Source organism: Sebastes fasciatus, chromosome 21 (genome assembly GCF_043250625.1).
Source record: "Sebastes fasciatus isolate fSebFas1 chromosome 21, fSebFas1.pri, whole genome shotgun sequence".
Classification (NCBI taxonomy): domain Eukaryota; kingdom Metazoa; phylum Chordata; class Actinopteri; order Perciformes; family Sebastidae; genus Sebastes; species Sebastes fasciatus.
This window is the reverse complement of record NC_133815.1, coordinates 16921132-17176659: the sequence shown is the minus strand read 5'-3', so window position 1 is coordinate 17176659 and position 255528 is coordinate 16921132. Positions and strand designations below refer to the sequence as shown.

Below are 255528 nucleotides of genomic sequence, written 5' to 3'. Positions count from 1 at the left end.
TGTTATCTTACCAAAGGAGCCGGCAGCTAAAACGAAGAAACAATTAGTTTTAAAATCAGACAATTTGTGAATGTCAGCAGAACTGCAACAGACCCAGGAGCTACCCGACTTCCCTGCTAAGCCGTTGTGATATAAAAGCAAATATGAAATGATTGAAACTCCTCCTGCTCACATCCTGTGAGAGAGGAAGTCATCTTTTGAGACAACCTCAGCTCATCAGGCTGCGAATGACATATTCATTCTCAAAGATTATTTTTTATCACATGACTCAAAGCAATCCTGTATGCCTTATCTTCTCTTGTAGTTCATCTTACATCAATAACAATAGTGACACATTAAACGAATATAAAAACAATGAACAAGTCAGTAGATATAAAAAATATAGACATGTACTATATAGAGGGAGTTTTACTACGAGTACTGTAGATGTTGTGGTACTGTCTTGTTATTACAAAGGAGGAGGATTTGAGACCATCAGTACAGATAGCCAGTGTTCATCATATCAGATCCTATAACCAAAGAGTAATTTATTATACAACAAACAACTGTTTCTTCTGTAGGAAAGGTCAGATAATACAAGTTAATACGTAGCAGCTGTATACTGTGTTGTTGCTGTAACCTTGACTGTTAGCCAACAGAGATTTATAATGTAGATCTGCATGTCGTTCACTGTCAACTATCGAGTGATCCAGTTAGTTTAGATAAAGATCTAGATGTACTCATGCTGAATTTCTTATTTTTAAACATGCAACTTCTCATTGATGTTAGCAAATACAGAAGTGGAGAAGTGGTGATGCGCTGTCGTTGACAAGGTTAATGAAGTTGTTGAAGTCTTGGTGCCGACTACACGGAGCCTCCTTGCTATTATTCTATTACATTCATAAAGTGAAGCTGTAACGTCACCCTCAGCTACACAAGCTAAAGCAAAAGCAGTCTGTATGTAGTCTAACTGTTTAGCTTAGTTTGCCACATTACTATTTTTTTTTTTAATTGAACCTTTATTTAACCAGGAGGTCCATGAGATTAAAATCTCTTTTTCGAGGGAAATCTGGATATCTTAAAATGGTTGTAAACTAAGCAACTGGCTGAGACAAAGCAGCCACTCCTCCCTCTGAAAGGCTGACATGGGAAATGTATAGCTAATATGCACACTTCAATATTAGTTTATTTATTACATATTGTCATCACAATACTGAACAATGTTATCGCACATCTCAGATTTTACTCGTATCCTGCAGGCCTACACTCAGCTTAAATCCAGAGGAGCAAACTGACAAGTCAAGTTCCTCAGAAAGTGTTCCACGTCAAAGAGTAAATAGTCAATAAGTGAATAATAAACACAATTCTGGACTGAGGAGGACGTTTTGTCGCTATGACGATCCTGCAGAAGGACTTGTCGATAAAACCCAGCCAACCAACTTCCCCTTTTTACTCAGTTCTCAGCTTTTTCCCAGCGCTCTGTTCATGACTTGACCAGTTTACATCCCACCACTTCTCTTTGGCTTTGAGGTGTCTGTTTCCTTGTAGAACTGAAAATAATATTTATTAATACCAACATCATTCCTCAACTTATTCTAAAGTGTATTTCACACATGTAGGTAGCACAGAGTTTATGCTGACTTGTGCACAGTCTGTTTCACTGCTGCTCTGCATTGCCGTGCTGATGAGAGAACCTCAGTCATTAAAACGCTTTGTTCACTTAATGCTTTTAATTCAGCAGTCTCATACACACGTATATACAAATACAAATGAGAAAATACCTGATCAAAATTAACACTTTCTGCTTCCTCATCACCTGAATTTAACTGTCCTTTAGTCAAACATATATATATATTCACATGCAAAGAAACCCCGTTGAGGCAATGACAAATAATTACCATAAGAATGCCATAAATCAGCACAATCTTACACAAACTAATGATGAAGCTGCTATATATTAGATTCATGTTATCTAATGCCCTGTTTGCACTCTGTTCATCTTACCAATCGTCTGCAAAGTAAAGCCATTTAATATTTAAGAATTAGCTGAATAAGAAATAGAGAAATATTCCATTCATGGTGAACATGACATCATCTTCTTCTCCTTCATGATGCTTGGATCTCAATCACTCTGTTGACATAGTCTGCTTCTACTGCGTCCTGTGGACATGAAACAACAGAGAGAGAGAGAGAGAGAGAGAGAGAGAGAGAGAGAGAGAGAGATAGAGAGAGAGAGAGAGAGAGAGAGAGAGAGAGAGGTTAAGGGCTCTGCAGTACATTTTATTGTTGAAAGAATAATGTACCTGTTGCTCACCTTCACTGGTTTGTTGCAGCATCTTGATCTAAACCACCTGAACGAAAAGGAAACGAAGGAATAAAAGTAATAAATGAACTTTTCAAAGAGACCAATAAGTCTTTAGCTGCAAATGACCATATCATAGAAAAGTTTGTCTCACCACTCAAAGATGATGATTGTACTGTAGAGCGCTACGATTCCCAGGATCTTCAGTGTAACGTAGACGACAGCCCCAAACTCTGGATTATCTGTAACAAGACAGCATGGTCACCTTCTCCTTAATGGGAGAAGTTACGGCTCTAAAACATCATCAACCTGAATTCCTTCTGTTAACCTCAAACATAAACTGGTTTATAGCATCATTTCATACAAATGCAAACAAAGCAATACAGAAAACGAGAAAAACAGAAAAGAGAGGAGAGCAGATTAGATTCAATTAAATTAAATCTTTAATATTTTCTAATAACTAGACCTGCTCCTATCTGCGTCACCAACATTGTGGTGCCCCGGGTGAGGCATAGTATTATCGTACTGTAATTCAGCAGCAACATGTTTGGTCCTTTTTCCTTTTAACAATGTCTGTATGAAACATTTCACTTTGCATACAGAGCATGAACAGTTGGAAAAAATAACGTCTCCAAATAAATGTGACTGAACAAACAGCTCACCTGAAACTAAGAAGACGCTCAGTAACACGATGGCTGTCACCATTTTCACAGACTGGACTGAAATGACACTCATCACCTGGATTTGACAAAAAGTTACTTTTCATAAAACATCTTTTAAACGAAGCATTCCTGTTATTTTAAAGCCACCTCAAATTAATACATTCAAACCAGGAACTCTCCATGTACAACCAGATGTTACTGTGTTATAATAGTGATTAATAATCTCTGCAGAGTTGCTCTGAAAACAGTTTAAATATAAAATGATCCAGTGTAAGTTTATGATGTTTCTGCTATAACAAAACCCAACAAATAAAAGTAGAGTTTATGAAAAGCAGCAAAATAAAAAAAAACTCTCTGAATTAAACATAAAAGCAGTAACATGAAATGACTGCATGTTAACACAGCCGGTGACTCTTGCTTCTCTCTTTTATGAAGAGATTTCTTTTAGGAATTAAATGTCAGAGATAAAAAGCTAATAATCTACACTGCAATAACTCTGGATACGACTTCACACTAATGCTGTAACCTTGACGGAGACTGGTGTGAGGTTAATGGAAGGAGGGATGTTTGGAGGTTAGATTTCTGTGACGTCAAACTTATGTAGAGAAGCTAATGTCGATACCTCCATTCACTCACAAGACCCTGTATGGTACTAAAGCACAATCAACATGGCCTCGTGGTGCCTTTTGAGACATTAAACAATACAATGTTTACAGGCTGAGGCCCAAAGATTTTCTTTTTTTGGCAAAATTCTGACAAAAAGTAGATAAAGTTTTAACATTTTTACTCATAAAAAGTTTTTCAATTAATTTTAGTACCAGATCTTTTAATACACCATTGACTGAGTCTCATGAAATGCCCTTTTATTTTTGATTGAGCTTGATATTCAAATATATATATATATATATCAGAAGTCCATTAACTTCTCCAAAACACCGTAGCAGGTTTCCAGTGGGAATTACTATGCATAATTCATCTTGCCACTTTTGTAATGTTTGTGATTAATTTGTTTGATTTCAGGTGATGTTTACACACAATTATGTGAAATGTTGGACCAATAAATGCAACTGAGATTAATAGGTATTTTTTAGAAGTTGTATTTCATGGTTTTTATTACAGTGCAATGAATAAATATCTTCAAATGCAGAAACTGTGTCTCATGTTTATTTTCTTAAGTAATTAAAATACAAATAAAATGCGGGACACAAAATATGAAAGAAAAAGAATAGATAACTAAATGAGATTAAATATGCTTTGTTAAAAATGATCTGTAAAATATCACAAAATTACACAAACTTTTCCAAAAAAATGATCTTGTAGTACTTTGTTAATGTGTGAACTGCTTCTCATGTCGCTATTTAGAATAGTTCCCCATTAAGAGCCTTTTCAGACTTATACTTGAACTGATCTGATGTACAGATTGCTAGTTCTCCTTTATTTAACTGTGGTCAGTGAAGATTGCATTTTCTTCTCAAGTGTCTTTTCCTACACTAACTGACATATAAAACTTCTTGTATAAGTAAAAAATAAAGGTATATTACAAATACGACCCAAAAATGATCACAAAACAACACTCATTTTTTCTTCACTTGAGCGTAGAGATCCTCTGGGACGTCAGCAGCCTGTCTTAAGCTGCTCGCTGTCTCTGACACGTTGACCTGTGCATACAGCGTATCCTGCTGCTGTCCACTGTCCTGCTCCGAGGCCGAGGACGGTTCAGGTCTCCGCTTGGAGAAGTCGATCTCTCCATAATGGATGTCTTCTTCTGTTTTGCTGGTTGGCATTTGAAGAGTCAGCTCGTCACCTCTTTGACTCTGTGAGAAAAAAGGTGCTAAATGATACGTCTGAATACTGATTCAGGTTAAATTAGTTGCTGCTAGATTACAGTGCAACCTTTAATATTGTTGTACAGTACTTCTAGACTGGCTGATAAATTATACTAAATTACAACCCTCACTAGAGTCAGGCCATATCTTGAAGGTAGGGGCTATGCTGTCGCCCTTAGTGATCATTATTCAGAGAGTGGAGTCCCCCAGGGTTCGATTCTCGGGCCTCCATTATTCAACCTCTGTGTGCTTCCACTAGGCCAAATCATGAAAGACAAAAAGACTGCTTATCATAGCTATCCAAATAACGTCCAAATCCAAATAAATAATATGGATGGAAACTTATTTCCTTCAGTTAAATCAAGATAAGAAAGTTGATTTTGCAACAAGGAGGAAAGACTCAAAGTTATCACTCAGGTTACATTATAAAGACTAAAGGCAAACATTTTATATTCATATACTTATCAATGCAATTGTACAAAAGGATGAACATAGAAAACTATGAAGAAGAGTAGGCTACACTAATGGTTTGTCTGTTTTTTCTCACTTACATGGGCGGGGTGGGCGGAGGCGGGTAATGTTCCTGTTTCTTAACCGCTTCAACATTTCATCTTCCTTTAAAAAATATAGACTAAAGGCAAGAGCAAGTCATTCCTAATGTACTAACTACCAGACCTTCGTAAATGTATGTATGACTTTAGCAGACTTGGAGAATGTGTTTCAGAGAGTATTCATACATATTAAAATGAGTGGGAAATAACAATTAAGGTTATGCTAACAAAACTGACGTTATTTTGGTTTTAGTTGATTAGGCTAATGTCATAACCTTTGGTAATTTGATATATATTTCGTTTTTTTTGTGAAATTTAATTTTGAATCTTCCCAGTTTACATAGCTATTGAATAATACTTAAAGGTAGGATTGATAGTGTTGTTCAAATACATTTTTTGTTATATTTGTTGAAATTCTCATTGCATGACAGGGTGCTCCAACTTTAGCCATTTTCAGATCTAAACTTAAAACAGTTTAGATTTCTTACAGTTTCCAAACACAGCATGTTGCTAACAGGTTGTTTTGTCACATTTGTTGTACTTCTTAATATTTAACCTCTCAAAGATTGTCAACTTAGTATTAAGACAGATGCTTTCGACATAGTCACTGTGAGCAGATTTAAAATATTCACAACGCACACTGTACAACGAAGTTTAATATTCACCTGAGTTTGTGGACGTTTCGACTTAAACCACCTGGAAGATATGAGAGAGCTGTCAGAATAATTATTGTACTGTCTGTTTCAGGTTAAATAAATAGTGTGCTGCCAATAGAGAGTAAGGACTGATGGGAGACAGACATTATTGAATGTGCATCAGTGGAAAGAAAATCAAGATTGATACTTAAGTTTTGTCAAAGTCAAGTCGCAGAACAGGTGCAGAAATGAGCAAAACTGACAGATCACATACTCATCCATGCCCTCGGGGTTACCAACATCGGTTTAGTTAAAACGTTATTGCCAGAAACTGAATTAATTTAACTAATTTACTTACCAAACACAGATAGCAAGGCAGATGAGTATGATGACAAGGATCCCTCCAAGAGCTGAACCCCACTGTAGTGAGCTGACAGAGCTCTCTGTTCATAGAAACACAAAACCAGGTGACTAAAAGAAAACAAAGGATGAATGTAGATATGTAACAATACAGGTGTAACCATTATTTGTATAGGGTCATTTCATAAAAATGCAGTAAAAAAAGTGCTTCACAGAGAACTAAAAAAAACAAGTGAAAAACAGAAAAGAGAGGAGAGCAGATTAGATTCAATTAAACAGATTCAGTTCAGTTCTACATTTACCTGCATTATTAATCCGTGACGACGTCTGATTACCGAGATCATTTGTGGCCACACAGTAATAATCTTCTATATCTGTCACAGAGGTCACCTTGAAGCTGTAAAAGTCTCCTTCAGATACACTGACCGGTCCGTCTTTGCTGGTCTTAATCCAGGTGTAGCGGATGACGGGAGGATTGGCTCTGCTGGAGCAGGTCAGGTTCACCCGGCTACCTGCTGACACCAAACCTGATGGACTGATGGACACTGAGGTGTCTTTAGGAGCATCTGAGGAAGACGTGAGATTCACTTTATTCATTAAAATCATTCCATGAATCATCATGTGCTGACAGGATCTAATAACAAACACTTTATTATCTTACATGAAACATTGAGCGTTTTTCTCTCCTCTGCTGTCTTGACGTCTTTTCCTTCATTTAAAGGATATCTGGCTGAACAGGTGATGTTGAATCCATCATGTTCGTCTGACAGAGTGAAGGTCTTCTGGATTTTAGTTGTGAAGGTTCGATCTGTGTTTTCCTCTATTTTGTTGTGAGGGTCTTGTTGGAGAGTCCAGGTGAGTTCAGGAGGGGAGTGTGGACAGGGAGTGAAAGCTGAGCAGGTTATAGTGACAGACTGATTCTCCTTCAGATCACCTGAGATCTCAATGCTGGGCCTCGGAGGAGAATCTGGAGTTTCAAGTCAAACACAGATTGTACAATAAAAAATAGATTATGATATTAGAACACTTTTGTGAAAGCTGACACAAAAGGTGTCAATCTTGTATTGAAAATGCATAAAGTGTCTAAGGTTTGCTTTTTAATATCCCCAAAATGTGATCATTTTAATGTCAAACTTTAACAACAGAATCAGTGTTTAATCAAAATTTAAGTTCATGTCAAAGTGAAAAACCTCCAAAATTAAAAAGTTGCAACTTTCACTTTTTATTCTAAACAATAACGTTATAGACTCAATGATAAAAAAACAAAACTCTCTTACCTTTGACTGTTATTTGAAGAGGATCACAAGAAGCTGTTGCCCTGAATGATCCGTTCTCAATTCTGAAGTAGTACCAGTCTGTGTAACTTGTGTTCACAATGGAAAATAAAGTGGTGCAGTTATTCTGACTCAGGTCTCCAGTAAGACTCATTGGATAGATATTATCCGTACTGCTACTGTTGAAAATCACATTATGTGGATTTTTAGCAAAATCTTGGTTACTTTTAATCCACACGCCGAAGGTTGATCTTGTGCTGTTGAATTCCTCTTCTGATTTAACTGTAAAGTTACATGGGATTTGCAGACAGGATCCACTCAGTGCTTCCATCTGCTTTGGTGTAGTGATGAATAGGGATGGGCTTTTAGGACAAACAGCCAAAGCACCTGTGAAACAGACTCGTGATGAACAAATTGTGGAGCAAAATCTGCATGAAGAGAAAGTTCATGATGCACAAACTGTAATTCAGCAGCAGCATGTTCGGTCTTTTTTAACAATGTCAGTATGAAACATTTCACTGCAGACAGAGCATGAACAGTTGGAAAAAATAACGTCTTCACATTAAAGTGACTGAACAAACAGCTCACCTGAAACTAAGAAGACGTTCAGTAACACGATGGCTGTCACCATTTTCACAGACCGGACTGAAATGACACTCATCACCTGGATTTCACAAAAAGTTACTTTTGATAAAACATCTTTTAAAAAAAGCATTCATGTTATTTTAAAGCCACCTCAAATTAATACATTCAAACCAGGAACTCTCCGTGTACAAGCAGGTGTTACTGTGTTATAATAGTGATCAATAAGCTCTGCAGCATTGAAAAGAGTTTAAATATAAAACGATCCAGTGTGAGTTTATGATGTTTCTGCTAAAACAAAACCCAACAAATAAAAGTAGAGTTCATGAAAATCAGCAAAATAAAAAAAACTTCCCTGAGTTAAACATAAAAGCAGTAACATGTTATTTTACCAATTTGTGAATGTCAGCAGAACTGCAACAGACCCAGTAGCTACCCGACTTCCCTGCTAAGCCGTTGTGATATAAAAGCAAACATGAAATGACTGAAATACTGCCGAAAAAGAAGAAGAAGTCTTCACTCCTCCTGTTCGCACCATGTGAATGAGGAAGTCATCTTTTGAGACAACTTGATCTCATCAGGGTGCGAATAACATATTTATTTTCAAACATGATTTTTATCACATGACTCACAGCAAGCCTGTATGCCTTATTAGGGGCCGAACAGTTATGCTGCTGGTCCCTCTTGTTTTTGTCGATATTATCTTCTCCTGTAGTTCTTGGAGACTACTAAAACTACTAAACGTCATCATGCCGACTCGTCCACCATTACAGCCTCGTTGTTTATACTCGTGCTCATGTGACCGTGGTGTAGTTTATTTATAGCCTAATGTTAGCTTTTTACTTCATAAAAGTGGTGTTCATTTGTGGAGATTAACTTGCTGAACAAAACGTATAAGTATCATAAACGTTTGTTTGCCGAGGAGCTTATTTTCTGCAATAATCCAAAACCCAATGTGAAAATCCCATTGGCTTTTTGTCAAGGTAACCAGGGAGATGCTAACTTCCTGGCTTGTCTACAAAAATACGTCATCCCTGGAGCACCCTAAAGAGGGAGTTTAATTACGAGTAGTTTATTTGTTGTGGTACTGTTTTGTTATTACTGAGGAGGATGATTTGAGACCATCAGTACAGAAAGCCAGTGTTCATCATATCAGATCATATAACCAAAGAGTAATTTATTATACAACAAACAGCTGTTTCTTCTGTAGGAAAGCTCAGATAATACAAGTTAATACGTAGCAGCTGTATACTGTGTTAATGCTGTAACCTTGACTGTTAGCCAACAGAGATTTATAATGTAGATCTGCATGTCGTTCACTGTCAACTATCAAGTGATCCAGTTAGTTTAGATAAAGATCTAGATGTACTCATGCTGAATTTCTTATTTTTAAACATGCAACTTCTCAGTAATGTTAGCAAATACAGAAGTGGTGAAGTGCTGTTGTTGACAGGGCGTGGGAAATGTAGAGCTAATATGAACACTTCAATATTTATTTATTTATTACAAGTCATGTTGTCGTCGCAATACTGAACAATGTTATCACACATCTCAGATTTTACTCGTATCCCGCAGGCCTACACTCAGCTTAAATCCAGAGGAGCAAACTAACAAGTCAAGTTCCTCAGAAAGTGTTCCACGTCAAAGAGTAAATAGTCAATAAGTGAATAATAAACACAATTCTGGACTGATGAAGACGTTTTGTCGCTATGACGATCCTGCAGAAGGACTTGTCGATAAAACCCAGCCAACCAACTTCCCCTTTTTACTCAGTTCTCAGCTTTTTCTCAGCGCTCTGTTCATGACTTCACCAGTTTACATCCCACCACTTCTCTTTGGCTTTGAGGTGTCTATGTTTCCTTCTAGAACTGAAAATAATATTTATTAATACCAACATCATGCCTCAACTTATTCTAAAGTGTGTTTCACACATGTAGGTAGCACAGAGTTTATGCTGACTTGTGCACAGTGTGTATCACTGCTGCTCTGCATTGCCGTGCTGATGAGAGAACCTCAATGATTAAAACGCTTTGTTCACTTCAAATGCTTTTAATTCAGCAGTCTTATACACATGTATATACAAACACAAATGAGAAAATACCTGATAAAAATTAACACTTTCTGCTTCCTCATCACCTGAATTTAACTGTCCTGTTACCAAACATATATATATTCACATACAAAGAAATCCCGTTGAGGCAATGAAAAATAATTACCATAAGAATGCCATAAATCAGCACAATCTTACACAAACTAATGATGAAGCTGCTATGTATTATATTCATGTTATCTAATGTCCTGTTTGCACTCTGTTCATCTTACCAATCGTCTGCAAAGTAAAGCCATTAAATATTTAACAATAAGCTGAATGAGAAATAGAGAAATATTCCATCTATGGTGAACATGACATCATCTTCTTCTCCTTCATGATGCTTGGATCTCAATCACTCTGTTGACATAGTCTGCTTCTACTGCGTCCTGTGGACATGAAACAACAGAGAGAGAGAGAGAGAGAGAGAGAGAGAGAGAGAGAGAGAGAGAGGTGTTAAGCGCTCAGCAGCACATTTTATTGTTGAAAGAATAATGTACCTGTTGCTCACCTTTACTGGTTTGTTGCAGCATCTTGATCTAAACCACCTGAACGAAAAGGAAACGAAGGAATAAAAGTAATAAATGAACTTTTCAAAGAGACCAATAAGTCTTTAGCTGCAAATGACCATATCATAGAAAAGTGTTTCTCACCACTCAAAGATGATGATTGTACTGTAGAGCGCTACGATTCCCAGGATCTTCAGTGTAACGTAGACGACAGCCCCAAACTCTGGATTATCTGTAACAAGACAGCATGGTCACCTTCTCCTTAATGGGAAATGTTACGGCTCTAAAACATCATCAACCTGAATTCCTTCTGTTAACCTCAAACATAAACTGGTTTATAGCATCATTTCATACAAATGCAATAAAAGGTGTTTTACAGGGTACTCAAACAAACAAACAAACAAACAAACAAACAAACAAACAAACAAAGCAATACAGAAAACTAGAAAAACAGAAAAGAGAGGAGAGCAGATTAAATTAAACACATTCAGTTCAGTTCTACATTTACCTGCATTATTAATCCGTGATGACGTCTGATTACCGAGATCATTTGTGGCCACACAGTAATAATCCTCTATATCTGTCACAGAGGTCACCTTGAAGCTGTAAAAGTCTCCTTCAGCTACACTGACAGGTCCGTCTTTGCTGGTCTTGAACCAGGTGAAGCTGACGGGAGGATTGGCTCTGCTGGAGCAGGTCAGGTTCACCAGACTACCTGCTGACACCAAACCTGATGGACTGATGGACACTGAGGTGTCTTTGGGAGCATCTGAGGAAAATGTGAGATTCACTTTATTCATTAAAATCATCCCATGAATCATCATGTGCTGACAGGATCTAATAACAAACACTTATTATCTTACATGAAACATTGAGCGTCGTTCTCTTCTCTGCTGTCTTGACGTCTTTTCCTTCATTTACAGGATATCTGGCTGAACAGGTGATGATGAATCCATCATCTTCGTTTGACAGAGTGAAGGTCTTCTGTATTTTAGTTGTGAAGGTTCGATCTGTGTTTTCCTCTATTTTGTTGTGAGGGTCTTGTTGGAGAGTCCAGGTGAGTTTAGGAGGGGAGTGTGGACAGGGAGTGAAAGCTGAGCAGGTTATAGTGACAGACTGCTTCTCCTTCAGATCACCTGAGATCGCAATGCTGGGCCTCGGAGGAGTATCTGGGGTTTCAAATCAAACACAGATTGTACAATAAAAAATAAATCATGATAGATTAGAATACTTTTTTAAAACCAAGGCTGACACAGAAGGTGACAATTTTATATTGAAAATGCATAAAGTGTCTAAGGCTTGCTTTTTAATATCCCAAAACTTGACCATTTTAATGTTAAATTGTACAGAATCAGTGTTTAATCAGAATTTAAATTCATGGCAAAGTGAAAAACCTCCAAAATTAAAAAGTTGCAACTTTCACTTTTTATTCTAAACAATAACGTTATAGACTGACTGATAAAAAAACAAAACTCTCTTACCTTTGACTGTTATTTGAAGAGGATCACAAAAAGCTGTTGACGTGAATGGTCTGTTCTCAATTCTGAAGTAGTACCAGTCTGTGTAACTTGTGTTTACAATGGAAAATAAAGTGGTGCAGTTTTTCTGACTCAGGTCTCCAGTAAGACTCATTGGATAGATATTATCCGTACTGCTACTGTTGAAAATCACATTATGTGGATTTTTAGCAAAATCTTGGTTACTTTTAATCCACACGCCGAAGGTTGATCTTGTGCTGTTGAATTCCTCTTCTGATTTAACTGTAAAGTTACATGGGATTTGCAGACAGGATCCACTCAGTGCTTCCATCTGCTTTGGTGTAGTGATGAATAGGGATGGGCTTTTAGGACAAACAGCCAAAGCACCTGTAAAACAGACTCTTGATGAACAAATTGTGGAGCAAAATCTGCATGAAGAGAAAGTTCATGATGCACAAACTGTAATTCAGCAGCAGCATGTTCGGTCTTTTTTAACAATGTCAGTATGAAACATTTCACTTTGCAGACAGAGCATGAACAGTTGGAAAAAATAACGTCTTCACATTAAAGTGACTGAACAAACAGCTCACCTGAAACTAAGAAGACGTTCAGTAACACGATGGCTGTCACCATTTTCACAGACCGGACTGAAATGACACTCATCACCTGGATTTCACAAAAAGTTACTTTTGATAAAACATCTTTTAAAAAAAGCATTCATGTTATTTTAAAGCCACCTCAAATTAATACATTCAAACCAGGAACTCTCCGTGTACAAGCAGGTGTTACTGTGTTATAATAGTGATCAATAAGCTCTGCAGCATTGAAAAGAGTTTAAATATAAAACGATCCAGTGTGAGTTTATGATGTTTCTGCTAAAACAAAACCCAACAAATAAAAGTAGAGTTCATGAAAATCAGCAAAATAAAAAAAACTTCCCTGAGTTAAACATAAAAGCAGTAACATGTTATCTTACCAATTTGTGAATGTCAGCAGAACTGCAACAGACCCAGTAGCTACCCGACTTCCCTGCTAAGCCGTTGTGATATAAAAGCAAACATGAAATGACTGAAATACTGCCGAAAAAGAAGAAGAAGTCTTCACTCCTCCTGTTCGCACCATGTGAGTGAGGAAGTCATCTTTTGAGACAACTTGATCTCATCAGGGTGCGAATAACATATTTATTTTCAAACATGATTTTTATCACATGACTCACAGCAAGCCTGTATGCCTTATTAGGGGCCGAACAGTTATGCTGCTGGTCCCTCTTGTTTTTGTCAATATTATCTTCTCCTGTAGTTCTTGGAGACTACTAAGACTACTAAACGTCATCATGCCGACTCGTCCACCATTACAGCCTCGTTGTTTATACTCGCGCTCATGTGACCGTGGTGTAGTTTATTTATATCCTAATGTGAGCTTTTTACTTCATAAAAGTGGTGTTCATTTGTGGAGATTATCTTGCTGAACAAAACGTATAAGTATCATAAACGTTTGTTTGCCGAGGAGCTTATTTTCTGCAATAATCCAAAACCCAATGTGAAAATCCCATTGGCTTTTTGTCAAGGTAACCAGGGAGATGCTAACTTCCTGGCTTGTCTACAAAAATACGTCATCCCTGGAGCACCCTAAAGAGGGAGTTTAATTACGAGTAGTTTATTTGTTGTGGTACTGTTTTGTTATTACTGAGGAGGATGATTTGAGACCATCAGTACAGAAAGCCAGTGTTCATCATATCAGATCATATAACCAAAGAGTAATTTATTATACAACAAACAGCTTTTTCTTCTGTAGGAAAGGTCAGATAATACAAGTTAATACGTAGCAGCTGTATACTGTGTTGTTGCTGTTACCTTGACTGTTAGCCAACAGAGATTTATAATGTAGATCTGCATGTCGTTCACTGTCAACTATCAAGTGATCCAGTTAGTTTAGATAAAGATCTAGATGTACTCATGCTGAATTTCTTATTTTTAAACATGCAACTTCTCAGTAATGTTAGCAAATACAGAAGTGGTGAAGTGCTGTTGTTGACAGGGCGTGGGAAATGTAGAGCTAATATGAACACTTCAATATTTATTTATTTATTACAAGTCATGTTGTCGTCGCAATACTGAACAATGTTATCACACATCTCAGATTTTACTCGTATCCTGCAGGCCTACACTCAGCTTAAATCCAGAGGAGCAAACTAACAAGTCAAGTTCCTCAGAAAGTGTTCCACGTCAAAGAGTAAATAGTCAATAAGTGAATAATAAACACAATTCTGGACTGATGAAGACGTTTTGTCGCTATGACGATCCTGCAGAAGGACTTGTCGATAAAACCCAGCCAACCAACTTCCCCTTTTTACTCAGTTCTCAGCTTTTTCTCAGCGCTCTGTTCATGACTTCACCAGTTTACATCCCACCACTTCTCTTTGGCTGTGAGGTGTCTATGTTTCCTTCTAGAACTGAAAATAATATTTATTAATACCAACATCATGCCTCAACTTATTCTAAAGTGTATTTCACACATGTAGGTAGCGCAGAGTTTATGCTGACTTGTGCACAGTCTGTATCACTGCTGCTCTGCATTGCCGTGCTGATGAGAGAACCTCAATGATTAAAACGCTTTGTTCACTTCAAATGCTTTTAATTCAGCAGTCTTATACACATGTATATACAAACACAAATGAGAAAATACCTGATAAAAATTAACACTTTCTGCTTCCTCATCACCTGAATTTAACTGTCCTGTTACCAAACATATATATATTCACATACAAAGAAATCCCGTTGAGGCAATGAAAAATAATTACCATAAGAATGCCATAAATCAGCACAATCTTACACAAACTAATGATGAAGCTGCTATATATTATATTCATGTTATCTAATGTCCTGTTTGCACTCTGTTCATCTTACCAATCGTCTGCAAAGTAAAGCCATTAAATATTTAACAATAAGCTGAATGAGAAATAGAGAAATATTCCATCTATGGTGAACATGACATCATCTTCTTCTCCTTCATGATGCTTGGATCTCAATCACTCTGTTGACATAGTCTGCTTCTACTGCGTCCTGTGGACATGAAACAACAGAGAGAGAGAGAGAGAGAGAGAGAGAGAGAGAGAGAGAGAGGTGTTAAGCGCTCAGCAGCACATTTTATTGTTGAAAGAATAATGTACCTGTTGCTCACCTTCACTGGTTTGTTGCAGCATCTTGATCTAAACCACCTGAACGAAAAGGAAACGAAGGAATAAAAGTAATAAATGAACTTTTCAAAGAGACCAATAAGTCTTTAGCTGCAAATGACCATATCATAGAAAAGTGTTTCTCACCACTCAAAGATGATGATTGTACTGTAGAGCGCTACGATTCCCAGGATCTTCAGTGTAACGTAGACGACAGCCCCAAACTCTGGATTATCTGTAACAAGACAGCATGGTCACCTTCTCCTTAATGGGAAATGTTACGGCTCTAAAACATCATCAACCTGAATTCCTTCTGTTAACCTCAAACATAAACTGGTTTATAGCATCATTTCATACAAATGCAATAAAAGGTGTTTTACAGGGTACTCAAACAAACAAACAAACAAACAAACAAACAAACAAACAAACAAAGCAATACAGAAAACTAGAAAAACAGAAAAGAGAGGAGAGCAGATTAAATTAAACACATTCAGTTCAGTTCTACATTTACCTGCATTATTAATCCGTGATGTCTGATTACCGAGATCATTTGTGGCCACACAGTAATAATCCTCTATATCTGTCACAGAGGTCACCTTGAAGCTGTAAAAGTCTCCTTCAGCTACACTGACAGGTCCGTCTTTGCTGGTCTTGAACCAGGTGAAGCTAACGGGAGGATTGGCTCTGCTGGAGCAGGTCAGGTTCACCAGACTACCTGCTGACACCAAACCTGATGGACTGATGGACACTGAGGTGTCTTTGGGAGCATCTGAGGAAAATGTGAGATTCACTTTATTCATTAAAATCATCCCATGAATCATCATGTGCTGACAGGATCTAATAACAAACACTTATTATCTTACATGAAACACTGAGCGTCGTTCTCTTCTTTGCTTTCTTGACGTCTTTTCCTTCATTTACAGGATATCTGGCTGAACAGGTGATGATGAATCCATCATCTTCGTTTGACAGAGTGAAGGTCTTCTGTATTTTAGTTGTGAAGGTTCGATCTGTGTTTTCCTCTATTTTGTTGTGAGGGTCTTGTTGGAGAGTCCAGGTGAGTTTAGGAGGGGAGTGTGGACAGGGGGTGAAAGCTGAGCAGGTTATAGTGACAGACTGCTTCTCCTTCAGATCACCTGAGATCTCAATGCTGGGCCTCGGAGGAGTATCTGGGGTTTCAAATCAAACACAGATTGTACAATAAAAAATAAATCATGATAGATTAGAATACTTTTTTAAAACCAAGGCTGACACAGAAGGTGACAATTTTATATTGAAAATGCATAAAGTGTCTAAGGCTTGCTTTTTAATATCCCAAAACTTGACCATTTTAATGTTAAATTGTACAGAATCAGTGTTTAATCAGAATTTAAATTCATGGCAAAGTGAAAAACCTCCAAAATTAAAAAGTTGCAACTTTCACTTTTTATTCTAAACAATAACGTTATAGACTGACTGATAAAAAACAATATTCTCTTACCTTTGACTGTTATTTGAAGAGGATCACAAAGAGCTGTTGACGTGAATGGTCTGTTCTCAATTCTGAAGTAGTACCAGTCTGTGTAACTTGTGTTTACAATGGAAAATAAAGTGTTGCAGTTTTTCTGACTCAGGTCTCCAGTAAGACTCATTGGATAGATATTATCCATCCTGCTACTGTTGAAAATCACATAGTTTGGATTTTTGGCAAAATCTTTGCTATTTTTAATCCACACTCCGAAGATTGATCTTGCGCTGCTGAGTTTCTCTTCTGGTTTAATTCTAAAGTTACATGGAATTTGCAGGCAAGATCCACTCAGTGCTTCCATCTCCTTTGGTGCAGTAATGAATAGGGCTGTTCTTTCAGGACAAACAGCCAAAGCACCTGTGAAACAGACTCGTGATGAACAAATTGTGGAGCAAAATCTGCATGAAGAGAAAGTTCATGATGCACAAACTGTAATTCAGCAGCAACATGTTTGGTCTTTTTAACAATGTCAGTATGAAACATTTCACTTTGCAGACAGAGCATGAACAGTTGGAAAAAGTAACGTCTCCAAATAAAAGTGACTGAACAAACAGCTCACCTGAAACAAAGAAGAAGCTCAGTAACACGATGGCTGTCACCATTTTCACAGACTGGACTGAAATGACACTCATCACCTGGATTTGACAAAAAGTTACTTTTCATAAAACATCTTTTAAACGAAGCATTCATGTTATTTTAAAGCCACCTCAAATTAATACATTCAAACCAGGAACTCTCCGTGTACAATCAGATATTACTGTGTTATAATAGTGATTAATAATCTCTGCAGAGTTAAAAACAGTTTAAATATAAAATGATCCAGTGTGAGTTTATGATGTTTCTGCTAAAACAAAACCCAACAAATAAAAGTAGAGTTCATGAAAAGTAGCAAAATAAAAGGAAACTCTCAGAGTTAAACATAAAAGCAATAACATGTTATCTTACCAAAGGAGCCGGCAGCTAAAACGAAGAAACAATTAGTTTTAAAATCAGACAATTTGTGAATGTCAGCAGAACTGCAACAGACCCAGGAGCTACCCGACTTCCCTGCTAAGCCGTTGTGATATTAAAGCAAATATGAAATGACTGAAACACCTCCTGCCCACATCCTGTGAGAGAGGAAGTCATCTTTTGAGACAACCTCAGCTCATCAGGCTGCGAATGACATATTCATTCTCAAAGATTATTTTTTATCACATGACTCAAAGCAATCCTGTATGCCTTATCTTCTCTTGTAGTTCATCTTACATCAATAACAATAGTGACACATTAAACGAATATAAAAACAATGAACAAGTCAGTAGATATAAAATATAGACATGTACTATATAGAGGGAGTTTTACTACGAGTACTGTAGATGTTGTGGTACTGTCTTGTTATTACAAAGGAGGAGGATTTGAGACCATCAGTACAGATAGCCAGTGTTCATCATATCAGATCCTATAACCAAAGAGTAATTTATTATACAACAAACAACTGTTTCTTCTGTAGGAAAGGTCAGATAATACAAGTTAATACGTAGCAGCTGTATACTGTGTTGTTGCTGTAACCTTGACTGTTAGCCAACAGAGATTTATAATGTAGATCTGCATGTCGTTCACTGTCAACTATCGAGTGATCCAGTTAGTTTAGATAAAGATCTAGATGTACTCATGCTGAATTTCTTATTTTTAAACATGCAACTTCTCATTGATGTTAGCAAATACAGAAGTGGAGAAGTGGTGATGCGCTGTCGTTGACAAGGTTAATGAAGTTGTTGAAGTCTTGGTGCCGACTACACGGAGCCTCCTTGCTATTATTCTATTACATTCATAAAGTGAAGCTGTAACGTCACCCTCAGCTACACAAGCTAAAGCAAAAGCAGTCTGTATGTAGTCTAACTGTTTAGCTTAGTTTGCCACATTACTATTTTTTTTTTTAATTGAACCTTTATTTAACCAGGAGGTCCATGAGATTAAAATCTCTTTTTCGAGGGAAATCTGGATATCTTAAAATGGTTGTAAACTAAGCAACTGGCTGAGACAAAGCAGCCACTCCTCCCTCTGAAAGGCTGACATGGGAAATGTATAGCTAATATGCACACTTCAATATTAGTTTATTTATTACATATTGTCATCACAATACTGAACAATGTTATCGCACATCTCAGATTTTACTCGTATCCTGCAGGCCTACACTCAGCTTAAATCCAGAGGAGCAAACTGACAAGTCAAGTTCCTCAGAAAGTGTTCCACGTCAAAGAGTAAATAGTCAATAAGTGAATAATAAACACAATTCTGGACTGAGGAGGACGTTTTGTCGCTATGACGATCCTGCAGAAGGACTTGTCGATAAAACCCAGCCAACCAACTTCCCCTTTTTACTCAGTTCTCAGCTTTTTCCCAGCGCTCTGTTCATGACTTGACCAGTTTACATCCCACCACTTCTCTTTGGCTTTGAGGTGTCTGTTTCCTTGTAGAACTGAAAATAATATTTATTAATACCAACATCATTCCTCAACTTATTCTAAAGTGTATTTCACACATGTAGGTAGCACAGAGTTTATGCTGACTTGTGCACAGTCTGTTTCACTGCTGCTCTGCATTGCCGTGCTGATGAGAGAACCTCAGTCATTAAAACGCTTTGTTCACTTAATGCTTTTAATTCAGCAGTCTCATACACACGTATATACAAATACAAATGAGAAAATACCTGATCAAAATTAACACTTTCTGCTTCCTCATCACCTGAATTTAACTGTCCTTTAGTCAAACATATATATATATTCACATGCAAAGAAACCCCATTGAGGCAATGACAAATAATTACCATAAGAATGCCATAAATCAGCACAATCTTACACAAACTAATGATGAAGCTGCTATATATTAGATTCATGTTATCTAATGCCCTGTTTGCACTCTGTTCATCTTACCAATCGTCTGCAAAGTAAAGCCATTTAATATTTAAGAATTAGCTGAATAAGAAATAGAGAAATATTCCATTCATGGTGAACATGACATCATCTTCTTCTCCTTCATGATGCTTGGATCTCAATCACTCTGTTGACATAGTCTGCTTCTACTGCGTCCTGTGGACATGAAACAACAGAGAGAGAGAGAGAGAGAGAGAGAGAGAGAGAGAGAGAGAGAGAGAGAGAGAGAGAGAGAGAGAGAGAGAGAGAGAGAGGTTAAGGGCTCTGCAGTACATTTTATTGTTGAAAGAATAATGTACCTGTTGCTCACCTTTTCACTGGTTTGTTGCAGCATCTTGATCTAAACCACCTGAACGAAAAGGAAACGAAGGAATAAAAGTAATAAATGAACTTTTCAAAGAGACCAATAAGTCTTTAGCTGCAAATGACCATATCATAGAAAAGTTTGTCTCACCACTCAAAGATGATGATTGTACTGTAGAGCGCTACGATTCCCAGGATCTTCAGTGTAACGTAGACGACAGCCCCAAACTCTGGATTATCTGTAACAAGACAGCATGGTCACCTTCTCCTTAATGGGAGAAGTTACGGCTCTAAAACATCATCAACCTGAATTCCTTCTGTTAACCTCAAACATAAACTGGTTTATAGCATCATTTCATACAAATGCAAACAAAGCAATACAGAAAACGAGAAAAACAGAAAAGAGAGGAGAGCAGATTAGATTCAATTAAATTAAATCTTTAATATTTTCTAATAACTAGACCTGCTCCTATCTGCGTCACCAACATTGTGGTGCCCCGGGTGAGGCATAGTATTATCGTACTGTAATTCAGCAGCAACATGTTTGGTCCTTTTTCCTTTTAACAATGTCTGTATGAAACATTTCACTTTGCATACAGAGCATGAACAGTTGGAAAAAATAACGTCTCCAAATAAATGTGACTGAACAAACAGCTCACCTGAAACTAAGAAGACGCTCAGTAACACGATGGCTGTCACCATTTTCACAGACTGGACTGAAATGACACTCATCACCTGGATTTGACAAAAAGTTACTTTTCATAAAACATCTTTTAAACGAAGCATTCCTGTTATTTTAAAGCCACCTCAAATTAATACATTCAAACCAGGAACTCTCCATGTACAACCAGATGTTACTGTGTTATAATAGTGATTAATAATCTCTGCAGAGTTGCTCTGAAAACAGTTTAAATATAAAATGATCCAGTGTAAGTTTATGATGTTTCTGCTATAACAAAACCCAACAAATAAAAGTAGAGTTTATGAAAAGCAGCAAAATAAAAAAAAACTCTCTGAATTAAACATAAAAGCAGTAACATGAAATGACTGCATGTTAACACAGCCGGTGACTCTTGCTTCTCTCTTTTATGAAGAGATTTCTTTTAGGAATTAAATGTCAGAGATAAAAAGCTAATAATCTACACTGCAATAACTCTGGATACGACTTCACACTAATGCTGTAACCTTGACGGAGACTGGTGTGAGGTTAATGGAAGGAGGGATGTTTGGAGGTTAGATTTCTGTGACGTCAAACTTATGTAGAGAAGCTAATGTCGATACCTCCATTCACTCACAAGACCCTGTATGGTACTAAAGCACAATCAACATGGCCTCGTGGTGCCTTTTGAGACATTAAACAATACAATGTTTACAGGCTGAGGCCCAAAGATTTTCTTTTTTTGGCAAAATTCTGACAAAAAGTAGATAAAGTTTTAACATTTTTACTCATAAAAAGTTTTTCAATTAATTTTAGTACCAGATCTTTTAATACACCATTGACTGAGTCTCATGAAATGCCCTTTTATTTTTGATTGAGCTTGATATTCAAATATATATATATATATATCAGAAGTCCATTAACTTCTCCAAAACACCGTAGCAGGTTTCCAGTGGGAATTACTATGCATAATTCATCTTGCCACTTTTGTAATGTTTGTGATTAATTTGTTTGATTTCAGGTGATGTTTACACACAATTATGTGAAATGTTGGACCAATAAATGCAACTGAGATTAATAGGTATTTTTTAGAAGTTGTATTTCATGGTTTTTATTACAGTGCAATGAATAAATATCTTCAAATGCAGAAACTGTGTCTCATGTTTATTTTCTTAAGTAATTAAAATACAAATAAAATGCGGGACACAAAATATGAAAGAAAAAGAATAGATAACTAAATGAGATTAAATATGCTTTGTTAAAAATGATCTGTAAAATATCACAAAATTACACAAACTTTTCCAAAAAAATGATCTTGTAGTACTTTGTTAATGTGTGAACTGCTTCTCATGTCGCTATTTAGAATAGTTCCCCATTAAGAGCCTTTTCAGACTTATACTTGAACTGATCTGATGTACAGATTGCTAGTTCTCCTTTATTTAACTGTGGTCAGTGAAGATTGCATTTTCTTCTCAAGTGTCTTTTCCTACACTAACTGACATATAAAACTTCTTGTATAAGTAAAAAATAAAGGTATATTACAAATACGACCCAAAAATGATCACAAAACAACACTCATTTTTTCTTCACTTGAGCGTAGAGATCCTCTGGGACGTCAGCAGCCTGTCTTAAGCTGCTCGCTGTCTCTGACACGTTGACCTGTGCATACAGCGTATCCTGCTGCTGTCCACTGTCCTGCTCCGAGGCCGAGGACGGTTCAGGTCTCCGCTTGGAGAAGTCGATCTCTCCATAATGGATGTCTTCTTCTGTTTTGCTGGTTGGCATTTGAAGAGTCAGCTCGTCACCTCTTTGACTCTGTGAGAAAAAAGGTGCTAAATGATACGTCTGAATACTGATTCAGGTTAAATTAGTTGCTGCTAGATTACAGTGCAACCTTTAATATTGTTGTACAGTACTTCTAGACTGGCTGATAAATTATACTAAATTACAACCCTCACTAGAGTCAGGCCATATCTTGAAGGTAGGGGCTATGCTGTCGCCCTTAGTGATCATTATTCAGAGAGTGGAGTCCCCCAGGGTTCGATTCTCGGGCCTCCATTATTCAACCTCTGTGTGCTTCCACTAGGCCAAATCATGAAAGACAAAAAGACTGCTTATCATAGCTATCCAAATAACGTCCAAATCCAAATAAATAATATGGATGGAAACTTATTTCCTTCAGTTAAATCAAGATAAGAAAGTTGATTTTGCAACAAGGAGGAAAGACTCAAAGTTATCACTCAGGTTACATTATAAAGACTAAAGGCCAACATTTTATATTCATATACTTATCAATGCAATTGTACAAAAGGATGAACATAGAAAACTATGAAGAAGAGTAGGCTACACTAATGGTTTGTCTGTTTTTTCTCACTTACATGGGCGGGGTGGGCGGAGGCGGGTAATGTTCCTGTTTCTTAACCGCTTCAACATTTCATCTTCCTTTAAAAAATATAGACTAAAGGCAAGAGCATGTCATTCCTAATGTACTAACTACCAGACCTTCGTAAATGTATGTATGACTTTAGCAGACTTGGAGAATGTGTTTCAGAGAGTATTCATACATATTAAAATGAGTGGGAAATAACAATTAAGGTTATGCTAACAAAACTGACGTTATTTTGGTTTTAGTTGATTAGGCTAATGGCATAACCTTTGGTAATTTGATATATATTTAGTTTTTTTTGTGAAATTTAATTTTGAATCTTCCCAGTTTACATAGCTATTGAATAATACTTAAAGGTAGGATTGATAGTGTTGTTCAAATACATTTTTTGTTATATTTGTTGAAATTCTCATTGCATGACAGGGTGCTCCAACTTTAGCCATTTTCAGATCTAAACTTAAAACAGTTTAGATTTCTTACAGTTTCCAAACACAGCATGTTGCTAACAGGTTGTTTTGTCACATTTGTTGTACTTCTTAATATTTAACCTCTCAAAGATTGTCAACTTAGTATTAAGACAGATGCTTTCGACATAGTCACTGTGAGCAGATTTAAAATATTCACAACGCACACTGTACAACGAAGTTTAATATTCACCTGAGTTTGTGGACGTTTCGACTTAAACCACCTGGAAGATATGAGAGAGCTGTCAGAATAATTATTGTACTGTCTGTTTCAGGTTAAATAAATAGTGTGCTGCCAATAGAGAGTAAGGACTGATGGGAGACAGACATTATTGAATGTGCATCAGTGGAAAGAAAATCAAGATTGATACTTAAGTTTTGTCAAAGTCAAGTCGCAGAACAGGTGCAGAAATGAGCAAAACTGACAGATCACATACTCATCCATGCCCTCGGGGTTACCAACATCGGTTTAGTTAAAACGTTATTGCCAGAAACTGAATTAATTTAACTAATTTACTTACCAAACACAGATAGCAAGGCAGATGAGTATGATGACAAGGATCCCTCCAAGAGCTGAACCCCACTGTAGTGAGCTGACAGAGCTCTCTGTTCATAGAAACACAAAACCAGGTGACTAAAAGAAAACAAAGGATGAATGTAGATATGTAACAATACAGGTGTAACCATTATTTGTATAGGGTCATTTCATAAAAATGCAGTAAAAAAAGTGCTTCACAGAGAACTAAAAAAAACAAGTGAAAAACAGAAAAGAGAGGAGAGCAGATTAGATTCAATTAAACAGATTCAGTTCAGTTCTACATTTACCTGCATTATTAATCCGTGACGACGTCTGATTACCGAGATCATTTGTGGCCACACAGTAATAATCTTCTATATCTGTCACAGAGGTCACCTTGAAGCTGTAAAAGTCTCCTTCAGATACACTGACCGGTCCGTCTTTGCTGGTCTTAATCCAGGTGTAGCGGATGACGGGAGGATTGGCTCTGCTGGAGCAGGTCAGGTTCACCCGGCTACCTGCTGACACCAAACCTGATGGACTGATGGACACTGAGGTGTCTTTAGGAGCATCTGAGGAAGACGTGAGATTCACTTTATTCATTAAAATCATTCCATGAATCATCATGTGCTGACAGGATCTAATAACAAACACTTTATTATCTTACATGAAACACTGAGCGTCGTTCTCTCCTCTGCTGTCTTGACGTCTTTTCCTTCATTTAAAGGATATCTGGCTGAACAGGTGATGTTGAATCCATCATGTTCGTCTGACAGAGTGAAGGTCTTCTGGATTTTAGTTGTGAAGGTTCGATCTGTGTTTTCCTCTATTTTGTTGTGAGGGTCTTGTTGGAGAGTCCAGGTGAGTTCAGGAGGGGAGTGTGGACAGGGAGTGAAAGCTGAGCAGGTTATAGTGACAGACTGATTCTCCTTCAGATCACCTGAGATCTCAATGCTGGGCCTCGGAGGAGAATCTGGAGTTTCAAGTCAAACACAGATTGTACAATAAAAAATAGATTATGATATTAGAACACTTTTGTGAAAGCTGACACAAAAGGTGTCAATCTTGTATTGAAAATGCATAAAGTGTCTAAGGTTTGCTTTTTAATATCCCCAAAATGTGATCATTTTAATGTCAAACTTTAACAACAGAATCAGTGTTTAATCAAAATTTAAGTTCATGTCAAAGTGAAAAACCTCCAAAATTAAAAAGTTGCAACTTTCACTTTTTATTCTAAACAATAACGTTATAGACTGACTGATAAAAAAACAAAACTCTCTTACCTTTGACTGTTATTTGAAGAGGATCACAAGAAGCTGTTGCCCTGAATGATCCGTTCTCAATTCTGAAGTAGTACCAGTCTGTGTAACTTGTGTTCACAATGGAAAATAAAGTGGTGCAGTTTTTCTGACTCAGGTCTCCAGTAAGACTCATTGGATAGATATTATCCGTACTGCTACTGTTGAAAATCACATTATGTGGATTTTTAGCAAAATCTTGGTTACTTTTAATCCACACGCCGAAGGTTGATCTTGTGCTGTTGAATTCCTCTTCTGATTTAACTGTAAAGTTACATGGGATTTGCAGACAGGATCCACTCAGTGCTTCCATCTGCTTTGGTGTAGTGATGAATAGGGATGGGCTTTTAGGACAAACAGCCAAAGCACCTGTAAAACAGACTCTTGATGAACAAATTGTGGAGCAAAATCTGCATGAAGAGAAAGTTCATGATGCACAAACTGTAATTCAGCAGCAGCATGTTCGGTCTTTTTTAACAATGTCAGTATGAAACATTTCACTTTGCAGACAGAGCATGAACAGTTGGAAAAAATAACGTCTTCACATTAAAGTGACTGAACAAACAGCTCACCTGAAACTAAGAAGACGTTCAGTAACACGATGGCTGTCACCATTTTCACAGACCGGACTGAAATGACACTCATCACCTGGATTTCACAAAAAGTTACTTTTGATAAAACATCTTTTAAAAAAAGCATTCATGTTATTTTAAAGCCACCTCAAATTAATACATTCAAACCAGGAACTCTCCGTGTACAAGCAGGTGTTACTGTGTTATAATAGTGATCAATAAGCTCTGCAGCATTGAAAAGAGTTTAAATATAAAACGATCCAGTGTGAGTTTATGATGTTTCTGCTAAAACTAAACCCAACAAATAAAAGTAGAGTTCATGAAAATCAGCAAAATAAAAAAAACTTCCCTGAGTTAAACATAAAAGCAGTAACATAGGAGCCGGCAGCTAAAATGAAGAAACAGTTAGTTTTAAAATCAGACAATTTGTGAATGTCAGCAGAACTGCAACAGACCTAGTAGCTACCCGACTTCCCTGCTAAGCCGTTGTGATATAAAAGCAAATATGAAATGACTGAAATACTGCCGAAGAAAAAGAAGAAGAAGAAGTCTTGACTCCTCCTGCTCACACCCTTTGAGTGAGGAAGTCATCTTTTGAGACAACTTGATCTTATCAGGGTGCGAATGACATATTTATTCTCAAAGATTAATTTTTATCACATGACTCTCAGCAAGCCTGTATGCCTTATTAGGGGCCGAACAGTTATGCTGCTGGTCCCTCTTGTTTTTGTCAATATTATCTTCTCCTGTAGTTCTTGGAGACTACTAAAACTACAAAACGTCATCATGCCAACTCATCTGCCATTACAGCCTCGTTGTTTATACTCGCGCTCATGCGACCGTGGTGTAGTTTATTTATAGCCTAATGTTAACTTTTTACTTCATAAAAGTGGTGTTCATTTGTGGAGATTATCTTGCTGAACAAAACGTATAAGTATCATAAACGTTTGTTTGCCACCGAGCTTGTTTTCTGCAATAATCCAAAACCCAATGTAAAAATCCCATTGGCTTTTTGTCAAGGGAACCAGGGCGATGCTAACTTCCTGGCTGGCCTACAAAAATATGTCATCACTGGAGCACTCTATAGAGGGAGCTTCATCATGAGTAGTTTAGTTGTTGTGGTACTGTTTTGTTATTACAAAGGAGGATGGTTTGCTGTTACCTTGACTGTTAGCCACAGAGATTTATAATGTAGATCTGCATGTCGTTCACTGTCAACTATCAAGTGATCCAGTTGGTTTACATAAAGGTCTAGATGTACTCATGCTGAATTTCTTCATTTTAAACATGCAACTTCTCAGTAATGTTAGCAAATACAGAAGTGGTGAAGCGGTGAAGTGGTGAAGCAGTGATGCCTGTTGTTGACAAGGTTAAAGAAGTTGTTGCCGTCTTGATGCAGACTATACGGAGCCTCCGTGCTATTATTTTATTACCTTCATAAAGTATAGTTGCAACGTAACCCTCGGCTACACAAGCTAAAACAAAAGCAGTCTGTATGTAGTCTAACTGTTTAGCTTAGTTTGCCACATATCTTAAAATGGTTATAAACTAGGCAGCTGGCTGAGACCAAGCAGCCCCTCCTCCCTCTACTAGCATTACCTGCAGGCAGTGCTTCTAGTTTTATGTCCTTTTTGCTCCTATTTTTGCATAGAAAGAATTTAGGAGAAGAAAAATAATGATAATAAAAATGTGGCAAAAAACAGCCCAACCTTACAGAGTGGAAACAATCTTCATCTTCTTTTCTGTCGTAATTAAAATGACTGTATGGAGAAAACGGGATACACAATACATAACAAAACAAGGTCGATGCCTTGTCAGAAATAATCAGAAGATATCATGAAACAAAATGACACATAAACATGTCAAAACTAAATGTAATCTTGTACAACATTACGAATGTGTGTGCAGAACTGCTTATGGTGCCATGTTCACTATCCTTTGCATGTCATCATTTTTGACTCTAGCTCCCTATTTAAAGCTTTGAGACTTTTATTTGCACACATCTGGACATATGAATAACAAATCACACATAAACAGCTGCGTGAGTTCAGCACACAAATATTTATTTATTTTTATTTTATTTTATCTTTATTTAACCACACAAGTCAATTGAGAACCAATTCTCATTTACAATGACGACGTGGCCAAGAGGCAGCAAGACATAAGAACAGGGGTCTCCAACCTGTTTCCCTCTGAGAGCTAATTTGACAAAATGAAAGTGGCTGAGAGCTACTCAAAGCACCAAGTCTGTCTTACTTTTATAGTCCTTTAATAACATTTCAGCCACCGCAGTCATCGCCTCTATTACAATTCTTTCATAGGTGAAGGGCTTTTTTGTTTCGTTAGGATGTGCACCACTAAACGATGGCTGTTTGCTTCATCGGCCTTCTTTGGTAAACAGAGACTGTCGTCTTTTAAGGATTGTTTTTGGCTCCTTTACCTTCTTTGTTCATAAACTGCTACCAGCCGGAAAGTCCCATGAAAAGTTTCTGTGAACTTGGCGCTCGATGTTACATTTTTTACTGACTAACACGCTTACACCGCAAATGTGACACATACCGATTCCTCATGAAAATAATGTATTTTTTGCCTTTTATTGGCCTGCGGTCATTGTCAAATCCAGTCTCTGTATGTTATGGCGTTACAAACCTGACAGCAGCCTAACTAGTTTAATTGACAGCCGATAGGCATATAATCATTTGGTCTCAGAATGGGGTGGGTTGTCTGTGAATTTGATTGGGTTGTAATTTAAACAGTTTTACAAAGAACCATTAGCGAACCACTCAGAAACTGGTAGCGAGCGAGCTACTTGTTGGAGACCCCTGCATTAGAACATAGAACATAAATACGACTACTGCAATGTCGTTCACTGTCAACTATCAAGTGATCCAGTTGGTTTACATAAAGGTCTAGATGTACTCATGCTGAATTTCTTCATTTTAAACATGCAACTTCTCAGTAATGTCAGCAAATACAGGAGTGGTGAAGTGGTGAAGCAATGATGACTGTTGTTGACAAGGTTAAAGAAGTTGTTGCCGTCTTGGTGCAGACTATACAGAGCCTCTTTGCTATTATTTTATTACCTTCATAAAGTATATCTGCAACGTAACCCTCGGCTACACAAGCTAAAACAAAAGCAGTCTGTATGTAGTCTAACTGTTTAGCTTAGTTTGACACATATCTTAAAAAGGTTGTAAACTAAGCAGCTGGCTGAGACAAAGCAGCCCCTCCTCCCTCTACCTGGCAGATGTGGGAAATGTATAGCTAATATGCACACTTCAATATTTATTTATTTATTACAAATCATATTGTCATCGCAATACTGAACAATGTTATCGCACATCTCAGATTTTACTCGTATCCTGCAGGCCTACACTCAGCTTAAATCCAGAGGAGCAAACTAATAAGTCAAATTCCTCAGAAAGTGTTCCACGTCAAAGAGTAAATAGGCAATAAGTGAATAATAAAAACAATTCTGGACTGATGAAGATGTTTTGTCGCTATGACGATCCTGCAGAAGTACTTGTCGATAAAACCGAGCCAACCAACTTCCCCTTTTTACTCAGTTCTCAGCTTTTTCTCACGCTCTGTTCATGACTTCACCAGTTTACATCCCACCACTTCTCTTTGGCTGTGAGGTGTCTATGTTTCCTTGTAGAACTGAAAATAATATTTATTAATACGAACATCATGCCTCAACTTATTCTAAAGTGTGTTTCACACATGTAGGTAGCACAGAGTTTATGCTGACTTGTGCACAGTCTGTATCACTGCTGCTCTGCATTGCCGTGCTGATGAGAGAACCTCAGTGATTAAAACACTTTGTTCACTTCAAATGCTTTTAATTCAGCAGTCTCATACACATGTATATACAAACACAAATGAGAAAACACCTGATCAAAATCAGCACTTTCTGCTTCCTCATCACCAGAATTTAACTGTCCTGTTGTCAAAGATATATATATATTCACATGCAAAGAAAGCCATTTGAGATAATGAAAAATAATTACCATAATAATGCCATAAATACGCACAATCTTACAAAAACTAATGATGAAGCTGCTATATATTATATTCATGTTATCTAATGCCCTGTTTGCACTCTTTTCATCTTACCAATCGTCTGCAAAGTAAAGCCATTTAATATTGAAGAACTAGCTGAATAAGAAATAGAGAAATATTCCATCTATGGTGAACATGACATCATCTTCATCTCCTTCATGATGCTTGGATCTCAATCACTCTGTTGACATAGTCTGCTTCTACTGCGTCCTGTGGACATGAAACAACAGAGAGAGAGAGAGAGAGAGAGAGAGAGAGAGAGAGAGAGAGAGAGAGAGAGAGAGAGACGTTGTGATATAAAAGCAAACACAAAATGACTGAAATACTGCAGAAAAAGAAGAAGTCTTCACTCCTCCTGCTCGCACCCTGTGAGGGAGGAAGTCATCTTTTGAGACAACTCGTCCGCCATTACAGCCTCGTTGTTTATACTCGCGCTCATGTGACCATGGTGTAGTTTATTTATAGCCTAATGTTAGCTTTTTACTTCATAAAAGTGGTGTTCATTTGTGAAGATTATCTTGCTGAACAAAACGTATAAGTATCATAAACGTTTGTTTGCCGAGGAGCTTATTTTCTGCAATAATCCAAAACCCAATGTAAAAATCCCATTGGCTTTTTGTCGAGGGAACCAGGGCGATGCTAACTTCCTGGCTGGCCTACAAAAATACGTCATCCCTGGAGCACTCTATAGAGCAGGGGTGGGCAATTAATTTTTACAAGGGGCCACATGAGAAACCTGAGTTGTGTTGGAGGGCCGAACCAACAATAACTTGAACTCAATTCTGCTCAGTATTAATTTTCCCCATTGTAAAAAGCATTAAATTATATATTTTTGATTAGTTGCTACTCGTAATCAGAAGAATAAGGATATTCTGTAAATATTTATATAAATATATGAAATTGTGGTGTAGGTCATATAGGAAAATACTCCTATAGAAGTAATAAACAGTAAAAACAATAATTGCATCAGTGTTTCATTTTATTTTTAACATGTTAATCTTCCCAAATACTGAATAGGTGTTTTACAGTATGTTAAAGATAGGCAATTGTCAACTTGATGCAAAAAGCAATAAATGCTTTTAATGTTTTACACTTCATTTTACTTGTTCAGTGGGAAAAATCCAGCCTGCTCTGGGCTTGAACAAGTGCATTGAAATCTGGCTGAATGTCTGAGGTGGATATGCGAAGGACAGCTGAGAGGTGGTCATCAGTGATAGAGGATCTGTATCTGGATTTGTTGAACTTCATCACTGAGAATGTCTGTTCACATACTGTACGTAGGTAGATCCAAAGAGGACTAGAATCTTCTGAGCATGACTCCTCATGTGTGGAAAGTTCTCCTCTTTGAGGGAAGAGTAGAAGTCAAGTAGTGAGACTGACCTAAAGTGCTCTGCCAGAAGTGTGTCAGACTGCAGGTCAATCAGTTCCATCTGAACATCACTGGGTGCATTCTCCACACTGCAGGTGAAGGGAGAACCTGCCAGCTTGTCCCATTTTAGTCCCAACTTGTCCAAACATGCATTTACCTCCGTGAATAAATCACTCCCGGTTGTTGTCCCTTTCATTGACTGCATGGCTGCCAGCTCCTCCGTGATTTTAAAGTCCGTAGATATCCCACGTATGAAAATGAGTAGCTGGGCAGTGTCACGTACATCGCAGCTCTCATCCAAAGCCAGGGAAAAATAGTCGAAGCTGACCGCTCTGTTCTTCAGCTGAAGTTCCAGATTCCCCGCGATGTCCTCAACCCTCCTCGTTACAGTCCGATGGGAGAGGGGGACGTTCTCAAAAGCTCCCTTTTTGTCCGGGCATATTAGGGCAGCAGAGTCCAGCAAACACTCCTTAATAAACTCCCCGTCAGAAAACGGTTTACTTTTTCTGGCGATTTTGTGGGATATGACATAACTTGTCTTGACAGCTGCATCTCTGGATGTGCAACGTTTAGTAAAAAGTCCTTGTTGGTTTTGCGGCTTAGCTAGCAAAGCATCCGACTCCCTTGCGCGCTCTTGTTCAGACAAGTTCTTGTATTTCTCCTCACGTAGTGGCGATTCAAATTGTAATCCTTGAACACGGCGACCTGCACACCACAAACTAAGCACACGCCTTTACCTTTGACTTCTGTAAATAGATATTTAGCAGTCCATGTCTTGTTGAAAACGCGGCATTCGGTATCGAGTTTTCTTTTGTTGCCGTGGGCTGACATGTTGAGGGCGAGCTTAGCTTACCAGCATCACATGTAGCTGTTTACCTACGCATGTGCGTGACTACGTAAATAAAAAAACCTTTTCAAAAGAAAAGCAACACAGCCGTATTGCGTGCACAGCATAAATAGGCCTATTTTTTTATTTATGTTCAGATTTACTTGACCTCACGCGGGCCAGACAGGGACAGCCAACGGGCCGGATGTGGCCCGCGGGCCGTAAAATGCCCAGGTCTGCTATAGAGGGAGTTTTATTACGAGTAGTTTAGTTGTTGTAGTACCGTTTTGTTATTACAGAGGAGGATGATTTGAGACCATCAGTACAGATAGCCAGTGTTTAATTAGACAAATATGCAAGAAACTCATCATATCAGATCATATAACCAAAGAGAAATTAATTATACAACAAACAGCTGTTTCTTCTGTAGGAAAGCTCAGATAATACAAGTTAATACATAGCAGCTGTATACTGTGTTATTGCTGTAACCGTGACTGTTAGCCAACAGAGATTTATAATGTAGATCTGTATGTCGTTCACTGTCAACTATCAAGTGATCCAGTTAGTTTAGATAAAGGTCTAGATGTACTCATGCTGAATTTCTTCATTTTTACACATGCAACTTCTCAGCAATGCTAGCAAATACAGAAGTGGTGAAGTGCTGTTGTTAATAAGGCGTGGGAAATGTAAAGCTAATATGAACACTTCAATATTTATTTATTTATTACAAGTCGTATTGTCATCACAATACTGAACAATGTTATCGCACATCTCAGATTTTACTCGTATCCTGCAGGCCTACACTCAGCTTAAATCCAGAGGAGCAAACTGACAAGTCAAGTTCCTCAGAAAGTGTTCCACGTCAAAGAGTAAATAGTCAATAAGTGAATAATAAACACAATTCTGGACTGAGGAGGACGTTTTGTCGCTATGACGATCCTGCAGAAGGACTTGTCGATAAAACCCAGCCAACCAACTTCCCCTTTTTACTCAGTTCTCAGCTTTTTCTCACGCTCTGTTCATGACTTCACCAGTTTACATCCCACCACTTCTCTTTGGCTGTGAGGTGTCTATGTTTCCTTGTAGAACTGAAAAGAATATTTATTAATACCAACATCATGCCTCAAATTATTCTAAAGTGTATTTCACACATGTAGGTAGCACAGAGTTTATGCTGACTTGTGCACAGTCTATATCACTGCTGCTCTGCATTGCCGTGCTGATGAGAGAACCTTAGTGATTAAAACACTTTGTTCACTTCAAATGCTTTAAATCTTTTAATTCAGCAGGCTTATACACATGTATATTAAAAAAAACGGTATATAATACTACAATATAATCTTGTAGTACATTGTTAATGTGTGAACTGCTTCTTCTCATGTCACCATTTAGAATAGTTCCCCATTAAGAGCCTTTTCGGACTTATACTTACACTGATCTGATGTACAGATTGCTAATCGCACAGCAACAGTCATATGAGGTCAGTTCACACATATGATTTATTATATCTTGATGGCTAAACTATTTGAGCTGCAGTGTGTGGAGGATTTGAGTTCCCCTTTATATAAACTGTGGCCAGTGAAGATTGCATTTTCCTCTCCAGTGTCTTTTCCTACAATAACTGACATATAAAACTTCTTATATAAGTAAAAAATGAAGGTATATCACAAATCCAACCCAAACATGATCACAAAACAACACTCAGTTTTTCTTCACTTGAGCGTAGAGATCCTCTGGGACGTCAGCAGCCTGTCTTAAGCTGCTCACTGTCTCGGACACGTTGACCTGTGCATACAGCGTATCCTGCTGCTGTCCACTGTCCTGCTCCGAGGCCGAGGACGGTTCAGGTCTCCGCTTGGAGAAGTCGATCTCTCCATAATGGATGTCTTCTTCTGTTTTGCTGGCTGGCATTTTTGAAGAGTCAGCTCGTCACCTCTTTGACTCTGTGAGAAAAAAGGTGTTAAATGATACGTCTGAATACTGATTCAGGTTAAATTAGTTGATGCTGCTAGATTACAGTGCAACCTTTAATATTGTTGTAAAGTACTTCTAGACTGGCTGAAAAATTATACTAAATTACAACCCTCACTAGAGTCAGGCCATATCTTGAAGGTAGGGGCCATGCTGTCGCCCTTAGTGATCATTATTCAGAGTGGAGTCCCCCAGGGTTCGATTCTCGGGCCTCGATTATTTAACCTCTGTGTGCTTCCACTAGGCTAAATCATAAAAGTCAAAAAGACTGCTTATCATAGCTATACAAATAATGTTTAGATCAAAATAAATAATATGGATGGAAAGTTATTTCTTTCAGTTAAATCAAGATAAGAAAGTTGATTTTGCAACAAGGAGGAAAGACTCAAAGTTATCGCTCAGGTTACATTATAAAGACTAAAGGCAAACATTTTGTATTCATATACTTATCAAAGCACAATGCAATTGTACAAAAGGATGACCTTAGAAAACTATGAAGAAGAGTAGGCTACACACATTTTTTTTCCCTCACTTACATGGGCGGGGTAATATTCCTGTTTCTTAACCACTTCAATGTTTCATCTATTTTCTTTAAAACAATATAGACTAAAGTTAAGAGCAAACCATTCCTAATGTACTAACCACCAATTATTTGTAAATGTATGTATGACTTTAGCAGACTTGGAGAATGTGTGTTTCAGAGAGTATTCATACAGATTAAAATGAGTGGGAAATAACAATTAAGGTTATGCTAACAAAACTGACGTTATTTTGGTTTTAGTTAATTAGGCTAATGGCATAACCTTTGGTAATTTGATATATATTTCGTTATTTTTGTGAAATTTTATTTTTAATCTTCCCAGTTTACATAGTTATTAAATAACACTTAAAAGTCGGATTGATAGTGTTGTTCAAATACATTTTTTGTTATATTTGTTGAAATTCTTATTACATGGCTTGACATGACTTGACGTGGGCTTACAGTTTGCGTACAGTTTCCAAACACAGCATGTTGCTAACAGGTTGTTTTGTCACATTTGTTGTGCTTCTTAATATTTAACCTCTCAAAGATTGTCAACTTATTATTAAAACTGATGCTTTTGACATAGTCACTGTGAGCAGATTTAAAATATTCACAATACACACTGTACAATGAAGTTTAATATTCACCTGAGTTTGTGGACGTTTCGACTTAAACCACCTGGAAGACATGAGAGAGCTGTCAGAATAATTATTGTACTGTCTGTTTCAGGTTAAATAAATAGTGTACTGCCAACAGACAGTAAGGACTGATTGGAGACAGACATAATTGAATGTGCATCAGTGGAAAGAAAATCAAGATTGAAACTAAAGTTTTGTCAAAGTCAAGTCGCAGAAATGAGCAAAACTGACAGATTACATACTCATCCATGCCCTCAGGGTTACCAACATAGGTTTGGTTGAAACTTTATTGCCAGAAACTGAATTAATTTACTAATTTACTTACCAAACACAGATAGCAAGGCAGATGAGTATGATGACAAGGATCCCTCCAAGAGCTGAACCCCACTGTAGCGAGCTGACAGAGCTCTCTGTTCATAGAAACACAAAACCAGGTGACGAAAAAAAAAAGGATAAATGTAGACATGTAACAATACAGGTGTAACCATTATTTGTATAAGGTCATTTCATAAAAAAAACTAAAACAAAACAAGTGAAAAACAGAAAAGAGAGGAGAGCAGATTAGATTAAAATAAACAGATTCAGTTCAGTTCTACATTTACCTGCATTATTCATCCGTGATGACTGATTACCGAGATCATTTGTGGCCACACAGTAATAATCTTCTATATCTGCCACAGAGGTCACGTGGAAGCTGTAAAAGTCTCCTTCAGATACATTGACAGGTCCATCTTTGCTGGTCTTGAACCAGGTGAAGCTGACGGGAGGATTGGCTCTGCTGGAGCAGGTCAGGTTCACCAGGCTACCTGCTGACACCAAACCTGATGGACTGATGGACACTGAGGTGTCTTTGGGAGCATCTGAGGAAAATGTGAGATTCACTTTATTCATTAAAATCATCCCATGAATCATCATGTGTTGACAGGATCCAATAACAAACACTTATTATCTTACATGAAACATTGAGCGTCGTTCTCTCCTCTGCTGTCTTGACGTCTTTTCCTTCATTTACAGGATATCTGGCTGAACAGGTGATGATGAATCCATCATGTTCGTCTGACAGAGTGAAGGTCTTCTGGATTTTAGTTGTGAAGGTTCGATCTGTGTTTTCCTCTATTTTGTTGTGAGGGTCTTGCTGGAGAGTCCAGGTGAGTTCAGGAGGGGAGTGTGGACAGGGAGTGAAAGCTGAGCAGGTTATAGTGACAGACTGCTTCTCCTTCAGATCACCTGAGATCTCAATGCTGGGCCTCGGAGGAGAATCTGGGGTTTCAAATCAAACACAGATTGTACTATAAAAAAAAAGATCATGATATATAGAACTCTTTTTAAAAACTAAAGCTGACACAGAAGGTGACAACCTTGTATTGAAAATGCATAAAGTATATAAAGTTTGCTTTTTAATATCCCAAAATTCGACAATTTTAATGTCAAACTGTAACAACAGAATCAGTGTTTAATCAGAATTTAAATTCATGGCAAAGTGAAAAACCTCCAAAATTAAAAAGTTGGAACTTTAACTTTTTATTCTAAACAATAACATTATAGACTGACTGATAAAAAAACAAAGCTCTCTTACCTTTGACTGTTATTCGAAGAGGATCACATTCAGCTGTTGCCCTGAATGGTCCGTTCTCAATTCTGAAGAAGTACCAGTCTGTGTAACTTGTGTTTACAATGGAAAACAAAGTGGTGCAGTTATTTTGACTCAGGTCTCCAGTAAGACTCATTGGATAGATATTATCCATCCTGCTACTGTTGAAAATCACATTATGTGGTTTGTTGGCAAAATATTGGCTATTTTTAATCCACACTCCGAAGGTTGATCTTGTGCTGTTGAATTCTTCTTCTGATTTAACTCTAAAGTTACATGAGATTTGCAGACAAGATCCACTCAGTGCTTCCATCTCCTTTGGAGCAGTAATGAATAGGGCTGACTCTTCGGGACAATCAGCCAAAGCACCTGTGAAACAGACTCATGATGAACAAATTGTGGAGCGAAATCTGCATGACAGAGAAAGTTCATGATGCACAAACTGTAATTCAGCAGCAACATGATTGGCCCTTTTAACAATGTCAGTCTGAAACATTTCACTTTGCAGACAGAGCATGAACAGTTGAAAAAAATAACGTCTCCAAATAAAAGTGATTGAACAAACAGCTCACCTGAAACTAAGAAGACGCTCAGTAACACAAAGGCTGTCACCATTTTCACAGACAGGACTGAAATGACACTCATCACCTGGATTTGATAAAAAGTTACTTTTCATAAAACATCTTTTAAAGGGACTGTTTGTAACTTTCAGAAATGCTTGTTAACAGCGACACCTGTGGCCGCTAAGTCAAAGAAAGTCAGCGTCGGGCTTGTGCTTGTGCTCTTGCTTGTATTCGCGCTTGTGCTCGCTCTAAATAGACATAAACGAGCATCGCTCAAAACAGTGAGGCGACACGCGTCAGCTAAAACCACAATATCACTCTATCTTTCACCTGCTTGGCAGTAATGTTAGCTGGCGAAAGTTTCTCCATGAATCAATGCTGATTCTAATGTTGGCTTTTCCTACCTCAGCCTCCCGACCGCGGCCGGAGGGAACAGGGGAGACACCGGCACCCGGTCAGAGACGATAACGTAACTCGCTGTGGAGCCCCGTCACTTCACAAGACACGGGAAACTTCTGTTGGTCTGGAGGAGCTCCAGCATTTGTTTCTGCACAAACGTCCACTGTACATTCGCTAGATATTCTCAGAGCTACGAAGTCTTCTGCAGTGTGTACTGTGCGCGCATGCACGTGAGATTAGAGAGAGCTGAGTGAAGGCAAGCAGGCAGAGGAGCAGAGGAGAAAAGTCTCCGGACCTGGAGACCAAAGCTAGGGTCTCCCCCGCGTACTACGACCGCGGCCAACACTGTTTTGCAAGACGTGCTTCACTAGATATAACTTTGCGGTTTTGGTGCTTCCGTGTAGTTTGTGTTGGAGTCTGAGTCTGAACAGCGTAGCCACACACGAGCGCACATGGGACACCGACCCGGGTGATTTATACGTTTAAGAAGTTACAAACAGTCCCTTTAAACGAAGCATTCATGTTCTTTTAAAGCCACCTCAAATTAATACATTCAAACCAGGAACTCTCCGTGTACAACCAGGTGTTACTGTGTTATAATAGTGATCAATAAGCTCTGCAGAGTTGAAAACAGTTTAAATATAAAACGATCCAGTGTGAGTTTATGATGTTTCTGCTAAAACTAAACCCAACAAATAAAAGTACAGTTCATGAAAAGCAGCAAAATAAAAGGAAACTCTCAGAGTTAAACATAAAAGCAGTAACATGTTACCTTACCAAAGGAGCCGGCAGCTAAAATGAAGAAACAATTGGTTTTAAAATCAGACAATTTGTGGATGTCAGCAGAACTGCAACAGACCCAGTAGCTACCCGACTTCCCTGCTAAGCCGTTGTGATATAAAAGCAAATATGAAATGACTGAAATACTGCAGAAAAAGAAGAAGACTTCACTCCTCCTGCTCACATCCTGTGAGTGAGGAAGTCATCTTTTGAGACAACTTGATCTTATCAGGGTGCAAATTACTTTTTTATTTTCAAAGATTATTTTTATCACATGACTCTCAGCAAGCCTGTATGACTTATTAGGGGCCGAACAGTTATGCTGCTGGTCCCTCTTGTTTCTGTCGATATTATCTTCTCCTGTAGTTCTTGGAGACTACTAAGACTACTAAACGTCATCATGCAGACTCGTCCGCCATTACAGTCTCGTTGTTTATACTTACGCTCATGCGACCGTGGTGTAGTTTATTTATAGCCTAATGTTAGCTTTTTACTTCATAAAAGTGGTGTTTATTTGTGGAGATTATCTTGCTGAACAAAACGTAAAGAATCATAAACATTTGTTTGCCACCGAGCTTATTTTCTGCAATAATCCAAAACCCAATGTAAAAATCCCATTGGCTTTTTGTCGAGGGAACCAGGGCGATGCTAACTTCCTGGCTGGCCTACAAAAATACGTCATCACTGGAGCACTCTATAGAGGGAGCTTTATTACGAGTAGTTTATTTGTTTGGTACTGTTTTGTTATTACAAAGGAGGAGGATTTGAGTCCATCAGTACAGATAGCCAGTGTTCATCATATCAGATCATATAACCAAAGAGTAATTTATTATACAACAAACAGCTGTTTCTTCTGTTGGAAAAATCAGATAATACAAGTTAATACGTAGCAGCTGTTTACTGTGTTAATGCTGTAACCTTGACTGTTAGCCAACAGAGATTTATAATGTAGATCTGCATGTCGTTTACTATCAACTATCGAGTGATCCAGTTAGTTTAGATAAAGGTCTAGATGTACTCATGCTGAATTTCTTCATTTTAAACATGCAACTTCTCAGTAATGTTAGCAAATACAGAAGTGGTGAAGTGGTGAAGTGGTGAAGCGGTGATGCCTGTTGTTGAGAAGGTTAAAGAAGTTTGTTGCCGTCTTGGTGCAGACTATACGGAGCCTCTTTGTTAATATTTTATTACCTTTATAAAGTATAGCTGCAACGTAACCCTCGGCTACAGCTAAAACAAAAGCAGTCTGTATGTAGTCTAACTATTTAGCTTAGTTTGCCACATATCTTAAAATGCTTGTAAACTAAGCACCTGGCTGAGACAAAGCAGCTCCTCCTCCCCCTGTTCATAATCTACTTATTCCCCCTCGGTCAGATCCTACGCCACTTCAACCTGGACTTCCACTGCTATGCTGACGACACTCAGATCTACCTCAGCACCAACACCCCCCACAACCCACCGCTCTCCCACATCAACTCCTGCCTCTCTGCAATTAAAGCCTGGATGCAACAGAACTTTCTAAAACTCAACAGCGACAAAACACAACTCCTTCTCATCGGCTCCAAATCCACCCTCACCAAAACCAACAACCTCACACTCAACATCGATGGCACTTCTGTTTCCCCCTGCCCCCAGGCACGCAACCTTGGCGTGATCTTTGACTCCACCCTCTCCCTCGAGCCCCACATCCGCCAACTGGTCAAAATATCCTTCTTCCACCTCCGCAATATCGCAACAATCCGTCCCTCCCTCACACCCCCTACAGCAGAGACACTCATCCACGCCTTCATCTCCTCCCGCCTTGACTATTGCAACTCACTCCTCTATGGCATCAGCAACACCTCCAACTACAACTGGTCCAGAATGCAGCTGCCTGACTCATCACCCACACCAAATCATGGCATCATATCACCCCAGTCCTGAAAGACCTTCACTGGCTCCCCGTCTCCCACCGGATCTCCTACAAAATCCTGACCCTCACCTACAAAGCCCTCCACCAACTTGCGCCCCCCTGTCTCTCTGAACTCCTATCCCCCTACCAACCTCAACGGTCCCTCAGATCCACCTCAGCTGGTTTACTCTCCACCCCCAAGTCCAAACTCCGCAGCTTTGGGGACAGAGCATTCTCCAGGGCAGCTCCCAAGCTCTGGAACTCACTCCCCAATCTCATCAGAGACTCCGATTCCCTCACCACATTCCAGTCCCGCCTCAAAACACATCTTTTCTCATCTGCTTACCCATAGCCCCCCCCCTCCCACTACCCATCAGTCCGTGTGTATGTATGTGATTGTGCCTGTGTATGTCGCTTTTTGTCGTTCGTCTCCTGTCTGTCTCACACCGTTTTCCCCCTGACTATGTTAAAGCGTCTTTGAGATCACTAAAAAGCGCTATATAAATCTAATATATTATTATTTATTATTACAAGGCTGACGTGGGAAATGTGAAGCTAAAATGCACACTTCAATATTTGTTTATTTATTACAAGTCATTTTGTCGTCGCAATACTGAACAATGTTATCGCACATCTCAGATTTTACTCGTATCCTGCAGGCCTACACTCAGCTTAAATCCAGAGGAGCAAACTGACAAGTCAAGTTCCTCAGAAAGTGTGCCACGTCAAAGAGTAAATAGTCAATAAGTGAAAAATAAACACACTTCTGGACTGAGGAAGACGTTTTGTCGCTATGACGATCCTGCAGAAGGACTTGTCGATAAAACCCAGCCAACCAACTTCCCCTTTTTACTCAGTTCTCAGCTTTTTCTCAGCACTCTGTTCATGACTTGACCAGTTTACATCTCACCACTTCACTTTGGCTGTGAGGTGTCTATGTTTCCTTGTAGAACTGAAAATAATATTTATTAACACCAACATCATGCCTCAACTTATTGTAAAGTGTATTTCACACATGTAGGTAGCACAGAGTTTATGATGACTTGTGCACAGTCTGTATCACTGCTGCTCTGCATTGCCGTGCTGATGAGAGAACCTCAGTGATTAAAACGCTTTGTTCACTTCAAATGCTTTTAGTGCTTTTAATTCAGCAGGCTTATACACACGTATATACAAAAACATGATATATAATACTACAATATAATCTTGTAGTACATTGTTAATGTGTGAACTGCTTCTTCTCGTGTCACTATTTAGAATAGTTCCCTATTAAGAGCCTTTTTCGGACTTATACTTGCACTGATCTGATGTACAGATTGCTCATCGCACAGCAACAGTCACATGAGGTCAGTTCACACATATGATTTATTATATCTTGATGGCAAAACTATTTGAGCTGCAGTGTGTGGAGGATTTGAGTTCCCCTTTATTTAACTGTGGCCAGTGAAGATTGCATTTTCCTCTCCAGTGTCTTTTACTACAATAACTGACATATAAAACATTTTGTATAAGTAAAAAATAAAGGTATATAAAGGATTTGTATATTACAAATCCCACCCAAACATGATCACAAAACAACACTCATTTCTTCTTCACTTGAGCGTAGAGATCCTCTGGGACGTCAGCAGCCTGTCTTAAGCTGCTCGCTGTCTGGGACACGTTGACCTGTGCATACAGCGTATCCTGCTGCTGTCCACCGTCCTGCTCCGAGGCCGAGGACGGTTCAGGTCTCCGCTTGGAGAAGTCGATCTCTCCATAATGGATGTCTCCTTCTGTTTTGCTGGCTGGCATTTGAAGAGTCAGCTCGTCACCTCTTTGACTCTGTGAGAAAAAAGGTATTAAAGGTGTTAAATGATATGTCTAAATAGTAATTCAGGTTAAATTAGTTGATGCTGCTAGATTACAGTGCAACCTTTAATATTGTTGTAAAGTACTTCTAGACTGGCTGAAAAATTACACTAAATTACAACCCTCACTAGAGTCAGGCCATATCTTGAAAAGTAGGGGATATGCTGATGATCATTATTCAGAGTGGAGTCCCTCAGGGTTCGATTCTTGGGCCTCGATTATTCAACCTCTGTGTGCTTCCACTAGGCCAAATCATAAAAGTAAAAAAGACTGCTTATCATAGCTATCCAAATAACGTCCAGATCCAAGTAAATAATATAGATGGAAACTTATTACTTTCAGTTTAATCAAGATAAGAAAGTTGATTTTGCAACAAGGAGGAAAGACTCAAAGTTATCGCTCAGGTTACATTATAAATACTAAAGGCAAACATTTTGTATTCATATACTTATCAAAACACAATGCAATTGTACAAAAGGATGACCGTAGAAAACTATGAAGAAGAGTAGGCTACACTAATTTTTTTTTTCTCACTTACATGGTGGAGGCGGGTAATGTTCCTGTTTCTTAACCACTTCAATGTTTCATCTATTTTCTTTAAAACAATATAGACTAAAGTTAAGAGCAAACCATTCCTAATGTACTAACTACCAATTATTTGTAAATGTATGACTTTAGCAGACTTGGAGAATGTGTTTCAGAGAGTATTCATACAGATTAAAATCAGTTAACTCAGTTACTGAACACTTACACCTTGGAGTTACTATAAATATATAGTAGCTAAGAACTAATCTCCATGTAAGAAACTGTTTTAATGTAGTGAGGCATTAATCTCCATTTATGTATAATAACAGCTGGTGCATATTCCTCCTGTTCTTAAATCTTTACACTAGCTTACAGTAAGCTATAAAATACATTTTAAACTGCTGCTGCTAGTTTATAAATCATGTCAAAATGTGTTTCTGATATGTGTGAAGAATACAAATGTTGACTTTTAGGAAGCAGCTAGTGTCTCGAGTCAGAACCAAACTCTTTTAGCTATCATGCTGTAAACAGATAGAACCAGCATCCTGTTGATAATGAATGTGATCCAACTTTAGCCAATTTCAGATCTAAACTTAAAAAAAAGCTAAAAGATTAATATCTGTGTGTTTTTTTTTGAGGATGATTGCTTACAGTTGCATCACATTTGTCATGCTTCTTATTATTTAACCTCTAAAAGATTGTCAACTTAGTATTAAGACCGATGCTTTCGACATATTCACTGTAAGCAGATTTAAAATATTCACAACAGTACAAAGAAGTTTAATATTCACCTGAGTTTGTGGACGTTTTGACTTAAACCACCTGGAAGACATGAGAGAGCTGTCAGGATAATTATTGTACTGTCTGTTTCAGGTTAAATAAATAGTGTGCTGCCAATAGAGAGTAAGGACTGATGGGAGATAGACATAATTGAAATTGCATCAGTGGAAAGAAAATCAAGATTGAAACTAAGGTTTTGTCAAAGTCAATTCACAGAACAGGTGCAGAAATTAGCAAACCTAACAGATCATATACTCATCCATGCCCTCAGGGTTACCAACATCGTTTTAGTTGAAACTTTATTGCCAGAAACTGAAATAATTTCATTAATTTACTTACCAAACACAGATAGCAAGGCAGATGAGTATGATGACAAGGATCCCTCCAAGAGCTGAACCCCACTGTAGCGAGCTGACAGAGCTCTCTGTTCATAGAAACACAAAACCAGGTGACTAAAAGAAAACAGGTTAAATGTAGACATGTAACAATACAGGTGTAACCATTATTTGTATACGGTCATTTCATAAAAAAAAACAAAAAGAAAAACAAGTGAAAAACAGAAAAGAGAGGAGAGCAGATCAGATTAAAATAAACATTCAGTTCAATTCTACATTTACCTCCATTATTCATCCGTTGTGATGTCTGACTACCGAGATCATTTGTGGCCACACAGTAATAATCTTCTATATCTGTCACAGAGGTCACCTTGAAGCTGTAAAAGTCTCCTTCAGCTACACTGACAGGTCCGTCTTTGCTGGTCTTGAACCAGGTGAAGCTGACGGGAGGATTGGCTCTGCTGGAGCAGGTCAGGTTCACCAGGCTACCTGCTGACACCAAACCTGATGGACTGATGGACACTGAGGTGTTCTTGGGAGCATCTGAGGAAAATGTGAGATTCACTTTATTCATTAAAATCATCCCATGAATCATCATGTGCTGACAGGATTTAATAACAAACACTTATTATCTTACATGAAACACTGAGCGTCGTTCTCTTCTCTGCTGTCTTGACGTCTTTTCCTTCATTTACAGGATATCTGGCTGAACAGGTGATGATGAATCCATCATGTTCGTCTGACAGAGTGAAGGTCGTCTGGATTTTAGTTGTGAAGGTTCGATCTGTGTTTTCCTCTATTTTGTTGTGAGGGTCTTGTTGGAGAGTCCAGGTGAGTTCAGGAGGGGAGTGTGGACAGGGAGTGAAAGCTGAGCAGGTTATAGTGACCGACTGCTTCTCCTTCAGATCACCTGAGATCTCAATGCTGGGCCTCGGAGGAGAATCTGGGGTTTCAAATCAAACACAGATTGTACAATAAAAAAAAAGATCATGATATATAGAACTCTTTTTAAAAACTAAAGCTGACACAGAAGGTGACAACCTTGTATTGAAAATGCATAAAGTATATAAAGTTTGCTTTTAAATATCCCAAAATTTGAGCATTTTAATGTCAAACTTTAACAACAGAATCAGTGTTTAATCAGAATTTAAATTCATGGCAAAGTGAAAAAAGTTGCACCTTTCACTTTTTATTCTAAACAATAACGTTATAGACTGACAGATAAAAAACAAAACTCTCTTACCTTTGACTGTTATTTGAAGAGGATCACAAATAGCTGTTGCCAGAAATGGTCCGTTCTCAATTCTGAAGTAGTACTTGTCTGTGTAACTTGTGTTTACACTGGAAAATAAGGTGGTGCAGTTTTTCTGACTCAGGTCTCCAGTAAGACTAATTGGATAGATATTATTCTTCCTAATACTGTTGAAAATCACATTATTTAGATTTTTGGCAACACGTGTGCTACTTTTAATCCACACTCCGAAGGTTGTTCTTGTACCGTCAAATGTCTCTTGAGCGTTTATGTTACTACTAAAGTTACATGGGATTTGCAGACAGGATCCACTCAGTGCTTCCATCTGCTTTGGTGCAGTAATGAATAGGGCTGACTCCTCAGGACAATCAGCCAAAGCACCTGTGAAACAGACTCAGGATGAACAAATTGTGGAGCAAAATGTGCATGAAGAGAAAGTTCGTGATGCACAAACTGTAATTCAGCAGCAACATTTTTGGTCTTTTTAACAATGTCAGTATGAAACATTTCACTGCAGACAGAGCATGAACAGTTGGAAAAAGTAACGTCTTCAAATGAAAGTGAATGAACAAACAGCTCACCTGAAACTAAAAAGACGCTCAGTAACACGATGGCTGTCACCATTTTCACAGACTGGACTGAAATGACACTCATCACCTGGATTTGGCAAAAAGTTACTTTTCATGAAACATCTTTTAAAAGAAGCATTCATGTTCTTTTAAAGCCACCTCAAATTAATACATTCAAACCAGGAACTCTCCGTGTACAACCAGATGTTACTGTGTTATAATAGTGATTAATAATCTCTGCAGAGTTAAAAACAGTTTAAATATTAAATGATCCAGTGTGAGTTTATGATGTTTCTGCAAAAACAAAACCCAACAAATAAAAGTAGAGTTCATGAAAATCAGCAAAATAAAAAAAACTTCCCTGAGTTAAACATAAAAGCAGTAACATGTTACCTTACCAAAGGAGCCGGCAGCTAAAATGAAGAAACAGTTAGTTTTAAAATCAGACAATTTGTGAATGTCAGCAGAACTGCAACAGACCTAGTAGCTACCCGACTTCCCTGCTAAGCCGTTGTGATATAAAAGCGAACATGAAATGACTGAAATACTGAAGAAAAAGAAGAAGAAGAAGTCTTGACTCCTCCTGCTCACACCCTTTGAGTGAGGAAGTCATCTTTTGAGACAACTTGATCTCATCAGGGTGCGAATGACATATTTATTCTCAAAGATTAATTTTTATCACATGACTCTCAGCAAGCCTGTATGCCTTATTAGGGGCCGAACAGTTATGCTGCTGGTCCCTCTTGTTTTTGTCAATATTATCTTCTCCTGTAGTTCTTGGAGACTACTAAGACTACTAAACGTCATCATGCAGACTCATCCGCCATTACAGCCTTGTTGTTTATACTCGCGCTCATGTGACCGTGGGGTAGTTTATTTATAGCCTAATGTTAGCTTTTTACTTCATAAAAGTAGTGTTCATTTGTGGAGATTATCTTGCTGAACAAAACGTGTAAGTATCATAAACGTTTGTTTGCCACCGAGCTTGTTTTCTGCAATAATCCAAAACCCAATGTAAAAATCCCATTGGCTTTTTGTCAAGGGAACCAGGGCGATGCTAACTTCCTGGCTGGCCTACAAAAATATGTCATCACTGGAGCACTCTATAGAGGGAGCTTCATCATGAGTAGTTTAGTTGTTGTGGTACTGTTTTGTTATTACAAAGGAGGATGGTTTGCTGTTACCTTGACTGTTAGCCACAGAGATTTATAATGTAGATCTGCATGTCGTTCACTGTCAACTATCAAGTGATCCAGTTGGTTTACATAAAGGTCTAGATGTACTCATGCTGAATTTCTTCATTTTAAACATGCAACTTCTCAGTAATGTTAGCAAATACAGAAGTGGTAAAGTGGTGAAGTGGTGAAGCAGTGATGCCTGTTGTTGACAAGGTTAAAGAAGTTGTTGCCGTCTTGATGCAGACTATACGGAGCCTCCGTGCTATTATTTTATTACCTTCATAAAGTAACGTAACCCTCGGCTACACAAGCTAAAACAAAAGCAGTCTGTATGTAGTCTAACTGTTTAGCTTAGTTTGCCACATATCTTAAAATGGTTATAAACTAAGCAGCTGGCTGAGAGAAAGCAGCCCCTCCTCCCTCTACTAGCATTACCTGCAGGCAGTGCTTCTAGTTTTACGTCCTTTTGGCTCCTATTTTTGCATAGAAAGAATTTAGGAGAAGAAAAATAATGATGATAAAAATGTGGCAAAAAAAGCCCAACCTTACAGAGAGGAAACAATTTTCATGTTCATTTCTGCAGTAATTAAAATGACTGTATGGTGAAAAGGGATACACAATACATAACAAAACAAGGTCGATGCCTTGTCAGAAATAATCAGAAGATATCACGAAACAAAATGACACATAAACATGTCAAAACTAAATGTAATCTCGTACAACATTATGAATATGTGTGCAGAACTGCTTCTGGTGCCATGTTTACTATCCTTTGCATGTCATCATTTTTTACTATAGCTCCCTATTTAAAGCTTTGGGACTTTTATTTGCACACATCTGGACATATGAATAACAAATCACACATAAACAGCTGCGTGAGTTCAGCACACAAATATGTATTTATTTTTATTTTATTTTATCTTTATTTAACCACATAAGTCAATTGAGAACCAATTCTCATCTACAATGATGACATGGCCAAGAGGCAGCAAGACATTAGAACAGGGGTCTCCAACCTGTTTCCCTCTGAGAGCTAATTTGACAAAATGAAAGTGGCTGAGAGCTACTCAAAGCACCAAGTCTGTCTTACTTTTATGGTCCTTTAATAACGTTTCAGCCACCGCAGTCATCGCCTCTATTACAATTCTTTCATAGGTGAAGGTTTTTTTTGTTTCATTAGGATGTGCGCCACTAAACGATGGCTCTTTGCTTCATCGGCCTTCTTTGGTAAACAGAGACTGTCGTCTTTTAAGGATTGTTTTTGGCTCCTTTCCCTTCTTTGTTCATAAACTGCTACCAGCCGGAAAGTCCCATGAAAAGTTGCTGTGGACTTGGCGCTCGACGATACATCTTTTACTGACTAACACGCTCACACCGCAAATGTGAGACATACCGATTCCTCATGAAAATAATGTATTTTTTGCCTTTTATTGGCCTGTGGTCATTGTCAAATCCGGTCTCTGTATGTTATGGCGTTACAAACCTGACAGCAGCCTAACTAGTTTAATTGACAGCCGATAGGCATATAATCATTTGGTCTCAGAATGGGGTGGGTTGTCTGTGAATTTGATTGGGTTGTAATTTAAACAGTTTTACAAAGAACTGTTAGCGAGCCACTCAGAAACGGATAGCGAGCGAGCTACTTGTTGGAGACCCCTGCATTAGAACATAGAACATAAATACGACTACTGCAATAAAACAGACAAAATTAAAACATCACAATAAATACAGTATATACAACAATATATATATATATATAATATATATATATATATATATATATATATATATATATATATATATATATGTGTTGCAGAGAGGCAAATTCAGAAGCAGGTGCAGCGATCAGAAACTATCACTTGTAATGAGTCATTAAAGGAGGGTAACAGAATAAGGGTGTGGAGTTTTAGCATCTTTTGCAACTCATTCCAGTCACTAGGAGCAGCAAACTGGAATGAGAGACGACCAAAGGAGGAATGACCATACTGAAGAATTTGCTAGAATGTAAATTGCAGTTCCTGTTGTAGATATTGAGTAGTGACCGGAGGTATGGAGGGGTTTTGCCAATGATAGTCTTCTGGTCTGACGCCTGCTATAGAGGGATGGCCAGTTGACTATAGAGAATACAGGTTACAGTGATGAGTGTTGAAAGGGACACCGGTGACAAAGCGAATGGCAGTATGGTAGATGACGTCCAGTTTATTGAGATGATTTTTGGAGGCGAGTCTGTAGATTAAGTCACCATAATCCAGGATTGGGAGAATATGTTGATAACTGACATTGAAAATCTGCAGGATGTGAATGTTTTAAATTTCTCTCCATTGAACTGTAGGCAGCAAAGACAACATTAAGGCACATTAAATATGAATTGTACACAAATATATTTTTTGTCTTTTAACAAGAGCACTCATTTTCTCTTCACTTGAGCGTAGAGATCCTCTGGGCCGTCGGCAGTCTGTCTTAAGCTGTTTGCTGTCTGGGACACTTTGACCTGTGCGTACAGCGTATCCTGCTGCTGTCCACCGTCCTGCACCGAGGCCAGTTCAGGTCTGGTGGAGAAGTTGATCTCTCCATAATGGATGATTTCTTCTTCTGTTTTACTTGCTGGCTCTTCAGCAGCCGCCTCTTCACCCGTTTGACTCTGCAAAAAAATAATCCAAACAGGAAGTGTTGTGAGGTGAAGCTTCAGCTGGATCCTTCCATGTTAAATAATTACCGACACTGCGTCAGGTAGACTCTACAGCCAATGTGAAGAGACGTAAAACATTCAAAACACAGGCCTGCTGTAGAGGGAAGTTTAGTATGGTCTCACCTGAGTCTGTTGTGCAGTTGCATGTGATGACTTTAAACGCCTGGAAGACATTAGAGTGATTATACTGTATACTTTAGGTTCAGCATACAGTGTGCCAGTAAAGTGTCAACACAGGTGGGAAACAGATATTATTGAGTCATCTGCTTTGATTTGTGACACTTACCAAACACATACAATCAGGCAGATGAGTGCGATGAACCCAACGATTCCTCCAATAAACGGCCCCAATTCAAGAGAGCCAACTTCACCTTAAGACAAGAAAACAAAGCCAATATAAGTGACTAAAAAAGTGTTGAATGTTGACGTGCAACAATATTGATGCAGCATCGCGGAAGTCCCACTTTTTACCTTTCATAGTCAGATGGATCTCTCTTGATGTTCCATTACCAAGCTCATTTGTGGCCACGCAGATATAAACTCCTCCATCAGTGACATTAAAGCTGTAAAAATCTCCTTCAGATACATTGACAGGTCCGTTCTCGCTGGTCTTGAACCAGGTGAAGCGGATGACAGGAGGATTGGCTCTGCTGGAGCAGGTCAGGTTCACCCGGCTACCTACTGACACCAAACCTGGCGGACTGATGGATACTGAGGTGATTTTGGGAGCATCTGAGGAAAATGTGATAGAGATGTGAGATAAGAGAGTAGCACCAGAGCCGTGAGAAAGGAGAATAATCGTGGAAACACTGGTTGTCTTACATGAAACATTGAGCGTCGTTCTCTCCTCTGCTGTCTTGACGTCTTTTCCTTCATTTACAGGATATCCGGCTGAACAGGTGATGATGAATCCATCATGTTCGTCTGACAGAGTGAAGGTCGTCTGGATTTTAGTTGTGAAGGTTCGATCTGTGTTTTCCTCTACTTTGTTGCGAGGGTCTTGTTGGAGAGTCCAGGTGAGTTCAGGAGGGGAGTGTGGACAGGGAGTGAAAGCTGAGCAGGTTATAGTGACAGACTGCTTCTCCGTCAGATTACCTGAGATCTCAATGCTGGGCCTCGGAGGAGAATCTGGAATTTCAAATCAAAGACAGATTGTACACTGAAAAACACAGCAACAACACTAAGAGTCTACAGCCACGCTAGCCTCTCTGTGAGGCTAAACTTCAGGTAAACGCTAATGTCAGCGTGATAACACGCCACAATTATAACATGCTGATATTTACCAGGTATTATGTTTACCATGTTCACCATCTTCATTTACTTTGTACTTGTTCTCTTCTACATTTGAGAGCAAAATATTGCACTTTTTACTCCACTACAGCTATACACCAGCTGTACTCATTACAGATTAAGATTTTATATATATGATAAGTAGGGCTGTCATTCAATTAAAATATTTAATCGCGACATGATTGATCGCAAATTAATCTGACATTTTTATATCTGTTCAAAATTTACCTTAAAGGGAGATTTGTCAAGTATTTAATACTCTTAACAACTTGGGAGAGGAAAAAATATGCTTGCTTTATGCAAATGTATGTATTTATTACTGGAAATCAATTAACAACACAAAATAATGACAAATATTGTACTGGATATAACATCAAAAAATATGCTCAAATCATAACATGGCAAACTGCAGCCCAACAGGCAACAACAGCTGTCAGTGTGTCAGTGTGCTGACTTGACTATGACTTGCCCCAAACTGCATGTGATTATCATAAAGTGGGCATGTCTGTAAAGGGGAGACTCGTTGGTACCCATAGAACCCATTTTCAATCACATATCTGGAGGTCAGAGGTCAAGGGACCCCTTTGAAAATGGCCATGACAGTTTTTCCTCGCCAAAATTTAGCGTAAGTTTGGAGCGTTATTTAGCCTCCTTCGCAACACGCAACTATGAAATGCTCTAATGATAAGATTATATTATATTTCGGGGTTTGTGATCCCATATAAAAAGAGCAGTGTTTGTTCAGAGCTCCTTGTCATCAGACCACCAAAAAGACGTTTCCCTTCTAAACTTCTCACATGGTTTCATTTCAATAATTGTTTGAGACAAAAAAAGGCAAAAAACTCTCCAATATTTCACAATAAAGCACAAGTTAGAGAAAAGTCCGAAATGTCAACACAGATTTGATTGACAGAAATTTGGTTTTACTCCTTTCGTCTCCCTTTAATCAGATTTGACCCTTTGGAGGGGAAACAGAAAAAGTAAACTTTGACTAATCAGTGTAGATTTTGTCCATCACTGATGGTATATATAGTGAAAATAACTCAACACAGGACACTTCCTCTTTCTTTAAGTTTGAAATGCAAAGTTCAAGATGTAGCTTTCTCATGCGACTAATAATAGCAGCGCACACAAAATATCCTATTGATATGCAGGAAGTGTATGTTTTTCAGTCAGACATTCAAGCCAATGACTCTCTAGGCTACTGTTGCTAATCCTACAGTAGATATTTACAGGTTTATTCATCTATTATTCAGGTCATTTAAGGTTAGGTTCAACTGATTTCACTTTTTATTCTAAACAATAACATTATAGACTGATATAAATCAAAATGATCTTACCGTTAACTGTTATATGAAGAGTTTCACAAGAAGCTGTTGCCTTGAATTTTCCGTTCTCAATTCTGAAGTAGTACTTGTCTGTGTAATTAGTGATTAAATTGGAAAATAAAGTGGTGCAGTTTTTCTGACTCAGGTCTCCAGTAAGATTCATTGGATAGATATTATTCATCACGCTACTGTTGAAAATCACATTATGTGGTTTGTAGGCAAAATATTGGTTATTTTTAATCCACACTCCGAAGGTTGTTCTTGCACCGTCAAATGTCTGTTGAGCGCTCATGTTACCACTAAAGTTACATGGGATCTGCAGGCAGGATCCACTCAGTGCTTTCATCTCCGTAGGTGTAGTAATGAATAGGGCTGTATTCTGACAAACAGCCACAGCACCTGTGAAAGACTCATGATTAACAGTTGTAATGTGTAAAAAAAAAAAACTCCAGGAAGCCAAAATGTACTTCAGCAGTAATATTTTGCATTATGTTTTTTTTTTTTTTTTTTACACTATACAGTTTTTGTAATAATTATTTTGTATTGGTTTACAACAACAATCCCCCACGAGCCAAACCTGTCCATATCCACCAAAAGATCTCCAAATAACAAAGTCAGTATTAACACAGTGACAGAAAATACAGGTTGTAACATTCACATGAATTTAGAGGAAAAATGTTTCTAAGTCTAAATGATTCAAGTAAAACGTCTCCAAATAAAAGAGACTGAACAAACAGCTCACCTGAGACAAAGAGGACACTCAGTAACACGATGGCTGTCACCATTTTCACAGACTGGACTGCAATGACACTCATCACCTGGATTTACAAACACAATAATGCAGTATTACGAAGCATTCAACATGCTGCGTACAACCACAATTTACTGTTTGTCACATGTAGCCTAAGTAAGTAAAACCAGTAAATAACGTTGTCTTACCAAAGAAGCCCACATCAATAAAAGAGCGACGATTAGATGCTTTGGTTGTTGGCTAATGTGAAAATGGTTAAATGTATGAACAGTTCAACAAACCAACTTCCCTTTTTAGCTGTTGTAATATAAAACCATGTCGACTTCCTATGATTTAAGAGCACAGAGCAAGAGCGGTTAGGTTTCTCACCTCATATCCCATGAGTCTATATGCTCTATAATAAGAACAATAACAAATTTGATTTACAAGAAAATTAATTAAAAGCAGCGGTAAACAGGTAGGTCTTTGTCTTGGATTTGAAAGAAGTCAGCATTGTCTCAAGTCTTTGCTCTTCTGGCAATTTGTTCCACATTTGAGCAGCATAGACGCAAAAGACACCTTCACCATGTTTAGTTTTAACTCTGGGAACGGCTAGTAATCCAGAGTCAGCCGGCGTTAGCGCTCTGAAAGGTTTATACTGGGTTAGGAGATGTGATAAATATCTAGCACCTAAACTGTTGAGTGATTTATTGACAAGCAACATCATTTTGAAGTTGATTCTGTGTGAAACTGGTAGCCAAGGGGCCTAATGCAGGAAGCGATATACAAACATATTTTCAAAAAAAGATTTCGCAGCCACAAATTGTTTGTCCATTGCATGGAAACAAAAGTTTTATATTTGAGGAACATTAAAAAAAAATGTGAATATCATATAATAAAATTTAGATTATTGTATGTTTTAGAATAATTATAATGATTGGATCATTAAATTTGTGGGCGGCTAAATAAATCCTATTGGTCCATTGATCCCTATTAAGACTATAAAAACCCTTGGATGATATTAGGTGGATTACATACTGCTCTTCAATGCTTTTTTGAATTTCCTGTAAATGCCAGTACTGACGCTCTGGAAAATCACATATTTACTTTGTTTAAGTTTATTTAACAGTACCATTAACGGTAGTAATATAGGCCTACAGTGTATGTCTGTTTCAATGTTTGCCCATATACAGTGTAGGGGGCGTTACCTCTGCTAATATATGACCTTATAAAGTGTTTAGGGGCATTATCTATGCTAATACCTGACCTTATATAGTGTTTAGAGGGCGTTATCTATGTTAATACATGCCCATATATAGTGTTTAGGGGGCATTACGTATGCTGATACCTGCCCATAGGCCTATTGTTTAGGGGGTGTTAACTATGCTAATGCAGTAATAAACAATCTGCCACACGACTCCAATTTATGATTTATTTATTTTTTCTCTAAACAGAAGATGTAAGCGAAAATATAAGAGAAATTTAAGAGAATATTGTGCATGAGGCTCAATGTAGTGATTGTCACGGCCGTGGCCATGCTCTGGCTTATTTCCTAGTGTCCCCTGTGTTCCATGTCCCCGGCTTGTGTATGTGTGTGTGTGTGTGTGTGTGTGCGTGTGTGTGTGTGTGTGTGTGTGTGTGTGTGTGTGAGAGAGTCTCTTCCTGTCCTGCAGTCAACCTTGGCCCAATCTACCTGCTCACCTGCTGCCAATCAGCTCGTTCGTCACCTCTCCTAGCTCCCTGCTCTGCACACACCTGTGATCAATCCACTCGTCAACTCCTCACTATTTCAACCCTGGCTTTCCTTCCTGTCCTCGCCCAGATCATTATCTCAACTGCCGTGGTAGCGACGCTCTGGCCAAGCGTAGTAAGTTAAGTTCCTTATATTCTTAACCGGTACTTTATTTGTGTCTGTTTTTTCCTATGCTGATTCTTTTTGCCCTGTCGGCCTGCCTGCTTGCTCTCCTATCTGCTACCCAGGTGCAACCTCAGCCTACGCCCATCACTCACCCTCGTCCAGCCTTGTCACTCAATAAACTTTCTTAAAACTTCACCAACCTCCTCGTTACAACCCTGGCAGCAGCATTCTGAATCAGCCGAAGCTCTCAAAGCTGTAATAGTAATTAATAACATATCAATAGATAAATATGGTTCTTCTACTACTTGCCATTTGATCCTGATCTTAAGGATTGTAGCAGACATGTACTTACATTGGAGTCAGTGTGTTCTCCTCAGTGCAGTCGTTCAGTCTGATCAGGTCGAAGCAGAAGTCACAGTGCAGCATAAGTCACAGATCAGTGAGCTAGGATGAAACGATGAGAGGAAGGAGGAGTTAATGGAAGGATGATCAAAATATCACTCCTGCTGTTCCTGCAAATAAAGCTATAATTCACACACTTTTCACACATTTGTACGACTACAACCGTAGCAGAATGTGAAAATACCACAACTTCCCTTAATGTACGAACCAATAATCAAATAAAAGTATTCTAAATAGAGAAGTGACACATTCAGAGTCATAATGAGGAGCTAGTGGCTTTACTGGTTTAGATTGAGGATAGCTTGCATGTACCGCAGTGAGAAGGAAAAGAAACTCTCACTCTCTTTTATTATTACATACAAAAGGAACTTTATATATTGTGGATGCATTTATTGAATATTGTTCATATTGAAATGTGATTACTAGGATTATTAAAAGGTGCTTAAAAAGTTTAAATTACAGAACAGTAAATAAATGTTTAAATCCAGGTACAATGTCGTCAGCTTTTCACTGAATAAAATACAAATAAATGTATGAAGAAAATGGGCTTCACTTACCTAAGAAACTGAGATTACGTTAGACGCCTTGTCAAAAAATAAAAATGGAAATAATAATAAATAAAGAAATCTATACTACTCTATTATACTAAAATATCCTACTAAATACCCTAATATGCAAATGTATGTGCAGAAATGCTTCTGGTGTCATTTAGACTTGTTCTCTATTTAGAGCTTCGGGACTTTTGTTGGCTCACATGCAAATAACAAATCACATTACAGCAGCTGTGTGAAAATGAAGAAACAGCTGCAGGATGTGGAGGTTTTGAGTTTCACTTTATTGAACTGTAGGCAATGAAAGTGACATTTTCCTGACCAGGCTCCAGTTTCTTTTTCTATATTATCTAACAGAAAAAAGGTACTGTATAAATAAAAATAAAGGTATTAATTCTATTCAAATGTAATCTTTACAGAAACTCATTTTCTCTTGAGCGTAGAGATCCTCTGGGATGTCAGCAGTCTGTTAAGCTCTTTGCTGTCTAGTAAGCTTTGACCGGTGCATACGTAACATATCCTCATAAAACGGTTCATATACCTGTCCTGCACTGAGGCTGAGGAAGGTTCAGGTCAACGCTTGGAGAAGTTAATCTTCTTCGTCTTCTGTTTTTCAATTACTGGCTCTTTAACAGTCAGCTCTTCGTCAGTTTGACTCTGTAAAATCCAGATCCAGTCGTCACACGGGGGCAAAACATCATATACACTTGAATAGACTATCAAAAAGTAAGCACAACTACAAGCCATGTATTCCTTTCTGTAGGCCTATAAGGCAAGAATACTTAATTATACGTTTTTTTTAAGTATAGCTCGATCAAAAGATTAAGTACAAGTAGGCCTACAAGCCAAGTATACTTAGACTTTTCTGTATACTTGGCAGTATGGGCCAAGTATACTTATGTATACTTTTGTTAAGTATATTTCTGATAAGTACATAGAAAGTAAACTGAAAGTATACTTCCTTATTTTAAGTTTAAAAGGAGTATACTAATAGCACACTTGAATAAACTTTTTAGGTAAGAGTTGTGTCACAATAGAGGTTGCCTACTCTTGTGTGGTTTGTATTGTTTTACAATCTTTAACGACAGTGGGTTGCCAACAGGGTATTTGGCAACATTTATTGCGTTGTGTTTTTTCCACATTTTTCTCATGAAGAACGTTTATTTATTGTTCAGTTCAAATGCTGTCATATATCTTACAGTACACAGTCACTGTGGACAGATGCCAAACATTTGAAGTTTAGTATATTCCCGCCTGACTCTGTTGTTGAGTTGACTGTGTTGACTTTAAATAAATAATATGAATAAATAGTTATTTAACTGGATAAGTGTGTAAATTGAAAATAGAAAAAAAAAGCTATTTGTGACGCTGGTGCAAATGTGTAAAAACCAATGGTAACACCTCATTTTACAGGTCAATGTCATGGTAATAAGGTGATAATTAGCAAGTAACCTATTTGAAATTTCTTTGGAATTACTACCAAATTACCCGAATATTTACTTCAAAATGTATCAAATTACTTTATTATAAACATTATTTAATAATGATATGCTAAAATAGCATATAATCCTTAAAATAGGGCCCTTAAGCTTGAGAATTGGCTGTGCGCTGCTCTTCATCGGAGATGGAAAACCAAAGCTCATAGAAGAGACTGATCATTGTGTGACTTATTGTCTACATAAATGTAACCTGGTAGCTGATGTCATGATTCAGGGAGTTTTTTGAGAAATTTCAAATAAGTTATTTGCTAATTATTATCTATTTATCAGCAGACATGGAAATAAAGGGGTAATTTGGCAGTAATTCCAAAGAAATTTCAAATGGGTTACTTGCTAATCATCACCTAATTACCATGACATTTGTGGATCTGTAAAATGAAATGTAACCCAATAAACTCCATCTGTCACATTAAAGCTGTAAAAGTCTCCTTCAGACACATTGATGGGTCCATCTTACATACATCAGCGGCAGGATGTTGCATGTAGTTTTTTCTTGTGCAATATCAGTAGAAATCACCAGGATGGAAACAGTTGCACAATTAGCTCCAACTGCAGTGAACACACAGCTCACCTGAAAGAAAGAGGATATGGATTGCATGTTGTCTGTTACCCATCACCTACATTTGCAAACACAATAATGCAGAAACTTACAATGAGGATTCACTGTGATCTAAGTAGTGATCAATGAACAACTTCAGAAGTCAATTCTAAATAAAACCACAGTAATAAAATGCTGCTGAAACGGACTCTCACTTCTTATGGCTTAGTTAAAGCTGCAGTGGGTAGAAATGGAGCAAATATGAATATAAAATATGAATAAAAAAAGTTATTTTTACAAAACGGTCACTATAGCCTGACAGTAGTGCATGAGACAGGTAATCTGAAAAAAATCATGTGCCTCTGCGTCCTCCGGTGCTCCTAATGGCATCTGCAAGATTTCCCAGACCAGAAGAAAACAACCAATCAGAGCTGAGCTGGAGTCTTGCCGTCTCTGAGCAGCTGTCAATCACTCGCAAACTTGAAACGCAAACTTGAAATGACCTGTGATTGGTCAAAGTCTCCTGTCAAGTCTAGTTTTCTCTCAGAACACTTGGATTACAATATGCTGAAAGGTTATTATGGAAGTTTTGCCAAAAACATCATTCTGCCTACTGAAGCTTTAAACAAAACCTCATCAAATTCAATATTTTTTTGTGGAGTTCATGAATAGCAACAACAGAAAAATCAGTAAATAGAGAGCAGCAATGAGGTCCGATGGGTGATTTCAAAAGTGAATATCAGTTTGTGAATTTGAGCTGAAATGCAACACACAAAATAACCAACTTCTCTGTTAGCGGTTATTAAAAACAGGTTTTACTGAGACTGCATGGTAACAGCTGGTTTTGTTATCCTCTAAATATCTACCCTGAGTGACTTACAGTTAATATTAGAACAATACAGGAAGTTATCAACTTTACTGCTCATATCCTGTGTATGCATATGTATTTTAAAGCACAAAAAGCCATAATGAATTGATTTGAACACATGAAACATTATTAATAACTTCATGTAACGCAAACAATAAACAAACACACTGCAGGAAAAAAAAAAAAAAAACGAAAAACATCAGTTCCACTTGCTCTCCAGGCAGAAATAAGGATTTTATATCAAGAAAAGTTTAAAATACAATTCACAGTTGAACACATCAAATGAGCCAAAAGAGAAACATTCTACAAAAAGTAGAACACAGCCCTCAAACACTCATTAAAATACTCTTAAGTTTGTTTGTTTGTTTGTTTGTATTTTTACATCAGGTTTGGTTATGTGCTGTGTATTGTTCATCCCGACTAATTATTTAACACAGCCTCCCGTTGTTGCAGCTTCCTCCCACATCACCTGGTGCCCAAATTGTTCATTTCAGGCTTCTGCTTCTTCTTCGTTGATTCTTTAATCTCACGTTCAAAAGCAATACAGCAAATGGGTTGAAAAAATACAAACATTACTGATTATATATAATAAAGATTTGCTCTAAGAAAAAAATCAAATCATCATTAACAGACATCACACAGACTGGATTATGGTGAATTAAATAGGAGAATAACTAGATAAAGACTCAGACATGGGGCACCACACATATGGTTAAATCAATAACTGTCAAGTCATCTGATCAAACATTTCAGGCAAGATATCTAAAAAGCTGTCTAAATGTGACCAACAGTGCAGCCTTGTGGTTGAACGTTGTGTCACATTATACAACATGTCATGTCGAACTTCACCCATGAGTCCGGTCACGGTGTCTTTCAGCAAGAACCCTATTATGTGCTTCTGTGCCATTTATTATGAGCACAGATATTAACAAAATAAAGATGCAAACACAGGAAAATGAAAATGCAAAGAAGAGGAATCCAACATGCAGCACACAGTGCTGAAATCCGCCTGCTGATAGCTGAACTGTCTCTCATATGAGGATAAATTAATACATGCACCACACAACACTTCTTGTATAGGCTAATATTTATTATAGTTCAGTGCCGTTTAGCATAGATCTGATTTTTAAATATATATATATATATTTGTGTTTGACTGAGTTTATTTTATTCAACAATAAATGGGATTGATATTCATTAATTTTATTGTCATACTTGCTATAGTGTTTATTTTTGACAGTAAAATGTCCCATTTAGTACATATCTTGGTTGCAACTCTTTAATAACCAAATATAAACGCCCCCGAAAGCTGTAAGTATTTCTCCATATCATTATGTGATATATTTATAAAAAAATAAGCAACAATCAACATATTAAGATATAATTAATTAAGAGTTTAAAACTGAAAAACTCCAACAATCCCATCAACTGTCATCTGATTGTGATTCAAACGTTGCTGAATCCATATTGGTGCAAGGACGTAGGTGACCTTTTATCAACTGAGCAAACAGACTTGACTGATCATAGTACACAGTAGGAAACTAAAGTGACATGGCGTGTCATTTTTTGGGCGGGATTTCCTGTGTTGCTAATCACATCCTGCCACCGCAACAGTTCCCCATGAAGAAAAAGGAAGTGCACCCTTATCAAATAATTGGTTTGGCTTTCATTATGACACCACTTCAAACACATTACAGTCATAATAATGAGACTTATTTTAGCTTGCTCGTACCACAGTGTGATATTTTGCAGGGTGCAAATTCAGTGTGTTACAGATTTCTTTGCAACTGCCAAGACACGAAAAATGATAGAATTATTGAAACCACTGACTCGTGTAACCTATATTGTCTGCTTTACACTTATTTTGAAATTCTAAAATACACTTTTTGCCCATAACTACACACGGTTATCTACATTCATTCAAAACTAAAAGCCTGTGTGTTGTTTGCCAACTGTTACTGTCTGCCATTGAAATACCAACTCAATTATCAATCACCTCGTCCCAGAATGCACCTGTGAAAACACCTGTAACCAATTAGATCCCTTAGAAATCAGAGCTTGAACACTAGAAATAGGATTCAGGTTTGCTCTTTGGTGTGCTCAACAATGTGGGGCAATTTTGTAGAGAGAGAATTTTGGGCCTTATGATCCCTTATAAAAAGAGCAGTGTTTGTTCTGGGCTCCCTGTCATGTTGCCACCAAAAACATATTACCCCTCTAAACTTCTCACATGGTTTCATTTCAATAATTGTTTGAAGCAAAAAAAGGCAAAAAAACTCCAATATTTCACAATAAAGCACAAGTTAGAGAAAAGTCTGAAATGTGAACACAGATTTGAGTGACAGAAATTTGTGTACGTTTTGAGCGTTAATTAACCTTATTCGCGACAACCTAGTATGACCAATGGATTCCTTATGTTTTCTAGTTTCATATGATACCAGTATCTTCACTCTAGCTTTAAAACTGAGCCTTCCACAATCTAAAAATCGCAAGTTGCGTTAATGAGTTAAAGAAATTAGTTATCGTATTAACTTTGACAGCCCGAATTATACGTTTTCTGAAATGTATATATGTTTAAATTTGCAAATGAGGCATTATCTAATGCTAACTTTTGGTGAATTTAGGAGAAATCTACAGGTGCTAATAGACAAGTCAACACAAATCCATGTATGATAAATAAATATGATGCGTGTTATGTGAACAAATCAGCATGTGTGGTGAAAAGGAATTTTGAGATCTATAAACACCACACTTACTGATAAAAAACATTACAAAATGTCACACTTTAAACAAAGAACTTGAAGAAGGTTGTTAAGAAAACACTTGTAATGTGTAATAATAATAATAACAGAATATTTGCTTATTAAAATACATGTTCATATATTCATTTCCTCTTCACTTGAGTGTAGAGATCCTCTGGGCCGTTGGCGGTCTGTCTTAAGCCGTTTGCTGTCTGGGACACTTTGACCTGCGCATACAACGTATCCTGCTGCTGTCCACCGTCCTGCTGTGAGGTTGAGGACGGTGCAGGTCTCCGCTTGGAGAAGTCGATCTCTCCATAATGAATGTCTCCTGTTTCTGTTTCTCTGGCTGCCTCCTCAGCTGTTTGGCTCTGTGAAAAACAGACCAAAAAAGATCATGTACTTCACCTAATTTTGTCTCCACTTCCACTGCTATAATAAAGTGATAATCAACAGAATAATTAGCTTTTATTGGACACAAAACTTGTTGCTGTGCAAAAAGAAAAATATCTGAATAATCTTATGTATATGTAGATACAAAAGTGAATTATTAAAGTGGGTTGCTAACAGGATGTTTCATCATATTTCCTATGCGTGTCCACATTTAGTCACTAATGAGGAACCTGTTCAGTCCGGTAACTCTCTAGCCTAGATCTGATGAGTGCAGACAGTATGACTAGTTAGAAACGTACTCATAACACATAATTCTCTAAAGTATATTTACGTACCTGTGTCTGTTGTGAAGTTGTATGTTTGAACTTTAACCACCTGGAAGACATAAGAGGACTGTCAGCATCATTTTTCTGTATAATCATAATCGCCTTTGCATATTTAACAAGTTTCAATACATAAGTTACAAAGTGCTTTAAATACAATTTAAAAATCATCAATAAAATACAGAAAAATACAATACCAATAACTACATAAGAGCAAGTCCTTTTTCAGCTTAGAGGATTTTAAAGCTGAAAGTTTTCCACCCATTGGTTGAGAACACAACAATTTTCCTGCTTGTATAACACACATTTGATTCTTTTAAAGTGAATAAAAACATTTAAATTCTAAAACTCTTGAGTTTTGAGTCAGACACACTAAATATGTTTTAATTATTCGCTCATTCCTGATCTAGTGTCTGGCTGCAACATCTAGACAGTTCTAGTTCAGACAGGTATGCACTGCGTCACAGTAGTCAAAACGAGATGTGACAAACGCATAACGGTTCTTGAATTGTAAGGATATTAAATCATAGATATTTTATGTAAGTGAAATAGGATTGTGTGACTGCACTGGTGTGCTTTGTTAGATTCAAATCACCATCACAGAGAATGCCTGGTTCCCGCAGCGCGATTTTATATTTAAAGACAGTGATCTAAGGTTTCTTACACTGATTTGTCAACATAAGGTTTCAAGATGTTTTCTGACATCCAATCATTTACATAACTTATATACCCAATTAGCGAGTCCAGTTTTGCGATATTGAGAGACTGAAGAAAAAGGAATAATGTCATCTGCATAAAAACGAATATCCGTGTTCTGTATGTGGTTATTGTGACCTTGAAGCAGCATGTAGACACCAAAGTAATGGCCCAAATATAGAATGAGGAACTCCACAAACACACTTTTGGCTTTGAATTTTCAGTAAAAAAGAAAGAAAGATATGAATGTATGAATGTAAACAGACATTCAGTCAAAATGGTGTGATAGTGTAACAGTGATACATACTGAAAAATCACCAGTATGATCAACAAGCTAATCAAATATTAAAAATGACAAGAAAATATGTAAAGAAATACAATCAATTTTGGTGAATAAATCTGGATATGAACATGATTTGAGATACTTACCAAATGGCAACAACCGCACAGATCAGTAAAATGACCCCAATGATCGCTCCAACAACTGCCCCCCATGGTGAGGAGCGATTAAGGTGCTTTGCTCCTACAGAAACAAAAGTCAAGTTAATAAAAATGATGGCAAAAATTGCAATGCAAAAATGCTGCGTCAATTATGTTTGCAGATGTGGTGTTATCCAGGAATAACTGCTCCTATTACACAACTGGATGCAGCGCACTTCTGTGTTTACCTTCGTTAGTGACGTGGATCTCCAATGATGTTTGTTTACCGAGATCATTTGTGGCCACACAGTAATAAACGTCATCAGTGACATTGGTCACCTTGACACTGTAAAAGTGTCCTTCAACTAAACTGACGGGTCTGTCTTTGCTGGTCTTGAACCAGGTGAAGCTGACAGGAGGATTGGCTCTGCTGGAGCAGGTCAGGTTCACCAGGCTACCTGCTGACACCAAACCTGATGGACTGATGGACACTGAGGTGTCCTTGGGAGCATCTGGGGAAAATGTGATTTATTTTATTCATTAAAATCAGCTGACATCCCATGATTCATCATGTGCTGACAGGATCTAGTAACTGGTTATCTTACATGAAACACTGAACGTCGTTCTCTCCTCTGCTGTCTTGACGTCTTTTCCTTCATTTACAGGATATCTGGCTGAACAGGTGATGATGAATCCATCATGTTCGTCTGACAGAGTGAAGGTCTTCTGGATTTTAGTTGTGAAGGTTCGATCTGTGTTTTCCTCTATTTTGTTGTGAGGGTCTTGTTGGAGAGTCCAGGTGAGTTTAGGAGGGGAGTGTGGACAGGGAGTGAAAGCTGAGCAGGTTATAGTGACCGACTCCTTCTCCTTCAGATCACCTGAGATCTCAATGCTGGGCCTCGGAGGAGAATCTGGGGTTTCAAATCACACATTTTACACAGTATCTGTTTCTACCAGTGATCAACGTCTGCAAATTTGACCCTTTAAGAAAATTCATTCCTTGTAGAAAAAAATCATCACGGAACATTAAAACACGTTGATTAAAACATGTGGATGTTCATAAATGTATGTAGATTCTGTCTTCCGCTGATGATAAATGTGAAGATCACCACATGATGACACAGGTCACCACACGAAGACCTCCCCTTTTCAAACCCGTTTACATGAAAATGCATGTTTTTAATGTACAAAATATAATATGTATATATTTTAACATGAAATAAGGAAACATCCCAGCAATTTTCAATTATTAGGACATTTACGTTTGATTTAGTTTCATAATAAAGGTAAAGGTCATGCTGTTTTAAGCCAAAGCTGCAACAGGAACATTATAAACCTACTCATATAATGAAAACTCTCTTACCTTTAACTGTTATTTGAAGAGGATCACAAGGAGCTGTTGCCATGAATGGTCTGTTCTCAATTCTGAAGAAATACGTGTCTGTGTAACTTGTGAGTAATCTGGAAAATAAAGTGGTGCAGTTTTTCTGATTCAGGTTTCCAGTAAGACTCATTGGATAGGTGGAAACTGCCCCGCTACTGTTGAAAATCACATTGTTTAGATTGTCGCGGAATTTGGAGTCATTTTTAATCCACACTCCGAAGGTTGTTCTTGTGCCGTCGAACTCCTCTTCTGATTTAACACTAAAGTTACATGGGATTTGCAGACAAGATCCACTCAGTGCTTCTATCTTCTTTGGGGCAGTAATGAATAGGGATGGTGTATGAGGACAAGAAGCCAAAGCACCTGTAAAATCAGTTCCATGATTAACAAAATGTGGAAAAATCTGCAGGAACAAAAAATTCATGATGAACATAATTTTCCCTGTCTTGTTAGCAAGTTCTATACAAAACATTTCAATTTTCACTCAGGATGTGAACGAAAACTGTGGTCTGATTTCTAAATGAAGATTGTAAATTATTCAAGTAACAGCTCACCTGAAACAAAGAGGACGCTCAGTAACATGTTGTTGGTCAACATATTCACCGACAGAAACTTGCTCCCTGGATTTGGAAGCACAATAACACTGTTACTTCTCAGTTGAATTAACCATATCCTCGAATACACTTATTGAAGCATTCGCTGTCTTTTAAAGCAACTTCCCTACTTCAAATCCACACCGGAAACTTGCCTTGTACAGCCAGAGTTCACTGTTTTTTATACACAGTGTTTCGAAATCAGTTGAAAATAAAAATGCAACGAAACACTGAGTTCAGTAAAAGGGTTCCTTATCAAACGAGCCCACAGCTAGAAAAAAAAGTGTTACGATTTTAGAGTGAAATGAAAAGGTTATTTTTTTTGCATAACTGCAACTAATCACCTAAGAGCTATTTAAGAAAAGCAGGTCACTTTGTTTGGTGGCAAAGCTTTTAGATATCACATGACCCCCATGACTAAAACACTAAATACTGCAGTGTTTTGCACATTTGTCCTCACTAGTCCTGTGAGTAAGGAAGTCAGATATTACGACATCTTAGAATCTTTAAGGTTTCAAATGACACGACTCGATGCAAGCCTTCATACATATTTTACATAACTCACAATAATAATGGCATATTTGAACTTTATGTAATTCTAATGTTGCTGACTTCTGCACTGTAAAGGTCACATTATATTAGCAGTCATCTACACAGTTACATAGCTATCATGAGCCTGTGTGTATAATGATAGAATATGTGATAAAAAAATCTCCTGAACACTTTCTGCTGCATGAAAAGCTTCATCTTTATTTCATGTTACACACTTTACATGCATCCAGTGGAAACACCAGCAAAGCAATGAAAAATATTTATATGGTCAAAGCATCTTTTTGATTTCTTAGTTTGGGTGTTTTGAAATAGGGTTTTATGAGGTACTTATCCATAGTAGGTGTAGTACTTACAGTAAATGACGGACGGCATGCTCCCAGCCTCCTAAATATTTTAGCAACCTAAAAGTAAGGCTCACTTTAAAAAACAGATATCCGTTCAAGTGTACGCTATATTTAGAATATTTTCCGACAGCGAAAAAGTGAACTGAAAGTGAAATGTTTCTATACTGTTTTTGTCATCGGAGCCTGCTGGCTTTGGAGAGAGTATAAATAAGTTTCCCTTTCTGTCAAGTTGCCTTTCGAAAAAGAGAACGAAAGGGCTGTCTGACGGCAAGATAAAGCGATAAAAGTATTCTAAATATAGAATAAGAAAAATAGCGTACATTTAATTGGATATTGATTTTTTTAGATAAGCCTTTCTTTTAGGTGGCTGAAATACATTGTTCTGCTGTCCCCGTCCACAGCACTGTATTGCTTTGCTCCGGTGTCGGTATTCCTGTCTGTTTCTCCAAGCTGGGGGCACGCCAACCGTCATCTACTGTAGGTAATATAGGCTACTGACTGACTGTCAATCGATTAAAATATTTACTTAATCATATGATTGTCCATGATTAATCATGATTAATTGCAAATTAATCACACATTTTTTATCTGTTCAAAATGTACCTTAAAGGGAGATTTGTCAAGTATTTAATACTCTGATCAACATACGTCAAATATGCTTGCTTTATGCAAAATGTATGTATATATTTATTATTGGAAATCAATTAACAACACAAAACAATGACAAATATTGTCCAGAAACCCTCACAGGTACTGCATTTAGCATAACAAATATGCTCAAATCATAACATGGCAGACTGCAGCCCAACAGACAACAACAGCTGTCAGTGTGTCAGTGTGCTGACTTGACTATGACTTGCCCCAAACTGCATGTGATTATCATAAAGTGGGCATGTCTGTAAAGGGGAGACTCGTGGGTACCCATAGAACCCATTTTCATTCACTTATCTTGAGGTCAGAGGTCAAAGGACCCCTTTGAAAATGGCAATGACAGTTTTTCCTCGCCAAAATTTAGCGCAAGTTTGGAGCGTTATTTAGCCTCCTTCCCGACAGGCTAGTATGACATGGTTGGTCCAAATGGATTTGTTAAGCAAGTTTCATATGATGCCACTATCTTCTCTCTAGCTTTAAGCCCGCTACAACCTCCGAAAGATCGATTGCGTTAATGCGTTAATGAAATTAGTGGCGTTAAAACAAATTTGTGTTAACGCCTTATTATTGCGTTAACTTTGACAGCCCTAATACTGACTATGGATAAGTACCTCATACAACCCCACTTCAAACCACCCAAACTATCACGTTCAGACCAAAAGAAAAAAACAGGTGCCATGAATCAGTTCAACATGAGATACAAATTTTTTAACAAAGACACATATATTATTACATATATTATTCACCCAAGTCTGGAGTCATCTTTAAAGAAAGTAATACTGTTTAGTATTTAGAGAAAATCTACACTTTATTGTAAGTGGCACTTTAAGATTAATGAAAACAGAATAGACAATACAATATGTGTAATCAGCGATCTGTGTTTTTATGTATGAATAAATTGAACCACCTTATGAAGGCAAACATGTTAGCACAGAATTTGCCTATTTACACATCCAGCAGATACGGAGCAACATTAGCATTCATTTGGAGTCGTGTTTCTGGCTCCCTGGCGAATCTACGTCCAATAGTCACTGTTCTTTTAGCTGCTAAATGCCCCTATTATTCACCAGCTATAGTTGCTAACTTCACCATGTCAAGCATGCTTTTTTTGTTCTTCCCATTCCCTCAACCTGCCTTCCTTTCAAAATCAATAGTGAACATTCCTAAATTACTGCAATCAGCTCTGATTTATCAAAAAAAGTGAGATGTGCTGCATTGCATTGTGGTCTGCTGTCACTACCCAGGTCTTTAAACATTATCGCCTTTGATGGGTTATTCCTGTTGTTATTGTTGTACATCAAACTACAAGGTAAAACAAATAAACCCTTGCTAATTGATTCTTAAGAGCTAAATTAGGAGCTATCTTAAGGTGGATTTGTTCCTCCTCCTGAGACCTGCAGACAGTTAAAAGAACAGTGTAAAACATTTGGCGGGATCTATTAGCAGAAATATAATCTGTGTATAATCACCTGAAACTAAGAATCATGTTTTCATTAGCTTAGAATGAGCCCTTCATATCTACATAGTGAGCGGGTCCTCTTCACAGAGTGACACTGGCAACACTGGCTCTAGAGAGAGCCTTTTGCATTGGCTTTTTACGTTACCTGAAAGCCACCATAATTCTGCAAGAGTGCAAAACCGTGGTACCGCCAGCCGCCGTCTGACTTCCATTGCTCCTAAAGTAATGTTATTATGGTAAGGATGGCCTCTGAGCGAGGCGAACAGTGCTACCACGGTTTTGCACTCACGTTACCGCATTCTTGGAAAAGGAGGAGTGAGCGGAGGGGGTACTCCGTTGGTTGTAATCTGCAACCACACCACTAGATGCCGCCAAATCCTACACACTGTACCTTTAAGTTGATTGAAAATGAAATACCTCTCCTCATCTGGTATCTTACCTTCATTGGTTTGGTGGAGCTTCTTGATCTAAACCAGCTGGAAGGAAAAAGAAGAATAAATGAAGTTTTTTTTATGTTGTAATGATAACAGCCAAACCATAATTAAAATTAGACCAATCAGTGTGTAGCTGCAATTGATCATATCATAAAAAGGTTTCTCTCACCACTCAAAGATGACCAACGTACTGACGAGCAATATGATTCCCAGGATCTTCACTATGACTTGAACGCCAATCAGTCCAGACTGTTGATCACCTGCAACACAACAACATGGTCACCCTCGACTTAATGGGAAACTTTAAAACAAACCATAATTCCTGCGGTTACCTTCAAATACCAACTGATGTCCCGTCGACAGCTGAATGTCCAGATCATTTCTGCATCCACAATAATACAATCTGCCTCGATCACTGCTGGTCACCGTAAAGCCGTAAACCTGTGCATCAACTTTGATCATTTCCAGTCTGCCATCACTGGTCATGAACCAGACAAAGTTGACAACAGGGTTTCCTCTGCAGGAGCAAGTCAGATTCACCACGCTGCCGACTGACACTGGATCAGTTGGACTGATGACCACCGAGGTGTCCCTGGGAGAGTCTGGAGGATTTGGCACATGGAATGATGAGGAAAAGATCAGCTGTTTTGCCACCTGCTGTCATCGTCATAAAACAATATGAAATAAGTCTTACGTGAAACACTGAGCGTCGTTCTCTCCTCTGCTGTCTTGAAGTCTTTTCCTTCATTTACAGGATATCTGGCTGAACAGGTGATGTTGAATCCATCATATTCGTCTGACAGAGTGAAGGTCGTCTGAATTTTAGTTGTGAAGGTTCCATCTGTGTTTTCCTCTATTTTGTTGTGAGGGTCTTGTTGGAGAGTCCAGGTGAGTTCAGGAGGGGAGTGTGGACAGGGAGTGAAAGCTGAGCAGGTTATAGTGACAGACTCTTTCTCCTTCAGATCACCTGAGATCTCAATGCTGGGCCTCGGAGGAGAATCTGGAGGTTCAAATCAAACAGATTGTACAATAAAAAACAGTAAATAATACAATCACTTAAAAAAAGTAAATAATACACAGGAAGGCTGATTTAAAGGCTGATGCTGACACTTAAATTATTATAAATTGTTTCAATCTCCACAAACGTGGTTATTTTATTGTAGTAACAAAACGTGTGCCATTAAAGCCCCTGAAAACAAAGCTCTAACTCTTAAATATTTCTCTATAACATGAAATAGTAATTATAATTAACTAAATAAGACTGGAGGAAAACAACCAATCAGAGCCGAGCTGGAGCCTTGCTGTCTCTGAGCAGCTGTCAATCACTCACAAACTCCGATCAAACGGTCAAACTAGGCAGCGATGATCAAATATGAATCAATGTTCTGTAACTGTAATGCCTGTTTCTCTCCTCAAATGTTTTCAGAAACATCTTGTAGTGTACTGTTTAACTGTATAATGAGAACGTTTGTGACCCGGCAGCCATGATAAGATAAGTTCAGGAAATACCAAGCACCGCCCACCAGCTGGAGCACGGCCAATAGGAACGCTCTCTCTCTGAAATGACCTGTGATTTGCCAAAGTCTCTCGTCACGACTCACGGGCCAGATTTTTAAATCCTGAAAACAGAGCCATGAGGAGGTGCAGAAGTCTAGTTTTCTCTCAGAACACTTGAATACAATATGCTGAAAGGTTATTTTGGAAATTTTTTAGATTGGCACTCGGAGAGCGCAGACCTCCGCCAAGGTGCGTGACTTTAAAAACAGATCACAGCTCACAGCTGGCTTGAGGTGGTCGGCTTATTATTAACACGGTGTGTTTCCGTGTCTCTCATTCAGCAGCCTTGTTATGTCTGTATAACGTTAAACTACGTTGTCTCTCATCCCGTCATCTACCGCTGTTTTCTTTCTCACCGCGGACGGCCAGCAGCTCCCGCACCTCGATGTCTCGCCACACATCCTTACACGTATCTCCCTGCGTGTCATCAGTTACACTGCACATGTGTTATACCCTGTGGTCTTAATTCTTAGGCTGATCTGAATCCTTAAAAGAAATTCCTGAATCCGGATCATGATCCGGATCGCCACCAAAACCGAATGGATTGTTCATTGTGCTACAAACCACCCCTCCTAAAAATTTCATTCAAATCTATCACACACTTTTGGAGTAATCCTACTAACAGACAGACAGACAGACAGACAAATAAACCAACGCCGGTGAAAACATAACCTCCGCCAAGGCGAAGGTAATAATCAAAACTCACTTACCTTTGACTGTTATTTGAAGAGGATCACAAGAAGCTGTTGACCTGAATGGTCCGTTCTCAATTCTGAAGAAGTACCTGTCTGTGTAATTTGTGATTAAATTGGAAAATAAAGTGGTGCAGTTATTCTGACTCAGGTCTCCAGTAAGACTCACTGGATAGATATTATCCATCCTGCTACTGTTGAAAATCACATTTTGTGATTTCTTGCCAAAATCTGTTCTACTTTTAATCCACACTCCGAAGATTGTTCTTGCGCTGTCGAATGCCTCTTCTGGTTTAACTGTAAAGTTACATGGGATTTGCAGACAAGATCCACTCAGTGCTTCCATCTCCTTTGGTGCGGTAATGAACAGGGGTGTTCTTTGTTGACAAACAGCCAAAGCACCTGTGAAACAGACTCATACTTAACATAATATGAAAGAAATCTGCATGAAGGGAAAGTTCATGATACACAAACTTTAACAAAACAAAAAATTAAGAAGCAGCATCATTTGGTTGTTTTTTTTCTCTTGTTAATAATTGTCATTCACAACTATATTCATTTTGGAGTCAGCACATGAACAGGTGGAAAAAGAAGCTCTTTCTGCTTCTAAATTGAGTTCATGCTGTAAATGACAAGCAACGTCTCCAAATAAAAGTGACAGAAGAAACAGCTCACCTGAGAGAAAGAAGACGCTCAGTAACACGATGGCTGTCACCATTTTCACAGACTGGACTGCAATGACACTCATCACCTGGATTTACAAACACAGCAGTGCACTTAATTCCTCTCGGTTATTTTAATTGTGCAATTTTTTACTAAGCCTTTGTGTTCTTATGAAGTTACTTACTTCAAATTCACAGATGTCATCATTTACCCTGTACAACTAGAGTTTAAGCAGTGTTTAAGCTGTGGCTCAGAGGGTAGAGCAGGTTGTCCACCAATCGGAAGGTCGGTGGTTCAATCCCCGGCTGCTCCGGGTCACATGTCGATGTGTCCTTGAGCAAGACACTTAACCCCAAATTGCTCCCGGAGGCATAGCCATCGGTGTGTGAATGAGTATTTAGATTAAATCCTGATGGGCAAAGTTGGCACCTTAGTAGCCTCTGCCATCAGTGTATGAATGTGTGTGTGAATGGGTGAATACTGACATGTAGTGTAAAGCGCTTTGAGTGGTCGGAAGACTAGAAAAGCGCTATATAAGTCCAAGTCCATTTACCATTTACCATTTTAACATCTGCAGAGCTAAATTATGATATATGTAAATTCTACTCAATATTAACAGCCTTGACTTTATTTCAGTTATGGTAATATGTCCTACAAAAAAACCTGGGAAATGTAATATATCATGTCTTTTTTCAAGACAAATAATATAACTATACAGCTTAAGACACTAAGAAGTAAATCAATAAAAGCAGTAAAATAAGTTGCCTTACCAAACGAGCCTACAGCAAAAAAGGAGAAGCGATGAGGTCAGCAAACCAACTTCCAACGTAACACAAAAGGAAGTTTTGAGACTGCATAAGCTTATATATAGCTAGTAGATCATCCTTCCCCTTCTGCAGGAAGGACAACTGAAAGCTTCTTTTCTGTTTTTTTTTTAGCTTACTTTACCTATTTTATTTTACTTATCTTATTTACTCATTTTACTAAATGTATCTTACTTAATTGTTATTCTATCAGGCACTGGTGCTAGAAATAGTACTTTTTATTTAACACACTTGTATTTTATACACTTGAATTTGAATCTTATCTTATGACCAGAATTACTGCAGCTGTACAGCAAAGTAAGCAGTTCTCATACTTACTTCTCGTATCCCGTTTATATATTTATTATATTATATTTATTATATTTTTATCACAGGACTCATTACAAGCCTGTATGCCACGTCTTCTTTATGTGGAATACACATAAATATACATATAGTATTAGATTATAGTACCATGGTCTTGGTGAATACTTGATTCTGATTGGCTGCAGGGTGTCCATTATTTCCTGATAATGTAACACGTACTAAGTAGTTCCAGTGAAACTGCCTGTTCACAGTTCAACCTCAAGTCATCAGCTTGCAACATCATCTTTGAGTTGGTAGCGACTGGGTAATATGGTTAAAGGTTTTATTGATAACATTTTTATGTAGACAAATCCTTTTTTTTTTTTTAAATAATACATCCACAGAGCTTTTAGAAAGGTGCCAAATAAGTGTATCACTTTTCCTAAAATAATAATAATAATAATAATGATTGTGAATTAATCATTTAAAAAATGTTGGCGTGTCCAAAATGAATGTTTTGTTTATCTCTGTGGAAGATATCTGACCTTTGGTTCCCAGTTCTAACAAGGGTTCTGACAAGGTGTGACATCTAGTGGCTGAATGTTATCAGTGTTATCAATAGCATCTTTAATAACATTTCAGCCGTGCCAGTGGTTTTAAGCATGAAGTATGGAATGAAGGAAATTAAGTCCTACATGAAACATCAAGCGTCAGATTCGTCTCTGCTGTTTTTGTGTCCCTTCCTTCATTCACAGGGTATAGCTGGCAGAACAGGTGATGTTGAATCCATCATGTTTGTCTGACAAAGTGACGTCTTGTGATTATCAGTTGTCTGTGTTGCCACCTAGAAAATATTTGTACCATATAAAGTTCATGGAAACATAATAGGCCAGGCTTTTACAGAAGGATATACCTTTATTTCATTTTTTTCCATTACTGAATTACTCTTTTTGGTTAAATCCTGTTTTATGCATAATGTTGCTTATACAAAAGAAGTGTATTGTTGCTTTGATGTCATCAGTCTACATGCGGCTGTGGCGCAGTTGAGTGTGTGTGGTACACGAGTACTGCAAAAAAATAACAAGTGCACTGCAGTGCCTGGGTAAAAAAAGTTACCAAACAGAAGACAGAGTCCTGTCTGTTTGAGGGTGCAACAGCAGTTAACCAAAAGATTAGTAAATTAAAAAGGCGTATAACACATTGCTCTACAAAAACACTTCATTACTTTTATTCAATAACAAAACACAAACACTCCTAGCTGTTTCTTTGTACATACACAGTTATTCAGCTGAACTAAACTAAACTACACACAAACTCTTATTGTGTTGCAGTTTCCTCCTGCCTCACTTGGACCTCTATGTTTATATTTATACTCTTTATTTAGTAGGTGTTATTCATTCCAATTATTACTTCCCAAAGGTACAGTCTATTTTCCCTTCCTAAATTTGCCCGGCGTGGCTCCGGTCTTCTGCTTCTTTTTTGCTGATCCTTTAAGTTCCGGTTCCTAAGATAAGGCAAAAGAAATAAAACATTAAGAAGATAACTACACATGTACAACTTGACAATACACACTGGCGTCAAAATAAAGCAGCCTACTGAACACCTCTGCTTATTCTTTACAGTTAAAAACAGGACTAGCTAAAGATTCAGACGTGGGGTACCGCACATGACGTAGTACTGTAGGTGGTTAGATTAATAATAGATTAAGTTCAATCATCCCATCATTTTGGAAACACGTAGCTGCCCTGTAGTTGTTTCTAAATGTACCTTCCGTTTGGAGGACAGAGATCCAGTGATGGTGAAGAAGGAGTCCAGTCGTCCCTGTGTGCTGCCCTGTCGGCTCTTCACAATCTTCTTACAGCCGTTGCGCATCCTGTCCTCGCTGCACACACACATACACAAATCAACCGACTGATGAATACAAAGCTACATGTTATCTTGTGCACAATGTTATTTCCAGCTGACCTTTCCATCATTTTTTTTCTCAGCAATAAAAACAAGCATCCAAGGCAACATTTAGAGGATGGTGAGTAATAAAATAACTGTCACGGTTCACTGTAAAGAGTCCAACATGGACTGGTTTGGGCTATAAACCTTATATTGTATGTAAAAAGGCTGAGTGCTCAAGTGATGCTAGAACCATAAACGCTGCCTCGACATGGCCAGCTGTGCGGCCTAGTGGTCAGATGTTGTATAAACAGCTGGTCTGATCATATAATCATTGCGAGAAAACTCAATAAGCAAGCAAAGAAGATGAATCCAGCATGGGGGGTGGGGGGGACAGGGCTGAAAAGAGCCTGCTGACCTGAACTGTTTCTCGCTACACATGAACTGGATCAGCGCCTCCTCGTCCGGCTCGCTCCACTTCAGCTCCAGTGTGGAACAATCCACCACTTCGGCCTTCAAAAACAAATTCCTGGCCTCTTTGTACAGCCAGTCCTCTGGAGCAGGGTGCTTCTGCAAGAAGGCAAAACAAAAGAATCAGGAGCCAAACTCCAACTGTTTAAAACTGCCTGGACTTCTGGATCGTTGCACACGTCAACTTACGCTGGTGTCGATGTTTTCTAGGATCTCCTCGATGCTTCCGTGCTGTCTGATCAGGTCGATGGCTCTCTTGGGGCCGATCCCCTTGATGGTGCCGCAGTAGTCGCAGCCCAGCAGGATACACAGGTCTATGAACTAGTATCGGAACCACAGAAAGGAGGAGTTAATGCAAGAAAGACAGAAATGTCACTCCTGTACCTGGTGCACATGTGTTGATGGTCCCACAGCACATACAGTTCTAATCACCAGGAGAGCGTTATGACATTTGAAAAATTATGATTACATAATGTCTCATAGTCAGAAAAAACACTTTACCTGTTCGTTGGTCAGGCCGATGTCCTCCAAGATGCGATTGAAGTGGAACTCCTGGATGGGAAGTTTCCTAAAACAAACGCATTTCTTGATGTATTATAAAGTGCATAAAGAAATGCATTGCCATTACTATTATTGGCTCATCGTCTCCTCTTCTAAGCCTTAAATCGGATTCAGACTGTGATATGGTGAAACAAACAATAACACCATCATCAGCGCTGTTCCACATGAGTACTTTAATAAAACAGAGGGAATGTAGGGAACACTACTACTGGTTTTATGGATACTTGTAGCATGTCTTTCAGAGCTGGTAGGACAACCCAACAACACCGCCATCATTAAAATAGAACTGTGATAGTAAGAAGTAATTGCCTCCCAAACAATTATGGATAATTAAATAAAATGGAATTGATTGCAGATTGAATCACAGGTTGAATCAAAAGTTGCACCAGAACTAAAAACATCAAGCCATTTTTCCATGGGACGGTGGGATGCAGGTGCAGCCTTACTTTGCTTCGCTGGCGGTGACGTGTCTGAGCAGGACGTTTGTCCCAAAGGTCAGTCCGTCCATATCCTCTGTTGCCGTGGCAAAGACCTTCCCTGCTTTAACCAGAGCGGCACAGCTGGCCTCCGCCTCGCATGGAGCCTGATGATACAAAACACAAAGTTACATTTCACAGATTTATTCATCAGACATGTCCTTTTGTAACTGATTTCTCTGATATGGAGAAAAAACGCTTTAGCTGCCAGACATACAGTAGAACAGGAGGCATTTCACTTCAAATTTACTTCTTCGTTTCTCCAGATTTATTGAGGGTGTCTGTCAGGTGGCAAAGCAACAACAAAAATGTACTTTTTTTTTGCAAATTGTATTTCATGAACTTCTCCTTCCTAATGGTGCAATGTTAAGAAAAAACGTTTGCCGTTTTAACATTACATTTTCTGTCTTTCAGGGCCCTTTGAAGCCTATCCTGATGATAAACACCAAACTGGAAAAATAACGATAAACATGTAAGAAAGAGCACTGAAGAAACATCCCCACGGGAAAGATTCCTCAAAACTGGTGAGCAAAATCCCTGTCAATAGGAATGTGGAAATATCCTTGAAGCCAGCAAGAGTGATCTAACCTCAACGTAAGGCACTCCCATCAGCGTCAGCAGCTTCTTGCACTCATCGTTATGGTGCTTGGTGACTTTTACCAGACGCTTGCTGAATTTGTCGATATTCTCTTGTTCCCCTGGGTTGAGACAAACCATTTTTGCAGACGTTTTAATACATTGTATATACAGCTTATTATATAAAAAACATCAAGACTGATTACATTGGTTTACACCTCCTGCTAATTTCCCCAAAACACACTGATTTTGATCTCTCATTAACAGGGTCAGGGCCTACATAACAACACAGCACAATAAAGCCAGACTGGCATCACTCATGATTATTATTATTAAATAAAATGAGAAATGAACTGTACCCATTTCCTGGGCTTGAGCGAGCATCTTCTCAGCTTCTGCCCTCCTCTCCCCTCTCTTCTCCAGCTGCGTGTGACCAGAAGAGCAAAGAGAAATATGAAACGAGAGACAGATGATGTAGCTTACAAAAAAACAAACCCAATTCATTACTTTAATAGGAGGCTCAGTCAGTCAAATGTTAATACAACATATTGCCACTTTCACAATAACAGAATGCAGGGAGAAAAGCGCCAGCGGTAATCAGAGCCCACACTAACCTCTGCTGACTTGAGCTGTGGGGGCTTGCCGTCAAACACGTACACGGGTTTGATGCCGTGTTCCAGCATGCGGATTGTCCGGTAGAACATTCCCATTAGGTGGCTGAGAGAAAAAGAGCAAACAGGTGGCAGAAATATTTCAGCTTTGTGCGCAGACTTGAGCTACGTAGTCTAGGATCAATCCAAGAACTACTGTATGTCTAATGCGTCTCCTACTATGACTTCACAGTGTCTGTATTATGAGGCGGTGTACCTCGTCGTCTCGCCATCCTCATTCTGCAGAACGTTCCCGTCCTGTCGCACGGCAATCAGGAACTGGTAGATACACATGGAGGCGTCTATAGCAATTTTCCTGCCTGCAAAAGTTCAAGAAATCAGTTAGATGTTTATTTGGCATGTTTTAAAAACAGCAGGGGTTATCAAAACAATGGTAATAAATGTAACATTAATGCCATATATAACCTGGCAAGCCTTTTATTCTCTCTATTATAAGGCAAAGTGAAGTACATACGATTCTTTCATTCACCCAGAAGTTCAGACCTGCATCAGGTAAAAGAGGCATTGTGCAGTCTTTATCACTGAACAAGGATTTAGAGCGGACATAGCTGGAGATCTACATGTTACACTTTTAATAAAGAATCATAAGGCAGACTGAAAGAGATGTTGCCCCCGTTTGTTAATTCAAGACAACGAAATGAAAGTTTTGAACCATCAATTTGAAACTATTAGTACACCACTATGAAAAAATATTGACTAATTTGGCTCAATTAATCTTTATTGATCACCTAGACCTACAATCTGACATGGCTGTCATTTCTGTAAGTGATTATGCTCTATATTTGATTCATCCTTCACCTCTGTTGTATCCCCATTACAGCATTGATCCAATGTACCCAAGGGAGATCATTAAACTATCATCTGATCTCATGCGCATTTATTATTATGCAGGCCTCGTCGTGGCAAAAAAATATTTCAGACCTTGGGCCAAATGATGTTTAAAAAACCTTGATCAACTTTCTACAAAAATCAATGTTCAGGATGTCTAAAAGTCAACACGGGATACTCAAATAACTCTCTGGAGATGCTCAAGTTAGTTGCAAAAAGCAGAGTTTTATTGTGTTCTATCAAGTCAGAGACACAACAGTCATATATATGCTTTTCGGGGAACCTTGAAAGTCAGGGATCCTCCTTTTGTTATATTGGTGTTAATATTATTGGTATCAGGTCTCAGCTGGGTTTTATTGTGTGCGTGCGTGTGTGTGTGTGCGCGTGTATGTGTGTGTGAAAACAAGGTCGTTTGTCCAGATTATTAGTCTGTTCCGAGGGAAGCATACAGTCTTATGAGCTTGTGATGTGGCCACTGGCCAGGCAGATGGGTACGGTCTTATTAGCCATACAGATGGACAGGGTGAGGTCAAGTCGGGGACACACACACACACACACACACACACACAGATGGTGGACAATATTGTAGGCTGGGGATTACAACATAACTTTTAGCAACGATTTTTTACATTCGTGATCAATAACATATTTCTATAAGTTCTAAAAGTTTTACTTCCACAGCCTCAGTCATCAATATGTAGGGAAAGAAAGGGACCTGTAACAGTTACCAAAGTAGTTCTTGATGTCTTGCTCTTTGATGGCACCAGGGGCATGGTCAGCAATCAGTTTAGCAAGTCCGTGTATTCCCATTGTGTTGTCTGAAATCACCGAAGTCTGAAAAAACAATGAGATAATCTTTATTAATTCGATTGTCATACACATCCTTCGTGACCACTTTATTTGGGCCCCCAATAACTGGCACATAAAACTTGAGGTCCACAAAACGTCGTTGTAAAACGTGAGAGCAATGCGTTAACGTTACACGACCCGTTTTTTTTGTTTTGGTTTTTTAATTCATTTTAATTTGGAGACGTTGACACTTTACATGATCAAGGAATGTACATGTTTGTAGCCTGATATAATGAGCAGCATGTACTTAAAAGAGTGTTTCCATTTTTTTCTTTTTTTAAGTGTACATATACAATAAACATTGTGCTCGCCCACCCATCCCACCCGCCTATTTGTGGGGTACACACCCACATTAGCAGAGAGGGAAAGGATAAAAAATAAAATAAAAAATAAATCAAACCAGGATCGCATTTAGCTGCACACAATGTCTAAATAATGGGAAAAAATAAATAAGTTAAATATATACATACATACATATATACACAAATATATATAAAATATATATATATAATATATATATATATATTATATGTATATATACATACATACACACACATACATACTGTACATATCCATACAAAAACATGTGTACATACATACATAATCATAACATATTCCCAAGAACCCTATATATTTGGGGTGCCATGTGGAGGGAAACAGAGCACCATATCAGATTGATAGCAAGCTAATATTGATAAATATAGAAATAGTAAGAGTAATTCTATGAGATAAACAAATATACAAGTGCACATATACCCACATGTTCATGCCCATACATACACGTATATATTGCACACACACACATATATATATATATATATATATACACCTACATATACCCAGATTCATGTACTGTACATATAAATAAGATAAAGTGGGTAAAATAAAACAAAGTGAATAAGTCAGGATGGTAGTTTGCATAATGTGCTTCATCGTTTGATGCATGCCGAATTAAAGATTAACAACTAATAATAGCTCAAACATAATTTAAGCTTGTTCTATGAAAGTGAATTTACAGTGAAGGACAAACGCATTAAAATTGTCAGTTTTTTTAATGAAGTTTGGTGTGTGTGGACAGAACTAGGTAAAGCTGCAGTTTGATGGCTAAAACATACATAATGTCTAAATTTATTCACAATGTACATGCTATTAGCAACAGCATACAGTAGTTTTCATCGCTATACTTCACATGCCGAATTAATGATTAACTACTGATAATAGCTAAAAACATAATTTAAGCTTGTTCTATGATTGTGAATTTACAGTGAAGGACAAACGCGTTAAATTGTCCGTTTTTTGAATGAAGTTTGGTGTGTGGCGACAGATCGTAGTTTGAGGGCTAAACATAAATAATGTCACATTTATTCACAATATACATGCTATTAGCAACAGAACACACTAGTTTTCATCGCTATACTTCACATGTTGACTTAGATTAAACCGTTTTTGCCATGTTAAACTCACCAGTTAGCTGTTAATCTCCGGTTTTGTGCACACTTGTCTCGGCGGCGCGGGGAATTGCGTCTCTTTCGCGGGAAAAATCAAATAGCAGACATCGCCTATCGATCTATCGAGCGCTGCACCGTTAAAAGACGCTGAAGAGCTGCGCATCGATTGTGCAGGTTTGATTAAATAGTCTGACTTCTAAGGCGGAAGTGCTGAAACGGCTTCTGATTGGCTCATTGGGAGGTTGAAGGAAATCCGGTCAATACAGCAAAAATAACAGAGTCGCTAAACGGGTTAAATGTGCATTTTCGGTGGCGTTAAAGCACAAAAACACACCGTATTTCACATGTATTGTGAGAGGGAGATTGTGAGCGGCTGTGACTAACCGGTAACGTTAAGGAGGTGTGTTTTTATCTCTCCGCCCACTCCGGAAAACTCACTGGAGTCGTCGTTATTTGTATGTTTTTAAGGTGACGTGGAGTCGGACTCCCTCTTCTAACACTGGCTCATGTGTCAATAAAAGTACTCAGTGTACCCGGATATGATCGCAATGAGTGCATAAGGCGTTTGGGGGGACATTTTTCCAAGATGTTAAGCTGTGAATCTTTACATTGAGCTGACAGCAGCAGGACGCATACCGGAGCAGAGAGAGAGGAGACTGACTGTCTCTGTCTGGGCCTGGAGGAGTCCGAGGAATCCGGAGCACAGACTGGTTTGGTTGGATCTGCAGCAGCATCGGACCTGGTAGTGCAGATTTCTGTAACTTCTTTGCCTTGTAGTCATTTGCTGTCTTTGTGAGTCGATGCATGAAAATGATTTCATGCAATGTGCCTCTTTGGAATAAATGACTGCAGTCTGCTAAACAAATAGAGGAGATGTCCTGTGGCACTTTGATGCTTGACCTTGCTCTTAACTAATAGTGCATTACATTAGGGAATAGTCAATTTAGCTACTAATTAACTAATTAACTACCAGCTAATCTAAAAACTGGAAGAAAAAAAAATCTGATTCAATTTTGTATTTTAATGGCTGTCCTGGAACTAAAGTGACCTGCAGGTGTGATGCTACTCGGAAGAGGCATAACAGAAAATTATTGACATTATTGATAAGTGATCAGCTTCTTCAGACTTCCCTTTTTTGCTGAAACTGAACCGAAAGCACATTCAGCCACTCTGAATGCTCCACTCTGGTCAGAAACCAACTAAATCCATATTTTAATGTGAGAGAAAAACAAACATGCCCACTATTTAGCAAGCACTACCTCTATCATAAACTATCCTTCAAGGGCAGTCATATTTAAACTGAAATGCAGATTGTACTAACTTGTTTGATTTAAAAATGTTTAATGATACCAGCTCCTTGATTTTTAAGCAAATTCTAGGCTGAAGGTGCAGAATATGCAAAAGCCCTTTCCCCAATTTGTTGTCCGAGCTTTTGGGACAGAGAGCACAAAGAGGTCCTGTGAACGCAGTGAATACTGTCCACAATTTTTTTGCGTGATAAAAACACTTAAGTATTGTTGGAGCAGACCCAGAATTACCTTATATATAAGGATGTACCAATGGGAGAGCCTACGGGTTGCCAGTGCAGGCCATGCCACCCAAGAGTACAATTCACAGTGGTGAGTCAGAGCTCAATACTTAACTCACTAGATGTCAGTACAAACAAAAGCAGGACTGCTTTGGCTCTAGTTGTCAGTTGTTGTTGTTGCTGCTGTTGTTAATTGTCCAGCTAATATAATTCAGTGTTAAATCTAAAAACTGAAAAAAATCTGATTAAATGATGTATTTTAATGGCTGTCTAAGGTGTGATGCTACTCTGAAGAGGCATAACAGAAGATTATTGACGAGTGATCAGCTTCTTGAGACTACCCCTTTTTTGCTGAAACTGAACAGAAAGCACATTCAGCCACTCTGGTCAGAAACCAGCCAAATCCATATTTTAATGTGAGAGAAAAACAAACATGCCCACTATTTAGCAAGCACTACCTCTATCATACACTATCCTTCAGGGGCCATTCATATTTAAACTGAAATCTGCTGTCACTAGACCATTCTAACTTTTCGTCAACATTAACACTGAAAGTCAGCATGTTGATGCACAACACAGAATACTACATGTAGATTGTAATTGCATTAAAACTGCAGCATACAGACAACTCACACATTTTGCATTGCTGGGACATTTGACCAGTATTGCGACATCAGTGCTGCTGAATATAGATCAACTTCTTAAATTCCTTTTTTATATGTCCTACCCCAAAAGTGACGAGACAAAATTTGAAGTGCTAAACTCTGGCTTTTAAATACATAGTCTGGTAGCTTGCTGCTATTGCTGACGTATGTATGTGCATATGTAATTGTATGAATGTGTGTATATACATGTTTCATTCTTTACCTATTCTATTGTTAATGTTTCATTATTTACCTATTCTATTGTTTATGTATCATTAGTTATCTATTCTTTTGTTTATGTTTTGTATTTCCTTGGAAAGCACTTTGTGATTATGGCTTGAAAAAGTGCTCTATAAATAAATTATTATTATTAGTATTATTATTATTACAGGCATTTCCTAAAAGAAGAAAGGAAACGATGGCGCTGTAGCGTCATACTCTAATGTAACATCATCATTTCCCTTTCAAAAGGTGGTGCTAATGAATATTAGCATGCAAGTGTAGTATGCTGTGTACAAGTACATGTTTCCAAGGAGACCCCTGTAGTAGAAGAAGTAGTGTGCAGAATAGCATCTGTGGGCAATTTCATTATGTGTATACTCTCATAAACTCATAACATATGGATACAAACAGACGGAGCTCATTTAATTCTGGTCAACCCCCTCCTGGACTGATCCAACTGATGAAATACATTGTAACTCATGGTTACACAGTTCTGTCCGAGTGTTTCTCAACTCTCTGCTGTGTTTGTTTGAACACTGAGGGATTAACGTTGCATAAAAATTCTCCTCTTGACACATAAATCATCACTTATCAGATCTAAGTGGCATGGACATGACCTAATTTCTTGACTTGAAATGAGAGGCATACTGTAAGTGTCAGGACAGACGGTCTGGTTTAAATCACACCTGCTGTCCCTCGTGAACTGATGTGAACTGTCCATCTTTGCAAACAGGGGTTATGCAGTGTGGAATAGGACACCTGCCAGGTGGCTGCCAGAGGACGATGGGCCTGCACTGCGTCTTGATCCTGTGCCTGTTCTCTGGCTGGGCAGTGGGCTACAAGCAGGGGGACAACGTGACTCTCTATGTCAACAAAGTGGGCCCTTATCACAATCCCCAGGAGACGTATCACTACTACACGCTGCCTGTTTGCAGACCGGAGAAGGTCAGTCTTTGTTCCATTTCACTGTATATTAATGGGCTGCTGAAATCCACAAAGAAAAAGCAGATTATTTTGTCATGCTGAATGTAGACACTTAACACATAAATCTCAACTTTTCTTGTAGAGTTGCTTTTATCTGAAAGGTACTGTATCTCCATCTGGCCATGAAATGTTGTCATATGAGATTATTAGGGCTTCCCCCTCTTAGTCGATTAGTCGAATAATCGGTCGTTTTGGTCTTAGTAGGCTAAGATTTCTTTAGTTCATTAGTCATTTATTATGCTTTTTCATGCTGAATGACTTAACTTATGAATCTTATGAGCACATCTCAGGTAAATACATGACTTAAAGTGGTGCTTTTTTGTGATTCTTTATGGAGAAACTGAGTTTCATAGATCTGTTGATTAAATCAACTAATCGATAAGTCAACAAAATCATATGAGTGACAGTCGACCAATAATTCTTTTGGTCGAGGACAGCCTTAAAGATTATTCAAAAAAAGATTCCAATGAAACGGTTCCCAGATGGCATTTTCCCCTTGTGTCCATGTGTTTCCTTTTGAGCAGGATGCAGCATTGAGAGGTAGTTTATTTGAGACTTTTATTTGGGACTTCACTGACGAGGGCTTGAAATCTATGAACACCTTTTATTGAATACAGATTGAAAAAAATTAACCTTTTACAGGAAGAAATAAAACTATGTTCAAATGTATTTTTGACACAGTATAAAACTTTACATAATATGTCCAGAGACACAGGGTTTAAGGGGTTAAGGTTTAATTCATGACTCATGGCTTTGAAGAAAAGTCATTATTGGAAGTGTGGTGGCATCGGCAGCAGTGACACATTTACAATAGCAGTAACCTATTATTAGTAACTTATTATTATTACCCACCATTATGGGATATGGTGCTTCAACACACCATGCATGCAGTGAGGAAGTGTGACCGTAGCCAGCTGCGCTTTTGTTTTCAGTTTGCCCGCTATGAGTACCTCACATAATTATGATCAACTAATGCGTTGTGCTGCTTTTTTACACTCTTATTACTCATATTGTAACACTTCTTCTTCAGGTGCATCACAAGTCCCTGAGTCTGGGAGAAGTGTTGGATGGTGACAGGATGGCGGAGTCTTTATATCACATCCGGTTCAAAGAGAACGTGGAGAAAAAAAGTCTTTGCAAGCTCACTCTCTCAAACAAACAGGTATTTATTAAGACATTGCATACTACCAGACTTCTTGGCTTCAATAATCTGGGCTCATAGGGGATTTAAACTGTTTATAATTAATTAAGTAGCTTGATTTTAGAATTAAAAATACTGTATGTCATACATTGGTCACAGGATGGTAAATGTTGCAAGACAAGGACCGCTTTTTAAAAATGATACAATTCGGGTGTGATCGGTGATATGTTTTGTGTGTGTCAGGTGGACGAACTTCGTGACGCCATCGAGGAGCTGTTCTATTTTGAATTTGTCCTGGATGATATTCCAATCTGGGGGTTCGTTGGATACATAGAGGAGAGCGGCTTCCTGCCTCACAGCCACAAGGTAAACCTGTTTGTACCTTTGAGGGTTTGTGGGATATATGGATTGGATTATACTGTATGAGAGAGACAAAGAGAGAGACAGGAAGACTGTGTAAGATTTTATCTTTATGCAAAGTTCCTGTTTCAGCTGAACCGCATTCTTCTTATGCTCACTTTCTCCTCCTCTTTCTGTTTCTCTTTTGTTCTGTCTTTGTCTCTCATCTCTCACCTCCAACAGGTGGTTTTGTGGACTCACCTGGACTTCAACATCGAGTACAATGGCGACTCAGTGATCTTCGCCAATGTTTCGGTAAAAGACGTTAAACCTGTTCCCCTGGAGGAGGGAGCGGGCACGGCGGTGGGTGGAGTCGGGGTGGGTGGAGGCAGCCTGACGGTCACCTTCACCTACAGCGTGCGCTGGTTCGAGTCCCCCCTACCTCACGCCCGGAGAGCCGAGCGCCTCCGAGACTACTCGTTCTTCCCCAAAACACTGGAAATCCACTGGCTCTCCATTATCAACTCACTGGTGCTGGTGGTGCTGCTGCTGGGCTTCGTCATCATCATCCTCATGCGGGTCCTAAAGAATGACTTTGCCAGGTTAGTCAGGGATGGAGCTCAAGTGGATGTTTCTGGGTAAACATATGGGAAACTTTATGTTTCGTGTCTGAAATATTAAAGTTTATACAAAATGAAAGGCTGTTAAAGACTTCAGCGCACTGTTAGTATCACTTTGGGTAGTAAAAAAATCTTGAAAACATCGTGAGTGAAATCATTTTTCCCTCGGCTGCAGGTACAATGTGGAGGAGGAGGGCGGCTGTGATGATCTGGACCAGGGAGACAACGGCTGGAAGATCATACACACTGACGTCTTCAGGTTCCCTCCCTACAAAAGCCTGCTGTGTGCCGTGCTGGGGGTGGGGGCTCAGTTCCTTACCCTTGCCACAGGTGAGCATTCATTCTCAAATACACCAAAACAGAGCAACACACACATGCAGGTCTATTAACTTCCAAAACAGTATCAGGAACTATCATTGTTTTGTTTGAAAATTGAGCAGACTTGTTCTGAGCAGCTCTGACCCGCAGCAACAGTCTTACTGGAGTCTGATCATTCCAATGTCTCCTCAGGAATCATCCTAATGGCGTTGCTGGGAATGTTCAATGTGCACCGCCACGGCGCCATCAACTCTACAGCGATCGTCCTGTACGCTCTGACCAGCTGCGTGTCGGGCTACGTGTCATGCAGCTTCTACACACAGATCAACGGCCAGCGCTGGGTGTGGAACATCATCCTCACCTCGTCACTCTTCTCCGGTGAGTCCCATTAGATTAGAAGAGTTTGGGATCACTTTACACTTCACAACATGTTCATTTACTTATTAGTATCTTCAGTTAATGGAAACTCAATTTGTTGTTTTTATACCCATTCCTCTCCATTAATCCCACCTTGTTGCTTAGTTTAGTCCTGTTTCTCATCACTAATCCCACATTTTTCCTCTCATAATTTTCCATTTATCCATTAAAACTGTCATTGCAAAATTAAAGTTGAAGAAGGACTTTTGGGAAAACATGATAACAAATTGATACTGATGAATTTTTATTGAGGTTTTGCCTTTGAATCTGTCTGTAGATCAACATTATGGGTTTTAAGGAGTGTTATTTTGCACTCTGTTGTGTCAGGAAAAAGTTGTAACGTCTTGCAGAAAAATAACTGAGATTCAACTTTCAAACAAAAATATTTTTAAAACTAGTTGTAATGACTTTGATCATTAGTTAATAAGAAACTTAATGAGACTTTTCCTCCAGAATACATCTCGTCAATGAGGATGCTGGCAGTTTTTTTTATTTTACAGTACCATTGTTGTTCATGCCAGGGTTATGATAGTAAACTGAAACTGAAACTAAAACGAAAATAAGCCGTGAATTTCTTTTTGTTTTAGCAAACTGAAACTAATCATAAAAACTACATCCATTAAGAAAAGCTAAACTGAAACTATATCATCTGGGTAAAAACTAATAAAATACAAAATAAAAATGAACTTAAATTAATTTCAGTTTTACTTTTTTAGCTATAATATATAACAACCGAAAAAAAGGAGACAGCATGAACCACAGAAATTTAATGGACTTGACATTCCAGCAGATGGCGCTGTGCCGCAATTGCTTCACTAACATAGAGAAAAGATTAAACATTAAACATTACAGCCATTCCTACACAGTTGTCCAACCATTTCTTATGTTTATAGCTACATACTTCTGACACATTATAGCTGGCCCTAACAAAAACAAACTAAAACTACTGTAAAACTAAACTAAAACTAAACCTTTCTGAAAAACTGAAACTAAACTAAAATGAAATTGAAAAGTAAAAACTAAAATAAAATAACTAATTGACAATTCAGAACAATTCTAACCTTGGTTAATACAGACTTTTGCTTTGAGCTTTTATGTTAACATTTAGAAGAGAAACTGGAGTTATTGACCCAGGCCTAACAGCTCTTAGAGCTTTTATAGATTTTCATATTGTCATCTCTAAAGAACAAAGCTGGTAGGTCGGGGCAGCTCTAGTGTGTTATGTCTCTATTAGTGTTCTGTACAATGTGGCAATGCTATTCTACTCTAATTTATTCATTTATCTATAATGTATTCACAGCATTCACACTTTACAGGAGTACTTTGTTCAGGTTCAGGCAGTTGTTTGAAAAAATATGCCCTCTGGCATATAAAACCATATAATGAGTAATTTTTAGCAGTACTGTGAGGCACTTTTTCTTCAAACAATGATCTGGAATGATTAAAAACAATGCCTGTCCTTGTCCTTCATCCCCACAGCACCTCTGTTCCTGACGTGGAGCGTCGTGAACTCCATCCACTGGTGGAGCGGCTCCACTCAGGCTCTGCCGGCCACCACCGTGCTCCTCATCCTGGGCGCCTGGGTGCTGGTGGGCTTCCCGCTCACCGTCATCGGCGGCATCGTGGGAAAGAACCGAGCCGGCAGCTTCCAGGCGCCCTGCCGCACTCGCAACATCGCCCGGCAGATCCCCACGCAGCCCTGGTACAAACACACGGCTGTGCACATGGCCATCGGCGGCTTCCTGCCATTCAGGTGAGCTGTCTGTCTTCATGCGTGGAAAAGAGGTGCTTCGATCAAAGAGTCTGGTAGCAATTGATGTGATATCCCACAATGAGAATTAATTGTCAAAGAATGAAATTATCATTGAGGTACCACATTTTTGAATGTATTTCTACACTTATTGGTGTCCTGTTGTTTAGCTTTTGTATTACCTTTTTATTATTTAGGCTGGTTGTGTGAAATCTTCTTTCTGCAAATGTTTGCAGTTTAAGTTATGCTTTTGTGTCATCTTGACTGATGAGTCAGCACTATTAATTACTACTCTACTACGAGGATTTGTCCACACCGATGGAAAAAATATTGAAAGTACAGCCTATTGAATGTCATTATCTACACACTCATTCCTGCTTTCTATGAACTCTCTCCCTCAGTGCCATCTCAGTGGAGCTGTATTACATCTTCGCCACAGTCTGGGGCAGAGAGCACTACACCCTCTACGGCATCCTGCTGTGCGTCTTCGCCATCCTCCTCTCAGTGGGCGCCTGCATCTCCGTGGCGCTCACCTACTTCCTGCTGTCCGGCGAAGACTACCGGTGGTGGTGGCGGAGCGTCCTGAGCACCGGCTCCACCGGCCTCTTCATCTTCGTCTACTCCGTTTTCTACTACCGGAACCGGTCGTCCATGAGCGGCCTGGTGCAGAGCACCGAGTTCTTCGGTTACTCTCTGCTCACGGCGATGGTCTTCACGCTGATGCTGGGCAGCGTGTCGTTCTGGGCCTCGCTGGCATTCATCCGCTACATCTACCGTAGCCTCAAGATGGACTAAACATGAAATGTGCATACACACATAAACATGGACAATCCTCATCCTCCTCCCTTGCTTTCAGTCATACATACACACACACCTCCAATGAAGGAGGAGAAACGGGGCCTTTACCTTGATTTGACAGGATTGAACTAGAGCTTGTCATTGTTATAATAAGGGATAGTTGGTTGGTTGGATCATACATTTAAGGATAAAATGGGATATTTCAGTAAAAAGGGATGATTGTGTACCATCGGGAGTGAATGGGTAAAACGTATGATGATATGTGTGTGAATGGATCTAATAATTGTATGATGTTGTGTGGCATCATCTGCTCTGGTTCCTACTTCATGGTCTACCAAGGCTTGGCAGGATCTATTCTTTATTACACCCACCGAGACAGCTGACTCATACTGTAGTTTTGATTTAATTATGCAAGTTGCAATTATACTCTCCCCCCCCCCCCCCCCACCACACACAGTTGTGGCAGCCTATTCAAATAGAATATATAAAAATAGTTTTGCACTGGCCCTGTCAAGCTCCACACGGCCCTGCGGTGGATAAGAGGAATGATGCGTTGTAGATTGAAGAGCGGTTGCAAAGATGTTGGTGATGGTAGCAATATTGTTATTGTATTCTATGGTCACCATTGACTGTGATTTTGGTTCTGATGTAAATATAGTCTTTTCAATAAAATGCTTTTTAATACAATATTGCCAGAAATCAACCCAGGACTTTTTATTTTTTCTTGGATTCTTGTATAACGGGTACATCTACTATACATGTTGTACAGCCAATTGAAACACTAGCACTACATTATGTTGACTGGAAAATGCTACACTACTTGCCCAGCTTTTGGGTGTGTTGTTACAAGTTTGACAAACTGCCCCACTAGCCTTGATGTGCACAAAATGTGTGTCATCGTATCACCATGCTCTCAAAAAAAACACAGAAACAAATTTACCAAAGGGAACCTGTATTTATAGAAAAAAATTGATGTGTGCACATCAGATCTGCATCATTACTTTGCCTTAAAACAGTTCTCAAAAAAACAATGTAATCCAAAGAATGCATCCAACTTGGATCCATCTTGTTTCACCAAGCGCAAAGAACACACACACCCAACATTACATTAAATAGTTGCGTATAAAAATAAAACTTAATGGTAAAATTTTTTTTGAAAAAAGGAGTATGAACAAGGCATATGTACACCCAGCCATGCAAAGGTTACCTCAGTTAATTACAAACGACAGTCAGGAAACTTGAATAGAAGGTTATCAACAAACAAGACTGTTGGGGGTAACTTTTACAGAAAAGCAACGTTGGCTGCTGGCTGGCATTATGTACTACGGATGTGTTCAAGGAGCTGCGGCTGTTGACGGGGCTCCTCGCTCATCTTTGCCGTTGAAGCTCATGTCCTGGCCAGTGTTACTTGCAGAGGCGACGCTGGTGGGGTTGAATGCATGAGGGTTGTATTCGTAGTGGCCAACGCCTGGAGGCATGGACCAGCCAGCCGCCTGGGGCCTGGAGGTCATTGCCGTCTGGGCTGAGCCGGAGGACCAGGAGGGGTAGCCTGGTGCTCCAGCAGCAGAGCCCATAGCAGCCAGATAGAAGGCCATGTTCTGTGGATTCTTCTTGAAGGTGTCCATCATGTGCTGGTTGTAATGCTCCTTGATCTGGGGCCGGGCTTCACCTTGATACTGAAAGCAAACAAGTTGAAAATTATCCAATTTATATAGTCTCCTACATGACCGTGTTTCGTCTCGCCTTTAAGGCCATAACCGGACTATGGTTAGGCCTCCATTATGGACGTTTTGTTCTACGTCCAAGCCGCTGTTTCTCTGCTATCGGTTAACAGGAAACCTGGGCAGGACACTCCCACTTGTATCTGCATTACACCATTTGAGCAAATAATTAGTTACTTACAGGCGGGATGTGCGAGGGAACGTTGGCATACATGGGTCCAGGTATCGGGCTGCCTTTGTTGTAGCGCTCAGACACCCAGCTGGTGTCTTTCTGGTGCCTCCTTAGCTTCATCCTCCGGTTCTGAAACCAAGTCTTAACCTGGAGGAGATCCTGATTAGAAAGTGTACATACATTTTGTTGTGCTTGTGATAAAAAAAACAATCTACCCAAATCCCTCACCTGTTTGTAGGTCAGCCCAGTCAGCTCTGCCAGGTTCTTCATCTCAGCCGGTGTGAGGTACCTCTGAACACTGAAGCGTTGGACAAGAGCGTTCATCTGACTCTCCGAGAAGGCTGCCCGGACCTTGACTTTAGGGTTGTTTACAGCAGTAGTGCTTGCCGTCTTTGCGGGGGCAGGTAAGGGTACCTGTAGAGAAGTGGTTTTGTCAACGCCCTCGCTCCCATTGACAGCAAAGATCCCCGGCTGCTCCTCCATGCGAGAGCTGGAAACAACCTCGCAGACAGGGCTCCTGGCAGTCGTCTCGTCTTCGAGCTCTCTCTTCGCCCAGGTAGCAGGGTCCGTCTGGGGGAGGCTTGTTTCTCTGCTGCTGCCAGAGCTCCATGAATCTAAGTGAGGAGAAACAGGCAGGTCAAAATAAGATAAGAACCGTATGTGTCAAAGCAGCAACATCAGCACACAGAGTGAAACACAGGAGAGGTACAGGTATACACAAATTATAAAAACAACAATAGAGATATAAAAGATGCAGGGTGAATGGGTGAACAAAGTGTGTACAGTCCGTCAATAAATAAATGTAATATGTACATATGTGCAGTCTATAAAGTGGTATATAGGATGTATATAAAAAATGGAGCAGAACATTTGCCAAAGCATGTAATTTAGTTGTTTTTTTTAACTGTAACATTAGGAGAGAAAACTTTGTGGAACAGTGAAACTCAACAACAAAAAAGTATGTTGTTGAGCCTCACACTTTACATTAATGTAAACTGACCCATTCCCATGTACTGTATTGTGTGTACCGTTTTATTTATTTGGGAAATTCTCTCGCGAGATCTCGCCGCTCAGTAAAAATCAGTGGCGGGATATTTGAACTCTCAACTCACAATGGAGCTGAATTGGACTTTGCGGTCATTTCTGGAGGAAGAAATCATCTCTCTTAGCAGCCAGCAGGTAGATGTAAGCACCGACATAACACCTTAGTTAAGTTATACTCAATATAGCTCAGTACCTGGTGAGGTGTGCGCCTCGGAGTCGCTGGTGGAGTCGCTCCCGGCCCGCCTGGCTTCATGTTCCCGTTGCGGTTCGGCCAGCAGCAGCCGGCCGGCCTGCTGGGAGTCACCGAGGTAGACCACGGAGGAGCTCTGGTAGGCTACGTGGTGGTTCACTGCGGCGAGCTGCTCCGGGCTGCGAGGTGGAGACTCCTCCACCACCACCTCCACCTCCTGGGTCCTGTTGGTGTAGTAGGCCTGCGTCACCCCGGCGGTGTTGTAGTGGCTCAGGTCCGCGACTCCAGCGTCGCCCCAGCCGGTCAGGTTCCCGTGGTTCTGCTCCGGTCCGGGTTGGTACACCAGGCCGTACGCGTAGGCATGGTAGGACGGGTTGTAGTTGTAACTGATCTGCGCCTTCCAGTCTGTCATCTCTCTGGCACCTTTTGTGCAAAAACAATTAGGAAAAACTCCCAAAAAAACACAAGCGAAAGCTCAAGTGTTGGTGTCAAAAATGATCTCAAAATTGAGCAGGTTAAGTCTGAAGACAAAGAAAGGTGAGTCCAAGTTAAGACAAGTCTGGTCAGCTAACTTGTAAATAACGCTAGGACTCTCAGAGGCTGTTTATAAAGACGTGTGTGGGTGTGGACCACAGGGAGGTGGGTGTTTTCATTATCGGAGCCAATCTCTTTGATTCACCTTTCATAGACGGCAGTGATGCCATTTCATTGGCCAGCTAGGTTAATCCTTTGCTTTGCATTTGAATTGTGCAGGTTTGAGGACAAACACAAAGCAAAGTTAGCAGAGTTACTACTTTTTTTTAAGTAGCCCACACTGTAAAAAATTGCTGTTAATTTACAGCAGGATTTCAACAGTATTGACCTGTTATTGCTAAAAACAGTGCTTTACTGTTAAAACAAAAGACCTGTTAAATTACGCTCATACGCCGTTTTTTAACTGAACTATAATGCATTCTTAAAAAACATCACTTTACTGCAGATCAACTGTCTAAAGTATCATCAGGAACAGCTTCATGCAGTATGTTTTTAATTCTGGGACCTGATCTGCACATGTGAGGCTTGTACATTGTACATGATTGTAAAATCTGTGAATTAGCTCTGTTCTTCTTGTAGCCAGCTATAGACATACATTTTGGGAAAAGTGTCAACAAGTCTATTTTATAGCCTTTTTCCTAACAAGTGCCTTCAATTGTATTTAGTGTGACTATTCCTATGTCTGTTACCTTCTAAGTCTATTCATTTGGGCAAAAAATAATGTTTATTAAAATGTATGTAAAAAATACAACCTAAGTAGTGCATTAAAACAAATTAGTAAGATAATGTAAAAGAAAGGTGAAAAACAGCTATATAATGTATCTTTAAACAGTAAATTAACTGTAAAATACTGAGAAATTAATAAAAAAACAACCAGTTCAAACTGCATTTTTCATTAACAGTACAAAACTGTAAATTTCCGCGACAGTATAATAATGTTAATTTTACAGTAACATAAAGGCAACCCTACTGCCAGTTCTTTACTGTTATTTTACTGGGGAAATTCTTAACTGTGCACTTCTTAAACATTATCACACAGCTCTACCTATATCCACATTTTAATGTTTTTAGTGTTTGTTGTAATTTTCAAGAAATTGTTGTGTTATAGCATAGGGTCAAACCATCTCTTTGATTCACCTCTCATGGACGGCAGTAATGCCCTTTCATTGGCCAGCTAGGTTAATTCTTTGCTTTTCAATTTATTTTGCAGGTTTGGAGACAAAAAGAAAGCAAAGTTATAGCAGAGTTACTAAATATCAACCATGTTTTTGAAGTAGCCCACGGCTTTAACATTATCACACGGCTCTACCTATTAACATTTTTTAAAGTATTGTTTTTAGTGTATGTTTTGTAATTTTCAAGAAATTGTTGTGTTATAGCAGCAGGTTATCCAGGCAATGCACACGAACAGTAAATACACAGTAAAAATACATAGATAGATAGATGGATAGATGGATTGTAACTTTATTGATCCCGAGGGAAATTCAAGTTTCCAATCAGGTTGCAGCTTCATCACATTTGAAACTGAACACTAGTGATGCATTCAAAGACTGTGGGTGTGAGTGGGAAAAAATAAAAAACATAAAAACAGATAGATAGATAGATAGATAGATAGATAGTAACTTTATTGATCCCGAGGGAAATTCAAGTTTCCAGCATCACAGTTAGTAAAAAGGCAGTAAAAAAAGTTAGTAGTACAAAGTACAAAAAAATATACCAGATATAAAAAAAACAAGGAGATGAAGAAAACTGTTAAAACTGAATATAGTGCAGGGTAACAGCTGTGATACACGACTATTACAAAAAGTGAATAAAGTGCAGAAAAGACTGTTAAAAATGAGTTTAGTGCATTATTATCTGTCCTGCAGACTGTCCTCCTTTATCCTCCCCCCCCTCCTTAGAGAGGTGTTGTACAGTTTGATGGCTCGGGGGAACAAAGAATTTGAGTCTGTCTGTAGAGCACTTGGGGAGCAGCAGCCTGCTGCTAAACCAGCTCCTCTGTTTGGTGATGACGGCGTGCAGAGGATGGCTGGCGTTGTCCAGTATGGCCAGCAATCTGTTGAGTGTTCTTTCCTCTGCCACCGTCACCAGAGAGTCGAGCTCCATGCCGACCACAGAGCCGGCCCGCCTGATCAGCTTATTATTATTAACATATTAACACTAGAGTTATTTTATTTTTATTTGATTAGTTTACTTGACAGGAACAATACATAGGCATTGTTGCACTTGATTAAAGTGCTACCGATGCAAGGTATATAGGACTTCTAGCCATAGCTAATTTGCAGACCTTGTCCCTGGTTAGGCTTTTAAGAAAAAGAAAATAAATTAAAAAAAATACAGAATAACACATCTTACATAAAATCACATAAAACAACATCATACATTGCAATCTATTTACATATGTACTGTATGTTCCCAATCAATAATCCGTGATCACAGGTTTGGTTTAGTTTCAGCCAGTGTTTCACCTTTTCATTAAACGTTTTCAGGTCAGGTTGTGATTTTATTTCCGTTCGTAGGGCGTTCCAGAAATGTGTTCCTCTTACTGAAAAAGATGACTGGCCGAAGGTTGTTTTGCGCTGTGCCATTCTGCAGTTACCATTTGTTGATCCCTAGTGGCTATTTTATTGGTATTCATTTTGGTGACATATGGACAAATTACAGCTGGGGCAAGATTGTTCACACATTTAAAAATCAATTTGATAAAAGAAAACTATCAAAACTGAGCAGCTTATACCTTTTCAGAATTATACAATGGTGCTATTTCATTTGTATTTGATCCATTATTTTCAGTGCTTCTACAGTCTATAGTATACACAATATAAAGAATATATTAAAATACACTATAAATATACCATACTACTACAACTACATTAGGAAATATAAAATATGAACATAGAATAACAATAACATACTATAAACAATAGCAAGGCCCAAATCCTCTGTCACTATAGGTCATGTTATATCCCGATTAAGATATCACAATATAGTATGTTTTCTGAAAATTCAATAAATAAATCGTTTATAGGAAATAACCACATGGTAAAGCCCATTTTTGGATACTCCTGTGTGAATTAAATACTTGACAAATGAAAAGTACTGAGTATTTTCTCATTTTACGAACTTGAGTGCAAAATGCACATAACAGTTTAAGTGAAATTATAGAGAAATAAATAAATATAAATACAGGCCTAGCCTGTATCACAATAAAAACAATATAGAAAAATACAAATGATAGACATTTTATATCGTTATACTGTATGTCGCCATATTGCCCAGTCCTATCACAGATCAGACAAAGTAAAATGTCACACACAGTGTTACACGGGAGTTTTAGTGGATTGGAATGACTTTAGTCAAAGCCTACATTCATTGTGCTTTGTGGTCATTTCATTAAATGTAATTTTGTTAGGTAACACGAATATGCACTACTCAAGCATTATATAAGCTCGCAAAATAAGGAGTCTAACTGATCCCTGTGAGGCCCTGTGTTGAAGAGCGTTAGTGTGTGTCCCTTAATTATTATTTATAGTTTGTATTAAATCGAATTACTCACAATGAGCTTGTACCTGAATCCTCCCAATTGTGTGGCCCAAATCTGGCACACCTTCAGCTGTCAGAGGCATCTTTTATATCCTTCCTTTGTCCCCAATAAGGAAAAGGCAGTATTGCAGCTCACTGATAATGCAGTTCATGAAAACATGTTATCTTTTATGGCATTTTGCCTGGATTAATACATTGTGCGACATGAGATCTAGAAGCGGGGATGTTTTTTTTTGTGTTTGTACCAAACTGTTTTACAAAACTTAGTAACAAAAAGGGGCTACCCAATTAGTAAATAACCTTCACATGCTGCCTTGTCAGCACGTGAGCTTCAGTGCTTTTTAAACCATGAGTCTGTTGACTCCCCAAATGGCATAATTAATAATGTTTTCATGAGCTTCAGTCCCAGATCAATGGACTAAATATAGCATCTGGGTATCAAGCATGAATAGTTAATGATCCACTAATACTTCTTAGTCAGCGTGTTTGTACATGATTGAGAAATAAAAAATAAATCTAAGGCAGTGGAGCACCTTACTAAGAGGTATTTGAAGGGAAATTATTTGTTTGAAAATGCTGTCTGTGAGGTGTAATATATTTAACCTCAAACATGATTTAAAACATTTTATCTCTTTAATTTCTGCACTTTGAACAAGTGTTCAAAGACAGACCATGGCTTCAAATCCCAACATCCTCCTACCCCCCCATTCTGTGCAGGGGGTTGGACATGTTGATGCAATCGCTTTTACCTGCATTTGCAATCCTTTTCACAACGATGATTTAGATTAGCTGCGTGTTACCATCAAATTGGGTGTTTGTGTTCCCCCTCCTTGGCTGTATTGACGTGGTAATGATGTAGTTAGTGATGAAATGATGTGGGAGCAGTGAGCCTAATGGGTGCATTAGCATTTCTACTGATCTCCGCCTGGACAGGGCGTGTATGTCTGGGCCAAGACATTTACGAGGGGGGTTGATGGTGTAGGTGTGTATAGGTGTGGATAGGGCTGGTGGGCATTAGCATTGGTATGTGATCAGAGGACAACAGATTTGCCTTTGATGACTCACTGTACAGTTTTTTGCAAGTGTATTTGTGAGGCACTGCTACTGTGAAAAAAGGGTGTGGTATACATACATTTATAAATGATAATTTTAATCAATTATTGTTTGTCTGCATATATTTTGTTTTACTGCTACATAAACCTTGGAAGACTTTCTTACCCTCCTGTAATAAATCTATAAAAGTAAATACTGATTAACCGGTAAGCGTTATATCCAACTAACTGATGCTGAATTAGACCTCTTGCTGTCCTCAAGTTACAAGTTACATGATTATTTCCCCAGTGTTCCTTTCTTGTATAGTGCAGATTATTCACTGACGTTGAGTCAGTAGTGGGGGTTTTGGGCGTGAAGTGCAAGACCATGAGTATCTCTTTTGTTGTCTGATAGGTGTGCAAATGATCTGTCATGTGACTACCTTCTCACATTTGCAACCAAAAGGGACTTTCAATGCAATCCTTCTCAGTAGTTTTATCAGCAACTGGGTTTTGATATAAGTCAATGGTAGTGGAAGTACTATTCAGGCCCTTTACTTCAGTAAAAGTAGCAATACCACAATATAACAATACTTGATTGCGACTAAAAGTCCTGCACTAAAAATTTGACTTAAGTAAAAGTATTATCTGCTAAATGTTCCTAAATGTCACATTAATGTGGTAGCTAGTTAAATTAAGACACATTTTAACTACTTTATAAAGTGTATGTTTCAAAGTTGCATCTTATTTTTTTATCTTTATAGTCTTTCTACTTTAATTGGAGTATATAGAGGCCGATATTGAATTTTGAGATAACAATATATAAGCTGATATTCATTTTTGTACATAAACACATAACCTAAACATATATTTTTGATCAGAATCACTGTGAGCGATTTTACAGTTGAAAAATAAACTTGTCCATGCTCTCTGGTGAACAAGAGTCTTTATCTAAATGACCTCAAATAGGCTAGCACCACAAACTACATCCTCCAAAATGAACATTATAACCGCCATGAAGGAAGGATTTCTTTCAGGACTGTTGTATTAGACTGCATCAGTTTTAGCTAGGTATACCTGGCAATTGAGTGTAGCCTATGTTTTGTATGTAAAATCTGCAAACTGACGACCACTAAATATAGAGCTATGTCAGATGAATGTAGTGGAATTAAAAGTACAACATTTCCCTCTTAACCCTCTGAGACCCATAATAGACAATTTTTTGTCTTTTTAGGGGGGTACTGGGGGTGTTCAGGGGTAGATAAAAGGTATATGTCAGTATATGTCACATAGAAGTGGTGTACATCATCTGAAAGCTGGGAACCTGAAGATTAATTTGAGATGCAACTCAGCACAGTGTGTCAAATTGTTCTAGTCATAAATCAGAAATAAACATTAATTAATTAATTAATTAATTAAAATAAATTATGAACGTGTATAAAGGCTCACATTATGATAGAGGCATGTCTGTAAAGTAGAGACTCGTGAACCATAGAACCCATTTTCAAGGGACCTCTTTGAAAATGGCCATGACAGTTTTTCTGAACAGCTTCTTCCCACTAGCGGTTAGGCTTGTAAATGGACTGTGTCCCCTCCCCCCACACACACACTGACATCCAACCCCCCAGCATTAACACAGAGACAGTTTTTAAAGCTGGTCACCCATCAAAGACAATTTTTGGAACAGTAATGCAAACAGCACTTTACTATGGACATAAATGCACTTTTCTCTGCTGCTAAACACGACTGCAAATTGTGTGAAATTGTGTCTGAAACGTTTACTTATTTTATTTTTTATTGTTATTTTTAGGTATGTTAATTTTAATACTTATTTATTCTATCCTTTTTAATGCACTGACGGGAGCTGGGAGAAACAATATTTTGTTTCCTTCTCTGTATGCAAATACTCAGTGAAATGACAATAAAGTGAATCTTGAATCTTTTCCTCGCCAAAATGTAGAGCGTTATTTATCCATCTCCTGATATAGGGACCTTCACTCTAAAATTTAGCCTGCCTCTGAAAGACAGTAAAGTCACAGGGTCTCAGGGGGTTAAATGTAGTGGAGTAGAGGTATAATGTAGCATAAAATCAAAATACTAAAGTACAGTAGTATACTGTTACGGATAACATGCTGATCATTCTGTGCAATAATTATATGATGCTGTGCAATAATTATATAATTATCTGATGGACACTTTGTGCAATAATCTGGCAAAACTGCAATCTGGCAAAACTGTCATTTTATAAATGTTTTATATTTTATATTGTGTTATATTTTATATATTTTTTATATTTATATTGCACTATATCTTTTTTTATTGTATTATCTTTTCATTAGTACCTATGGGATTGTCACAATCTAATTTCATTGTACTACACAATGACAATAAAGGGCTTGAATCTTGAATCTTGAATCTTGAATCAAGACCTGTAAACCAAAACCAAAGTGCCTCAAAATTCTGATTTGTTGCACCATGCCAGTTTTAAAGTGTTCTACCTAGATTTCAGAAGTGGCAGACAAAAAAAACGAGTGGCCGGTAGAAATGTTCAGTGACCAACCACAGTGGCAGGTGAGGAAAAAGGTTAATTTCAGACCCTGGGTATAATGTAGCATACAATTAAAATACTGCCGTTTAAGATCCAGTGACTTCATCAGGCTCATCATTCCAAAAGTCCGGACTGTCTGGAACTCACTACAAAACACGCTCAAACTAACAGCTCTCACCTCTCTCAACATGTTCAAGCAAAAGCTGCAACAACTCATAGTTGACTGCTGTACTTGCTGACCAGCCCTCACTTTTCTCTCTCTCTTCCATTTACACAAAGAACTAATCTCAAGACAGCAGTAATCCGCCTTTTTTTTGTACATAGTGTTTATTAATCTACCTATGCTGTTTTTAGCCATTTTCTCATGTCTTGTCATGGCATGCTGTATGTTTGTCATACTGTACTGTATCTGTGCTGTTTGTGTTGCTTGTGTGGACTGTGTTTTTATACTCTTGCTGCTGCCTCTTGGCCAGGTCATCATTGTAAATGAGAATTGGTTCTCAATTGATTTTACCTGGTTAAATAAAGGTCAAATAAAAAATTGAAAAAATACTAAAGTACAGTAGTATACAAGTGCCTCAAAATTCATATTTGTCCATCAGTCCATCTTGTTGCTGAATAATAATTACTGTGCTGCTAAAGACATGTAAATCCAGAGGACAGATAGTAGTTTTTTAATGGGTTATGTATGAATAATTGTGATGTGTTTTGTTTTTTTGTCTGATGAGTCTTACTTATCTGTTTGTCTATGGTTAACAGTATGTCTATTGTATGTGTACTTTTTCTCAAACTCAGCTGCCTATGGTTTATTAGTTGCACCATGCCCTCCTCTCCAGCTGGAGGCGCTGTGTGTTTCCATCAGACTGAATACACACTGATTGATGACGTAGGTCCCTTTAACTGAACTCACATGGAACTCCTGGCCGGTTCTGCCCCGCGTGCTGGCAGTTGAAGCTCTAACGGTCCAGACCCAGCTGCTGAGCTTGAATCCGTCACTACTCGTCTTCTCGGTGTCGACAACTTCACAACCATCCGACTCTTTTAAAACGCACATTTTCACTGTTAAACTCGGTTAGACCTGTCCACGGAGGCTCTGTTTACATATCTGACAGCTGTAACATACTTTGGGACATTTTGGTGGACACCACGCCGCGACAGGACAACTCGTTGCCCAGTAACCAACTATATATTAGACATATTAACGGTTAACGGTCGATCAACAGGCTATCTGAAGCTGCTAAACTCTGAAAGCTACTGAAATGGCAGAAGAACTTGAGAAAATCCTCTCTCAGCTGACTCAGCCTGACAATGCTGTTATCAAGCAGGTAACTAACTAATAACTTTTTATTAAAGTTAACATTAATTAGTTTATTAGTCAAACGGCTAAGTGACAAACTATCGGTTTGAAAACTAACGGTTACCAAATTAAGCTAGCTAGCTAAACGTCTGGTAACGTTGGTAACGTACCGTCTGGTAACGTTGGTAACGTAACGTTGGTAACAGACGGCTAGCTGTCTGTCATGTTATTCAGCACCACTGTGTTCTGACGTCATCTAACTTAGTCTGTCTGTTAACTTCATTTCATTCATTCATTCATTCTCACTTGTCTTACATGAAGAACACACAGGATTGTTATGACAAGTTAGTATCATGTTTTAAAACAATACTTTAAGCACACTTTAACAGACTGTGCATGCTTTTTTATATTGTGGTAGATAACCTGCATGCTATAAAAGGTATAATCTTTATTCTTAATCTAATTCCAACCAAATTTTGCATCTCATTCTTTCTTTAGGCTACATGTACTATATAAATACAAATCCTAATATCTATACAGCTGTCAGACTCCACAACCAGCACTGCTCCCAGTAGACCACTTACACACCAAAAACTGACAATAACCTGATATTTTCAGGTGGAATTTCATTCATTCATTCATTCATTCAATATCATTTTTCCCTTGTGCAATTTTGTTAATGGTCTGTTTATTGTCAATACTGTATATACTGCTCCTATTTTTATACTTCCTTCTATTTAAATGGTTCATATTTTGTTACACTTTGTTTAGCTCTTTTTTTTTTTTTTTTTTACTGTGTTAGCTGATGCATCTTGTTTTTTTGCACTATCCCCTTTGCTGCTGTACACTGCAAACTTCCCCACTGCGGGACTAATAAAGGAATGTCTTATCTCATCTTATAAAAAAGAGGAAAATCAAGGGAGTTATTTGGCTGCATGTTGCTATATATGTATTGGTGCCCCTGTGATTTCTACAGTAATAAGATAAGATAAAATAAGATGAACCTTTATTAATCCCTGGAGGGAAATTCAGGTGTCAAAGCAGCAACATCAGCAAACAGTGAAACACAGGAGAGGTAAAGGTATACAAAATGATAAAAATAATAGAGATATAAAAGATACAGAGGGAATGGGTGAACATAGTGTGTACAGTCTGTCAATAAATAAATGTATGTACAATAAATAAATGTAATATGTACATATGTGCAGTCTATAAAGTGGTATATAGGATGTATAGTGTAAAGTGCGCCATTGGTTAGAGTCCAAGATGGTTGCAGATAGTGCATGTTTAAAGTTCTTAAAGTAATGTAAGTAAGTAATGTAGCTAACCGTTATTTGTGGCCGCCTGTCTGACTTGGTGGGACCTCTTTTGTCCCAATTTAGGCCACCACCCAGCTGAAACTGGCTTTCAAAGACCCAGCCATTATACCAGCCCTGTGTGCTGTCATGAGTGGCTCCCAGGACCCTCAGGTATTGTGTGTGTGTGTGTGAGTGGGAGAAAGAAAGCAGTGAGACAATTGTTTTATCCTATGGGATAAGTATGATTTCCAGAATAAGTGTGTGTATGTTTTTTTTTTTTTTTTATTCTTTTTACCTTTATTTATTCAGGGGGAGGTTCACTGAGAGCAATGCTCTCTTTTTCAGGAATGCCCTGATCACATTCAGACAGTTACACATTCACACCTGGAAGCTGCCCAGTACAACCACAGTGTGATCTGCTGGCCACTGAGCAGCTCCACTGGAGCGGTTTGGGGTTAAGTGCCTTGCTCAAGGGCACCTCAGTGGTGGTAATGAGGGAGGGGCAAGCGCTGCTTTTCCCTTTCCCCACCCCAATTTATCCTGCCGGTCCAGGGGATTGAACCGGCTCAAGCTCACTTCTCTAACCTTTAGGCCACCACTGCCCCTAAAAAAGACTGTGAACGACTGTGTTCCTGTGTGCTTTCATTTATGTAATTTACCTGTAATCGCCTCCTGATTTTACCTCTTAGGTTCGTCAGTCAGCTGCAGTGATGCTGAGGTTGAGAGTGAAGAAACACTGGAAGAAGATTAGCCCCAATGACAGAGAGAGGTTTGCTTGTTTCTTTTCACTGAAGAATGTCACACCATCATAACAGTTGTTGTTGTAGTAGAAATGAAGTTGAAAGTGAGTTGTAATTGTGATGTTTGCCTTCATTCATGCAGCCTTAAGGAGGTGGTGTTGCGGGCCTTCATGCAGGAAACCGAGTAAGCTTCCATTTGTACAATAATGACTTACTGAGTCTTAAATAAACCAGATTTTATGTGTTGTAAATGACCCTGACACACACAAAGTGTTACATCAAGTGTGAATGGCCATATGTAGCCATATACATGTGAAATGTCAAGTATGAATGAGCCTTGACTCTTATGTATATGTCTATGTATCTGTATTTTGCAGGCACACAGTGCAGCACTCACTCTCCCAGCTGTGCGCAGTGATGGTTAAACATGAGACACCTGACCGCTGGCCTGCTCTGCTGCAGCTCCTCAATCAAGCCACCAAGAGCAGCAATCCTCATGACAGACAGGTACATGGAACACCTAGGAATTTAGATTTAGTTTATTAGTTAACTATATTTTTGCAGTAGAACCTTCAAATTATGTCTGAACATCTTTTCATTTTATGACATTGTTTAGAGTTTTTTTTAAAAAATAAGTAAGTAAATCTCCTGTTATATTGTTTTATATGATCTTCATACATAACAGCTTTGGATTATCAACACTCCTCTGTCTTAACAGGTTGGCCTCCTGCTGCTGAATAAGGTTATGGATTCCAATCCTGAGCCTTTCAAGCCTCACTACTGCCAGCTGCTACAGCTGTTTAGTACTGTGCTGCAGGACCATGACAACCCAACAGCCTTGTACTACTGCATCCTCACCCTCACAGCCATAACTGCATACACTGGCACAGAAGAGATGGTGAGGCAGTGTTACAGTTCTAAGCATGACATTTGGCAGGAACAGTTTTCAAATTGTATATTGACAATTTAAAGGGTAACTTTGGTATTTTTCAAACTGGACCCTATTTTCCCATGTTTTTGTGTCTAATTGACTAATAGGGACAAGCACTGTAGATGGCAGCTGCTCAGGGGTTTGCAATATGGTGCTACCGTCCACCAAAAGTGCTTGTTTTTTCCATGACAGGCTCTAATTGTTAATATAATTGTTTGACATTTTTCGAAAGAGTCTCGCTCAAGAAGCACAGAAAGCGTAGCTTAATGTTATCTAAAAGATTTTCAGTGTCATGGCTGAATATTTAGATGATTTAGACAATGTGGATGAGGTCTTTGAATTCGATATTTATTTGAGCCAGATGATTCGGATATTCAGATTTCACAACGAGACTTTTCCTTGAGCGGGACTCGGACACAAAGACCGGATCAAGCGGAAGAAAACATATTTTTCTGTAGGGTTCTTTCCATAATGTTGTCAGACACTTATAATAATAGTCTGTGCCTGTCAGTGGCAAAAACAAGCACTTTTAGTGAACGTAACGTCACACTGATGCTGCTCACTCGCAGCTATGGCATTCTCCCTCAATTATGGACCAATTTCAAAAGTTGGTGTCCCCATTAGTCACTTAGACAAAAAAACATGCGGAAGTTACCCTTTAAACCATTACAGATGAGATAGATTTATAAATTTTTTTAATGACTGAAGTGACATTTTGTTGCCTTACAGCACCAGATGCGTTCCATCATCCCAAGTCTGATTGTCGCTCTGAAACACCTCATCAAGGCAGATCAGGTAAATTGTAATATGTTGAAGACATTTTACAAGTATTGCTGTTACCAGTTAAGTGTTTTTAAGGGTATGGATAAATCAGACCTGTTAAATTATTGGGTTTGTCTCTGTCTGTACAGTGCCAAGCCAGCGAGGCCATGGAGGTGTTTAATGAGCTCATGGAGAGTGAGGTGTCCATCCTCGTCCCTCATGTTCCTGACATCGTCCGCTTCTGCTTGGAGGTGGGAGCTGAATGTCTGAATTCTGTCTATACTTCCCACTGTTGTGTTCTGAATTTCATTTTGATTTCAGAACTGAAAAATTGTTTTTCAAAGTGCTCGAAGGTTCATATATGAGAATTATAATAACACATGTTCAATATTAATGTTTGTGTCAGGTGGGCTGTGATACCACACTGAGTGACTCTTTGCGGGTGAAAGCACTCTCTTGCATTTCCTTCCTCATCAAGCTGAAGAGCAAGGTAAAGCAATCCATCAGCTACTATAAAAAATGACCTATAACTGTCCTTCAGTTTGTAGTAAGTAACAAGGATCAAGAACAGGACAACAAGTATCCACAGTATCTGTTGTCATGGTGTACCTCAATCCTTCTGGATCTATTATTCTTCATAGGAGATACTGGACAGATGTCCTTCAGTCTTGTCTTAATTTTTCATGGACAGTTAACAAAGGTAAAATTTGATATGCACAGATAGTTGTAGCAGACCTTTACACAGTTATTTATGTTACTGTATATAGACATTTCAATGCAAAGGATTTTTTTTATTGCAAGCAAAAGACAGAAGATTTCTACTTTTCTGGCTAATTACATGCAGTGTCAGCTAGCTTGACCAGAAACAAAGTGTTTGGTTTAGTAACATTATTTTGACAAAATAAAAAAAAATAAAAACTTATAATTTGTCTCTACTTTGTAGACGGTGCTGAAGCAAAAGCTGCTCAGCCCCATCCTGCAGGCCATTTTCCCTGTGCTGATTGCAACTCCCCCACCTGGGGAGCAGGACCCAGAGGACGAGGAGGATGACAGTGGAGATGGCACAGACAATGACAATCCCAAACACTGTGCTGCTCAGGTAGGGAGAAGTTCTCTGTGTAAGAAAATGTACTTTGCAACAGCTTTAGTAGATTCCACGTGGAGTTGCAAGGAAGATGAATCTTGATGGATTGTTTTTGTCGTATTTCCAGATTATTGACACTATGGCACTCCATATGCCCCCAGAGAAACTGTTTCAGCAAGTGGTAAGTCATCTGGATGTTGACGTGAACAATATCAGATATGTTATGTTAAGGTGAACTTTACTTTTTCAGTTTTTCGACTCCGGTAACTGCCTCTTGACAATGTATTACATTATGTCTTGTGTTTTAGATGCCTCTCACCCAGACCTGCCTTGCCAGTGAAAACCCCTATGAGAGGAAGGGGGGTCTCATGTGTCTTGCTGTGCTGGCTGAAGGATGTGCTGACCACATACGCACCAAGTATGTCCAGTTGACACGGGGAAAGTTCCCCATATACTTTTTTAAAAATGTGTTTGTTTTTCATGACAGCACATCCATATTCTTTGTGAACGGTGGTCTCTTGGCTGACTAATAACAGTCACCAGGATTTGAGTCTATTCACCTTATTGTCTGTGTCTGTGTTAGGCTGTTGGCATCAGTGCTGCAGACAGTGTGCCAGAGTCTCTCTGACAGTAATCAGGTGGTGCGCAGTGCCAGCCTCTTTGCGCTGGGACAGTTCTCTGAACATTTACAGGTGAGTCAACACAGCAACATGTACAGTGGTACTTACATTTTTGCTTACACTTGAATTACTGTGCTTTTAAGATTTTTTTGAGATTATACTTTTAATGAAAAGTGTTTATGTAGATATTATTATTTGTGAATATTTGAATATTTTGAAACAGTTGAATGTTTGCAATTCAGATTTGAGATTGTGTATGTAGGAGTGGATACAAATGATAAAAAAAATCACATCTTTTGGCATTGACTTACTATGATACAGAGTGCTGCTTGCTTAGTATAGTATAAGTGCACCTGTATATCTATAGTTTTACAGAATACAATAATTTGTATTATTATGGTAAAACTTGTTTTCCGCCCATTCTTCCCAGCCTGAAGTGAGCAAGTACTGTGCAGAGTTGATGCCTTTGCTGCTGGGCTACCTTTCATCCTTGAACCAGGCCAAGGTCGGCCATGTCACTAAGGCCTTTTATGCCTTAGAGAACTTTATGGAGAACCTAGGTAAGCTGAAAAAAAGTTCATAATGACTGACACAGTAGAACCTGCACACTTTGGCCACTGCAAGAGGAAACATGAAATTTCAACAGACATTAACATTCCTGGCAACGATCAATGAACCAGTAAAAAAAACCCCGTTTTATACAAGTTATTCAGCTGATTTGGTATTTAAAAGGGCCCATCATACTTTTAACAAGATGTAATTCTATTATTATCCATGATTTAGCCAAAGCTTTTGTCATCCACAACAGGATCTTACGAGCTTTATCTCCTCTTTCTTTTCCACTAAACAGGAGCAGATATTGAGCCCTACCTGCCCACCCTGATGGAGACAATGTTGTCTGCACTTAACAACGCTGAAAGCCTCAAGATAAAAGAGCTTGCTGTGTCTGCCATAGGTGCCATTGGTAAGAAGCTGTCAAAGATTCATCAGATGCAATCATGCAATATTTCTGGCTTACTATACAAGCTAAAGGTTAAGATTAACACCTTATATCTCACTTTGGCAGTGTTCCATCTTCTTCCACATTCAAACACTAAAAAACGCTCAAGAAGATTGTCATAATAACAACTTTGATCATCAGTTTGCAAGTCTATAGATTATTATTAGTTTAGGGATGTATATCTGATGTGCTGAGAGAGAAAGCAGGTTAGCTAAACAAGACGCCAGGTCACTTCTGGCTGAAGAGGTGCTACTATAAAACCATCAAGTAGGGATGTTGGTGTAATGCTAACCTGCAAACATTTCGTCCACTATGACACAACTTGCAAAAAATGTTGTTACTGATTGGATCAAAGTGAAGTGACCCAAGCCCCATTGTGAATCACTGTCTTATCAGCCAATGCTGCCAAGGAGCTGCTGGTTCCCTACTTCCCTCCAGTTATTGAAAGCCTGAAGGGCTTCCTGACTACCACCACAGAGGAAATGAGGTCTCTGCAAACTCAGTCCTTAGGTAGGTAAACCACAGAGGTTTGAAAAGGAAAAGGAAAAAGTTGTGATGTTGGTATATTTAGAACAAAAACAAAATCTCACTTATCCCTGGTGGCATCTTGTTATACATACATCCTGTGATAATGTAGTTTTTGTTTTACTCTGTTATGGCAACAATCATGCATCTCACTTAACACCAAACTCAACAGCATGAATGAATGTTCATCTATCTTTTGTTGGTGCTGTTAGATACTCTCTCTGTGCTGGCCCGTACTATCGGCAAAGATGTCTTCAGTCCTCTTGCTGCAGAGTGTATTCAGCTGGGCCTCAACCTCACTGACACCATTGACGACCCTGACTTGAGACGCTGCACGTATGTAACTTTGTGTGTGTGAATTAGTTGGTTTTTTTTTTGTCTCCACTCAATGGACCAGTCCACACACACAGTCTGTTAGTTTAAAGCAGGGGTGTTCAATTAAAATTGAAAGAGGTCTAGTTACTAAAATTTCCTCTTCCTCTACGTCTATCAAATAAAATCAACAAAGGACATTTCCATATCATTTCAACAATGTGTATTGTCAATTTAAGTAGGATACCAAGGGAAACGGTCTCACACACATTCTGTAGCCAGAAAGTAGCAGGTTCAGTTACTTCATGCTGTCTTCTATCTCAAATCTCCCTTACGCGGTTCTCTCTAGCGGATTGTCTACGCACGGTCAAAAATAATGATAGTATATAATAGCATAAACCCTGTAACCTTTACTTTTCTTTGTGCTCCCCCCCCCCCCCTTTAGGTACAGTCTATACTCTTCTGTATCCACAGTCAGCCCGGAGTGCCTGACTCCTCACCTCACTGCCATTACAACAGTCATGCTGCTCGCCCTCAAGTCCAACGAAGGCATTACGGTATAAAGCACCACAAACAACACTCTGAAACCTACCGGCTATTTATAATATAAATAACAATGCAGCATTTCACTTTTCATCCTCCTCCGTCCTCTCTATTTAGGCACACGTTGAGGAGGACAAGACATTTGTCCTGCTGGATGATGACGACGATGACGACAAGGAAGAAGAAGGAAAAGCTGGGGAGGATTTTCTGGAAGATGAGTCTGAGACTGATATCGATGATGTTGCAGGGTAGGGGTCACACATATGCATGTATATTTACTACCCCTGAGCAAAAGACTACGCTCACTCTGTCTATCCATCTCTCAGGTTCAGTGTGGAAAACGCCTACATCGATGAGAAGGAGGATGCCTGCGATGCACTGGGAGAGATTGCCTTCAGCACTGGGTAACATAAATATTTACTGTAAAGGGAATCTAATCTTAGCATTTATAAGACGCTTCTTTCATTTCTTTTCTCGTCTGGCTATTCTCAGAAACTGCATTACAACTCGGAGTAATATGTGTGCAGTTATTTTGTAGGTAGTGTTGATGAAGTTCTTAATTTCTTTTCCATCTAATTTTGTCAGATATGTTCCTAAAAAGCTTGCTATACTTATGAATTTATGTCTTGCATGCATACATGTGTATGTTTTAACTGATGTTGCTGTGGTTTCCCCTGACAGTGCTGCCTTCCAGCCCTTCCTGGAGTCCAGCTTCCAGCAAGTTTACGAGATGAGAGATGTAAGTCACTCTGGCTGGCTGGTCGGCCCTCATCATCCTACTCTGTCTAATGTGCTGTGAAGGGCACTTTGTGGTCTGTGTTTGTGCATCGCATACATTGTGTCTCCGCGGGTTTGTGTCTGGCTATAAATGGAAGCGTCTGTAGATTGATAATGCGAGTCATTACCTTAAAGGTCTTTTCAGACAGGGAGCGATTGATGCACCTCGCAATTAATTTTCCATGAGAGGCGAGCGGGCAGGTAGGGAGGCGATCCGACAGGTGGAGCAACAAGCGGGTGCAACCCCATGAAACTGTCGCGGCCTGCTCGTCTCACGCACACGCCTGCCCTCTCCCAGAGTTGAATTGGTTTGGATCCTTGCCGTTTGTGGGTTCCCTGAAATATATAACTGTTTTCAGGACATACAGTACACAGGAGGGCTTTCGCATGGCAGAGCATCGGCGCAAGACTATCTGGCAACGCCAGGTATATTTTTAAAGACAATGTTAATTTAGCCAACTTTAGCTATCAACAGTAACAGTCCGTGGTTGGCATCAAAGACTAGGATTGCCACGTGTCAACAAATTAAGCTTTGATTAGGGATATATAATAAACCACACAGTTGTACCAGCAGGCATACATACAGTAGTGCACAGAGGCCGTTTCTATGGTTGCCATGCATAGCGCCTGGCATTTACTCGCAGAACGCTTGTCTGTCCGTCTATTCACATGAGGACGCGGTCAGACCCCGCGGATCCAAGCTAATACGCAGGTGGAGCGTCGCCCCCCGTCTGAAAAGACCTTAAGTCAGCTTTAAAAGGTTTCCAGTACAGTTACTTGACATTTTCTGTGAATCTCTAAGTCAGCGTCAACTTTAGATTAGTTTCCCTGGTCATAGCAGGCAATTGGTGTCTTATTTTACAACACTTCTGAATTGCATGTGCTTGGGCTTTCTACTCACCCCATAACTGTGTCATTATGTGTGTGTTGCGGGGTGCTTGTGTATTCTATTCTACACTACCCACCCATGGTGCTGTAATTTGATGCTTTTTTGTATCCTCCCTCCCTAGTTTCCCCATGAGGACGTTCGCAGGGCAGCGTTTGGAGCCATGGGCCAGTTTTGTATGGCTCAGCATCTAGTGTGGAAGGAGAATCCCACTGAGGCCAATCACCAGGGTAAAGCCTCTCTTCTCAGGAACTCTACGCTACTGTGTTTATTTTCAGGAAATGCAGAAATGGGCAATGGTGATTTCTGCTTCCGTGGGGATTATTAATGAACAACATAAAGGGAGAAAATACAAGTTGTCTCTAGGCACACAGTAGACTGTAAGATTATATTCCATTCCAAACCGTAAGGTAGAGGCCAGCTAACTTAGTTTTTTAAGTGTCAAACAGGTATCAATGCAGTTTCCTGTAGCTAATTTCCTCCCTATTCCCATACTTCTTGTATCCCTCCCCCAGCCCTACAGAAGTTGATGGATGTGGTGCTTCCTTGCTTTGTGGAAACGGTGCGAACAGAGACTGAGCGCCAGGTTGTGATGGGCATATTGGAGACCATGAATAGTGTTATGAAGTCCTGCAAGGAGGAGGCTTTCAAAAACCCTTTACGCCTCAAGGAGATCAGCTATGTCATCCGTGATGTGCTCAAGAAAAAGGTGAGAAGACGGAAGACTGGGGAGCACGGGGAGAAGGCTTTATTTGTTATAGCCAAGGTCACTAATATAATTACACGTTAATTATATTTCCCAGGTGAAAGTAATGGAGTAAACCTCCACCATCTTTTTGTTGTCTCTTTTCTCTCTGTTCAGACCGTTTGTCAGGACAGTGGTGGTGATGAAGCTGATGATGAAGAACAGGTTGGCTGTCTTCTTGCTGCATATCAAAGTCATAGTCATGGACATTAAAGTGTCACAACATTAGAGCACATTTCTAAATCAAAATTCTTTGTATATACTGATGAATACGAATTGAAATTATTGTGGATGCAACATTTATTCCTATGAAGGTGAATGGATAGAACATATAACTGTTAATACAAGAGTTTCAATTTCTCCTGCGGCCATCCACGTTAAAGTGTATGCCCTCACATCACATCACATCACATCACATTGTGCCATTTCTGCTTTTTTACCCATTATTTCCAAAAGTCCTTGTCCTTGCATCACTGTCCATTCACTCACTGTGCTTTTCGTTGATGTGCTTTCTGGTTCAGGCAGAGTATGATGGCATGCTCCAGGAATTTGCCGGGGAGGGAATCCCTCTGCTGGCCTCTTCTGTGCCTGCAGACAGCTTCGCCCCTTTCCTCAACGACCTGCTGCCTCTCCTCATGGGCAAAGCTGTGAGTTTGGACCTATAACGCTCCTTCTTATTGACTACTGCAAGGATACTGTAGTTTTATGAAGTCACTAGTTAGGACCGGGGGTAGGATCACAATGTTATAATGCTATATGTGGTACACTCCTGAGCCTTTAATGGGCGGGTACATTATTATTGAGTTTTTTGAGGTTTGTACATCATTCTGTATCTTCCCCAGTGATGTTCTTTGTGTATTCAAATCTGAACATTTTTTAACACAAATTTTGGTCAAAGTATGTTGTTTTAGTGTCAAAATACTATTTTCCCAAGCCCTTCTAAAAACTTTTCCCCACGTCCTTATAATCAGTGTATTAACGTCACATACAGTAACTTAGATGGCGTGCGGCATGCTCCCAGTTCGAAGAAGCAGACAGGAGCGCCGGCACGATATCTAAGCACTGTACTGCTGTGTGGACGCCACATTAGTTCAGATCCGAAACTAATTCCCGTGTTCTGAGATGTAAAATGACTGCTTTTGTGAATGGAGTCTGGCCTAGGCTTCAATCCCCCGTCGGAAAGGGCTGTCTGATGGCAAGGTAAAGCGGTGAAAATATTCTAATATAGCGAACACTTAAACTGATATCGATTTTTTTAAGCGGCTAAAATACGTTTTTCTGCTGCTACCGTCCACAACCGCTTTACCTCGCTGTCAGACAGCACTTTCCGACGGGGAGCTGAAGTCGTTATATCGCTCTCTTCAAAGTAACCAAACTACCTTCACAAAAGCAGTAATTTTACCTTGCAGAATGCTGGAGTGTAAATAACAAAACGCAGATGGACCCGCCCTTTACTATATAGCCATGGTGTATTGCCACAAAGTAATGCAATTGATGTGTCCTTTTCTGGTCAGCATTTCTCTAATTCATTGTCTTCCTCCCTCAAAAGAAATCCACATGCACGGTGGCAGAACGGTCCTTCTCTGTGGGTACGATCGGAGAAATCCTGCAGGCCCTCGTGAGCGTGTCCGGGGGCCAAGGAGTGGCGGGCAGACTTTCCAAGCGCTTGCTTCCCGTGCTGGTATCTGGAGTGAGGGACGCTGATGCTGAGGTTCGCAACAACAGCGTGTTCGGACTGGGATGTCTGGCCCAGGCAGCTGGACCCATCGGTGTAACGTATCCTTCTTTCTTGTGTGTGTTTCTGCGAGTGTGGATGAGTGTTGTGTATTAATGCGTAATTTAGAAGAAAAACAAACCATTCCATGCAGTTGTTCCTTAGTGAGGCGTGTTCCAGAGACTATCCCATGATGCTGTCTGTGTTTTCCAACATGCTGACTAAAGAGTCAGACCTCAGGGTGATTGACAACCTGTGCGCTGCCCTCTGCAGGATGATCATGAGCAATGTGGATGCTGTCCCGCTTGAGCAGGTATATTTACAACTTGCACCTCTCCTGACAAGATAGTATTTCAGCCACCACAAGTAATCCTATACATTTTTACAAACAGGAAATTCACTACAAACTGGAATAACAACATACATGGTGTGCTCTCTAACAGGTTGTTCCAGCTCTGGTGGCTCGTCTTCCCCTCAAAGAGGACTTGGAGGAGAACAAGACGGTGTTCAGCTGCCTGGCTATGCTCTACGAGCACAGTCCTGCTCTGGTACAGTACAAACACAATTTACACCTGGTAGAAGGAGTATGATAGAAGAAAGAATATGTATCTGTCTCCACTCCTCTGTCCAAGCTAGCTACAACACTAGTAGTTATACTTTCAAAAACTACGGTCTGTCCATTTGTGGTCTAAGAGAATATGTTTCCTATCTCTCCGAACACTATACCGTCGTCCATACACCGACTGTGTGGACGACATGACGGCTCCACAAAGGTGAAGCCAAAACATCTTGATCGCCCCCTGGTGGCGAGGTCATAAAGTCCGCCTTCTCCATGTTAGCGGATGGGACATGGGCCAAACTACAAAGTGAAAGTACAAGCCAAATAAATTCTTCCCCAAGATGTTTTCTGTCATTTGAAGTAGTTCTTATCACGCTGATGTATGTTCAAGTATTAATTTTTCTGATAAGTTTGGTTTTAGTTATTTGAGGCTATAAAAGGGGGTTATACTTCATGATTGGCAGCCGTGATTCTCTCTCGCTGACAAGCTGCGGCCGTCGTCCACCTTTATATACAGTCTATGATCGTGACTTTGAGATTTTCTTAGTAAAACAAAGACGTTAGTGACAAACACAAGCAGAAAGTGATGATTCTACATTATTGATGCTGGAGCAGCTTCAAATGTTTAAAATGACCCCAACATTGTCTTTAAATGAACCACTCTGAGGCCAGTCTTTCAATACGTTTTTATTACATTTTGTTATGTTTTATACGGTATTACTGCAACACATTATGCATGCTTACAGCATATTTCAACTCTAGATCGAACAGTCCTAAAGAATTTAGACAAACATAGAGATGACAACAGGAGGCACACATTTGATTCCGAACAATCAGTTTTAACAAACATCACATGCTTTGATGATAATCCTGAAAGTTGTGGTTTCATAGCAGACATTGTGTGAATTTTAATCTCTCTCCCCTCCCCCCTTTCAGGTTGTGAAGGTAATGAAACCCATAGTTGCTGCTTCCAGTGACGTCCTTGGCAACAAGAGCGTTGAAAAAGGTGAAGATTTCTTTTGCAAAAGGCAGCGTTTTCTGTGGCTTGTTTTCTTAAATTGCCCTGAAAAAGGCACCAATTTAAACTGAAACTAAACTGTGCAGTGTTCAAGCTATTTGTGCATCTAAAGCTATTGAAAAACAAAGAGAAAATATAGAACAGCTGACATACTCCTTTCCCCTCATTGAGCCTCCTCAGTCAGTCACTGCACAGTACTCTTATCTGTTGTAATATTGCTGTTTCAGTACTGTAATCTGTCTTCAGTGTTTTTCTCTCATCCCTAAACTCAAATTTTGTCTCTCCTTACACAGAAACCCAGCACACTTCGGCCTTGCTGATGAAGGAATTTGCCCAGCACCACTCTGCAGACTTCCAAGCAGCTGTGACCTCACTTCCTGGAGAACAGCAGGCCAAACTCAGTGCTGCCATCGCTGCCTCGTAGCCGGCACGCACCCTTCCACTCTTGTGTGCGAAAGCCAGCCGAAACAATGAATTTTTATACTGTAGGTGGAAAATGTGACAGTTGTTTCCCAAAAAAATGATCTAAATACAACACTTCAACCATTCTACTAGTTATTATCACATTCGGCAGTTTTGCCCCTTGAGTATTAACTTTTAATTTATTTACTTCTGCTATGTTGATTATTTTAAGAGTTCCGGTTTAACCATCCTGTGTTGTTTTGTTTCCCTGTTCTTCCTGTAAAGTGCTACTGTCTCCATCTGCCACTGTTTGGAAAAACTTCTGGCTTTGCTCTCTGAGTGTGAAGCAATGAATTTGATCTCCTGATAAATGTATTTTTTGTTCAAATCTCCCAGTGTAAGTCAGTGGACTTTAAACTTTTGATTGCTATGCGTTCTCTCCCAGCGTTGCCTTATCTCAGAGATCTATCTGCTGCTTACAAAGGGCTTTTTCTCTAATGGGCTGACCCTGCAGCTGTGTGTTGTGTGAACTCTGGCAGAAATACTGCAGTGAGAACCCCCAGAGGTCACAGACTAACTGGACATACTGAGCTAATAGGCCCACTTACTTTACCCTCAATACACTGTTAATGCTTCTGTCCATCTCTGTTGGTGCTATTTCTGCTCAGCATATTAAAAACTATTCAGCAGTATACATATCTGACAAGTGCAAGAGCTTTTTTACAAATGCTACAAAGCTGGCAAATTTTCTCCGTGCAGTTAAATGTCAAGCCATTCAACCTCGCCTCACTGTATAGTAGAAAGAGAAACTGAAGACACTTTGAATCCTCTGAATAAGTGCAAACTTAGCATCTTAGAATCAAATTGGAGTTTAAAAAAAGTGCTTTGCCGTTGACTAGTTGAACATTTACGTTAGCATAAATGGCTAGCTTGTTGATTCACATTAAATTACACTCTTGTTTTGGATGATGGTGGCTCTGTGTTGCTCCTCAGATCTCCCGTTGTCCCTGGTCCTCGGTAAAGTCAGGCTGCTGTTTTACCATGTCCAACGCCATGGTCATCTCCACCGGTGTCAGTCCGTTCTCCTCTGACAAACACACAGTTTTTTTTTTAATACATCATAGATATATGTATGTGCTAATGATGAGAGGGATAAATACCAAACATTTGTAACGGCAAGATACAATCAGGTCTATGATTATTATTAGTGTCTTTGCAGGTTGTCTGTTTTTTATACTGTATAATACATCAGGTATAATCTTTAGCTGTCACACAACAACCAGCCTTTTTTTCTGTACGGAAGTCATTCTATTATTAAGTCGGAACAGAGTTTCACAAATTTCGACGGCGTTGAAGTCCTAGGCTCTAGCCGGACTCTGATGCAATGTTTACCATGATCTCATTTCAGTACCTGAGGCTGTGGCACACTGCTGTGATCTACATCAGTCTGACAGTTCACCCGTTATCTGAGAGGTCGCTGCAGCCTGTGGCACGTCTGAGTGACTTTTCGGGTCACATGATTGTGCACACAAACAGAAATAAATCCTCCATATAAGTCCAAGTCCATTTACCATTATTAGATGAGCTAACACAAGCCCCTTTTCCACCGCAGGAACTTTCCCCCCAGAGCTAGGAACCTTTTAAGGAACTCCTTGCATTTGAACCGCAGGGACCGGGGTCTAAATGAAGTTCCATTGTTGACGTTTTGCTTCCCAGAAAAAGCTCCTGGTCGTCCAACGTGAAGCAGTAAATAATATGCAGCAGTAAATATCATGGCAGTGATACAAAAACGTTAAAAGTCTAAAAAGTCCCAGGAACCTTAGGTGGAAATCTAGCTACAGATAATGAGAACGATTTTAACCCTGAGAGCTGACAGTAACAGCAACATAAGATGCATTGAACATTGATTTAAATTGCTTCCAGGACGTGCTGAAGGAACCTTTTAGTTCCTTGAAAAGTAGTTCCAGGGTCTAAAAGTCCCAGGGACTTTTGGTGGAAATCTAGCTACAGATAATAAGAACGATTTTAACCCAGAGAGCTGACAGTAACAGCAACATAAGATGCATTGAACATTGATTTAAATTGCTTCCAGGACGTGCTGAAGGAACCTTTTAGTTCCTTGAAAAGTAGTTCCAGGGTCTAAAAGTCCCAGGGACTTTTGGTGGAAATCTAGCTACAGATAATAAGAACGATTTTAACCCAGAGAGCTGACAGTAACAGCAACATAAGATGCATTGAACATTGATTTAAACTGCTTCCAGACCTGTGGATCTGTGTTTCCAGGGCAGGATATTCATTCCTGTGCGACAGAAGGAGCGGTCGGTGTGCGCCTCGGTGCTGTACAGGATCTCCTGGAGCTGTTTGTCTCCAGGCTTCTGGGCTTTCACTCTCACCTACAAGAGGAAAACCAAATCATTGTTATATCACTCTCCTGCCTCAGACATCCTTTTTGTTTGCCTCCATTTACATCAAGACAAAGTCATCCGTCATACCTCGAGGATGGTGATCTCTTTCTCCTTCAGCTTCCCTGCCTTGTTCTTAACCTGAGTCTTCTTGGTGTCAACCCACACCGTCCTCTCCTTCACCTCTGACCTGGACACACACACACAACACAACATGTTAGTAAATCTACATGAAATAGCTTCTTTAAAGCCCACTGGGAGCAGCAACAGACTCACTCTTGGATGCCGAGGTCGGCCAGCGTCGTGTCCAGGAATGGGAACGGCTGGTGTGCCGGGTCGGGCTGCACTTGGATGGGCAGCGTCACCGACATGGGGATCTCCCATTCCAGTTCAACGCGCACCATCGTGCCAAGTGGGCCGCGGGACTCCCTGCTTCCTGCTGGTCCTCCGTTGGCCTGCTCCTCATCGGCCTCTCCCTCCTCCAACAAGCTTTTTGTCTCGTCTCCTGCCAGCTTGACTTTTTTCTGATCGTTATCTCAAACAAAAAAAATGGGATGTATCCCTTCGCCCTTGGGTTGTGTGATCTGCGCTTTATCTCTGTGACTGATGTTGCACAAACTGGCTGGTCTTTCCTCTCTGGGGCTGGTGATTCAGAGCTCTCGGAGAGCCTCTTCTGATGATGAAAGCCTCTGGAAAGTGTGTGTGTCTAATGCATTCAGACTTCCCCCTCCTGGCTGATATAAGCAGCCAGTGAGAATGTGTGTTATGTGCCACTCAGATGTGAGGTTTATTAGACTGTCAGGGCGGTGATGGACGGGTTGCTGTTTGCACTGCCAGGGGTCTGTGTGGATTAGTTCAAGATTAGTCGGTGTTGCAGGTTTTGACGGTAAATAGAAGTATGGTGTGTGTGGCCTAAACCACTTCCAGTCTGTGAAGAAACAATAGAGCACTGAATGCTTTATGATCTACAATCAATATTAGTAATGTTGGTTACATAACAAAAAGGCCAAGAGGTCACATCAGGTTCAGTGTGGACAACAGATCTATTACTCTATAATGAGGTGATTCCCTTCCGCTCACATCCCTTCTATCATTTCTCCGATAGTTCAGGTGAACAGGAGGTCGACGCGTAGATCATTCACAGCACAGCGTCACATTCTCAGCTTTTGAAAAATGGTCTCGATCTAGATGACACAAACATGATGGGACACGTGTCGTCCCATGCTGTAGTGCAGGGGTTCTCAACCTTTTGCAACTGAAGGCACACTTGTGATTGTCAAAACATTTCCGAGGCACACCTCACAATATCCCAGAGAGGGATATTGGTTCTCAACCAGTGTGCCGCGCACACTGGTTGAGAACCCCTGCTGTAGTGCATGCGTGTGCTGTCCTGTACAGCAAGGACGTTTTCCCACTAAACCAGCACTCTGGACTCAGCATGTCACATTCCATGAGCGGCGGCCACAATAAATCCTCCTTACGTCAGCGCTGTGGAGGGATACAGATGGCGTAAAGGCTCGGGAATGTATAGAGCCAAAGGGAGGTGGACTGTCTCGGTTTATGGTAGCACATGTTGGATTTTTTTGCTCATTAAAGTGGCTATAACCAGAGCTGCAAACACTTGCAGGTGGAATGCTAACGTCGCTTCATGCCTGCTGGGTGTGTAAATAATAGGGCTCTCACTTGATTAGATTTTTAATCGTGATTAATCGTGTGATTGTTCATAGTTAATCTGTTCAAAATGTACCTTAAAGAGAGATTTGGCAAGTATTTAATACTCTTTTCAATATGGGAGTGGGCAAATATGCTGCTTTATGCAAACATATGTATATATTTATTATTGGAAATCAATTAACAACACAAAACAATGACAGATATTGTCCAGAATCCCTCACAGGTACTGCATTTAGCATAAAAAATATGCTCAAATCATAACATGGCCAACTGCAGCCCAACAGGCAACAACAGCTGTCAGTGTGTCAGTGTGCTGACTTGACTATGACTTGCCCCAAACGGCATGTGATTATCATAAAGTGGGCATATCTTTAAAGTGGAGACTCGTAGGTACCCATAGAACCCATTTTCATTCACACATCTTGAGGTCAGAGGTCAAGGGACACCTTTGAAAATGACCATGACAGTTTTTCCTCGCCAAAATTTAGCGTAGGTTTATTTAGTCTCCTTCACGACTAACTGGTATGACATGGTTGGTACCAATGGATTCCTCAGGTTTTCTAATTTCATATAATTCCGGTATCTTCACTCTAGCTTTAAAACTGAGCCCGCTACAACCTGAAAATCTAAAGTTGTGTTAATGCCTTAAAGAAATTAGTGGCGTTAAAACAAATGATTGTGTTATTATTGTGTTAACAGCCTTAGTAAATTGTATAAGGCGAAAAAATGTAAATGTTGTGGTCACAGCTTGTTTCTGCTGTCCCTGTGAGGCCGAAAAAAAGTTCAGGTTTAAAAGCTTAAAGGGACTATTTGTAACTTCCAGAAATGCTTGTTAACAGCAACACCTGTGGCCGTTAAGTCAACGAAAGTCAGCGCCGGGCTCGCTTGCTCGCTCTAAATAGACATGAACGAGCATCGCTCAAAACAGTGAGGCGACACACGTCAGCTAAAACCACAATATCACTCTATATTTCAGCTGCTTGGCAGTAATGTTAGCTGACCAGACGGAGGTCTCTCCATGAGTCAATGCTGATCCTAGTGTTGGCTTTTCCTGCCTCAGCCTCCGGGGCTGAAGCAGGAAGAGAAACTTTACCGTCTCCGACCGGGTGCCGGTGATGACGTTTCTTGCTGCGGAGCCCCGTCACTTCACAAGACACGGGAAGCCTCTGTTGGTCTGGAGGAGCTGCAGCAGTTATTTCTGCACAAACGTCCACTGTACATTCACTAGATATTCTCAGAGCTAAACTAACTCTTCTGCAGTGTGTAGTGTGCGCGCATGAACGTTAGTGCGGGCAGGCAGCGGAGCGGTCTGAACAGCGTAGCCACACGCGAGAGCGCATGGGATCCCGACCCGGTACATTTATACCTGTAAGAAGTTACAAACAGTCCCTTTAAGTGTATGTTAAAAATCGGATATATTGACCTGTTGGATATCTACAAGAACATATATTTTTTATCAACGGTGTTTTTTACCACCTGCCTTATGTTCAGCACCAATAACACGAAGATATTTCAGCCTCACTAATCGGCCGGTGACCCTGCTTTTCCCCAGCAGTGTCTGTCAACACAGTGAAGTCACACTTCCATGCTGTCCCGCGGTGCCAGGGATGCAGCAGTATAGCGGAGGTTGTGGCTGTACAAGAAGCCCACTGTTTGTGCCGGAGGTGACTCACCATCCAGCTGCTTTTGAGCAAGGCATTTAGCCCTAAACTATGAGGGTTTGTACCTGAATGAAGGAGGTAACACATTAGGGGAACACAACAGAAAAAAAAGACTTGTTTTCAAATGATGCATTACGTGTCAGTGTAAAGGACATTTCGTGGCATGCCAACCGCAACCTGAATGCATCACAAGTAGTATCAACAAAATTACCATTCTACTATGTTGATGCGAGTTAGGATTTCTGTTCAGTGACTACAGCACTGACCTCAGCTCAGTCACAACGAGGTGCCACATGGATATGGTGCACACATTTTTGTGCCCACACACACACGCAGCAGTCCCCAGTGCATTTAACAAGCAAACAGTTTAATTGTGTGGAGTTATCGAGGCGTGAGATCAGACTGGAGTTTTCTGCCAGCGAGGCACAATCTGGTCCTGTTGGAAGCAGGGAAGTGCTGATGTACTTACAAGCTGCATTTCACCGCTTTCTGTACATTTTTCTGCACCATAAGCTCAAATCCAAATATTTGAATCAAACTGTTGGACTTTATCGGCTGCTGGATGCTTTTGAGTCCAGAACAACATTAGATTTATCTCCAAGGATCAATGTTGGTAAAAAAAGATAAACTCACAATTCATATTAGAGAATACTATGCTTTAGAAAATGTATTATTCTCAATAATAACTACAGAAATACAAAGTTTATCAGGCCTGAATATGTTTAAGTGTGGAAGAATAATTCAACATCTTCTACTGAGCAAAAACATTTTATTAAAAGTTTAAGTTAAAATAATTAAAATGGATAAAAATGCACACGGCAGATACAAACACAAGCATAAAAAGCTTATTTAAAACCATTATAAGGCTTAAAATCCATACAGAAGATACAAACTGTATTAAAAATAACAGGTCCAGATGTTAAAAAACGTCAATAACAGTATGTTAAATTAGATTATGTAACACTAAAAAACAGTTGGTAAAAATATTACAAAAATGCAACCATATAAACGAATTAGAACCGGATTAAAATGGTTAAAAATCTTCTCTAAAACACTGGTAAAAGTAATGCAGTTCAATGTTTCAAACTTCTGAGTAATTAACAATTCATATAAAAACATTTAACCTGTGGGATCTGTTTTTTTTTTACAATGAAAGATATCATGAAAGTGACTAAAAGCCAAATTCATTCATTATATTCATCGATAAAAAAATGATTATTAACTGTAACTCTTTGGGACTTTAGTGTGAGTTAGCGCTGCAGGCTTTATGGTGATGTCACTGTAAGGCTCGGTCTGTTGTACAGTCACGTGCTGAGCAGACAGCAGCTCTGATGAAGAGAGAGACATCACAGATTAAATCACGACTGTTAATGTGGAGGTCAGTTAAGAGACTTAACCAAAACTCAGACTGAATATACAGTATATTCCTAAAATCTCTATCACTGTCTGCATGAAATCTATTTCTACATCATCGATTCTAGTCGATGAAGACCAGGAACGCTGAGTGTACATTGTTAATAAAAACAGCATCTTCATGCTCTCCTCACCCAGCAGCTGGTAGAGCGTGTGAGCTGCAGCGGTGCGGTCGCCCTCTGGCGGCAACAGAGAGTCAAAGGTGACTACTCCAAACCTCTGCAGGCCGGAGGAGATCCAGCTGGGAAAGACAAGCAGAGCATGAGAGGATTCAACCAAGAGGGTTCATATGGACATATTAGGAATTCAATGTTTGTTTCCATTAGTAATAGTAATAGCTATGACATTTTTTTTTCTGATGATGGAGCAGTGAAACCAATGATTATAGAGCCGATATTGCTGCTATGAAAACAGTTTCACTTCCTACAGACAACCACCGTAACGCTGCTGATTTGCTGAATCAAACAAACTGCTTCTTATCCACTGACGCTGCTCAACGTCTACGATAGTTTCAACGTGTAACCCCGTAGAGGAGTTTAATAGGTAAATGTGTCTGTGGCTGTGGTTCGTCCCTCAGGCCTGCTGGTTGCTTTCTATTTTGAATTTCAAAGCAGATGTCAAACAAAGTAAAGATGTAGGTCAACCTGTGACGCTGGAGGCATCACACACACACACACACACACACACACACACACACACACACACACACACGTTTTTTCCCCAAACATCACCATGGAAGACAAAAATAACTTTATATACGAGCGTGTTTGCTCTCCATGGCCACAGTCTACCTTTATTCAAATAGGCACTCAGTGCAGGGCACCGCGCCGTATCACTAAACATTCATCACCTCGGGAGGATTCTGACAACAACGCTGGAGTCTTCAGATCGCAACACAAAGGAGTACCAGCGCTTACCAAAAAGAGCTTTATTCAAGTGTGCTATTAGTATACTCCTTTTAGACTTAAAATAAGAGAGCATGCTTTAAGTTTCCTTTTCACGTACTTATCAGGGATATACTTAACTTAAGTATACTTGGCTTTTACAGACAAGATTCCAGAAAAGTCTTATTATACTTGGCTTATACTGACAAGTATATAGAAAAGTCTAAGTATGTTTAGCGTATACTACAAGCCAAGTATACTGGTGTATACTTGTAGTTAATTTTTGATAGAGTAGCCGGTTACAGTGTGAGAGTTTGTAAACCTATGCTTATATAATAAATAAATTGACTTCAATTCATCAAGAACTTTCTACGTTTTTGCATTTTTCCGTTCACCCTGGTGGCATGGGATAAAAAATGTTGTATTTATTTTTTTAATCTCATCACAAAACATCAGGTCAAATAGCAAAAGGAGCAAGTCGCTTAACGTAATACATAAATTATTGGCTAAGTACAATAAGTTAAAGAAAACGTACAAGTATACTTCCATTAAAAACTATTAATCTAGTCGTTTACTGAGTATACTTTAAATTGTTCTTTCATAAACTAAAACGTGGGCTACAAGTATATAACTAGTAAACTAACAGTATGCCTATAAGTTTACTTGTAGGGTAGTTCACTTTATAGTATAGTACAAAATACAACTTATATGTAAACTAGTTGTGTACTCAAAGTTTACTATTCTTACACGTAAAAGTATCATTTTATCAATTAAAAAATGGGCCAATTTAGTCCCAAGAAGTATTGAAGTACTACTTACAAGTATACTACTAGTACATTGATATTAGTATGCTTACTACAAAAAGTATACTTGGGAAATATACTTGAACTTTACTTCATAAAGTAAACTTGACTTATACTATCTTTTCATAAGGGGAGGGCTGGAGGTTTGCAGCATGAATACAGAGACAAGAAGATCAAACTCAGGAGTCAGGATGGACACGAATCTCAAAGAAAGGTTTTCAGCGTGTTTTTCCAATATTGATTTTATATTTTAGTTTTACCATCCAGTGAATCTTACAGTACATGTGTGTGTATCCAGAGTGTAAATGCCCAGCAGTGTTCTCTGTTGTCAAACATGTTCGCTATAGATGGTTAACGTGAAGGTGGGCCTTCTAATAAGAGAAATCATGGTCAACATATAGGTGTGTGTTTGTAAGCTTGCTTGTGATCTGAGTGTGTGTACATTGTATGAAGTACCTCAGTATGATGTTGCCCTCTGTGTCGGCCTGAGCCTCGGGCATCTCGATGTTCTCCTCCGCTATAGGGTCCATTCGGAGCTGGGCCTCCTCTTGTGGAGACCTACACATACACGCACAAACACATAAACACAGTGATCTATTTCTTTCTCCATCTAGCTGTCCGTCTGTCTATGTCCATCAGCATGCTTCATGAGTGATTGGATCCCAAGTGGACAGCTCTAAGTGCGTCAGCTCACCACCTTGTGATCCGATCTCACTTCCCTTCTCTATATGCAAATAAACACGTAGTGAACACACGGCTAAAACAGCAGACGTTGTGACGTGATACTACAGGAATGTCAGTAGTAATATCCAACATATTCGTCTATTCGGGTACATTTTATTAACATTAAAATAAAAGGTTATTGTACTGGCGGTCCCCGGGGACCTCTGCGCCGCTGGTACCGCCGCCTTTGCCAGGCAACGGCGGCGCACAGAGCTTCAGAGAGCCGGGGAGGAGAAAGTGTCAGCTCCGTACAAAGCACCGGAACAAAAACCCTGACACATCTCCGTCAGTTTGATAAAAACACTCTCCCCGTGCCTAGTCTGTTATAGTCTGTAGATATGTAGCCTACAGTAAATATATATTTTATTAAAATACAGTTGTACCGACAGAATACAGTAGATCACAGAGGCTGTTTCCATGCTGCGAGGCGGACAAGCTCTGTCTATTCACACGATGAACGCAGAGACCCACGGATCCAAGCAGACGCCAGTTGAGTAGGCGGTCCTTAATGTAACCCCCCAGGACACATTCGCATACACACTGCTAAAAGAACGTGGCCATATGTGGTCCAGACCACCTCATATCCATGTGACACTTACCATCTGCTGACAGGAGTGATCACATCGCTCATGGATCTGTCCTCTTTGGACATGTCCAGAATCACATCTGCTGCAGCTGTTTACACACACACACACACACACACACACACAGACATACAGACATACAGAAACACACAGTGAATAGCTGGCAGCTTTTAATAAATGAAGTGCTTATTGAGCTGCCAAAACAAGATCTGAAAAACTGATATAATGAGAAAGGGTTCTTACACGAGCCCTCTGCGGGTTGCAGTCCTGACTCACCGGACATCTGATGGAGAGAGAGAGAAGCAGAGCTTCATGAAATAGAAAGCAAGGTTTATAATCTAATTTGTCTCACCACTGAACTGAACACTCCAGTTGGCAGGCAATACGACTGCAGGCTAGCCGGCTAACCTTTATTATTACAGCCACGGCTTCACAAACACCCTCGCAGATTTTAGCGCGGCGTGACACTGGAGTTTGGTAAGAAGATTTCTCATTTTTTCTCCCTACAGATATTTGACTTTAGATCAAAATGTACCTTCACACACACACACACACACACACACACACACACACACACACACCTCCCGCATGCTTGAGAGCCTCCTCTTCCTCTCCGTCCTCAGTATTTCTCTGTCCTGCTCTGACTCCCCTCTCGCCTCCTCTTCTTCCTCCTCCTCCCACGTCTGTTTGTCCCCATGTCCACGCAGGACGGTGATGGAGGCACACTGTTTCCATAGAGACTGGAGGTCAGCGTGGATGAGGGCTGCGGAGGGGTCAAAAAGGTCAGGTTTCGGTGAGCATTTTCTTCACAACAGCTGATGGAAACTACAGCTCGTGGAAAGCCAGTTGCTGCTGTAAAGTGCTAATAAAATGTTTTCAAAGGCCCCACAAGGTTATTTCTGATTAGAAAACATGCTCAAAGTTTATGATGAGTTTTACTCTGGGTGCTCTACAAAGAGCGAGGTTGAGTTTCTGCAATAGGCCGTGTGTCCTTAAGGACAATATTTTCTCTCTGACTGCACAGCAAGTCATCTGAAACTTTTAAGTCTCAAACTGATAACCACTGAGATTCATTTAACCTGCTTAAACATGCAATTTGTTTTCTTAGCACATTTATATGATTCTTTGCCTCTGAAGTGTGCAGATCTACAGCACCACTTGCCAGACACATCTTTTAAAAGTGACTCAGGAGGAACTGTTTTATAGTCCTCATCATCACCCACAACGTTAAAAATCTTCCCATTGTTATTGCTACAGATGTTCTTTTGGGATTTACTATTATTGCCACTGATTCAGAAGGTGTGATCGTCTCATCACTCAACCTAGACGGGCCTTTTTATTATTGAAATGGTTGCTGTGAGGCATGTTTCTGTTAAAAATAGAGTAAAACTGCTGTTTTGATGTTTTGATGTAATATTCACAATACATCGACCTCATGTAATATCACTGGATCACAACAAGCTCACATTGAGGACATTTAGAAGTTCTGTCATAATTATGCTAACTATCATCGTGACATTTTATTTAATTTGATCGGTGGGTAACTCAGTCTTATAGCTGCAGTGACAGCTGTAAATAAAACAGAACCGATCAAATATGGAGGAAGTATTGCCAATATATTGATGACACAATGCTGCTGGTGTATAGCATCTCCTAGTGGACAGACTGACATAAAATGCTCTGCATGGTGTCTGGTATCAGCAAACTTGTATCTTCTATATCTATATCTATATAGACCATTTCACAGCTGTAAAGGTAAACATTATAAATGTTGCATTGTATGGTTGCGTCTGAAATTCCACACTAACATGCTGTTCAGTTCACTAAAACTGTATGTGAGATATTTTAGTACGTCTGAAACCTTAGTATGAAAACAATAACACGCAAATTGCATACTATTTCCAGTGAAATATTAAAATTGACATTACTAGGCGTATATACAGACTTTGATTCGCACAAATTGTCAATTTGGTTGGCAAGGGTTACCATGGTTACACGTAGCCAACCAGCCCAAGGAGGCTCTCAGGAAGTGACGACGTAAATTACTGCTAAAGATACACACTACTGTTTATACACACAAAAGTATGTCGAACGATAGTTCACCTATTGGGTAGGTAGTGCATAGTACGTGATTTCGGATGTATGTGATGACATAAGCTGACAAGAAGTAAACATGGACCCAAGCTGTTGCCTAGCAATGGAACTGTTGGAACAGTCTAGACTTTTTATAATGCATTTGTTGACTAGTTTTCTGTTTGTTTTGTTTTCCCTATTGTGCGCTTCTTAATCATATCGAAGAAAAAAAGCTAAGGAATAATAGTTAATGTTCAGTCAATAGTAAACAGGTATAATCAATAGCCAGGGGGTAAAGTGTAGCACTTAGCACTGACATCCACAGGGGACAGCGAAGAGCTGAGCAGGAGTGGAACACTTGGTCAAGGAGGTCAAGTCCAGCAGGAAGTCGGACTGAGAGGAAGAAGAAAATATTAGCTTCATGGTGCTGTTTCATGTAGGATCCTTGCTTGTTTTCAGTGTTTTTCTGGAGAGAGAGAGAGAGAAGGGGTAAAAGCCGATGATGGTGTCTCAAAGGAAATTAAAGAAATAAGGAAGGAAGGAGGGAAGAAGGAAAGAAAGCAGGAGGGGAATAAAATCAATGAGCTCTATCCCAGTGGGCTTAGAGGGCAGGGAGAGAAGTGGAGAGCTGGAGTTTAATTAACTGGCACCCTGGTGAGTAGACACTTTGACGGCAAGTCTTTGATTACAGAATGGCAATGACTGAAAATTCAATCGGTCAGTGACAGTGAACCCTTGATCCTCTTCAGTGAGTATTTGTGTGTCTGCTTTTGGTATGGTGAGAGGGAGAGAGAGGGCTGTTTGTAATGTGCTGGTACTGCATGTGTGTGAGATCACAGGAAAAGCCTAAATAACTCCAGGGACTCTGTTCAGTCAGTAGAGTAGAAAGTAGCGGAGCCATATGGCGCAGATGAACCTTTAAAGGGCCCGACACACCAGGAAGACGGTCGGCCGTCAGACAGTTTGGGGCCGTCGGCGAGCATCCGTCGGCCTATTTTTTTCCGGTGTGTCTCGCACCGTCGGCTCTAGTCTTCCCGTGTTTGAGTTTTTTCGTCCGATTCAGCGTGTTGAATCAGCGTCGGTGGGCGTCGATGAGAGAAATCACTCTGATCGGCTGTTCAGCTTAAACGAATCAGTGCACGAGAAGAGAAACAGAGAGGAAAAACACAGAAGGCTCTTCTCATTTTCCATCTTCATCTCATCTGATCATTCCAACACACGGATATTTTCACAACGACATCATGGCCGTCTGGAATGAAGCTAAGTGGTGAGTGAGAGTGGTGTGAAAATGGTCGGTAGACGGCACTTTGTTTCATGTACGTATCATAACAAAAGCTTGTATATGTGCCATCTTCGGTCTTCCGGTTTCCCTTTTTGAATGATAAATACAGTCTACCGCCGCCTGCTGGTGTGGAGAGTTATTTCATCTCACGCAGGCGCAGAACGTACGTGCTAACTGGCCGTCGGCTGTAATCTTTGCGGTGCGTTCGGGTACAACTTGTCAGCCAAAACAAAGGTGGCGTAAGGCAACGCAAGTGGTGGCCTTCGTCGCCTCTAGTTCTTTGATGTCGGCTCGGTGTGTCCCCAGCTTAAGGGCACCAAACTTCACTTTAAATGACTGGAATGACTTTGAAAACTATAAGTACTGCATTCTATACGGTAGATCCACTTAAAAACAATCCCAGTGTGTTTCTGTACCAGTTTCAGTGTCTCAGCCTGCGGGTTCACAATCTGTTCCTTCATCGCTCTCTCAGATATCTGGACCTGAGGGTCTGCAAAGACCAGCTGACGCCTGCGACTTCCACGGCGCTTCTTGAGAGGAGGAGCGACCACCTGACGGCAGAGAGAGAAAACACACAAAGCTTTTAATGTTTACAGCGCTGGATCTATAAAAGGAATATCACGCTCCGGCACACAAACTGGAAACTATGAATATAGTGTCGACACACCCACATGTGCTTTCCATTACTCGTTTTCCAAAACGAAACCAGCAGCTCATGTGAGTCACTCCGTGGAATGTAAATTAAAGGTGACGACAACTGTCACAGCAGCAAACGCTTTGTCACTGTCATCTCTGTGTTTCCTACATGTCACAATCTGGATAGCAGGTAAACAGAAAGGTACTGGGAATTTCTATTTTAGTGGAATAATAATGGGCGTAGAGAGGCACTCAAGTAGGATTTAATAGTTTGTATTTTCCATTTAGGCACTTTATAAAAGACAAAGTGAAATGTATAATCTTAATTACTTGTTATTTGTCCAGCAAACTGTAAATCATTCACTATTTCAGTTTAAATGTTGCTACTACTGAAACAAATTAATGAACAGACAACATCACCCATGTCTCACCTCTTCTTTGTAACTTTCTGTTTCTCTGTCTCCAGATGCCCCGGAGGGTGGAGTTGGCATGGCAACCTGCAGCGGGGTCATCTCTTGGGCAAGAGCAGCCAGAGGAACCTCCGCGGGGCGACCCGTCTCCTCGCCGAACAGCCACACGCTGTCCCGCTCTGCTCCCAGCACTGTCTCCTTCAGCCTGGATACAGTAACACACACACACACACATGCTTACAGTACACCACATGTCTTAACCTATTTATCTGTCACGTTACAGTTTGTCATCATCAGGTCTGAGCTAAATATACTGACGACATACTGACTGTTGGGGGACGGACAATCAAACTGACTCACTGGTCAATGGAGGACATGGCTCCTTCGCGGTCCCTGGTCCTCTTGTCTGTCTGCTGCTCATCCACGTCTGTTTAACACACACACACGTACATAATGCACAGCGACACAATGAATGGACACAACCAGATGTTCAAGTGAACACATTTACCCAAAAAGATCTCATCTTTAGAAACTTACAAACCTCTTAACAAATTCCCTCTCTACTCTCTTACTGCTGTTTTAATCAGCCCCGTCTCCCACAAAGTGATGTTCCCATTCAACTAAACTGCTTTTTTCAATTACATTTAGAAGGAAACGTATTTTCTTCTGGATTACGGTCGCAGTTTTAAACTGTTTTAAACACGTGGTTAACGCTGTAAATTCAAACAAAACAAAAAACGCAACAGCACTACTTAGTTAGGTTTAGTTAACAAGACTACTAGAGTGGAAATCAGTTTCCCCTCCTAGCTTTAAAACATGGCTAAATTGGTTTCATGGTTTCGTGTCTATACCTTGAAGTGACAATCCCAAGTTTCTCAAGATCTGGGGACCCTCTATCGAACACATTAGGAGAGAGAGTTGTCAACCTGGGAACTAACTGTATTGAACTGTACTGTATTGTATTTCATTGTGCTTTGATCCGCCAGGATTTCGAGTTTTCTGGCCTTCGTCTTGGGCCTTCCTCGACCTCACTTGGTCTTGGTTCTGGACTATTTCTGATCCTCAATGCACTTGTGGACATTTCAGTCATCGTATGGATTGACATGCACATGAGCCCTTTTTCTGTGAGCTTGCAGTTTGTTTGTTTGTTACCTCCGCCAAGGCCGACATACATGAAACCTACCTTTGCGGAGGTCTGCGCTCTCAGAGTGCTCTTCTAGTTTGTTTTCTTTTGTTCAATTCTGTCATGTCTATTTGTCTGCTTTTGTTTTTTTTGTATTGTAAAAAGGAAAAACCTTCATAAATGAAATAGGAAAACAAAACTACTGGGTTAGGTTTAGTAAAAAACTATCACCCCATAACTTTCAATAAAGTTATTATTCCATGTAACTTTCATTCATGGTCGCTCGATATACCACGTCACCTGCTCTGTGCGTCGCTCGCCATCCACGGATTTACAAACATATTTGTGATTCGTCAGATGCAAATGTTATTGAAAATGCAGTTTAGTTGTATGGGAATGTCTTTTTTAGGAGACGAGACTGGTTTTAATGCAGGAGGTGAATCGAGAGCAAAAACAACACAACATCCTTGTGCTTGTCTTGGCTAAGAACAGCAGGTTTTATTAAAGCAAGGCAGGCTTTCTCAAACTTAAGAGATGTTCCCTCTCAATTCTCCTCTGAAATGAAATTGTCTCCTGAAAATAAACGGTTTCCTTCTGGCAGCAAAATCACTCACAGAGTGAGAATTGCTTTTTTTTTATTTTCAATTACAGTGGCGGCACAAAGAATTTGACCTGGTTGACTGGTTTCAGACACGTTACAAGAGAGGAGCACACTGTGGGACTGATAAACTAGACACTTCACAAATCCTTAAAATGTAGTACAAACCCTCAGTATGACGGGCGTACACATTTTTTGTATCGATGTTGCCGTATCCAAGACTTTTGTATCGATTTTCCGACACATATCTGTTAATCGTTACACCCCTACCGACTAAACAACTAATACACAGAGATAAATGTTAAAGACAGGAGCACACACCTCTACGGAAGTGGTCTGGTTGATCCATCAACAGGTCAATCTCTCTGTCTGTGGCTTCAGGAAGGTCATTTCCATCAAAACACTGAAACAGAAGGAGAATTAGAGACAGACAAAAGTCAGAAGAGGACAAAAGTAAAGAATAAAGAGACGGGGATTAGAAACAAATAGAAGCAATGAGGTTTGGTCTGTTTGGTGATGAATAAGTAAAGTGATGTAAAACTGCAGTAAAATACAGCAACCACAAAAACAGAAGCACATATGAAGAAATTACTACACTTTTGCATGCAAAGCAAAAATGAACCCGAGGGGCAAACGAGCGGGGGGGTGAGAGGAGGACAACAGAAAAGTGAGCCACATATCTCCGTAAACAAACTGTGAGTGCAGCCTGATGTAATTTAAGTCAGATCTTATCAAGCCAAAATGGACTTCATCAGCTGATGCCCCTTCAGGAGGAGCATTGTCAGTCCCTAAGTGACAGAATGGGGATGGTAATAGTGTGTGGAGGACTGTTGGACTTACTGTAGTGAGACACAGCTGCACTTTATGACTAAGATAATAAAACTAGGCTTTCTGTTAAGCACTGTGGACATTAAGAGGTGAATTCAGGACAGTCGGTTTGGCATCAGTTATTTTACATTTTACTACACCATTAACTTCACTGCATTAAACACACCATTTAGAAAACCGATGGAACTTTTAAACTTTAGTAAAAAAAACTAATATATCTGTTCTTTTTTGAGCAGTGAAAACCACAAACCTCCCTCAAAACTCTGTTAACGAAAAATATAAATTATTGTCACAAACGGACTGGACGATACAGAATCTGTACTGGCATTAAACCTGCAGTAGGCAGAACGTTTTTGGCATCAATTCTATAATAACCTTTCAGCATATTGTAATTCAAGTGTTCTGAGAGAAAACTAGACTTCTGCACCTCCTCATGGCTGTTTTCAGGCTTTAAAAAATCTAGCCCGTGAGTCAAGACGGGAAACTTTGGCCAATCACAGGTCATTTCAGATAGAGCGTTCCTATTGAGCGTTCCTATTGGCTGTGCTCCGGCTGGTGGGGCGGTGCTTGGTATTTCTTCAAGAGATCTCAACATGACTGCCGGGGTCACAAACGTTCTCATTTTACAGCCAAACAGTACACTACAAGATGATTCTGACAACATTAGAACAGAAGACAGAATATTGATTCATATTTGATCAGCGCTGCCTGGTTTGACCGTTTGATCAGAGTTTGTGAGTGATTGACAGCTGCTCAGAGACGGCAAGGTTCCAGCTCGGCTCTGATTGGTTGTTTTCCTCCAGTCTGTGAAATCTTACAGATGCCATTAAGAGCACAGGGGGACACAGAGGCATAATTTTTTTTTCCAGATTACCTGTCTCATGCACTATTTTCAGGATATAGTGACAGTTTTATAAAAATATATTTTTTTAATCATACAGTATTTGCTCCATTTCTACCCACTGCAGCTTTAATGCTACTTCCTGAGTGACAGGAAAGACCAACAAGCGAGCAGCGAACTTGTGACAAAGACCTTAACTAAAGCTGTTGTAGGCACACGGTCCACATCCCAGCTCAGTGATTCACCAGGACACCCGATGCACCTAAAACTGATGACTGGGATGTTTCCTGTCCCTGGACTGTGACAGAGAGTTTACCTCAGCAGCGGTCACGACGAACTGCTCCTTCTCTCTCAGGGAGATGGCAGCCGGAGGCGACCGGAAACCTGGTTTAACACAGCGGGAGGAATTAGGAGCAAAGCATGTTCGCAGCACAAGAAGCATGAGAGACTATGAGGGGTCTGGACTTAGCCTGGGACTGATGCATTTTTAATTCAATATGTGCAGATAAAATAAAATGAATTCACTCATTAAAGAACATTTATTCACAATTTCTTAACAGGAGCTGAAATAGCAACACTCCTCTGCCAAAAGTTTAAATTTAGAAGATCCACTTATGGAATCTAAGATAATGACCCACTTATCAAACCTCTGAAGATTATTAGATTATCTTGACTGGAAACATGCAAAAATGTTACCACAACCGCTATTACAGATCATAATCAGAATAATCTAATTTCTTAATGAAAGCAGGTTTATTCAAAGTGCATAAACACAAAGTGTCACAAAGCAATTTTGGAAGCAAACTGTGTCCCATTCCAGGCGAGGCCTCTTTCAAAGGAATTATGATGTTTTGGTCTTGAATTGTGGAGCTGCATTTTGAAATGGGACACAGCTATACAGCCTTTTATATGTTAAAATACCAGTCTCACCCTCCATGTCAAGTGCGGTGTGGGGAATGGGCACCAGGGAGTGCTGTGAACCTGCCTCCTCAATCACCGACATTGGCTAGAAAATACACATTACAGTTTTTATATAACAAGACAGAATACCAACACAGCTTTATTTACATTTCTGGGACTATTCCAGTCAGAGTGTGAACTGAAGAAAGCTACCTTTTCATGTCCAAAATGTGTTGCATGTAAACATAAGGTTACAGTTGTTGAAGACTAAACTTCCTTATGTTTAAAATACTGAAATACAAACTGAGTCTAATTATACAGCAGTTTCTAAGTTGCATTCTGAAAGCCAAAAGTCCTGTTTAAGGATCCTTTGAATTCCATGATAGTACCCAGTGAATTCTTTTCATGTTATGTAGTCTTACACTTTGTCTCCGTCTGTGATTTAAGTCCACAGGGAAAGATTACAAGGAGGACAAAGTTCAGCCATGTCTGCCAGATTTACAGCACAGACTGAATAACAGTTATCTGCTGTGATTTACTGTGTCTGACAATACCAATGGATAGTATGGAGGGAAAGTGCACATATGCTATGTTACAGTGGGAGTGACCTACACTTGTTGTGGTTGATGGTTTATCAGTGACTTGACAGTGAGCATAAAAAAAACTGGGATGTTGTAGATCTGTGTGTCAAAAAACATATAATGTAGGAAAACCCTGAAAAGTAAAGTTTTATCAGGTCAACCTATGTGGCCGTGTAGAGGCTACTTCCTTTAGATAAGTGTATTAGCTGTATATGTGCCAGCAGCTGAGCATTTGTGCTGAATGTGGTCCACTTACCATTATGCAATTTTCATCTTTTATCGATTTACTGATGTTTAATCAAAAGTTAAAGCATTACTGAAAGAGCCAAAGTCACAAATGGTCTTACATAAGGAGGTCTTGCCTCATTAATTAACTGTTCTTCAGACGTGGGAATATTTCCTCTGGAAACTGCAGTTTTTCCTGACACATTTACAGTTATAAAAGTATCATATTATGGGTGCAGGGTACATGTCAGGTATACTTAATATCGAGCATCTTGAGTCATGTTTGTATGTATAGTTTATTGGGTTACCTCAAACTACTACTACTAATATCGTTATCGTTATAACTGAAGGCTGAATAAGACATTTTTCAGGCGACAAAAGTGTTACAATTAACTTTCATGAACTGAAAACACACTGTGAAAGGGTTAAAGTTGTAAGACGAAAACACGGACAACTCCCAGACCGGACAATGCCGTGGTAACGACCTGTCAATCACAAGGTAGCCACACCCTAAAGTATCCCCTGCTTTATGGTCTATTTGACTCTCAATGGGACCTTAATTTACTAAATGAACATCATGCTGTATTGAAGAAGACTTGAAACTAGCGATTGAGACCATAAACTCATGTTTACAATGTTTACTGAGGTAATAAATCCAGTGAGAAGTAGGCTCATTTTCTCAGAGACTTCTATACAATCACTTCTTTTTGCAACCAGAGGTGTCGCCCCCTGCTGGCTATTAGAGAGAATGCAGGTTTAAGGCACTTCCACATTGGCTTTACTTTTCAGACCCGGAGGTTTCCGAATGCTCCTGACAAAAATAGTTCACTACATCCATCCAGCCTACTTTGTGTTTACAGAGTGAATATTTGATATGCAGTGCAGGGTACCTGGGGATGGTGACTGTGTACATGTACATTTCATATTTGTTGAGTTTTGTTGTGCTACACTACAGAAACAGACATTAAATTATATCCCCTGTGTAGATTAACTGGCAACTGCACCAACACATGCAGTATATGGCTGTACGGGTGTAGGTGTCGTTAATGTACCTGGTGCATTTTATAGGGGCTGGGCAGTTGGTGTGACGCCATGAGACCGAAGAAGGGGTCCTGAGCTCCCTCAGCCTGCTCCATCATGAACAGGCTGTCAGGCACATCCAAAGCCAACCTGCCAGATAAAGAGAGAGCGAGACACGCCGAGGTTTCTAATCAAAATATTAAAACATCCCACACGCAGGCTAATGTAACACTATGCATAATTTTATCCGCGCTGTTGGTTTTCATGGATTTATAAAATAACAAAATATTACTGGAGTAAGATTAACACACGGCATCTTTAGAGTGCAGAATGTGGACAGATATATTGCATCTGCAGAGCTCACACATTACCGCTGTTACATAAAACGGCTTATTAAACATTTACGAAGCCATTCGCATGAAAGTAGCTCAATTTGTCCATCACTCACTCACGCAATAAAACACTACTGTCTCCTTTTCAAAGACTTTATTCCCCAAAACAATCTCCCTCATAAATATTCCACCAGACGCTTTTGAGATCAGACTTCCTTAAACACATACAACCTCGGCACAGCTTAAAAGTTAAGGCGCCCAAGGATACAAAACAATCTTCCACTGCGCATGATCTCATTTGTGGTGTGTGAGTGTGTGCAGACCTGTCAGATAAAGCCATGTCAATATAGATGCATCTTTTAGAGCGCAGCAGGCGGTCGATGGTCTGTTGAATCTCCTCTGAAAAACAGAAATGGAGTTAAAACGAAGGAACAAACAAGGTATCCTAATAATTATATGTTTTTTTTACACTATGGGTCATATTTAAGGTAATTCATAAAAGCTTCTTATGAATACATTTTGGGTTTATTGAAATCCACACTCTAGTCTGGACTAATGGAAATTAAAGTGGAAAAATTCACATTTTTAAAAGATCATATTATGAAACTAAGAGGAAAAACTCCACCATGGCATGCTTATTAAATACAGCATAAACATATTTTGTTGTCCGACAGCTTTTTGGGGGTTATTCTATTCTACTGATTGATGAAATGAAATACCGCTGCTGAATTCAAGAGGCACCATAGACAACAAACAGTGGATGCTTTCTTGGCCTCTCCTCCTGCTTATCATCATTGTATTTCACTGTTTTCATCAACCATGACAACAGCATGATTGTGAATCTGTCGGATGCAATATCCATGTCAGGATGTAATTTAAGACCAGATGAATAGAGACGGTTGAGTGTTTGATGTTATTGCATTCATCAGCTCTATATTGGCTTCTAAATCAGACGTTGTCATGGTGATTTGGGGAAACATGCATTGTGCGGATGTATGACAATAGCACTGTTTTGGTTTTAAACCCAAACAGCAGAGATTTCTACATTTAGAGACAACTTGTCTACTGTGTTTTCACATTTCACCTGAGCTTAAGCCGCCCGATGGAAAATAATGTTTCTTGTTGAACTGAAAATCAATCCAGCTTACTGACTGCATTTTCTGCAAATGTATAAGTAAGCAGCTGGAATCCCTTGCTTTAATCCAACTACCTCACTCTATTCACAGACCTCTGGTATATGCTATACAATTAGACTTCTGCCACAGTAACTGAACATACAGTATGTGGGTTTGCATTTCTCATCAAGCAGGAAGTTACAGTACATTGTGTGTAGACAATGCGGCTTGGAGAAGTGTTACGACAGATTTTTCTACTCTTGCTTGTTCCTCTTTGTCTTTTCCCCTTACCGAGCAGGATGCCACACTGCCTGTGGTAGACTACAACCACTCCATACTGCAGCTGAGAGGACAGGTAGAGAGAGAACCGAGGCCTCGGTAGGTTAGGTTGCGGTGCAGGAACCTGAGCTGTCACATAGTCCAAAATGTCCCCGCTGTGAAGTTTAACAAAAATGAATGATGAATTTTTACATTGTGTGTTTCATCTTGAACAATTTGCACGGGATCCCTAAAAATAGTGTACAAAATATTTAAATTCAAAGAGGATAAAACACTATAGCTTAGCTTATAACTTAGCTTCAAACTCTAGCAGGTGAGAATACCTTTATACCAAACTAGACTACAGATTGCTTGAGAGCAAGATGCTAAAGATGCATCCCAGCCATGATCCCAGCACACACATACAATTAAAAATGATCTATTACCAAGTAAGACTGGCAAAGTGAGACATGGGTTACAAAAATACTACAAAAACATTATACATATAATACAAAGATTAAACATATCTTTTATCTAGCCCAGGGGTCAGCAACCTGTGGCTCTTTAGCCCCTCTCCAGTGGCTCCCTGTGGATTTTTAAAAATGGAAATGAATAACTGTTTTTTATTTACATTTTCATTTTTATTTATCATTGTTGTAGGTCTATGATACGACGGTACAACGGAGTATTAGGGCCACATTGAGGAAAAATAAATAAATCTGAGATTTCGAGAATAAAGTCATAATATTATGAAAAAAAGTCATACGTTTACGAGAAAAAAAAGTCGTATTGTGAGAATAAAGTCATAATATTATAAAGTAGTAATTTTACTTGTTATTTTCTTTTTTTAAAGTTATAACTTTATTCCCGTAATATTACGACTTTTTTTTCGCATAAATTATGACTTTATTCTCGTAAAATATTAGAATTTTTTTTCTCGTTAAATTATGACTTTATTCTCGTAATATTATGACTTTTTCCGCAGAGTTATAACTTTATTATCGTAATATTACGACTTTTTTTCTCGTGAAGTTATGACTTTTTTCTCGTAATATTATGACTTTATTCTTGTAATATTAAAAAAAAAAATTCTCGTTAAATTATGACTTTATTCTCGTAATATTAAGACTTTTTTTCTCGTAAAGTTTTGACTTTATTCTCGTAATATTAAAAAAAAAATCTCGTTAAATTATGACTTTATTCTCGTAAAATATTAGAATTTTTTTTCTCGTTAAATTATGACTTTATTCTCGTAATATTATGACTTTTTCCGCATAGAGTTATAACTTTATTATCGTAATATTACGACTTTTTTTCTCGTGAAGTTATGACTTTTTTCTCGTAATATTATGACTTTATTCTTGTAATATTAAAAAAAAAAATTCTCGTTAAATTATGACTTTTTTCTCGTAATATTATGACTTTATTCTTGTAATATTAAAAAAAAAAATTCTCGTTAAATTATGACTTTATTCTCGTAATATTAAAAAAAAAATCTCGTTAAATTATGACTTTATTCTCGTAATATTACGACTTTATTCTGGAAATCTCAGATCCATCACAATACTCAAAGGTTTTGCGGCTCCAGACAGCCTATAATGCCTATAATGTCTGGTTTGATGGTAAAGGTTGCTGACCCCTGATCTAGCCTAAATTACTTAGCTACTGATCAAATCACTCAGTCTCCCTAGCAACAAACCCAGACAGGTAAGCTACCACTAGCCATCAGCCTGTGGATGCTCTTACCATGTTCTGTTGACATTGACTCTGAGAAGTTCTCTGCGAGTGACCTTGATCCCGCTGGTGGCTGCTAACCTGAATAACACAACACATTTACAACATTTAGAAATAAACCTTTGCTAACTTTACAAGCTAATGAGCTAGCTTTCTTTAAACTCACCAAATTGTAGAAAAACATCCAGTGTGATGATGGAGGACATTTGGGTAGTAAAACATTTTAACTTTCTAGATATAGAAGGTATACTTGTGAAGAAAGAGGTAAAGGTTGAGGAGTTTATAAAGCTAATGGGAAAGTATTTAAAAAAGACTTGGTAGGTTGCTAGGCGATTTTCCCGCGTCAAATGCCGCTGGACCAATCAGGTTGCAGCTTCATCACATTTGAAACTGAACACTGGTGATGCATTCAAGGACTGTGGGTGTGAGTGGGAAAAAATAAAAAACATAAAAACAGATAGATAGATAGATAGATAGATAGATAGATAGATAGATAGATAGATAGATAGATAGGTAAATAGATAGATAGATAGATAGATAGATAGATAGATAGATAGATAGATAGATAGATAGATAGATAGATAGATAGATAGATAGATAGATAGGTAGGTAGGTAGGTAGGTAGATAGATAGATAGATAGATAGATAGATAGGTAGGTAGGTAGGTAGGTAGATAGATAGATAGATAGATAGATAGATAGATAGATAGATAGATAGATAGATAGATAGATAGATAGATAGGTAGGTAGGTAGGTAGATAGGTAGGTAGGTAGATAGGTAGGTAGGTAGGTAGGTAGGTAGGTAGGTAGGTAGGTAGGTAGTAACTTTATTGATCCCGAGGGAAATTCAAGTTTCCAGCATCACAGTTCCATAGTGCAAAACATGATAATGTTAATAAAAAGGCAGTAAAAAGTTAGTAGTGCAAAGTGCAAAAAAATTATACCAGATATAAAAATACAAGGAGATGAAGAAAACTGTTAAAACTGAATATAGTGCAGGGTAACTCCAGTAGCTTAGTCTATGAAAGTAGGAAGAGAAAAGAGAGATTTTGATATGAAAAAAAGACTTTTACAACCCAAATATCTAATGTAACAAAAGATAAAGTAACAATGAACACAGGGACACATGATTATAACTTGGAAAATTAGTTTTTTATTGTGCAGCCTTTAAACTTATGGTGAGGGAATTAATTTCATGGATACATTTTGTTAATTATTTTAAAATGTGCATACTTTATCATTATTTTATAATATAGATTTTACAGGGGATATTCTGCTTAGTGACAAATTTTAATTTTGACACTGTTAGTAGGCCTACAAGTTGAGTTTTGATTGCTATACTTCTTCAACCACTACAAATCAGCTTTACAACTAGTGCAAATATTACATTCAAGTTCAAGATGAGTCATCATAAATATTTGTATGTTTTATAGGAAGAGAAAAGAGAGATTTTGATATGAAATACATATACAACCCAAATATCTCATGTAACAAAAGATAAAGTAACAATGAACACAGGGACACATGATTATAAATTGGAAAATTAGTTTTTTATTGTGCTGTCTTTAAACTTATGGTGAGGGAGTTTATTTCATGGATATATTTTATTAATTATTTGCATACTTTTTTTGGGGGGGATGCAGACATGTTAGATATTTATCTTAACATTAGTTTTGGTAGCCTTTAAATTATTAGTTTCTATTTATAAACATGGAAATGAGAGGAACATGTGATGTCATGATGGGTAGTGGTGAGTGATTGGCCACACCTCTGTGTGTGAGGAGCAGAATATGAAAAATGGGGCGTTTTTGTGATTTAATTTTTTGTTTTTTAAAATAAACCAGTTTTTTTTAAGTTTAGTTCATCCCTTTTTGACCCCAATAAAGAAAAACGCCGTGTATTTCAATATTAATTTCTGTATTTTAAAACGAAAATCAAATAACCACTCATTTGTTGTTTTTTAATATCCGTTTGTGAAAGGAAAATCGAATGTCCAAAAGATACACTGACCGAAAACTAACGTTAAAAATAAATATCTAACATGTCCGCTTCCCCCCAAAAAAGTATGCACATTTTAAAATAATTAAAAAAATATATATCCATGAAATGAATTCCCTCACCATAAGTTTAAAGACAGCACAATAAAAAAAAACAATTTTCCAAGTTACAGTCATGTGTCCCTGTGTTCATTGTTACTTTATCTTTTGTTACATGAGATATTTGGGTTGTAAAAGTATTTTTTTTTCATATCAAAATCTCTCTTTTCTCTTCCTATAAAACATACAAATATTTATCCAAGGTCAAAGGTCAAAGGTCAACTTTATTATCCCACAAGGGGAAATTCATGTGGTCATTTAAAATCGAATGACCATTGACCAATATCTAATGTAACAAAAGATAAAGTAGCAATGAACACAGGGACACATGATTATAACTTGGAAAATTTGTTTTTTATTGTGCTGTCTTTAAACTTATGGTGAGGGAATTAATGTCATGGATATATTTTGTTAATTATTTTAAAATGGACATACTTTTGGGTAGATGTTAGATATTTATTTTAACCTTAGTTTTGGTAGCCTTTAAATTATGATTTTCTATTTTTACTCGCGTTAATGAGAGGAACATGTGACGTCATGATGGGTAGTGGTGAGTGATTGGCCCCGCCTCTGTGCGTGAGGAGGAGGAGGCGGCAACGTCGCTCGGTGGTGTCGGAGTCTGATTGAAGCTGCTCAGAGAGAGAAAGAAACTACAGCAGCAGCAGGAGGAGGAGGAAACACACAGTCTGCTTTGCTTTACTTTGAACAGAGCACTCCCTTTAAAATGGCGTATCACAGTCCGTACCGAGGAGCTCCGCAAATCAACGCGCCTCCGGACCAGAGCTTCCTGTGGAATATCTTCCAGAGGTGAGTGTCTGAGAGGCGGCTTGTCTTCGTCTCTCACTCCGCTCCTCCGCAGTCTACTGCTGTCGTTGGAGAGGAAGAGAGTGGGGCTAGTAGGGTGGAGGGTGACACGTTAATGTTTCATTCACAGCTCGTGTCTTGTACTCTATAACTAGTATACCTATTCATGTGTGAGAGCAGAGAGAGTCATAATAGTGCTTTAGTTACCTTTCAGTTGTGGAGCTTCCTGGAAAATACTCCACACACACAGCCTATAGCTATTCAGCTTGTGTCAGTGTCTCACACCATTATTATTATTAGGGGGGGTCAACAAAACTGGGGTCCAAGGACCTCCAGGAGTCCTTGAAGGATTTTTTTGTTCTCCAGCAACAATTTGACCCATTTTAAAGATATAAAGGATATATGAATGAATATAATTCATGAATGAATATTTCAGCTGCCTCTGTCTCTGCACCAAACACAAAGCAATGGAAAAACCCTCTCACACAACAAGATGGGCTTTCCTACTAAATTCAGACAGTTGTGAGTCTATATGACGCAGTGTGTGAGTCTATTTATGGGAGGCTGACATGAATACATTGTGAATGAAAGCCCTGTCCAACATAAGAAGAGGAAGAAAGGCAGAATCAGAATCGTGTTTTTTCCCAGGTGTAAGAGATATACACTAGGAACTTGCTTTGGTTTTGTTGGTGCAAGTTAAACAGTATAATAACAAAAGAATAGATAAAAACGTTAGAATAAATTTTTTTTAATTCCACCAATAAACAATATTCAATATAAGCTATAAACAAAAATAGAAAAATATTGATCCCCGAGGTGGAATTACATTTTTTCACTCTGTTATTTTACATAGTACATGGTACACACAGGCCTGAAATACACACACACACATGCACAAACAGGACCTATATACATGCATTAATGGAGAGGTGTCAGAGCGAGGGGTTGGGGGTTTGCTGCCTTGCTCAAGGGCACCTCGACAGTGCCCAAGAGGCAAACTGGCATCTCTCCAGCTACCACTTCACACTCAGTACTCCGGTTCCCAAGCCAAGTCTCTATGGACTGAGCTACTGACGCCCCATAATAACCATAGGCTGGGTTATTTGTTATTGAGCTGATGTTACAGTGTGTGTCAGACAGTGGCGGTTTTCAAACCACTCATAGTCATCTATTTCAGCAGCGTCAAAAAGTGTGTCAGCATGCAGCGAAGAAGGTCACAGTAGTAGGCAGAGGGAGAGGGGAATACTTTGATATGCTATGGCCCCTGGTAATAGTAAGCTATAGAGTTATGTAATACTGCAGAGGGATTTTTTTTTTTGCAGCTGTTTTACTTTCTCACAACATTGAGATGCTGCACGCATTGCAAGGCTTGGAGCACCGTTAACGAATTATTAATGTGTGGCGCAAAACCACTTAGAAATCAGGTTGATGTATACACATTTTTGTCTCAAGTGTATCTGCCTTTTTTTTTTTCTCTCACACATTCATTCACAGTAATGCAAACAGCACTTCTCATGACTATCATGACACATAACGTGACGTCTCATTACCACAGCAATATGACTTTCATGAACACACACACAGTCACATGAGCATTGTGCTGCCTCATCTGCTGGCTGCCTCCTGCTATATACTGTATATCTGGCAGAGCCGTGCTGGATTTCCCTCAGTCATGTGGTCAAAGTCAATAGAGCATAGTTGAAGCGGGAGGCCTTTCAATTTCTGACACACACACACACTCACAATTACCTATTCATGACTCACCGTCCCACTGTTGCATTGTCTTTGTGTATCCATTCAGATTAAGTCACACTTTGTAACACTCTTCATCCTGTCTGATCATGAATGTGTAATGACAGGGGAAGAAATGGAGTCATTCATTCTCAAGGTGTTTTGCACAGTGAATGGTGAAGGTAGACTGGACATTTTAAAAAAATATATTCCACGTAGGGCTGTCAAAGTTAATGCAATAATAACGCATGAATGCAAATTTGTTTTAACGTCACTAATTTCTTTAACGCATTAACACAAGTGAGTGACCAACCATGTCATACTAGCTTGTCGGGATGGAGGCTAAATAACGCTCCAAACTTATGCTTAATTTTGGCGAGGAAAAACTGTTATGGCCATTTTCAAAGGTGTCCCTTGACCTCTGACCTCAAGATATGTGAATGAAAATGGGTTCTATGGGTACCCACGAGTCTCCCCTTCACAGACATGCCCACTTTATGATAATCACATGCCGTTTTGGGCAAGTCATAGTCAAGTCAGAACACTGACACACTGACAGCCTGTTGGGCTGCAGTTTAACATGTTATGATTTGAGCATATTTCTTTATGCTACATGCAGTACCTGTGAGGGTTTCTGGACAATATTTGTCATTGTTTTGTGTTGTTAATTGTTTTCCAATAATAAATATATACATATGTTTGCATAAAGTAGCATATTTGCCCACTCCCATGTTGATAAGAGTATTAAATACTTGATAAATCTCCCTTTAAGGTACATTATGAACAGATATAAAAATGTAATCGCGAATAATCATAGACAGTCACGACACGATTGATTTATTTTAATCGATTGACAGCCCTAATTCCACCACTTGACGCAGAGTGAATCATGTGGAAGTCATTCACTCCTTTCTTGCCTGCTTTCTAATGAGTGACGTTGGTATGTCAAAAATGTGTCCACCCAACCCTTCAGGCTTTGAGTTGGATTTAGAGCAACAATACAGATGCGTTGCTATGCAAGCACGACAACATGCTCACTGACTGTCCGCTACTTAGAAATCTGACAACATATTCAAACTCGTTAGTAACAAATTAGAATTTGTATGAAGGAATGTGGTTAGAATAAATGAACAGGAGTGAGTGAGAGGGCCGACCCGAATGCTTTGAAGCTTTGAAGCTTCGAATCTTCGACCGTTGCCATGGTAATAGACCTTCAAATCAGTATTCGAATGCTTCTTTCTATATATATATATATATATATATATATATAAGTATATAATGATAAAATATAAATCCCCAAATAGCTCTTGAAAAAAGGAATAATTCCACAAAATAATTCATTATTCATATTCAACATTAATTATTATTAGTTTTTCTCAGATTAATATCTCTGTTTGTTGTGTGTAGAGGTGCGTGTGTGTGCAGTAGTGTGGCAGCGGCACTGAAACGGGGGAGATGGAGACATTAAGACACAAGAGTATGTCAGCATGCTGCGCCGCACCGCGAAGCATCGAATACCTTCGAATGTTTCTCACTGAAGCTTCGAATCCCAAAAAATTGTATTTTAAACAGCTATAATTTTCACACACAATTCTTTTTACATACAGTAAAAGTTTATGTGATCACAGAAACATGTGGACTGTATAACCTGAAACAGACCCCGTGATTTGATCCACAACTTAAACCATAGATCCAGAAACGTAGAAATGGAAACTGACTGTTGGAGAGCAGGATCTCTTTGGAAGGTTTTATGAATGCAGCCTTAATTTGGAAGTTTTTTCCCCCCGTTATGGGAGCCACAATGACATCGTTTATGTGGAAAGTAGGGCGAGCTTTGTTCCGCGAGCCATATTCCAACCTGATTGCTCAATAGGAAACAGTGAAACATGGGAAAGTGTGAGCAGAGTCACCAAACTGTGGTGTTTTACGTCGTGTCGTCTTGCTGTTTTACCGACAAAGTTCTGTATTTGACAGCGTGAAGATGGACACGCCAGATGGTTAACTGTCTGCGCTGCAGGCGAGTTCTAATGATGTTTTTCCACTTTTTGTGCTCGCTTTATGTAAAAGTCAGGCGAGGTAACTTCACCTGAGGCTGACAGAGGAAGAGGGAGGGCTTATTCTGTACACACATACTTCTTTGAGTTAATCTATCAGTGTTTGGGAAAGGTTGGGTACCCCTGCTGCCTGCACCACCCCAACCACTCCTCACTTTCACTGTGACAAAGCCCTCATTTATGGAGGCATGCTGGGAGCTGTTTTTCTCCCCAAGGAGAGCAGGCAGGTCTCCTTATATTTGTTTTTCTTTATTTAGGAGGGGGAGAAGCTAAAGCAAGGAGTACACGCAGCAGACTTAGAGCTGATCGCCGTACAGACAGCCATGAAGGCTGCAGACATGGAGATGTAACCGCACATAAAGCGTCACAGCTGGGAGCGGAAACCCAGCCCACAAAGTCAGCACTGGGCCGGGCCTGAGTTTTTTTTTCAGTGGGGGGTTCCCCGTCTCCTCCCCTCCCTCTTCTCCTCTGCTGGTATTCAGCTTGTGCGTTACGTCGACAGGTTGGGTCGGGCAGTCTGCTCAGGAACAACTGAGTCACTGGATGTCTGACTAAGCTGTGTTTCAAAACCTGCTATTTGTGTCAGAGTCCAGCCTGTTAATGGGTTTATGGCTGTTACAGCTTTCAGATATCTTTGTTGTGAATTCCACATTTTTTTCTCCATGACCTATAACTGCTGGATGTTGGTCAAGGGATGATGACATAGCCAGAAAGTTCTTCTAAGCTCTACTTTGACTCTGATCAAACACAAGAAGAAAAACAGAACTCCTAGAAGTTATTAAAAGTATAAAAACATTTCATGGCACACAACTTTATTGGCTTTTATTCAATCTATCAATACAAGGTGTTCAATGATCCTTTATAAAAGATGGAGCCAAGACAAAGCTAGTGACTCAGTATTTTTCCAGAATGACCTGACAGCCTATTCATATCTTCCTATGACCTACCTTTAGACACCTAAGTGTGGCTTTGCCGTCCTTTACGTTACCTCCTAGAATAGTTGTGCACTTTAGCTCTTCTTCAGTTCTACCTTTAAATACAAAAAAAAAATAAACTCTTCCCTTAAGATTCATTATCACATCAATAACCCTAGGAAGACTGCAATAATCGATTAATCATTTAATTAATTTACCAAGCATAAATACCACACATTCTCTGGTTCTAGCCTCTCCAATGTGATTTTTTTCAGTGTTTTCTCTGTTTTATATAATTATAAACTGAATATCTTTGGGTTTTTGACTGACAGAAAATGCAATTTGAAGACATTACATTGGATTCTGGCAACTTGCAATGGGTTTTCACCATTTTCTGACATCAATTATTTGAAAAAAGCAAAAATTACGCATTAATCAATACTGAAAATAATCTTATGTTGCAGCCATATTATTGATTAAACTGCCAATTCATTATGTGATTCATCGTAATTTTTGTGTCATTCATTTGCCCCCAAAAAAGTCAATAAACAAAGTTAAAGATGAATTTGACTGATAGCATTATTATTATTATTATTATAATTTTTTTATTTTCTTTAGATATTGCAATAATATTGTTATCGTGAATTGTTTCGGCCACGATAATCGTGTTATCGAATGAAAGTTTATTTTATCTTCATGCTAAATTCTAGTGAATTACTCCTCATTTTGAGCTTTTGGAAACTGGAAGACTTTTTTATGGCATTTCATCTTAGTAGACATACAGACATGAAATGCTGAGAGAGAGGGGGGAGGTTATGACATGTAACAAAGCTCCCTGGCCAGAATCGAACTGGGGACAAAGTGGTTATATGGTTTTTAACCACTAAGCTAGCACACGCCCCTGTAAGCTCTTTCATATGTGATGTTACAGCTTCCCTTGGAGAACTCTTATCTAAAGCATTACGCTGTTACATTGCATTACACTGTGAGAGTCCTGCAAGCTGATGCTGTATGCTGATAGCACTGTAATACTTCTACAGTTGCCAACATTCAGTTTCACTTTTCGCTGTCTCAGGATCAACACACACACACACTTTCACACACACTCAGAGCTTGTCTGAGTGGTCTCAGGGGAGCTACGAGCGTACAAGCTGCCTTGTGTGTCCCGATCATAGACCTCCATTCATCCTCAGTGGACTGTTGAAATACTGACACACGCTCGGGAGGATAAAGTTTCAGCTGGCGAGTGTTAATGTCCGCTCCCATTGTGTGTCGGAGTGGGCGGGTGTGTGAAGTGGTTAAAGCAGGCGGTGTCTAATCTGTGTTTTCGTCCCCAGGGTTGACAAGGACCGGAGTGGAGTGATATCAGACTCAGAGCTTCAGCAGGCCTTATCGAATGGTATGTTTCACTATGTCTAACTGCTCTGCCACTCCCTTTTTTGTTTCCTTTCTTATTATCTCATTATTCCTGACCACTTGTGCTTCAATCTCTCATTCTCCTTCCCTCTGTCTTCTTCTCATTTTTATTACTCCCTCTCTGCCTCTTTTAGATCCCTCCCGTCTCCTCGCTACACGCCATTACTTTCTGCCACTCTTTTGATTTAAGCAACTGCCAAAGCCTAAGCAGAAAATGGATTATGATTTTATTTTTATCCCGGCGTGGCAGGTGAACCGACTAAAAATGAAAAGGAGTTTTATTTTTGTCCCAGGACAACAGAGAAGCAGGCGGAAAGTTTATCAGTGCAGCTTCAAAGAAAACACTTCAGTATGTCTCAGTGTCCCTGTGATGACAGCCGACTCAACGCTCTAACGGCTGGTGTTGAAAGTCTTGTCACAGTCCACATTAGTCCAAATAGTGTTGTCTGGATATAATATATTATATGAAATTGTCAGTCTGCCGATACTGAGCCACTTTGTTTGTTTCCCATTTACTGTGTATGAACACTGGATTTGTTTTTCAGCGCTCACACAGAACGGACAGCTCGTGGACTCTGAAAAGTTATTGCTGAATTTGACAAAAAAGTGTATTGGATTAGAATCGCATACTCCACCTTTTAAATTATTGATATGATATTAATAAATGATTAATTGGGAGAATGTGACTCCTGAAATTGACAGGTCGCGATCATCTAGCAAGGAGACTTCTGACTCTGCGCCAGATGGTTTGTTTACACGGAACCATCTGAGCAGCCGTCATCGGAAAAGTGCAGCCACTTTCAAAAAAAATACTTGGCAGGTGATTGGATGAACCATCTGTCAATCAAACTCTTGCAGAAGCCGGTCGGGAGAAGAGTGAAAACAGTAAATGCAAAGGTATCATGACAGAGGACAAAGACGAGGCTGTTGGGAATACCAACTTTTTCCTCAGACATATAAAATTACACAGAAAAACAATATATAGCTAAAATTACAATATATTATCTTATTATGCACCAAAAAATTAACTTCTGAAAACGTCAACAAACACGTCACAACTCAGAGCTTTCAGAAACTTTCCACATACGAGATCGTGAATACCGTCGGAGCCTAGCAAATCTTTGTATTTTGCATTTTGTATTTTGAGTCAGTCAGTGGCACACCGAAATAATTTTTTACATTCACACACTCTTAATTTTCACTTGCATATTGTTGCACGTACCACTGTGGTAAAGGAGAGCAGCGATTCAACACTAGCAGGCTGAGAAGGACAAAGTAGAGTTCATTAAAAAAGGGGTTGGATTTTGATCTGCTTCATTTTAGCCGATAATGAAATATGCCACGATTGGCTGGCTCGGAAATCTCTACTTTAGACCAGTGTCTTTATCCTTTCCCTACCGGACTTGGCCTTCCTGAAAGCATTCTTCAGGTGTTTGATTTGACATTGGCATTGCTGCCAAGCTCGACTATAACCGTTCGCCTCCCATCTTCTCCGAAATCTCCTCATAAATTGCCCAGTTGCGATATGAATCATCCAGTTTCCGTTGTACTGACTCTTCGGCGGACCAAATGGAAATCATACAGCGTGTTTCTTGTGTACTTCAGCCGCGAGAATCCATCTTGCATGTTATTGTTGTTCTTTTGTTGTTCTTCTCTCTTTCTCTTCTTCTTCTCTTCTCTTGTTGTTTGCTTGTTGTCGTTTAAAAAGACGCCATCGGTGCGCAAATGAGTAGCCTACGTACTTCCGTTTACACTGAGGACATAGGCGGTGCTTAATGTGGCCAGGACGCACTCGCGTACACACTGCTAAGAGAATGTGGTCATATGTGGCCCAGACCTCTTCTGAATGTGGTCTGAGCGATCAGATCTCAGTGCGTCCTCAATGCGTCTTGAGTGCGTTCACTGCTGTACTTAGAGCTGTCCACTTGTGATCCGATCACCCAGGACGCATGTTAATACCAGGTCTGAACAGGGCCATTGTAAACTGCGTACTGCATACTGTGAGAGAATTGAAAGTTTGACAGGTGTAGCAACAGTAACTAAGGGGACGGGGAATAGTGAACAGTCAATTTAAAAAAGAAATCTTGTAATCCAGCGAGGAGTGTTTTCTGTGCTGCAGACTGGGAGTTCATCCGAGAAAGATTGAAGACTGAGAGGAAATAATCAGCATTAAAAAGCACCCAGGGACAGGACATGAGAATTACAGCTCCTAGTGATGGAAGTGCATTCACTCTTGAAGCTCAGGAGGAGCACGATCCAAACAGGATTAAAGGTTCAGTTCCCACCGGGGCCTTGTAAACGAAAAAAAAGTATACTTATGATTCTGCGAGGCTGTTTGGGGAGCAGTGTTGAATAAATGATACAGGTCATCTTCTCTGAGACTGAGAAGAGTAACAGGCTGGTAAAATATCTGTTTTCATGCACCAGCATCCCGCCTCTTGACCTTCTTCACAAAGAGACAGCTGGGTTGAAATCTGGTAATGATTAATGAGACGGAGCCCAGTAGAAACTGTAGCGCAGGTTGATGTTTGTCTTCTCATTAAAATATAATGTGTTCCCCGTCAAGTTTGTGGCTGAGATGCTCAGGCAGCTTTTCAAAGACTTTTTGAACAGATTACTCTCCTCAGAAACCCATTTTTTTTCTGGGCACTTCAGAGGAGGAGAAGAAAAAAACGAAGTGTTGAAGCCAGCAGCAGCAGTTGGAGGAAGCTGTTATCAGGCTGCGCAGTGGCTCTGGCTCAGCATACTGATTAGTGTGTGAGGTTGTGCATGCATGCGTGAACACGTGTGTTTATCTTAAGCTTGCGCGTTGTTCATGTTGTCTGCATTCACGCCAAAGGTCAATAAAATAGCCTTTTTGTTTTTTACAGACTTTGCGTGTATGTGTGTGTTTTTTTTCAGTGTATACGTGCACCTTGCTGTGTGTGTGTGTGCGTGCAGTGAACTGCGGGTTTCCCGGTCCAGTCTCCGCCAGTTCATTAAGCTCACTGTGATATGAAACAGAGCCAGTGGAGCTGAACACACACTGCACCGCATCCTGTCCTGCAGTTCGCTCGCTAAAGCTGCCACTTGCTGTCTGTCGTGGCTCTACTGACCCTGCAAATACTGCCTTTATTTACATCACGCCATCAACCAAGCTTTGTCTGCCACGTCTTGACCTCTGTCGTTATCATCTACCTCTTCTTTTCCCCCCTCCTCCTCCCTCACGGGAGCAGAGCGCATTGAGGCCCAGGAGGCCGGGTAGCGAGGCAGGGGTTGTTGAGGCTTTGCTGCTGCTGCTGTTTACACTGCTGCTGTTTCTGCACCACATACTCGCTCTTATTCTTATCTCACCTCTCAGTGCTCTGCCTTCAGTACCTGTCTTTTTTTGCACTTCTGAAATCTGTCAGCCTCCCTTTTCCATGTTCCCATCCTGCATTTTAACAGTTCCTCTAATCTTTATCAAGTGTTTTGATGCTTGTGAGGCTGAGACTGTGAAGATGATGTCACTTTTTTCTAGTGTTACAAGCTGCTTTATGAGCATGACATTGTCTCTGGAGGATAATTCTGTTGCTTGGGTTGATTAGAAACTAACAACATGACTACACGAGACTGGATGCAGCACCTCTCTCTCTCTCTCTCTCTCTCTCTCTCTCTGTCCTCTCCTCTCCTCTCTCATTTCACCTCCCAGTCCCTTCATTCCTCAGGAGGATATGGCACCGACTCATTGCCTGCTGTGTCCTCTGTCTGTTCAATCTCTCTCGCTCTAACCTCTCTTCTTCTCTCACCCATGCTCCTTTACTTCTTTACTCTTTCTCTCTATTCACCCTCCCTCCTCTCTTCCCTCTCTCCATCCCTCCATCAGTCCTGGGTGTGACAATATCATCCCTGATGAGACACTCATTGGCTTTGTGCCGCTCAAGTGTATGTGCATGTGCTCCTCAATGCCTTGTAGCCGTGCCATTTGCTATAAATATATAATTTTTTGGCGTCCCCTTCGCTCAGCAGTGAGTCGACATCATACCAACTTGCCGTCATGCTCCCCCACACTCCCGCAACGCGCACAGATTTACACTCCTCCTTGAGTTATTTATTTAAGTGTGTAGGAGCAGTAATAGGCGCTGAAATTGCTGATACGATTGAGAGAGCACGGGGGCTTGCTGTGCAGATTGCAGAGTTGGCTGAATGGCGGGACTCAAGGAGCTCGTTCAACATCTCTTACCTCTACACTTCTACATTTGTAGCATTTTGTGAAACTCTGTGGAGTTGAGTTAGATGATGGCAGCAGTAAGCATTTATCATTGTTGCAGCTTTTTCAATTATTTTCCCCGTTATCAATTTTCAGACCTGCTTAGCCATGTCTGTTATAGCTGAATAGTCGGCATCGTTGCTATTTATGAGTGACTAAATTCCTCCTGTCCAGCCTGCTGGTCTGTGTCTCACACATCATGACTGCATAAACCACAAAAACAAACAGAAACTGAAAATGACTTGCTGACTGACCCATTGGCTAGTGACTATTTATCATGGGTTATGACACATGACCGCTGAGTTGACTCAGTCCTGGTGTTTTTACCATTCAAATGTATAGAATTGCCTGCAACAAAAGCTTGATTTAGTCCAGTGCTGAGAGGACTACCCTATATTTTTGAATGGTCTGTCATGCTTTGAGGTTGTAGAAATGTCTCTTTACAAATAGAGCGGTGTATTGGCAAGGAACTGGCGATACGCTACATATCATGATACAGAGGTTACTATTGAATATGTTGCGATACTGTAAGCAAGGCGATATAATGCAATTTTTAAAAATGTAATTGTAGGAAAACTGTCACATAGGCTTGCGGCGGTAGTCGTGTTACCGGTGTTACACGGTGGTTGGGCACACACCGATTACATTACGTCGTTGTGCTTTTTTTTTTAACAGAAATAAAACCCATTTAGTTCATTTTGGCGTATCAGCGGCATATTATCAATACAAAGTCGGACGACGGAAGCTACAAACTGAAGTGAAAGTGTCTGCTCCATACGTTGTCTCAGCTCAGAGTAGCAGGAGTCAGATTTCACACACGGGACGAGAGAGAGTTGACAGAGACCGAGAGATGGCGGAGGATTTGGTGTCGTAGCAAAAAGAAAAAGCACCTATTTGGCAGTATTTCAGATTTAAACCCAATGCTACACATGTTTATAAACCTGTGGGAAAATCTCCTCACCGTCACATCCTTACTGTCACAGTATAAAGAACACACCACTATGTGCATAAAATCGGAGTAAAAAAGTTTACTTCTTTTATGCAATCAGAACAGTGGGATCTGCATTTGCATTTATCACAGTCCCTGTAACGTCCAACATCATAGTGCTACTTTTTATGCAATCTGAGCCACTGTCTGGCACGAATCTTTGCATGTAAACTATTAATTAAAAATAAATTGATGCAGCATTTTTGAGAATCGATACAGTATCACAAAACACATAATCGCTATACTCAAGTGTGTCAATATTTTCTTACATCCCTATTTACAAATAGATGTTATGTATACAAACTTTACCATGTGGTTATTTCATAGATTTATTTATTGAATTACCAGAAACATACTGTATCGTGATAAATCGTTATCGAGATATGAAATGACTTATATGGTTATAGAAGAATTTGGCCATATTGCCCAGCCCTAGCTGATTCTGAAAATGGTTACAGTGATGATGTTTATCCCCCTGGTTATCCTGCCTTAACTTTATTTATTTTCCTTTTTACATCTCAAACAATTATCTTGGGAAAACAGAATTTTTGTCGTGTGTGTTGGTTCAAGTCTGTGAAACTACTTTAAGAAAAATAGCTGAAAATGTGATGTTTGTGTGTAAAAGTTCATGTCCATGTGTGCTCGCGTATATCAAGCGCATATGTACAAGTGTCTCACTGAGCTCCAACACAGCCGTTAAATGTATGTGTACACACTGCGGTTAGTTCACCCGTTTTTTCCACCACCTCTCTCTCTCCTCGCCTTCTCTCTCCCCTCCTCCTCACTTCTCTCTCTCTCCATCTCACCACCAGCAGTGTGAGAGCCCAGTGTGTGGACTGGACAGAGGGTGTATTGTCCCAGTTTGCACACACAAACATCTCAACCAATATGACCACCTCACACTGAGCAGCCGCAGTCCGTCTGGCATACATCGGTGACCTCACAGCTAGCTACTGGTGTGAAAAGTGTGTGTGTAGCAGAATCAATGTGACTGGAAAGGTCACAGCTTGTTCTCCTTTTCTCTGCCTTTGGTCATTTATTTTCTGATGGCTCGAAATGCTGAAGCAACACTTATTCAGACGTTACAAAAGGATGTCTGATGTCTCTGTGTCTTTGGTCATCTTGCAGATTTCATTTGAAATGTAACATTTTGGCCATGGTCAGATCTCAGCACATTACAGCTAGACTGATAAATCAATCAGGCATATATATTGGCTGATATTAGTTTATTGCACATATGTCTGTATCTGTGTATACATCCGCTAAGTAACAAGCAATTGCAGTACAACATCAGCTAACATGCAGGGCTGCAACTAATGATTATTTTCACTGTGGATTAATCTGTTGATTTATTTGATGAGTTGTTTGGTCTATAAAATGTCAGAAAATGGTGAAAAATGTCGATCAGTGTTTCCCAAAGCCCAAGATGACGTCCTCCTCAAATGTCTTGTTTTGTCCACAACTCAAAGATATTCAGTTTACTGTCATAGAGGAGTAAAGAAACTAGAAAATATTCACATTTAAGAAGCTGGAATCAGAGAATTTTGACTTTGTTTTCTTTAAAAAAATGTCTCAAACCGATTAATTGATTATCAAAATAGTTGGTGATTAATTTAATAGTTGACAACTGAATAGAGCCGCAACGATTTGATGATCAACAGAAAAATAATCGCCAACTATTTTGATTAAACGTTAAAAAAGTCATTTTTCATGCAAAAATGTCAGGAAATGCTGTTTTCAGCCTCTCAAATATGAAGATTTCATGTTTTTCTCTGTTTTATATCATATTAAACTCTTCGGATTTTGAACTGACAAAACAAGACATTTAAAGACATCACCTTGGAATTTGCGTAACTGGGATGGACTTTTTTAACTATTTAATTACGACGTTTCATAGACCAAATGGTTAATCGATAAATCTAGAAAGTCGACAGATGAATCGATGATGAGTGACTGATGGGAATGTCATTTGTTTTGCAGTTATATGGTCATGAGTATACCAGACAAATTAAAAAAATTTGACCTGATGATGGCGCTAGATAAAGTCATGGGATCAACAAAATGATTTCAACGATGGGGTCAGAACGTGTGTAGCAAATTTCATGGCAATCCATCTTTCAATAGCTGTCGAAACATTTACACTAAAACAAGACTCGGTCAAAACTGAGTATATGGCTGACCCGTGTACGGTCAGTCTGTGAATTTGTGGCTAAATTGTTGGACAAATAGTCAGTGGTCATGTCTATAATGTTAAATCCAGCGGTACATGTCCACCAGGTCCGGCGAGGACACTAGGGGACGCGCTGCTCCACTCAACTGGCTGTTGAAGCCGTATCCCGTTTAAACAATCCACCAAAATCTACTTCTGAAAACAATTCAAGCGAGAAATAGGCTTTGCAACGGCTGAATCTTGTTTCATTTTAGAACTAGACCGCCTAGTTTGACAGCTTGGTCCAAGTTTCGTGAGCCGTATGCGTCGCGCTGGATGGGCTCATTTGCATAAAGGACTGTTCCACGTCTTTTCATTTTGAAAGAGCGATTGAGTGGACAATGAGGAAACTCCAACACTCGGCCGACCAATCGTGGAACTTCATCACTCAGTGACAGACTTTTGCCCGCTGCGGACCAGCCTAAAAACAAAAATGTCAACCCCATTATGGCGCTAGAGGCAAAGTCAAAGGCAGTGGGATTCATTCTTTGGGAAACACGAATGTCTGTACAAAATTTCATGGCAATCCATCAAACGGTTGAGACATTTCAGTCTGCATCAGAGTGATGAACCAACCAACTGACTGACATCCCAAGAGGAATACCAGTAGAGTGGCTAAATAATTACACAAGAAAGAGTTTTTTTCTGCCCTTTTAGAAATTCTGGCAGAAACCATGTCAGGTGCCCTCCAGTGTGGAGAGGGCAGACCAAACAAGTGGATTGTTGTACTCCTCATTAGCTCTGTTATGGCTGCTGTTGGGACGGAGGGGGATCTGGGCTCCTGAATGCAGCCCTGGTTGAAGTGCCTGCCAGGGTTTATTTATGCCAATGAACCTGCTTTTACAGACCTGCCTGTTAATGCATCCTGGTGTGATCAGATGTCACATAAATCTCATTGAGAAAAGACACGTAACATTCACAGTTAGCTACTGTATATTTTCTAAACTGTCATCAGTTTGTCAGAAAATAGATTTGATTTATTGATAAAAAAAACAACTTGTGGGAGACATGAGGTTTTCATCAGACTGCACTGCAGCAAATAAACACAGCAGTTACTCTGGTTCTACAAATTGGTCTGGCATCAATGCACTTATGATACTTTATGTTTGTTGTTTTGAGATCAGCACTCCAATAGATAGTATAAGAATATAGATTCTGGCCCAAACCCCAGCTCCAGTAAGAGCCTCAGGCCTGGTCCCAGAACAGTCCCAGACAGCCTCAACATCAATAAAACAAACCGAGGAAAAGGAATTAAATGTCCGGTGTCTTCTTTGAACACTGAAGCAAAATCTTGAGTATGTATTTGGCATCCCAGAAAACACTTTTATGGACCTTTTTTTAAAGGTTAAGTCTGGGTGAAAACAAATCAACAATAAAACTTATATATTCAGTTTAGCTTGCCAGCTTTTTATTTAAATGAGGTGTTTCAAATTTCAAAGAGTTTTATCTAAGCTCTTATGGCTCACACTGCAAACCTGCTTACTGCTGGCATAGCTAAATCAAAAACAAGCAGTCAGAAGCAACACAGTGTGAAAAAGGCTAAAATACCGCAGATGCTGTTTTAGGGTCTGCAGATAGAGTTGCAGGGAATCCTAGGTCAGCAGAAGTAGGCTAGAGAGTTCAGGTTACTGCAACAAAAACTAAACTGCAAAACGTTCTGTGGCGCTTCTCATCTCCTCATGTCTCTTTTCTTTTGTTTCCTTTGCTCATCTGGTTATCTTTCTTTCTTCTCTTTTATGTTTGGACTTCTTCTCTCATCTCGTCTCTCCCCCGCATCCTACCACACTCATTTCTCTTCCTTTCTGGTTCCTGAACTGTCGAGCCTCTCCGTAATAAAGTGAGGTGGTGAGTCAGCAAGGATTTAGATGCCCCGATAAATCTCAGCGTCTTGAGAGTTGAGAGTGTGAAGAGGGCTATAAAGTATAAACACCCTGCTGAGCTAAAGCCCAGTCAGTCTTTTTTCCTGTCCTATAAATGACAGGTATATCCACACAAGATTGAAGAGTGTCCCATATATGAGAAATAACCGTTTTGTGTGTTTGAGGGTAAAAAAGGCTATAAAACGTAACAAAACTCAACTGCTTTATAGTCACTTTTTAACAACTTCAACTTACTTTTTATTTCTGATTCCTTCCTCTGATTTGACCATATGCTGAATGATTTTATCCTCCTCTCCTGTGAGTGAATTACTAGTGTGGGTGGCTCCTGTGGGAACTGAACATGACCAATGTCCATCATCTGTCTACACCCAGATCGTTTCACTGACAAAATGTCACCAATACAACAGGGGGAAGTGGAGGGGAAGCTAAGATATTACATCAGACTGTACTATCGATAGAAGATGGATCATATATTCCAAATTTAGGCAATCTTGCACTGGTTTCCATTGGATATCAGAAATGATTTATGAAAGGTATTAAAGTTCTTATTGATAACATTTTTATGTCGACAATTGAAATAGAAAAATAAATAAAATATCCACAGAACTTTTAGAAAGGTGTAAAAGTATGGCCATTCCTAAAAGTTTTTTTTTTGGTGAATTAATCATTTTTTAAAATAATGCGGGTCCAAAATTAATGTTTTGTTTATCTCTGTGAAAGATAGTTTGGTTCCCACCTCTAACAAGGCATGTGAGCCAATAGTAAAACGATGATGGTATCACGTGGTATCTCTGGATCGTCAGTTAGTGTGGAAAAAAAGGATAAATAGCTGACATTGACGATAAGAGCCTGGCAACCATTTGTTGTGAAGTGAATGCAATGGAACGGGGGAGGGAGAATGTGACATCTAGTGGCTGAATGTTATCAGTGTTATCAGTAGCACCTGATCCTAAAGTCGTCTAATGAGTAGGTCTGGGCGATATGGCCAAAATCTTCTATCACGATATCGGTATTTTCATAACGCGATAACGATATACATCACGATATAGCATGTTTTCTGGTAATTCAAAAATAAATAGTCTATAACCACATGGTAATGCTTTTTTTTTTGTATAATCCTGTGTGAATTAAATACGTGACAACTTTAATGCAAAATGAACAAAGTTAAATTATAGAGAAAAATAAATCAATATTTCCATATACACACTGTTTGTTAATCACATTTTAACTGGCTGGTAATGTGAAGTGTGGTGTAAAAACAAAACCACAATCTTCAAATGATACTCCCTCTGAGAAATTTGAGTTATTATCTGCTTGTTATTATCAATTTAGATGACGTAACTGTGTATCACGATATCATGATATATGATTTCATCCCGATACGATTCCTTTGAAAGACGATAAATGATCATATTGAATTATCGCCCGGCCATACTGATGAGATTTTATTTTCTGCTCCTAAACTGAAGACCAAAGGATTGATCTTTCCTGATCGCACTCAATTGTCTCTCTGTCTCTCATCCTTTCCTCGTCATAATTGAGCCAAGAAAAGAGTTTATTATTTTTTTTAGACAATGTCATTAGCAACCGCAGCTGCTCTCAGCTTCTGTACTTGGCAGTCTGTGTGTTATCTTACAAATCTCTACTGAAAACTTCCTAAATGAGCTTTCATTCCCTCATAATTGCCTCCTGTGTAGCTGTATTATCCAAATTTTTTTCATATTATCTCCTGTGTCTTTAACTGCTAGAAAAGCAAACTTATTATGAATGTTTTTTCCCCACTATATTTTTATTTAAAATTTGAACAGCATGAAATACAACCTTTACATTGATATAATATAAAACACAATATACAATTGCTGCATTGACACTAAACCAAGGAGGAAAAATAACATAACAAATGGTAATCTATACAAAATTCAGTATATTAATTGCAACGGATAACTTTATAAACTATAACAAGTATTTAGAAGAAATATTCGACAGGGTCGGAAACTGCATTGCCCTCAGAAATTAGTAATTCACTTGATCATCTATTAAATCTAAATCCTTCATCTCCATATATTTTCAAATAAATGCTGTGGCCTTTAATATGTAAGTTATCCTTTCTAATGGAAGGCTCGATAACATCTGCCATATCCATTGAGTAGTGTTTGGTCTGTGGATATTTTTCCATAGCAGTGCAATATATTTTGTTTTGCGTAAAGTAAGCTGAGGTCTATAAACGCTCGCTCATTTTGACTATAATTGTGTTTCTCTGGATATAAGCCCAACAGAAAAAGCTTAGGGTCCAGTAAGATTTGTTTTGAAATAATCTTCTCAGTTATAACTTTTACCTCTTCACAGATCGTTTTAAATTATACATGTTTTTAGTTTTGTTGTCCTTACAATAGATACTAAAACAGTCCACTAGTCTCACTGGTCTGGTATGTTTTTAACTGGTATTCTTCTGTCTCACAGGCACATGGACTCCTTTCAACCCAGTGACGGTGCGCTCCATCATATGTAAGTAGCTGCTGGCGGTGACGTGGCCACCTTTTACACAACCGGCTTGTTGTTCTGCAAGCTGTTTATTTGCCTCCATCCCCATGACAACCGGATAAATTCATTATGGTGTGAGCAATCCGAGGGCAGAACACAAACTAATCTTTGGCTTCAGCAATTTGCTGCTGTAGTGAAAACCTGCAGCCATCAATAACAGGAGGAGGAGATGAGAGCATCAGCAAGAAATGGGAGAGTTCGTTCCAAAAGGCAGCTGCCGATTGCCTCGGACTCCAAATATTGATTTGTTTGCACTCTTAAAGCAGTTGTTGTAATATACAGCCGAGGTTAAAAACTTGAAACTCTGCAGTTTAATTAAGGATTAGGTTGGCTGCTTTTTAACTGAACTATTGCAGGTCAGACTGTAATTCAACACAAATAAACAATTCTTTATATTTCCTTTGGAATCTGAAATAATGTGGCCGATTTATTTTTTAACTTAAAAAAAAACCCTGGCACATTTTACGCTATTGCTTTCATTTTAGACAAAAATATGTTAAAAAATATCTTTCCCCACGTCTCAAATGTACTTTGTTCCCTTTTTTGTTGTGTGACTCGTGGAGTAAATCCCTATAATTCCATCGCCTCCCCTTCCTACTGTTCCATACTCAGTAAACCCATTGTTTAATAGTCCCCCAGCAAGAAGCATATCCTGTGATAACACTCCCTTTGTTGGGAGGTAATTGGATTGAACCGCATGAGGGTGAGGAGTGGAGTATTGGTGGGGGTGATGGAGCAGTTTTCTTTCTCTGTTATAACGTAGTTTTATGAGGCAGAAGTTAGTCAAGTGTGAGAACCACAGTTTACACTTCTCTGCCCTCTGACAGCCCTTTAAAACTATGCGTGGTACCATTTTTGCTGACTGCATGCTGATGTAGTTGTGTGCATACAGTATATATAGAATGAATAATGTATTTTACAGTATACCTTATTCCTGACCTCCTCCTCCTCCTCTTCTCCTTCAGCCATGTTCGACAGGGAAAACAAAGGCGGGGTGAACTTCAACGAGTTCGCCGGCGTGTGGAAGTACATCACAGACTGGCAGAACATCTTCAGGAACTATGACCGGGACAACTCCGGCTTCATCGATAAGAACGAGCTCAAGCAGGCGCTGACTGGATTCGGTGAGCAGCAAAGTATGCTGGTGTATTTACATTTGCTGAATGTGGTGGAGGTCTCAGTAGCTGTCTCTAGGAATGTCCTTTCTCTGGGTCAAAAGGTCAGATTTTGTCTTTTCAGTAGCTCTGTATGTTTGGATAGACCAGCATGCCATTGGAAATTGTTTATTAAAGAGGACCTATTGTGCTTTTTCCCTTTCCTTTAGTGTGTTATATAGTTGTTTGTGCATGTAAAAGGTCTGCAAAGTTACAAAGCCCAAAGTCCACGCCAAAGAGAGTTACTCTTCCCCACAGAAACACTTCTCCTGAACTGCCTGAAACGCCTTGCTTGAAGTCCCGCCTTTACTTCCGCAATGTGGTGATGTCACCAAGTACCAAATTTGCATAATACCTGCCTAGCTAGTTTGGCACGTCCTCACACAAAGCTAGTTAGAGGGGAGCTGGAGTGACGTCCGAAGAGTTTGGTTCGGTTGACCAATCACAACAGAGTGGGCCAGCTGACCAATCAGAGCAGATTGGGCTTTTTGGGAGGGGTGGAGCTAAAACAGAGCGTTTTGAACATTAAAGCATGTAAACATGTTTTAGTAGAAACCCAAAACACAAGTATGCACCTGAAAATAAGCATAATAGATCCTCTTTATAGGAATTGTTTGCTAATTTTGCTCATGTAGTAAATACTTGTCTAAATACAGACATGCAGTTCTAGCCTGCCATTTACAATGCAAAACAAACAATAGGGGACAAATCCAAAATCTTTTTAGAAGACATTCATGTTTCAGACAAATGTTTCCACAGAAATGTAACTTAGCAAATACAATAAATACAAATGTTCAGTCTATGTTTGACTTCTTTACATGATTTCTGTTTGCCTTTGTGATTCTGAAGTGTTTATACTGTCCAAAAGTGTCTACAGCAAAACTTTTAGGTGTCCATAATGGGAGCTAAACAAGATGTTCAAATCTATGACCAGCACATTGTTAATGTCCTGTTTGCTGTTGTGTGCAGGCTATCGTCTATCAGATCAATTCTACTGCACGCTGATAGAGAAGTTTGATCGTCAGAGGAAGGGACAAGTTGCCTTCGATGACTTCATCCAGTGCTGTATTGTACTACAGGTAACAGATTCAAAACCAAATCAAAAATAAACTGTATAAAACATGATTTCTCCACAGAATAGGAGAATAGGACGTCCTTTGGTTTTACTCCTTGCATCACAACGAGGCTACTCTTGCATTCATAAGATTCAAAGGGGGAATTTTAATTATGCATATTTAAGAAATGCATTACAGTCCTCCGTTTTTAGATTGAACTTCCACTCCAGCCTTTATGTTTCGTTTCAGTAATTTCACACGCATACAATTACAATTGTAATGGAAGCTGCCAAGCGTAACTATAACCTTTTCACTAATAGAGAAGCTGAAGGAGCTCTTCAGGTATACGAGGATAGTAATACAACAGTAGCTTTTGAATTGCCTCGCTCAAGGTCTCACTTTAGTGTTGTCAACCATTCACTTTGTTTGGCACATTTTTCCGACCTAGATTTGAATGAATGACCTTGTTTTGATATTTTCGCATCTCCAGAAGTATAAAGAATTCAAGCACTGATACTATTCATCGACCCAGTGTTGAATGTCTGTTAACTATGGTAGTAAATGATGTTTCAATACAACACCTAACCTATATGACTAAATGTATATCTATTTTGCATTGGAGACTTTGGTATAAGAATGAGAAGTTAAATTCACTATTTTTCCTCTCTTTCCACAGAGGTTGACTGACGTGTTCAGGCGGTACGATACAGACCAGGATGGCTGGATCCAGGTTTCATATGAACAGTATCTATCCATGGTCTTCAATATAGTATAGCGCACACGGATCATCACAAAAGAGCACAACTGGACACAACTGTGCCAAAGCTACCGGCACCTCCCAGACGTCTGCCATGGTGGACACTACAAGATTTTTTTTAACCCTAATTATTAGCCCCAGTTGGGCTGTTTCACACAAATTTATAAAACAAATACAATGCTTCAGTTTTTTTGAGGTTGTAACACTCTCCAGATGATTGTCTGGAGGTACAACTATTATGCTTCATGTATTAAAAAAAATCTTGTAGTATTTGTGTTATGACAAATCTGAATTACGTCTGTGCCGGGGTTAGGGAATATTGTGGACAAATCATGTCTTTCTGTCTGTCAGTCTGTCTGTTATTGTCGACAAAACTTTTTAACGTCTTAACTTTAATTGATACAATTAAAAAAAAAAAATAACTCTGTTGAGAGTGAAAATGATGCATTGTAAATATGATTTAAGATGCATTGCATGCTTTTCAGGGAAATTTAGCCCCACGTTGAAGCATGCTTTCCCTTTCTCTCTCTCGTCTTCTCCTCAGCCCTATTTTGCTCCAAGCCATGTTTACAATAACGGTGAAAGCAGGTGGTGTTCTGCTTCGAGATTCACTGACATGCCAGCTTACATGCCATATTTGTACAAACTTATTTTTAACTGCAAAAATTCAAATGTTAGAACATATAATTTTCTGGTAGGAAGGTAAGCATAACGCCTTTTAGTACGGCTTATTTTTTGTGCATGATGCCTTAAAATGTGTAAAAAGAACACAAAAGAGAAATCTTTTATTAAAAAAAGAAAGAAAATCAGATGTGGGTGTTTTCTTTCATTCATTCATAGAGCTACTGTATGTTGCATTGCAGAACATATCATTTTATATAATATACATATATATTATTATATATTATCTTAATATTATATATAATATATTATTTTATTTTATTTATTTTAGAACACATCATTTTATTATTATTATTATAACAGCAGAACATATAATTTTTTGGTAGGAAGGTAAGTATAATGCCTTTAGTACGGCTTATTTTTTGTGCATGATGCCTTAAAATGTGTAAAAAGAACACAAAAAGAGAAATCTTCTATTTAAAAAAAAGAAAGAAAATCAGATGTGGGTGTTTTGCTTTCATTCAGTCATAGAGCTACTGTATAGATAGATAGATAGATAGATAGTAACTTTATTGATCCCGAGGGAAATTCAAGTTTCCAGCTTCACAGTTTCATAGTGCAAAACATGTTAGTAAAAAGTCTACATACAGTTCTGAGGGACCACAAAGATGCTCTAACTCTGATAGTAACTCTGTTACTTGTCATTTTCTTGAGTATTTCCATTTCATGCTACTTCATGCTCACAGTAATACAGTGTATTGTACTTGTAGCCCACTTATACACATCCACTACATTCACCACATCACAGCTACATACAAAAAATATGATCAGTTTATAAAATATTCTGCATTAGATAAAACTACCAGACAGTATATAAGATAAGATAAGATAAGATAAGATAAGATATTCCTTTATTAGTCCCACAGTGGGGAAATTTGCAGTGTATAGCAGCAAAGGGGATAGTGCAAAAAACAAGATGCATCAGCTAACACAGTAAAAAAAGAGCTAAACAAAGTGTAACGAAATATGAACCATTTAAATAGAAGGAGGTATAAAAATAGATAGATAGATAGATAGTAACTGTATTGATACCGAGGGAAATTCAAGTTTCCAGCATCACAGTTCCATAGTGCAAAACTTGTTAGTAAAAAGGCAGTAAAAAAGTTAATAGTGCAAAGAACAAAGTACAAAAAAATATACCAAATATAAAAATACAAGGAGATGAAGAAATCTGTTAAAACTGAATATAGTGCAGAGTAACAGCTGTGATACACAACTATTAAAAAAGTGAATATAGTGCAGAAGAGACTGTTAAAAATGAATATAGTGCAGGGTAACTCCAGTAACTTCGTCTATGAAAGTAGGAAGAGAAAAGAGATTTTAATATGAAAAAAAGACTTTTACAACCCAAAAATCTCATGTAACAAAAGATAAAGTAACAATGAACACATGGGACACATGATTATAACTTGGAACATTTTGATTGTGCTGTCTTTAAACTTATTGTGAAGGAATTCATGTTGCATTGCAGAGGAAACAGTTGAAAGTGGCTCAATGTCTCCATCTGCTGCACCTTGGTAGTTTTTACCACCGCAATGCACCAACACGACTCCCGGAACCTTTGTGTGCATGTTGCTTGTTTCTATGGGGGCGTATTAAAGTGGTACGCCTTCATATCAAAATTGTGTTGGACTTAGCTGACATTTGCAAGCATACTGCATAAAGAGCAAAGAGTAGAGGATATAATGATGCTGAAACATGTTCGGGCGTTCACACCAGTTCTAAGGACTAGCTATCATCACAGTAAAACACGTGGACAGTCCATAAATGAGAGTTTGTCTTCAGTAAAGTCCTACAGCTCTGCAGCAGGAGGTGAAGACACAGGAACAGGTATGTTGTGGAGACATGCAGTAACTTAATACTGACTGTAGGAGGCAGCAGAGGGCCTCCATACTGTCAGTACAGACATTAAACACCTGTAACTGCATCACACTCAATGTTAATCAATGCAAAGACTGTAGGTCTTCAAGCAAGACATCATCACTTAGAGTCAATACAGTACACTAAATCCACAAATACATGTTGATGGGTCATAACAGAACAAGCACAAGTTTAATTAATAACCTTAAATGAGGGCCCATTAAGTTACCTCAGTGAGCCACCATGAACAGACACCAAGGCCCTGAAAGTGGTAAACCTAAATGGGATGCAGCCATCATTATTGTTTTAGTGTAGTTTTCCTGCTATGACATGTTAAAACGAGTTATGAAAAAAAGCCATGCTGCTTTCCTAAGGTTGCTCCAATTATTTTCACTTTATGATTTATTTATTTTTTATTTAAAAAGGATCCCCATTAGCTGATACCAACTGCACCAGCTAGTCTTCCTGGGGTCCGAAATCAAGTACATTACACTTATCACATACATACTATATACAACATCATATGTGTGTTACACTAATAATATTCAAATTTTCCAAACATATATAAATTTCACATTCATACACAATCTTCCGCAACCATTTAGACCTCAAAGCCCATCATCAGGGAAAAGGAACAAAAGAAAAACCATACATGACCAACTCTGGACTATGGATCAGCTGCTTCAGTAATGTATTCTTAGATGGTATTTGAATGAGGATTTGTTAGAGGATTGACGGATGTTTAGAGGGCAGCTATTCCAATGATGATTATCATAATTGATTAATTTACTCTAATAAATATACAAAAATCAGTTCTTGTCCTTCTCTCTTAATTAATGACTACTCAATTATCAACACAGTTGATGACAAATTTTAATTGAGTTATCATTTCATTGCTATTCTTAATTGTTTAAGTATTTGCTTTAATCTTAAGAGACCCACCAAAGGTTTTTTAGGGTGGGTACAGGTGGTCTTTAGGGGGAGATAGCAGGTCAACAGTAGATCTCACATAGAAGTTGTGTACATCATCTGAAAGCTGGGAACCTGAAGATTAATTTGAGATACAGCTCAACACTGTGTGTCAAGTTATTCTAGTCAGAAATCTGAAATAAACATGAATTAATTAATTGGTTAAAATAAATTGTGAAAGTGTAGATGGGCTTTGAAAAATATGATAACCATCCCCATGCTCTATTATGTCTCATAAGTTGTTGCAGCAATATTTTGGTTGAAACTATTTGTTACACAGATTTGAGGCAACCTTGAGGAACACCATAGAAAAAGCCATCTATATCAAAAACGTAACATTTGGAGATTTCTGCAAGAATTGCATTTTTCGGCAATTGGATGGCGAGCATTTTTGTTGTGTAAACTGCTCAGAAACCTCCTTATTGTCATTCTACCTAGGAAAGCCATCCATCCTCTGAATGCTCTACATATTTAGTTTGTGGCTGTAAAGTTTCATGAGGCTGTGATTACCCTAGAGGTCACCAAAGGTCATTTTATACAGTGAAGTCAAATTTAAAAAAAGGGTCTCACTATATGAAATGACTACTATGAATTCCTATGAACTACTAGAAATCTCCTCTCAGAAACAGTTTTACCACTAAGATATGATGCTACTGTTTAATCTGCATTGCCCTAAAGTGTTACTGTGAGTTAGTAAAATGGAAAAACACACACAGGTAGTTAAAACGTGGTTCCTCTCCCTTGCACACACTGCACTGTGTGATAATTTGTTTGAGGTCTAGCAGAGTAGAGAGGGCTGCCTGAGACAAATTGCCTTTTTTTCCCACTTCACTGGGTTTTGTTTAGCAGTCCCTTCTCCTTAGAATAGCCTGTGTGAGCGCACGGTAGCTTTGTTTTCCTTGCTGTTCTCTCTTGGATGCAGTTGCCTCTGGCTGCGGTTGACAGCTGGATTCCCCAGGATGACCCTAAACAATGTCGGGTCAACTACCTGCTGCAACCTCAAGCCACAATGGCACACTCACACACACACTTATAAACACACAGTTGAGACAGAGCGAGAGGCCAAGGCCCCTCAACGCCTCAATCCAGACCACCTCTTTCATTGTTTCACTGTCTGTCACCGTTTCTGTTATCAAGTCTGTCCACATAAAACGATTTACATTCCATCTCCATCCCTCCTACCGTGGAGGTTAAACTCAGTGTCTCTTTCTAAGTGTTGTGGTCCATATTGGTTTCTGTCTGCATCTTTATCATTCTCTGTCATTAGCTGTGGGACAGACTGTGGTCGCGGAGCGCAGGGGGTCCGTGGTTACCGTGGCGATAAACCGGCCCGAGGTGCGTAATGCGGTGAACCAGGAGACAGCGAGGCGTCTGCTGGAAGAGCTGGAAGCCTTCGACAGTGACCCAGACATAAATGTGGCCGTCCTGCATGGGAAAGGTAAGAGGATCGTAAGAGACAGAATGGATGCGTGAAAATATGCTGTTGCCTGGCTCAGAGTTACTTCACTCAGGCAGATATTTACAGACATACGACAGAGTTTGAGTCTGGTTTGAATCTTTTTGTCTCTAGTTACAAGCCAACCAGCCATCCTCAGCATCAGTCATGCTCCTCTAGGTCAGGGGTCATCAACCTGCGGCTCCAGAGCCACATGCAGCTCTTTAGGCCCTCTCCAGTGGCTTCCCGTGGATTTTTAAAAATGGAAATGAATAACGTTTTTTTGTTCACATTTTCATTTTTATTTATCATTGTTGTAGGTCTATGGTATGACGGAGTATTAGGGCCACATTGAGGAAAAAAAAATAATCTGAGATTTCGAGAATAAAGTCATAATATTACGAGAAAAAAGTCATATTATGAAAATAAAGTCATAATATTATAAAGTAGTAATTTGACGTGTTATTTTCTTTTTTTCTCGTAAAGTTATGACTTTATTTCTCGTAATATTCCGACTTTTTTTCTCATAAAGTTATGACTTTATTCTTATAAAGTTATGACGTTATTCTCGTAGTTGTGACTTTATTCTCATAATATTCCGACTTTTTTTCTCATAAAGTTATGACTTTATTCTTATAAAGTTATGACGTTATTCTCGTAGTTGTGACGTTATTCTCGTAATGTTACGACTTTTTTTCTTGTAATATTATGACTTTATTCTGGAAATCTCAGATTGTAGTTTTGCGGCTCCAGACAGATTTGTTTTCTTTTTCTTTGCCTAAAATGGCTCTTTTGATAGTAAAGGTTGCTGAACCCTGATCTAGGTTCTGTGTTTCCTCTTCCTTTATTTATCTGCACCTCATTTTTTAACATTTCAGCTTGACAAATGGTCATGTAATTTTTTGGAATATCATGAAATTCTGAGAGCATAACACCTGAAAGAAATATTTATTTTGGGAAATATGTTATATATATTTGTTTTCATGTAGAGAGATAGACAAGAAGATTGTTATCATTCTTCTGTCTGTACACTAAATTTGAAACTACTGCCAGCAGCCGGTTAGCTTAGTTTACCCCAAAGACCAGAAACAGCAGGGAACTGCTATCAAAGTTGTGCAGAAGGTACCAAAATATCACCTACCAGCCCTTCTAAACCTCACAAATTAGCCTCTGGGTGATTCCCACACCTAGTGTAACACTAGGTGTGGGAATCACCCAGAGGCTTTACAATACGATATTTTCACAATACTTAAGGCGCGATACAGTCTTATGGCGATTTTAAACATTTTGCAATATGCTGAGTATTGCAATAAGATATATTGGGATTTATTATTTTTTTTCAACTGCCAATTATGCAGTTTGTCAACATCTGTCTTTATCTCTGTTCATCTCAGAGTTTTCATTCACATATCTTGAGGTCAGAGGTCAAGGGAGCCCTTTGAAAATGGCCATGCCAGTTTTTCCTCGCCAAAATAGTGTAACTTTGGAGCATTATTTAGCATTCTTCCCGAAAAGCTAACATAACATGGTTGCCAATCGATTCCTGCTACAACCTCTGAAAGACGAATTGTGGCCGACGGATTGTTAAGAGGTTAAAAGTTTCTATAATAAAAGATCGATACTTGACGTCCGTGTATCGATATACAATATTGCCACGCAAAATATCGCAATATTATTCTGTATCGATTACTCCCCCACCCCTAAAAAACACGTTGTGGTTTTACACAGTATAATGTGCTGGACTATTTCTTGGCCAAAAGCAAGAAAATCAGGAAATTAGAGACATTGTCTTTGCAAATTAGAGAATTTGTAGGCACCTTTTTTTGTCAGAAAGTATTTTACAACTTCCCATCTTCCTGGTTTAACAAGTTAAGGAAATCAAACTCATTAATAGCTCTTGATTATTAAGTTGTATGGGCTCAAAAATACTTGCAAACCAGAAAGGAAAGTCATGAGATAGTCATTGAAACCTCTCAGTCCTTCTCTCCCACCTCTCCTCTGTCTTACTACCTTCTCTCCATCACATTCTTCCTGTGCAGCTTTTGCTCCTCGGAGTCCTTAGATCTAGCCGAAATGCCGAGGTGACCAGACCAGTGCACACGCAGAAAAAACACACCTGTGAGGTGGCCTGCTCTGTGTCAGCCGCCCTACGCCAGAATCATGACACGGTCCTAATACCTCTAAAAATAATCATCACACACACTGAATGAACTCCTTCCCTCAGTGGAAATAATGTCTTCAACCTGGATCAACCTGTCCGCTGTATGAAGTGCGCCGTGGCCTCAAGAGACACAAGTATATACTTTGTTTGGTACTTGAGAGGTTGGAGTCTCTCCAGATGACGGCTGCAGAGTGCTACTAGTCTCAGCTGTGAACAGAAAACAGTGTGTGTGTGTGTGTGTGTGTGTGTGTGTGTGTTAGAGAGTAATTAGCTCGTGTTAAATGGGTTAGCAATGAGCGGCACAGTAGGTCATCCCAGCAAAAGTGGCTCTTCTGCGATTCCAACAATGTCTGTAATGTGCTTTTAATCGTCCCGCCACACATTGCTGTCAGCAGGTTGTCCTGTATTATAACAAGAAGACTGACCTTCAGAGGTGATTAGCGGTCTGTCTGTTATGAGATGACAAGCAGGGAGGTTGGAGTTTGGCTGTATTAGTGTTTCTGAAAAACATAAGGAATCCATTTTGTTCAAATTAGCGCCAACACGATCACTCTCTGTGTCGACATTTTTATTTTTTTAACTTGTGAAGTTAAGAGTAATTGCTTTCTGCAGGTTTTTGAATATGCCGGCACATATTTGGAGTGTTTGGGATTCGGATTTTTGTGGGCGTTTTGTGGTCGTGTACGATCTAGATGTCAACCTAGCTGAGTCACTACAGGCACATGTTCCGCTGAACTGAGTCTGTAAAGCCTCACTAGTCACCATAAAAACACATTGTACAGTGCTACAATTTGTGTTTTCTAACTTTCAAGTTACAAAAAACAACATACATCTCTTTTGAAAGAGACAACAGTTAATGTTCCCAGTTTATCACAGAGGTGTTGAATGGTGTTGAGGTCAGGTCTCTGTGGTGGAATGTAACTAAATACATTTACTAAAGTACTGTACTTAAGTATAAATCAGAGGTACCTGTACTTTACCTAGTCTTTTCTTTTCATGGCACTTTCTACTTCTGCTCCACCACATTTCAGAGGGAGATATTGTACAATTATTTGACAGCTTTAGTTAATAGTTACTTTGCAAATTAAGATTTTTTGCATGCAAAACGTATGAAGCTCTTCTAAAATGTTTTCTTATAAATTAAACTACTATACCCAACTGTATATACAAGTATAGCTGAAATGATTTGACGATTAGTTGATTGACAGAAAATGAATTGTCAACTGTTTTGATAATCGTTTAAGTCAATTTATTCTTAATATTTTGAATTATGTACCTGAATGGTCAAATCAAACATTGAGAAGGTGTCACTTTGGGCTCTGAGAAATTGTGACGGCATTTCTCACTACTGTATTTTTTTACAAACCAAACAATCAATGAATTAATGGAGAAAATAATCAGCAGATTAATCCACAATGAAAATAATCATTAGTTGCAGTCTGATAAAAAATAGTTCAAAAGCTCCACCTCAACCAATTACTACAGTGTAATCCTGCTTTTACATTAAAGCATGAATAATAAACATCTAATGATATAATAATAATAATAATAATAATAATAATCTAATGATAATATATGATAGTATAAAAGTCACAGAGTACTTTTACTTTTAATACTTTAAGTAGATTTTCCTGATGTATACTTACATACTTTTACTTAATGTTTTCTATTAGTACATTTTCTTCCGTAAAGGATCTGATTTGAGTTTTCCTACACCAAACTGGTAGAACCACTTCTTAACTGGCTTTGTGTCCCAGTAAAGCCATGACAGTGTGACTGAGAGCCAGAATGCTCAATACCAGGACCCTGAAACTGCAGCAGCTAAATGGAATTCAGACATTATTAAATTCATTATTTACAACTGTGCTTCTCCTACCGTGATATGTCAAAATGTATTTGGTGAAAAAAGGCCTATTGTCATGTTAAAACATTTTGCTGCCTCAAATTTAAACGCACACTTGTTTAAAACAGTTTAAAATGAAGCACTGTTTATTTGTGACTCTTCATCAGTGGTCAGAATGTCATTTTTTACCAGGTTAACGAAAGACTGATTTGATTTCCTTTCTTAATATGAAAGCTTTTTAGAGGCTTGAAGTGGTAACATTTCAGTAATTCAGGAGGAAAAAACTCAAAATTTAGACTGAAGACTGATACTCATTAATTTTGTGTAGCACATCATGTTTTTTAGTCTGCTTTACTACTCTGCTAATCGCCCACCACACCTCAGATTTGTCCTGTGACGAGTAAGGGCGAACACAACTAGAGCTGCAATAATTAATCAATTAGTTGTCAAATATGAGAATTTTTTTTTTTTGGAAAAAAAAGTTAAAATTCTCTGATTCCAGCTTCTTAAATGTCAATATTTTCTGTTAGTTTCTTTACTTCTCTATGACAGTAAGCTGACTGTCTTTTGAGTTGTGGACAAAACAAGACATTTGAGGACGTCATCTTGGACTTTGGGAAACACTGATCAACATTTTTCACTTTTTTTCTGACATTTTATAGACCAAGCAACTAATCGACTGATCGAGAAAATAATCGACAGATTAATCGACAATGAAACAAATCATTAGTTGCAGCCCTAAACACAGTCCACATACTTTTGGTCATATCATATACCTTCTTCAGCATGAAGAAATGTATTTTCTTTCACAATTTTGGTGAAATGTCCATTAAAAGCTCTAAAACTCTGAACCCACAAGGCTTCAATTTAGTGTCCCCATCATTGCTCACATAGCTCAGTCTGCCTTGTCCCTCAGTTCACTAACAAACCTCCTGAAGAGTCTAAATAATGCTTTAAGATCCTCCATGAATGGACCAGCGCTCCACAGCTTTTGCTCTTTTTTTCCCTACAAGGACAAAGGGGTTTAGGGAGCTCTGTCACATAAACAACATGACGCACTGTTTTTCTATAATTGCCCTGCGCTGACCCACAGCTGTAATCAAAGCTCCCAGTTGATGGGTGTTGCTGGCACATGTGTTCGTTATAATCATTTTCATTACTGTTACATTACGGAGAGAAGAGGATTTTTATGAGTCTCTGCCTGAGCCTGTGACATAGTGTTTGTAGGCCTCTTGGGTAATGTTGTAATTACCACATGAAACCAACGGAAGGGGCTGTGGTTGGAGTATGTTAGTCTTCCATTAATGAGGATATTGTGTAGCTGCATATGTGTGTGTGAGCACATGCATGATTTGTGACTATGCATTGGATTTGGGCTCTTTAGGGAAGAGAAGCATTTGTGTGCCAGCCAGCCCAAAAGCAAAGCTGCTATCCAAATTGCAGCCCTCGGACTCCAGCTCAACTTGTTGTTTTTTTCATCCTCATCATTTTCCCTTCCTCTCTGACTTTCCAGCTGCCATACTTTGTAATTTTGTGGTCTCCTCCAGGAGGGAATTTCTGCGCTGGTTATGATCTGAAAGAGCTGGCCAATCACACAGCCTCCCTCAAATTGGAGCAAGATGTCACCAAGGGTCCCGGTCCGATGGTGAGCTCTGTTTGGGCTGTGTGTGTGCGCTAGTGATGGTTATATCTATATTTCCTTATGATCTTAATTCGAGGGCTAAAGTTTTCCACAAAAACATAAAAACCAGAAGATGTGGCCGGTAGTGATTGTGAATATTTTTTAAGGGTTTGGGAAGACAGGTAGTGGTGAAGATTTGAGTTTAGGAATGATGTTGAATGAGGGGAAATGCAGCTGCGTGTGTTGTGCATGTGCAGAAAGTCCTTGACAAAGAAATAAGGATTATAGCATAAATGATGCACGGTAAGCTACTAGAGCTGCAGCCTCTTTGAAATCTGTTTGGATTGCATGTCTTCTGCATGTCTTCTGGATTGAGTGGACCTCCTGTGCAGAATATTATGCCACTGTATTACAGAATAACACACAGTGCTTCATTTGTTCAGCGACAGCCACAACTTTGATCATTTCTTATTTATTTCTTATTCTCGTTTGTTTGACAGTTTGAAATTGAGAACATTTTTAGTAGATGGAAATCAAACCAGAGAGGTAAAAAACATAGAGAAAGTATACATTCATATATAGAGATGCTTCAGATATACCGTACAGATATATATTCTACAGGAAGCAGTGTTGCTGCCGTGTTAACAATTCTTCTGTGTTGTTTCTAGTCCTACAGCTTTGCATGTATACAGTGTGAGTGTGTGTGCGTTTTGATGTACTAATCCGGTTGTTTCCTCCAGGGTCCGTCCCGTTTGGCGCTGTCGAAGCCGCTGATAGCAGCAGTCAGCGGCTACGCTGTGGCCGGAGGGCTGGAGCTGGCTCTGCTGGCAGATCTGAGAGTGGTGGAGGAGAGCGCCGTCATGGGGGTGTTCTGTCGCCGCTTTGGTACGTCTGACACCTCATTGTCTTCACTTGCTACTACAGTTACTACTGTAGTATGCTGTACTGTTCTTCTACTAGTAGTGGCGGTGGTAGGACAGTATTACTACTTGTTTAAAAATGATACTGGTGCCTCTTTTTTTTTTTTAAACCTTCATTCAAGGTAGTTTTGCGGAGTGCATCGATGAATACTATCCTTTTTTAGAAACTCCCTACTGACACAGTTACACACATCCACACCTGGAAGCTGCCCCAATAGAAGCACAGTCTGATCTGTTGGCCACTGAGCAGCTACACTGTATCTGTTGGGGGGGTTTAAGGCCTTGCTTAAGGGCAACACAGTGGTGGTAATGAAGGAGGTGCAAACACTGCTCGTTCACTTTCTCTACCCAGGTTTATCCTGCTGGTCCAGTGACATGCTCTTCTCCTACTAGTAGTGCTACTATTCTTAGTAAAACTACTGCTTCAGCTTTTATTTCAGCTAATAGTACTCCTTAAAGGGACAGTGTATAGGATTTAGTGGCATCTAGTGGTGTGATTACAGATGGCAACCAACCGAGTACCCCTCCGCTCACTCCTTCATTTCCAAGACTGCAGTAACGTGAGCTGCCGGGTGCAAAACCGTAGTAACGCCGTTTCGCCATTCTATTAGTAACAACATTACTTTAGAAGCAACGGAAGTCAGACGGCGCGTGGCGGTACCAGGGTTTTGCACTCTGTGGCTCACGTTACCGCAGTTTCCCAAGTGTGTCGGGAGAACTACGGTGGCCTTCAGGTAACTCGAAAGGCTCTCAGTTAAGCCCGTGTTTGGTTTGTCCGTTCTGGGCTACTGTAGAAACATGGCGGAGCGACATGGTGGACTCGGTGAAGAGGACTCGCTCCCTATGTAGATATGAAGGGCTCAATAATTGTTAATTTCAGGTGATTAGACACTAATGAATCTTATATTCCATTTTTCCTAATAGATCCCCGAAATGTTACACACTGTTGCTTTAAAGTTTCTCTAATGCTATTACTGATAGTATTGATACAACAACAACTAATAACACCACCACTAGTTCAAAACTACAAGAGTTACTACAACTACTGTGACCGCTTGACGCATCTTTTACCCCTGCAACTGTCACTAGTAGTTGTAGTAGCAGTTCTACCTCTTAGCACAGCTCAGCTGCTATAAATACTTGAAATACTTCTCTCTACTAGTTGTGGTATTACCTCAACTACTCCCACTACAACTGCTACTAGAATAAACTCAGCTACTACTACTTGACTCATCTGTCAGAATTCATGCTGCTGCTACTAGCTCAAGCTACTTTGAATACTTATTTTTGATGGTCTTCTAGTGATACTAATGCAGGGGTCAGCAACCGTTACTATCAAAAGAGACATTTTAAGCAAAATAAAATTATAATAATCTGTCTGGAGCCGCAAAACATTTGAACATTATGATATATATAAGTCTAATGCAGTGAGGGCCAAAGTGCAAATGTACGACAGAGTATTAGGGCCACATTGAGGGAAAAAAATCTGCGATTTTGAGAATAAAGTCCTAATATTACAAGAAAAAAAGGTTGTGCTATTGCGAGAATAAAGTCATAACTTTACGAGAAAAAAAGTCGGAATATTACGAGAATAAAGTCATACTTTACGAGAAAAAAAGAAAATAACACGTAAAATTACTACTTTATAATATAATGACTTTATTCTCGTAATATTATGACTTCATTCTCAAAATCTCTGATTTATTTTTTCCCCTCAATATGGCCCTAATACTCTGTCGTACCATAGACCTACAACAATGACAAATGAAATTGAAAATGTAAACAAAAAAACAGTTATTCATTTCCACAAATTGTATTAAAAATCCACAGGGAGCCACTGGAGAGGGGCTAAAGAGCCGCATGTGGCTCCGGAGCCGCAGGTGGCAGACCCCTGTACTAGTGGGTATACTCTTTGTATTTTAACCTTGCTGCTACTGTTAATATAGCTAATACAATCCTATCACTACTGGCAGTAGTAATAGGAATAGTTTTACTTCTACCACCAACACCTCTTTTCCCCCGTAGTCTCTGTTTTGCTGCTCCTTCTACCTTTGTGTATTTGCTCATCTAATTATATCTGTCCATGAATGTATCCTTGTGTTTTTTCTTTGTATCCGCGCATACATCATCCGTCTTTTAATGCCAGGAAGTCAACGCTGTGTTTCTATTTTTCAACTTTGTTACTCTGTCCTCTGTTATCACCCCAGCCTCCTCTTGTTTGTGTGCGAGGACGGAGTCGTAGTGCGATAACACCAGTGACCGTGACCTTTTGGCATCACGGCCAGAGTCTGCTGGGCAGTCTTGATAAGTAGCAGAGGAAGCAACCCTCTGCCAGGTTTCCACTGCGGGGCCAAACAGGGCTTACATATTATTTATGTCACACAATTTCCTCATAAACAACATTTTCCTTTTTTGGCGTCTCGCAGCTCACTGGCATGGCTTTGCCCGCTGACTCGGCTATAGTTTTAAAAGGACAAGTAGTACTTTGGAACTTCTGCTGTAAACACTTTAAGCTAATCCTGATCCTCAGCAAGTCGTGGTTGGCTTTACTATGTAAAAGTAGCTCGTGTCGGACCGTTGCAGCATCTCTCGTGTAGCTGTCATTGCTTCAGCCGTGCTACTAGAGGGTTTAAAATACAAGCATGGTGTTTATAAATACAACTGTTGTACTATAATTTACTGGCAGTACTAGATTTAGAGTGTAAACATGCAGGGCTTATCATCTCAGGCCTGTAATTTACAGGAGAGCATCCTGGCAGTGCCCCTTGTCTTTCTGTCTGTCTGACTGTCCGTCCTCCCAGACTGTCTGGTGGCTAGTCTTCAGTGCCAGGCCACGCTCCCGTCTCTCTGTAATGTCACTTCTCAGTTTTAGAGCCGTTTTTACCATACCTTGAAGAAAAATATGTTTATATTTCTCAAAGTAGGGAATCCAAAAAAATGATCTTTTTGGTAACAGTGCTGAATCTTACGGAAGAGTATTAGGAACAGGCATAAGGGGGAAAAGCAGGAAGATTATTTTTTTTATTCTGTATTTCGAGACGTCTGGCACTAATACTTAAAGTTTGACCTTATTCTTGACATTTCAACTTTATTCTTGACATTTCTATCTTATTCTCAACAGTTGGACTTTATTTTCGAAATGCAAAATAAGAAAATAAAAAAATCTACCTCCTCTCATTTTTTTTCCTTATGCCTGGCTAGGATGTAGTATCGTCACTTTCAAATCTAATTGCATATGTCCTTTGCCTGTCATTGATTGTGCAATGAGAGTCTCTTAGAGTCTCTATTTTACCAATAATTAAAGTGAAAGTGAAACAGTCAACCATGTTAAGCTGGTTTACTAAATGGATTTCCACTCTAATGAACTGTTATATAACAAACATGACAAATGTCAGCATTTAAAAAAAAAAAAAGAAGCTTATCTTTCGTGCAGTCTTAGTGGCAAGAGCGCCGCCATGTTGCAGTACACTAGCCTATGACTTCACGAGGTTGGTTGGCTCGGCTGAGTTACACAGATACAACGGTAGAGACCGTGAAAGACGGAGACTGAGGAGACGAAGGGCAGGACAAAACTGCTTTTTTTTCTTTTAAATGCTGACATTTGTCACGTTTGTTATATAATTGTTCATTAGAGTGGAAATCCATTTAGTAAACCAGCTTAACTTGGTTGACTGTTTCACTTCCGCTTTGAAATACCTATCTCACCTAGAGAAATGAGCATGCTCCACTATTAATGCTGTACGATACCTGCTGTTAACATTCAAGTTCAAGCAACATCTTTGCTGTCTGCCAGAAACAAAAAGAGGAGAAGTAGAAAAACACTAGGATTGAAGATAGAAGTTCAGATCAGGAGAGACGGACACAGGAGAAGGCGTGTAATAAAAGGGTTATAATTTTAACAATGGATTATCAGTGCATCTCCGGATACAAACTGACAAACTTCTTTCAACAGAAGAATCTCAGTCGGAGCTCTGCGGGTCCCATTAGGGATGAAATCAATCTAATGCCGGCACTCAAACCTCTTCCATCAGCTCAAAAGTATGTTTGGGAGGCAGAAATGAGCATTACTGCGGTTTCGACACATTAAGTTGCACATTTCCTCCCAGTAATTAATTCCCCGCCTCTTGATTGCCACATATCTCCAGGCTTGTTTGTCAACACATTTGAGTCGTTTCCCCCAGCTTAGTTGAAACCACTGTGGTTATTCAGATGTGCGTTTAGCGAGAGTGGTTATTACTTTGACTGCTGGTTTTCAGCATTTTTATACCCATACTCTGCGTAGTTGTATGCTGCACCACCGGCATCTTCACCTTTTCAAGCCTGTAGTTAGTGTAGTTTAAATCCTGGTGTGGGTGAGGGAACGTTAACAAGATTTAATTGGGCTGCATTCCACAAAGATATATTTCTCATAAGACCTTAAGTTTAGAAAAAATAGACTTTACAGTGGAAAACGAGTGCGTTTTCCCAACATTAAACAATTGAAAACCGAACTTCCCTCCCTATTTACATCAAAAGAAGCGCCGCTCTGTGGGACGCAGAGTTTATTTAAAGATCCTGTTTCTTACAGATTATTTCCTTTTAATGGTTGAATTCTGTAACCGTTTTGGGGTCGGGCACAGATGGCAGCAGCCGGAGGGAATCCCTGGTGGCTTTGGAGTCAAGAAAACCCTCAGAGGCTCGCTGCGCCGCTCTGATGTGGGCCAATGGCAACCATAAGGATCTGACAGCTTTCTGGCACGTGATTGGCTGCCGAACCTGTGGCTTCCTGTCTGGGGCCCCTCTGCCTCGCCGAGGAGGAAATGAGAAGGAGGAGATGGTTGCGTCACAGGAGTCTGGTATTAGTGTCTGCTGCTCGTTGGATTTTGAGAGACCTGAAGGAAAAACCACCGTGCTTACCTAATTCCCTGATGTTATTTTGGTTCCTTAACCCAGAGGAACATTACAAAGCAAAAAAAAAAAAAGAAGTTGGCACCGGAAAAGGAAACTTAAAATAGTTCAGTAATACTTCATTCAAGGATTTTTCTTTAAACGGTGAGGCTAAATCAGGCAAGCATGGAGGATGTCCAGGATTGTTAGGATAGTACTTCCCTGTTTGAAGAAGAGACCGCCAAATGGAGACCCCTCAAACACATAAAATCAGTCATCAGTCCGCGTCTCCTGCCTCTTCTTCACAATTCTAAGTCCTGGGACGAGGGACAGACGAAGAGTGCCAAGTAAGAAGAAGCCACATGTTGAATTGAAGTCAAACCTCCATCCAAAGCTGACATAACATCGGCCAATTCAAACACCCGCTCAGTCAGTTTGAAACTGAGTGACATGGTCCAGTGATTACATCATATCACTTAAAAACCGGCAGTCTTTTCCATTAAGAATGAATAGACGAATGTGCAGAGACAGAAATCAGTCAAAAGTTTGGATAAATTGATGGCGAGGTATGGGCATCGTTTTGGACTGTTACAAATAGCTTCATATTGATCTAAAGATCCTCATGTCTGGACTAATTTGAAACTTTTTACTTCACATTTTGGGGCAGATCAGGTTCCTTTCATGTGATTTAGTTCTGTCTTATGAGGTGTTACATGTCCTCTGCTATTTTCATGGTTTAAGACCCTGTTTGCAGCCTTGGTGGTCTCGTATAACGGCGCTCTGCAAACTAAAGAATACACAGCCCTGGTATTAACTCAGTGGGCTAAATACATGAAATCAAAGTTAACTGTGTGGCACTTCGTGTTTGACCCAGCCCAATGCAGCTATTCTCCTTCATTCCTAGTGAGCATTTCAAAGTGAGCCTCCGATTGAAGGTCTGCTCTTTTCTCTCTCTCTCTCTGTCCATTTTCAGTCTGGAGTTGTCCGGAAATCGTTAATCCACATCAAACTTAATCGCATTACCCTCATGGGAGGCCATTGTAGTGGGTTTTACTTTGATGTGGCGAGGATGCCAGCAGCACCAGCAGCAAACCAGAACACCTCAGTGTGTCGTGTTTCAAACTCTGTTTTCAAGGTTATTAGTAGCTGTAGATGTTGGATGTTGGATGTGATGTCACGTGGGTTGTGATCTCCTCATATTGTCGGACTTATCAGCAAAATGTCATGTAGAGAAAATCTGACTTTTCTGTTCTGGCTTCCCAAGGCCACAAGGAGTTCAGAGGTCAATTTAAGAGTAGCAGTCTTTAAGCTGGTAGGGATTTAGCAGGGTGATTAATAGCTGACGAAGGGGCTTGAACCTACTTCTCTCTCTTCAATAACTGCTGCCTGGTTTGATTTTACATACTGAATAGATGCTTGTGATTTTATAGGTGCTATTTGCTATGAAAGATATAGAGGAGTAATGTCTACCTGAGCAGAGAATGAAGTCACTCTCTCTCTGTGTGTGTTGTAATTGTGAGCGTGCCCCACTAACTAGCTCACAGCTGCCGCTCTGCACTGCTCTCATATGGCCGTTACAGCTGACCGATGGCGTCGTCTTGGAAGCGTAGCACCCACCGTCCAGTTCCCCCCCCAGGTTAACACTGTTAGCCCTCAGCAACGTTGCTGTTGTTTTCAATGTTAGCGCTGTTAGCTGCAAGCTGCCTACATTAAGTATAATGTACCAAAATATGTACATATTGAAGATGCAAACAGCAGGATCTGCAGCATTTGTTGTTGCAGTTAAAACTATAAAGCACATAGATTAACCTATTTTTAAATGTTATTTTTTTATCTTTCTGTTACCATTTTTAGCACAGTTAAAGGAACCACTGTTAACATTGTTATATATTTTTTTTATAAAAAAAATAATAAAGCCATAGTTCAGGTTTTTAAAAAGTCAGTGTGCATTGCAGTTAACTGTCCTTTTAGTAGTTAGGAGTTAAAGGTTAAGAACATTGTCTCATTACTAAATGTGACTGAAAGAATCTCTGAAAATGTAATGAAATACTTTTAAATGGTCTTTTTTAGCAAATGAGTGCTCACTGAGGATACCAAATTATAGCAAAACACTTAAGTTTCTCACTGAAACTGTTTGTGATGACTCAAATATGATTCGCTGTGCTGCTATCAGAGGCCAACACATCATATCTAACTCTGCAGATAAAATACAAGGCTCCTTCTTTCCGTCACACTTCTCCTACACGTCAGTCCGATAAGCTGTGATGGCCCTATGATGCAGGAAGAGAACCACCTCTTATATCGAGTTATTAAAACAATAGGCTTTGCTGACTCATGTTAATAACAAGCCTTCATTCTTGACAATGGGCTTATCTGCTTCGAACAAGACGGCAGACGTCTCCTTTCCAAATGTTTAGCTCATTACTGAAGAACAACGATGACATATCCACACTTTTGTTTTGCGGACGCTAACTGATTATCTCGTATCAGGGTCACTGCCAAACGTTTTTTCTCTCTGTGAAAACTTCAGAAGCCACCGCTCTCCATCTCAGCCATCCTCTTTCAAGCCAAACATGCCTTTTGAGTTAACACTACTTCAATGAGTCGCTTCCAACCTATCAGCTCCCATTCATGTGGGACAAAGCGCAGGTCTGTGTAAATTCCCGCAAACAGGACACATCAGAGACGGGACTATCAGACGGAGAGAGGAGGGTGAGGGCTGGAGGTGCTGGAGACGAGTGCTGTGGATAAGGAGGGAGATCCTTCCGGTTGCTGATAGCGATGGTGCCAACAGCAGCACCACAGACAGACAGACTGGAGGTCAACCTGGCTCTTTATCTATTCTTCTTAGAGTCAGGCTCCGTCTTCCTCTCACTGTTTTCTAGCCAGCCTCCCGTCTCTCTCTCTCCCTCATTCCTTTCACTTCCTCTTTCTGTCTTTTGCTGTAATCAAGGGTGACAGTGCTGGACGTGACATAGACAAGCGCTTTGCACTAATCAGCCATCTGTTGCTGAGGACTAGAGCAATGATTCTGCAGTTAGTGGATACATGGAAAGACTGTAGAGTAGCTAAACACATTTGAAAAAAATGGAAATTATGATTTGATTGAGAAGTTTAAAGAGTAATGGAAAAATAGGTGAAATAGATGGCTAAAGGTAATGGCTAAATGGTTAAAATAATTAGCTTAGAGTAATGGATATTGGCTAAATTGTTGAAATAGTAAGCTAAAAATCGATAAATTATTTAAATGTATAGCTTAAAAGTAATGGATACAAGTTAAAATAGTTAGCTAGTATTGTTAAGTGGTTGAAATAGGTAAAAGTAATGCATGCATTTTTTTAAATAGATAGCAAAAAGTAATGGATAAACAGTTGAAATGGCTAAAAGTAATGAATAAATGGTGAAAAAGCTAAAAGTAATGGACAAATTGTGAACATGTTTATCTAAGTAAGGCAAAAATGGTTGAATTATCTAAAAGTAATGGATAAGTGGTTGAAATAGATGACTAAAAGTAATGGCTAAATGGTTTAAACGGATACCTAACAGTAATGGATAAAAAGTTATATTATTTAGATAGCTAAAAGTATTGTAAAATGGTTGAAATAGATAAAAGTAATGGGTACATTTTAAATAGATAGCTAAAAGTAATGGATAAATGGTTTACATAATTAGCTTAGAGTAATGGATACCGGCGAAATTGTCGAAATGCTAAGCTAAAAATAATTTATAAATGATTTAAACGCATAGCTATAAGTAATGGATTAAAAAGTTAAAATAGTTAGCTAGCTAAAAGTATTGTAAAATGGTTGAAATAAGTAAAAGTAATGGATAAACAGTCAAAATGGCTCAAGGTAATGAATGAATGGTTGAATTATCTAAAAGTAATAGATAAGTGTTTGAATTAGATGGATAAAAGTAATGGCTAAATGGTTTAAAATATTAGTTTAGAGTAATGGATACTGGCTAAACTGTCAAAATATAGAAAGCTAAAAAAATAATTGGTAACTGATTTAAATGGATAGCTAAAACTAATGAATAAAAGGTTAAAATAGTTTTAATATCTAAGTACGGCAAACATGGTTGAATTACCTAAAAGTAATGGATAAGTGGTTGAAATAGATGGCTAAATGGTTTAAATTGATGAATACTGGCTAAATTGATGAAATAGTAAGCTAAAAATACATTTTATTAAATGAAATGGAAATGGAAAAAGTAATGGATAAAAAGTAAAAAATACTTAGCTAGCTAAAAGTATTGCAAGAATGGTTGAAATATGTAAAAGCAATGAATAAATGAGGTGAGTGTACAGCAGACAATATATGTTAGGAACCACTGGACTAAAGGATGGTGTGTGTGTGTGTGTGTGTGTGTGTGTGTGTGCTGTACAGTCATACTTGTATAGGAATGCCCTTGTGTGTGTAGTTACATGTGGTGCAAGACAAAGCTCCCCGGAGCAAAACCAGCTGAAACACTCGCAGTTGTTGTCTCAGTCAATATTGAAAAGACCTTGACACCTGCGCTGCAAGGATCTGTGCTATTCTTATAATTCAATCGCAGCGAAAGGAATTCAGCCGTCATTTATGTTGCATTTCATCGGCTCAGGGCGCTCAGCCGTACGCTCTGTAATTTACGTTTCAGTCGGATACACTCCCGTAATGGGGGATGACTGAAAAATTTAGTAAAATCTAGCATTTTGCAGACAGTGCAACACCCTCCTCCCCCCACCTAATCACAATCCTCTTTCTGTCAGAACGCCACATGTGCTGACTGTCTGAACCCAGGACCAGGCCTCTGGATTGGTCGCACGTGTATTAACACCGGTATTCCATGTATTCCAATTTAATTTATTTGAACGACATGGAGCGAGAGAGTAGCTCGCAGAGTATGAATAGAATCACAGTATTTCCACGACTCCCTACAGAATGAGCGAGGGGAGGAGGGAGTTAAAAAAAAAAACCTGAAAGCTAGCATGATGATTTGGGGTTATGAAAACATGTCCGACACATGTGCTCTCAATAAGGGGCGGTCAAATAGAATCAGCGACTTGGAGGAATTAGGGGAGTCGGGATTGTGGCGTGGAACTTGGGAGCGCTGAACGGTAGAAAGTACGCCAGTTCCAGCTGGTGCTCTTTAGAAATTAGGACAGATGCCAGAAGCTTACTGTACCTTGCAGTGTACTCTCTCTCTCTCTCTGCTCTTGTTTCTCCTTCCCTCCTGTTCCTCTTTCTCTCCGGTATACCCAGTAATAATGCAAATGTGTCCAGTGAGACTGAGCGTAAGGAGGAGTTTGAGTTTTTCACGTACTGACTGAAAGACAGAAAGCAGAGTTACAGTTGAGGAGTAAAATTGATTCAAAACTTTGTTCCCCCTGACAGCTGTAACCGAGATTAATGCCAGCACTGTATTATGTATTTCTAAGAGTTTTCACACAGTTTAAGTGACCTGAATCCAATATATTGGCACAGTGGCCTACATTTACTACTTTCACCTTTTACAGTTAAATAATCCAAATTTTTGTCTGAAGGAATTTTTTTTAGAAAACCCCGACCTCTACATTCAGGATATATTTTTCACTGGCACGGGAATTTTTAAATGTGCAGCAAAGGGCTGCAACTAATAGTTATTTTCATTATCAATCAGTCTGTCAATTTTCTTTTAGATTTATCAATCAGACAATATGTCGCAAAATCCAGTAAACTGTCCATCAAAATTTCTTAGAGCCCAAGGAGACATCTTATAATTGCTTGTTTTGTCCAAAGTCCAGAGATATTCAATTTACAGTAATGTAAAACAGAAAAATACAGTCAATGCTCGCATTGAAGCTCGAAAAAGAGAATATTTAGCATTTTTTTTTTTTGATCAGACTAGTACTGACTGACTAATTGAATAATAGATGAATCACCTGATTTTTTTAGTGCCCAGTAAAAGAGGATGATTAGATGTAGCATGGAATATTTCTGGATACTCTGCAGTATATTTGCGCCAACTTATGTGACTGTGATACAACGTGTACTCAAAACATATTTTATACTGAACAACATCTCCTCTTCTTTCAGGAGTTCCCCTGATTGATGGAGGCACAGTGCGGCTCCCGCGTCTCATCGGTCTGTCACGAGCCCTCGACCTGATTCTGACTGGACGACCAATCGGAGCGCAGGAGGCTCTTGCCTACGGACTGGCTAACAGAGTTGTTCCTGATGGCCAAGGTACTGGAGTTAGCGTAGATTGTGTGTTTATCAGATCAGTGCTGCGTCATGGATAGGGCTGAGTATCCCAACAATACATTATGAATAATGTAGATATTTCCTGATCTAAATTTATTGATTATTACATCATTTAAAAATTGCATTGTCGTCAGTCTAAAACATAAAGGGCGGGTACATCTGCGATCTGATCTGTTTTTCTCAAATGGAAACGCCTACTCAGCCGTTGCAAAAAGCAAGGACTTAGGTTAACAACGTAAGCTAATCAAAGCTAATCAATAAGGTTAGCACTAACTGGGTTAAAGTTAGCTGTGCTAAGTTAGGAAATAACTGAAAAGGTTAGATTTTTTGAAGTGGGGTTGCATGCAATGTAGTGTGGTGGCTTTTGAAGAGAGTGATTTAACGGCGACTCCATTCACAAAAACAGTAATTTAACCTTGCAGAACACAGAACAGGTTGCTGGTCTACTGCTGCATCGATTGCTTAGTTAGTTAGTTTGTTAGTTAGTTAGCTTGTTAGTTAAGTTACTGTATGTAACGTTAACTGACTATAAGGATGTTTATATACTGTACATGTAGCAGCATCATCATGCAGAAACCTATATCAGGTCACGTGGGATCAACTTTTTTAGAAGGGCTTGGGAAAATTTGCATCAAAATTTGAATATTGGGATTTGAATACATAAGGAACACCACTGGGAGGCTACAGAATGATTAACATTTTTTTTTTTTAAATAATGAACCCGCTCTTTAACTGACATTGCAGTGCTCGTGTGGATTCATTTTGTAGTAGTGAAATATAGCCAGATGTTTCTATTCACAACACAAAACATGGTGACAAGTGAGAGGTAAACACAAAGAAAAATAAATACTGGAAATTCAGTCTAGTGCAACATGCAAGGTGTGTTTACAGTGCATTGTAGTTAGTATTATAGGACAATTGAAGACAAATGGTAGAGATGTGAAGACCAGATCCGGGGCAGGCTGGAAGTCCTCCGTCTGTGTGGGGGAAGTATAAATCGTTATTCACTGTGAAGACCGGTCATGTAGACAGACACCACAGAGAAACAGGCCCGTGACCCATTTTCATTCAGGAAACATAGTTTTTAAGAAACTGTCTTGTAGAATCTGTTTTCTTTCAACACCGTGCTGAAGCCATAACTCCCCATTAGCACTACCCTCTCCTCACCCATTCAAGCAGCAGTCTGAGGATAAAGTCATGCACACATTTCAATACGTCATTTCCTGTAATGCATGAATGCTCCCGTATCCTTAAAATCCCAGAAAAAGCCTTTCCATGTGTGAATCTCTGGTTCCCTGCCCTCTCTCCTCAGACGTTGGAAGAAGATTAGCTTAATTCTTTTAGGAAGTTCCTCTTCCCACAGTCAAGCCTCGGCCTAATTGGCCTCTCTGAGGGATGATCACTTAGTGCGGGTTTAACATCAGAGGGAAGCGAAGAAGTAGCGGCTCACCAACACATACATATACACAGGGCATCAAAGTGGAGCATCGTGAGGCGTAGTTTTTTCCCATAGGACTGATCTAGATATGGTGTAGTGCTTTGTGAGCTACCCATGCTACTCTGCTTCCTCACCCAGAGAAACAGCAGCAGGAAAGACCTGATGATTTTGGTTTTTGTAATAAGAGAAAAGGGTTACTGACATAGTAACCTTTACGCAGTTCCTGTGTTACGGGCATGCATATAATGTTCTGTGTGCGTTCTGTATTTGTGTCACTGTGTTGGACTGACTTCACGTTGCAACCACAGCTTTACAGGCAGCCCTGCAGTTAGCCGAGCAGATCAGCTCCTTCCCTCAGCAGTGTCTGCGGGCCGACCGCTCCTCAGCCGTGTACAGCTGCTACGACGCTCCCTCCTTCACACAGGTAGTGAATGTTAAACTAACGTGCCAGCTTCATACAGTGCATGCAATATCAAAGTACAGGTACATTATTTCACTGATGTACTGACTGAAATTCTTCAGTGTTTTTGGTGATTTAATGTCCATAACACATTTTATGTATGAGAGATCATTTGTAATTTATGGTATATGAGCCTCATGTAGCAACATTCTCTTAATTTTCTGTTAGAGGAAAAAAAAAGAGAGGAACAAAAAGTCAACTCCAGATGCACCAAATGTTCTCAACCATCCAAATCTGCTCTTATCCAGGTGTGCGGAATGATGAATCCCACTCGTGTGGCCCTAAACGCCCCCTAAACACTAGATAAGGGCAGGTGTTGTTCTGTGTGCAAATACTCTGGCACATGCCCAAGAATTGGAGAGATGCCACCAAAAAAAAAAGGCTGGAAGAAGAAGAAGAAGAACATAGATGGATTGATAGATGGACCGCAGAACGCATCTGAAGAGGGAGCCATAATTCCAAGGCACGCGGAGGGGGTGGATGGCATAAGCATAGTACTACCGTTATTAGTACTGTTAAATAAACTTAAACAATGTAAATGTGATTTTCTAGAACATCAGTACTGGTGTCTACAGGAAATTCAAAAAGCATCGAAGAGCAGTATGTAAGCCACGCAATATCATCCAAGGGTTTTTATAGTCTTAGTTGGGATCAATGGACCAATAGTATTTACTTTATCATACAATCATTATAATTCCTCTAAAACATATAATAATCTAAATTGATTATATGAAATTCATGTGTCTTATATCCCTCAAATTTAAAATGTATGCTTCCTTGCATTGAACAAAGATTTGTGGACTTGTGAAAAAAAGTGCTCTCGACCACTCCACTAAGAACAGCAAATTGTTGAATCCCAGAAATCAGTGGGTACTAACAAAATAAAAACAAATCGTGGATACAAACAAAAATAAAAGAATGTGTTTGCATATCGCTTTGTCACATACCGTGTTGGCACCGAAACTGTTGTTTTTTCCAGTATGATTTTTTCTTAACGATGGTTTACTTACTACAAAGTTCTTACACACTAGAAAGTCTTTTAGACTCTTGTTTGTTCACTTTTTCAATGTTAATATATCTTGCTTTTTCTCATATTTTAAATAATGACCATCAAACAATTTATGACATTTGCCCTCTGAAGTTGCCACCAGGTTGAGTTCATTAAGTTAAAAACCTTCTGATATACAAAGATGTTTTTTTAATTGGTTTAATCTGTCTTCCTCTGTCCAGGCCATGCAGTATGAGATTGATCACGGGATTCCTGTCATCCAATCGGAGGCGGTCTCCGGGGCAACCAGGTTCACTACTGGAACAGGAAGAGGAGGACAATTCTAGGATTTAGTTTGCAGAGGGAGGCCGTGTGCATTTCAGGTGATCTAACACATCTAGCTGCTTTAATGCTGGAGGTCCACTGCTTTCAGACACGTTGTTTTCAATTTGTGGTCTCTTTTAGACGACGTTTGATGCATCTGGTTGATTTTGCATTAAGATAAAGCCAGCTCGTTACCTAGCCAACCATATAAGCATCTCTTCCTAAATTTCAGATATAGTGACTAGTAGTTGTTTGAAATAAAAGTGAAAACTAAGTGAGAATGTTCACTTTATTCACCCCGTTATTTTTTTGGATTTTATTATTATTATTATTTAGGTTTTTGTGTGAGCAGTAAGCATAGTTTTTGGAGAAATGACATCTAAAATAGCAGAAAGATAAGACACAAAGGTAATGTTAGTCAAAGGTATATTTTAAATCCACAATTTGCAATTAATGTACAACTGTCTTTTCAAATGAGGGCCGTTTGGACCGTGATTGTTGGGAGCTCCACATCAAGCATAGACGAGGGCTTACCCAAGCTGATTAAACCAGTGAATTATAAATATACATGTTTAAAGAAATGGTCTAGTACCTTTTATTTTTTTCAAAGCAAATCATCAAGGAGAACCACTGAGATATCTTTATGTGCTGGGCGATGCAGAACTATAGGAAGGCTGTGACCACAAAACGAATCCAACACAAAAGACTGTAAAGGCATCAAAAGCACGAAACCTGCAGCAGCTCGCCATTGTTCCTTTGAAAAAAAACCACTTGATTACTGGGATAAGACGTGTGTTTGTGTGCGTGTGACCCAGTATCCATAGCAATATACTGTAATTATTGCAAGAAGATTCAGCACTTCTTTGTCAGATCTGTGCCAGGTGTAAGCATTCCTATGGTTTTGGAGCACGCCTCCCCTTAATTTTGCGTGTCGGATTGACGCGTGTGCATCACACACAACATACAAGATTCACTCTGTCTGCAAGTTTGTGTGAACTCTTTCGTGACCTTTTTAATGCTCCTTAATAAACATGTGACGCAGGTAGACTGAAGAACTAAAACGATGTATGGTAATATGTGTGTGTGTGTGTGTTTGAGAGCAAAAGAGATAGTTGCAGACGTACAAAGACCTCATTAGGTCTAGGAGGTGTCCTGTCTAGACAGTGTGATGACAGGACACAGAACCTCTGTTTAATGTTTCCTCCTCCTCCCTCGACTTCCAATTCACCCAACACACACACACACACACACACACACACACACACACACACACACACACACACACACACACACACACACACACACACACACACACATATCACCTGCTCTGCCTCCGGGGATGCACACACAGTTGCTTAATGTCAAGCAAAATGTTAAGGACACATAGAAGCATTTAAGTGCCTCTATCACAGGATGTTATGTTATGATAGCACTGGAGAGCACCAGAGAAGAAGAAGAAGCTGTGGATGCTTTTGTGCCGGTTTGTGTTTGTTTAATATGACGCATGCCCAACGTTAATGCCCCATGAATTGTTTAAAACATGCTGTTTGTCACCATGAGCTGACTCATATGAGGCGGTAAAAAATCCCCTATTTCCTTTCATAGTTTTATCCGCAAAATGAGTTTTTCCTCCGTCTCTGGCACTGATGCCAGAGCCAAAAAAGGCATCTTGAGGAAACTCACCATTCACTGTATTATTGCCAATGAATTTTCTATTTTTTGTTTCAGCTTAACCACTGAATCTGTGTTATAAATCAGGAAATAAGCTCTCATTTAAGCAAATGGGAATTTTGAGTCCAAGAAAAACGAACGAATCTGATAAATGACGTCCTTGAGAGCACTGGTTTCTCTGTGAGCCCAGTAGGGCGTCCTCAGTCCTGGTTCTGTTATTTTAGAGTTTGATCTGTCTGTGTTGCCTCTCTAACACGCACACATGGGCACACGGGGACACGCATAATGCTGTCTCAAACAAGTCTTTGCACATTATTTTACAGACAGGATCTTTATATCTCCTCTGGTATGGTATGGCCTATACGAAATGGTTGCAAGTAATATTAAATAAAAGCCCACGTAAGATTTAATAAATGGGCAATACAATGCAAAACCACCAGCCTAGATCATTAATATACTGTAGAAGGACCTATGTTAAGTAATAATTTGATATTTTCTTTTAGCTGTATATGATAGTGAGGTGTTGTATTTAGTCTGAAAGCTACCCAGCAGTACGTGTGTGTATGTGTGTGTTTGGTGGTGGTATGCAGTAGCTTTGATGCTGGTTCTCACTCTTCACATGCAGATAAGATATAGGCTCTCTGGCAGCAGCAGCAGCAGCAGTAGCAGACACACACAGAGAGATATGGACACCTTTGGACCTTATCACCAGGACCATCACAGTCTGAAGGGGCCACGAAGACACAACACAGGTTAGGGTGGAAGGGATGATAGGAGAGAGGGAAATAAGGATTAAAAAGTCCTTTTCATGTAGAGATGTCTGGGTCAGCTGTTCTCTGCTTAGTACTATTTTAAAAAATATTTTAGACCTGTAATATACCATATTTAACAACAGGTGCAGTCCCAGGTTTGCAGCTGATTTAGATTTAAAAATGTTGTGCAATTAATTAGAATACTTTAAGAGCGTTTATTTCTATAGTGTTTAAAGGAGATTGCATCACTTCTCCTCTGTAGGTTGCTGTGCGTAATTGCTTGCTGTTTCCAACTCCATCGTCAGGGGTCGTGCCTCAACTGGGCAACAATTTATTTCTGCTTCAGCTGAGTCGACACACACACACCTTGACTCTGGATGTGTGAAGATGCTTCATTATAGCACATTTGACAATCTTATTCTCCAAAGTAGTAAATTGTTCCAAGAAAGCTGCAACTATCCAAGCCTTATGAAACATTTTGGGAACATATACACATAAAAGTTGGACCTATGATGGAGTCATTATGTCACACAGACTGTAAAAGTATGCAGCAGGAAACATGAGCATTACTAATGCAAAGTAGACTAACGTTTTTTTATTAGAATAGACAGGTTGTTATTCTGCATGCATGCGAACAAAATATGGAAATATGATGTTAAGAGTTTGTCCTTGTAGCCACGGAGAGAGCTCCACCTCTCTCTGGATAAAGTGCGCACGGACGGAGTGGGCGGTTTCACAACACACACACGCGGGCGCACGCGCACGTGCACGCGCGCATATTATGGGACTGCAACCTGCTGATTCCTGTTAGACTCTCACACACAGCCTGGAGGAGTAGGTGACCACTTCAACTTGCTTTTTGTCAGTGCGTAAAAGTTGGAAATCGTGTATTTTTGTAGAGCAAAAAAAGTGAAATGGCTTCTATCAGAGGACTTCTTCTTCTTCCTCTTTTATTGGTGGACTTTGTATCAAACGGTGTCTTCTTTTGAAGCGACTTTTCTTCTCGGGAGCTGCTCAGAATAAAGTTTTTCTCATGGTGCACTTCTTTATCCTGAAGCAGCAGCAGCACAGCAGCTTCAGAAATGAAAGCAGAAGCAAGCAAACTATTTTGTTTTCTTTTTAGGAAGTCTTTCAAATGGCTTGATTCAAGAGTCTTTTCTCGCTTCTGATCTTGCGACACATAACCCGGACTTTGGTTACCATTACGCATACGTTTTTTTTTTCCATTTGGAGACACTTGGTGACTCTTGGAGAGCACCGCTGGACAACAACACCATGACCAGCTGCTGGCTCGCCCTGGTCGGATTGTGGTGGAGCGCTTATTCCTGCACGTTCCTGTCCGCGCGGAGTAACTTCTCACTGGATGGACACAACAACGAGGCGCACCAGCACCACCCTGCAGGCTTCATCCAGCGGCGGCTGCGGACGCACGAGAAGAGAGAGATGCAGAAGGAGATCCTGTCCATCTTGGGGCTGCCGCACAGACCCAGACCGCATCTGTTGCAGTCACACGGAAAGTACAACTCCGCTCCGCTTTTCATGTTGGACTTATACAACACCATCTCCAGCGAGGAGAAGAGCCAGGTGGAGGGCATCCTGGACCGGTATCATCATCAGTCCATGAGCACCACCCAGAGTCCTCCTCCTCTGGCCACATATCAAGAAACAGCCTTTCTGAATGATGCAGATATGGTGATGAGCTTCGTCAATCTAGGTGAGTTACTTGAAATTTATTTTTATCAGTGATGATTTTTGTGCGTAATTGAATAGAACATAATAGAATGGAATAGAATAGAATTGAATAGAATAGAAAGCGTCATTGTCATTGTATTAAATACGACGAGATTCACAGTTGCCACTTCTGGTCAGTGCTTTAAAACAAATACTTGACAAGACTAAACGAGGCAGATAAAACATATAACAGGTAAAACACACACACAGTTATAAAGTAAATAAAACAGGTAAAGTAGATGTAATAAATAAATATAAACAGAAGTGGTACACTAGAAGTATAAAATATAAAAAATAGAAGTAATGTAAACAGAGGTAATTGCAGTTGTAAAATAGGTAGGGTAGATGTAATAAATACATATAAACAAAGGTAAGCTCTGTTCTCTACCTATATTAAAATTTTTCAAAATATTGTTTTTAGTGTTTTTGTTGTAATTTTCAAGAAATTGCTGTGTTATAGCAGCAGGTTATCCAGGCAATGCACACGAACAGTCAGTAAATATACATTTCAACACTAGAGATATTATCTATAGTCTATATAAAAAAAATATATTAAAATACACTATAAATAAATAAAAAAATAGGTAGGGTAGATGTAATAAATAAAATGTAAACAAAGTTGCACTTGAGGTGTATATTGCATCAAGGATATATTGCACAGATAAATGTATTCACATTCAGATTTATTGTTTGTTCAGTGTCTGCTTGGCCCATTGCGCTCCTGTGAGATTGTTTTTTAATTGCAGAAAATCTCACTTGGCGAGATTGATTTAAGGGTGAACAGGTGTTTTTTGCACAAGCAAGGTTGAAGTGGAGGGTCGCTCTGAAGAATCTTATAACATGTTGTAATTTTATGGAGATATGATTTTTTTAAATGATGCATGGATTAGGCTCCTGCTTATCTTATAATACCTTTTTTCCACATTGGACACCTGGAGCTCGTAGTTGACCCACATTTTTCCTTTAAACCCAGCACAGTAGCGCAACAGACTCACGTTTATTAAAGGTCCCATATTATAAAAAAGTTTTTTTTATCATAAAGCAGGCTCAAGTCCTTTATAAATACTGTGAAAGTATCGAAACACTCAATCCACAGGGAAATACACACAGCCCGTATTCAGAAACTCTGTATTTGAAACAAGCTGTCAGGATTTCTGCCCATTTGTGATGTCACGAATATACAATATTTAGACCCTTTACGCAGTTTTAAACATAAATATTCTAAATGTGTCCCAGTTTATTCCTGGTTGCAGTGGATGTGAATGTCATCAGCTGACAGGAAGTACACATGGACCCAAGCTGTTGCCTAGCAACGCGATTCTGTTGCAATTTCGTCAAAATGCGCTAAAACGGAGCGTGTAAATACAGGCATATTCAGGCAGACAGTAAGAGGAATATAAAGGTTTTTTTGAACATTACAGCATGTAAACACGTTCTAGTTAAAACACAAAATACAATTATGAACCTGAAAATGAGCATAATATGGGACCTTTAATGGATCATAGCTCACTGTGTGAACCGCACAGAGACCCACACACTCCCTCAACTCCTCTGTGAGTTAGAAAAAAAACCTGATGTTTGTATTGTTTCGGAGTTAATTTATTGTTACACGTCCTCCCTCCGGGCAGATTGGCCCTCCGCGGCTCATTTATAGGACCGAAATTCTGTGGTCAGTCTTTTCTGTGTGCAATCTACTCCATGATTTATGTCTCTGCGGGAAAAAAAATAGACCCAGTATCCTCAGCAAAACCATCAACCACCACCACCGCTGGTATTTGTATATAAAAGGCTATTCCTGCCGTTGACCTCCAGCGCAGCGAGTTGCGGTTTTCTGTGCGTAAATTGCGTCGCATTGTTTGTGTTACCCAAGCGGATTTTGTCTTTAATTAGCTCCAGTGACGATAAAGAGGGACACTTTAATCATAACGAGTTTGGAAACATAAAAGCCCAAAGGCCTTCCTTCCATTAGCAGCTCCAGTGTTTACTGGAGAGACTCTAAACAAAACCCCTTGAAGATAAACAGAGGCGCTGCCAGAGTCAGACGCTGCTGGACAAGGAGGCTTAAATCCAGATTGATTGTCATTCTTCTTGGGAACCAGGGGGCATTGTCATGATCCGGCTATGAGAACAGTGAGAATGTATCACTGCTGAAGAATGCAGTCTCATGTTTTTTTGGTCTTGAAACAGGAAGTGCTTCAACTATTTCATCCCTCACCTTTCTAAACCATTTAGTGCCACACATGAAGGAGAGAATTAGGTTTGGAGTTAGAAGAAGCAAAATGTTCCTCTACTTATTGGTCCTGTGAGTATTGGTGTTGCAACACGTAGTGATGAAAACCAGATATTCCGACAGAAGGAGGCCGTCGCTTTGGTCTCGAATGTCAAAGCCCCCTCTGTTGGCTTCTGTGTGGGGGTGTGACGGTGGCGGCGTGGTGTTTGTGTGTCTGTGGTTTTTGGTATTCCTGTGCTGTGTCAGTTTGGGTTTATACTGCGTTTGTTGCACATCTGGCTCTCCACTTTGATTAATCGCGTCCTGTGCATCTTTTGACGATTCCCTCAGATTTCTGCGGTGACCGGGGGATTAGGTTGCCATCTCCTCCAGCCGTACACAGAGTCCTAACCGCCCTGGAGGAGGGACGGCTTCCTCCCCGAATGTGATTGTAATTAATGTTGGACAGGCCAAGGCTTTCCATCTGCTTTGCAAATAAGGCCTCGCACGACTACCGTGTGTCATCGCCATCCGATTAGTTTTTAATGTGTCTCTTGCCTCGATTGGAGCAACTCAGAAAAGCTACGGCAGAAAGAGAGCCCCCGAAACACTCCTGGGTGGTCCCCCTCCTTGTTTCAAAACCAGCTGAAAAATCTGGATATCATGTGTGGCCAAAGCGAAACTACAAATTAGAATGAAGATAAATGAAAGGAAGAAAAGCGAAGAAGCCAAACAATCTGTCTGAAACAATTAGAAAAATATGGGGCAGGATTAACAGATGGAGCCTAAAGCAGATTTATTCATTGAACAGGCACTTTCCCCGCGTAATCTGTGTTTGTGAAGCCAAATCAAAGAAGAATGCGGCGGCTCTGTTTACACCGACGATCTGATTTAAAACCGGAGTCGCCTTTTTTTACGTCAGCAAATCCTCCCCGGGTGTAGATGTAAGAATCTCCGACTTTAAACTGACCCATAGCAAATAAAACGCTGACAGTGATTTAGGCTTCGGCGTGAACTGATGTCTTTCACAGCCAGCTGCGGCAGTAGCACAGATAGAGAGCTCATTTTCTGAGGGTATTCTCTTGGGCTTTGGGTAGATTTAAGAGCCCCTGCGTTACATCCAGTCTCAAGTGCTCTCTGCGAACCATATGTCCCCCCCTCCCCTGCGTGATTCATGTAGACTTCTTGTTCAGTCATCCATTCTCCTTAGCTTTCATCACTTGTTCAGAATGACCCATTAAGAAAAAAAAAAAGAGCGGAGCAAGTGGTGGAAAACTTCAAAATTGTGGGACGAGAAGCATATTTTCCAGCTCCTTTTTCATCTTCATTCCTAGGAAAGCACGTGCACCACTGTTTGCCTTGCGGACGTCCTGCTTTCCACTGAGGTCTAGTGAAGTGACACTGTGTGCTGAATGACTCATGCTGTGTGACATACGCTGCAGCTCCGAACATGTCCTAATGCACAGCAGGGTCCTCGGGTAATGTTAAAGACCTCTAGTAGCACTGTGGAGCTGTTTTTCTATGAATGAGTCACTGTTTTGTTTATCTCATGCATGTGTGCGTGACACAAGTGACACCATATACATTCCTGTCAAGAGTTTCACTCTATTCCACTGATCTACAGGTGGCGATAATTTGACAAGATATGCAGCAATGCACCAGCATACTTGAAAATTAGCTTTTTTATGATGAAGGTAATGCACACAGTGCGTTTTGGTGAGTAACACTGGATGTATACATACCTTTTTGTTTGTTCACAAGAACACTCCACAGGACCCCTTTAACTAGAGTTTCGGGCTTGTACACACTTGTTGAATGTAGATTTTAACAGATTTTTTCTTTGTGGCTTTAACAGCAGGCGCACTGACTTTGAAGATGAAGTGAGGAATCTGATAATCTTACATTAAAGAGACACACAAATGTACTTAAAGTAGGGCTGTCAATCGATTAAAATATTTAATCACGATTAATCACACATTTTTTATCTGTTCAAAATGTACCTTAAAGGGAGATTTGTCAAGTATTTAATACTCTTATCAACATGGGAGTGGGCAAATATGCTGCTTTATACAAATATATGTATATATTTATTATTGGAAATCAATTAACAACACAAAACAATGACAAATATTGTCCAGAAACCCTCACAGGTACTGCATTTAGCATAAAAAATATGCTCAAATCATAACATGGCAAACTCAAGCTCAACAGGCAACAACAGCTGTCAGTGTGTCAGTGTGCTGACTTGACTATGACTTGCCTAAAACTGCTTGTGATTATCATAAAGTGAGCATGTCTGTAAAGGGGAGATTCGTGGGTACCCATAGAACCCATTTTCATTCACATATCTTGAGGTCAGACGTCAAGGGACCCCTTTGAAAATGGCCATGCCAGTTTTTCCTCGCCTAAATTTAGCGTAAATTTGGAGTGTTATTTAGCCTCCTTCTCTACAAGCTAGTATGACATGGGTTGGATTCCACCAATGGATTCTTTAGGTTTTCTAGTTTCATATGAGGCCAGTATTTCGACTCTATCTTTAAAACCGAACCTGCTACAGCCTAAAAACCGCAAGTTGCATTAATGCGTTAAAAACATTAGTGCTGTTAAAACGAATTTGCGTTAACACGTTATTATCTTGTCAACTTTGACAGCCCTAACTTAAAAGTGGTCGGTAGTGTTCTTCAAAAATACTTTGTTATATTTGATGAAATTCTCATTACATCCTGACAGCAATCAATAAAGCAAATGCTTTGACAAAAAAAAAGAAAAAATCCAGGATCGGTGGCTGTCGCAGGACTGTAATAAGCCCGTCCACTCATTTCATTCGGCCTGAATGAAATGATTGGACGGGCTACCTGTCTGTTTGTTGTTTATGTTCATCATGATAACTTTGTTGTGGAGAGGCTTTGGAGGCCTGAAGCGACGGGCCGTCAGTGTTGCCGACTTGCCGCCTTTCTCTGTAGATTTAGAGACTTTTGGAGCTGGTGCTGCTAGCTACTTTCATTGGAAAAGAGTTCTCAACACTGGGCTGTGTTTTCGGTTGGATTATTTTTAAAATCTAGTATACTCTTGCTAGTTTCTCAAGATTATTGACCCTAGCTTTCAAGAAATGATTAACAGTATATGTGCAGGAAATCCTGAAAAGTCCCTCTGAGAAGACTCTGTGTGTAGTTTTAAGTATAAATGCATCTTTCTTCATATTTATATTTTAGGAGAACTCCAGTTGAGACATATTTAGTGGAAAAAGGATGACCTACCCCTCTTCAGATGCTGGTCTCTGGTCACAGACCTTCTATAAATCTCTCACAAGGTAACATATTGTGGAGTGAGTGGGGAGACACTGACCAATATTGGTAAGGTGCATCTCGGTGGAAAACAAATACAATGCTCACTCGATTAATGAGAGGTGACGCATTGCTGAACAAATATCTGCCGCCCCCGTGAGGGCTATAATAGCCAGCAGAGGAAAAATTGCTATTCCTATCAGGTTTGGCTTTTTTGGTCAAGCTGTTACCTCGTGGTTATGGTGAGTCAAGGATGCACAGAAATGGCTTTGGTTTCACGGGTCACAGAACAGGAACTCCAAATGTTGTTCCTGTGTCATCTGCATTTAACTGTGATGAGTTTGCATTTGCCGTTGCTCTTCCATGCCAGCCAGCCAGCCAGCCAGCCAGCCAGACAGGTGCAGAGGCCTCTCGGAGCTTGGCTTGGCTCACGGCACAGCCATTGCTTGTTTGTTCGCCCATCCTTTTCTGTTTGTCTGCTGGGTCTTACCAGAGGGAAGGTCCCATAATACTCCAAGAAAACCCATTCATTCATTTTTAAGTCAATCTTGTTGTACTTTTCCTACAGTTTTAAATACCCTTTCATGGTTAATAGGTGAGCTTGTCCTTCTGTTTTCTGTTCTAAGGCTTCATTTATCATTTCAAATGTCTCATTGTTGGATCAAATTTAGATGATTTTTAATAAACTTCTGTTACACTTACGGTATTATGTGTCTCTGTCAGCCAGATCACTGACCGCATTTGTCTTGGTTTTCCCTGGCTACATGCTATAATCAGGGTCGGCAACTCCAATCCAGAAGATGGTTTTAATGCACCTGAAGCTGTTTGGTAACGGCTGAAAGCCTATGCAGTTTCACTTATATATATGCAGTACTTTTAACAAAGATTATAAATTGTCTGGATTGACTACGAGCCTGTTAGTGGGAAACTCTGGGGTCTGAAAAGTGAATCCATTGCGGAAGTGCCTCCAACTTGCATTCTTTCTAGTGGCCAGCAAAGGGCGACTCATCTGGTTGGAAAAAGAAGTCAGATTGTATAGAAGTCTATGAGAAAATGAAACTTCTCACTTGATTTATTACCTCAGTAAACATTGTAAACATGAGTTTATGGTCTCAATCGCAAGTTTCTTGTCTTCTTCAATACAGCATGATGTTCATTTAGTAAATTATGGCCCCATTTAGAGAAAAATAGACGATAAAGCAGGGGATGCTTTAGGGTGTGGCTGCCTTGTGATTGACAGGTGGCTACCACGGCGTTGTCCAGTCTGGGAGTTGTCCGTGTTTTCGGTCTCAGAATTTTAACCCTTTCACAGTGTGTTTTCAGTTCATGAAAGTTAACTGTAACATTTTGGTCGCCTATAAATGTCTTATTCACTGTTTGGTTGTACTTAGCTCCACCCACTCGTGTCACTTCTGGTTACAAAAAAACAACATGGTGACGGCCAAAATGTTGGATTTTAGGCTTCAAAACGGCAGTCCACAAACCAATGGGTGACGTCACGGTGACTACATCCATTTCTTATATACAGTCTATGCTTCTTAACAGCCTCTCACACTGTTATCTCATACTCTTATAGATCATTCAGTGGTTGGACTTATCAGGGATCAGAAATGCTTATTAACAATCATAATATGTGACAGAGAGAATGGCAGCTAATTTCAGTTTCACTTCAGTTGTTGTCATCATAGGGGACACTATCCCCACAGACCGTCAATCAGATTTGAATCCATCTCAAATGCTTTTTGATATCAGATAGCTATCCAATCCACCCAAGACACATAAAGTGTCTACGTGTGAAGTTATTGTGGCCCATTTTAAGGCAATTCCAGATTATTTTATGCTTTCGTGCACTTGTCTGTCATCATGACTGCTCTCCTTTTTCTTCCTCTCCTTTCTGTCTTTGCACACCCCACTGCATGGCTATAGTGGAGCTGTCACTACACCTCTTACCTAAGTCAACAGCCAAGCGTTCTACTAGCCTACCTCCCGCACTTTAAAGGCAAACAAGCCAGAAAGCTTTAAGAAGTGGGTTTTCAGGAGATTAGCCGGGTCCAGACGGCCCTGGGCTTATTCTGAAATGAAATGCCCTTATTAAGCGACTGTTTTCCTTGTCTTATGATGCCTGGCTGCATTTCTCAGCGCCTTAGCCCAGGTAAGCCACTTCCTTTGCTGCGAAACGTGTCCCAAAGCCCCAGCATGATCAAATAATTAGTTGGCTTCGATCAAAGAGTCAGTTGTTTGATGCAGAAGGGAGCTTTGGAAAATGTTCACTAAACCGTCTTGAAACACTTCCTGCAAAGCCTCAGAGACCAGAACAGACCAGAACAGTGGACCACCCGTCACTTTCACCTCAAACTCTCAGCACACCGTAAACAATATTAGCCAGAAGTTAAGCGAGGAATTCAAGATATGCCGAAGCGGAATAAAGGATCTTTTCCGAGACATAAACTTGGCAGTTTGAAACCTTCCCTGCAATGGTGAGAAAAGTTACATTAACAAACTACAAACCTCTGTTTGTTTTCATCTGTTTACAGTATCAGATATTTCACTGCCGCTACAAGTTTCACTTGAACTCGCAGTGATGTTCAAGAACGGCCCAAGATATACAAATAATTCAGCTTATTGAGTTACAGTGTTTTAAAGTGCTTCCTTTTTCTCATGTTTGGATTGTATTGGTTGTCAAGCTCTTTGGCAAAACACACAGCTGCCTCGAGAAACAAACAGGGTTGATGGGGGAAACATGTCCGGTTAACCTGATTATGTCTTTTCCAGTCCAGCTTTATGTCCGTCATACAAGACGAGGTGTTACAGAACAACTCTATTGTCCTCACAGCGTGTATGCATGACTCCTGACAGTATTGTTCTCAGTAGGGGGAGGAATTGACGCACCTAACCTTTTTTGCTGAGGGTGTATACATAGATGGAAGATGTACACACTCACACACGGTTGGTCGACCCTAAGGTCAGCAGATAACCATTTATAAGACAGCATTCCATTTACACTTGAAGTCATCTCTGTCACACACCCTGCTCTTAACACCCTGCTACACATCAGTCTTCCACCCCCGCGCCCACCCACTCCGATGATATCTCTCCCTCTCACGCCATAACTCTCCGTCTTGACGAGATGGCAGCAGAGATTGGGGCTTAAGTACAGAGATTACACTTCTTCTTCTTGCCTTGTTTGTTCTCCCCGTCCTCATTTTCTTCTCCCGTCCAGTCTCGTGTCTTCATCGGACATTCCAGTTTCGGAGCGATAGCGGAGTGGGGATGGAGGAGTGTGACGAGATAAGGAGGTGAAGTGCGGCACACTCGCAGGCTGGTAACGATCTATCGAACGGTACAGATAACCCTGGCGGAACATCTGATTAGAGCCCCGCTGCTCCCATTTATCACCTCTGGGTGCAGGCATGGAGGAATTTGCTCTGTTTGTTCTGCCGTGCTTCAAGCAGGACGGGGCAGAGCTTCGCTGTCTTCTCGCACATCTGCTGTTTTCCCAGCATCTGTCTGTCTTTACACATCTCTTTTTTTGTAGCTGTCTTTGTCAAATTATTGCTGTTAACCTCAGCAGGAATCTTGAACACGTGCTGTGCAACAAGAAGCAGCTGATCAGAAACAGGTTGATATGATGGCCTCCTACAGGAGCTCATGTAAACAGACAGCGCATGATATATTACGCTATTGGCTGTGTATTAAACAAATTGATTGTAGCGTTGGTTTCACTGGAGAGTCTGGTGGTCCAAATGCAATTTTAAAGGCTTTTCGAGCCCCAAAAGAAAACAGAATACTAGCATGAACAGTTTAAATATATTGTCTGGCACAAAGTTGATAAATCAGGATTTGTCAGTGTTCTTGGTGGTATGCTCAGAAAGCCTTTTGCAAATTTGCAGTTGTAGTCTGTTTAATGATTGTTGTAAATGTTTGTATCAGTACATATGCATCCGAATGCGTGGTTATGTGCTTGAAACAAGAAGAGACAAAGAGAGAGAGAGAGTGTATGTGTTTACTCCTGCATCGCTCTTTTCCTGCTAAAAGCGACCATAAAGCTGTCAGCCTTTGTCTTGTGTTTAACTGTCTATGAGGAGGCCACGCAGAGGAGATCATTAACCTGGAATTAGTGTGTGTTTGCTTGTGCGAGGCTGTGTTTGTATATACAAAGTTTGTATATGTGAACGAGAGAGACAAAGGAGGAAACCGAGAAGCAAAGATGCAAACAAATGTGTCTCTTTGTTTTTCATTCCTGCATTTTCCCCCAAGTTCTCTGTGTAACCAAAGCTACAAAACTCATTCTGTCGAAAGTTTAAAAACACCTGCAGTCTTGTGTTTGAGTTTAGATGGATGTGATGAGGTTTGGAGTGACTGTAAGAAGAAGATAGAGGAACATGTGGATACCATAGGTAGCATTTAATTAGTGCAAATTGCATCAATACGTGGCTGTTTTCATGTGAATCGCCACACACATCTGCATGAACCTGCGATTCATCCTCTGTTTTTAAGAGACGATATGAATGAAGCATAGCTGTGAATTTGAATGATTAGTGACATAGTAGCTCACAGTTTTCCAGCTTCACAGCAGTTAGAAATAGCACCTGTTAGAGCAAGTGATGGAAACATGTGTGCCATGAAAAAAAAATCTTTATGAAAGGTTGCCCTGCTGGTTTGAAAAAGTTTGGGAACCACTACTTTACCGTACTATAATTCCTCAAAAACATTCCTTTTCCAATAATTTTTTTTCTCTGGCTTCTAGGTACTTGCTTCTTGTCCACACTTGTGTTATTTTAGGAGTTTAGGAGGAATATTCTGCGGCTATTTTGGATTTTACTTAAAGGAGCAGTGTGTAGCATTTAGGGGGATCTATTGGCAGCAATGGAATATCATATTAACTATGTTTTCTTTAGTGTATAATCACCTGAAAATACGAATCATTGTGTTTTCGTTAGCTTAGAATGACCTCTTTACAGAGCCGGTCGCCATGTTTCTACGGTAGCCCAGAACAGACAAACCACACACTGGCTCTAGATAGGGCCATTTGCTTGTTTGCGTCGGCCACCGTAATTCTCCTACACGTTTGGCACACTGAATTTTCAGTTGTTTGCAATCTGCAACCTTACTGCTAAATACCGACAGATCCACAACGCACCTCTTTAAATAAAATTCTATCTATCGAAGGACTCGTTCATTGACGTTGTTTAAATCTGTCTGACGATACATTTGACGTTACATTACACAGTACAGGACATAAGATTTTTTTAGTAAACACTAGTTAGTATGTCTTTGGAATTTCTTGTCCATCCCGATGTTAAAAAAGGTTGTGAACCTGCTGAACTCCGAGTCGGCCCAGTAAACTTCATCCATTATCATAATGACCCCGTCGTTTGCTGTGCCGGAGAGGCTCGTTCTGGTAATGGAGGTGACCACGGCCGACAGGAACGGCGTAAATGTCATGGTAAACATTCCTGCTGTCACATTCTTCTGCAAAACCACCAGGAAGCCCGCAGGGATTTATCTCTAGTAAATAAAAAAAGCTGAGGAAGAGGGAGAAAGGAGGGAAGAAAGGAAAAAAAAAAAGGCACACCCAGAGGATGCTTGAGGGGTGAGAAACTCTGGGACAGATGAAAGGTGATTTAAAGCCTTTGGTGACCTTGACGGAGCAGAGGAAGGAGGGTGTGAGTGTGTGTTTGTTCTGGAAGCCGCATATGCACATTTATGAGTACACAAGTGTCTTTGTGAACATGTTTTATAGTCTGAACAAGTAGAAATATGGTGGAAATCCTTTTTTAGCCATGCTAGCGGCATATCAGTCGGTCTGTCTAACACTTTGGTTCAGACTGAAATATCTCAACAACTATCGGATGGATTGCGATGGAATTTTATACAGACATTCATGGTTCCTAAAGGATGAACCCTACAGACTTTGGTGATCACCTGACTTTTGCTCTAGCGCCACCATGAGGTTGACATATTCAGTTTTTAAGGAAATGTCTGGCAGAGTTGCTAGCATTGCCCGGTTTGTTGATCCATTGCTGTTAGCATCAGGACATGGCTTTATGGTTAATGTTGGACATGTAATAGTTATGTTTAGAGGAAAATGTTGCTGTGTCTTATCATTCATTAGTGATGATCTGTGCCTTCCAGGAGTTGAACTCTTGTAATTTACTTTTGGTGATGAACCCACGTCCCCATAACCAACTTGTTTTTGTCTTTGTAGTGATTTCCTCCATTTTCAAAAATGCCTTGCGACAACCTTCTTCCCGTTGTATTGAGTCGGATGCGTCCATGTTGGTTAGGAAACGAGAGCAAGAGTTTTTTACTGTGAGTGTCAAATGTGAGATGTCTTGTGGCTGCACTGCATTCTGGTCCAGTGTTTTTTTTTTCATATTTTAAAGGAACAGTGTGTAGCATTTTTGGGGATCTATTGCAGAAATGGAATATAATATTAACATGTTTTCTTTAGTGTATCGTTGTGTATTTGTTACTTTAGAATGAGCCGTTTATATCTACATACGGAGCCGGCCGCCATGTTTCTACAGTAGCCCAGAACGGACAAACAAAACACTGGCTCCAGTTAAGGCCATTATTGTTTTTGCGTCAGCCACTATAGTTCTCCTACACGCTTGGAAGTTTCAGTTGGTTGCAATCTGCAACCTCACTGCTAGATGCTGCCAAATTTTACTAACTGCACCTTTAACAGTCAGCAAATATCAAAGTCTACTGCACCTGTACTGGAAATAAACATTCTTAGGCCAGTCATTTTTACAAATTGGAAAAAGACACCACCATAAAACATGTTGGAGCCAGAAACTTAAGGTAGATCAACACTAGCTGTTCATTTGACAGTGATAAGTGTGTTAGGGTGGAGTTTTCCTCAAAGGTCAGGGTCAAGGGTTAGAGAATGTATGTATGTCCTTACAAATACAGACATATGTGACTTGGCTTGTGTGTATCTTCACTGATAATTGGGAGCATATTTGAATGTACTTGTCAGACAACAAGAACTCCCACCTCGTAATACAAGAAGTCTTCATCAAATACCGGTGTCACGGAGAAAGCTGCACCCCTCGGCGCCTCACATGTTCCCAGGCTGGCCGTCTCTCTAAAGAGGACGTGCCTGAAACAACAAACGTGGGTCCACAGTGAGAAAAAGGCCCCATGTGAGCGCAGATGCTCCTGACCCTCCCGAGCAAGTAGCCTCCCTTTCAACCGCGCTGCCGCTGACAAATTTACGAGCCCTAGGCTGACCCGCAGGCTGACTTTCCAAACACGATACTGACAGGAAAACAGTCGGAGACTGGAGGGAGGCAGGGTGGAAGAGAGAGATGAGAAAAAGAACACCGAGGAGGAAGAGTGGCAAGACATGTGTATGCTGTGTTTTTATCAGTGAATAATAAGCATTTTAAATCATATAAAAGATGCTGTGGTTTAGCAAACAAATGCAGTTTCATCGCTTTTTATCACAATTTTTTTTACTTTCTTTTTTCGACTTACAAATTAATATGATACCATTCCACTTTTCTAATTTAGTGTATTATTTTTTGCAAGAAGTGGTGGAAGATAGAGAGGGAGTTAAGGCCTCGAACCACAGGTGGCATCAGAGAAAGCAAAATAGGGTGACAGAAGAAAGTACAAGGAGGAGAGAGCTTTGTCCTTTATCTTTATTTTCTGTATTTGCAGTTCCATTGTCTCAAGACGTATGATGAAGAAATGTGTTTTTTTATCCATATCTCAGTGGGTACAACAGTACAGTAATATGTCAAGAGGTTAGGTGTTTGACCCTCAATGAGGCCGCCCATAACAAAAATGAGCCGTGAGGCTTTCTGGATAAAAGGATCTTATCACTAAGGATGTGCAAGGGAAACTCTGCCCAGTCCTTCCTTCTGAACGGACACTTTCCACACCTCCTGGATACCTTATCTGACTGACTGACTGACTGACTGTATGTGTCTCACTGTCAGTGCCTTCCCCACATGCTGTTATTGTGTACACTTTGAGAGGAATGTAACTCTGACATTCATCTAATGACCTAGAAAACATAATGATTCTTTTTAATAACTTCTCCCTCTTTTCCTGTTATATCAGAGACAGTTGTCCAGAATGTCTCAGGCCTTTGTAGTGGACAGATTGATATTTCTCGGTCCCAGAATCGTGTGATCACATTTACTGTAGATCTGAGCTATTCAGGTTGTTGTTTTTGTCTATCACGGTATCAAAAGTCCTGATACTTTACATTATTATTGTGTGTGTGATTTGGGATAGTACTTCAACTTGTCAGAATTATGTTAAAAGATAATGCCGATTTATTACTAGTTGGGTCTTATTTTCGTCGTTTTGGCCATCATTTCTGCCTGTAGTAATAACATTGTACTCCCCAAATCGATTTCTGCGAGCGGTCACATGATCGAACAGGTTTTAAAGAAACTCCCATTTCAGCCAAACTTACTTGGAAGAGAAAACAAAGGCAATTTGTAACATTATTACCCAAACCGTTCATTTTAAACATCCATCTCGGTTTTCAGACTTCCTGGTTCAACTTTGATCTGATCTCGCACCGTACGTGCACAGTTACACCGAAGGATCATCACCGATATTTTGGTTGTGCTCATTTTTAGTTTCACCTCCAAATGATGTGGTTTAGGACATCTGGCTGAACTGATGTCTTGTTTACTGTATCTGTCTGATCGTCTGGATCAGAATCAAGTTGTAAGAAACCAGAATTATCCTGTAACATTGTTCCTGCAGGAAAAGCAAGTTAGCTGATAGTCACAGCCTACACATGTCCAGTTGATGTAGTCTTACAAGAATCCACTCGACGTTCGTTGTAGAGTTGGAAAAACACAAACAACTTTAATTAATTTAATCTCTCAAAGTAACAGCACACAATTACCAAAAAAATTAATAAAATAGCATATTCTAGACATAAAATATTAAACTTTAAGTCAAATCGAATAGAAAAAGTATTCATCCATTATGATTAGTTACCTTAATATTCTAAAATTCAAAAGTTACAACTCCAATGTACACCTTCTAGGCATAGAATAAGAAAACTATTAAAAAAAATAACAAGCAAATCCTTGCCTTATACAAACATGGCCATCAATCACTGTTCTACACCGTTTGATTTAGACACATGATTATATTAAAACAATATGCAAAACCGCTGAATAGGATTCAATCTGTAATGACACCCCAAAATAAAAAAAATTATCATACCGTTGTAGCAAAACATAATCAAGTAGATTAACACTCTAATTTCCATTTTTAATGAATGTGGTTTTTACCATTACTATAACTTTTCCCATCTATTTTTAAATGTGTTCTTTTACAGTAGGCTTTAAAAACACACTGTACTGACCTCGTGTTTAATGTACTGCATTGTACTGGAGCCCCCCATTCTGAAATAACACGTTTTGAAAGGTAGTTCGGATTTTCGGCTTTCACCGAAAACTCAAATAACACGAAGAAAGCCAAAGTTCTCTACGCTTTCATCTCACCAAAGTGTTGATATCGTGGACGGATGTATTATTAGAAACATTGATTATTTTTCTCCTGATTTTCCTCAAGGCCCACCTGCTTTTTAAATATCCAGGTATCTGGTTACCGTCGCTGTTTTTGGAGCTGTGCCTGTGTGTAAAACAAGCAGTAGGTCTTACATGTAAGTCAGCCCAGGGGGGAGCTTGAAGCCAGACCAGACTGATTTATCAGTGGATCATATGCTCTGCCTTTAAGCCGCTGAAATGCGCTCTGGTCACCGCAGACTTTCCAAAGGGAATCGCACTGTGGCTCGGCTGTCTTCATGACAGAGAGTGCATAGGGGGAAAGAAAGGCACACAGAGAGGTGAGGATAGGGAGATATAGCGGGGAAGATGTGCAGAAAAGGAAGTGAAAAGGAGGAGTTCATAGTGAGAGGGAGGGAAAATAGAGTACCATCAGCATCACAGAGTGAGCTGGCCTTCTACCTTTGCGGCTGTGGAATGCAAAGCCACCAATATTTTGACTTCTCCTTTGGAAACAGCTGCGTTTTCCTTTTTCAAAGATATTTTTTCCTTATTTATCGGATCCCTCAGGAGAGATCCATCTCCTGGCCCTGACACCGGCTTCCTCCTCTAAATCTGGGAGCAGACCGGCCGAGCTCAGACACACACACATGCACACCTGCTGCCCAAAAGCAGACACTAACCACAGATCACTATAGCAGGCCTCTTTACTGCCTGTACTGCTGCACGTTGATATAGGCACATATAAGACACACAAAAATACGAGCCATCAGACAAATAAAGGCGCATGCATACAGGCAACAACTAGCGATGAAGCAACCTGAAAATTGGCTACATAGTATACCCACTAAGACTACATAGAGACATGCCTGTGTGATCAGTCTTCAGATGGTTTCCCACAAAGCCTGACAGGCCAATAAACGAGGATTCTTGACGACCATCATCCCCCGTATTGACACGCCATAAATAAAGTGAGGCCTGGTGAAAAAATCTCAAACCCACAGAAATGTTTTGTTTCGCTCAAAATGGACTCCCATCAAAAACCATGGGAGTACATCTCTGTTTACGGAATATTCACTTAGCGCTGAATGGTGGCGAATGTCTAAAGCAGCCGAGGGAGCCGTTTCTGAGAGGGTCTGTGGTCACGACCCAAGAGGAAAGCAGTTAGTAGCCATCATCAGTCATATAAATCTCAGAGGAAATGGAGCCGAACATCAAGGACGGAGAATATCGCAGGAAGAAGGAACAAGATCAGAGGTTTCTTTTTACAAACGATCAGACCCCCTGTGTGCCATGGCCACTGATTTCCCCAATAAATACTGACTTAAATGGCATCTTAGAAAACTATTATGGGGTCCACCTGTTATCCTACATTTGGGGATTCCATTTTTGCGACATAGCAACGGTTAAAATCACATTATCGTCAATAATCGCTGATGGATTTGCAGCAACTTCTATTTTATAGCAGAGAATCGTAGACCCAGATGAACCCCCGCTTTGCTGGCCACCTAAATGTTTTCCCCTTGTATACTATAGCAACCAAAGCACAGCAAATCCTGACAATCTGACCAACTCTAAACAATGCATCTTTTAGTGCGCAGCATATTGCAAGATTAATGATTCTGGTTTGGGATTGTTGTTGTTAGTCACATACGTTAGACCGTGAAGTGTTTTGGTGTTGCCAGTTTTGTTTATGAGAGCGGTGTTTGGTTGCGTTTATTTTCATGTTCGTGTCTAAATGAAACAGCCAGTAGTAGTTCTGCCAAATCAGCCCCCGAAGAGAACAAGATGTTGGAGAAGGAACAAAATTGACTCATGCACCAAACTCCAGCAGAAATCTCGTGCTTTTATCCAAAGAGCCCTTCAAGCACCATTCAATTTTCTAATTTAAAGTGCACCTATCATTCTGTGACCACAATGGCAGGACTATATCCTTATTTTTGTCTGACGCTGAAGGATTGTAAAGACTAGAAATAACTAATTACATTTACTCCTCTCACAGTAATTGTGTGCCCTTTCACCGAACTTGGATTTGTGCCGTGCTCTTTCCTCTACTGAGGATCTGAGAAGTCATCCGGCTCTTCCGTCCACAAGACCCAAGTCCCGTGTGAAGACCGCCGATCTCAGTTGAAGCAAAGTGTAGGCCACCATTAGTCTGACCAGAGGCTGTTGTGACAGCTGCTCTACTGTAGAATTACATTTTTATTAACATCCCATAAAGTGGAAAAAGAAAATCTGCGTTGTTTATTTTCCAGCTCGTTTCTTTTCCGATTTCATGGAATTTCCTTTATGAATGTGAAAAAGATGTTGCGCCGTCTTTTGTTGACAGCTCATTGGCTCGAACTTGTGTCCAATGAAACGAACACTTGTTATTACGGGGGCTTTTGGGGAAATCACAACTGGCCATTAATGTCAGTGAGTGTTACTCTGTGGCCATTTAGACTTATAAGTGTTCAAACAGACACAAATGCTGCATAAAGATTGATTATAGACTTGGGTGTAAAGGTTGCATACTGTATGTACATGCACTCACAAGGCTCCTCCTTTACACACACACATCTGTCTTGTTAATCTTGTGAGGTCCCTGGTCACTATCTCCAAAGTTGGGTCTCGCCAAATTTTTAAAATGCAATCTGCAATTGAAACATTAGATTTTAACATGCTTTACTAATGAAAACACGTAACACATGCTATATATGCGACACAAGCATTATTATGCAAGAGCCCTGCAGGACTTTAAAATGTATCCGCAATTTGCAAGCAGCAATCATAACCTCAACTTTTGCACATTTTTGAGGTTTTGGCATTTCGTACTTTTTGCATTTCCATTGTTTTTTTTACAAACTAGGATGCTTCGGAAATACAAGATGAGGCCTAAACAGTGTTTAATCATGTAGTTTTTTCTTTGTGGTTTGCTTGCTGTGCTTATTGTGGGCCTTGATGTTTGTATAATCTTAAGCTTTTGTAATATTTTCCTTGTACTACTTCTCTTACACTACATGACCTAGCCTTACGTTACCTTACCTTATCTAACCGTATCTTACCTCACCTGCCCTTATGTTATGTTATATCTTATTTTATGTCACTGTTACCTTATGGTACGGTACATTGTTGTAGTGGAAAAGGGGCATAACAAGAACAGAAAACACAAACATTCACATGCCATTGTTTCTTAAATGCCCTCTGCAGCTGAGTTAGTGGGTCCACATCTTAATCCTAAGTAATGGTGCTTGAAGAGCTGGAATAAAATCTCCTATTGACACACAGGTATGACACATCCAGCTACCTGGAGACCAACTGGAGACTCAACAGAGAGCTGATGACTGCTAGCACTCAGCTGTCAGTCTGTTGATGGAAAAAAACTGATACTACACAGTCCAACAGCCATACCTTGGATATCTATCTGTTAGCAAAGCCCCAGCAGAGGAGCAATTACAGCAAATTATCCGCCTACCCTCAGGGTCAAACACACACACACACAAACCCACACACATTGCGCACTAGCTAAAAATCTCAAAACGACAAAAGATAGATGTGTGTCCAGACTTCATTTTATCATCTTGTATGGAATGCAGCACGGTGGTGATAGAGCTCGCTGGTGGTGGGAACAAAAAATCAGATTCTCTTCTTCTCTGAGATGTGTGCGAGTTTGTGTATTTGTGTGTGTCCTGGGACAGTGTGTGTCATGGTTTTGGATGGGTCTTTAGAAAAACCCAAATGGTTTTTCAAGGATTATATGGAGGATGATGGCTGTAGAAAAATGTGATTACATGGTTCAAATGGGGCCTTTGTTCCTGGGGATGCCGGTCCAGTGAGGTCATTGTGTACTGTAACCTGTGGGAGGTAATGGAAGAAGAGCAAGGCTGGATATCTAGGCCATTGATGCATGTGTGCGTGTCTGTGTGTGTGAAAGAGGAGAAAATTCAGGTTAAAGGTTCTTTATACGAGATCCAGAGCATTGATATAGCAGAAAACAACTATTTACTATGTAAAGATATAGTGGATTAATGTCTACCTGAGCAGAGAATGAAGTCACTCTCCCTCTGTCTGTGTTGTAATCAGAGCTTCTTCCTGCTTTGTTGACATAGCCGGCTGGCCACGCATGCTTTTAGTGCATGTAAGCGTGCCCCACTGGCTAGCTCACGGACGCTGCTGATAACTTCGCCCCGACTGACGGCATCATCACAGAAGCGTAGCACCCACCCCCCAAGGTTAACGCTGTAATCTCTGTCAACACTTTTGCCGACACAGCCGTCGCCATGTTGAGAGTTGAGCGGAGGCATTTGAAATGCTCCCAATCTCGCATTTAGCACCTTTTAAAGTGTCAAACTCTCAGGGAATGCTATATTAGTTTGTGCTATGTGTGCTATTTGCGCTTAGACAGTGTTTTACAGACTTGAATGCATAGCTGCCTGCTTGTAATCTTGACAGTGCAAATGAAATTGCCTTGCATAATCATTGAAAAACTCCTGTGATCTAGCTGTCAAATCATAATTACAGTGTTTAGATGCTTCAAAGTGGGACACCTGGTGGATTTCAGGAGGAAATTGACAGTACTATCAATGCTTTGCAGGAGAGTAAAGTGAAAGAAAATACATCAGTTGAGCAATTGAATCTAAAGAGGATTGTAATTAGGCGCTAATGTCTGTTGCCATGTCCAGAAATGGACATTGTGCCATGATGAAAAACGTAACTTTTTGTATCTAAATTACATTGAAGCTCCGATTTCAACTTAAAGATACGTTCATGTGCAACCTATGAGGCTACGTTAACACCGCAAAAGTCACTACACAATACGATTTATTGCTGTGTTTTGCTTTGGTAGGTCACTGACATTATGTTTTCAATTCGGCAAATTACCAGTATGAAGGGGTCACAAAAACGCCACATTCAACCAGCTCAGGTGGAAGTAAACAAATTAAATCAACTAATGCCACATTTGTGCTATAAACTGCATTTCTTTGTAAAAGATAATGTGGGAAAGTAAGTGACCGTGAGCCAACATTACTCAACTAGTAAAACTTTTTTTGTAATGTTTCTGCACTGCGTTTCCCAGAGATCCCCTGATCTGATGATGATGCTGAAAGTTTTGCTCATGTTAACTACTGTACCAGGCTCTTCTTGTTTATTTCAAACAAACCTGCTTGAAACATTGAATGCATCACTTCATGAATTTCACTAGATGAATCACTAGATGATTTACCCAGGAAAGAAACCCCCATACATGCTGTTTTGTAAAGCTTTCATGAACCGGCTGTGGGTTGAATCACAGTTTTTGTGGCAAAAATTACATTTATTCATATAAAATTGACGCAAATTGTTACTTAAACTTGAAATTGTATTCACCTGGCCTGCTGAGCATGAAACACATTTCTTGGCTGTCTCTCAGGAATGCATAACAGTAATTAGTGATTAGTGCTATGATCACTTTACTGATTTCTGCTGGACACTGAGACTAAAGCTGTCAGCTGCTGTTCTGTGTTTGCTAATGAGGCTTGACAGTCTGCAAAGGGGCTGATCTCACTGCCTCATATCCTCGCTATGGACTGATGCTCCTGCCTGGCCCTGAGTTCTCACACCACTGACCTCTGGGACTGTGTGTGCATCACAAAGTGTGTGTGTGGGAATGTGACTGTAAGCCCCTCCGTCCTCCCTTTCTCACGCATGTTGGATCCTGTAAAGCAGTTGTTGTTTTTCTCGGTCTTCGCTTGGACATTTACATCTGTACCTGCATATGTCAGTGCCCATTATGCATTTAACCACCCTGCAAGTCCTTTTATGAAACGTCTAGAGGTGTTTGTGCGCCTACATGTATCGGACATAAACTCTCGCTCTTGCCAGTGGCCCTTGGCTGGTCCCTGTGGCGCTCAGTGTGTCGGCTTTGATGGTGGGTCAGGGGAGAAGATCAGAGCACAGGATGAGTCTCCAAAGACGCAACCAAACACACGTACTCTTGCTCAAAGTTAATGATGACTCCCAGCGGACTCCCAGCCCCCGTGGTCTGTACCTCGACCCCAGGAGCTGCCCTGCCAGCTGCCTGACTACAAAGAGCCAAAACACTCAGCAGAAGGTGGAAACAGCTCCTGGTGGCAGCCAAGCATAGTGGCAACACAGGCAGCTCACACCACTGCGGTGTGTGTGTGTGTGTATTGTAAGCTGCCAGTATTCACCTGCTTTGCAAAACTCAACAGCTGTTTCTGTGTTTTATCTTTCCACACTGCAGTGATGCCAAAGGTTAAAGAGTTTGAGGCATAGAATCTGGCTTGAGCCCCTTCAGAAAAGACTGGTGTTTACAGCATAAAAATTTCCACTTAATGAGTATTTTTTTCTTTTTAATGGAATAACGGTGATCGCCGAAGAGTTGTGATTGTATCAACGGCAAAAGCTCCCCGTGAAAGTCAATGTGACGGGCCAAACCTTTAATTAGATGGGACTTTGGAGGAATTAACGATAAATGGAAGATAAGACCATATCTGACCTATCATCAGAAACCATCAAGTCGGAGAGAAAAACCAGACAGGTTATGGGCTGTAATTACATAAACACAGATGGATTCTTCTCATGCCTTGGACATCCAGAACATTTTTTATTGGTTTAGCCATCCGCAAAGTCTTCAACAATGTTGACAGGTTCTTGGTGTGCGAAAATTTAATTGAAGGGTGTTTGTGAAAGTGTCTGCTTTTATATTCTTTCCCTCATTCACTGATTCTGACTCCCTCTCATAGCCTCTCTTTCAGCATTATGCATTATGGGTCAGAGGAAATAGTAATTTACAGATTTAATTAGAATGCTGAAAGATTTTTACGAGGGTCTTCGGGATCTAGTTTTGGCACGCTCTGTGCATAAAACCCCCACAAAGCTCGGTTATTGAGGAGATACTGGAATCGTTGCTGTACTGAAGAGAAAACCCTGCTTGTTTTTCTGCTACACTGGCTTCTTGTTCTCATGTTAGTTCAACGAGGTCAGCGGTTCCGACTGCAATCATCCTATTTCTTCCAAGAGACACTGAGTGGAAAGCCTAAAAACCAAACATTGCCTGCTACAAGGACAGTAAGCCAGAGCAAGGAGATGTCTTTTAAATCATACTTAAACTGAACCTGTCTCACAAAGTAAATGTCAACATCCACTCTTTCCTGTTGGGAGGAAGAGTAAACCCTGGGTTGTGTGGTGCATTGTGGGATAGAGCTGGGAGGAACAAAGATTGATGAGTGTGCGGCTTTCAGGTTTTAATCTCGGCTTGAAAAGTCAGTCCAGTCTCCTAGGAATTCCATCCATCGTTATTATTTACATTTAATCTTCAGTACCATCGCATGAAAAAATAATGGTGTTGAGGTTATGGTGGTGGATGGGCGTGTAGCACATCTGCCATTAAGTTTTTATTAAGCGTAACCACGATCTTTCCCTGACCTTAACCATACCGCAATTGCCATGAGATTGTTGAAAGCGAGAGTTTTAGAAATGTTGGCATTAAACGTAATCCTGGGTTTTGTAGAGTCACCCAATATCTACGTTCTTTTCTGTGTTGAAAAAAGATTGAGGACTTTGCAAGACGCTTTTTCAACTCATGGAACAATTCCCTCTAAGCTGTCCTTCCTATGCAAGGTATTTAACGCTCCAATGCTCCAGTAGAGTTGTTCTCTGAATCTCAGTAAACGTAAAATTCTCTTGTGGCTCCAGTGGCAGCTCTTCAACAAAAAGTTGCACACAGTCTTGCTTGAATATTTTGTGGCACAAACTACCATAGAACAGGTTCAGCATGCTACTGTCTGAGGTGGAGAGATTTGCATGTGTTTTGTTTGTCTGCAACTGTAAGATAATGAAAAAAAAACCCTGTTTAAATTGGCAGTATGAACCAAATGTCTCTGTCTGTCATCAAACTGGTACCTAGTAAAATCTTACTGACAGATCTAATAAGAACTCCCTGACTCTGTATTATCTGGGTCACAGGTGCTCTGCTTTCTCTAATCTACATCGCAGCACTGGATACTACAGGAAAGTCTACAACTGTAGTGCTGTAAAGTACTTTAGCATTAAGCTTCAGAAGATACTCTAGAAGAGTAGACAAAAACATGTCACATGCCTATTCTGGTGGTTCCTTGCACAAGCCACAGTGCCACAGTGGAAAAGTTAATTACTCATTTAGCTTTGAGGCTGAAAGCTTTCGATAATCCCCTCTTTAAAATGGATAGATATCTGTCAACATAATTACTTTTGAGATCTCGGAACCCATCGGCTATCGGTCTGATGACGTTTTAGTCTCTGGGGGCAACGGCCAATATTTCTGGGGTTCCGATGTAACGGATATTTACAGTCTGATTAGCGACTTGAGATGCAAGAATGGAGTTTACAATCAGATTGTCCCACAAGTACTGTTCATACTGAGATAACTGTTTATTTTTTAGCTAATAAAAAGTTAAATCATCGTCAGACGATAGCTAATTGCTTCCGAGATTGCATTTCAGCCAATGCGTTCCGCCTCTTTTACTCTACACATGGACTGTTTACCTGCATGCAACCAAAGCCCACTCAAATAAGATCGGTCAATACTGCTCGGACTACAAACGAACGGACTACAAACGGAAAAACGCTTCCGATACCAAAATCTTGCCTACTGATTCTGCATTCCTGTACAGATACCTGTTTATAGAGATTACCTTTGGGGAAAACCATCCGTAACTTTCCCTTTAGTTAATTTTACCGACTGAGTGTTGCTGACGAGCGAAAGAGTATTTTGGTGAGAGAAGGTGGTTGTTGGTTGTTTTGCCCTGAGCTTGTGGGACGAGCGAGAGAAAGCAGGAGGGATTTGATGCAAGCGGCTGTTCGCCAGCTGTCCCTCCGAGGGATTGGCTGGACACCATTAGGAGTGTGAGCAAACTCGCTGACCACTGACCACAGACAAGTCGCCCTGTCAACCACCCCAGGGCCTCTCCTGCACAGTCTGGCTTTTTTTCCTGCTTCGCATCGAAGAACACGGCTATTCTCCCCCCCCCGCTAAACTAGTTTATTTCCTGTTTATCTTTTAAATCTGTCTGTTTCTTCCTTCCGTCTTCTACTTATAGATTTCATCCCACTCTCTGCGCTCTTCATTTTTCTTGTACTTTTCCATCATACCTACCAAATTTGGGGATTGCATCCTCACATACTTTCACTGTGTTTTGACATGTTTCCAGCAGTTGCTCTCCTTTTATTTCTACTTCCAGAGGTTGTGGTTATCACTGTCAGATTGATTTTCGTCTCTTCTATCTCGTATTTGTCTGCTCAGCCGCCCCCCCTCTCCCTGCACAGATAGACTTCTGGCTCAAAGTTTCACTCACTTGTCTTTCTTTCAGCACCTTTTCCTTTCCTTTGCTTTCTTAAAGGGGCATACATCTCCTGTTCCAGTCTGTGTGATTTCAGTTCTTCCCAAAGCTGGTTTGTACAGGAGATTCATAGGCGGTTGATTTGAAATTTTAAACCGTTACTGTAAAATTATATATTATTTGGAATATATAGTATTTAATTCGATATCAATTCAATTGAGAAAATGATCATTGATGTGACATGGACTATTAGACACTTTTAGACTGTTTTCTGACAAATACTGACATGTTTATAATGTTCAGACATGTATAAGTCAGTAAGTACTGAAGTCATATTTACAAAACAAGATTATAAAGCAGTTTTTATACCATGATTTAGGACATATATATAGGCTACTAATAACTACTCAGCATGTCCAGGCTGTGAATATAAGGACCATATGAATACATGTGATAGCAAAAGATTCCCAGGCTCAGTATGTGTGTGTGTGTGCGTGTGTGTGGGTTGCCATAGTACCTACAGCAGCAGGGACAGGACGGCAGCGCCAGATGTTGCGCAGGTGGAAATGAGAATCAAAGCGTCCAAGTGAATCTGCCAATCGTCCGTCTCACTCTCTTTCTGTCACTAACTGTCTCCATCTTTTATCCTTTCTGTCCATTTACCTTCCCTCCGTTTTTGTCTCTTTGGTCTCTTCCTCTCTGTGACAACTGACTTTGTCTTTCTCCGTCTGGTCTTGTCATCTTATCCACTTCTCCCACATTCTTTTATCTTCTCCTGTGTTATTTTAATGGTCATAAACATTTTTTATTGACATACATTTCCATTCAGGTTATCCAATTTGAGACGTAGCAAAAGACTTTCTTCCCTCCAAAAAAATCCTTAATCCATTTCCCTCTCTTTTATCATTTCCTCCTCTTCCTGTTTCTCTTAATATCACTGTCTTTCTCTGTCTACCATCCTTCTTTTCATGAATGCATTCTGTCTTTCTCTACCTATATCACTATTCAAGCAGTCATCATTTAGTCTCCTCTCCTCACTCTCTCCCTTTTCTTTCTCTTTCGGTCTCTTGTGTCTTTCTGTTTCTCGTAGCAGATTAAATCACCCACAATATTTAGGTGAATCATCGAGAAATCCCCCGCTATTGTCATGTTTTGTGATTAACGTTGGCTGCCTCCGTGTGTGTTCAAGTAAACTTTGTATTTTTTCTCCTTGTTCGCATTTTCTCATGAACTGGTGACCATTGATGGGAGTGTGGTAATAAAATAAAGCCATAAATTACACCTCCAGATTAATATTCACACACGACACATAAACACTACGCTTTCCATCGAGCACCGTTTGCACCGAATCACCAACGTAATCACTCTTTCCCCATCTTTAGAATCACTCTGAATAAATTCCTCTCTGAATCATCCAGATCAAAATCCCTTTTCCCTTCTGTGTGTTCCTGTCTCAAAGCTCACGTCATGGTAGATTAGCACAGAGGTTACGCTCCCTGTACACGTCGCGTGAAGACTTCCCTTTGATTTTAGATGTGAAACCTCGGTGGATTTCAATCGAATTTCAGGCTGAGAAGGTGGAGAAGCAGCTGGAATGCTACTTAGCCGTAAACGCCGAGGCTCCCAGGTCGCCTCGCAGAGAGGACTGCAGTGATAAAGTGTGCGATAATGTGAGACTGTGTCTGTCTTCATATTTCATAGTTTTAATAGTTTGTCTTCATCTGCTCAAAAACGACCCCCCCTCTCCTATAAGAAGTTGCCAATTGAATTCTAGGACCAGGTTGTTAACACCTTTGCTGCTTCTCAGGAGCTGCTTCACTAGAGGACCAAGACTGTACTGGATTACTCACAGTGTATGTGTAATGTTAAGATGTACTAATGCTGCGTTCACTTCATATCAAATAGTTATTATGAATAAAATCTTATAATAAAACTTGAATATTCATATAAATCCAATATTAATAGGGCACTTTTAGTATTTGCTCTTCTACAAAGTGGAGGGGACTTGTGAGTGACAGATACAAAAATTAATTGTCAAAATCAAAGTAACAGAGGCCGGGATATACACTTTTAGTCCCTAGTAAGGGTCATGATCATAGACTGTATATATAGATGAGCAATGCGTCTCTACTTCTTCCCACTGTACAAAAGTGAAGCCAAAGTATCCCGGATACGGGGGCGGTATAGAGGTCCCGCCCACAGACTTGCCCGAGCCGAACACAAGCCGAGCACGGCAACAGCTTACTAGTGTGAGCCGCCTAGCTGCTACGTTAGCACCACTATAGCTGTTTGGTATCTTTATGTCTACATTTATGATCAAATTGACATGTTCTATGGACGGTTATGGAAAGTTAAGTTACGTCTCCTCTCTTGTACAATTCCCAGGCCTATACGGCGCCGCAACTACTTCACTCAGAGCAGCTGTCAATCATGACGTCTCACCCCCTTTTTATAGCATTAAATAACTAATTAATAGCAAACATATCAGAAAAATGAACACTTGAACATCAGTGTGTTAAGAACTATATAAAATGACAGAAACCATCTTTGTGTAAAATTTATTTGACGTGTACTTTGACTTTTTAGTTTGGCCCATCCGCTAACATGGAGGGGGTGGGATTTATGCTCTATACTGCAGCCAGCCACCAGGGGGAGATTGAGATGTTTTGGCTTCACTTTTGGGAAGCGGTCATGTCGTCCGTCTTTATACACAGTCTACGGTCAAGATCCAAAACGTCCCACATTTCCCATAATGCAACGAAGAGCATCTTTTCGTTAGACTCCCCCTAACAAATATCAAATTCTGATAAAGATTTATGATGCTTAGATTGCCAGTACAGCCAGGTGCCTGATATTTAGCACCTCTAACATATAGTGAATTGCAGCAGATGTAATAAATATTTGATACATGTGAAACTCCTCCTGACCTTCTCACCACCTACGGTCAGTTTATCTGAGAGTTTTCATGCCAAAAAGTCAGTAGTTTCTTCAACGGGGAATATGAAATTTCAAGCTGCTGGTCTTTGAGCCCATGGCTGTTGAAGGGAGTGTTGTAAAGTCATTTAGAGTACCATGACCTCTTGCTTAAAGCCTCCACACACAGACACACAAGCTTAGCTGATCTATCTACCCTTCAACACACAAGACCAGACCCGTTATCACACACAGTTACTGCGACATCTGTGTGTGTGTGTGTGTGTGTGTGTGTGTGTGTGTGTGTGGTGTGGGTGGGCAGCTTGTGGAGTATACAATGATGAAATGGTCACTGTCACATCTGCTAGAAGTCACAGCAACGCTGATGTGAATAACATCTCATTCTCTATAGGTGATTTTCTTTTGCTTCAGTGGAAAGTGTTTGAACTACAGAGGGGCAGAACCGGCTCAGACGTAAACCAAGAGGCTTCAATTATTGTAATTTGTTTTGACCAAGTCACAGCAATACGCTTCAGGATTGGACTTTACTGATTTTCCTCAGCAATTCAATGAAGCTAGAAAGACAAGCCTTCCCTCCCTGCCTTTTCTGCTCAGTTTCATACTTATGTTCAGCGTTTATGTAACTTGGAAATGTCTGGGGATGAGGGGAGCTTTGACCTTCCTGGGTGTGGGTACAAGGTGGGGCTGGCACTTTTGGGAGAGTCTGATTGGTTCCAGTGTTCTCACATCAACACAATTTTCTCTTCGGCTATGACTCGGGGAACAAAATGTGTCATTGGTCCATTTTGGGCGGGTCCCCACATCATAAAATTACCAGAAAGTTTTAACAAGCCTGGCTCTGGTACAAAACCAAATTCTTCTTACCAAAAGCTTTGGACTATAAAAGTATCCAAATTAATCTTCAACATAAAATTAAATATCTGTTTAAATAAAGTAAAGATATTTGCTTTATACACATCCTCTTTACTTTTTTGACTACCTCAGATATGTACAGTGTTAAATATGTCTGAAACTGCCGGACGCACACTAATTATGAAGCCATGTGTTGGGTTAATGTAGGATGGAGGAAGACTCCATGATGTTTCTAGTGAACAGCCTGCTGTCATCTATTAAGTCAGAACATATCTTCAGATTAGCTCTCGCTTTTAAAGTAATCATTTTGGAAATTTTTCCACCTATTGCTTCTACTAAAGGCGAGACACTCAAGGCAAAAACATAACTTTTCATGCACTGGTCAATTTTGGGCTATCATGTCTTCTTTCAGACTAGTGGAAAGAAAACATCTAAAATAAACATTTAGGTGTTTATTTTACTACATTTTGTCTATGTGCGTCTGTAGATTTTTCCTTAATTCACCGAAAGTTAACATTAGATAATGCCTCATTTGCATTTTTAAACATAAAATTTCAGAAAACTTGTAATACAAAAAAATATTTTCTCAATGTAAGTAATCAACCGAGGAAGTTTTATGGTGATATCTAGTAGTTAAATATATTTTTTTACCATATTCAGTTGTAGTGTCAAAATGTATGGAATTTTACTATACATGTCTTTAAAGGTCGTTTTCTCAAAATTATTTTTTTCTCATACTGTGAGCCAGAAATCTCCACTTCTGTAGCACTTGCATTCATCAAACTTCCCAGTTTCATTCCTATCTATATTCTGAAGGTTTTTTACAGAGGGGTTTGTTCATATATCATTCATAGCCTGATTTATAGAACATTTTGATCCTAAACACATGGCAAAATTGCTTGTTTGTTGTTTTTTTATGGTCAACTTGCCGTTAATGTCTAAAAACTTCAAGGCTAGCTGTATCCCCGTTTCTTTAGGCCAACGCTCAGCTAACTGGCTGTAGCTTTATAAACGACAGTGGTATCAATCTTCTCATTTAAATTCCCAAAATGTCAAACTATTCCTTTAACTAAAATCCTGCAGACTGGAGCAGTAGCACTTGTAGTAGTAGAAGTAGTAGTAGTAGTAATAGTAGTAGTAGTAGTAGTAGTAATAGTAGTAGTAGTAGTAGTAGTAGTATTAGTAGTAGTAGTAGTTGTAGTTGTAGTAGTAGTAGTAGTAGTAGTAATAGTAGTAGTAGTAGTAGTAGTAGTAGTCGTCGTAGTAAAAGTAGTAGTAGTAGTAGTAGTAGTAGTCGTCGTAGTAATAGTAGTAGTAGTAGTAGTAGTAGTAGTAGTAGTAGTAGGACAGATGGAGGCAAATGCATGATGTTGGACATCTATGCTTGGTCCCACTGCAGGTGAAAAAACTTCGATGGTAGCTATACATCCAGTTCTGGTTCCCAGTGAGTCTGCACTACAGCCTGTGGTGGCGAAACCGCAGCCAGTTGAACCTCGTTTCACTGAGTGGAAATTAGAGCGGAGTGGAGTATGATGGAGTGTGTGTGTGTGTGTGTAGTGTAGTGTGTAGTATACGACAAAGTATTTAAATCAGTATGAGTAAGAATAGTAAGAGTGTGTTTTGGGTACTCGTGCAATTATGTCACTAGTTTTTTGTGTGTGTTTTGCAGAATATAGCACATATTTGAGGCTTAGCATTTACTGTTCATGTCTGGCTGGGTATTTCTGTACACGACCTTCTAATTGGACTCGACACGCCCCCCTCTTTATTCATTTCCCTCTTCTCACTCTGTGCGTCCGTCGACAAACTGACTCTGCAGCCTCTTTGCTGTGGGAGAAAAAAAAAACTCCAGCTGAGACAGGAACCGAATCCCCGGAGAGCACATTATCATTATGGCACATATTGCACTTAAAAGCATAGGAGGGAGCACATTTGTTGGTTTTTGTCATTTCACGCCGTCAGAAGTGGTCGCGGTGCGTCTCTAAGTTCGCCGCCGCCGCTTCGGACTGATGATAACAGGGGTTTATTTAGGGAAACTTGGAAGCCACGAAACCTATTAGACCTTAAGTTTAACGATCACATGTGATCGTTTTAAAGGCTTCTATGGTCGACCTCAGCGCAGAGTCTGTGAAAAAGATATCCGCTTATCACTCACTACTGCATATTAACACTGAAACCCTGTTTGTAAATATGCCATTTGATCCTATTTGTAGAAAATGCATGATAAATGTGAGACAAAAGACAATGCTGACCATAGGAAGATCATGTAGGTTCACTGAATCTACTAAAACTGGGATTTCTTTTGAAGAACAGGAGCAGAAAAACTTGCATACCAGTATTTAACTCTATGCAGAGAGAGTAATGTTTTTGTTACGCTTGTCACTCTGCATTATCTCTATCTTTTTGCATAATGTTCTGATCCTATGTGTGTGTGTGTGTGTTTCCGTCCCACAGTGGAGTACGACAGGGAGCTCTCTTCGCAGCGGCGTCACCACAAGGAGTTTAAGTTCAACCTCTCACAGATCCCAGAGGGCGAGGCCATCACCGCGGCAGAGTTTCGCCTCTACAAGGAGTGTGTGAGCCGCGCCTTCCGCAATGACACCCTCCTACTCAAAGTCTACCAGGTGGTCAAGGAGCACCCTGACAGGTAACACACACACACACACACACACACACACACACACACATAGTGATACACTTGTGACAGCAAGATAAATGGTTTGAATCCCTGCAGACTCTCAATTCCCTCAATACTTTCCCCAAAATAGTTTTCCTTTTTACGGTTGAACTATGTGAACGATTCTACATGTGTTGTAGTTAGTTAGTTTTTACTTCCATTGTCATGTCAAGCCTAACAAGACATTAAAAAAAGACGTCTTCCAGTGACACACATACAAAATCATCAGTTACAGCATGACATGTTCCTATATACTTTCATGTAACAACATATATTATGCAAAATGTAAAATACATTTCTCACCAGATAGCTTAAAGTTCATCCTGATAAAGGGCTTTCCTCTCATTGCCCGGGCTTTCTGAAAGTAACTGGCTAATTTAAATATTATAAAATAAAACTCATACATTCTATATCAGTGAGAAGGCGCATTGAACAAATCGGCTTCTTCTTCATCGTCTTTGTCTTCTTTGTCTTCTTCGTCTTCATCTTCTTCGTCTTTTTCTTTTTCTTCTTCATCTTCTTTACTTCTTTGTCTTTGTCTTCTTTTTCTTTGTCTTCTCCTTCATCTTCTCCTTTGTTTTCTTCTTTGTCTTCCTCGTCTTCTTCTTTATTTTATTCGTCTTCATCTTTTTCATCTTTGTCTTCTTTGTCTTCCTCTTCTTCATCTTTTGCTTCTTCGTCTTCTTTTTCTTGCTCTTCTTTGTCTTGTTCATCGTCTTCTTCTTTGCCTTCTTCTTTGTCTTGTTCTTTGTCTTCTTTGTCTTCATCTTCGTCTTCTTCGTCGTCCAGTTTCAACATTGACTGTGCGCGTAAAGATTCCGTTTCTTACATAAATTGTACACAACATAGTTTTCCGTACCATATTCATACTCTTATTGTCCTAAATGTACAAAGTTGTACATATTTAGTATCTTACGAAGCTTTGGCATATTGAATGAAATCTAAGATAAAGTTCTATGGATTTGAACAGTGCTTGGCCATGCAACATGCGTGTGCATTAATCCACCCACGGCTGGGTCTGGTAGGTTTGCAGTGGGGTTGCACTGTGGTTGTACTGGGAATCAACAAGTCAACAAGAGAGGGTGTTACTGAAAACAGCAAGCCTGCTCAGTTGCCATTTTTCTGGAAACAAAAAGGTCAAGATTGATTGTAAAAAAAACAGTTTCCTCTCCCTGTGTGTTTCTCTCTATCTCTCTATCATTCTCCCTGTGTGTTGCACAGACTCTGGGCCCTCACCATGTTTAGATTGTAAAATCGAGCAAAACCACATCTTACAGAAATAGCACAGCTTCAAAATCCTCCCGTCCCCCAAATGAGCGCAGCTAATACATGCCAAACATTTACATTACGTCTGCAGGGGCAGATAAACATCCAGTAAGATTTCTGAATGATATTTGTGTTTTATCAAGCCCGCCCAGCGAGAACATGAAGAGAATTCCTGATATACATTTTTATATATCGCCCAGTATATTTTGTTTCTCAATGAATACACATGAAAGTATCTTTCTCCTTTTAAAGCTTGGTGTATGGAGAGCTATTATCCTTAATTAATATATTATTTTGAGTTGAATATCATCAAGAAACAAAACACCTTAAGGTGGGGTCTCTAACACCCAATGTTCTCAGACTACAGTGCTAAGCTACAGCTGATCCACGCTGACGTCCGCGGATTGAAAAAGTAGCTATAGATGTTGGCAAAGTATATTTTTCTGTCCGTCAAAAGGTTTCTATGGGTATCAAGAGCTACTTATTTGCTGCATTCCTTTATCCCTACAATGGGTGGTTTGTGCTCTCCAGCCTGGAGGTAAAGCCTTTTATTTTTGGAGATATTTGGAGATTAAAGGGCCCTTATATCTCCGATTTCTGTATTATTGTAGGTTTTTTTTACCTTGAAGGAAATTACAGCCTGGATGGTATGCTATCAGGTGGAGGAAATCTGCTCCCGCTGTGTTTGTGCTTTTTGTAGAAGTGAATTCAAGGTGCAACGAGCATCGACTAATGAAATCAGTCACGTCTATGTACTACGTTAAAGTCGTAACTGTCAGTGCGGACTGTGACGTCTGAGGTTTGACGTTTTTTTATATGCTGTTGAGTCTTTGTTGTTGTTTTTCCTCATTTTCTGCCTTTTGCAAAAACCGCACCTTCGTAATCGCCCAATCAGTGGGGAGCCTATTAACTTTCCCGTGCCCCTCCTTCCCGTAAAAACCTGACTCCTATTTTGACTCTAAGCCGTAATGATAGAGCGCTTAATTAGCCTGACACCCTTTGTACTTTTCATTTGATTGGAGCGGTTTCGCTAACAGCAGGCGAGGAATGTGTGAGATTACAATGCCAGAAATGTGACATCGTATTGAGAAAGGGCAGGTTGCTGCGAAGGCTGTTTTTCACTGACCCGAACCAATTCAGGGCCATTTTACCAGCTATTATACTGTAGATGATTTCATTCCTTTTTCCCCCATATACAAGTATTTCAATTCAGTAATATCGCCTTTATTTTAATTATTAAAATGTTGCTTAGCTATACTGGCATGTAGATCCAGAGTTATACTCTCCTTCTTATGCTGAAAATGACTTACATATTGCTTTTACAATCTTACAAATGTGCCCTTTCAGCAGTTTAAAAGATGAAAGCACATGAAATAACCAGGCCAGCTGTGAGCAACACTCTCCCACCTTGCGCTACATTTTTAACAGCGTTCACTGACAAGACTTATAAAGGAGATTTATTGTAGTAAAAAACACAACTGTCACCTTTGACCTTATTATTCCAGTTCATTTAAGCAGTCAGTCAATAAGAAGTTTTACAGTAGGCCCTCAGTAGTCTTCGCCCCGCAGGCGGCTCTCTGATGGACCCCCGCCGCCTTTCGTCAACCCAACAGCGGCTGTGACGACGAGGCGGAAACATCGGTACACTGGCCCACGCTGTGACAAACGTGTGAACTTAGCAGTGGGGTGGAGTGTGTGTGAGGGGAAAAAGGAGAATATAGGGCTCATACGGAAACTGTCAGAAACACTCTCATTAATGACCAATAAAGAAGGGCTGCTGATGCATGACTGCAGGGGCATTCTCTGAACACCTGGATGATTGCGAGGCTTTGATGTCGGCTCTGGAGGAGGGTCCGACAGACCCGACGCTGTGTTATTACTACTGTAATGGGACGGTGGGAGGACAGGCCCTCTTATCACTCACACTCTGTCTTTTTCTTTACAACTCCTGTGCTCTCTTTTCATTAATTTCGTCCACAGTCGTATTACGTGGGTTGTTTTTTTCTTCCCCCCTGCTTGACACGTTCTTCCGTTTTTGTAGCCTGATTTCGTTCACACAAAATATTGTAAATGATATAAACATACCTGTAGCCTGATACCGAAGATTTAATACCGTCCTTTTTTCCTGTCCCTGAGAGAGGTAGACTGTATGGTCAAACCTACAGTGGAGTATAATAGAGTGCATCCCAGCGTTTTCTGTTAAGTACAGCTATTCATCTTCCTGTCATTTTGTTATGATACGGTTACCCTGATACAAACCAACAGCTCCTGTGTTTCCCTCCGTTTCTTAAAGAGATAGATAAAGTCCTCTGTGCTGCAGTATAATACCTCCGTATCGATTGACTCTAGCAATAAAATACAATGTACTAACTATACAGAGCATAATTATTAGAGTCAAGCACACAAGAAACTGTTTAAACGTTTTCCTGCATTCTTTTTTTTTGACAGTGTGTTTTCATGTGCAGCAACTCTTCATTTCTCTTTTGCTCTCTCCATGTAGGTTGTGTACTTACAGTCGTTTTTCAAATTAGTCTGCCTCTCTTTGGTTTCGTGGACTCTCCTTATATCTTTTGGAATTTAATGTAACCAGTTAACTAAACATGTTTACTGCGTTGCCAGATATTTAACTATTTTTTACCTGCGACTGAATAAAGAAACAGTTTAGGTCTGAAAAACTTGAAAGACTTTAAAAATTGATCAGCAAACAGCCAACATGCGGATCAACCAGCTTGGCTGCTCTGAACCTTAAAGCTGCAGTTGGGAACTTTGAGAAAATATGATAAAAAGTTATTTTTATAAAACGGTCACTATATCCTGACAGTAGTACACGAGACAGTCTGTGAAAAAAAAAAAAAATCTCGTTCCTACTGCTCCTAATGGCATTTGTAAGATTTCACCGTGCCCAAACCAAAACAACCAATCAGAGTCGAGCTGGAGCCGAGCAGTCTCTACAGCAGCTGTCAATCACTGCTCTTGAACTCTTGACTCAAACGGGCAAACTAGGTAACAAGGCAATGAGAAAGTTTGTGACCTGCCAAGCATCGCCCACCAACTGGAGCAAATGGCCAATTAGGAACACAGGACGGCACAGAGGAACATCATTTCTTTCAGATTTTCTGTCTCCTGTACTACTGTCAGGATATAGTGACTGTTTTATAAAGATAACTTTTTTTTTTTTTTTATCATATTTGCTTAAAGTTACCAACTGCAGCTTTAAAGGGCACCTTGGATAACCAGATAAACTAGTTAACTTAGGGTGGTTTGACTACATCTTTCCCAGTTAGTGCTTAGGTGCTAGGCTTGATAACATCAGCTTATTTAGTTCCTACCTATCCTGTTTTCTTTCATTAGATGACAGTCGTTGCAAAATTCAAAACAAGTTTCCTTAATTTCCCTAATCAGATTCACCCACCACCTCTGACACAGTCGAGTCACAAAACATATTTCTATTACTATCTGTGATCTAAGCTATTTTTCATTTCTGTCTTCCCCCCTTGTTCTCCCAGAGAGGCAGACCTGTTCCTGCTGGAGTCTCGCAAGCTGTGGGCGGCTGAGGAGGGCTGGCTGGAGTTTGACATCACCGCTACCAGCAACCTGTGGGTGATGAGCCCGGTGCACAATCTGGGCCTGCAGGTCAGCGTGGAGACCAGCAGTGGTAAGAGATTACATCGTATATACGTTTTGTTTTACTTTTAACGAACACAATCTTACAACATAAATCCATGGTTGAAAGAAAGTTTTAAAGTAAGTCTCTTCCTGTGGTCGACAAAATAATAATAACTCTCAACAGAATGTAACTTTTTGCAACTTATGCAAATCAACCATTATGGTAAATCTTGCCTTGTGTAGTTTTTAAGCGCTGTGTCTTCTGAAACAGGACAGAGCATCAGCTCCAAGGAGGCGGGGCTCGTAGGACGTGACGGCGCGCTGGAGAAGCAGCCTTTCATGGTGGCGTTCTTCAAAGTCAGCGAAGTGCACATCCGCACGGCCCGCTCCACTGGCGGAAAACGTCGCCAGCAGAACCGCAACCGATCCACACAACCACAGGAGGGATCCAGAGGGCTCGGCCCAGCAGGTCAGTCTGACGTCTGCTGCATAAACACCGAACCTTAACTGACCTCATCAAACAATACAACCGTGAACACAATCAGACACAAAACTGACCTCGACCTCTACTACATCCGTAACTGATGTTCCAACCTGTTGATCTGTAGCATTTTGTTTGAAGTGTTCCTCTTTGAGACACTTGATAAATTGGACCTGACTTCATCCGGATCTCTCTCTAATCAGCCACCATCAGATGAAAATCCTAGCCCATGGATGATGTCCAAAGTCTGTTTTTACTGTAGTTTCTCTGTGTGGATGAAGGGTAGTGAAGTGTATCCTGAAACCTGCATATAGAGCAGAGAATGTAGTGTTTTAGAGCAATATACAATGTTTTATTTATGAAGGGGATTTCTGTGGCTCCTCTCCAGACAGGTTGAGCCAGAGAGTTGTATGGAGGGATTGGCTAGATGTTTTAGCTATAAAGACTTGAGCAGAGGTTATAGTATGAGATACATGGGTGGTCAAACTGAAAGAAAAATAATATACATGATAAGAAGAGAGGATTTTTGAGACTTTCTGAGTTGCACTGTGGGGTAATTTGAGATTTTGCAAGATTTTGGACAACGCAGCGAAATGGCAAGAAACACAAAATAGTGGACTAGTGAATATTCAGTGATTTAGGACGCAGACGCGAATCCATGTTGACAGGTGACCTCATCCTCTGAACCTCCTCATTAGTCCTCCCCACTTCTCTTCCAACTCAGCAGTATGATGTAATGAGCAGGTATAAGCCTGATGTTATGAACTCCGCAAGCTTTTCAAATTAAATCAAACCCTAATCCGCCCACCTTTCACCTGCCGTGTAATTCTGGCCAGACTTTACAAGCTGCTCCTGTGAGGCTTCATTGTGTGACTAATGCAGTACATAAAGCTAGCGCTCAGGGAGCCTGCCGTTAATATCGGTCTGATCCTCGGCTAATTTGACAGATGAGCATTATGTTAATATTAAGCCTTCATGGCTCAAAGCTTCGTGTATCAGAGGAGAGCCCCGAATGCAGCTGTAAATAAAATGTCTCCATCAGGCAACCACCTCATATTATATTTTTGATGATCTTCCTAAGAGTTAATATATTTCAACTTTTCTTATGCTCTCCATTTTCTAAAATTATTGCTTTCTACAATATCTGCACATGGCAGCTACTGTATGGTTAAGGTAATGGAAAGTTTATGGTTGCGGCCAATAAACTATGGTTAAAGTGTGGTTGAGGTTTGGTGACTAACACACTTGGTTAGCACGCTGCTTCCTGCACTGGCACTGAACATTGCCATTGGACATAAATTGTGAGGTGCATATTCGCCTGAAGGATCATAATAGAGCTGCAACGAATTATCAATTATTGGATTAGTTGTCAACTATTAATTTAATCACCAACTATTTTGATTATTAATTTGAGCATTTGAGCATTTTTTTTAAGGAAAAAAAAAGTCAAAATTGTCTGATTCTAGCTTCTTAAATGTGAATATTTTCTGGTTTCTTTACTCCTCTATGACAGTAAACGTAATATCTTTGAGTTGTGGACAAAACAAGACGTCATCTTGGGATTTCGGAAACACTGATCGTCATTTTTCACCATTTTCTGACATTTTATAGACCAAACAACTAATCGATTAATCAAAAAAATAATCAACAGATTAATCAACAATGAAAATAATCGCCAGTTGCGGCCCTAGATTATAACAATATATAACTTTAATCACTTTAATCAGTCAGAAAATACTTGACTTGTATAGTCAAGCATAGAAAGATATGTCAAAATGCGTATAGCAATGTTTACATGCTGTAGCTTCGCCTACATAGCACATAGTATTGCTGTATTTAAATATCTCATAGCGCTGTGTATCTGCTGAGCTTCAGGTAGCCAAAAATTGTTTGGCCCAACAGCAGCCTAAGCTCTGCACACCTGCTTGCTGGTCTCATGTGAGACTCGGTGATAAATGACGTGCGAGAATCAGCCCACTTGAGCCGACTCCAGGGGCCGAGACTTCCCCAAAATTAGCCGCTAACTGGAGCTGATTCTCAGCCCAAAACAGCTCAAGTCCGCTCCCCACAAACAAGGCTAAATCTGGGCCAGAGCCGGCTCACATTTTGGTTCTCCGATGCCAGAACACAGATTAGAGCACTGACACACAGCTGCAAACGGCCCCACTTGGCTGGCTACTGCACCTGGGAAGCGATTTACCTTTGCTTCTACTGCTGCCCCGTTTAATGGCTCTACCATCTGCGTGGTATACAGGAGTATTTGTGGGACAAGTTGGATTTGTTCTCGTTACGATTCTGAAAAACCCTCGCTGAGAGTTCTTTGGCTCTATTTCCTGTTTGTTCAGTGCATCTCCTTCACTTTCTCAGTAGGTATCAGTGTGCCGCTGTTAACACAACAGGTTGTAAGTTAAATTCCTGCAGGGCTTTGTCTCAGTAATTGCATTAGATGAAAGCTTAGGCTGACATAACAGAGAACAAAGACTCATCATTTGTTATGCTACAGGACAGTTGGAGTGTACCACATGTTCAGTTTTGGCTCCAGACCTGTACTCTCTTCTACCCAGCTGTCTTTGGCTTGAGATGTCTTAAGACTTTAAGTTGAGATGTCTTGAAGATGATACTGATACCGGGGTACACTAGTGAATCAGAGGGACTAAGATGCGCACCATGTGCTCACAATTTGCGTTTCTGTAACGGATGTCATCTCTGCTCTCTTTCAGTATATAAAGGGAATATTTTTGTCAATAAATTCATAATTTAAAGAAATAGTTAAATGCCAATATACCGTCTCTTAGGTTGGCTGTCTGCTTTTGTGTCCCAGACTATATCGGGATGAGAATACTCTCTCTGAAGTGAATCTGTTCAAAAATCTGCTCTAACAAGGACAAACTGTTAAATATGCGTCCTGGAGGATTGGACTTTACATAACCCAAAACATCAAGACCTCTCCGCCTCGCCACTCGGGACGACGGGGAGTGTAAATATTTAGATCCTACACAGGAAGCGGGGAGGCCCCCCTCGCGACAGCCGAGTGTCCGTGGCCAGCAGAGGACTGCTGGGATTGGACTGGGATGGGAGGATCCGCGAGGAATTCAGGAGGGCATATGGTTTCAATACCGCATCACTCACTCCAGAGACAGGGAGGAGGACAGGATGGATGGGGAGAGCATCCGTCTTGTGGAGCGCTCACGGGGAGAAACAAAATGTGGACGTTGTCCCCCCCCCCAGTTTGCGTTTGGCGCAGCGCTACAGTACATCAGTTCAGGCCTCCAACTAAAAGGAGCATTTCACCAATAATTCACCCTTTTTCCGAAAAAACACGAGATCTAAGGCCGGAAGGCAGCAATGTGTTTGTTTTTAATTGCTCTCGTGTGCACTAACTTCCACACAGAGGCTTTTTTAAAAACTCTTTTTCAGCATGAGTTACTTTGCTCTGTGTGTTTTCTAAAAATAGTTTCCCTCCTCTGCCCAAATTGAACCCCCCTGACCTGCGTGGTCAACCACTGCACTGATTCTACTGCATCTTTTCTATCAGTTTAGTATAGGGCTGGACAATATAATGATATATATATATCGTCAAAAGGTATAAAAATGTCTATCGTATATATTTTTCAATATCGTTTCTAACGGGATATAGGCTAGGCCTATTTATACATTTTTTCTCTATATTTCACTTAAAACAGTAATGTTCATTTTGCACTCAAGTTCTTAAAATGAGAAAATACTCATGATACTACTACATCATTTGTGAAGTATTTAATTCACACAGGAGTATACAAAAATAGGCTTTATCATTTCATATAGACTGTTTATTTATTGAATAACCAGAAAACATGCTATATCCTGATATATACATACATTGTTATAGAGATATTACCTATATTGTGATAGAAGATTTTGTCCTCATGTTAAGTATAACTGACACCTTATGAGCTATTGTTGTCAATTTTCATTTAGATGTTAAAACATTTGGCTGTGCTGCTTTGCTTTGTCGTAAATCACTAAAATGCCTTCCTCAGTCTGCTAAGGATATAAAACAACCTTTTGACTGTGAAACTTTATTTCCCCTACTGTACTCCCTGTGAGGCCATGGGCCTTGTTATTTCCTCATTTTCACAATTTTAGCAAGCTGGATTTAATACAACGTGTGATATTAAATGTCTTCCAGATGACAAAATAGGAGAAATTCAGCCAAATAAATTTCTGCAGCATTAGTTTTGAAATAATAGTGTGATTATATGTGTAATAAATCATCTTTGTTTTTCACATTTTAGTCACAAAAGCAGACACTTTGCAAGCCAGGCAGACTTTTTTTTCTTATTTATTGAGCAAATTGTTCTTTGTAGTTTACATATTGTCTTAAATTCTGAGTTATGCGTTGGATGCATGAATAGTTTTGACAGCATGATGCTTCCGCCCCCTCTGGGTGTGCACAGTGGAAAAAATGCTGCTGTGTATCTTGCCAAAAGAACAATACAACACCTTTAAAGGTAATTTGGGGTTTTGTGGGCGAAGAAGGTCGGGGAGGTAATGGGAGTCGGGTTGGGCTTTGGCTGTGGGGGAAGTTAACAACCATCCGGGGAAGGAATATCACGTCCCGGCACAGCACAGGCGGCCTGTAATTAGACCTAGCCAGTCATTAGCTGCACAGCTAAAAGACTGACCGCTCTAACAGTATCGCTTAAAGAATTATAATAACACGGCACTGGGCCAGCAGTGTTTTTTCATCTGTCTCTCCTCTCCTCCCTCCACCTCCTTCATTCTCCTCGCCTCCCTCCCCACCCTGACCTCCTTTTGTTTACCGTTGGAGTAATTAGAAATGGCGGCGCTCCCTCGCAGGGTTTAATAACCTCTGTGATGAAAGACAGGAAGAAAGATAAACTTCAGTAGTAGTGGTTGGTGGGCGGGGAGGGGAAAGAGAGGAGAAACGTCAGGGACAACAGTGACATTCTCCTTTCATGTCGCTGTTCTTGGCCTCTCTCCTTTCAGGAAGGAATGAGGCCGTCGGGACTCTCTCCTTCCTTCTTCTGGGTTAGCGACCCAGATTTGATCATAAACATTGGATCCATATAATATATATATATATGTTTTCTGTCACCACCACCTCCGTGGGACTTCATGTAATTGATACTGTAAAAGCTGCATTCTTTTCCCGCTCTTGATTTGAGAAATTGCCGGAGCAAACTATAGAATTACAGCGAGGCGGTTCGAGAGATTGTGGCCTGCTGGGGTGGAAATGACTTTTTAAGTTCACATGCACACACATTTCCTATACTAAACAACCCTGACTATAAAGTCTGAATCGGCACCATTTAATTCTTGTATTTTTGGAACAACATGTGATAAATATAACTTATAGCCTTTTTCTCCTCCGACATAGGTGCTGGGGAAAGTGTTTTGGGGGCTTAATGAATGGCAGGTAGTGTAGTGAGGGGTTAATATCAGCCCAGTATTGAAAGTCTAAGAGCTACAGTGCTTACGCTCAGTAAGGAGCAGTGTTTCCCCTGCTATTGAATAGACAGGGTGGGGAACCGGCAGCCGCTGCCCCACCTCAATAAATTCAATGTCAGTTGGCTTTAGTGGAGAGATTTAGTGTCACATGATCAAATGGATGCTTGTGTACTCACAGAAAAAACATTTCCAGGTTAAACACTGTTAAGTAAGCTGCTGTTACAGTATATGGGAGTACAGCTCAGTGCCACTGGCTCCATTCACATCACTGTGTCAGTAAAGGAAATCCTGTTTCCATTTGATATTCAAATATTTGGTCCTGACGCCAGTGCATGAAGCATGGTGAAACTAGAGGTCATGGTTTGGTTCTTTTGGTGCTGCCGATGCTTTCAAGGAAATATTTGATATTTTAGAAAATATGCTTATTCACTTTCTTGTCGAGAGTTGGATAAGATTGATACCACTCATGTCTGTCCGTTAATCATGACGCTACAGCCAGCAGCTGGTTATCTTAGCTGTTGTTTTTACACTTGGTTTTTGATTTAAAGGACCAGTGTGTAGGATTTGGTTGGATATAGTGGTGTGGTTGCAGATTGCAACCAACTGAGTCACCCTCCGCTCACTCCTCTCTTTCCAAGACTGCGATAACGTGAGCTGCCGAGTGCAAAAACCGTGGTAACTCTATTCGCCTCGCTCAGAGGCCGTCCTTACCATAATAACACTACTTTAGGAGCAACGGAAGTCAGACGGTGGCTGACGGTACCACGGTTTTGCACTCTGCGGCTCACGTTACCGCAGTTTCACGAGCGTGTCGGAGAACTACGGTGGCCTTCAGGTAACGTAAAAACGCGAAAAGGCACTCTCCAGAGCCAGTGTTTAGTTTGTTCGTTTTGGGCGCAACACGGCGGACTCCGTGAAGAGGACCCGCTTCCTATGTTTCCACATTTCCTGTCTTTATGCTAAGCTATGCTAACCACTTGCTAGCTGTAGCTTCATATTTAGCATACAGACACAAGAGTGGTATCAAGTAAGCATATTTCCCAAAATGTCAAACTATTCCATTACTGAATAATAGACTCATCTGAACTATGTTGTGTATTTGTTGTGCAGACCTACTACTCCAATATAAAACCTACTGGACTACTCACAAATACCCTCTAGTGCAGTAAGCACAGACTTTTAATTAGTAATAGAAGTATACAAATTAGTACAATGAGTATAATATGTAGAGTAAGTTTTTCTCGTTGTCCTTCTCACCTCTGCTCTCTGTCAAGGAAAAGGAAAAAAGAAATGAATGGAAGGCTCATGGGAGCCGGTGCTCAGCGGTAGCTGTGTGGCATTAACTTTTTACAGGCAGGAAGGGGAGATGTGGTTTATGGGCACCACAAATCTGGGCCTTTACACTCAATGAAAGCCCACAGTAAATATCAGCTTTATTCCTCTTAAAGAGCCCCACAGACTGTAAATGCAGATGGCTTTGAAGGCCAAGAGGTGCAAGGAAAATTAGTGTGTGCGCGCGTGTGAGAGAGAGGAAAAGGGAATATGTTGCTGTACAGCATACGGCAAAGCAAGATATTCTTTTAATGCGTGTTGATATCCACATCCAGTTCAATATAATGAGTTTAAGAAGATTTTGACTAAATTAAAGGAATTACATCAGCTGATAATACGTCAATATCTCCATCCATATCCAACCATGCACAATGTGCACTAATAGTAATTACTTTGATACAGTAGTAACAAGGAGCTGTGTGCAGACTGGAGTCTAGAGAAAGAAATCAAGTGAGATGATGAGATTTTGCCACCCTGCTTGCAACCATAGAAACCCCCATGAGGAACCTTATTAATGGCTACCGGTGTAGAAGTCTGACTATGGCGCAGGCAGCTTCATTCACCCCTCCACCCTGGGCTTGTGATTTGACCCGAAGCTGAATGTCACGCACCATAAACTAAACCTGGATGAAGGAGGGGGTGAGTGTGTGTGTATAATATATAAGTGTGTGTAGTTTGAGCCATGCGTATATGTCAGTGTTTCGAAGCATTGACTACAGGTATAACATAGTTATTTACAGAGACATGTTGACTGGCATAGAAAGCTCAAAGTTTTTAAAGCCCCAGCGATCCATATACCAATACCGCTCATAAATCTCTACACATTAACCGTGTGAACGTCCTATTATACTGTAATGTGTCAATTCCTCTTTCTATAAACATCACCTCAGGTTCACATCAGGTCAGCCAAGTCACTTAGCCAATCAGCTTACTCCTTACAATGGCACTTTTCCTCTGTCCTTGGATGTTTCCTGTATATAAACACTGTACACACTGCAAAATGTGCCTTACAATGCAAGGGACAAAAAACAAGTTTGTATTAATTATAGGAAAAAATCAGTACAATCCTACAGCAGCTGGTCTAGGACCAGCCTGTTTCCTCATTTGTGAAGGTCTCCATATAGTAAATCAGTTAAATCCGAATACTCTGTGTTGTTGAAGACTCTGGCAGATCAGTCTGTCCACAGGGGAGGCAGGACGAGCACATGTGACCCCCGGCATCCATGTGTATCATCTACACACAGGCAGAGCCAAACATGCGTGCCTGAATGCAGACACACGCATATAAACTCTGTATTTCCACATTAGCAGACACCCTGTGAAACTGCCCTTCCTATTGGAGAGGAAGGAACCGTAAACTGGGGAAACACCTGACTGTGTTTGATGGTTACGGATGACCGTTTGACCTCACCCCGCCGCCGTCCGTCGTGACCAGCCTCACCTTCCATTTCCTTTCTGTTACAGAATTAACCCGCCTAATCAGATGACATATTCATGTTCTGCTGCAATAAAAAGAAGCTATTGTTATTAGGACACCTGCACAGTTTCAGTGCAGATGGTAGAAACTGAACTCAGGCAGCGTTTCTCTGTCACTTTTCTCTTTCTCTCTCTCTCCTCATTTATTTCAAGCTGACATGAATCCAAGTGACAAATCCAACTTGCTCTCCTTCCCTCCCTCTCTCTCTCTCTCTCTCTCTGTCTGTCGGTTCTCTTTTTCTTACTTGAGGCAAGTCCAGCTAAAACACACAAGTCACAAGTCTGGGCAGTGCGGTCAGTGCGTCTGTTCAAAAATGAAATTTGATGTGATGATGAAATGTTAATGCAACTAGCGAGCGCTGGTGAATTTAAATTACAACTCTTCGTTTTTTAACGAGTGGCTAAGTGGATTTGGCTGTTAAACAGATAAACATCAGGTCATTTGTGAGTGTGACTGTGTGTATTTGTGTATGAACAGTAAGTGCCAGTGGTAATGAATGATAGACGCAGAGATGCAAGGACCCAACATCAATGACCCTTACATAATTGAGGTGTGTGTGTGTGTCTCCCTCCAACTCCAGCTGACTAAACAAGGCTGCTGTTGGTGAGTAAGTGAGGTGAGTGGCTGTGACTGAGTGACAAAGCCCCGTCTGCAGTCTGACTCACTCCCTCTCTTTTTTCTCTGACACACACACACACACAGACACACGCACACTCACCTATATATCATATGGCAATTGTTTCTTGTAAATGCCACAACTGCAGTTAAGTGCATTTCTTTAGGCAAACAGATCATCTCTTATTTATTGCCCATGAGAACCAAATAGCCATGTTTGCATGGCATGACAGGATAAGTGGCCACCAAACAGGCTGACGTTGCAATGAGCAAATCTGAAAAACTAACAAATGACCGTTTTTGAATGTGAGAGCCAGTTGCAGATAAACACAAAGCTGTAAATTGTTTTTTTTTCTTGGAATATGGAATAAGTTATTGCAGCCTAAATATCCCCAGCACTAACTCTACAAGGCTAAACATGGAGTCAGAAACCAGTATTGTAAAAATAGGCAACCACTAGAAAGTTTTCGGGCCAAAACAGTTGGTTAACAGTTTTATAATTAACTTTGCAATGTGAGAATGTGCAGACCAACAACCAACTGCAATTAAAATCACTTGCAGGCTTCAGGCTGAAGTGTTGCTTAAGGCACTGATTCCCAACCTAGTTTTCTCGAAGCCCCTCCTGCTTGTATCTAAGAAAAGCTGAGCCCCCTGACGTCATTAATTATAATGAGGATTAAATAAAATAGAATAATATAAATAATTTTTTTATTAAATCAACTTTCTTTAATGAATATAAATCATCAGCTAAACACCAACAAATATGGATATTTCATTAGATAAAAATGCAGATTTTGGAAATGACTACATCAATCTTTTTCCAATAATTTTTTACTTTTGGACTTTACAACACTCTGGAGTTGTTGGAAATGTTTGTGTCACGGGAGTCGGAAACAATCCTATGCAGCCGCCACTAGAATCTAATTCTACAAATAGTATACTACTAATGATATTAGCCTAATCTTTATCTGTAACTGTGCAGAAATACCGGGTTTAAACAGAATGTGACCAACTAAGCAGCAAAAAATACATCTTTTATATGTTATACATGTGCAAATCTAATTTTGACAACCTCCTAGCAAACAAATCCTGGCACCTCCCAAAGGGTGTCCCGGACCCCAGGTTGGGAACCACTGGCTTAAGACATTGTAGGGCCACCAAGAAGCCGAGCTCAGTTTGCTTATATGTTCGGGTGGATTTGAAGTGACAACTGCTACCACTTGGATCATCTGGATGAAGCTCTTTAGAAAATACAGGACTCTTAACCGTCGCCATAGCTTGCATTTTTCCCCTCTCATTGTCTTTCTCTGGGAGGTCTGTGAAGAAAAAAAATAATCACAACAATAAAATCAATGAGGCGAGACAGGGAGAGTGGAACGAGAGAGAGAAAGAGGGCGTCAGTGGAAAGTCAGTGTCACCGTCTTGACTTCAGCGTGGCGACCGATGCCAGCAATGACCTCCTCGACTGTGAAAAACCAAACCTATACCTGGCTGGGACTGTCTGCAGCCGTCTGCCCCGCCACTGCAGAATGGAACAGAGATAATTAAGAACGAACCGCAAGGGCAGGAGAGTCCATAAACACGCTTGTCACCATGTCACCACTCGCTGCTCGCGCCAAGTAATATTTGAATGCTGATGAATTCAATTAGGCGTGCGTTCAAACGAATTAAACAGCAGATGAATGTGAAGCACGTACAGCGCAGTGACCGAGCATTTGTGCCTGTGCTCTGGCCTACGCCCTCGCATGCGTCTCCACCCAGTGCATTACATGAGGCGTATTGTGTTGTTCTTCTACTCTCAGATTCTGAATGTCATGAGTCACTTTCATGAGGTTTAATTGGGAGTCATTTACCCAGGGAAGGGTTTTAGCTGACTGTGTTTTACCATCCCATCAGTCATGTAGTGGGACACATTTAGTCATGTTGGACAACTAGAAAGACGTGAACAACATAATATAGACGTTACAAATGTCACAACGGATCTAACCGCCCTCTCTTATTTGGGGCAAATATACATGAAGTATGTGTGCAAGGTCCTGTTTCCTGATGATTTCTGTTTCTTCTGTTGCAGATTACAACAGCAGCGATCAGAAGACGGCGTGCAGAAGACACGAGCTGTACGTCAGCTTCAGAGAGCTGGGCTGGCAGGTAGACAACGTTTTCTTATTCAATACATCCAAACAAGTCTTAATACATACACATGTGTGATGAACAGGTAAGGTAGTAGTGATTGGGCTGGAGTCGATAACGTTACTCGCTCCAGTTGCCGCCACTTTCTCTCTCTCGCTTCACCACTCACTTCCCATGTACACACACACACACTGTATGCACTGGCTCTGCTCCAGATGGCTCTAGAGAGGGTCATTCGCATTTTTGCGTCGGCCACCGTAGCTCTCCAACACGCTTGGCACACGGGAGAGGCTTCTTTTGGCTTACAATCTCCTCACCTCACCGCTAGTTACCGCCACATCCCACACACTGGACCTTTTAAATATGGAATTTGGTTCACTGAGGATCCATAAACACACAATATTGGATGTAAATCTACACATAATAGGGACGGTTGTGGATCTCTTGCATAATCAAGTCTCTGTCGATACATAAATACAAATCTAGCAGGCACACAAAAAGGTTTGCAGGATTAACACGAGGGAGTAAAATGCGCAGATGTTTGGGCTATGTCTTCTTCAATGTGCAATAGTCATTAAGATTCAGGACTGAGTTATTTTAGACGGTTACCAACAATAAGTGTCAATAACTTTTCCTCCAGCTGGTATATCAAGTAGCTACCTCGAGACAGGTGTCTTAATAGTTGCTTACTTAAAATCTCCGCTTTCTAATATTCTACTGTTTATAACTCACATTATAAACACCAGGCTGATATGGAACTAGTACTGCCAAGCAAGGGTGGTCAAAAGAGAAGACGTCAGTTAACGTTGCTTGGTGGGAGTAGACTGAAGGCTGTGTGTATGTGTGTGTGTTTACAAGGAGACAGACTAAGGAAGAAACAGAAGGGCAGGAGTTACGTACATCCTTCCAAACAAGCTGTGAGCTGTTAACACAGCACTGACATCTAGAGGGAGACTGCCAACACACACACACACACACACACACACACACACACATACACACACACGCACACACATGCAGTAATGGAGCTGGACAGACACAGAAGAGAAAGACAGAGAGATTATTAACACCGACAGGAAGGTACACTAGATAAAAAACACAAAAACAAGTTAGAAAGAGGTAAAACATGCAGAGAATTTGTCGGAGCGAAAAACAGTAAGACGCAGAGAGGAAGGAAGGAAGGACGGGGAGAAGTATTGCTTCCGTGAGCGATTCCACAGACAGGAGTGTTTGAGCAGGGACGTCCTCAAAGACGAGATTAACACAGAATTTAAACAACAGGAGTCAGGTGGGCTTCTGTTACAGGGCAATGCTGCAAAATAAGAACATTAGTTTTGTGGAATTATAAAGCCAGAACTGACCTTTCTAGTGTTTCAAAACAAAGACATAGTCTCACCTCTCTAACACAGTAGGCATTGATATGTTAGGATGTTTCATTGACTCGATTTGATTGATTTCATCTGCTCTGACTGTGCTGCTTTTAACGTTTACTGTAATGTGTTTCTCTAAGGACTGGATCATTGCTCCTGAAGGCTACGCAGCCAACTACTGTGATGGAGAGTGCTCCTTCCCGCTTAATGCCCACATGAACGCCACCAACCACGCCATTGTACAGACCCTGGTAAGGCCAACCCCACAGGAGTGTATCATGCTCAGTATATTTTAAACACATTTAATTTTAATTATGACAATTTCACACAAATGGCTGAGAGGATAAAATGATGAAGTGATGACATTTTGGACAGACATAGATGTAAACTTGATTAGTTGGTGGAGGCATACAATCGCGAGGTGGCAATTCTGCATACTATACTATGACTTTTTTATGGCATACTATTATACTATACTATTATACTACATACTATGCTATGACTTTTTTATGATTTTTTTTAGGATATACTATACCATGACCTTTTTTTGCGACATATTATACTATGACTGTATATGGCATACTATATATGACATTTTTTTATGACATACTATGCCTTTTTTCCCACATACTATATTTTGACTCCTTTTTGACATACTATACTATGACTTTTTAATGACTGTTTATGGAATACTATACTATGACTTTTAGTGACATACTATACTATGACATTTTTTTATGACATACAGTACTATACTATGACTTTTAGTGTCATACTATACTATGACATCATTTTGACATACTATACTATGACTTTTTTATTGACTATTTTTCGACATACTATACTATGACGTTTTTTCGATATATTATACTACGATTTTTTTCAACACACTATACTATGACTTTTTTCGACATACTATACTATGACTTGTGATTTTTTTATTACATAATATTCTATGACTTTTGACACTATTGAGTTGCATTATAGTTGCTCTCTTATCTTTTTTTGAAAAACTAGTTTAATTTTCTGCCAAATGCAGATTGGCGCTGAAAGGGGCTTAAAGAATCTAATTTGATTTTCAGGTGCACCTGATGAACCCAGAGAACGTACCAAAGCCATGCTGTGCCCCCACCAAGCTCCACGCCATCTCAGTGCTCTACTTCGACGACAACTCCAACGTCATCCTGAAGAAATACAAGAACATGGTGGTACGGGCCTGCGGCTGCCACTGACACTGACACCGACATCGACATCGACATCGAGGGCTAATAATGAGTGATTAAAAGTTGAGTTGGCAAAGGGCTGCAACGGCACCAAGTGACTCCTGGATGTTGTTGACCTCAACTAGACACCAGCTTTCCTGCCCATAACCTCAGCCTGCAAGGAATGTCCAACCCTGAAAGATAATTTAAAACATCCATCCATTCATCAAACGAAGAGAGGACTATTATGGGTGTCATCTATAGGCAACTTCACCCTACAGTGTTGAGCCACCAAGTAGTCAATCACCTTCTCTATTAGCTGTGGAGTCTTCACTTCATGGGTCTGCAACTGAGTGAATGTGTGTGTGTGGAGGTTGGAGTGTTTCAGTTTGTATATTATGTGTTTATGGAAGTGTGTGTATGAACGCCGAAGAGGCTACTGCACCTTCTCCCTCGCTGAGAGGGAGAGGGCAACTGAACTGTTGTGGGACCAGTCCGAGTGCTGCTTTCTTTCCCTTCTCCTCTCCGACAATGAACACGGTGGATCAGTTCTCAGAGTGGGGCTCGAATAATTACTTAATGAACAACTTCTCCAACAGAGCGTGACCCCTGGAGAGTTGACTCAGTGACACCACCTGGTCAAATGACAAGTGTATAAATGGTTTGAGTGAGATGGGAAAGTACAAACTCAAGTTTCCTTTTCAGAGCTAACTCAAACAATCTAATACTAAATGATACATTGGAGTCAGTAGATTCATATTTCCTTCCTCTCTCTCCCAATGTATTTTCTTCTTAAGCCATATTTGCCCTCCTAAAATATAATATGGACTGAACCAAAGTGACCGCAGGCTATTTTAGTAGCGCGCTGCTCCAAATATCCCCTCCGTGTCAATATTTGCCGGGCTCACGCTGAGCTGCGATTCACCAGGCTGGTTCAACATGATGCATGTTGTGGCTAAACTGATGTTTTTCTCCAAAGAAACGAAGAATACAGCCTTATCCCTCCGACATACCGCAAATGGCCATTTCCATGTTGCTGCACTCGCAAAGTTAACAAACGCTTCCACCCCTGACAACCCATCAAGAGATTGTGGAAAAACATTTAGCGAGTCAAAAACAGCCGGCAGAACGGCGTCCAGTGCCAGCTTTTCTGAAATTAGCCCTTTTGCTTTTTCAACGCCGAGGGTAAAAATTGTGTCGAGATTTGTGTCCAGTGGCAACGTCTTTCCAATTGAACAAGTTACTGTGAGCTTTGAATGACATGGAGGTTTTTTTTTTTTAGAGAACATATTTTAATGAAAAACTAATAAGAATCAAAATACCTTACGTGCCTAACCAATCATAAATTACAAAATATACCTCTGGTAAGCTGCTGTTTACATTTGTGATCATGTTTAGACTGTTTTTTTTTTGTAAATACTTGTACATTCTCAGCTTATTTATTGCACCTTTTATTAAAAAGAAAAAAATCACATACCTTATTAACAGAGACAGATGCAAGGACAAAATGAAAATACAAACTTATTTTTGAAAAATCTTTTTATTATGAAATCTCATGTTACAACTTGCCATTATTCACTTTTTTTGTACAAAATCCATGGGTAGTGCACAACCCATGACTCACAAGGAAAAAAATACTTCTGTCACTGGAGTTCCTTAGACCATGTGCTATCCATAAAAACTTTTACTGACAAAACTGCTGCGTCTCTCTTACTGTTTTGTGTACCTGGGTTAAGACAATAAAAAGGTGCCCTGCATCATGCTGCATATATTTTTCACATAACATGGGTCAAAGAGCATTTTGGAGTGTAATGGGCATGGCTTAACAGGTGGGTGAAGTCACAGTTAGTCACAGAAAAGTGCGCTGAAAAGAAACTGGAAATGCTGTTAGAACCAGGTCTGTGACAGATGACTTTCTTGGCCTGCGACTGTTGAATCTTCAAACACCGATTAACCTTCTGTACAGGTTGGATTTGTAGGTTGATGGTTATGATAGAGCAGACTTTCAGTTTAAACAATCACCAGTGTTTAGAAAGTTAAAACCAGACAAGTTATGGTTTATTTTTGGTTGCAATCGATAAAGGATGCTTCTTTTTCCAGATCATGTTACTGGTTAGTGAGACTGCAGCTGTATCTTACAACCAGATCACCCCCACTATCCATGCAGCAGAGTTAAACCAATTCATCTATTCAGTCCATAGATTTGGGTGCCTTGAGATGCTGGCTTCATAGCATGATTTTCCATAGTCAGAAAATTGACATCTAGAAACATTATTTGGGAGCAGGAAAAGTGAATTCTATAGACCCATGCAGATGCAGCTAGTACAACCACGAAGGTAAGTATAGATCACAATCATAAATCAGAAAGGTGATATGATGCTAGCTAGCCCACCTGACCCTGAGCTGCAGTGGATGTTCGTTTCAGTTCCAACCTCACAAGCAGAATTACAAAAAAAATGTCCAACCACAGAAGTAAGATTGTAAAAGCTGAAGTGGAGCTCAATTTCTCATGCAAAAAGATCCTGAACTTCTGCTGCATGTTTTTACTCTCAATACCAAGTGACCCAACTGTCGTCTCCTGCTCCACCTACTGGTTCCCAAATTCTTTGAACACTGGGCCTAGCCTGAGAGATATACCAGAAAAAAAACATTACATTCACACCTTTTGTACTACATTTGTAGGATGCAATGACGAGAAGTCTACAGATGGTCAGTAATGGAGATATGGGGGCAACATGGTCCAGGCCTGAGACCCTGAATGCTAAGAGGAGTAGAGAGGGATGGCTCATTGAGATCACAGGAGTCCGAAAATGAATTGAGATGATGACTTTTAATTCACTTTGTTCTAAAAATCCTCATCATTAAGAGAAAACAGTGCCATGATCAGACCTGTGATAACAATCGCCATCCATCACAACTTCTCCTAGTCTGCGGGGCGTTTTCCCTGAGAGTTAAGTCACTCTGGCATGGAAAGGAAGTACCCATCAACTTAACACTCGACTTCACATGTGGGTGACACAAACTTTACAAACTTTTTTGACTCACAGTACCGTAACAGTAATGGCTTGTGATTTTAACAACAGATCCCGTGTATAAAATTAAGCATTTAAAAAAAGTCAAATGGCTTCAGAAGTTCATCAGAAACAATTTTTTTTTGAACAGGCAGAAACTGGGACATGTGTCCTTCAGTGCTACCAGTTTTTGATAAAAGACATTTTTATCTGTGTGAGGAATTCTGGTTCTGATTGATAGAGCAGTGCTTGTAAAGTGGTTGTCCGACATATTAACTTCATTTACAGACCCAACCAATACGATGGTATTCTCTGGGCGACAGCAATGAGAAATACATTCACATCCCAAACACTCTACTGAATCATTCTGTCCTTGAACACAGGAGAAAGAACAGTCCGTCATTAGCCGACTCCTGTCTGAAGAGAACCCGAGTGGAGAGAAAGATAGAGAGAGGTTTGGCTACTGTGGGAGAGAGAGAGTGGTGTCCTACTGGCCAGATATGCAGTGTGGACGAGCAGAGTGGTGGAGAGTTGAGCGCCGACTTGACTGTTTTCTACAGCTCGTCTCTCGCCTGCCTCATCACGAAGCTGTGCAGGCTCTCCAGGTCCCGCCCGCCGTTATGCTCGTCGCCCTGCTCCCCCGCCTTGAAGATGATCAACGTGGGGTAACCTCGAACCTGAATGAAGAGGGAAGAACAAGGGGCTTATTTCATGTGCTTTGTCATCTTTCAAAACCATTTAATGTCCCATCTGTCCACCAAACTTCATGAAAACAGTCATGATTTTGAGATATGTTGCTGACTCAACGGACAGTGGGAAAAGCAGTCAGACTTTGAGATGTGACTTTTTATACGAGAAGATATCTTTAATATATTAACACAACACAAAAAAAGGGCACATTTTATCAGAGTGAATCATCAAGTCTTCCGAAAGATAACTGAACTGTTGCCCATGACAGTGCTAAATCTGCTTTAGGATTACAGTCTGTAGCATCTAATTAAAGTACATATCAGTCATATTGTTTTATAGCTCTGTGATAAAATCGCAATTTTTTGCTTTATTATATCCTGTATAACACTTAATCTTGAGGAAATTAAAAAAGCTGACAGAAGGGTAGCGTGAGAGATACAGTACTTACAGAGTACTTGTTGCAGAGCGTGCGCTCAACAGTGCAGTCCACTTTGGCTATCTTGACGTCAGTGAGGCCAGGAAACTCCTTCTGGGAGAGATCCTCCCATGTTGGAACGAGGTTCTTACAGTGGCCACACCTACAGTTGACAGCAGGATAACACAGGAATGACATCACTTAAAGTGACTCAGACATATTTAGACATTTGGTAGTTAAGAGTCAGTGTTACTTCAAACAGGACGTTAAAGATAAAGAATAGTAAAACGACGATCTTACCATGGAGCGTAGAATTTGATGAGGGTCAAGCCCTTGGCCACTGTCTCGTCAAAGTTGGTCTCTGTGAGTTCCAACACGTTGGACTGCATAGAGGAAAGAAAATCTGATATTAAACTGTGCTGAATTGTGATGATCATAAACAAGAGCCCTTCTGCTTGAAAAACTTATTATTCACTATTTTCTATTTTTTTATATAATATACTTTGTCTTTTTTTGTCATATTATACTATGGGTATTTATCGACATACTATGCTATGGCTTTTTTTTATTTCGACATACTATACTATGGCTTATATTTTTTCCGACGTACTATACAATGACTTTTTTTCAACATACTATACTATGGTTTTTTTTGTTTTCGACATACTATACTATGACTTATTTTATTTTTTCTACATACTATACTATGACCTTTTTTCCGACATACTATTCTATGACTTATTTTTCAACATACTATACTGTTTTTTTTAATGTTTTCGACATACAAAACTATGACTTATATATTTTTTCAACATACTATACTATGATCTTTTTTTCAACATACTATTGGATTGATAAATAATGTAATTTTTAGTAGTTATTATGTAAAAAGGCAGAATATATGGCCAGTAACGCTTCAGTAGCTTGGTTGGATACCAGCATTTAGTACATAGTATTGTTAAAACCGTGTTAAAGTCAGACCAGTTTTCTAAGTATGGTCAGGTGTCTAAAGCCTTTCAGAATAATTTCAACACATTAAAGCAACTGAATAATTGATTTTAAAATATGTTTAGATTGTTTCTGAACGTATGAACACCTGTAGCATATATTTATTTTGTATGGCTTTTCTTCTTTTTGTTGCTCACACTCACCTTAACCTCCTCTTTGACCGGCTCTTCAGTGGGAATCTCGTTTGCTTTTTCTTCCTCAATTGGTTTCTCTTCTTGCTCCTGCTCGAGGGCAGCCTTCAGCTGGCTGTCCACAAAGTCTTTGAAGGAGTCCAGGTCTCTTTTTCCTTTGTACTGATCTATCTACAAAAAGACACATACACACACACACTAGAATTAATACCTTACTTAACCTTTTCAATCATTGTTTAACTCAGATCTGAAGCGGTGCCAATGTAATCGTATGATGGCTGTTGTGATTAACATGCCCGTTTTTTTTTTATATTTATGTATTTAATTATCCCAGTATGATGTAATGTCATGGAGGTTGTTATGGTTTGCAGTAAATCTTAGAAGGTGTTGAGGAGAAAGAACATGACAGCCGCAGTGGCAGCAGGTCAGATGCAGGCAGGCTGTGGCCAAAGAGTGTGTCAAAAGGCTCCGCATGCAGAGATCATTTGGAATGGAAAGTCTGTAGCAGTCAAAAACTTCTTCCGTACCTTCTGTCCATTGTAGAAGAAGAGCAGTGTGGGATATCCCCGAACGCCATTCTCAGAGCACGCCTCATACTGCTGTGTACAGTCCACCTAGGTCATAAATATATGGACATGTGTTATTAACCTCTTAACATACCAAGAGGGTTAGAGGTGGGGGACATGGGGTCTTTAGGGGAGATATCATGTCAACAGTTAATGTCACATAGAAGGGGTGTACATCATCTGAAAGCTGGAAACCTGAAGATTAATTTGAGATGCAGCTCAGCACTGTGTGTCAAGTTGTTCTAGTCAAAAACTAGAAATAAAAATGAATTCATTGATTAAAATTAATTATGAGAGTGTAGAAGAGTTTAGAACATTATAGAGTATATGATGGCCATTCCCTTGCTCTATTATGTCTCATACGTTCTTGCAGTAATTCTTGGGTTGTTACAATTTGTTACACAGATTTGGTGCTAAATTCAACTATTTTTTACCACTCGAGAATTGATCAAAATGATCAAAATCCCTCCAAAATGCCACAATAAGACACAAAGACCTTGAGAAACACCATAGAAAAAGCCATGCTGTGATTTTGTATCAAAACCTTTGACATTTGGAATTTCTGCAACAATTAAATGTTTTGCCGATGGATGTATGCCTTCTTTAGGTATATAGACAATAAGGGGATTACTGAACAGTTTTCAGAACATCCTCTGAATGCTCTAGGTCTCTAGTTTGTGGCTGTATAGTTTCATGAGGCTGTGATCAGCGGGCCTTTGGACTTTAAACTACAATGAAACATCGATGCAAACACTAACCCTGCAAATTTGCTTAAGAGGTGTGTGTTTAATAACACGGTATGCAAACGGGTAGCTTCTCATGTGACCAGCATCCTGTTCTGTCAAACGGGTAACAGAATGATGCCATGCCAGTAGTGTAAAGTAACTTCACTTAACAATGATGGGAGCAAATGGAGCACTGCAATAACAGTTTATCAAAGGTGTGTCACAAAGGCAGCTCATATTGCAGGATGGGTACAAAAAAAATGATGTATGACTAGTTGGATCATGAACCTGAGAAGACTGTACACAATCTGAGGGACCCACCTTTCCTATCTTGACGTCATCAGAGTGCTCAAAGGTGGTGGCCAGCTGTTCCCAGGTTGGGGCGATGGCTTTGCAGTGACCGCACCATGGGGCAAAGAACTTAATAAAATGGGCACCTGTAGCAAGAGGGGGAAAGGCATTTTAGAAAAAGAAACTGCAGATAACCAAAAAGAAAATTAAACACAAATGGAAAGAAAAAAGAACATAAAATACATAGAATAAGTATAAAGTAAAATGCTTTGCAGTGTATACCAATTTCTACGTGGACATAATTAAACACAAGGGCACAATTATGTACTAGGCTGAGCAAGTTTGTGTTGTCAGATTTTTGATTTGATGGAGCAATGTAAAAAGATTCCACAACAAACTCAACCCAGTCTGCTATAAATGAAAATATACACCTCTTATACAGAGGTTATACGCAACCAATTACACAACGTTTATTGGAGCTCTGTTGCCAAGATGTGAAGGTGGGACCTATAAACACTGTTTAAAAAAAAAAAAATGCCTACGTCATATCCTGCCTTTTTTTCGTCTCCAAACAAGAAATCATTTATTTTTCTTCAAAACCAAAACACTCGACTTCAGCGGAGCTCAAGAGCCACAATTTCAACGAGACGATTATAGTGTCTGAAAATCCAGAAACGTGAGGTGACAGCAGACAAGTGTTATACAGTTGGTTCGAGTTGACTGACGTTGTGGATTGTGGCACAGGTGCTCGCGTTGAAATGTCACTTGTGTCAATCACGGCAATGAGGTGTTTCCATTCTCTAAGGAGGGATTCAGAAAACACTACTAATTGTGGTTGAAAACTGAAAGGACATTTAAAATTTGAGACGAAACAGAAACGAGTTATCTGTTTCAGGCAGGATGCAGCTGCATAAATACACCAGATGACATTATCTATTAATTTGTCTTAGTTAAGTGGTACAACAGCACTTTCATAAAGCATTAAACAGCATATGTTCAACTAGATCTTTACCTTTGGCTATATGGGCCTTAAAGTTGAGAGCAGTGAGATCATACAAGCCCTGTTTGGGCTCTGGGGCTTTAGGAGGCTCCTGTTCACTCTCTGGTTCCTGGAGGACAACACAACAACAACAAGCAGCTATGAACACCACCGCTCTTGCACTGTAAGGGTTTATAAACATGAGATGTTAACTGAATGAACACAACTCACCGAAGGCTCCTCCTGGATTGTCTTCAGCATCCAGGTCTCCAGAGCCTGTAGATCTCTGGGCCCCGCGTACTTAACTGACTCCTGGTCTGGCCTAAACAACTTCAGCCTAGAGATAACACATTTCTTTTTTTATTTAATGAATTGTGGCATGGTCGACTTTTGGTTCAAGTCTAAAGCTTTGCAACAAAAGTGTACTAAAACTCAATGACGTATGCAACTACTAACTAGTCTCATCCTTACAAGCTCTAGGACCCTGTCATTTTTGGTAATAAAACTTCTGTCAATCATTATCCAGTGACTGCTGTGTTTGCAGCTACAGCATGCAGTCAGCAACATCCAAGATTTAAGAGGACGTCATTAAGATATGGGCAGAATATTCAACTAAATGCAGGCCAATATATCACCTCTCTGTCAATCAGTCATGAAAAATACTGTTCACTTGTATGTTGTGAGAGTTGTTTTTTATCCTACATGCAACAGCCAATTCAATTACGAGATTTGATTCAGTTTGTTGATCTACAAATGTGAAATATCTAGGCTGATCTAATACATGCCAAAGGATTAATATGAATGGATGAATTCAAGAATTGGGGAGATGAATACTTACGTGGGGTAGCCTCTGACCCCGTGGTCATTTGAGCAGAACTTGGTGTTCGGAACGCAGTCAACTTTTACCACATACACTGGGGGCTCGTCCATGCTGTTGTATTTCTCTGCCAGTTCATTCCATGCCGGCTGTAACCTCTGGCAATGGCCGCACCTGGACACAACAGTGGTACAAACACAGTCAGTGTCTAACACGAGGTATTCTTAAGGCCAGACGCACCAAACAAACATCAAAGAACTAGCGGTGGTGAAGGCCGACTGTAGCATCGCCTCACGTCACCTGTGTCTAGGCCAGAAAGTTGCACTCGAACACAACGCAAAGACTACAGCCGACGGCCAACTATCACGTACATTCTGCGTCTGCGTGAGATTAAATAACTCTACCTACCAGCAGGTCGCAGTAGTCTGTATTCGTCATTCATGGACGGCGGATATACAAGCAAAAATATGAAAATATATATTATGTATTAGACTGATCAGATGAGATGAAGATGAAAAATTAGAAGAGCCTTCTGTGTGTGCACTCTTTACTTTACTTGTTGGCTTGCTTTCCTCACTTCTGTTTCTCTTCTCGTGCACAGATTCGTAAAAGATGAACAGCCAATCAGAGCAATTTCTTTCACCGACAGGCCAAAAAGCCTCTGACACAGGCAGGCAAGTGCCAATGGTGCAGGACACAGTGGGCCTGTATTGATCCTGGTTAGAAGCCATCATTTGCACACGACTTATCTGAACCGACCACACTTACAAAGGAAATGTGGAATTACAAGCATTACGGGCTGATGAAGATGATATGAAGGTTTATAGTGGAGTATCTGAGGCATTGCATTCTTAGAAATACCATGATGTGGACAGTGGCTCACTACTGTACTCTCCTCTGAATGATCAAAAAGATTAAGGGAACAGGCCTCTCACTTTTCAGTTCAGACTCTTGGTTATTTCTGGCACTGAAAGCCACATAGCTCAGTAGTATATCTGTAAAACTTAAAATTAAACTTTATAGCCGAATCAAAATCTGCGCGAAGATCATTGGCCAACCTTTGACAGCCTCCTTTCAAGCAGCTCACAACAAGAGTATGCTCAGACTTGCCAACAGCATCTCGTCTGATCCCTTACATGTTTTAAATGGGGAACATCAACTTCTGCCCTCCAAGAGGAGATTCAGAGTCCCTACATTTAACCGCATCAGGCTAAAGAACGCTTTTGTCCATCAGTCCATCTTGTTGCTAAATAATAATGAATGTGCTGCTAAAGACATGTAAATCCAGAGGACAGAGGGTAATTTTGTAATGGGTTTTGTATGAATAATTGTGATGTGTTTAGTTTTTTGTCTGATGGGTCTTACTTGTCTGTCTGTCTATGGTAACAGTATGTCTATTGTATGTGTACTTTTTCTCAAACTGAGCTGCCTATGGATGCAAAATGAATTTCAGTGCAAACTCATATAGCAGCTTATAATAATAAGTAAAAGTAGTCTGTACAATTGTGCATACTGTCCCCTAATGAATACAGACACACATAATGTGAATCCAGCTAAGAAAAGTCTCAGTGGCAGAAACTTGAGAGATGAAACCTCTTGGTGATAATACTGCTTTGTTGCTATACTGAGCTATTTAGGCCAAATGTGGAGAAGACACTGCATGCAACTCTAATATTACATAGCCCATGTAAAAAAAATACCAGATTTGATCCTAGAGACACCCATGGGAGACAATGGACACTATAGCAGAGACATAACAAAGGGACAAGTTGAACATCTGATCTTATCTTCTGACATGCAGCATCAGTCAATCAGTGCCTGCCACGTCAGCACAGCAACCCCAACTACAACCATGAACTGTGACTGACTGTTTCTGCACAAATAGCATCAGCATAACACCACAAACTGTGTTCAAATTAAAGTTCAACGTTCAATAGAAAGTTTGCAAACTAAATGTCACCGGCTAGTGAAGTACTAGCATTATAAGGCCCCTGTGAAAAGTGCTCCACTGAAAGTGCAGTTGGATAACTGTTTGCTGGCTAAGCTAACTAGCATGCTAAGCTAACTAGCATGCTAAGCTAACCACGCCGGTCGTTTAAAAGAACGTTGCTAGGCAGCCAACTAGCATTAATGCTAACTAGCATGATGCTAACTAGCTTGTTGCTAACTTGCCGGTTAGCTCTAATACATCTCTCCATAAACCTTTTTTACTATTTTTTTGGTGTATATGAGAGATGTAAAAAAAGACAAAGGTTATTGCCAATCCATTTATTCAACGTCGTCTGAGAAAACACACTTTGAGCTAGCTCTTAGCTCACACTTAGCTCTTGGCTAACACTTAGCTCTTGGCTAACACTTAGCTCTTGGCTAACACTTAGCTCTTAGCTCACACTTACCATGGGGCGTAAAACATGACAAAGTGTGGAGCAGTGGGCACCGCCTCGTTGAACATCTCCACCGTGTACGTGTGCTTGGCGTGCTCATCTTCTTCTTCTGCATCAGTGTCGCAAAACACGCTGGTAAACAGTAACGAGAAATAAATAAAAGACAACATAAAGAAGGGTGTGCAACTCAGTGCTGAGGCCATGGTGAATCTCTGTCTCTCTCTCAGTGGGTGTCTCAGTGTCCCTGCTGCTGCTGGAAGAGACCGACTCTCTACAGTGCACACGCCCCCTCTGACAGACTCAAACTGTGGATGGGACACGTGTATATGGAGAGTCCTGTTTCTGCAGGACGGGCATGCTAACGGGATGTTGTGTAGATCTGTGAAAGCCTGTGAAAGCGCTTTGCAACTCTTGCACAAGCTGACAGGTTCAAACACATGCCATTCTTTGAAGAAGTATGGAAGCCTAAAAGCGACTTTACTGGAGGGGAGACGTAAATACTGTATCTCACTAAAACTAAAGAAGATACAGTGCTTTATTCCTACAATGGTGTATGCATGCATGCATGCATTTGTCCCATGGTTTTGCATGATAGACTGAAATAGTCATAAGGTATTTATTTAAACGGACTGTTGCAGAGTTGCATGCAGGGTCTTTCTGCCTTCTCTACATGTGGCCTAAATAGCTCAGTACAGCAACAAAGCAGTGTTATTACCGAGAGGTTTTATCTCTCAAATTTCTGCGATTCACATTATTTGTGTCTGTATTCATTACAGGACAGTATGCACAATTGTACGGACTTCTTTGACTTATTATTGAGATATTACATAAAACTAAAGCCCTAGGCTATGTGGCTTTCAGTGCCAGAAATAACCATGAGTCTGAACTGAAAAGTAAGAGGCCTGTTCCCTTAAAGGAACTGTTTGTAAGAATCAGAAATGCTTGTTAACAGCGACACCTCAGTCAACGAAAGTCGACGTCCTGTTGCTCGTGCTTGTGCTCGCTCTACATAGACATGAACGAGCATCGCTCAAAACAGTGTGGCGACACACGTCAGCTAAAACCACAATATCACTCTATATTTGACCTGCTTGGCAGTAATGTTAGCTGACCAGACGAAGGTCTCTCCATGAATCACTGCTGATCCTAGTGTTGGCTTTTCCTGCTTCAGCCTCCCGACCGTGGCCGAAGGGAACAGGGGAGACACCGGAGTTTTGGTCGGAGACGATAATGTTTCTCGCTGCGGAGCCCCGTCACTTCACAAGACACAGGAAACCTCTGTTGGTCTGGAGGAGCTGCAGCAGTTATTTCTGCACAAACATCCACTGTACATTTACTAGATATTCTCAGAGCTAAACTAACTCTTCTGCAGGGTGTAGTGTGCGCGCATGCACGTAAGAGTGGAGTGAAATAGCGAGAACGGCGTGTGAGTGAAGGCAAGCAGGCAGGGGAGCAGAGTACAGCAGAGACTCCAGCCCTGGAGACCAAAGCTACGGTCTCCCCCGCATCCTCCGACCGCGGCCAACACTGTTTTG

General features: G+C 39.8%; 17 protein-coding genes across 20 annotated transcripts; 5 read left to right on the top strand and 12 right to left on the bottom strand.

Annotated features, from left to right (window-relative positions):
• Nucleotides 1-6932: 6932 nt before the first annotated feature.
• On the bottom strand, nucleotides 6933-8250 carry LOC141759488 (myeloid cell surface antigen CD33-like). The gene is made up of 3 exons (XM_074621600.1): nucleotides 8178-8250; nucleotides 7593-7976; nucleotides 6933-7282 (listed from the first exon to the last, which is right to left on the bottom strand). The coding sequence occupies exons 1-3, from the start codon at nucleotides 8248-8250 to the stop codon at nucleotides 6933-6935; spliced, it is 807 nt and encodes a 268-aa protein (XP_074477701.1).
• Nucleotides 8251-10200: 1950 nt separating this feature from the next.
• LOC141760081 (sialic acid-binding Ig-like lectin 14) lies at nucleotides 10201-13386 on the bottom strand. The gene is made up of 7 exons (XM_074622728.1): nucleotides 13367-13386; nucleotides 12251-12609; nucleotides 11633-11938; nucleotides 11278-11538; nucleotides 10914-11001; nucleotides 10772-10808; nucleotides 10201-10649 (listed from the first exon to the last, which is right to left on the bottom strand). The coding sequence occupies exons 1-7, from the start codon at nucleotides 13384-13386 to the stop codon at nucleotides 10596-10598; spliced, it is 1125 nt and encodes a 374-aa protein (XP_074478829.1). The 3' UTR covers nucleotides 10201-10595.
• Nucleotides 13387-14860: 1474 nt separating this feature from the next.
• Nucleotides 14861-46479, bottom strand: LOC141759483 (myelin-associated glycoprotein-like). The gene is made up of 8 exons (XM_074621594.1): nucleotides 46363-46479; nucleotides 45977-46052; nucleotides 45387-45776; nucleotides 36386-36691; nucleotides 24481-24744; nucleotides 15570-15657; nucleotides 15428-15464; nucleotides 14861-15309 (listed from the first exon to the last, which is right to left on the bottom strand). The coding sequence occupies exons 2-8, from the start codon at nucleotides 46047-46049 to the stop codon at nucleotides 15256-15258; spliced, it is 1212 nt and encodes a 403-aa protein (XP_074477695.1). The 5' UTR covers nucleotides 46050-46052; nucleotides 46363-46479; the 3' UTR covers nucleotides 14861-15255.
• On the bottom strand, nucleotides 24796-26115 carry LOC141759487 (myeloid cell surface antigen CD33-like). The gene is made up of 3 exons (XM_074621599.1): nucleotides 26043-26115; nucleotides 25456-25839; nucleotides 24796-25145 (listed from the first exon to the last, which is right to left on the bottom strand). Exons 1-3 carry the CDS (start codon nucleotides 26113-26115, stop codon nucleotides 24796-24798), a joined length of 807 nt encoding a protein of 268 aa, XP_074477700.1.
• A 2735-nt stretch (nucleotides 46480-49214) lies between the features above and the next one.
• LOC141759490 (myelin-associated glycoprotein-like) lies at nucleotides 49215-55371 on the bottom strand. The gene is made up of 8 exons (XM_074621602.1): nucleotides 53389-55371; nucleotides 53192-53267; nucleotides 52462-52848; nucleotides 50654-50959; nucleotides 50288-50563; nucleotides 50118-50178; nucleotides 49955-49994; nucleotides 49215-49765 (listed from the first exon to the last, which is right to left on the bottom strand). The coding sequence occupies exons 1-8, from the start codon at nucleotides 53401-53403 to the stop codon at nucleotides 49550-49552; spliced, it is 1377 nt and encodes a 458-aa protein (XP_074477703.1). The 5' UTR covers nucleotides 53404-55371; the 3' UTR covers nucleotides 49215-49549.
• Nucleotides 55372-61690: 6319 nt separating this feature from the next.
• Nucleotides 61691-65862, bottom strand: LOC141759482 (sialic acid-binding Ig-like lectin 13). The gene is made up of 8 exons (XM_074621593.1): nucleotides 65597-65862; nucleotides 65407-65468; nucleotides 64832-65215; nucleotides 64074-64379; nucleotides 63717-63980; nucleotides 63478-63571; nucleotides 62365-62404; nucleotides 61691-62007 (listed from the first exon to the last, which is right to left on the bottom strand). The coding sequence occupies exons 2-8, from the start codon at nucleotides 65447-65449 to the stop codon at nucleotides 61780-61782; spliced, it is 1359 nt and encodes a 452-aa protein (XP_074477694.1). The 5' UTR covers nucleotides 65450-65468; nucleotides 65597-65862; the 3' UTR covers nucleotides 61691-61779.
• A 306-nt stretch (nucleotides 65863-66168) lies between these two features.
• Nucleotides 66169-72832, bottom strand: LOC141759484 (sialic acid-binding Ig-like lectin 7). The gene is made up of 8 exons (XM_074621595.1): nucleotides 72568-72832; nucleotides 71810-71885; nucleotides 71153-71536; nucleotides 69580-69885; nucleotides 69218-69487; nucleotides 69055-69145; nucleotides 68891-68927; nucleotides 66169-67933 (listed from the first exon to the last, which is right to left on the bottom strand). Exons 2-8 carry the CDS (start codon nucleotides 71880-71882, stop codon nucleotides 67901-67903), a joined length of 1194 nt encoding a protein of 397 aa, XP_074477696.1. The 5' UTR covers nucleotides 71883-71885; nucleotides 72568-72832; the 3' UTR covers nucleotides 66169-67900.
• A 969-nt stretch (nucleotides 72833-73801) lies between these two features.
• On the bottom strand, nucleotides 73802-80817 carry fen1 (flap structure-specific endonuclease 1). Its single transcript, XM_074622084.1, has 12 exons — nucleotides 80690-80817; nucleotides 79105-79210; nucleotides 77745-77847; nucleotides 77492-77594; nucleotides 77237-77300; nucleotides 76890-76999; nucleotides 76272-76408; nucleotides 75766-75832; nucleotides 75454-75585; nucleotides 75212-75363; nucleotides 74674-74788; nucleotides 73802-74410 (listed from the first exon to the last, which is right to left on the bottom strand). The coding sequence occupies exons 2-12, from the start codon at nucleotides 79184-79186 to the stop codon at nucleotides 74333-74335; spliced, it is 1143 nt and encodes a 380-aa protein (XP_074478185.1). The 5' UTR covers nucleotides 79187-79210; nucleotides 80690-80817; the 3' UTR covers nucleotides 73802-74332.
• Nucleotides 80818-80904: 87 nt separating this feature from the next.
• Nucleotides 80905-90121, top strand: tm9sf1 (transmembrane 9 superfamily member 1). Its single transcript, XM_074622081.1, has 9 exons — nucleotides 80905-81415; nucleotides 83801-84012; nucleotides 85082-85213; nucleotides 85436-85558; nucleotides 85775-86133; nucleotides 86327-86481; nucleotides 86662-86847; nucleotides 88366-88639; nucleotides 89038-90121. The coding sequence occupies exons 2-9, from the start codon at nucleotides 83806-83808 to the stop codon at nucleotides 89429-89431; spliced, it is 1830 nt and encodes a 609-aa protein (XP_074478182.1). The 5' UTR covers nucleotides 80905-81415; nucleotides 83801-83805; the 3' UTR covers nucleotides 89432-90121.
• A 506-nt stretch (nucleotides 90122-90627) lies between these two features.
• nanog (nanog homeobox) lies at nucleotides 90628-93098 on the bottom strand. Its single transcript, XM_074622082.1, has 4 exons — nucleotides 92565-93098; nucleotides 91556-91941; nucleotides 91337-91474; nucleotides 90628-91110 (listed from the first exon to the last, which is right to left on the bottom strand). The coding sequence occupies exons 1-4, from the start codon at nucleotides 92971-92973 to the stop codon at nucleotides 90769-90771; spliced, it is 1275 nt and encodes a 424-aa protein (XP_074478183.1). The 5' UTR covers nucleotides 92974-93098; the 3' UTR covers nucleotides 90628-90768.
• Nucleotides 92413-115818, top strand: ipo4 (importin 4). 2 transcript variants are annotated; one of them, XM_074622080.1, is made up of 30 exons: nucleotides 92413-92506; nucleotides 102897-102983; nucleotides 103502-103581; nucleotides 103695-103736; nucleotides 103930-104059; nucleotides 104271-104450; nucleotides 105213-105278; nucleotides 105395-105496; nucleotides 105652-105735; nucleotides 106189-106344; nucleotides 106457-106510; nucleotides 106638-106747; nucleotides 106913-107021; nucleotides 107380-107509; nucleotides 107800-107913; nucleotides 108346-108459; nucleotides 108687-108810; nucleotides 109232-109343; nucleotides 109447-109577; nucleotides 109656-109733; nucleotides 110011-110068; nucleotides 111117-111222; nucleotides 111508-111701; nucleotides 111855-111902; nucleotides 112259-112384; nucleotides 113287-113513; nucleotides 113632-113764; nucleotides 113895-113999; nucleotides 114947-115016; nucleotides 115322-115818. In XM_074622080.1, the coding sequence occupies exons 1-30, from the start codon at nucleotides 92441-92443 to the stop codon at nucleotides 115450-115452; spliced, it is 3267 nt and encodes a 1088-aa protein (XP_074478181.1). In that variant the 5' UTR covers nucleotides 92413-92440; the 3' UTR covers nucleotides 115453-115818. The 2 variants fall into 2 exon arrangements, with proteins under 2 accessions (XP_074478181.1, XP_074478180.1); XM_074622079.1 differs by lacking the exon at nucleotides 92413-92506 and adding an exon at nucleotides 101099-101542.
• A 561-nt stretch (nucleotides 115819-116379) lies between these two features.
• Nucleotides 116380-118373, bottom strand: LOC141759756 (uncharacterized). 2 transcript variants are annotated; one of them, XM_074622086.1, is made up of 4 exons: nucleotides 118109-118373; nucleotides 117923-118022; nucleotides 117694-117823; nucleotides 116380-116517 (listed from the first exon to the last, which is right to left on the bottom strand). In XM_074622086.1, the coding sequence occupies exons 1-4, from the start codon at nucleotides 118234-118236 to the stop codon at nucleotides 116420-116422; spliced, it is 456 nt and encodes a 151-aa protein (XP_074478187.1). In that variant the 5' UTR covers nucleotides 118237-118373; the 3' UTR covers nucleotides 116380-116419. The 2 variants fall into 2 exon arrangements, with proteins under 2 accessions (XP_074478187.1, XP_074478186.1); XM_074622085.1 differs by having other exon boundaries at nucleotides 117923-118232.
• A 3536-nt stretch (nucleotides 118374-121909) lies between these two features.
• rec8b (REC8 meiotic recombination protein b) lies at nucleotides 121910-139866 on the bottom strand. Its single transcript, XM_074622071.1, has 18 exons — nucleotides 139697-139866; nucleotides 139543-139611; nucleotides 137830-137972; nucleotides 136747-136822; nucleotides 136124-136241; nucleotides 134296-134371; nucleotides 133682-133749; nucleotides 132018-132099; nucleotides 130336-130402; nucleotides 129997-130180; nucleotides 129346-129480; nucleotides 127965-128040; nucleotides 126156-126337; nucleotides 125818-125857; nucleotides 125590-125665; nucleotides 124724-124825; nucleotides 122715-122821; nucleotides 121910-122495 (listed from the first exon to the last, which is right to left on the bottom strand). Exons 1-18 carry the CDS (start codon nucleotides 139750-139752, stop codon nucleotides 122386-122388), a joined length of 1767 nt encoding a protein of 588 aa, XP_074478172.1. The 5' UTR covers nucleotides 139753-139866; the 3' UTR covers nucleotides 121910-122385.
• A 2343-nt stretch (nucleotides 139867-142209) lies between these two features.
• Nucleotides 142210-164165, top strand: pdcd6 (programmed cell death 6). 2 transcript variants are annotated; one of them, XM_074621469.1, is made up of 6 exons: nucleotides 142210-142432; nucleotides 148466-148527; nucleotides 160310-160354; nucleotides 161356-161514; nucleotides 162514-162623; nucleotides 163276-164165. In XM_074621469.1, the coding sequence occupies exons 1-6, from the start codon at nucleotides 142350-142352 to the stop codon at nucleotides 163372-163374; spliced, it is 558 nt and encodes a 185-aa protein (XP_074477570.1). In that variant the 5' UTR covers nucleotides 142210-142349; the 3' UTR covers nucleotides 163375-164165. The 2 variants fall into 2 exon arrangements, with proteins under 2 accessions (XP_074477570.1, XP_074477569.1); XM_074621468.1 differs by having other exon boundaries at nucleotides 161356-161526.
• Nucleotides 164166-165584: 1419 nt separating this feature from the next.
• LOC141759713 (enoyl-CoA hydratase EchA19) lies at nucleotides 165585-189397 on the top strand. The gene is made up of 7 exons (XM_074622009.1): nucleotides 165585-165867; nucleotides 168134-168304; nucleotides 173853-173950; nucleotides 174667-174811; nucleotides 185769-185918; nucleotides 187683-187798; nucleotides 189065-189397. The coding sequence occupies exons 1-7, from the start codon at nucleotides 165723-165725 to the stop codon at nucleotides 189167-189169; spliced, it is 930 nt and encodes a 309-aa protein (XP_074478110.1). The 5' UTR covers nucleotides 165585-165722; the 3' UTR covers nucleotides 189170-189397.
• A 2989-nt stretch (nucleotides 189398-192386) lies between these two features.
• On the top strand, nucleotides 192387-244672 carry bmp6 (bone morphogenetic protein 6). The gene is made up of 7 exons (XM_074622554.1): nucleotides 192387-193283; nucleotides 223824-224016; nucleotides 228819-228967; nucleotides 229190-229387; nucleotides 240346-240422; nucleotides 241915-242025; nucleotides 242857-244672. The coding sequence occupies exons 1-7, from the start codon at nucleotides 192845-192847 to the stop codon at nucleotides 243004-243006; spliced, it is 1317 nt and encodes a 438-aa protein (XP_074478655.1). The 5' UTR covers nucleotides 192387-192844; the 3' UTR covers nucleotides 243007-244672.
• On the bottom strand, nucleotides 244498-254349 carry txndc5 (thioredoxin domain containing 5). The gene is made up of 10 exons (XM_074622553.1): nucleotides 254006-254349; nucleotides 251631-251783; nucleotides 251024-251129; nucleotides 250826-250922; nucleotides 249844-249959; nucleotides 248759-248845; nucleotides 248244-248402; nucleotides 247393-247475; nucleotides 247126-247255; nucleotides 244498-246664 (listed from the first exon to the last, which is right to left on the bottom strand). Exons 1-10 carry the CDS (start codon nucleotides 254194-254196, stop codon nucleotides 246542-246544), a joined length of 1245 nt encoding a protein of 414 aa, XP_074478654.1. The 5' UTR covers nucleotides 254197-254349; the 3' UTR covers nucleotides 244498-246541.
• Nucleotides 254350-255528: the final 1179 nt, after the last annotated feature.

What these genes read in the sequence shown, in the direction of transcription:
- LOC141759488 (XM_074621600.1), bottom strand. Translation starts at nt 8,250, where the DNA reads ATGAGTGTCATTTCAGTCCGGTCTGTGAAAATGGTGACAGCCATCGTG. An exon ending in GAACGTCTTCTTAGTTTCAG is followed by an intron (nt 7,977 to 8,177) that starts GTGAGCTGTTTG and finishes TCTGTTTCACAG; the next exon opens with GTGCTTTGGCTGTTTGTCCT. An exon ending in TCTTCAAATAACAGTCAAAG is followed by an intron (nt 7,283 to 7,592) that starts GTAAGAGAGTTT and finishes TTGAAACTCCAG; the next exon opens with ATTCTCCTCCGAGGCCCAGC.
- LOC141760081 (XM_074622728.1), bottom strand. Translation starts at nt 13,386, where the DNA reads ATGACTTCCTCACTCACATG. An exon ending in TCTTCAAATAACAGTCAAAG is followed by an intron (nt 11,939 to 12,250) that starts GTAAGAGAGTTT and finishes TTGAAACCCCAG; the next exon opens with ATACTCCTCCGAGGCCCAGC. An exon ending in GCTGCAACAAACCAGTAAAG is followed by an intron (nt 10,650 to 10,771) that starts GTGAGCAACAGG and finishes TCATGTCCACAG; the next exon opens with GACGCAGTAGAAGCAGACTA.
- LOC141759487 (XM_074621599.1), bottom strand. Translation starts at nt 26,115, where the DNA reads ATGAGTGTCATTTCAGTCCGGTCTGTGAAAATGGTGACAGCCATCGTG. An exon ending in GAACGTCTTCTTAGTTTCAG is followed by an intron (nt 25,840 to 26,042) that starts GTGAGCTGTTTG and finishes TCTGTTTTACAG; the next exon opens with GTGCTTTGGCTGTTTGTCCT. An exon ending in TCTTCAAATAACAGTCAAAG is followed by an intron (nt 25,146 to 25,455) that starts GTAAGAGAGTTT and finishes TTGAAACTCCAG; the next exon opens with ATTCTCCTCCGAGGCCCAGC.
- LOC141759483 (XM_074621594.1), bottom strand. Translation starts at nt 46,049, where the DNA reads ATGAGTGTCATTTCAGTCCAGTCTGTGAAAATGGTGACAGCCATCGTG. An exon ending in GAGCGTCTTTTTAGTTTCAG is followed by an intron (nt 45,777 to 45,976) that starts GTGAGCTGTTTG and finishes TCTGTTTCACAG; the next exon opens with GTGCTTTGGCTGATTGTCCT. An exon ending in TCTTCAAATAACAGTCAAAG is followed by an intron (nt 36,692 to 45,386) that starts GTAAGAGAGTTT and finishes TTGAAACCCCAG; the next exon opens with ATTCTCCTCCGAGGCCCAGC.
- LOC141759490 (XM_074621602.1), bottom strand. An exon ending in GAGTGTCCTCTTTGTCTCAG is followed by an intron (nt 52,849 to 53,191) that starts GTGAGCTGTTTG and finishes AGTCTTTCACAG; the next exon opens with GTGCTGTGGCTGTTTGTCAG. An exon ending in TCTTCATATAACAGTTAACG is followed by an intron (nt 50,960 to 52,461) that starts GTAAGATCATTT and finishes TTGAAATTCCAG; the next exon opens with ATTCTCCTCCGAGGCCCAGC.
- LOC141759482 (XM_074621593.1), bottom strand. Translation starts at nt 65,449, where the DNA reads ATGTTGACCAACAACATGTTACTGAGCGTCCTCTTTGTTTCAG. An exon ending in GAGCGTCCTCTTTGTTTCAG is followed by an intron (nt 65,216 to 65,406) that starts GTGAGCTGTTAC and finishes CTGATTTTACAG; the next exon opens with GTGCTTTGGCTTCTTGTCCT. An exon ending in AACGACGTTCAGTGTTTCAT is followed by an intron (nt 63,981 to 64,073) that starts GTAAGATAACCA and finishes CATTTTCCCCAG; the next exon opens with ATGCTCCCAAGGACACCTCA.
- LOC141759484 (XM_074621595.1), bottom strand. Translation starts at nt 71,882, where the DNA reads ATGAGTGTCATTGCAGTCCAGTCTGTGAAAATGGTGACAGCCATCGTG. An exon ending in TCTTCAAATAACAGTCAAAG is followed by an intron (nt 69,886 to 71,152) that starts GTAAGTGAGTTT and finishes TTGAACCTCCAG; the next exon opens with ATTCTCCTCCGAGGCCCAGC. An exon ending in ACGTTGGTCATCTTTGAGTG is followed by an intron (nt 68,928 to 69,054) that starts GTGAGAGAAACC and finishes TTTTCCTTCCAG; the next exon opens with CTGGTTTAGATCAAGAAGCT.
- fen1 (XM_074622084.1), bottom strand. Translation starts at nt 79,186, where the DNA reads ATGGGAATACACGGACTTGCTAAACTGATTGCTGACCATGCCCCTGGT. An exon ending in TGGGAGTGCCTTACGTTGAG is followed by an intron (nt 76,409 to 76,889) that starts GTTAGATCACTC and finishes TTGTATCATCAG; the next exon opens with GCTCCATGCGAGGCGGAGGC. An exon ending in TCGGCCTGACCAACGAACAG is followed by an intron (nt 75,586 to 75,765) that starts GTAAAGTGTTTT and finishes TTCCGATACTAG; the next exon opens with TTCATAGACCTGTGTATCCT.
- tm9sf1 (XM_074622081.1), top strand. Translation starts at nt 83,806, where the DNA reads ATGCAGTGTGGAATAGGACACCTGCCAGGTGGCTGCCAGAGGACGATG. An exon ending in CTGTTTGCAGACCGGAGAAG is followed by an intron (nt 84,013 to 85,081) that starts GTCAGTCTTTGT and finishes CTTCTTCTTCAG; the next exon opens with GTGCATCACAAGTCCCTGAG. An exon ending in TCACTCTCTCAAACAAACAG is followed by an intron (nt 85,214 to 85,435) that starts GTATTTATTAAG and finishes TGTGTGTGTCAG; the next exon opens with GTGGACGAACTTCGTGACGC.
- ipo4 (XM_074622080.1), top strand. Translation starts at nt 92,441, where the DNA reads ATGGAGCTGAATTGGACTTTGCGGTCATTTCTGGAGGAAGAAATCATC. An exon ending in AGCCCCAATGACAGAGAGAG is followed by an intron (nt 103,582 to 103,694) that starts GTTTGCTTGTTT and finishes TCATTCATGCAG; the next exon opens with CCTTAAGGAGGTGGTGTTGC. An exon ending in ACGAGCACAGTCCTGCTCTG is followed by an intron (nt 114,000 to 114,946) that starts GTACAGTACAAA and finishes CCCCCCTTTCAG; the next exon opens with GTTGTGAAGGTAATGAAACC.
- nanog (XM_074622082.1), bottom strand. Translation starts at nt 92,973, where the DNA reads ATGACAGACTGGAAGGCGCAGATCAGTTACAACTACAACCCGTCCTAC. An exon ending in CGAGGCGCACACCTCACCAG is followed by an intron (nt 91,942 to 92,564) that starts GTACTGAGCTAT and finishes CTCCTCACTTAG; the next exon opens with ATTCATGGAGCTCTGGCAGC. An exon ending in TTCCCTCGCACATCCCGCCT is followed by an intron (nt 91,111 to 91,336) that starts GTAAGTAACTAA and finishes GTTTGCTTTCAG; the next exon opens with TATCAAGGTGAAGCCCGGCC.
- LOC141759756 (XM_074622085.1), bottom strand. Translation starts at nt 118,216, where the DNA reads ATGGGAGATCCCCATGTCGGTGACGCTGCCCATCCAAGTGCAGCCCGA. An exon ending in AAGAGATCACCATCCTCGAG is followed by an intron (nt 117,824 to 117,922) that starts GTATGACGGATG and finishes TTCCTCTTGTAG; the next exon opens with GTGAGAGTGAAAGCCCAGAA. An exon ending in CTGGAAACACAGATCCACAG is followed by an intron (nt 116,518 to 117,693) that starts GTCTGGAAGCAG and finishes TGTGTTTGTCAG; the next exon opens with AGGAGAACGGACTGACACCG.
- rec8b (XM_074622071.1), bottom strand. Translation starts at nt 139,752, where the DNA reads ATGTTTTACTACCCAAATGTCCTCCATCATCACACTGGATGTTTTTCT. An exon ending in GCAACCCGCAGAGGGCTCGT is followed by an intron (nt 125,666 to 125,817) that starts GTAAGAACCCTT and finishes GTGTGTAAACAG; the next exon opens with CTGCAGCAGATGTGATTCTG. An exon ending in ATCACTCCTGTCAGCAGATG is followed by an intron (nt 124,826 to 125,589) that starts GTAAGTGTCACA and finishes GTGTATGTGTAG; the next exon opens with GTCTCCACAAGAGGAGGCCC.
- pdcd6 (XM_074621468.1), top strand. Translation starts at nt 142,350, where the DNA reads ATGGCGTATCACAGTCCGTACCGAGGAGCTCCGCAAATCAACGCGCCT. An exon ending in TCAGCAGGCCTTATCGAATG is followed by an intron (nt 148,528 to 160,309) that starts GTATGTTTCACT and finishes TCTGTCTCACAG; the next exon opens with GCACATGGACTCCTTTCAAC. An exon ending in TGGATTCGGTGAGCAGCAAA is followed by an intron (nt 161,527 to 162,513) that starts GTATGCTGGTGT and finishes TGTTGTGTGCAG; the next exon opens with GCTATCGTCTATCAGATCAA.
- LOC141759713 (XM_074622009.1), top strand. Translation starts at nt 165,723, where the DNA reads ATGATGCTGAAACATGTTCGGGCGTTCACACCAGTTCTAAGGACTAGC. An exon ending in GGCCGTCCTGCATGGGAAAG is followed by an intron (nt 168,305 to 173,852) that starts GTAAGAGGATCG and finishes GGTCTCCTCCAG; the next exon opens with GAGGGAATTTCTGCGCTGGT. An exon ending in CCAAGGGTCCCGGTCCGATG is followed by an intron (nt 173,951 to 174,666) that starts GTGAGCTCTGTT and finishes TGTTTCCTCCAG; the next exon opens with GGTCCGTCCCGTTTGGCGCT.
- bmp6 (XM_074622554.1), top strand. Translation starts at nt 192,845, where the DNA reads ATGACCAGCTGCTGGCTCGCCCTGGTCGGATTGTGGTGGAGCGCTTAT. An exon ending in GATGAGCTTCGTCAATCTAG is followed by an intron (nt 193,284 to 223,823) that starts GTGAGTTACTTG and finishes TCCGTCCCACAG; the next exon opens with TGGAGTACGACAGGGAGCTC. An exon ending in TCAGAGAGCTGGGCTGGCAG is followed by an intron (nt 240,423 to 241,914) that starts GTAGACAACGTT and finishes TGTTTCTCTAAG; the next exon opens with GACTGGATCATTGCTCCTGA.
- txndc5 (XM_074622553.1), bottom strand. Translation starts at nt 254,196, where the DNA reads ATGGCCTCAGCACTGAGTTGCACACCCTTCTTTATGTTGTCTTTTATT. An exon ending in GTCATGTTTTACGCCCCATG is followed by an intron (nt 251,784 to 254,005) that starts GTAAGTGTGAGC and finishes TGTTGTGTCCAG; the next exon opens with GTGCGGCCATTGCCAGAGGT. An exon ending in CAATCCAGGAGGAGCCTTCG is followed by an intron (nt 250,923 to 251,023) that starts GTGAGTTGTGTT and finishes GTTGTCCTCCAG; the next exon opens with GAACCAGAGAGTGAACAGGA.